At 46.3% G+C, this 245,954-nt stretch overlaps 7 protein-coding genes across 13 annotated transcripts; 3 read left to right on the forward strand and 4 right to left on the reverse strand.

The window, feature by feature from the left end:
• The first annotated feature begins 11,788 nt into the window (after nucleotides 1-11,788).
• C1S (complement C1s) lies at nucleotides 11,789-34,337 on the forward strand. The gene is made up of 12 exons (XM_035141174.2): nucleotides 11,789-12,052; nucleotides 12,592-12,704; nucleotides 13,346-13,550; nucleotides 16,834-17,011; nucleotides 18,138-18,263; nucleotides 21,706-21,905; nucleotides 23,221-23,374; nucleotides 23,621-23,736; nucleotides 25,349-25,427; nucleotides 28,960-29,094; nucleotides 31,046-31,120; nucleotides 32,779-34,337. The coding sequence occupies exons 2-12, from the start codon at nucleotides 12,685-12,687 to the stop codon at nucleotides 33,576-33,578; spliced, it is 2,088 nt and encodes a 695-aa protein (XP_034997065.2). The 5' UTR covers nucleotides 11,789-12,052; nucleotides 12,592-12,684; the 3' UTR covers nucleotides 33,579-34,337.
• Nucleotides 34,338-40,092: 5,755 nt separating this feature from the next.
• Nucleotides 40,093-69,418, reverse strand: C1R (complement C1r). 2 transcript variants are annotated; one of them, XM_060268735.1, is made up of 12 exons: nucleotides 69,160-69,418; nucleotides 58,910-58,971; nucleotides 56,774-57,002; nucleotides 54,329-54,521; nucleotides 52,542-52,682; nucleotides 51,395-51,591; nucleotides 49,883-50,030; nucleotides 49,675-49,796; nucleotides 46,874-46,952; nucleotides 46,184-46,321; nucleotides 44,942-45,016; nucleotides 40,093-43,245 (listed from the first exon to the last, which is right to left on the reverse strand). In XM_060268735.1, coding segments are annotated over exons 2-12 (2,160 nt in total). In that variant the 5' UTR covers nucleotides 58,912-58,971; nucleotides 69,160-69,418; the 3' UTR covers nucleotides 40,093-42,409. The 2 variants fall into 2 exon arrangements, with proteins under 2 accessions (XP_060124718.1, XP_034996830.2); XM_035140939.2 differs by lacking the exon at nucleotides 69,160-69,418 and having other exon boundaries at nucleotides 58,910-59,084.
• A 2,228-nt stretch (nucleotides 69,419-71,646) lies between these two features.
• Nucleotides 71,647-82,757, reverse strand: RBP5 (retinol binding protein 5). Of its 2 annotated transcripts, none has more exons than XM_035140941.2 (4): nucleotides 82,632-82,757; nucleotides 80,747-80,925; nucleotides 74,310-74,411; nucleotides 71,647-71,835 (listed from the first exon to the last, which is right to left on the reverse strand). In XM_035140941.2, the coding sequence occupies exons 2-4, from the start codon at nucleotides 80,849-80,851 to the stop codon at nucleotides 71,782-71,784; spliced, it is 261 nt and encodes an 86-aa protein (XP_034996832.1). In that variant the 5' UTR covers nucleotides 80,852-80,925; nucleotides 82,632-82,757; the 3' UTR covers nucleotides 71,647-71,781. The 2 variants fall into 2 exon arrangements, with proteins under 2 accessions (XP_034996832.1, XP_034996831.1); XM_035140940.2 differs by having other exon boundaries at nucleotides 82,389-82,699.
• Nucleotides 82,758-99,453: 16,696 nt separating this feature from the next.
• On the forward strand, nucleotides 99,454-134,981 carry CLSTN3 (calsyntenin 3). Its single transcript, XM_035140952.2, has 18 exons — nucleotides 99,454-99,727; nucleotides 107,832-107,954; nucleotides 112,773-112,968; nucleotides 115,445-115,653; nucleotides 117,800-117,949; nucleotides 119,269-119,454; nucleotides 119,921-120,190; nucleotides 121,184-121,296; nucleotides 121,396-121,558; nucleotides 122,128-122,184; nucleotides 123,209-123,366; nucleotides 123,563-123,711; nucleotides 125,584-125,810; nucleotides 128,271-128,441; nucleotides 130,357-130,502; nucleotides 130,619-130,754; nucleotides 133,332-133,549; nucleotides 134,061-134,981. The coding sequence occupies exons 1-18, from the start codon at nucleotides 99,655-99,657 to the stop codon at nucleotides 134,232-134,234; spliced, it is 2,919 nt and encodes a 972-aa protein (XP_034996843.1). The 5' UTR covers nucleotides 99,454-99,654; the 3' UTR covers nucleotides 134,235-134,981.
• Nucleotides 134,982-135,438: 457 nt separating this feature from the next.
• LOC118097753 (solute carrier family 25 member 36-A) lies at nucleotides 135,439-150,550 on the reverse strand. Of its 2 annotated transcripts, none has more exons than XM_035140953.2 (7): nucleotides 150,335-150,550; nucleotides 140,658-140,834; nucleotides 140,418-140,495; nucleotides 139,014-139,114; nucleotides 137,933-137,999; nucleotides 137,101-137,384; nucleotides 135,439-136,974 (listed from the first exon to the last, which is right to left on the reverse strand). In XM_035140953.2, exons 1-7 carry the CDS (start codon nucleotides 150,373-150,375, stop codon nucleotides 136,778-136,780), a joined length of 945 nt encoding a protein of 314 aa, XP_034996844.1. In that variant the 5' UTR covers nucleotides 150,376-150,550; the 3' UTR covers nucleotides 135,439-136,777. The 2 variants fall into 2 exon arrangements, with proteins under 2 accessions (XP_034996844.1, XP_034996845.1); XM_035140954.2 differs by lacking the exon at nucleotides 150,335-150,550 and adding an exon at nucleotides 143,976-150,328.
• An 8,089-nt stretch (nucleotides 150,551-158,639) lies between these two features.
• Nucleotides 158,640-179,391, forward strand: PEX5 (peroxisomal biogenesis factor 5). Of its 2 annotated transcripts, XM_035141149.2 has the most exons (16): nucleotides 158,640-158,861; nucleotides 160,987-161,170; nucleotides 161,674-161,709; nucleotides 162,636-162,768; nucleotides 162,995-163,129; nucleotides 163,340-163,445; nucleotides 164,684-164,774; nucleotides 165,947-166,069; nucleotides 166,397-166,489; nucleotides 166,601-166,720; nucleotides 167,987-168,130; nucleotides 168,450-168,520; nucleotides 171,362-171,580; nucleotides 172,634-172,799; nucleotides 173,792-173,949; nucleotides 176,112-179,391. In XM_035141149.2, exons 2-16 carry the CDS (start codon nucleotides 161,030-161,032, stop codon nucleotides 176,311-176,313), a joined length of 1,938 nt encoding a protein of 645 aa, XP_034997040.1. In that variant the 5' UTR covers nucleotides 158,640-158,861; nucleotides 160,987-161,029; the 3' UTR covers nucleotides 176,314-179,391. The 2 variants fall into 2 exon arrangements, with proteins under 2 accessions (XP_034997040.1, XP_034997042.1); XM_035141151.2 differs by lacking the exon at nucleotides 165,947-166,069 and having other exon boundaries at nucleotides 158,641-158,861.
• Nucleotides 179,392-180,497: 1,106 nt separating this feature from the next.
• CASR (calcium sensing receptor) lies at nucleotides 180,498-229,163 on the reverse strand. Of its 3 annotated transcripts, none has more exons than XM_060269212.1 (7): nucleotides 229,026-229,163; nucleotides 216,494-216,950; nucleotides 214,658-214,964; nucleotides 207,510-208,391; nucleotides 192,032-192,262; nucleotides 188,354-188,477; nucleotides 180,498-185,859 (listed from the first exon to the last, which is right to left on the reverse strand). In XM_060269212.1, exons 2-7 carry the CDS (start codon nucleotides 216,676-216,678, stop codon nucleotides 184,418-184,420), a joined length of 3,171 nt encoding a protein of 1,056 aa, XP_060125195.1. In that variant the 5' UTR covers nucleotides 216,679-216,950; nucleotides 229,026-229,163; the 3' UTR covers nucleotides 180,498-184,417. The 3 variants fall into 3 exon arrangements, with proteins under 3 accessions (XP_060125195.1, XP_060125194.1, XP_060125193.1); XM_060269211.1 differs by having other exon boundaries at nucleotides 228,832-229,163; XM_060269210.1 differs by having other exon boundaries at nucleotides 228,819-229,163.
• Between the last annotated feature and the right edge of the window lie 16,791 nt (nucleotides 229,164-245,954).

Raw genomic sequence — 245,954 nt, forward strand, 5'->3', positions numbered from 1 at the left:
TTACTGTCGGGCGCGAGGCAGGAGGAAGGGGCGGGCGCGTCCTTTGCTGGGATAGGACACACACACGCGCAGGGGGGCTCTGTCCATTTGGGGTGGCATTGCTTTTGGGGTGGCATTGCTTTTACTGTTGCACGTTCAGCCGTTGAAAAAAGAACCCCGATATATAATCTACACCGGTGTTTAAAATAAAACCATTGTCATCTTCAAAATAAATATCAAAATAATAAAACACATTATCATCATCATCATATGGCTATTTTTTTAAAGGCACATAAGAAAATAAGGAGGGTGTACTGGATCAGGCCAATGAAATATCTAGTCGCTTATGACAGCCCTTAACCCACTTTCCTGAACTCCAGAACCTTTTCATTATTTCTTCAGTATTTCCATGCTATTATGTGCAGGAAGCAGAGCTGAGATAGGGAGAAAGAATATCCCAGCCGATGCTGTCCTTCATTTTATTACGGCAAGGATGTCTATTCTGACTTGCCTATAAATTGTCTGGCCTATAATTATTTTAAAAATAAAAATGGCCTGCTTTAGATGATACAGACAACTCCTAGTTACTGCTTTACCTAGTCAATTCTGCTGTTCCGCTAGTTCCTAACAATGCAGATTCTTTAAAAGGGCTATACCGATTAAAACAGAAGGCCCATTTAAGCAGCAAACTTATTTCCCTAAAACCTTTGTCTTTGGCTTCCTTCCGAAGTATGTTTAAACAAAATTATTCTCACTTGCTGTTTAAGGACATAATTCTATGTTCCAGATAGGCTGCTCACCCTTCCTTACTATCTCAGCCAGCCAGCCTTCTGCAGAAGGTTGCCATCCCTTTGGGTAATAAGTCAGGGGGCACAGACACCATTTTCTCTCATTCTGCCACCCCCCTTTTTATAGAAAAAAACCTGCTCCTTTCCCCTCAGGGTATTCCAGAGAGCCCTATAGAGTCCTTAAGAAAATAACAGAAGCCAACCAGAGAATACTGAGAAGCAACCGAGTCCTCACTCACCACATGCAGGAGGGAGGATGAACCCAGAACAATGGTGTGCAAGCCCTTATATAGACTTTTGAAATTGCCCACCCTGTAGCTCAAAACCACCACCCCCCCAAACATCATACATACATCACAGAAGAGGGTGGTCTACAGAAATACATCACAGGAGGCGGTCTGCAGCAGAAATCCTGTTTGCCAGGATATCTGTCAATGGTCACTGATTGCTTTACCTGGGCAGCCTGGCCATTCTTTTGTGATGGTAAATATTTTAACCATCAAATATTTTAAGATCAAACCTATCCATTCTGAAGGAAATCAGCCCTGAGTGCTCACTGGAAGGACAGATCCTGAAGCTGAGGCTCCAATACTTTGGCCACCTCATGAGAAGAGAAGGCTCCCTGGAAAAGACCCTGATGTTGGGAAAGATGGAGGGCACAAGGAGAAGGGGACAACAGAGGACGAGATGGTTGGACAGTGTTCTCGAAGCTACAAACATGAGTTTGACCAAACTGCGGGAGGCAGTGGTAGACAGGAGAGCCTGGCGTGCTCTGATCCATGGGATCACGAAGAGTTGTATATGACTAAACAACAACAACAACAACAACAAATATTTTAATTCCTGAAACCAGGTCACAGGCTCACCCTATTCATACACAAATATGCCCTTAAGACAGGTAAGCAAAAGACAATGGAGAGGCTTTCCCATTTGCTTCCTCCTTGCAGATAAATATTTGAGGTTAATTTGGGAAAGTCAAAATGATTTCAGGATTGCTCTCCTATACTATTTCAAACACGTGGGTTATATACTTATGTATGTGTTTGCCTTGTACATTTATGAAGGTTTATTTATAACCTTAGAATTCTTATAACACCCCAATCCCAGCAGGCTGCTGGTTTTGGGGTGGGGAGAGATCACTCTTGCCAGAGCTCTGAGATGACTGCTTGAGGGGGGCTTTTAAAGTTAGGCAGAGAAGGACCAAAGTGGTCAGGTGGGGGTGGTGGAAAAAATAAGGGTCCCTCCACCTTTAACAGAAGGTTGAGCCATGCTTTGTTGAGGGGCCCTGCCTGTGCTTCTGTCCAACCAAAGTCAGCATCAAATTAGGCTGAATGACTAGGTTGCTCACTCTGAGCTACTGGCTAAGAAGACTTGCTGTACCAGCAGAACATGAAATACTGAATGTTGCCACCACAGATGATAGGCTTGCACAACATCCTACTGGTGTATCTATTCCGATGGGAGCAACTCTGTCAACAGAACAGCCACAACAGGGCAAGGATGTCAGTGGGATGTGGGGAACGTGGGAGGCGAACAGACTTATTCCCAGTTTTATCTTCCTTCAGGGTCCTCCTATGCCCCCAACAATGGTGGAACTGTATACAACAACAGAAGTGCAAAATTCAACCCCCTCCTATAAAACTCAATGGAAGAGGGGGGCACCAGCCAACTGCTCTGCTCACACCCCCATTTTGAGTATAGGATATGGCAGAACTCTGAGCCCCATCACAGCACACCAACACCCCTATTTAAACCCCACACAGGGTACCCATAATAACTCAAGTGACCCAGTGCGCAGCATGGGGCTGTATTTATTCTAGTTTCATATGCTTACAAAGAAGAACTCTGGGGATGGGAAAGGGGGCAGCCCATGGGGGCAAGGAAAAACAGCAAATGCCTCAAACGTTTCCTAAAACTCCCATGGGCAGGGGTGCCAACTTGAATAAAATGGGGGGGGCAGGTAAGCCCCACCCACATAATCACATGACATGGTGCATGCACACCATTTGAATAGCAATGCCTATCAACTTGTGTGTGTGTGGGGGGGGGGTTTCGGCCACCTCAAGTATTTTATTGGAGGGAGTGTATACCCCTTGGCCCCTAGGAGATGGCTCCTATGCTCACAGGTGGTCGGCATTGGGATCTCAAATTTCAGCAGCGCTCTGTGCACTAAAATTACACCCCCCCCATCTCAACAGCATTGTTGTGGTGCCCCCTGCAGCGAGGTGTGCCCAGTGTGTCGGAACCAGTCGCACGACCCTAAAACTGCCTCTGACCCCACACGGGTAAGCAAGGCAAAGCGGGATCCACGTGACAGCTGCTGCAACCGTTTCCCACACCCCTCAATGCAATTCTTTGCCATTGGTGGAAATGGCGACTTTGCTTAAACTGTATCGCTCTAGCACGCTGTCTCCCTGTGCTAGCCGAGAGCTGTGTCTCTCACGCAGATAAGCTGGCAAAGGCCAAGCACTCCAACTATCTAGTTATATGAGCATGTTTGCCTCACAGGAACACAGCTCAGGCCCACGAAGCAGAACAAACTGTCACTTCATGCTGCATTCCACTACAACCCCTTCAGGGGGATGTGGGTAAGTATTGCCTCAGTTCCGCTCGTTTCTCTCTCTCTCTCTCTCTCTCTCTCTCTCTCTCTCTCTCTCTCTCTCTCTCTCTCTCTCTCTCTCTCTCACACACACACACACACACACACACACACACACAAGTGGTAGCACTAACATATCCCACAGCCATAGGAATATCATAGGAACCAGACTGCTGATTCAGACCAAAGGGACCTCAAAGGGTGGACAAACCCAAAACAGAACAGAAGCACAATAGCTGTTTCCTGCTCATGAGCCCCGCCACAGAAATCCGTAATGTTTAGAGAAGTGGTTCTCAAACTTTTTTCATAACTGCTTCATAATATGATCACGGGGGCGTCCAGAAAGTATATAGCAATGCAGCTACATAAGAACATGAGTCACCCCCCAAAATACAATTATGAATGAGCCTGTTTCATATGTACCTTAAGTATGTACACAAACTCAATGAGAGGGGTGAGCTTGTTTTTGTCGGGGAATCTCATTTTTGTGGGGTCTAATTTGAGACAAACTCATCTCCTCATCAATGCAAAGCAGCCTCTCTCTTTTCTGATCGTTCTTCTTTGCCAGAGCTGAAAATCCCTGTTCACAAGAATGTGTCATGGAGAACTGTACAAGAATAGCCAACGCTATTCTCCAGCACTGCAGTTTCAATGGCAATTCTGCATCACAACCAGGAGATACTCATGCTCTCATTTTGAAATCTACCCATATTCTGCAATTAACAAAAGAAGTTAACACTACACTAGACTACCCTGAAATGTTTCTTTGATTGTCCTGGAATCTTCCTGCCACGCTTGCCATCCTCTCCTGCCACAGCCTTTGACAACCATGAGTTAAGAGGCTTGCCAGGGCCATCTTAAGTATATCCGGCACCGTGGTGCGAAGATCCCTCCGGCGCCTCCCCCCCCCCCGTTTCCCAGAGTCGCCAACCTTTTTACGGTGCTGCCGGCAGCTTTGCGGGGCTGGAGGAGATGGGCAGCGGCTGGAGGGTGGCTCTGGGCATGGTGCTGCTTCAGCGAGGCGGGCGAGGGCGGTGAGCTGATGCCAGGAGGCACCACGCCAAGCCTCTGCTTCTTCCCTGGCGCCCGTGCCACGGTGGCCATGACAGGCGGAGGCTGCAGGCATGGTGCTGCTTCGGTGCTGCCTCGGCACGGCAGGTGGAGGTGGGTGAGGGCAGAAAGCTGATGCTGAGAGGTGCCACATCCAGCCTCCGCCTCTTCCCTGGCGCCCTCCCGAATTTGGCGCCCCGCGCCACTTGCCTCTATGGGCATGACGCCCCTGAGGCTTGCTGAAGGGAATGCATAATAGCCATCAGAAGCTTTATCCTCCACAAATTGTTGAGGTCTAATGAAGATCATATTGACTAAGAAAGAAGAGAAGACATTTCTGGAGGAAGCAGGCCCATGATAGGACAAGGGTGGGGATAGCTTTCAGCCAGAGGGCTACTTTCCCTTGTTGCCAGCGGTGGTTGGATTCAAAGGCAGAAGACGGTATAGCAATACATGTGACTATTATCTTTCTTCACTAGGTTACATTCCTGAGATGCAAATGTCACTGGCTTCTACACACGCATATATGTACATCCAGCCAGCCAGGCAAGCAAGAGGCATTATTACAATTCAAGGACACATTCCAGCCAGGCAAAAGCATTCAAGGAAGGTGCTGGGAAGCAGCAATGGTGGGTGGGGCAGGGCTGGCCCACCCGTGAGGCAAGGTTAGGTGACCCCCTGGGGCGGCAGGATCCACAGGAGCAGTAGGTCCAACCTCCAAGAAATACATTGCCTGCTGCCGCTGCCAAAATATATCGAGCTGGCCCTGGCATGTGACCTTGGAATAGCCCCAAAGGCCAAACTAAGAAGCCGGGAGTGTTGTGTTTTCTCATTTCTTCAGTCTCAGATGCAGAGAAGCCCCTACCGGAATTCACAACCTGACTATTGCCAGCTTCAGAAACTTGCCCAAAACTAATTTGTACTGAGATGCATTTTGGAGACCTTCACCCAGGCTTCCCCGGAAAGGGGTGCAGTCAAATCTGGTGGGAAGCCGTGGGGATGGGATTTGGGAAGCAAGTCCTGTGTGTGTGACCATACAGGAATTTGGGACGGAATGGCCCTTTCCAGTTAAAATCAAAGCCTGAGCCTGGAGCAGTGGTTGGGGTCAGTGGACTAGGGGGACCAGGCTAGTTTCCCTAATGTTTCCCTGGCACCTTCTTCCCAAAGCTTGGTAAGCTTCTTCCTGGCACAGTGAGGGAGGCACGATGCCCACATGCTTGACCATTCGCGCGACGTCGCCTCCCCCAATCACATTTGCAAGCCGGTGCCTCTGCCCCTAACTGTTCCCCTACAAAAAAATTTGCCGCGTGCCACTGCTACATGGGCCCTCACATCTCTCCATCCCTCACTTAAGCAAGCAAGAATAATGGTCCAAGGACATATCCCAGCCAATAAAACCTTTGGGAGGACTGCTCTAGTCCCAGACTCCAGGCCTGAAATTTTTCGTAGGGAAACATTTTGCAAACGTGATGGGGGAGCGAAATCATAGAAGCTTCCTGGGCTTTGAGAAGGAAGCACAAGGGGAACATTTAAGAGACCAGCTTACTCCCCCTAGCCTAGCCCACTGACCACACACCGCTGTCCTTTGAGAATTGCCACATCTTTTGCACTACCTACTTTGTCAGCAGGCCCTGCTGACTATAGCCCTCTGACGTTGCCATGGGGGAATGTGGCCCCTGGTTTGGAAAAAGGCCTCCCTGCCCCATCCTACATGCAGAAGCGGCTACCTGGTGGCACAAAGTGACGACGCTCACTTCCTGTTGCTCACTTCCTGACGCCTTGCCGATACCCGAGCTAAGGCACCGCCTGAGGCAGCTTAGGGCTCCCTTCCTGTATGGCCGCTCTGCAGGCCATCTTGCTTCCAACTAGATGCATTCGTCTTGGCTCTCATAGCTGCGTTCGGTGCATCTGCCGGTGTCCAGTGGATGCTGTGGTATGTCAACAACACTGTGGGCATCAGCAGCCCTGGCCTGGCCTGTTCTCTGCATAGAGTTACCATCAAGAAGATAAGCGTACTGTGCACAGGATCATGAGTCCTTTTCCCCTCCAAAATGATTATTGCTCAGGATTTCATGCCATTGGCCTCCATTGCGAATGCGCTCGGTTTTTTGGGTGCCCTGTACATTATATAATGTCTTCAAGGCTGGGAAAAGCAAGGTTACACCATTGGAGCCATTCTGGACTTAGCTGCAGGAACATTTGTGCTCACTTCAGTTTCCTGGAATATGTCTTCCATCCTAGCGAAGGAAGGAGGAATGAAGCTCCCTGAAGTTTCGGGATCGCCGCTCCTTCCACAAGAGCAGTGCATTGGAGCTTCTCTTTATGTGGGGTACTTTGCTGCAGGTCCACACAGCTGTGAAGCAGAACGCTTGTTCTTGGTGAAAAGTACTTCTGGAGATTCAGGGAAATAGACTCTTCCAAGGAAGCAATGGTAACTGATCCAGAAAATGTAATGGAAAGTGAGAGCCCATGTGGCTCTGCCGTGAAACTTGAGTTCAAAGACCACTCCACTACATAGAAGGCATACGAAAACAGAATCTATGCCAAAATCATCAGTTATGTGGCTATGGGATGGCTCCAGTCCTGGATATTACAGTATCCAATTTGTTGTTATTATGTACATTCCATTCGAATTATTGTTTTATCCCTCTTTTATCCTACCCTGGGTTCTTCAACTGGACTCTAGTACTCAAGGGCTTTCTCCCCAGTCCTTCCTTACTTGTGTCTGACCTAAAAGATCTGAAAAGACTGGAGCTTGTCTGAGCCGGTAACTGTAGCAACTGTAGCTCCTTTGAGTTCCTTGGCAGTTAGAATGCAGCTTGTTTTGAATGTTCACAACAGCACAGATCATAACTGCTGGCCGTTTGGAGCATTCGACAACCGGAATGTTGGGGGGGGAACTCAAGTTTTCTCCTTTACCAAGGCAGACTGTATATTCAGAGAAACTGGGGTTTTATGTATTTCAGTCATTTACGTACCACTTATAAGAGGCAGTATGCTGCGAGGGGTCCAGGCAACCTGAACTAGTTGGGAGGAAAGGAGGGGCTGCAAATGAGATTTTCAGGACACCCTGCCCCACAACCCTCCTCTTTGCCTTTCAACCGCTTGCCTGGGAGGCAGGAATTCAAATGGTGCAGCCTTCTCAGAAGCCAAGATGCAGTTGATGGGCAAAGCTTCAGTACTAGGAGTTGGGTTCATCACCATCATAATTATTATTATTATTATTATTTGTTGTTGTTTAGTCGTTTAGTCGTGTCCGACTCTTCGTGACCCCATGGACCATAGCACGCCAGGCACTCCTGTCTTGCACTGCCTCCCGCAGTTTGGTCAAACTCATGTTCGTAGCTTCGAGAACACTGTCCAACCACCTCGCCCTCTGTCGTCCCCTTCTCCTAGTGCCCTCAATCTTTCCCAACATCAGGGTCTTTTCCAAGGATTCTTCTCTTCTCATGAGGTGGCCAAAGTATTGGAGCCTCAGCTTCACGATCTGTCCTTCCAGTGAGCACTCAGGGCTGATTTCCTTCAGAATGAATAGGTCCATGGGACTCTCAAGAGTCTCCCTCCAGCACCATAATTCAAAAGCATCAATTCTTCGGCGATCAGCCTTCTTTATGGTCCAGCTCTCACTTCCATACATCACTACTGGGAAAACTGGGAATAATAATTATTATTACAAGTGATTTATCAATCACCTTCTCAACCACTGTCTCAAGGCCACTTGCACATGAGTTGCTGACTGTGCATCTGCTAAAAACACAGCAGCGCTGGTGGGAACAAAGGCAGTGTGACCAGCGACTGTGTAAAGATAATTAATATCCCTCAGTTCTGAAGAAGTAGTCTTATCTGGCGGCTAAGAAATCAACCAATGACCTTGAAAAAACACTGACTCAAAGATCACCACCACCACGAATTCACTAAGCAGGAAATTATCTTCACAAATCTCCACACCTCTGCTGCCAGACTGCAATATGGAGATAATAACTTGCCTATCCTCCTCGCAGAGTTGTTAAGAATCAAAAGGTTTTGGGCCCTTCCCTACCAGGAACGACTGGAGAATATGAAGACTTTTTATTGTTTTCTTTTATTGGCTCTTGGAGGAGGGGAAGGAGTGACGTGATAGAAACTTATAAAATTATGAATGATGTGAGGAAATAAACGTTTTCCTCTTATCTTCCAGCACTCGAGCTCAGGCAATATATACACACCATGCATTTAAAGCACTTCACTTGGTCTGATCCATCAGTACTACTCAATAAAATTGCTGTAATTCAGAGTGGTGTTCAAACCCAATGGAGGAAATAAAATGGCACTGAATAGAAAGACTGGGAGAGTGTGTACTGGGTGGGGGGTGGGGAATCAATATTTCAATTTGTGCTAAACACTTATTCATTTAAGCCCTGATACATGAATATCTATCTCATTTTTGTAAAAATAGATGAAAAGGTACGCTAGTGCATGTATTTTTTTATTTAAAAATGCAGATAAATTAGCTAATAGTGCTAATACTGAATTTGTGTTACAATGTGGCTACATGTAAATATAAATCTTTGAAAATAGATGGAAGAGTAGGACTAACGCAATCCATACCTGTTCTGCTGTTCTGTTCTCTCCCCCCCCCACACCCCGCTTTTCTAGTCTGAAAAGGGGCTCAAAGAAAATAAAAGGCAGGCAGTGATTGGATTATATTATAATATAATAAAAAGTGAGTTGATAAAGCCTGCCTACTCTGGAGTAACCACCAAGGATGGAATTATAAATGTTCCACCAACAAGGTTCTTGAGGTGCATCCTGCTGTGGCGTGGAAGCACTGTAAAAAGGTAAAGGGACCCCTTACCATTTGGTCCAGTCGTGACCGACTCTAGAGTTGTGCTGCTCATCTCGCATTATTGGCCGAGGGAGCCGGCGGACAGCTTCCAGGTCATGTGGCCAGCATGACTAAGCCGCTTCTGGCGAACCAGAGCAGCGCATGGAAACGCCGTTTACCTTCCCGCTGTAGCGATACCTATTTATCTACTTTGCATTTTGACGTGCTTTCGAACTGCTAGGTTGGGAGGAGCTGGGAGCAAACAACGGGAGCTCACCACGTTGCAGCAGGGATTCGAACCGCCGACCTTCTGATCAGCAAGCTCTAGGCTCTGTGGTTTAACCCACAGCGCCACCTGCATCCCTATAGAAGCACCTGCAGTTAGGGGATATAAATTTAATCCTGGCGTTTGTCAGAGAAAAGCAAATCCTTTTGTTACCTTTGACTTAAATTTCTTTCTCCCTCCAGCTCTTGTACTCTGTGCTTGGGGGTTGCAAACAGATTTTAACAAACTCTGAACCTTGTTAGCTGCGATTCAGTGAAGTTGGAGCATTGGACTGGAGCATGCTGAGAGAGAGAGATGGTCTCCAAAGTCATTTGGGCAATTGAGATGGTGCCCTTTAAGTTGTGTTCTGCTGCCCCCTGCTGTCATATATGTGGAGCGGGTGTGTGTGTTTGATGTTTCACAGGGTTAGGCAATCTGTGGCTATCCAGATGTTGCTTGTCTACAAATCCCACCACTCCTAAGCCAAGCTAACAACAACAAACAGCAACAACAACTCTGGGAGGCTCCCAACAGAACATTAAAAACATGATAAAAGATCAAACATTAAAACTTCCCTAAACAGGGCTGCTTTCAGATGTCTTCTAAAAGTCGGATAGTTGTTTATTTCCTTGACATTTGATGGGAGGGTGTTCCACAGGGCGGGTGCCACTACCGAGAAGGCCCTCTGTCTGGTTCCCTGTAGCTTCACTTCTCACAGTGAGGGAACCACCAGAAGGCCCTCGGCACTGGACCTCAGTGCCCGGGCAGAACGATGGAGGTGGAGACGCTCCTTCAGGTATACTGAGCCCAAGCTTGGGCTTCTTGACTGAAGCTATTCTACTTGTGGATTAAAGGAAAACAGCAATTATATGGGTGTTATTAGATCAACCACATCTGGAAGCACCCAGACATTGTCCCGCTGTCCTGGTTTGCTTGCTTGCTTGTTTGTTTTTTAATTCAGATTTTCCGTTACTTCAAATAAGAAGAAAACCGTATTACAGGGATGGTCACGCGGCCTGTTTATTGAGCATCCATCCTGATTTGTTTTCAGGGAGATCTCCAACTTTAATTGCACAAATCTCACCTGAAAATAGTGAGAGTCTGTAAGCACCTCCAAATCAAAGGGAAGCAACGATTGATTATGAGACCATGCGGACATCCCCTAACAATGCGTTTCAGCATCATTGTTTTGCCCTGCTATCCGCTCTATCAGCCATGAAATTTCCAGCAATTTCAAAAAAGAGCAATTAAGTTATAGTTTCTCCAGCGTCGCAGAAGAAGCAGAACTACGTTAAACCACATGGGAGACCTTTGCTGACTGAAAGCTGCCATTCTAAACACACTTTCTCAGGAGAAACCACCTCTGCAAGGAACATAATTTACTTCTGAGTCAACATACTGAAAACCTATCATATTACCAGTTCCGGCTTAGTAATATGCACCCATTTTTTGGCTTAGTTGTGTGGCTATCGCATTGTGAAAAAGAACCACAACTGCAGTTCCACATCCAGGTTATCATAAAAAAAGACTGTGCTTCGGCTGCACAAAAGGTCTTGGGAATGGAAGCCCCTGTCAGATGCAGAAAAAAGAAAACGGGGGTGTCCTACCATACCCTCCAACATTTTTCCGATGAGAAAAGGGACGTCCTAAGGAAAAGTGAGACATTCCAGGATCAAACCAGAAAGGCTTCTGTAAATCCATGAATGCCCCTGGAAATTAGGGACACTTGGAGGGTCTTCATAGTACCATGAGACTCTGTTGTCTCTCACATTGCTTGATTTTTTTGGTCTCATGCAGGGCTTTTTTTCCAGCTGGAACTCAGTTCCAGCACCTCTCATATGGCCCCCATTGCCATTATAAGAGAATGGGGAGGCATTCACAGTGGATTCTACCACCTCTTTCCCTAGAAAAATAGCATTGTTCTAACGGTGCGGGGAAAAACAACACCATAAATTTTTTCTTCTCTTGGTAATCAGGATATATGTTTCTAGCCATACCTACATATGTGACCATATATAGTCACTAAATAAGTGTGACAAAAAAACATACATGATAAGAAACTTGTTTTCGTCTTTTGGGTGCTTCTAATTCTCCATGTGTGTTTATTGTGTGTTTATTTGCTGCCCTTTCTGGAAAGTGATTGGGGGTCGATGAATGACGACGAGCAAAAAAGGCAATCTTCCCTTGCAATTGCGTAATGTTTGGACTTTTTTTTTCCAATCTGGAATTTCCCGTCGCCTGTTCTCTTTGCAGAAGTCACCTGACTTCCCCGAAAAATGGCCAGTTTGAAAGGATCCAGCCTTCCCCATCTCGCAGACTTGTGGCCTGGCCAAAAAAGAAAAAAAAAAGAGGATTGTGCAACCAGACTATTAGAACTTTCTCTCTCAGACAGGATTTCTTAGCAAAGTTGGAGGGTGGCATCTTTCAAACAGCAGAGGGCAATGGAGGTCTGCAATTAAGTGACATTAACAGGTCCGAAATGTGGATAAGGGTCGGTGAGGATTATGAAGAGGGAGATAGAAGAGCCAGACAAAGAGAGAAACAGCTGCAGAGACGAGGAGTGCAAGGTAAAATTCTTTTAAAAACTTGTTTATATATATATAAACCAGAATCTGAGTATTTTTTGTTTAGTCATTTAGTCGTGTCCGACTCCATTTAGTCGTGTCGTGACCCCTGGACCATAGCATGCCAGGCACTCCTGTCTTGCACTGCCTCCCGCAGTTTGGTCAAACTCATGTTGGTAGCTTCGAGAATCTGAGTATTAGCATTGAGTTAAATGTTTCCTGATGGGTGTCAGCCTTTCTGGGAAGGAAAGCGATGCTTCTCCTAAGCTACTATGGCTGTTTTGAGGGGTGGGGGTGGAGATAGTTGTCTTGCATAAGTTGCAGGCATAGTTTGTGATGAATCTCTCTCTTTGGCTCAGTTCCTGACCTATAGCCTTTACATGGCGCCAGTGACCCTGTTGCCACTTTGTGGTCAAGCGTGCATCACGTTGCACCCTGCTCTACTCTAGGAATCAGTTTCTCTTGCTAAAGGCTGGTAGGGGCTGGGTGCCTACGGCTTCCATGAGCTGGGTTTTAACTCCATTGCTCTGCCCACGAACCAGGCCTGCTTCAGGGGAAGACGACAAACAAGCCAGTGTGCTTTCTTTGTCCAAACCTGAAGTCCAACCACAGTGGATTTGAGGAAGAAGGCCAAGATGGAGCTATTGCAGACTTGGTAAGTTATTGAATATACAGTATGAGCTAATAAGGTGAGGCTCTGGCAGTGGCCAGCAACTACTTTTGCTGAAGAAGGGGTTGGGGGAGGCAGGCAAGGCGCACACCCCTCTCCCCACAAGAGTTTGTGGCTTTGTTCTACAGTGGAACCTTGGTTTTCGAACGTAATCTGTTCCGGAAGACCGTTCCACTTCCGAAACGTTTGAAAACCAAGGAGCAATGAGGAAAAAATAAAAACATCCAGCGGAAGCTGTCCGACTTCCAAGGTGCGTTTGAAAACGGAAGCAATTACTTCCAGGTTTTCGGCGTTTGGCTTCTGAAACGTTTGACTTCCAAGACGCTCAAAAACCGAGGCTCTGCTGTAATAGTTGCCGAAGATGCTTCTCGTCCTCACTCCTCGTTTGCCACAGGATCATTACAGGGCTGGATACGTTGCTGACCTCAAATCTAGGAACCAAATTCCCTCAGTTGTGTTTTCAGCAATGCAACTTTACCTCCTACTCCCTAGATAGTGGAGGCAACCCTGTGCTGCTTAGAGGGGCTGAATCAAGTTGCTTTAACTCTTCCATCCCTTGGGCCATAGGTAGATGTGGCAGAGAGTAGAATTGGTAGCCACTCTCAATATTCATTTCTCTTCTTTAGGGGCTTTGTTTCCTGCTTCCTCTTGGCCTGCACTGAGGCAGCTTCCATGTACGGGGAAATCCTGTCTCCAAACTATCCTCAGGCATATCCCAACGATGCTCTGGAATCCTGGGAAATCAGTGTGCCTCCTGGTTATGGCATCCATCTTTACTTCACCCACCTGGATATAGAGCCGTCTCAAAACTGCCAATATGACTCTGTGAAGGTACAGGGGCCCCATTCCACTGCTGGGGCAGGTAGAAACGGAGCATTGGGGTGTGTGCAGGTGCTGAACCAATGGGTCTAAACCACTGAGCCTCTTGGGCTTGCCAATTGGAAGGTCGGCGGTTCGAATCCCCGCAACGGAGTGAGCTCCCGTTGCTCGGTCCCAGCTCCTGCCAGCCTAGCAGTTCAAAAGCATGCCAGTGCATGTAGATAAATAGGTACCACTGTGGCAGGAAGGTAAACAGCGTTTCCATGCACTCTGGTTTCCGTCACGGTGTTCCTTTGCGCCAGAAGCGGTTTAGTCATGCTGACCACATGACCCGGAAAGCTGTCTGTGGACAAACACCGGCTCCCTCGGCCTGAATGCGGGATGAGCACCGCAACCTCATAGTCGCCTTTGATTGGACTTAACCATCCAGGGGTCCTTTACCTTTTTACCTTTACCTGCTGGTGCTGAACCAATGTTCACCTGCAAAGCTGTGTTCTGATGCTTAGGAATACAACTGGCAGGGGGTGGGGAGCGATTGCAGTGCAGTGTGTGAATGCTATTCCTCTTGCGACCAAAAGCCTGGAGGCAGCTGATTTTTTTAAAAGAGTTGAACATTGTTGTCCACAAGGGAACACACTAATTCAATTTGTCCCATCATCATCTTGGCCACACACCTGCCACGGGCAATGGACACATTTTAAAAAACCTATTCTATCTATGCATCTCCATGTTGTCCCCCTCCATAGCTGCTTCACTGCAGTAGACTCTTATTATTTTTAACTTTTTGATATAAAATCATAACCACTTCATGGCAGCAGCAGGAAAAAAACCCTTTCCACAGATATCTTTTCACACACACCTTTTTCTGTTTTGTAAACCTTTTGCCAGTCAGTAGTGGGCACTGAGCCCTCATCTCAGGGCTCACCCACACTTCTGCTTCTCCTTTGTATAGAAAGTGTAGGTCTCAGCGGTTTTCTGTGGTTTCTGGGCATGAGTCCGAGTGGTTTTCCATCCGCTCCGCTGCTTTCCTCAGGAAAACCCGCTCTTTAGTGCTGAAATGGAGCAAACAGCAATCCTCAGAAAATGCCATCGATGTTTCTTCCGATTCAGTGGTAAAGAGCGGGTTTTCACCGGGGGAAAGTGGCAGGACAAGCAGAAGTCTGGATGAGGCCTCAGTGACTTCGCCACTGTCATCTTGTTTCTCTCCACTGCACCAAGACGGCGGCTGGAAAGTCACTGAGAGGGAGACTTAGTAATGTCTGCTGCGGCCAAAAAAGTGGGGAGAGGGTAGGAAGGTGAGAAGCCACTCAGACTGTGGAGAACGTCTGCTGCTGCTGCTGCTACTGCCATGAGGTGGTGGTGCATTTTTCCTACTCATAAATGAATGAAAATAATTGTCCAGTTATATCTCCTGTAGGGACTCAGCTATACAGCTGCAAATAGAACATTTTAAGTGTGTTTTAAGTGCGATTGTGAGCTTAATGGCAAATTCAATATATATTTTTAAAACTTTTTTTAAAAAAAAACAACACATTTTCACGGCGTTTTTTATGTCTCTAGATTCCACCCTGGTGTTTCTTTTTGAAGTAACACGCCACAGTGTGCCCCCCCACCCCGTATTAGGGCCTCCCTTATGCTATATAACAACATGTCTTTTTCTCCGTCACCTGGCAAAGAACTATGGAGCACAGTGTATAACAGCAGTAGCGACAACAACAATTTTATTAATTATATAAATTTTACTGCATTGCACCAGCCATTCTGGGCAGCTTCCAGCAAAACATAAAAACACCATAAAACATCAAACATTAAAAACTTCCCTATACAGTGGTACCTCGGGTTACAAACACTTCAGGTTACAAACGCTTCAGGTTACAAATGCTTCAGGTTACAGACTCCACTAACCCAGAAATAGTACCTCGGGTTAAGAACTTTGCTTCAGGATGAGAACAGAAACCACGTGCCGGCGGCAGCGGGAGGCCCCTTTAGCTAAAGTGGTGCTTCAGGTGAAGAACAGTTTCAGGTTAAGAATGGACCTCCAGAACGAATTAAGTTCTTAACCAGAGGTACCACTGTACTGATGTCTTCTAAAAAAAACCATACTGCTGTTTATCTGTTCGACATCTGATGGGAGGGTGTTCCATAGGGAGGGCGCCACGACCAAGAAGGCCCTTCGCCATGTCACTGTAAAGCAGGGGTCCCCAAACTAAGGCCCGGGGCCCGGATGCGGCCCAATCGCCTTCTAAATCCAGCCCGCGGATGGTCCGGGAATCAGCGTGTTTTTACATGGGTAGAATGTGTCATTTTATTTAAAATGCACCCCTGGGTTATTTGTGGGGCCTGCCTGGTGTTTTTAAATGAGTAGAATGTGTCATTTTATTTAAAATGCATGTCTGAGTTATTTGTGGGGCATAGGAATTCGTTCATAATTTTTTTCAAAATATAGTCCGGCCCCCCCCACAAGGTCTGAGGGACAGTGAACCGGCCCCCTGCTGAAAAAGTTTGCTGACCCCTGCTGTAAAGTTATCATCTTCTCCTTTTCCAGCTAATGCCTTGACTTCCTAAGTTAATTTATAACTAAACACTGTTATCGGTATCTGGTTATGTTCACATTCTGCTAGGATTATTGCTGGCAGTACCACAGCAGCAAAAGCAACGATCTACTCCACAGTGCTGTCTACAGCTGCATTTTGCTCAGGAATTTTGCTTTCAGCAAAGTATCTTGAATTGTGTGTATTGAATTGTATATTGAATTTCAGCAAAGTATATTGTGTGTTGTTTTGATGCCAGCATGCAAGAGGGGCACTGTGTGTGTGTGTGTGTGCATACATTGCGCCAGCCCACGGGCGTACCCAGGATCAAAATTGGGGGGGCAAGGGGCGGGGGCAAGGGGCGGGAGGGGAGGGGCCACAGTGGGAATGTGGGCAGGGCTACGTGGCCTGCGCCTCCCAGCTCTTCCGAGGAGGCGGCCCCAGGCTCCCGCTCCCGGCGCGAAGCTCCAGAGGCGTGTGGGGAACGCGAGCCTGTGGCTGCCTCCTCCGCTTACGCCCCCCCACTCCCGCTTAGTGCTCCTCCGCTTACACTCCCCGCGCGCCTCTAGAGCTTCGCGCCATGAGCGGGAGCCTGGGGCTGCCACGCTGCACCCCTCAGCCTTTTGCTTCTAGGGGGGGCAATTGCCCCCTCCTGCCCCCTGCCTACGCCCATGCCAGCCCTGAATATTGTTAACAGCCAACTACAATCTATTTCTATAAGCAGAAGCTAAGAGAGACTTGTCTTGTGTGCCTGTCACTTTTAGGTCCTGATTGGTAACCACATTGAGGGTCAGTTCTGTGGGCGGAAGAAGAGCCGCACTCCGGGCTCTCCTGTCCTGGAAGAATTCCATGTCCCATATAACACGTTGACAGTCACCTTTCAGTCTGACTTTTCCAATGAAGAGCGATTCACTGGCTTCGCTGCCTATTATATTGCAGAGGGTAAGCCCTGTCTTTTGTCATCCTGGTGTACGAAACACTTTGTAGATACAATATAGTATTCCTCTCAGCAATGCTTTGGGGTGGCTATAGGAGGAGCCCTTTCAGATTGCACTGAATGGACAAGCCAGATTTATAGCAAGGCTCAAGGGCCCACTTCAAGATTAAATATCTCTCCCCACCCCCCACCCCAGCTGAGAAGAAAGGCAGTGTATTAAGAACATTGGTTATGGAAATTGTCTAGGAATTATAGCAAAGATATCACAACAACTTAAGCCATCATCTAGTACAGGGGTCCCCAAACATACGGTGCTTCGGGCTGATGCCTGCAGCGCCGCTGCGGCAGGCCGGAGGGCAGGGGAGCGCAGGCCCATACGCACGCACACACACTATTTCCAGCACACTTCCGGGTCGCAGGAGCACCAGAAATAGCTTGTGCGCATGCGCACGGGCCTCCTCCCACCCGGATGTGCGCTGGAAATGACGCATGTGTGCAAGCTATTTCCGGTGCTCTGCGACCTAGAAGCGGGCAGCTGCGATGCGCCGCGCCGGTAAGCACAGGCGGTGGCAGCGGGCAGGATAAATGAGCCTTTTGGGCCATATCCGGCCCCTGGGGCGTAGTCTGGGGATGCCTGATCTAGTACATATCTGCTTATATAGTACATAATTACTTAGGATGCAGAACTAGGAGTTGACCAAGAATGGAGGTGTTCCTAAGGTACTATCACATGTGGTCTGAAATGTTCCAGCTTGTCAACATCCCCTTCTTAAATTGTAGTGCCCAAATAAAAGTTATTTATTTCTGCCCCACCTTTCCCCCTTACGGATCTGTTTTGGATCCCATAAGAGACAACTGTCATTTAAGCACTTGGGGGGTCAGGCTCCCAACTCTGAGAGGAAGGCAAGTGGAGGTTTATGAGAGGTGGCAGGACCTACCTAAAGCTGGGTGTTCCGGTGAGGCTGTGTGAGGGTGGCAAAAAAAGAAGGAGGAATCATTGGGACTCTACCTTAAATGAAGGACCTCTTCTTCCTTAACCAGCACGGTGTTTATCCCACTGTCTCTTTTCCTTTCCGCCTTCTATGATATTCCTCACACGTCCTTACCGCCATCTCTGTTCACTTCTCGCAGATGTGGATGAATGCACAGATTTTGTGGAAGAGGCCTGCAGCCATTACTGCAACAACTATATTGGTGGCTACTATTGCTCTTGCCCACCTGAATATTTCTTGCATGAGGATCTGAAGACATGTGGAGGTAGGAGCTTGGCTGCTATTGCTCCAGCAATCACAGTCCTTATCCCCACTGCTGATACGGTACTTGAAACGGGAAGAACTCCAGCAGTCTACTGTGGAACTGTGGCTGTTTACACACTATACCTTTAATGTACATTCAAAGCATACACACCCTCAAAGAATTTTGGGCACCGTTGTTTGTTACAGGTAATAATAATAATAATAATAATAATAATAATAATAATAATAATAATAATATATTTATTATTTATACCCCGCCCATCTGGCCGGGTCTCCCCAGCCACTCTGGGCAGCTTCCAACAGAAGAATAAAACACAACAATCTATTAAACATTAAAAGCCTCCCTGAACAGGGCTGCCTTCAGATGTCTTCTAAAAGTCTGGTAGTTGTTTTCCTTTTTGACATCTGGTGGGAGGGCGTTCCACAGGGCAGGCGCCACCACTGAGAAGGCCCTCTGCCTAGTTCCCTGCAACTTGGCTTCTCGCAACGAGGGAACCGCCAGAAGGCCCTCGGCGCTGGACCTCAGTGTCCGGGCAAAATGATGGAGGTGGAGACGCTCCTTCAGGTATACTGGACCGAGGCCATTTAGGGCTTTAAAGGTCAGCACCAACACTTTGAATTGTGCTCGGAAACGTGTTGCTAGGAATTGTAACCCTGCAAGGAGTAAAATACAGTGCCCAGATTTCTTTGTGACAAGCATTGAACTTTAAAGTGTTTGCAGCCTGTGAACATCCACAGAGGCTGATAAATGGAAAGAAACTGTGGTTGCTCACAAGGAAAAGAAACTAGCACTGCATAATAAAGAAATATAATCAAATCATCCCAAACACTGGGAGCTAAGACTGCCCCCCCCCAATGTAATAAGGAATCTGAAAAAAAAGGGTTTGGCTTTTTACAAAAAGCAGTTGAAGGATGTTTAGATAATGTGTCAAACAGCAGGCCAAGGGGGCAGCAAGATGCAGCCTGCATAGACGTCATTCAGGATTCAGAACTTAGACCTTGAATCTTAGAAATATGTTGATAAACTGTGGGAGACTATGTGGGGCATAGAAAACAGAGGCATGGAATTTCTGGCATGATTTTTGCCAAGCCCAGTGCCAAGCCCAGTCAAGATAGGCACGTGCAAATCCTTGCCACTAATTCACTTGGATATATATTTTGTTTCTTACTTGTTATTCAGTTTTTTTAAAATTACAAAAGAATAAGTCACATTTTAAAAGCAACAACTTATCACATAAACTCAATACAGAAGAAAAGAAAAATTGGCTTTGCTTACATGTACTAGCGAGCTAGATTTCTTTTTCTTATCACAGCGTGCTGGTGCACGTTGCTCGGTCATCCCAACTTCGCTTCTCGCCTAGCACAAGCAGGAGAAATCTTTGGCTTCCCAGTACACTTGATCCAAGTCTCCCTCACAAGGCATGATGGCTAGGAAATTACCAAAAGGAGCAGCAAACCATGTTCAAACCATGTTGCCTGGTTTGAATGTTACAAGAAGCTAAGACTTCTCGGTTTGTTTCTCCCACTTGGTCCATGGGAGGAGCAACCTGGGAGCAATTGAGCAATGTGCAGCAGCCAGGGCCGGTGCTAGGGTTTTTTTGCGCCCTAGGCGAGATCACCTTCTGGCGCTCCCCCCCCCCGGTGTCTGCCTCCTCCCTGCGGGCCTGGCCCGGCCTTCACTCCTTCCCTTCCCAGCGCCCCTCCCACTTACCTGCAACGTCGACGGCTGGGTTGCTGTGGCCGCCCTCGGGCTTCAGCCACGGACCCCCGGGGTACAACAGCCCCTGGAGCCGAAGGCCCGGCTCTGGTGTGTGCGCCGCGGGAAGGGGCTGCTCTCGCCCCACATGTCCTTCACCCACTGCTGCCCTCGGCGTTCCGGGCACACCTGGGCTGCACTGGCGCCGCTGCTGCAGCCCGCCCTGGACACGGGTAGGTGGCGTCGGGGTGCAGGGGCCGCGCGGCAGAGCGAGTCCTGCGAAGCCAGCAGCGCTCCCCGTCGTGCCAGCGCCCCCTCCATTTTGCCGTCCTAGGCAACTGCCTAGTACGCCTTAATGGACACGCCGGCCCTGGCAGCAGCAGCGCTGCTCATTCATGCTAAAGACCATTAAGCCAGAAACCCCAGCATATCATAACAGGTAATATTGTGCAGCATGACATCATTTTAAGTTTTCAAATTGCTTGAACAGGAAAAACACAGGCAAGTAGCAACAAAAGTTTAAAATCAGAGCTGTGTGTTTGCCATGATTCTCTGGGTGCACAGAAAAAGCATACAGTGTGGTACTGGACACATATTTCAGCTTCCTGAGAATATTTGCTTTAATTATTTTATTGAATAAAATATTGAAAGTGTGCTAAAATCTCAGAAGCCAAAAGGCTTCAGTGACCTTATCTCTTCTATGCCGAGCCAAACAAAAAAAAACATGCAAAATAGCTATATGTATATATATCAGAATAAACACACAGATTAAGAGAAATTATGCACATTTTCTTGATAAGCATACAGGTTACAGAATCCAGCATCCCTAGGATTTTGGATTGCCTGTGTGCAGAATTTCACTTTAAGAAAATATGGAATATATTATAATCGGATGAAATCACCGGCAGAATTTGAAATTTGAGCAATAGGAAGAAAATGATAATATATGAAATACAGAAAGATGTATTGGAGGAAATATGTGATACAATAGAGGTATATGTATTTGGTGAAATGTATGATGTTATGCAGTGAATAAAAGGGATGGGTTTAAAAACAACATGGAAGGAAAGTTGGGAAGTCAGTTCATAAGAGAAATGTATAAAATAATTGAAATTAATTGGTTAAAGTTATGAAAATCTAATAAGAAAAAAGAAAACATGGAATACGAAATCCTGTTTCAAGTTTCACTGGCAGTATCAGTTACTTTTGTGTTTTTTGAAATACATGTATTTTTGCAGAAAGCCTTTTCTTTACACGTTAGAAACAGGGGCAACAAAATCATGCAACAAATAATATTAAACAAACATCCTAATTTGTTTTTGCTTATTTCAAAATGAACCTGAAATAAAAAGAGAAGGAAGGTGCTTCGCTGGTTTTTTGAGTCTGAAAGCTTAAGGGAAACAGTGAGAGTTCACCAGGGGAACTGATATCAGGAAGTATTTACTATTACTGACACTTATCAGAGAAGCCCATGATATTTTGTTTTCTGAGATGGAAACATGGCATGCATCCCTGTGCAAGCATGTGCACACATGCCATGAGGGGTGGTAAAAATGCAATTGATTAAATGTTGCCCTTTGATGATACTTTAGCCCATCTAATATTTGGGCCTGAACACAAGGGCAAAAGATAATTTTTGGGGGGGGGGGTAGCTTTAAGCAAGATATCTAGAAGAGCACTAGCTCCTGCAGAAAGTCATCTAACTTTGTTACGGATCTCCTGGCCGTTGCTCTTCCCTAAACTCTAGTGAACTGCACTGGGAATGTGTACACCGACTTGTCGGGGGAGATCACCAGCCCCAACTACCCCAGCCTGTACCCTGAGAACTCGCACTGCGATTACCGTGTCACCCTGGAGCCAGGATACCGTGTGGTCTTGACCATTGGCAAGAAGGACTTCGACATCGAGCCAGCTGACTCGGAAGGAAACTGTGCTGATGCCTTGAGAGTAGGTGGTTGGCCTAGATAAAGAGAGGGATGCCTCTGCTCCTGTTCTGAAGACATCTTATCTGTGTATCCCTAGAAGCCAAACGGCAGACCAGAGTCCCAGGGGTGACATTTGCCATTGGGGGTTGTGGCACACTTGGGCAGGAGCAGGTGGCCTGGTTGTGGGACGGTGTCCGCCCTTTGCTCCTGCTTGCCTTTCCGGCCCCATGGTGTTGTTTGCGCACCAGCTTAGTAAACTAAAAGGGGGAAACCCCCAGGACATGGAAAAGTGACATAGGTACACACAATCTTATAATCTGGACACTTGCTGGAAAGGATTGGTATCTCTGCTCCCTTCCTTTGATATGCAATGCCCATTCTCCTCCACTTGCTCCTTTTGAAAACCCTCTTCTGTATATTCTCATTGTTTTGCTACACGATGACTCTGAACATTTGATTTCAGCCTCCCTTTGAGAGCAAACAGAGCATAATGGAAGCAAATAGGCTCTGGTACACTGCTTCAACCCCCAGAGAGCCACTGTGACAACTCCCTTGCTCCCCTCCAGTTTAGTCAAATCCTGCTGAACTCCCTCCAGCTTCTCCAAATTCAAAATTGTCCATTTTTCTTACACATGTTCTGGCCTTAGACCCCCACACTCTGCAGCTGAATTGCCCACAGGCACAGCTATTAAAGGAACATTAAGTTTCTTCCATCAAATCCTCGATTCTCAGCAAGTGAGACTCTAAGCAGAAATATGGACAAAATGCATTCATAGTAAGCAGGCAGCCAAAACTCATAATAGCATTTTAAAAGGCTGGTTTTAGTTTCAGGTGTGAAAATATCTGTTGCCCTAGTGACCTTTTCCCTCTCGCACTCTTCACGTGTTCCAAGCTTCTGCTTCTCTTTCTACTTGCCTGACCCCTAGAAGAATCTGCTCCCTTGACATCCCAACAATGGTCCATGTTCCTGTGGATATTTCCTGTAGGTCTCTTGCGGGAAATAAAGGGGTGGCGGAGCACATAGGCAGTGTTTTCTACTCGGTTGCTCAGTAAGAAGTAAATCTGCTCTGAGCTTCCAGCGCTCCTTCCAACAAGTGTCAATCGCTGGAATGATTGGCAGGTGTTTGGCACAAACCTCATTTCAATATTTCAGTAATATTTGAAGTTGTTGTTTGTTTGTATTTTACTTACTGTACTTGTATTTACACTGATGTATCCTTAATCCCTCAAGTACCAAATTTCTGCTGCCCATACGCCTTCTCCTCTCCAAATCTTTAGATGCATTTCCTGTTAAATATTTGTCTCTTTTGTCTTCCTCTGTTTCGTTCTCCTTGCAGTTCTCAGCAGGCGACCAGCAATTTGGCCCCTACTGTGGCAACACATTCCCTGGCCCTCCAGAAATCAAGACTAGAAGCAATATACTTGACATTTTCTTCCAAACAGACCAGTCAGAGCAAGGCAGAGGCTGGAAAATCCGCTACTTTGGGGATCGTGAGTAGATATCCCATGAGAGCTAACCTGTGGGGCACACCCGTGAGCGCTCTGGGACAGAGATATGGAGGCTCGGAGCAGAGAGGAAGTCACATTAAATAAAAACACGGCTTCTGTTGGACTTGGCTGTGACTGCTGGGGATAGAAAATGACAAGGGGTGTGTACATGTGAGAGAAAGCGTGTGCCAGGTGAGTCAGTGATTATTGACTGGTTTCCTTTTTTTCTTCTTCTTTCCATTTGCAAAGCAATGCCCTGCAAAGAAACTGTCATTCCGCATTCCAATATGGTACCCGTGAGAGAACGTTACGTCTTTAAGGATTCCGTGAAGGTGACCTGTGTTGAAGGCTATGAGATTGTACTGGTAGGTCCGTGCTCACCAAGGTCAGTTAGGCTCTGAGAATCCCCTTGGCATGAACAGTACATTGCTGCTAATTCTACGCCGATATGCATTGCGCCTCTTCTCCATCTCAACATAGCGGTGAGAGAGGATTCTTTCTGCACTGATGTCCGGGTCCCAGACCAGAGAGCAGACAGAGCTTCTGAAACGCAAGCTTCAGGCACATTGGCTGGCTGAATAAACAGCTACCTAGAAACCATCTGGGACCAGCCAGGGGCTTGATTCACCAAATGAGAACTGGGTTGCCTCTTTCAGGGACAAGCTTCCCACAATAAGAGTCTTTATACTTGCTGGTGGCACCAGATTGGTCTTCCCATATCACCAGACTTCCCAGGCCAGGTGGATTGTGGGCTGTTATATCAGTCTCCTGTGGCCAGCAGTATTAGCAGCGCAAAGAGCTGGCGGCCATTGTCTGATCTACAGGGCTGTTGACATGTCACCAGCCACCCTTCACTCCCCTCAGTACTTGGCAATTGGTGCCATGGCTGCAGACCAGGAATCCTGAGAGACACAGCCCATCAGAAGGAGGAGGAGATGAATCTACTGCCAGGTGTGTTCCATGTGAAGCTGAAGTCACCAGAACCTGCACCTCCTCCTTTGAACCCCAAGGAGATACTTCTGCCACCGGACTCTTCAGAGGATCAGAGTCCTGAGGATATCTTCCCCCATCTTGAAACCTCAGTTCCTAGAAAGCTAATAGCTGCAGAGGTACGCCCTGGCCCTTTAACTGGCCAGATATAATGCCTCAGCTGCAGGATCAGTCATTGTACTCCTGAAACCTACACTTAGGTCCCTGTCTAAGGCCCTGAGTGTGGGAGATATGTAGTCAAATCTAACAACACATATTCTTGCTAGTTAGCATGTGAAGGGGTTAAGACCATAGAGCTGCATTGCTGATAGGCAGACTCAGGCCATAGAAATGTAATTAGTAGAGAAGGCTCTGTATGATGTCGTTTCCCCTCCTCTACTGGGAGGGAAGAAGCAAAGACGTATTTCCTGCTCTCTCTCTCTCTCTCTCTCTCTCTCTCTCTCTCTCTCTCTCTCTCTCTCTCTCTCTCTCTCTCTCTCTCTCTCACCAGCCATGTATATGGACATCTATCCGCTTGCTCCAGCATCAGGCACTTGCCTGAAGCTATTTTTTGCTGTAAACACAAGTAATTTACCTGCATTTATTTTTACCACTGTTGCTGCTAAGGACAAATGCTTGACTGTGAGTAAAATACATGCTTTAAACTTCCTTTTTAGTCTTGTAGCCTGTTTCTTTGATAAACTGGATAACAAAAGGGGGAGATCAGCCTAATGGCTAGTTCCTACACTTGCAATTAAACTATTTAAGATGGGCTTTAATCTCTGCTTAGCCCCATGCTTTTAAACGCAAGCAGTAAGCTTGGAGATGAAATGCCAGAAGTCTTGCTTAGTGCAAATGTTAAACAACTTTTTTGCATCCTCTTCATGTATCTTCTTACTTTACACAAGGGCCCAAGATTCCCCTCGTGTAACAAGGGAGAGAGAGCAATGGGTATATCATTCTGATACATGAATTAACTCCAGTGTCTCTCAATCCTGTTCCCTTCAGTCAAAAGGCAGCCTCACATCCTTCTACTCTGTCTGTCAAAGCAACGGCGAGTGGAGCAACTCTGACCTCGAATGTGTCCGTAAGTGCTTGGCTTCCTATTGGTGGTCCATAACACACTTTCAGTTGGTCTTGAGACTACAGGGATCATAACAGAGAAGAATATTTGAGAAACAGGAGACTTTCTGAAGTTTTGACAAGATGCTGAAGAGGCAAGCCACTTCTAAATTTAAACTGGAAAGCAGCTTGCTTCTTCAGCAGTGTGAGTAATCACAAAGAAACTTCCAGCTCTCTTCATAGCTCTCTTCATAGGTGAACTGGACGGCAGCCACACAGAATGATTGTTCCCCTTTCCGGTGGCTATGTAAGGTAAAAAAATTACAGTGATCCACAAAGTAATAAGGCAACCAAAATAGTGGTCCTCAGCAGTGCTTTTTCTGGGGGGTACATGTTGTTGTTTAGTCGTTTAGTCGTGTCCGACTCTTCGTGACCCCATGGACCATAGCACGCCAGGCACTCCTGTCTTGCACTGCCTCCCGCAGTTTGGTCAAACTCATGTTCGTAGCTTCGAGAACACTGTCCAACCATCTTGTCCTCTGTCGTCCCCTTCTCCTAGTGCCCTCAATCTTTCCCAACATCAGGGTCTTTTCCAAGGATTCTTCTCTTCTCATGAGGTGGCCAAAGTATTGGAGCCTCAGCTTCACGATCCGTCCTTCCAGGGAGCACTCAGGGCTGATTTCCTTAAGAATGGATAGGTTTGATCTTCTTGCAGTCCATGGGACTCTCAAGAGTCTCCTCCAGCACCATAATTCAAAAGCATCAATTCTTCGGCGATCAGCCTTCTTTATGGTCCAACTCTCACTTCCAAGCAAAATGCAAGGGAGATAGGGAAAGATACAGGAAACTGAATGCAGATTTCCAAAAAACAGCAAGGAGAGACAAGAGGGTCTTCTTAAATGAGCAATGCAAAGAAATAGAGGAAAACAATAGAATGGGGAAAACCAGAGATCTGTTCAAGAAAATTGGAGATATGAAAGGAACATTTCGTACAAAGATTACCATAATCAAGGACAAAAGTGGTAAGGACCTAACAGAAGCAGAAGACATCAAGAAGAGGTGGCAAGAATACACAGAGGAATTATACCAGAAAGATATGGAGGTCTCATACACCCCAGGTAGTGTGGTTGCTGACCTTGAGCCAGACATCTTGGAGAGTGAAGTCAAATGGGCCTTAGAAAGCATTGCTAATAACAAGGCCAGTGGAAGTGATGATATTCCAGCTGAACTGTTTAAAATTTTAAAAGATGATGCTGTTAAGGTGCTACACCCAATATGCCAGCAAGTTTGGAAAACTCAGCAATGGCCAGAGGATTGGAGAAGATCAGTCTACATCCCAATTCCAAAGAAGGGCAGTGCCAAAGAATGCTGCAACTACCGCACAATTGCGCTCATTTCACACGCTAGCAAGGTTATGCTTAAAATTCTACAAGGCAGGCTTAGGCAGTATGTGGACCGAGAACTCCCAGAAGTGCAAGCTGGATTTCGAAAGGGCAGAGGAACCAGAGACCAAATAGCAAACATGCGCTGGATTATGGAGAAAGCTAGAGAGTTCCAGAAAAATGTCTACTTCTGCTTCATTGACTATGCAAAAGCCTTTGACTGTGTCGACCACAGCAAACTATGGCAAGTTCTTAAAGAAATGGGAGTGCCTGATCACCTCATCTGTCTCCTGAGAAATCTCTATGTGGGACAAGAAGCTACAGTTAGAACTGGATATGGAACAACTGATTGGTTCAAAATTGGGAAAGGAGTACGACAAGGTTGTATATTGTCTCCCTGCTTATTTAACTTATATGCAGAATTCATCATGCGAAAGGCTGGACTAGATGAATCCCAAACCGGAATTAAGATTGCTGGAAGAAATATCAACAACCTCAGATATGCAGATGACACAACCTTGATGGCAGAAAGCGAGGAGGAATTAAAGAACCTTTTAATGAGGGTGAAAGAGGAGAGCGCAAAATATGGTCTGAAGCTCAACATCAAAAAAACCAAGATCATGGCCACTGGTCCCATCACCTCCTGGCAAATAGAAGGGGAAGAAATGGAGGCAGTGAGAGATTTTACTTTCTTGGGCTCCTTGATCACTGCAGATGGTGACAGCAGTCACGAAATTAAAAGACGCCTGCTTCTTGGGAGAAAAGCAATGACAAACCTAGACAGCATCTTAAAAAGCAGAGACATCACCTTGCCGACAAAGGTCCGTATAGTTAAAGTGGGGGGTACATAGGGGTACGCATATCCCTAAACATTTTGCGAATCTTTGTACTTTTGTCCATTTACTGTATTTATTTCCCCCAATTTGAACTATAAAATGGTGATTTCCTTGAGTCAAAATGAGAGTACCCCTAAACATTTTTAAAGAAAAAAAAAGCACCGGTCCTCAGTACAATTAAGTTTAAACACCATTGTCTGGATTACCTGAGATAAACAGGACTTTTCAATGGAGAGGGCATTTATGTTATTCCAGTTGGTCCTGGAAGGAGATGGAAATAGGAAGGGATGACTTGGAAGTTAAAGACAGGTGCCCCCAACTTTGAGCTCTCATTTGGGGGGGGGAGTATCTAGTCACCCTAGAAAGAAAGCTATGGGACCAAATGTGTAGATAAGTGATTTCTATACAGCTTGTATATTGTTCTAGATTTTGGGGGGGGGCGAAACCCTAGAAATTAATAAATGGTAGGATTTTGATTATTTGTGATGTGAAGGGAGAAGAAATACAAGCTGCAGAGGAATTCATGAGCTAGCCTGTGCAAAATGACCTGGCCAAGCTGGGACCATTAAGAAATAATAGAGGGCCATTGGCAATGCCAGAGAACTGTCCTTCCCACTTGTCCTGAGGGGTGAACAGAGAGGGGTGGGTGGGTTGGGATGGTTTCCAGGGTAACTAGGTGTGGGGTGACAGGAAAATGAGAGTCTGGAGCAGGGGTTGCTGGGAAGGAGAAGGAGGAAGAAGGCCTGGGATCCATCTTGGGCAGGCTGGCTGAAGGCTGACCTGAGAGAGAGATGCCTTGGACTCCAGGGCTGCACTGCTATGGGAGACAAACCCCTCTTGAAATGACCATGCTGTAAAATCTGGGCTCCATGCAGACTGAAGGTGTAAATAGGTGAATAAACCATATTTCTCTAAAGCTATGACAGTCTCCACTGTGTGTCAATTCTCCGAAGGAGCACAAGCCCCCTGGCAGAGAGTGGGGTGTTGTGCCCAACTTCTGTAACAATATTTTTCCTGGTACTGAGGATCAGCAGAACATAACCAACTTCCCATGGTAAGCCTAAGGTTGTCACAGGTGGTTGTCTCTCTGATTTTGCATTATGCCACACCCCCTCCGCGGCAGCCATCTTGCGACTGACACCCTCACCAATTTCTCAAAACTTGAAGTGTGCCCACTAGTCCAATAAGGTTGGTGAAACCCTGCTTTATGTACCATACGAAAAGAAGAAACGGAAAGTATGTTCAGGCCCAACAGAATATGGGTTGACCAGGATGAGGTGGCAGGTGGCAGCAGTGTGACGATTCTAGTCTAACACCCCATCCTTTTCCTCCCCGGCAGCCGTAAACTGTGGTGAGCCTGAGCACCTTGCAAATGGGAAAGTCACTTACCTGTCAGGAACTGAGGACAACACGGAGTATCAAGACTCTATCAGCTATTCGTGCAACGAGAAGTTTTACACAATGCAGGGGAAAGGTAATGCTGTGTCCCATCCTTTTCAGATCCAAGTGGCATCTTGAAATATACTCGGAGTCAAGAGTGAATTTCATGCTCTTTATTCAGCTCATAGTCATCAAGGAGGAGAAGAGAAGACGAATGGCTCTTTTCCCCAAACCATCTGCTTATATACATTATTTACACAATGGGCCTTGCGTGATTGGCTACTTCAGGGCTACACCTGTGGGCCAATTATATTATGGATTGACTTCTGCCTGCAGCCTGATTGGCTGCTCCTACAGGCCAATCAGGTAGCAGATTCACTTCTGCCAGCCGCCTGATTGGCTGCTCCAGCAGGCCAATCAGGTTGCGGATTCACTTCCACCTGGAGTTGGATTGGGTAGCTCCCGCTGATTCTGAATCCTATTGTTCTAGGATTCAGCTCAGTACATAACACATCTGATTCAGGGCTTTAAAAGAGCCTCATTGTACTCAGTTTATGATGACAGAATTAGAGGTGGCAATGTTATGACAAACTCATTCAAAGGAGTCTTTTACTTACAAACTTCATCCCAGTATCGTTGTGAAACTTGGTGGTGTGTTTTCACTCACTTTGCTTCCACTAAAAGCAACACCGTCAAAAGTGGCTGCTTTCTGCTTATGGGCAGAGTCAGTGTAGCATTTAATGAGTCGTAAACACTGAAACGATTCCATCCGAAGCACAGTTAAAACTTATGGAATGTGTGTGTGAGAGAGAGAGACAAACAAAGAACAAAGTTGAGATGAACAAGGAGACAGGGAGGTGAAGCTCTTCCTGCAGAATGTTTCTGCTTCCATCTTCTTCAGCTGATGGGAATCAAAGGGTGCTGTAGCCAAGGTGGCCGTTCCTTGGCTCCTCCAGGCAACCTCTTTATTGAGCATTCATTCTCATTGTTTGCATGCACAAAGCTTGCACAGTGGTGATGCAATGGGTGGGGTGTAGGATAGTGCTAAGGGGCATAGGGGTGTGTGGAACAAGGTCCACTCATGCAACTGGACTACTTCCCTCCCCCTGCACGCGCGAGCACACACACACACACCCTGTGTGCCCAGGGGCAGCCAATCTTGTTTCACCACCTGCGCCAAGTTAGGAATGTGTCACACCCTGCTCCCACCCACCATCGCTCCTTCTCTCCACTTCTGCCCCCCCCCCCAAACTCGTTGAGAGCTCAGGCACTCCTCAAGGCATTGCTGCTCATTTTAGCCCAGCTGGTTTTGGACTATAACTCCCATCAGCCCTAGCCATCAAGACCAGCGGTCAGGGATGATGGGAATTGTAGTCTGAAAAAACAGCTGGAGACCCAAGTTTGGGAAACACGGAGTTAAAGCATAGCTAATCTGTGTTAGGGACGCAGGTGGCGCTGTGGGTTAAACCACTGAGCCTGGGGCTTGCCGATCAGAAGGTCAGCTGTTCGAATCCCTGCGACGGGGTGAGCGCCCGTTGCTCGGTCCCAGCTCCTGCCAACCTAGCAGTTCGAAAGCACGTCAAAGTGCAAGTAGATAAATAGGTACCGCTCCAAGCGGGAAGGTAAACGGCATTTCTGTGTGCTGCTCTGGTTAGCCAGAAGTGGCTTCTCATGCTGGCCACATGACCTGGAAGCTGTACGTTGGCTCCCTCGGCCAATAACGCGAGATGAGTGCTGCAACCCCCAAAGTCGGTCATGACTGGACCTAATGGTCAGGGGTCCCTTTACCTTAATCTGTGTTAAGTGATCCAGAGTATCCATTCTTGCTTAAGCACATTAGAAGTGCTTTGCTGGATCAGATCTGGAGCCAACATGATTTACCCAGGAATCCCATGGACAAGCAGACACTACATGGCTTGCTAGAAATTGGCCAAAGGGCCACCAATGGCCTGCAATCTGTTTTCTGATCTCGCCTGCATTTGGGCACGCAACACAAATTAAAAACAAACAACTGAATAGTGCTATGTATTCTTTTATTCCGAAAGGACTTTATAGGTGTTCAGCCAGTGGGAAATGGGTGGACGAAGATGAGAAAACAGAGATTCCAGTTTGTGTCCCAGGTACGGTACACAACCCTCTATTTCTAAATGTGGATATTGTGGTTAAATTGCCGTGACAAGAGTCCACCGCATTGCCTGGTTTACAGAAGAGCCTGCCAGTATTTTAAAATTCTTGCTTCCTCTGCTGGGACATGTTCTCGAATTGCCTCGATGAATCGAGATGGTTGAAAACCAGAGCTTTAAAACCTGCCCTCCTCTTATACGTTTCTGCAAAGCACCAGTCCGGCAGGAAGCAATGATGTTCCATGTTTCAAGAGTCCCTTCTTGTACTGTTGAGCCCGACCATCTTGAGGGATCAGGGCCGTCTTAAGGTCATCGGGCGCCCTGGTGCAGGGATCCCTCGGGCGCCCCCCTCACTCTTAAAAAAAGGAAAACTCTTACCTGGCGTGCCGGGTGGCGGGAGCCTCACGGCGGCCCCCGCACCTTATAGCAGGGCTGTGCTGTGCTGGAGGCCGCCTGCCTGTCCGATGCCGCCGGATTGAGTGGGGGAGGGGGCGGCGCTGCTCCGCGCGGCCTTCCTCCCTTCTCCCAGTGGAGCGGGGTGCCTGGGCAGGCCGGGCCACAGCGGATTCCTTCCCGCCAACAGGGCGCTGCGTTTCATTGGTAGAGGTGCTGCCATGTGGCGTCACCTCTACCAATGAAACGCAGCGCCGGGGTGAGGGATGACCCTGGCGCTGCAGAGCGGAACAGGGTCCTAGTGCCCCTGTTCTGCTCGCTTCCCTCCCTGCTCTCGCGGTGCGGCTGGAGGAGGGAAAAGGGAGGCCGCCGCGAAGCTCTCCCACTTGCTGCGGCGCCCCTCAGCACCCCCTGATCGCCCAGGCGCCGTGGTGCATTGCGCCACTAGAGTCAATGGGCGAGCCGGGCCTGTGAGGGATAGGAAAAGGGAAGAGAGCACAGACCCACAGTTGAAGAAGAGGCACAGGAGCTGAACCTGCAGCTAGTTTCTAATAGTTTTGCACCCAGCCCTAGTCTGTCTGCTATGTAGTTTAGGGCATGCTGTTACATTCAGCGGTGATGGGGCTTGGTTCTGGTGGGCTCCTGCAGGTTCTGAAGAACAAAACACCCCCTCCTGCATACCTACAACTGAGTATTTTTATTTATTTACTTGATGGGGGGGGAGCTGACCCCCAGCTATGCCCACGGATATGTGTATAGCAGGCTTCATTCTCAATACAGTCGTACCTTGGATCCTGAATGCTTGCAAGTTGAACGTTTTGACTCCCGAATGCCGCAAACCCAGAAGTGAGTGTTCCGGTTTGCAAACGTTCTTTGGAATCCAAACGTCCGAAGCAGGTTCTGCGGCTTCCGATCGGCTGCAGGAGCTTCTTGCAGCCAATCAGAAGCCGTGCTTTGGTTTCTGAACGTTTTGGAAGTCAAATGGGCTTCCAGAATGGATTCCGTTTGACTTCCAGGTTACGACTGTACTACACAGTTCCGAGCAAAGTTAACAGGCTGCAGCAGGCAAAAACTTTGGGAGAGGTCCACACACAGGCCCCAAAACTGGATTCAACTTGAACCCTCTACCCTAAAGTTATTGCTTGTGTTTTCTCTCACGTCAGTGGACAAAAATGATTTGGATTATTTCATTTGCGCAAATCCGGTCTTCCTACCGCTCGCAAGCTCTTATTTCTGCCGCTGTTGTTCTATCCTTGCTCTAGTTTGTGGAGTTCCCTCTCGGCCTGTTGAAGGGACGGGGAGGATTTTTGGAGGCCGCCAAGCCAGAGATGGAAACTTCCCTTGGCAAATCTATTTCGAAAACCCACCAGCTGGTGGGGCTCTGATATCGGACCGCTGGGTTCTCACTGCAGCTCACGTCCTGGAGGATACCCGATGCCCAGTCATCCACGCAGGGAAGCTTAACGTTGGGCGAAACGCCATGGAAGGCGCTAGGCCACTGGATGTGGAAGCCACGTTCATCCATCCCGACTGGTTGGAAATGGCAAGCAGCCGGTCCCGGACAAACTTCGACAATGACATTGCTTTAGTGAAGTTGGCAAAACCCTTGACGATGGATCACAACATCTCACCCATTTGCTTGCCTGGTGCATCGTCCGACTACGACTTGCCGGTGGGGATGCTGGGCTACATATCTGGCTGGGGCAGGACAGACAAGACGCTTGCGGCGAGAATACTTAGGTACGCCCGGATCCCTGTGGTAAACATGGACAGTTGCCAAAGCGTGAGGCCAAATCCCCCGGCAGATTCTTTGACCTATGTGTTCACAGACAATATGATTTGTGGGGGGAGCAACGGGAAGGACAGCTGCGAGGGAGACAGCGGCGGGGCGTATGCCGTCGAATATCCCCACGACAAATCCCACTACTATGTTGCTGGCTTGGTTTCTTGGGGGCCAAAGTGCGGCACCTACGGCCTCTACACTAAGGTGTCAAATTACGTGGACTGGATCGCAAACGTCATGAGCCGGAATGAGACCAGAAGGATGCATTCATGTCTGTAAAAGCACCTGCTTGGCTCCCTTGACGTTTTCTTCAGTTGTTTGGGCTAGTGGCATTTCTCCAACGTGGGACCCCAGCTGTTGTTGGACTACAACTCCCATCATCCCTAGCTTACAGGGACACCGGTCAGAAATGATGGGAGTTGTAGTCCAACAACAGCAGAAAACCCAAGTTAGAGAAATACTGGTAGTGCAAGAGAGGGGAGGTTGGAGTGAAGGTCCATGCGCTGCAAGTTTCTTTACACAACCTGCTTTCTTGAGAAGCAAATAGAGCAACCCAAAGCTTTCAGGCTGGATTTGTTCTTAAATGATTTCCTGTCTGCTTAATTTCTTCTTTTATCTCCCATGTCTTTTTTTGTAGCTGCTTAAACTCCTTTGGAATGTGCCCTATACCACAGATCTCTCTCTCACACACACATACAGTACACACATTTTATTAGAAGAATTTCATTTATTAAAAAAAGAGAGTGAGGCAGGAAGAAAGAGAGAGAAAAGTGAGTGAGAATGAAAATAAATAAATAAATACTGTTACATACCATGCATTGATATAAGAGTGTGTATAGTCTGATTGTCCTAATGCACATATAATTGTCAATAGCCTAATATGTTCTGTGTAAACAGATGATGCCAATAGGGATAAGAACTTCATATTTGTAGCTGCTTATGGTTTGAACGCGGGTGGCGCTGTGGATTACACCACAGAGCCTAGGGCTTGCTGATCAGAAGGTCGGCGGTTCGAATCCCCGCGACGGGGTGAGCTCCCGTTGCTCGGTCTCAGCTCCTGCCAACCTAGCAGTTCAAAAGCACATCAAAGTGCAAGTAGATAAATACCTTCTGGCGGGAAGGTAAACGGCGTTTCCGTGTGCTGCTCTGGTTCGCCAGAAGCGGCTTAGTCATGCTGGCCACATGACCTGGAAGCTGTATGCCGTCTCCCTCGGCCAATAACACGAGATGAGCGCCGCAACCCCAGAATCGGTCACAACTGGACCTAATGCTCAGGGGTCCCTTTACCTTTACTATGGTTCGAACCAGCTGAAGAAAACACAGTGCTCATCTCAACTTGTTCAATGTTAGGAATAAATCCTTCTCGCGAGTTACAGTCAAATAAATACAGTCTCCTTCTTTGGAGGTCTTTAAGCAGAGGCTTGACGGCCATCTGTCAGGAATGCTTTGATGGTGTTTCCTGCTTGGCAGGGGGTTGGACTGGATGGCCCTTGTGGTCTCTTCCATGATTCTATGGCATGTATTCTGGTAAGACTAACATTCTTAAACAGAACAAATGAATACAAACAAGAAATGAGCTTCAAGTTCACTAGCGTATATGTTACAACTTAGAAAATAATAGTACATTACAGTGTAAAGACACAAAAGCTATCAACTAATAATATCCGTAAATATCAGTCCGATTCCAAAAGTGTTCAAAAGGGGTCGTTATATATAGAGCCGGAATGCCGAGTCGATTCAGTAGAAGAACCCAGGACAGGGTCCTGTTTCGATGTGGATGTCTTCGTCAGCTAATTTATGCGATCGTGTGAAATAGAATTCTATGTTTTTCAAATATCATGTCTGAGTTTGTGGAGATCAGCGTGTATCTAAATATTTCTATGCGTTTTCACTCGGCATTCCGGCTCTATATAAAACGACCCTTTTGAACACTTTTGGAATCGGACTGATATTTACGGATATTATTAGTTGATAGCTGTTGTGTCTTTACACTGCAAAGAACTATTATTTTCTAAGTTGTAACATATGCTCTAGTGAACTTGAAGCTCATTTCTTGTTTGTATTCATTTGTTCTGTTCAAGACTGTTAGTCTTACCAGAATACATCCCTTATTTGACTGTAACTCGTGAGTAGGATTTATTCCTAACATTGACATTTCTGGCCAGAGTTCTTGGTGTAAAAAAACCTTCTTTTCGGTGAATCGGAGCAAACGTCAGTTGGGTTTTCTCCAAACTGAAGTTTGCTCTGAGCGGGTTTTCCAGGGGAGAAGGAGCATAGCCCTTCAGTGGGGGCTGGGGAAGCCTGTTCACACCTTTAAGAAAATGATGATAAAGGTGTCCTGCAGTGTTGGAGAAGGCAGGTGTGACTATGCTTCACAGGGGCCAACATTTCTGGCAATTGTGTCACAACCAAAGTCCAAAAAATTATGACAGTGTCCTTCTAGTGTGTAGAACACCACTTGGGGGGGGGGAGACAGACCCTCCAAGTGTCCCTATTTTCCAGGGACAGTCCCAGATTTACAGAAGCCGTCCTGGTTTCCGATTTGATCCTGGAATGTCCCGCTTTTCCTTAGGACGTCCCTATTTCCATCGGAGAAATTGTGGAGTTTATGCAAAGAGCACAAAACAAAACTCCTTTAAAAAACCATTCCAAAAGCTTCATAGGCATATACCGCATGTATTGTGGGCAACAGGAAGACAGGAGCACTTCCCTGTCTCTGATAGTTAGCCTATCCTTGGAACAAGCCCTCGCTGCTGCTGCTGGTGGTGGTGGTGGTGGTGGTGGTGGTGGTGCTGCTGCTGCTGCTGCTGCTGCTGCTGCTGCTGCTGCTGCTGCAGAATCTCCACAGCTTCATTTGTATGTTGAATGCAGCCCTGATTTTACAAATACAGTGAATACCTCGTTTCGGAGGTCCGTTCTTAACCTGAAACTGTTCTTAACCTGAGGTACCACTTTAGCTAATGGGGCCTCCCGCTGCCGCTGTTCTCATCCTGAGGTAAAGTTCTTAACCCGAGGTACTATATCTGGGTTAGCAGAGTCTGTAACCTGAAGCGTCTGTAACCCAAGGTACCACTGTACATTACATATTGCTTGTAACACATACTCAGTTGGGTTATATTAAAAAGAGAACCAAATGCAGAACCACACGTGCTGCCTTCTTGTCCCGTCCCCCCCTCCCGATAGACTTGAAAGGATCTTTACTGCTACGTTAATGTATTGCACTGTGGAAATGCGACCAGATGTTCCTGGCAGTCAAATGTCGACATTTTGTGCAACTTTGGGCTTGACCATATTTGAGCTGGATCTCACTTAGAATCCATGTTGACTCCATTCAAACTTGGCCTCACTAGTCGAAACATGCATGTATTTGCAGTTGAAAAATCAAATCCACTTACCTCTTTGATCCCTTTTCTCTTCGATACCATCTTCTAATACATTATTTTAAATGTGTTAATTTTGTACAAATGTATGCGTGCAAGGATGAGATGAGCAGTATGCTTTAAAAAAAAAGTGTTTGCCTAGGAATTGCACAATAGCACACATCCAGGAATTCCCAACTCAATGCAAGCTTGCACGCTCACACTTTATGCTGTCTTAAAATGATGGGCATTTTGCATTCTGAAACCAGAAGTTGATTGTAGGAGAAATCAATACGGTAATATAGAGTTACAGTAAATCAATAAGAGGAGAGGAAGCGTAGCAGGGAGATCTGGAGAAACCACTGTTTTTCATTATTGTACAAATTGATTTTTTTTAATGGTTGTGGTTTCTGAAGCTCATTTGAAATCTAAAAAAAATGTGGTATAAGCACTGATAACTGGGAAACATTGGCCTGCAAGGGCTCCAATTGGAGATCAGCCTTTACCAAAGGTGTCATGTGTTATGTATTCAATGGTCTGTGTTGGCCTGAGCTTGAGTCTGGACTAAGGATTCTGAGTTCTTGTGTTCTGATTTGATACATGATATCCAATCACAGAACATTTCAGGATTTGGGCCTCTGCCATTGGCCCTTAAATTCTGAGTCATGATTCGCAGTTTGTAAGTTTAGACAGCCAATCACAGTGGGAGTGGGAGTGGGGGTGGCCCGGGCCTTCAGAAAAGTATATAAGCAGTTGCTTTGTCCCTGTTGTCCAGTTCTGTTAGTTCAAGGTTCTTGCTTGTTATCAAGGTTCTTGCTGTTATCACTGTGTCTTGCCTCGTGGGAACCCAGCTACACTTCATCATGGACTTTGAAGAAGCACGAACTCAGGGCGAAAAGTAGAAACAAGCTAAGAGGAAGGCACGTTTGGGAAACCCTCACCATGATCAACTCCCAGCTAGAAACCAATGTCCCCATTGTGGAAGGACATGCGGCTCCAGAACTAGCCTCCACAGTCACAGACTCACTGTTAAGACTGTGTTCATGGAGACATAACTGGTGGGAAAAGAGACACTTGGAGGGTCTGGAAAATCCATATTACTGGGTCCAGCTTTGGGGGGCGGGGTATAAGCACTCACCCCTTTCCCCCACCCCTGTCTGCTGACTCCTGCAGCATGCTAGTGGTCACATATTATATATACACATACACCCATTTCACAGATTGTTTCCCTTTCCTTTGTAACCTCCCAGTTGCTCCACTTTTTGTTCAGATGCTCAGGCACCCTCTGTGTCTTGAAAAGTACATTGTGCTGAAAGAGGAAGTGGCAAAAGACTATTGCTTTTCCAACTTCCTCCTCCAACAATATATATGTTTCAAGATGGAGACCCCATAACAAAGTGGGAACTGAGCAGTCAGTAGGATACTGGGAGATTTGGCAGCACCAGAGGAAGCCTTCAAGGGTGCATGCCTTAACCTGAGCTAGATAAAATGGCAACATACCTGTAGCTAGAAAGGTGCTTTTTAAAAAGGAAATTCAAGAAATCCAGGGTTCTCTTAGTTATGTGTTGGGATACTACATGTGCAAAATAGAGCTATAGCAGCAGCTGTTTAAATAAACACCAGGGTCAGGATCCTCGGAAATAATGACTAAGCAGGCTGGGATTTTCCCCATCTGGGCTCAAAAACTTGGAGAAAACAAAAACACAATTTCATGATATAAGGCTTTTCTACCCAAACAGTAACATTCTTTCCTCATTAAAAAAATAATAATAATTCCCAGATTTCTGCATCTTAGAAATTCCTTTGGAGGAGCAGAGCTATCCCAAAGCACTGAATTCAGAGAGTGGCAAAGAGGAAGGGAAGGCTTGAAGGAGTTTCCAAAGAGAAGGGACAGAAGGACTGAAAGGTCACGAGGAACTCAAGGGAGATAGATGTGCAGGGAAGTGGTGTTCCTGCACTTCCCATTAGCCATTTGTTCACAGGCTCTTCTGGGGTGTCATAAAGGTTTGAGTCCTGACTTCCTTTTTCTAAACAGAAAGCTGAAAAATTGCACACCACCCTGCCTCCTTTTTACCTGGGATAAATGATTTTTATGTAGAGGGTGGGTGGATGTGTCCACAAGGTAGGCCAACCCTATGGACCATTATTATTATTATTATTATTATTATTATTATTATTATTATTATTATAATTTATATACTGCCTTATACCCTGGGGTCTCAGGGCGGTTCACAGAATCAAATGAAGATCTAAAACCACAAAATACATAATAAAAACAAAAACAACCCAATACCACCACCCCCCAAAAACCCCACATTTTAAAAGGGCATAGGATGTATAGGCATAGGCTGAAAAGTGGGACAGAAATTGATCTGCTATCCCCCCAAAAAACTAATAACTACCAGCAGGTTGTTGAAAGTCTAGAGCAGGCATCCCCAAACTGCGGCCCTCCAGATGTTTTGGCCTACAACTCCCATGATCCCTAGCTAACAGGACCAGTGGTCGGGGAAGATGGGAATTGTAGTCCAAAACATCCGGAGGAACGAAGTTTGGAGGTGCCTGGTCTAGAGGGTAAAACCCAGAGTTTTGTAGGGAAAAGGTGATTATTGAATGACCAAGTGACTTAATAAAAGGCATGGGGGGAGCTGAAGCCTCTTAGATTTTGTGCTTTGTGTAGACACACAGTTTGTTGTCCTGGGATTATTTTTCGGGATTATTTTTCAAGAATCTTCCCCAGTTTGGTGCCTTTGAGATGTTTTGGACTACTGTGTCCATCACCCCAGACAGCATGGCTGGTTTAGAAGGGGAAAGATCGCTGTGAGACAAGGCTCCCTGTCAAGGTTCTGTTGACCACCTGTCTTTCTCAGGATTAAGGCCAGGCTTTAGCTGCTCTGCAAACAGTTTTCCAAATGCAGCACTTTACCTTTGCCCACTGAAGTGAATGGCAGCCCTTATGTTATGTGGCAGAAAGAAAAGAGGTGCGTTCAGGGTGATGTCTTAACCCCATCTTTGCTCCTGCTGACCCCCAAGTACTGAAAACACAACTCTCCCTCCAACTGCATCACCAAACCTGTGTACAGTGGTGCCTTGGTTGTCGAACTTAATCCGTTCTGGGAGTCTGTTCGACTCCCAGAACCATTTGAAAACCAAGGTGCGGCTTCCGATTGGCTGAAGGAGCTTCCTGCACTCAATCAGATGCCATGGAAGCCGTGTCGGATGTTTGGCTTCCAAAAAACGTTCACAAACCAGAACACTTACTTCTGGGTTTGCAGCGTTCGGGAGCCAATTTCTTCAGGAGCCAAGCCGTTCGACAACCAAGGTACTACAGTATTTGCAAAGCCCCTATGTATTTCCTGGGTCATGGCAGAGTGCAAAAGAACATTGGGTTAGTGTGATGGCTTTATGAATACAGTGAAAACAGAAAAGCACAGAAGAGTCTTAAAATAGAACCCAAAGTTTTGTGCAGCAGTAATTTTAATATTTGTAGAATGCTAGTTTTGTGACGCGGTAAATGCAAATTTACATTTATGAAGGAGCATTCTTTGGGGTGCACATAAGATGTGGCCAAGAATCTCTTAGCCCATAGTGGGACAGGTTCTTGATCTAGAAGTCTGGATTGCACCATCAAGAGTTGGATTAAAAGTATTGCACTAATATAGCTTTACCCAGTAGAGTAGAGTAGTTGCATTAGGAAAAAAACATCAGCAGATAATATGACTAGTAGTGAAGTAGGTTCTTTGGAGAAGTATGACTAATAATAACCTTTTAAAGGAAAACCAACTGGGCTAAAGCCTGACTCACAGATTCACATTTATCACTTGAGTACTGTACACTTGACGACTGTGTGATCATCAGCCCCCCCCCTTCAAAAGCATTAAGATGTGAAAGTTATGTGTGTCATATTAGATCTGTCATGGCTCCATTGAAACATGAAAGTTTGGATGGGGCAGTCACCAAGCGATAAATATGCATGTGTGAATCAGTCCTTAGTTACCCCTTAACCACAAAGAGCCCAGTTGTAGCCTGGGCACAATGTGAAGCCATTTTATCTAGCTCTCAGTAGTCCTAACAAGTTTGAATCGAGGCATGGAGAAATGTTTTATTTGTATCGGGTGGTGGGATTGAGCTCAAAAGTGGTTAGAGATGTTCTACACTTAAACCTCTATTTGGTGTTTGAATGCCATAGCCCAGGAATCCCCAAAAGTGAAGTAGGGTTGGCAACATTTGAACTAGCAACTGTAGCTGTGCCTTTAACAGTAGCTTGCAGACATTAACAGGGAATGATTTCCTCCAAACTGTGAAAAGTATCAGCTGCTAATTTTTGTGGGCCATTCTCCTGTTAAAGGCAGAATAAGCACACCAGGCTTTTTTTGTTGTTCCTCATCCATTGCCAACATTAGTGTAAAACTCACTGCTAGGTGGCGGCAATGACTTTATTTTAGATGAGCCTAAGAAATGGAGGACGGGGACGCGGGTGGCGCTGTGGTCTAAACAACAGAGCCTAGGGCTTGCCGATCAGAAGGTTGGCGGTTCAAATCCCCACGACGGGGTGAGCATAGCTGCCAAGTTATCCCTTTTTTTAAGGGAAATTCCCTTATGCTGAATAGGCTTCCTTGCGAGAAAAGGGAAAACTTGGCAGCTATGGGGGTGAGCTCCTGTTGCTCGGTCCCAGCTCCTGCCCACCTAGCAGTTCAAAAGCATGTTAAAGTGCAAGTAGATAAATAGGTACCGTTCCGGCGGGAAGGTAAACGGTGTTTCCATGCGCTGCTCCGGTTTGCCAGAAGCGGCTAGTCATGCTGACCACATGACCCGGAAGCTGTCTGTGGACAAACGCCAGCTCCCTCGGCCTATAGAGCGAGATGAGCGCCACAACCCCAGAGTCGTCCGCAACTGGACCTTAAGATCAGGGGTACCTTTACATTTACCGTTACCTTTAAGAAATGGAGGAGGATGGAAGAAAGGAAGCCCTTTTTGGACTATGGTATTTAAAGAAATATTATAATGTGAAGGATTTGTGAGCAGGATTTGAACTATGAACACCAGAAATAATTAGAGACTATTGTATTATGGCTATATGTAGTATAGAAGAGCAAAGATAAGTTGTGGCAATAAGTATAAAAAACCGCATGGGAAAATGGGATGGGAAGTCAATAAAACAGAAGAAAAATTATTATGTATGGGAAATTTATGTGAAATTTGTGGAAATTCAATAAAACATATTATAAAATGGAGGAGGAGAGGATGTCAGATTCAGGCTCCTCGACCATCCTTTGGAGAATGGAATTGATCCTGAATTTAGTGTCCCTGACTATCCCTTGTGACAGCCATCCCTGCCTGACATATTTGGATCCACTGACAACTTATGCAGCTGCCTTATTAACCACAAGAAACTAGCATTCTTCCTAGCACAAGGATGTAATCAAAGCCATGCTGTGCTCCTTTGGGGATAGTGATGCAGGAATACAATACGTTGTTTTTATCTGTCCATTACTAAAGCAAGTAGTACAGAAATATTTTAGCAATTATTACATCAACACAGTTTCAAACAAGCTCTCATTTCTTTGATTGTTATATCAACCAGCTCAACCTTAGATTGATTAATGAAGAGTATTTGCTAAACCATGAGTTAAGGTCCTACTTATTCATTCCTGGGAAGGAGCTATGAAACAATACATTGGAGGTGACATTTCTTTCCAAAATGGCGGGAGCTTCCGTTGATTGAATCACAACGGATGCTTATATTCCCATATGTTAATCTGACCCTTGCATTGAGACCCAATCCTTCCCCACTATGCCCTTGATCCAGTCCAGGTAGTTCATAACTTTGGTGTAAAAGCCATAGCCTTTGCCGCAATCGATGCCCCAAGAAACAATCCCAGAGACCACCCAGCGCCCAGTCTCCGGGTCGCGCACAGCAAAGGCCCCTCCACTGTCGCCCTCACAGGTATCTTTTGCTTCGTGAAGGGAACCTGCACAAAACATGTTCTCAGTGAAGACTGGGTCCTGGTCACCAATCTTCTTCCCTTTCAGCCACTGCTGACAGGATAAACGTCTTGCTACTGGAATCGGTACATATTTTAGCTTGTGAGCAAGGATGTTCCTCTCTACTCCGAAGCCACTGGCATAACCCATCCATCCTTGAGCGTAGAAGGTGCTGTTCCCTGGATCCGGGAGACAGATTGGCAGCACGTTGGGGCCAAGTGTCACTGGGTCCTCCAGCTCCAGAAGGGCAATGTCCCCGTCAAAGTTCTCATCAAGGTCCTGGTTGTACGCTGGGTGGATGTAAACTTTGCGGACGGGGCGATTGCCCAGCTTTATGAGCTCCTCCACGTCCGTGTGGCCCAGGAAGACTTGAGTCTTCTCAATCACCTCGGAGTGCTCAGGGCTCTGAGCCATCCGAGATGCACTGCTCCTCTTGGGGTATAAAGTGTGTGCGGCGGTCAAGATCCAGCGGTCACCCAGCAATGCGCCGCCTCCACGGCCAGTGACGAATGTTTTCGCTTGCCATGGGAAGCTGCCTGGTGGCGCCTCTTGGCCGTCAATAACCCGTTGGATTTTTACAATGGGGTTGTCTGGCCTTCCACAGACTGCAAGAGAGACAGTATGGTCAAGAAAGGCAACTGCCTCCCGCCTCCTGGCTTTTCCCCACGTGACATTTCCTTATTTTGTGTGCTTCCATTCGCTCTTAACAGAACATGTCAAACCTTTCCCACGTAATCCCACCAGAATTTGCTCCTATTATTAACATACTTAGCCCACTACCTGGAGATTCAGGACAGATAAAAGAACATACTCTTCTTAAACAGGGCATTGGTAAACTGTGTCATTCACCACCATAAGCTGGGTGGCTTTATCCAGTGCTTTTTTTCGGGGGGAAGGGGACTCACAGGTACACATGCCCCTAAACATTTTGTGAATCTAACAGGAGAAGAAACTGAAATGTTAAAAAGTTTAAGTTTCTCCTCTAGCATGGTGAATCATCAGTTCCATTGCTACCCCTGATGGCGGCCTCATTTCCGTCTCAGACGGAAGCGAGCGTTTAATGCAGGGGTCAGCAACCTTTTTCAGCCGTGGGTGGGCCGGACTATCTTTTGAGGGGGGGGGGAATGAACAAATTCTTATGCTCCACAAATAACCTAGAAAAGGGACACATTCTACTAATGTAAAAACACGCTGATCCCTGGACAGTCTGTGGGCCGGATTGAGAAGGCAATTGGGCCGCATCCGGTCCATGGGCCTGAGGTTGCCTACCCCTGGTTTAATGTGTGAAGCAGTGTGGAATGTGGATGTGTGGAATCAGGAAGATGTTAATGCACACAACCTCATGCCAATGTGGAAGTGACTGTGAGCTGTCAGCTGTGTCATATGAGGTAATGCATGTTCTTTGTACTTTTGTCCATTTACTGTACTTCCCCCCCCTGATTTGAACTATAAAATGGTGATTTTCTTGAGTCAAAATGAGAGTGCCCCTAAACATTTTTTAAGGAAAAAAAAAATCACCGGCTTTATCATAGAATTGTAGAGGATAAGGCTACCATGTTTCTCCGAAAATAAGACACCGTCTTATATTTATTTTTCCTCAAAAAAACACACTATGGCTTATTTTTTCAGGGGATGTCTTATATTTTTCCTCCTCCTCCTGCTGCGGTTGGTATTGCTGCTGCGCCTATCACTATGTCTTATTTTTGGGGTATGGCTTATATTCCCTGAATGCTTAAAAATCCTGCTATGGCTTATTTTATGACTATGTCTTAAAATAGGAGAAACAGGGTATAAATGGCTACTTTTCATGATGGGTAAACTCTAGCAGCAGGACTTGAGGCAGAATAACTCCAAATACTAGTCAGTGGTTCATTGATCCTTCTCGCCTCTTCAATGGTGTCCCTCAGCTTTAGCTTCGACTTCTCATCTGAGCTGCTGACTCCACCCCTAACCAATGCCTCTGCTTTCAGCAGCCTGTTCACCTGAAGGAACCTAACCTTCAGGACACTAAGGAACTGAGTGCCTGACACAAAAATCTGTTTCTCCTCCCCCCCCCACTCCGACAAAATAAATCACCCATCCCTGGCAAAGATCCCTTTTAACTGGGAATTGCTCAAACCTCAGAACCTTAGGGCAGAAAGAATGTGCTTCACCGTCAGGCTGTTGTGTCTCTGTTTTCGATCCCATCTTTTCTCCCTCCTCTCCCTTTACCCTTATGTTCTGCCTTGTTCTTTTCTGCAGTGTTTGCCTGGTTGTTGTCTTTAGGCAACAGGAGGAGGAGGATGGAAGAGTGCTGATTACCTGGCAAGCACACGGGGATGTCCTCATGGTCATCTTGGTCTATCCAAGACCCCTTAGCAGAGCAGGTATATATATCTGAGGAAGGAAACAAGAATCATGAGAGCACAGTCTGAATAAACTTTGCCTGCTCAAACACCTCGGTTTTTCGACTCTGTAAGGGCACATCTGCACAGGCTGGGATGGAAGAAGCCGTTCTTGGAAGGAACAATTCTCTCAGTTTCTCATTTTTTAAAAGCACAATTTCAGTTCATACCTGCAACAACTTGTGATTATTTTTAAGCTCCAAAAGACAAGACCCAGCAGTTGTACTGCTTCTCTTGCCTTAACTACTTTCCCACCTTCCTTGTGTCTTTAATGCAGAATAGCATTAACCTCCACCCTAGAATTGACCCATTTCTGCTTTTGCAGCTTCTGCAACACAGTGCTGTACTTTTTTGCCTATAAGATGCCCCCATGTATAAGACACCCCCTATTTTTGGGAACTCAAATTTAAGAAAATTGAGGGGGGGGGAGAGAGATAGCACCGGGTTGTCGACCTTTTTATGGGGAATTGCCCAGAGTTTTTGAGATTGGGGGGGATCACCGAGGGTTGTTAAGCTTTTTTTATGGGGGGGGGTGTGCCGAAAATCGCTCACCGCACACATTGCAAAATCCGCCTCTCTTCTGTCCCATCGCTAGCAGAAGCTGCCAATCGCCTGCACAAATGCTCGATCATCAGCCAATCAACACCACCCATTGACGCAGCAACCAATAACATGCACAATAGCTGCTGACAGCTGCAGCAGCAACCAATCAAACGCCCACCCTATGCACTACTGATGTATAAGACGACCCCCACTTTTTAGCAATATTTTTAAATAAAAAAAACATAGTCTTATACACAGAAAAGTGCAGTAAGTACAGTGATGCCAGAGCTACACCCTGTGCTGCTTCCCTAATGTGATCATGCAGCCTTTGTGAGGCAGTTATTTTCCATGGGTAGATGCCACAAAAGTGGGACCCCCCCTAGTGAAACGGCTGTGAACATGGCTGAGAGGCCCCTCGTGGAATGGGGGGGGGAAATTCCTGTGTCCACACTTCACCTTTAAAGCACATTCAAAGCACATTCTTTCCCGGGAACCGTAGTTTTACCTGTCACAGGGATACACTGTGTCAGCAATGCTTAACAGACTATAGAGTGTAGACAGAATGGAAAAAGGAATGGGGCTGAGGGGGGAACAGTTTGGGCTGGGCAGGACTCACCTCCTCCCTTATTGAAAAGGCGGTAATAGCGTTCTTTGCAGCTGTACTTAACAACTGACAGGTATTCGTTATTGTTCGGCTGGGACTCATAGCTGAAGTCCCCATTGGTCAGGCTTTTCGGTTCGCCGCAGTTCACAACTATGAGACAAATTTGACAAATAAGTGAAGGGGGGGAAATCTTTCTTTTAGGAATCCTTTCAACGTCCAGCTCAGTCACAATCATTCAGTGGTGCTTTCCTGCTATCAGTTGCCTACTTTTTAAAAAAAGTCATTCCCCTCAAGATGGCTTCCCACCCATGGGGAAATGATCACAGACCCTCTAAGCACCCCTATTTTCCAGGGACAGTCTTGCATTTACAGACGCCATCCCAGTTTCTGATTTGAACCCAGAATGTCCCGCTTTTCCTTAGGAACAAGAGTCTCCTAACAATTATCAGCATCCTTAACAAAAGCTTCCCTTTGGGGGGAAGAAGCCACGACTGCTTAAAGAGGTATGATGCTGCTGTCAACGTTGAGTGCAGATAGGGCCTAGACCTTGGGAACAGAGCCTAGCCCTAGATGTTTCGGCATTTGAAGGCTGCCCCCCACCCCTGTCCCTCTAGCAACTAAATGACCTTAAAATAAATGAATAAAATGATTGGCAACTTGCCACCCTTTAATAGTACTTCAGATCTGTGGCTAGCTACTCACTTTCACATCGGGGCATAGGGCGGTGCCATGTCCCATCCTTTTGGCAGACAGCGGTGAAGGATTTCAGTGCTTTGTCGCCCTGCTCAAAAACAGAAAAGCAGTCGAGGGTTGGGCAAGTCCCTGCACACACAACTATCTATGCCCCTTACCTTTGTCTCAGGCTATTGGCCACTTGCAATGCCTGGGGATCACTGGATTAGGACTGATTTCACACACAAATATCACATCCTGTAGAAATCGACCGGCTATATTTTATCTGCATAATCAGAATGAATTTCAGGAAACAAAATGCTTTTTTCTGTGCAGCCTGAGCAGGAGCAGCAACAATGTTATAGCTAATTGTTGCCGCTTGACTTCACTTACCCCACCCCACCCCACCCCTGCTCATAGTTGTGAAGACTATCCCTACATTTATGAATGGTCCGTGTCTCCATTAAGAAAAAGCAGTTGGAATAGGCCAATAGATATGTGGACTGTCCCTGGATCAAGTGACTTTTCTTCTTTAAGTTCTCGAAGCTCTTAACCTTAGCTCAAGGTTGCCATCTGAACTAACCAGATGAATCAATCACATTCAGTCCAACATTTGAAAAATAAGAGTTAAGAGCCGTCTTGCCCCAAAATGGCAACTATACATTCAGTTTTTGATTAAGGAGTCATTTGGTGCCTAACTTATATATCTGAGTTTCTAACACTGGCCTTAGGTTATCTGTTCTCCTGTCCCCAAACTTCTTGTAGCAATACCTACTACTAAACAAAAACCAATTATTTGTACACTTGTTGTTAGTCAAATGTCTGAGAAGCTATTGAAAAGCAGTGGTTTTTTATTTTGTTTTTAATAGAAAAGACTTGTAACCGCTACACAACCCACCCATCCACCATAGGGGACTCTTCTGAGTTCTAGCCCCCGGCATACTTCCATTTTCGGAGAAGTCTGGGAAGGCATAAAAACAGCCTAGGAAGTGAACAGAGTGTCCCTGCGCCATAGAGAGCTCCCTCACAACAGACACAGCTCCAGGAAGGCAAGTTGACAAGCTACAGTTGACAAGAATTATCTTTCTTATTATTATTTTTTGTTTTGTTTTGTTTTGCCTTTCTGTTTTGCCTTTCTCTGGCAGTTTTTCTTTTTTTCATTGTGGGGATATATATATATATATATATATATATATATCAGTGTTCAACTCTGCACAGAAGCCACACCCTCTGCCTTGAATACCCTGCTACCCTAGATATCAAGTGTGGAGGGTGCTGGAGGCTTAAGCATGTTTAGAAAAATCCCCTTGGACATGCTTAAAGGAACTCACCATTGCTACTTTAAACCAGCCTTTCCCAACATCTCCCACCATCTCTGGTTTGAGGCCAAAACATCTGGAGGGCACCAGGATGGGGAAATGCGGTTTTAGATGCTGGCAGAGCTGAGTCATAACAGCCAAAACAAATTCCGGGGCTGAGCTCTGGATCAATTTAAGGCCTGGTTGTTTGTTATGCTCTACTTTCGATTTCCCCACTTATTCATCACGCTGGCCAGAAATTATGCAATCGTCACATCTCTTTCTGCCTTTAATCAGATCCACAAAGCGCAGATGCCTTTGGGAGATAAATATTTGTTGAATAAAATGTTTCTCTTGCCCTGACGTATTCCTTAAACTGTTCCTAGGAGAAATGCTGGGAGATGTAAAAGGGAAGAGAAGCGTTTAGGAATGGAGGAACACACACACACACACACACACACACACACACACACAGCCTGAGGGATCATGAGGTCAAGAGGAGGGAAAGGCTTAGAAGACAGAGAGATAAAGTAATGGAGAATCCACTCAATGTATACATTATACCTTTAAAAACACATCCAAAGCACATTATTTCCTTCTCTAAAGGGTTTGAGGCATTTAATTAGCGTTTATCAGACCTTGAGAATGTAATCGAGATTCATGTGTGTAAACCTGCTTCTGAGCATCAGCAATTAGCATGTCACGAGTTAATTAACCTGGGCAAAGGTCCAAAGTGTGTACCAGCCTTTAACCCTAGTCCATCAACAGGTGTTGATGAAGTCACACAAGGAATCATGCTTGTATGTGCCCTGGAGACCCAGATAGGCTGCAGAACAAAAAAGGAGGCTGGCGATGCTGCCGTAAGGATACGCTGGCACCTTTAGGGGTGCGCCTGCTGTGCGCCCCTTCATTGCAGGGGGTTAGACTAGTTGGTCCCTTCCAACTGCAATTCCATGTTTCTATGACTGAAGACTAAAGGTTGTATATAAGTGTAAAATTAAGTCATATGTTATTAAGCCTCCATTTTTGTAGTGCTGGATTGCCAAATACACAGAGGAGGCACCGGCCTAAGAACCCCATGCCTTTTAGGGCCCCCGCCAACAATGGATCAAAATAATATTGATTTAGCTTATTAAAATTGTTGGTTGGTAAAATTTAAAAAAAAAGTCTTAGGAGATAATTTGCAAGGGGGCTCCCGAGATTTTGACTGTCTAGGGACCTCCACAGGGTTTAATCCTGCACTGCCATTGTGCCTCATTTCCCCATAAGAACACAGAGGTCGATGGAGGGCCAAGACCCCCTGGAATCTTGTACACTGCTAGGCAGAGATTGGTGTGGCTTGCAACCCTGGTGTCAGAAGTGGAGTCTCTTCCTTGCCCTGCTCAAAAGGTTCTGGGCGCTGCTGTTTATTAAGGCTTGCTGGGAATTGTAACTCTGTGAGGGGTAAACTGGGGTGCCGATAATTCTTTGAGGGGTGAAATGCACTCCAAATGTGCTTTAATGTGTCCGCAGTCCTAGATAAATGAGTCCCACCTCCATCAGCCGGTATCCAGTCCTGCAGCTGGCAATGAAGTAGTCCTGGTATTGATACGACGGCTGTAGGTCTCGAATGATGGTGAACTCATCATTTGGAACAGGCTGCGGGCAAGGGACTCCTGTTGGAGATAAGAGAGGAATGAAGGAAGCGCTGGCAGATGGCTGAGTACCATTTATCTCCGTCTGCTGGATGGGGATACTTTACTTTCTGTGCTGTACCGGATCTTCCACCCACGGCTGTATCCTGAATCATCCGTGTGGAAAAGTACATCCACCGAAGAGCCATTGGTTTCGATACTTCCTGGAGACATTGTGCCACAGAACTCACCAACCTCTTCGCCACCAACTTGGATCTAGTGAGAAGCAGAGAGTTTGGGAGCAAAGGATTTGCGGTCCGTACGAGTGTGAATGCTATTCTGGCTACACTTACTACTACTACTACTACTACTAATAATAATAATAATAATTTATTTGTACCCTGCCCGTCTGGCTGGGTTTCCCCAGCCACTCTGGGTAGCTCCCAACAGAATAATAATAATAATAATAATAATAATAATAATAATAATACTAAAGTGATAAAACATCAAACATTAAAAACTTCCCAAAAGAGGGCTGCCTTAAGATCATGGGCGTACCCAGGATCAAAACTGGGGGGGGCAAGGGGAGGGGCCAAGGCACGGAAGGGGAGGGGCCACAAAGTGGGCGGGGAAAGTGCACTCAGAGGCGCCGGGCTGGTGGGCGGAGACAGAGCCCAGCCCAGCCCAGCGGAGCGAGAGTTTGGCGTTCCTGCCCGCCGCGCCGCGCTCTCTGGTTCCCCGCCGCGCTTGGCCTTGCCTGAGGGCGCGACGGGGAGCTGGAGGGAGGGCGCAGCGCGGCGGGAACGGCGAACTCGCGCTCCGCTGGGCTGTGCCCCTCCCTAGAAGCAGGGCTGGTGGGCGGAGGCGGAGCCCAGCCCAGCGGAGCGCGAGTTCGGCGTTCCCGCCCGCCGCACCGCGCTCTCTGGTTCCCCGCCGCGCTTGGCCTTGCCAGAGGGCGCGACGGGGAGCTGGAGGGAGGGCGCAGCGCAGCGGGCGGGAACGGCGAACTCGCGCTCCGCCGGGCTGTGCTCCGCCTCTGCCCACCAGCCCGGCTTCTAGGGAGGGGCAGCCTGCGGCCCCCACGTTCCCCGCGGTGGGTACACCCTTGTGGGGGGGGCAGCTGGCTTCTAGAGTAGGGCAGCTGCCCTAACTTGCCCCGTGGTGGGTACGCCCTTGCTTCAGATGTCTTCTAAAAGTTAGTTGTTTATTTTCTTGACATCTGATGGGAGGGCGGGTGCCACTACCGAGAAGGCCCTTTGCCTGGTTCCCTGTAGCTTCACTTCTCGCAGTGAGGGAACCGCCAGAAGGCCCTCGGAGCTGGACCTCAGTGTCTGGACTGAACAATGGTATTGGCGAATAAATCAGCTATTTCAAAAACACTCTAATGATTTCTCTTTCCAAAAGAAGTGCAGCCCAGGGAGAAGGTGGCAGTGAACATACAGAACATCATTCTATATTCCAAAAATGGCTTTCAGGAAAATAGCAGGACTTCTTTATTCCACATGATGAGAACTAGATACTCCAAAGATTGCAGACCTTGGACACTTCGGAGCATCCCCCTTTCCTCATTTGTGATCCATTTGGGGGTAAGCAGGGCTGAGCGGGACAGCCCCAGCCGGGGGTCCAGTGATCTACAATACCTTGAGCTGGTCATAAGGACAGTGGACTTGCTGGTGATCATCAATTTCGAAAGGCTCCAGGAATTTGAGTGTGATGAGCAGGCCCGCCTCCACTCGTATGCTGTAGTTACAGCGCAAATCAGCTGGGTAGGGCTGAGGATAACCAGGGCTTGACAAGTACCCGGATTGCTCCGTGAACAGTTCGTTGCTGCAATTCACTGCAGGGCAAGGAAACAAAATAAGGTTTGCCAAAAGCCAGGTACGCACAGAGCATCCTTTCCTTGTAGGTGGTCCATTTCTCTCTCTTTCACCACACTATTCAACTGGAATAACGATCGGTCCCTGTTCTGTAGTCACAATTTCTAACACAGATTATAGACCTCACCTATATCAACACGGATTGAAAGTGCAGGAAAAGCTCCCTTTTTTTGTCGCTCTGATGACCCATACTGTGAACACAACACATTAAATGGGATTATGAAGGTAGCTGATCCATACTCAGTTTTATCTTCGGTACGGACCACATGGCTAAAACAGGAATACCGAGCATTTGTACAGCATTTGCCATGTTCAAAATACTTCACACGCGTGATTACAGAAATATTTACATCCGCACTGTAGCGAAAACCATTACCATTTTCTATACATTGCGGGTGTGAGACTGAGGCCAAGAGAGAGTGGCTTACTTAAGAAATTAACAATGAAGATAATAATAATAATAATAATAATAATAATAATAATAATAATAATAATGCTGCCCCATCTGGGTGGGTTTCCCCAGACACTCTGGACAGTTTCCAGCACATATAAACACGTAATAAAACATTCCCGATAAAGTTTCTAATGTTTAGCGTTTTCTTCTGTTTTTATGTGATTATAGACTAGAATGGGTGACATCTTAGACCACAGCTCTCCATAGGCACTGCAATGTACCAGCCCTCCGTATTCCCACCCATTATCTTTCTGCAATATACACACTATAACTTTAAAGCATGCATTCGAAGCACAGTTTCCCTCAAAGAATTCTGGGCGCTGTTGGTTAAAGGTTGCTGGGAAGTGTAACACTATGAGGCATCAGCGATGGTGCCCAGAATCCTTTGCAGCGGGAAATGTGCTTCAAATGTGTTTCAGAGGTATAGTGTGCATAAAGCCTGACTTGTCCTCTTACCTTTACAGGAATGTTGGTCACTCTGGAGACGGTAGCCGGGCTGACAAGAGCAGAAGTAGCCCCCTATGTAGTTGTGGCAGAAGTGCTGGCACCGAGGTGCGCCATCTTCAACGTCGTTTTCAAGGGCGCACTCATCCAAGTCTGGGGATATCCCACGACGAGAGTTAGAAAAGGTTTATACATTAAATTTGGCTTAAAGGTTTGCAGGGGATTGGACTTGATGACCCTCAGAGTCCCTTCTATGATTCTACGTTCTGGGATTCTAGTCAGACTGACCTTTAACCTTTAGTAAGGTTAAAGCTTACTGGGAATTGATATATAATGAATTGAAAAAAGAAGTTTAAAATTACATTTGTAAAAACAAACAAACCCAGAAGCTTTCCTTTGGGGAATTATAGGGACAGAACTACTCAAGCGGTATAGAAATTTATTTATGTTATGCGACTACAGCGGCAAGAATGTTATCTGCCCAAAAATGGAAAGAAGAAGTCCCGATGAAAGAAGAATGGATACAAAAACTAATGGAATATGCAGAAATGGCAAAACTTTCCAGAAAAATAAGAAATCAAGGTAACAAACTTTTTTTTATATAAAAGAATGGAAATGGTTTATTGAATATTTACAAACAAACTGTAAACCAAGAAGAACATTGGCAAGATTGTTGCAATAACCTGCAGTTTTATAAGAGTATACATTTAAAGTAGATGAATAAATGATTACGTTAATTTGGAATATGCAGAAAATATTGAAAAATAAATTTAAGGAACTGCAGAAAGAAGGGGAAGGAAGTCGAGTTTCAAAATGTTAAAATGATTGTAAAATAAATGAAATGTATAAAATTGAAAATCATAAATATTTTTAAAAAACAATTCTATTCGGACTGAAGCTGGATTGGAAAAAAAACCCACATCAAACAGCAGTGTTTGTCAAGAACAGGATCAATATGAATTGTGCCTAATATTGTGTGCATGCAGCTTTGAAAACTAGCAGTGAGAGCACAATGGATGGCAGCCTGAACACACCTGACACAGGGGGGTGACTTTATACTGAGAGACCCCTCCCTACTCAAAGTAAGCTTTGTCCATAACTCCCCAATCAGGCCTCTGCCTGTATAGTCATACCTCGGAAGTCGAACGGAATCCATTCTGGAAGTCCTTTCAACTTCCAAAACGTTTGGAAACCAAGGTGCGTCTTCCAATTGGCTCCAGGAAGCTCCTGCAACCAATCGGAAGCCACAGAACCCGCACCAGACGTTCGGGTTCCAAAGAATGTTTGCAAACCGCAACACTCACCTCCGGGTTTGCGGTGTTCAGGAACCCAAATGTTCGAGTCGAAAGGCGTTTGACTTCTGAGGTACGGCTGTAGTTAGACTGGCATCATTTGCACCAGCCCCACCTGTCCCCTTCATAGCTGCCAAGTTTCCCGTATTCCCTGGGAAATCCCCATTTTTCCAGCTGTTCCTAGCTGAAAAAATGGATTTTTTTTTGTTTTCCCCCGGTTTATTCTGACGCGGCGGCCATTTTGGAACTGGGCGGAGCATGCTCAGAAGCGACTTTTGATGCTACTCTGCCCAGTTCCAAAATGGCTGCAGTGCGACTTCTGGCGCGGCGGCTATTTTGGAACTGGGCAAAGCAGCATCAAAAGTCACTTCTGAGCATGCTCTGCCCAGTTCCAAAATGGTGGCAGCGCTACTTCCGGTCTGCTACTTCCGCCCGGTCCCTTATTTCTCCGACAGCAACTTGGCAGGTATGGTCCCCTTCTGCAGAGAATGGAGGCTCTATGCTCACCCACTGCTTGATAATAAGCCTGGAAGCCCTTGTAGAAGACATTGGTGCCATTTTCTTCATTGGAGAAGTCAGAGTGGAACAGTAGCCGCATTCGGTTCCCGGCCGACAAAATCTCTTTGCCTCCAGGGTGGTTGCCGGTGGTTGAGTCTTGCTGGCCGCAGTACCGGCCTAAGTCTTTCTTGTTGGCCGTGATCTGCCAGAACCCAATAAGGGGAGGAGAAAGCATTAGAAACGGTGCTGTTAATAGACCAAGATCTAAAGAACCTCATCCCTAGGTCTGCATGCACCCAAGCCAAGCGGGTTTCCAGCTTCCATTTCTTAAGCAGTGGTGTCTCTTTGAGGAGGACTTGTTTTTGAAACTGGGGGTGGGTGGGTTAAAGAAACAGTGCTGCTGCTGTACGTTGGCCTGCTGTTTGAAAAAAAAGGGAAAGGCAACACCCCAAGGTGTGGGCCCTTGGATGGGCCTAAAGTAGCTCAAAAAAGAGGAGGGAAGGTAGGTTGCTGGCATCGTTCTGTCCGGATACTGAGGTCCAGCGCTGATGGCCTTCTGGCGGTTCCCTCACTGCAAGAAGCAAAGCTACAGGGAACCAGGCAGAGGGCCTTCTTGGTAGTGGCACCCGCCCTGTGGAATGGAACACCCTCCCATCAGAGGTCAGAGAGATAAACAACTACCTGACATTTAGAAAATACCTAAAGGCAGCCCTGTTTAGGGAAGTTTTTAATTTGTGATATTTGATGCATTTTAATGTTTGTTGGAAGCTGCCCAGAGTGGCAGGGGAAGCCCAGCCAGATGGGCGGGGTATAAATAATAAATTATTATTATTATTATTATTATTATTATTATTATTATTATTATTATTATTCTGTCTCAAGAGACAATGGAGTGCACCTCCAGGGGTGAAGTCAAACTGCTGCTTGAGCAACACCAAAGTGACCTCCCCTGGGTGCAAGTCTGGGCAGTGTGTGTGGAGGTCCTGGGCTGCCCAGACAACAAGACCCCTTCTTGGTCTTGCTGATATGGTCCAAAGGAAAGCAGAACAATACGTTTGGCACCAGCTTGGCTACAGGAGTTGCTGGAAGGGGGTTTACAAGGCGCCATCCACTCTGGATTTGCATAGGGTTTTTTTCAGGAGTCTAGGTTCCCAGCTTGATAACACAATAAAGGTAAAGGTAAAGGGACCCCTGACCATTAGGTCCAGTCGTGACCGACTCTGGGGTTGCGGCGCTCATCTCGCGTTATTGACTGAGGGAGCCACAGCTTCCAGGTCATGTGGCCAGCATGGCAAAGCCGCTTCTGGCGAACCAGAGCAGCACATGGAAACGGTGTTTACCTCCCCGCCATCTACTTGCACTTTGACGTGCTTTCAAACTGCTAGGTTGGCAGGAGCTGGGACTGAGCAATGGGAGCTCACCCCGTCACAGGGATTCAAACCACCAACCTTCTGATCGGCAAGCCCTAGGCTCTGTGGTTTAACCCACAGCGCCACCTGCCTCCCTGATAACACAGTAAGCGTAGGTAATTGAAAAGGAGGATTTATTGCAAAAAACAAACAAACAGATAGCTCCGGACGGCTCTGACAAAGCTTCTGGCATCATTACTCAAGATGACCCTTCTGAATACTTTTTCCGGCTGCGACAGAAGAAATTTAACTTCTGATTCTTACGTCTCTTGTTTTGCTTCCTATCTAACAGCCCTCCCATTCATCGACTCTTAGGGCTGAGTGGATCAGCTCCAACCTCTTCCTGGGAGCTTTGGCTGTGTTCCCGCCTGCTCTCAGCTACTGCCTTAATAGTCGGTCAAGAAGAGCCGAAGTCTGCAGCTGCCGGCTCTCTCCTGTCTGACTAACATCTAAGCCTCTCTGTTCCTGGCTGCTTTCTGCAGTTGGCTGCAAATCTTCTCTTGGAGCTGGCTCATTCCTGACAGGTTTACTCCTTAGCCTTTTCTTCTCCTGAAGATGTCCTGCAAGGCAGCAGGGGTTTAGGATCAGGGCTTTCCTTCTCCTAGATGGGCTATCTTCCCAGGTGGATGAGCTCCATCTTCCCCTCACTTCCCTCCGCAGCACATGCAGAAACCGCCTTCTTGAGCAATGGAGACCCAGTATTGGTCTCATCTGCTCAATCCACCTGAACCTGTCTTTGCATGCAGGGGAAGTCCCTAACTCACCAGCTACCCTCACCTGGTTTACCCGGCCAGTGGAAGCCATTCCTGGGGTGTGGCTGCTGTCACATGCTGACAGCTTCTAGGTGCCACAGAAGGAGTGCATCATGTCCCCCAGCAGAGGTACTACCCCACCCCTAATACCCCATACACCCTGGGGAGAGAGGGAAACAGAGCAGAGACTTGTGGGGCCAAGCTACGCAAAATGGAGATTCAGCCACTTGGAAATGCAGCAATTCCTCTACCACCCACTCTGCATCCCAGTCTCTGTCCACACACACACACACCTTGACGTAATCGTAAGTGCAGTCCTCGGATGGCTCCAGATCGAACTGCCAGAAATTCAGCTTCACTCTGAAGCCCTTTGGCACAGAAATGTCCCAGGTACTGTCATTGTTGTTTGGGTACGGCTTGGGGTAATTGGGGGACCTGATCTCCCCAAAGAGCTTCCTTGCAGTTGGGGTGGAACTGACAGCTCCGAAGATCAAAGCTCCCTGCAGAAGGAGTCGGAGGAGCCTGTAAACGCAACACACACATTTGAGAATGGAAGGCATGACCAAAAGGAAAAGGAACTATGAAACATCTGCTTATGTTGAAATGTTTTTGCATCTGCTTCTGATAGTCACAGGATGGGCAAAGGAGCTAGGTTGTGATCTCAAGTCATATTAAATATCTGACTTAGCTACTATTCCTGATTTTGAGGTTTCACCAGGGATTCCCCGTGTAATCTTAAGCTTATATGTGCAGCCTTAAGGGCTGAAAATTTGCTTTTTAAAAAAGTTTTTTTAAAAAAATAGAAGCTTATATTTAGCAGACTGGTGAATTCTGCACTCATTTCTGCACTTGTGCAGTAGTGATTTTTGCATAATCACACTATAACACATCTCTTTATGTGGGCTAGATATGGAACTGGGTCTTGAATCTTTGGGTAGAATTATGGATGTGCTGGAAACTGATCAACTGCACTAAAAAGGGTCCTAATTTATTTCTAGAAAAGGCATAAATCAGCACCCATTAAATGAAAGGTAGCTAGTCTTTGGCCCTGCAGATGTTGTTGGTTTCCAGGTCCCATCAACCCTGGTCATTAACCATGGTGTCTGGAGCACTATAAGACCTGGATCCCTCAGAATTGGCATGACAGCCAGAGAGCATCACAAAACTTGGTGGTCCTTGATGGCTATGCACATCTGTTCAGAGACCCTGGAACCAGTGAGGAAGAGTTGCAGGCAGCACTGAGGCCTAGCGAGAAGCCACAATCCTCTTGTACAGTTCTTAGTTGTGCTTCCATTACTCCCAAGGCAGCAGCTTTTGTTTTTGCTATTTTTCTGAGTATGTTCTAAGCACAGCTCTTTAGACCTGAAGGCTTCAAACTTTCTGGAGAAGGGCTGGGAGGGAAATCACCAGCCATTCGCAAGAACTAAAGGCTTTGGGTCTACACACCCCTGCCTTGACTAGTGTAGTTGTGACTAGAAAGGGTCTTGGAAGAAGCACCCTGTTGAGAGAAGAGAAGGATCTAAATGGTAGTGCCAGCCTCTTCAGGGGGCTGCTAGAGCAGACTGAGAACATGCCAGGTTAGAGACATCAGACTATACGTTGCACTCCCCTAAAGCTAGATGCTGCTCTATAGGTCACTTCCCAGGGGTTTCCAGTTGAGGTTAATACTGCAAATGGGCCATTCAGATATTGCAAAGGGGTTGTTGGCAATACCTTGTTGTTGTTGTTTCAAACCTTATTGAAATTTCTCCAGAAAGAGTGAATGGGGACTAAATGGGGAAAAGGGACGCAGGTGGTGCTGTGGGTTAAACCACAGAGCCTGGGGCTTCCCGGTCAGAAAGTCAGTGGCTCGAATCCCCGCGACGGGGTGAGCTCCCATTGCTCGGTCCCTGCTCCTGCCAACCTACCAGTTCGAACGCACGTCAAAGTGCAAGTAGATAAAAAGGTACCACTCCGGCGGGAAGGTAAACGGCATTTCCGTGCGCTGCTCTGGTTCGCCAGACGCGGCTTAGTCATGCTGGCCACATGACCCGGAAGCTGTATACCAGTACAGCTCGGCCAGTAAAGCGAGATGAGTGCCGCAACCCCAGAGTCGTCTGCGACTGGACCTAACAGTCAGGGGTCCCTTTACCTTTACCTTTAAATGGGGACAAAATATAGGCTGGCATTTTAATGCCAGTGAAGTCGGGTCAACGCTGCGGAAAAAATCTGCGTGCATGAAGCGCACCCATCCCACAACAAACACCCATCTGGCAGCAGCCCCAGACACCATACTTTGTCCATGCATCCAGCGTCATTTGATAACGGAGAACCCTGTAATATAGTCTTTGGCTATTAGATTTGACCCCAGGCTTTGCCAGAGTAAAGTGAATCCTTTTGCTACCGTTACCCATGCCACCCTCTCCCTTCGCGGCACAGTCAACACTCACATGCTTCCAGACTTGAGTTAACTCTCTTCCTCTCTCCCGTTCTGGTGGTCTCTGCTTGGGAGCTGCAAACAGATTTCCACAAACACTTAACCCTTTTAAGCCGTGATTCAGGGAAGTTGGGGCAGACCTTGCTGAGAGGGAGGGAAGGGGGAGATAACTGGTTTCCAAAGTCAGTTGGGCAAGAGAGGTGCTTTCCTTTCTGCTGTATTCTGCTGCCCTCTGCTGTCTCCACAGAAGCTTTCACAATCAGAATCCAGAAGAGTAAAACTGTTGCACAGTTCGGTTGTGCCTTAACTGCAAAGGTTGCGACCCTTGCAAAGCTCCAACCCACATCAGATGCAGGACAGCCTCAAGCAACACTCCTCCCCAAAAAAAAATCACACATCCCCAGTGCCTTCTCCTCCAAAGGAAATCAAAGCATGGGGAATGCTCCCCTGAAATAACTCACTGCTTGGGGAAATGGGGAGCTTGGAAGAAAAGAAATAAGTAACATCCCTGGGACATAGAATCATAGAATCATAGAGTTGGAAGAGACCACAAGGGCCATCCAGTTCAACCCCCTGCCAAGCAGGAAACACCATCAAAGCATTCCTGACAGATGGCTGGCAAGCCTCTGCTTAAAGACCTCCAAAGAAGGAGACTCCACCACACTCCTTGGTAGCAAATTCTACTGCCGAACAGCTCTTACTGTCAGGAAGTTCTTCCTAATATTCAGGTGGAATCTTCTTTCTTGTAGTTTGAATCCATTGTTCCATGTCCGCTTCTCTGGAGCAGCAGAAAACAACCTTTCTCCCTCCTCTATATGACATCCTTTTATATATTTGAACATGGCTATCATATTACCCCTTAACCTTCTCTTCTCCAGGCTAAACATACCCAGCTCCCTAAGCCGTTCCTCATAAGGCATCGTTTCCAGGCCTTTAACCATTTGGGTTGCCCTCTTCTGGACACGTTCCAGCTTGTCAGTATCCTTCTTGAACTGTGGTGCCCAGAACTGGACACAGTACTATTACTTCCCTTGATCTAGATGCTATACTCCTATTAATGCAGCCCAGAATTGCATTGGCTTTTTTAGCTGCTGCATCACACTGTTGACTCATGTCAAGTTTGTGGTCTACCAAGACTCCTAGATCCTTTTCACATGTACTGCTCTCAAGCCAGGTGTCTCCCATCCTGTATTTGTGCCTTTCATTTTTTTTGCCCAAGTGTAGTACTTTACATTTCTCCTTGTTAAAATTCATCTTGTTTGCTTTGGCCCAGTTGTCTAATCTGTTAAAGTCATTTTGAAGTATGATCCTGTCCTCTGGGGTATTAGCCACCCCTCTCAATTTGGTGTCGTCTGCAAACTTGCTCAGGATGCCCTCAAGACCATCATCCAAGTCCTTGATAAAGATGTCAACACGGAGTTCGCCAGTCCTTAGGTAAAAAAATAAAGGACCCCTGGACAGTTAAGTCCAGTCAAAGGCAACTATGGGGTTGCGGCGCTCGGCCAATAGTGCGAGATGAGCGTCGCAACCCCAGAGTCGGTCACGACTGGACCTAATGGTCAGGGGTCCCTTTACCTTTTAAACTTCTGGTATGTGCTAGCATCTCTCCCACAAGACAGAGACAAGCTGGAAGCACCCTAAAAATCAAAATGAAGATTCTCCAAAAGCTAAATTCTTTAGTCAGGATGGCCATCTTATCCTATTTTTTCTGTGCTCTTGAAGAAGCCAGGCAAATGCACAATTTAGCTCAATCCACACTTTCACTTGACCTGTATTTTGATTGTGCTATGTACCAATTAGTTCCCCCAGGTCTGAGAGCTTTTCCTGTTGCTCTGCAGCTCTGCCTTATGAAAACCTTACCCACTGAACTGAAGTTTGGCTAAGCAAAATCTCTCTGTGGGTTTTCTCTCTATGGGTTTTCCATGAATCAGATCCAATTCAGCAGGTGCGATCAGATATTTCACAAGGCACAGCCATGGAATGAGAAAAGCTCCTGTACCCGAGGAAATTCATTACACAACATTACCATGTGATCAAAATATGGGTCAAGACCGAGAAGTGGAGGAACTGATGTTAAAACAAATTGCAGAGCTGTCTTCGGGAAACTCTAAAACATCAAAAGATTCTTGCTTCCAATCCCCTGAGACAAATGGTGAGGATTTATCCGTTATCAAATGGCTGGTGCTTTTAACTGAGGATATTGAACATATAAAATCCTACCTGGGCACCTGTACAAAAATCCTCACTATAATGATGGACACTTGTAAAATCCTCTGCAGGGAACCTGGCGGAGTGACTGCAGAATTGGAAAGTAACAACAACTTGCCTCCTATCACCTGCAAAAATAGATCATCAAGGAATGTAAAGAGATCCAGCAGGGCTATCGCCTTGAAAAGGAGGCCCATAAGTGCAAAAAAGAGCAAAAATGTTAAAAATTTCAAGGCAGTGCGTTACAAAAAAATGGATTTTAAAAAGCTCTTTAAACTCCTCAAGAGTTCCCCAATAACCGGGATCAGTGGGAACACCAAGAAACTTCCTGCCAGGAAGCCTTCTAAGCAAGAACTTCCTATAAACCCTTGCCCTGATGCTGCATTGGAATGCTTGGAACCCCTAACGCCTACCCCAACACCTAACTCCAAGCAAGACCTTTTGATTCAAGACCCATGGTCTCACGTTTTATCTGCAGATAAGACCAATCCCTCTAAGAAGAGGAACCTGACAAATAATAACTGGAATTTGGTGCTATACCGAAACAAGCTCGTTCTATCAAATTATCCTAAACCCCCAGGACTCCTGTCACAAGAAGAGCGTAAAGCCCATCTACTGAACTTTCTAAAGCTCTATATGCCAGGTATCCTTAATAACCCTACTGACTTGGCCCAAGTGGAATATCTATACTTCGACGGATTCCTTGCCAGAGCGGTGGTCTCATTTTATGATGGGAGACTGGCAAAACTGGTGTACAAATGTAGAGAACACCTGAAGACAAGTGGCGTAAGAATCTCAAGGTACTTTAAAAATGAAGCACCCCCAATTCCACTTATTCCCCATACTGTGATTTTGCCAAAAACTCTCCAACATAAGATTGACCAACATGTTCTAATTGATATAAACTCTGTGGATGACATCCTTAATCACCCTACTGGTCTGGTAGCCAAGGACCCTCAAAAGTTGGACTCCCTTGGGCCCACGTATGCGGTGAATCAGGGAATCGTCCTTGACAGCTTTGAAAATAATTTACTTCATTCTTATAGTGCTCTCCCACAAGAAGCTCAGAAAGAAATACTCCAAAAAATGGACACTCTCCGCCTTTGCCTGACAAAAGTGATGAAGGAACAGCTGAGACTACCTAAACAAAATATACCTGACTGTGCTTCAGATTCTGCCCCATTCTTATACCACCAAGAGCTGGACTTGTGGGTTGGGAAGGCACCCACCCCTTCCAGCCAACAGGTTGTAGCTGAGATGAACCCACTCTTCCATAATCTGGAGGCGAAAACCTCTCCACCAGACTCATGCACCACGCAACCCCCCTCTGAGGCAAATATGGCCACAACATCTGCCTGGGATAAAATGAGAGAACTTAATGAGGCCGAATTGGGCTCTCCATATAAAGTGCCCTATATGAGTGCGCTTACTTGCAACTTTATTAACCCACTCTCTTCCAACGTGAGCAAGCTGAATACATCCATAGATATCATCGAACTGGTAACAGAACCAGCTGAACCAGCTCAACAAATGAGAGACGACCCTATTTTATTCTCAGCCCCGAAGTGTGATTTGGTTGAAGACCCAACGGGTCGTATTAACAAAATTACTCAAACAATTAATGAAAATCCAACTAGTGGCACTACTTCTGTTGACTTAATTTCTCTCTCCCTAAGTAATACCCCTCTAATTCTACCATCTGGCTCTGAAGAGCCGACTATTTTAGGCCTAAAACCTGCCTCTAGTGAGACGAGTGGCTTGATTTTACAGTCAAACCATCCCAGTAAATCTAAACGATTGGGATGTATAACACGATTGCCACCTTCTCAAAGAAAAATAACTGAATTTTTTGAAGCTGAAACTCCCCCGAACTCAGAACCCCATTCCCACTCGATTTGACTACCTAATGACCAACCTAGTCACCCTCTGATGTCATTTCTATGCTGGAATATTGCAGGATGGAGGGGGAAGAAACTTGATCCAGACTTCTTAAAATTTGTTAACTTATTCCAAGTGATTCTTTTACAAGAAACTTGGGAAGAGGAGGTGATTGATATAAACGGATATGATATTATTTTACTTCCAGCTTGTCCCTCTCTTAAAGGTGGACGCCCCAGAGGAGGTTTGGCGATAGCCATTTCCCTCAAATTGCAAGCAAAACTTACACTTGTGAAATCACTCCCTCCTTACGCGATCACAGGCTTGATTTCAGGAGGGAAATTTGAATTACTGGTAACAAATGTTTATTTCCCCCCTGGGGGGCAAGCAGCGGACCTCCACTCCAAATGGGAAGCACTTGAAGAACATCTAGCTTTCTGCTATACTAAGTATCCGAATACCTCGTCAGTCTTGGGAGGTGATTTCAATGCTCGTACAGCTGCAAACTGGGAAGCGTTAGGCAAGGCCAAATGGTGGGTCCCCCCTGATCACCAGAACTTGGACCTATCCCCCCACGTACAAAGAAAATCGAAAGATAATAGGGTCAATGAAGCGGGCACCCTCCTTTATCAGCTGATTTTACGTATGAATTTAATAATTTTAAACGGGAACTGTCCCCCGGATATTCCGGGTGATTTTACTCATTTGAGCACACATACAAATAGTGTTCTTGATTATTTTATTGTCTCCAGAGATTTATTCCCAATTTTTTCTTATTTTAAAATAGAAAACGTTCAAATGAGCGACCATCTTCCCTTGAGTGCCAAGCTTTCCCTAGACTGGCAGCCAGTCAAGTCTAGGCACCCCATATATATGGGAATAAATGCTGCAGAACAAGTGAGAGGAACAAAATGGTCTGTAAGTCAAGCCCAGAAATATACGGAATTTTTCCAACAAGAGATAGTTCAAACCCATGCTGTTTTAGATTTAGATCTGTATGGGTATGAACAAATTATTAACTCATTCTCTCTGCTTACGGAAGACCTTATGTCCTTTTTTACAGTACCAGCTATTCAGGTAAATTGGGCCCATTTTAAGACTGGTGCCCCCTGGTTTAATTTACATTGCAGACAAGCTAGACAGCATCTTTGTGCCATTTACAAAGAATATAAATCTTCTGGTGCTTTAGTATTACCTAGAAATTACCAACAAGCAAAAATAGCATATAAGGAAGCTCAGAGAATGGCTAAACAAGAGTGGCAACAAAATCGCTGGCAGGCACTCATAGTCGCCTCTAGCTCACGTAGTTCACGGCAATTTTGGCAATTGGTTAATAGAAGATCAAAGAGGTACCCCCTAACAATTATTCCTGCCCCAGTCTGGGAATCCTTCCTAAGGAAATATTTTGCGTCAACAGAACCCAATACCAACACTCTTGATGATGTATTTGAGCATCTCCCCATCTGGTCCCCTATTGATCCTGACGAAATCTTGGATCTAATTTCTAAACTTAAAATTGGCAAAGCCCCCGGGCCAGATTTGGTTCCGGCGGAAGCCATAAAACTACATTCTGACTGGTGGGCAAAAATCTTGGCTGTCACCTTCGATGCCATTAATGCAACTGGAAGGGTACCAAAAATATGGAAGGATGCTATAATAATTCCGATATATAAAAAAGGCTCCCCGGATGATCCGGAGAATTACAGGAATATTAGCCTATTGTCAATAATTGGAAAGATATACGCACGTTTTCTATTGCGTAGACTTACTCAATGGGCTGAAGAAAAGAAACTGATAGGCCCTGAGCAAGCAGGATTCAGACCGAACCAGTCAACAACGGACCATGTTTTAGTTTTGCACCATCTAGCCCGAAAATATTCTTCTTCAAACCAAGGCCAACTCTGTGCGGCTTTTATCGACCTTAAGGCTGCATTTGACAGCATCCCCAGAAGGTTACTCTGGGAAAAGTTGGTTCGATGGGGAATTGACAGACGACTTTTGTGGCTAATAATTCAGCTGCATGAGGGGTCGGCTGCTAGGGTGAGAATAACCCCAGCCGGCGATCTCACAAACTCTGTGCCCATCAACAGAGGAGTCCGTCAAGGTTGTATCCTAGCTCCTTTTCTTTTCAATTTATTTATTAGTGACATGAGGACACCATTGGCTGAATCTCAGACAACCATTCATGCCCCCCGTCTTGCAAACTATCGATGCCCATTACTACTCTATGCTGATGATGCAGTAATTTTGTCATTTTCAAGAATTGGCCTCAGGAGAGCACTTAAAATATTTGTTTCATACTGTAAAACCAACTCCCTTACTATAAATCAATCTAAATCAAAAGTACTAATCTTCTCAAAAAGTCGAAAATCCTATAAGTGGCAATTAGGTGGAAAACCTATTGAACAGGTTTATAAATTTCAATATTTGGGAGTTTTTCTCCAATACAATCTGGGTTGGAAGGCGCATATTGCATATATTTCAAATAAGGCTAAAGCCCTTTCTTTTGCGCTTCTGCGCTTTTTCTTTTCCGATGGGGCTCTTCATGTGCCATCCGCCCTGAAGGTATTTAAAGCCAAAGTGATCGCGACACTGGCATATGCTGTCCCTTTATGGGGGACCGCAGTAAATTTGATGCCATTGGAGGTCATTCAAAACCAATTCCTGAGACGGCTGTTAAAACTCCCTCAGTGCGTTAGCAATGCGGCTATTCGCTTAGAATTAAAAACTACATCTTTAGAAAATACTCTTTGGAGGCGCAGCCTTTGCTATTGGTTGTCCTTATGGCATAGGCTCCCGAATCTGTACCTGATTCAATGTCTTTGGAGGGATGATTTTCCCAGCCCATGGGCAAGAGAGATCCATTCTAAAGTAGTGACCTATGGATTGTCCCCATCAGAACTATTAAAACTGGACCTAGCCACGGCTAAAAGAACCCTCATTCAAAAACTTGAGGAGATTGACCTCCAACAAAACACCATTCTGGGTAGTGGCACTTGCTCACCACTAAATCTTGGCATAGTGCCTTCCCAGCAGATACCATCTTATTTGACTTCCTTGTCTGTAGCGGTCCACAGATACGCCTTTATTAAGGCAAGATTTAATGCCTTTCCTTCTAATGTTATGAACAATAGATTTTCCAAAGGTCAGATTTCAGCTGTGTGTGTATGTGATAATAGATCTATTGAATCCTTACAACATATACTATTTTGCTGCCCACTGCATTCAGTTTCTCGGACCAGATTTTTGTTCCCTTTATTATCGGAAACCTCGGGTGACTCCTTGGAAACACAGTTAACACACTTACTGCAAGATTCTGATCCGAGTAGGTCCCTTTTTGTTGCCAGGTTTCTGATTACAGTCTTAGCTTATAAGAGGAAAAATGGATTACTTTATGATTATTGATCTCGCTTATATAATACTGATTTATAGTGATAATCTGATATTTTAAGTGCTGTATTGCTCTTATTTTAATGGAATTTAGGAATTTATGATTTTAGATATGTATTTGAATTTTATTAATTTTATTTTGTCATATTTGCTTTGTTGTACAATGTATATTGGTATTGCATATGGGCCTATGGCCGTAATAAACTATCTATCTATCTGGGTCGAGCCCTAAAAACCAGAATGTTGCTCTACTGCCCCAATGCCACTCCACACCCTTAGGAAACCACAATACTTAATTTTCTTCTTCTTTGTCCCTGCACCAGGCTCTGAGCTCTGAGTGTTCATTTGCATTAGGCTGAATTTTAGAGTTCTGTGGATAAAGTTAGTGACACTCAATATGGTTGCAGACAGTTCCAATATCTATGCCCTCGCGCACGAGACCATCAAGTTTATAACGCTTCTGAAAGATAGGAGGGGGTATATGGGACTTGTGGGATGGAGAAAGGAAGAATGTGGGCAGGGGACCGGCTGGTGAGGTTTGGCAAACGGTGCAATTGAACATTTAGATTAAAATTGGGGGAAAGCAGGAGGCAGAACTGCAGGAGTTTGGATGGGATGACTAGCATGGCCCAAGCAGCTATTCAGAGAAACCATGGTAGGGTTAGTACAGGCATCCCCAAACCACGGCCCTCCAGGGTTTTGGCCTACAACTCCCATGATCCCTAGCTAACAGGACCAGTGGTCAGGGATGATGGGAATTGTAATCCAAAACATCTGGAGGGCCGAAGTTTGGGGATGCCTGGGTTAGTACCTCTTTTGCAAAGGGCCAACTTTAGCACTTAAAAGCTGAAAAAGGAGTGCAGATCTGAAATGAAGCCCAATACGTTCCCATTCATCACCAGCGCAATCTGCATGCAGATCAGCCTGCACACCTGCTTTGATAGTCTTCCAAAGCAACTACAGTGGTACCTCACTAGACGAATGCCCTGCTAGACGAATTTTTCGCTAGCCGGATGGGTTTTGCGATCGTAGGTTGCCTCGCAAGACGAATTCGTTTTGTGAAAAATTTGTCTAGCGAATTGCGGTTTCCCATAGGAATGCATTGAAATTCAATTAATGCGTTCCTATGGGGGGGGGGAACCAATGCATTCCTATGGGATTCACAAGATGAATTTTTCGCAAAACGAATTGACTCACAGAACGAATTAAATTCGTCTTGCGAGGCACCACTGTACTCTATTCTGAACTTAAAAATGGTAAGCGTAATGCTGGTGGTCAACAAAAGAGGTTTAAAGACTGTCTCAAGGCAAATCTTAAAAAATGTAGTATAAACACCGACAACTGGGAAACATTGGCCTGTGAGTGCTCCAGTTGGAGAACAGCCTTTACCAAAGATGTCACGGGCTTTTAAGACACTCGATCTCAGGACACAAGGGAGAAACGTGCTAAGAGGAAAATCCACACTGTGATCAACTCCCGCCCGGAAACCAATGTCCCCACTGTGGAAGGACGTGCGGATCCAGAATTGGCCTCTACAGTCACTTACGGACTCATTGTTAAAACCATGTTTATGGAAGACAATCTTACTCGGCTACGAGTGATCGCCAAAGAAAGAACACACCTATAGCTGGGAAAGTCAGCAGGGGAAAGGAAATTTGCAAGTACTTGATATGCTTTCAGACAGGAGCCTTATATCGCAGCTAGGTCACAAGGATCTGGTTTTCCTGTGCATACTTTTGGCCCATTAGCTTTCCCCACTTTCCTGTTTCTTGGTTTCAACCATGGATTTTCATTGTTACTTTTCTGCTTTGCCTCCCAAGCCGGTGAGCAGAGCTTAATGGTATGTATGGGGTGAGGTTTCACCTCTCCCATTCACTCCTCCTTTGCCATCAGCTGCCTTGTTCTGTTCTGGGCACGCACACAGGTATTTCTGTACCTGCGAACCTGCACTTTCAAAGAAAATCAAGCCAGGAAGTGCAGAAGAGAAAAGTTGCCAAACTTAATGATCATATTCCGCTGCATGCGCAATGGAGTCTTGTGCTTATTTGGAGGAAAGGGCTGCAATATCAATTTTCATTAAATAATAAACAAGAATATACTGTACTGAGGTATTGTGCAAGAGTGGCATTTGCCTAACTTGCATAAGACTTGGATAAAGAGGTCCTGTGCAAAACCTCTGTATTAAAAACTATTTTCTTTTTAAGCCCGGAAGGCTCAGTTGGTTAGAGCATGGTGCTGATAACACAAAGGTTGCAGGTTCGATCCCCGTATGGGACAGTTGCATATTCCTGTGTTGAAGGGGGTTGGGCTAGAGGATCCCTAGGGTCCCTCTCAACTCTAAAAAAATCCTATGACTCCAAGCCCAAAATATGTACCACAATTACAGTCTTCAAGATAATCCTTCACGTGTAGAGCGTGGTGAAATCTCGAAAGAATAATATCTCCCAGCTGGTTTGCTGGAGTTCAGATGTGCCTTCTGCATGGGACAATCGGTGGAAATAGGCACACATATATTGTACCTGGTGAGGAGCAAGTGGAAATAGTAGTGTGACAATAGAGGCCACACATCAAAACATCACAATGCATGCAACAAACTGCACACATTCCACTTCCACCCCAAAATGCACTGACAAGTGTCCATACCAGCAGGGGTTATTTTTAGGGTTTTCCATGTTAAAGGGAAATCTGAATTAAATATTATTTTTTCAAAGTATTTCAATGATCATTGAATTGTGTGGGTGCTGTGAAAGATGCACAAGAAAAGCATCAGCTCCACAATCCACCCACCTGGAAGCACCCTTGGTTCTTTCTCAGTAATTCTGCTCCCCATAGGAATAAGAATTAAACATGCTAAGACGGCTGAACCCCCATTTTTCGTAAACCATGCCCGAGATTTCTGCTGCCACTCTGAGCGATGCTTTACAAGGCTCCAGGAGGATGCATCCTGCTTCGCATTCTTAACTTGCTCTGCATCATCACCATCCGCTTTAAGATGAAAGAATGCCCTTGCTCCATTTGTTACTGAACTACAGACATCCTTTTTGCTGAAGTTCTCCAGCAAAGCCCTGTCCTTTGTTACCGATAGCTCCTCCCTTCTGCCTGGGATGCCAGAACTCTTATTCTGAAAAGGATCCCACTGCAACTTGAAGCTCTAGTCCCCCCCCCCTTTTCTGTTCCCAACTCACTCACTGGCTAGGTCCTGGCCGCAAGGGCATGTGGTTTTGGCAGGCAGAATCTGTCTGCATGAATTTCTGGGTTTTCCCCTGCACAGAGATAACTAGACTTGCCTGCCTGAGCTTGTGGGCATTGCCTTCCTGTTCCTGCTCTAACCAAGGAGCAGAGCTGCCTCAACCAGGAATCTGTGGCCCTCAAGATGCTTTTGGGATGCATCGACCATCACCCCCCCCTGCTGGTTGAGGCTGATGGCAGTTGTGGGGGGGGGGTGTCCAACAACCTCAGAGAAGGCTACGGGCTTCCTCACCCTTGTTTTAGGCTCATAAACTATAGCCATAGATAGCTCCCTTACCAAGCCTTTCCCCCAGCTCAGCCATGAAGGGGACAGGGCGACTTTGGGTTACTCACATGCTTCCTGGAAGCCTTATCTCAGGGGTTCCCAAACTAAAGGCCCGGGGGCCAAATGCAGCCCAATCGCCTTCTCAATCCGGCCTGTGGACGGTCTGGGAATCAGCATGCTTTTACATGAGTAGAATGTGTCCTTTTATTTAAAATGCATCTCTGGGTTATTTGTGAGGCACAGGAATTCGTTCATATTTTTTCTTCAAAATATAGTCCGCCCCCCCACCAAGGTCTGAGGGACAGTGGACCGGCCCCCTGCTGAAAAAGTTTGCTGACCCCTGCCTTATCTGTTTCATAGGGATGTTGCTGTGAGGATGGAGGGGAGGAAAGAAAATGCACTGTTTAGCCATTTTGAGCTCCTTCGCAGGAAGACATTAATCATAAATTTGGTTTTGGCAAAGGCTATGAAAAGATTTCTTCTTTTTTTAAAGAAGCAAGTGTAGCAAATGATTGTGCTTGAACGCTTCCTCTTTGATCTGGATACATCTGCTAAGTTTAGATACCTATTTACTGCCGCAAAACATCAGGGTGGGTGGGGAATCACATTCCCTTCTGGGCAACATTTCAAGGCCCAAATGCCAGCAGTGGGCAGGGCCAAGGCAACAAAGGTGAATTTTGCTTTTGTACCAGTGCTTGTTTTTCTAGAAAAAAACGGTGCTGGAGCTGACCATGAACTTCTCCCTTGTTCTGTAAGAATGGCAATGGAGTCCACCTGAAAGGTGCCGGAACTGAGCTCTGGCTGAAAAAAGCCCCACTTTGTAATCATCATCATCATAATTTATTATTTATACCTTGCCCATCTGGCTGGGTTTCCCCAGCTACTCTGGGCGGCTCCCAAGAGAATATTAAAAACATGATAAAACATCAAACATAAAAAAAATTCCCTAAACAGGGCTGCCTTCAGATGTCTTCTAAAAGTCAGATAGTTGTTTGTTTCCTTGACATCTGATGGGAGCACGTTCTACAGGGAGCGTGCCACTACTGAGAAGGCCCTCTGCCTGGTTCCCTGTAACCGCACTTCTCGCAGTGAGGGAACCGCCGCCAGAAGGCCCTTGGAGCTGGACCTCAGTGTCCGGGCTGAACAATGGGGGTGGAGACGCTCCTTCAGGTATACTGGGCCGAGGCCGTTTAGGTCTTTAAAGCAGTAGGCTAGCTTCTACACAGTAGGCCTGGGTGATGTACTGATACAGCGTCCAGGACCAGTTTGAGGGCCAGAGTGTGATGGCGTCTTCACCTAGCAATATATCACAGGTAGGGCTTGTCTATGCCTTACCTTCTTTTTCCAGTTGCTGCCATCTTCCACCCTGTGCCGGGTACTGGCAGCAAAAGAAACAGTGGCAGTTTCACAACAGTGCCTTGTGAGGGCAGGGCCAATGCTCCTTCCTTTTCACCATCGCGATGTATCACTATATCACGATGTTTAGGTGATGATACGTCGCACTGTTGAAAAGCTGATATCACTGAGCCCCGCTGTGTCCACTAGCCTGGCAGGCGAGAGGCAATATCAGAGTTCAAGCCAGTCAAAACACTCAGAGACTTTCCCCCCAAGGGCAAAGTCGGTCATAGTGCAGGATGTGAACCTGAGGTATGGAGGGGAGAGACTGGAAGGGGGAAGACGAACCTGCCTACGTGTCTACGTTATTCAGTAACAAAAGCCAGCGCAGGCAGCAGTTAACAAAAAACACATTAACGCCAAGCCGTTGGTCATCTGTATTATTTTAATGCAGAAGAGAAGGTTCAGCACAAGGAATGAAAAGCTGGTGGCTCGATTCTGGTCCCAGTTTGAGGCTCTAATGCCTGTTGCATCCAGAAGTTAGCGCTTGCTGCTAAGAATCATTTCACTTTCTGAAAAACCTGGACACAAACCACATCCTCTGCTGTCAAGCGCTAGGAGGAGAGAGAGAGAAAAAGAGAATGAGGGAAGAGACACTCCAGGCCTGAGACTTTTGGAGCATTTTTCATTTGTGAAGCTTAAAACAGCTCATAACATTAATGGAAAAACCCATTTCGGCTACCATGTACATCCAATTTCTCTTTTGCGTTTTTTGTCCTGGATTGACAACACTCAAGTCACGCAACATGACGCAAGCAGCATCGAGACAGCAAATTTAAGTATAGGACCGCTGCTTAGGAGCAGGGAAGATTAATAGCAAGGTTCCAGGGCCTGCTTCTGAAATTAAAATACAGTGATTACTTGCAGTTTAAGAGCATTTGTTGTGCTGACTTTTGAATACTTTAATGTCTAAACCAGGGGGGGGGAGGCTGCTCAAATGGAGTTTCTGCTTTAAGCATCTTGTATGCAAACTCCGAGTGATAATCCATTGCCTGACCAGTGTTCTCTGTGTGGACATGGAAACATATCTTCTGGCAAAGAAGGGCCTCTCCAACCTCCTCTATGGACATGATCCACCAAGAAGCTCTCCTGCACATAAGTCACTGAAAGAAACTGAAATCCCTCAACATTCATTTTTCAATGGCATACAGTGGTACCTCGACTTACGAACAACTCGACAACCGAATTTTTCAACTTACGAATGGGGCAAATGGCCGCACGCGTACGAATTTCTCGACATCCGAACGGAAACTGTGGCGGTTTTAGATAGGGTTTTTTCAACCTACGAATTTTTAGATGGGGTTGCTTCGACTTACGAATTTTTCCGTTTCCAATGCATTCCTACGGGAAATCGCGTTTCCAATGGCGCTTTTCGACTTACGAATTTTTCAACCTACGAAGGTGCCTTCGGAACGGATTAAATTTGTAAGCCGAGGCACCACTGTATATTCAAAAGGATCTCCTACGAGTTTACTTGTACACAAAGCCCCCCACCCCCAATCAGTTCGGTATCCCACCCTTAATGGCAACTCATGAACTACTTGTTCTTAAGAACAGGAAGTTTTAGTGCCTGGAATATATGGTTCGCAAATTCTTTCTGTAGTATAGGAAGAGCCCATTCAGAAGCATTTTAACAGCCCAATGAAATTCGACCCAGCCCTTGTACTTGGAAAGATGGGCATTTTGCTCTGCTTGGGTCACACAGACATTAATAGTTGCATGTCACCAAAGAAGATCAGCAAGCCAAAGGCAACTGGAGGCTTTTTTGTATAAAGCATTTCAGCGGATAAAATTGTAGACATGCAGTTCAAGCCATACATGTTTGTGAGCGAATGAACACGCACTTCCATCATTAGCGCTGTGGCTTCATTCTCCAAAGTTATTGTTATTCAGCTTAGTTTTTTTAAAAACATTGTATTTAGCTTATATGCAATAATAAGCTAACAGCAACAAGAAAAGTGCTTTATACCAGAACTCGCATTTTGTTTTGTTTTGTTTTGTTTTAATCTATTCTATTCTATTCTAGTATTCTATCCTATCCTATCCTATCATAGGCTGTAAGACAGGCATCCCCAAACTGCGGCCCTCCAGATGTTTTGGCCTACAACTCCCATGATCCCTAGCTAACAGGACCAGTGGTCAGGCATGATGGGAATTGTAGTCCAAAACATCTGGAGGGCCGAAGTTTGGGGATGCCTGCTTTAAGATGCCACAACAGCCCATTGTTCTTGTATTTAGCAGATGTCTTCTGATTTCAAGCTTCTCTCTGAACACTTTGAATGAATTCATTTTGTAGCCTAACTCTTGAGAGTGAGGCAGATGTTCTCACTCCCTGTTAAATAATTTCACCTGTGCAACCTCATGGACCTGCGAGGAACTCTCCACGATTACAACAGGCATCTGCAGCTGAGCTTCTCCCCCCAAGCCTCTGGTATCCAGTTATCCAGCACAGATGGCGGTCATCCCTTCATACTTAACGTAGCAGAGGGTGATGGCCGTGGGAGATGCCGTGAATTAATGGATGGCACAGAATGACACGCCATGGACACCTTCTGTGAATCACTGCTTCACCCTCCCCTTGAAACAGCTTGCCGGCATTGTTGCATTGGCAATTGTGTGGAGATCTTGCACAGACCATGCACAGAGTTTGTGAGCAACACTAAAGCCGTTTTTTTAAAAAAGAGTGTCATGCACAGAGGTGTTGGGTTTTGACTTAATCATTTCCCCACTCCCTTACAGAAAGCCCCAGGAGCTGCGGTCAAATTTCAAGGAAGATGCAGGACAATGGATGCCTCCCACTGAGCTCAGCCAAGTCAACTTTTGAACTCTTGGGAAAGGATGTTTTTGTCAAGGGGCCATTGCCTCCACAGATGACAGGCATAACTCATGGGGCCTAGCTTTGGCTTTTCAGAGCCAGAGCCATAGAAGGAGAGGGCTGGCCCATGCTAAGCTTCAGGAAACTCCCAATTGCCTCGCCTAAAGGCTTCCTCTGTGCTTGGGGCAAGCTTCTCAGGCTGCCTTTCCTCACCAGATGCAGCCGGTCCCCTTCAAGCCAGTGTCTCCAGCCTCGATTTTGTTTCTCTCCTCGCTGTTCACACACCAACTGATCTCCATCCCAGAAGACCTTTGTCTGAAGGGGGGGGCGAGAGAAAGAAGAGACTATATCGTTAGCTAACAGAATACGCCTTCAATTCTAGGGTGGTGTAGAGCATGTGACTGATCCACTTTACTATAAAAAAACAGAGCCAGGTAAATTGGATAGAAGTACAGTCGTACCTTGGTTCTCGAATTTAATCAATTCTGGGAGTCCGTTCAACTCCTGAAACAGTTCGAAAGCCAAGGCATGGCTTCCAATCCGAAGCTGCGGAAGCCCTGTTGGACACTCGGTTCCCAAAAACGTTTGCAAACCGGAACACTCACTTCCGGGTTTGCGACATTCGGGAGCCAATTTGTTCAACGACTAAGGCATTCAACCAGCAAGGTACAACTGATTGTTTGCAGACCAAAAGGTCCCAGTGCAATGTCTCCTCTGTCATGAACTCACTAGGGAGCTGCGAGTCTGCAGTGTGGGGATAATACTGATATACCTTACAACAGGCATCCCCAAACTCGGCCCTCCAGATGTTTTGGGACTACAACTCCCATCATCCCTAGCTAACAGGACCAGTGGTCAGGGATGATGGGAATTGTAGTCCCAAAACATCTGGAGGGCCGAGTTTGGGGGTGCCTACCTTACAAGGTTGTTGCAATTGTTTCAGAATAACGAAGGGATCTCAACACTCAAGAGCACTATATAGTCAAATCTTACCAATGTCTGTGGATTTTGCTTTCTGGAAAGGCCATTTGATCAAACAGGACACACACAAAAATAGAACAGGGTTGCTGTGGTCCTGAAATTGTGTAGAACCTACTGGAGAAAACAATATGTTCCACTTTTTAAATCCTGATAGCTAAATTATAGCCACAGCTTCTAGACAGCCCAGGAGTCTGGTGCTTTTATGACCCAACTTGGAATCATTTCAGAGTAAGGTCCTAAAGGTTATTTCAAGCATCCCAGGGTACCTTTGGTTTTTATTATGAACTGAAATGGGAGATGGGAATCCAGTAGAGAGGAGACTATGCTAGCCTGTCCTTTGCTTGTAAACCACCCAGGGAACAGTTTCGGCTGAATGGTGGCACACAAATAGCCCCAAAGCAAACAAACAAACCACCATCTCTGATTATTGGTTGAAACTTATGCATACAGCAGAAATAAACTTCCAAGGATATGACTTCCCAAACCTTTGCATCTTTTTTTTTTTAACACAAGGCTGACCACTTGGTCTCCAGCAATAATTGGGTTGCTTTAATTCTATGGCTTTTTCTAGATATTTTTTTCCTGAATTTGATGTGTCAATTGTTAAAATGGAATTTAAAAAGAGGACCAGAGTTCTCTCTGTTCAGTGTAATGTCTCTCTAATGGCAAATGTTAATGCGGCTCCCCGGTACAAAATGATTAGGTTTCACCAGGGAGTTGAAATTTTATCATTTTAAATATAAGTTTATTGTTGTAGCCAAAGGCCATGACAAACCTGCAGCAACAGTACCAATAAAACAATACGGGTCAAACATCCATCATTCAAGCCAACATCCATGATGTAAGAGAGAGGTTGCCAAAGCACCAACAAACTCAAATCCAGCTTGACTTCAAATTAAACCTCCGACAATTTACAACCATTTTATCTAACTCCTTTTTCCTTCTCCGCTCCTTTTTTTGCAACCAGTACTTAGAGAGTCAGTCTCTGTGTTATGAAGCTATCATAGTCACTCAAAAGAAAACCAGGCCATTTCTGCCAGGGGGTGCCTGCTTGCTTGTGTGAACAAAGGTTTCAGAAAGTGATCTCTTGGGTCACAATATAAGGGGTGGGCTAACAGATAATGATGTCTTCCACCTGAGGATGACCACAAATACAAAGTTTGTCCATGTACGGGGACCTTGATGTAGCAGCCACCCAAGACTGCAGTGGGCATGACTTGGAAACACAGCTCAATAAAGGCAATTCTTAAGGAAGCCGGTGAGAGTTTGGTCAAATAAGTAGGTCTAAAATGCTCTGTTCTCAAGTGGGGATACCAAGGGGGAAATATGGTGTTTCTAATTAGTTTCAGGTTCCCTCTTGATTCGATTCAGAAGAGCCAATCCCTTAGTTGACACTTATTCAAGATCAAAGCATAGCTCACTTCTGGAAAATAACAATAATCTAAAACATCTTGACAAGCCCAAAAAGCTTTGGAAATGCTATTGTTACACTCTGTGTTGCTTTGTGCTGTATTCTCTGTTTTATTGAACTTGCATGTAGTTATTTTACTGCATTTTAAATTAAAAGTAAAGTAATAATAATATATTGACAAGCTGCTTTCCGGTGTTGCTTATCTCCTAATTCCATATAGCACAGAGCAGGAAAATGCTCAACAGGCATAGCAGCCATTTTTAAAATATGCTTTAACTGAGCGAGTTTGCTCTTGCCTCAATTATTGGCCACCCATATTCTGTTATGAAGAAGAGTTACTGATCCAAAGCTTTAATGGAATTCAAACCAGAGCCCCAGATTTCAATGCTATAGAGTATTTGAGTAAGCACTTTGAAGCTTGGGTTGCCAGGCTCAATAGTGGACAGGACTTCTGTGCCTTTAATTGCCCTGCTCTCTTTTGAGTCTGGAAACCTTAAAGAGAAACCAGCAGACCCTTTGCTTGGAAATTAAACAAAGGGTCTGCTGGTTTCTCTTTAAGGTTTCCAGACTCAAAAGAGAGCAGGGCAATTAAAGGCACAGAAGTCCTGTCCTCTATTGAGTCTGGCAACCCTATTTGAAGCACTTTGCTACCAAATATCTTTCTGGCAGCTTCAATCAGCTGCCCACCCTTATCGTAACAGAACTTCATCAATGTCCCTATGCTTTTCTGTGCTTTGACTTTCACTGCCTCCGTACAGCCCTTCCAAGAGAGGATTTCAATAGAGTACACCCAAGTATCTGAACGAGCGAGTTTGGTCTATGGCCTGCTGATTTAACACCATCTATATAGTACCTTAGGACTGTGTCTGCCAAAAATCACAACCCTACCGCTCCCCTGAAAGGACCCAGCTATTGATTACAGGAAGTTCCACAAGGAGGGAGCTACTTTTGAGAAAGAGTCTCCAGATGTGCACTACAGAAGTCTTCTCACATGGCTAAGATTTCAGTTAATGCCCTGTCTTTTGCGCTAGGTGGGCTGCATTGCAACTTTCTTCCTGTATAATTTTGTGGGCAAAGAAGGAGTAAAAGACAGAACAACTAAATAAATGTTGGCTATTCCAGGACAGTGACCATTGCTTGTGGAGTAAGTCAGAAATAAAAAATAAAATAAAATAGAAGCCAACAATTATTATTTTTCTTGCCAAGCTTTAAAATACCAAAGTAACATTATAGTAAGGGGCTAGCCTTAGCAGAAGAAAAAAATCAGGCAGCAGCTTCTGGTGGAGGGCAGTATCCCTGCCCACAATATCAATCACATGCCTCCCTTTTAAAAAAATAGTTCTTAATCTATAGCAGTGGGATGGCATTTAAAAAACAAAACAAAAAAACAAATAATCCCAACCCACAATAATACAGTGGTACCTTGGTTGTCAAACTTAATCCGTTCCGGAACTCCTGAAACTGTTTGAAAACCAAGGAGCGGCTTCTGATTGGCTGCAGGAGCTTCCTGCACTCAAGCAGAAACCGTGTCAGATGTTTGGCTTCCAAAAAACATTCGCAAACCGGAACACTCACTTCCGGGGTTTGCGACATTCGGGAGCCGATTTGTTCGGGAGTCAAGCCATTCGACAACCAAGGTATCACTGTATTCAATCAAGGGGCAGGCAATGTATGATGATCTCCAGAAATGGAAGCAATGACTGTGAGACGACCTGAAGTTGAGATATAACTGGTGGAGCTCTACCCCAGTAACCAACATAGCTGCCAAGTTATCCCTTTTTTTAAGGGATTTTCCCTTATGCTGAATAGGCTTCCTCGCAAGAAAAGGGAAAACTTGGCAGCTATGGTAACCGATTCCAGAAGGGCTATATTCTTGTTTTATTCAGGTGTGAAAACAACCATGGCTGGTCTTAGGCAAAGACCTCTTGATAAGAAATTCTCCCATTAACCCCACAGATATCAAATGCAATTTTTAGCCACTCTTCCAAGGTTTGGAGGCAGTATACATTTAGTAATAAAAGCAAATTAATACAACGTTCATTGATTGGCTTTGTCATAAACTCGTTAGACAGGCCACTCATTCTCAAACATTCTCAAATCTGGGGATAATATGGGCCTAGCTTCCAATGCCATTAAAATTACCAAAAAGAAAGCCAGCAACTTTGAATGCTTGACAAACCCTTAATTAGCATTCAAAAATTATTTCTACTATTACTACTACTTCCTCCGCCCATGGCCTTTATTTCCAAAACCTTTATTTGAGGCTGTGCATTCATTATTATTTTTTTTGCTGTGCTTAGCCATTGATGGAGTGTTTGTCTATCCCTCATTTGTAAAACCGAGTTCTCCTAAAAGGGTGCAAGATCTCTGGCAGCTACAAACGAAGTTGCCCCACTCCGAGACTGGAGCTGGTGTGAACACTGAGCTCCTAATAAAAGCCACCTCGGAAAGAGAGGGAGACACTGAAAGATGTTTTTGTTCCAAACACATCCTTTCCCAAAACTAGGTTGCTGGCGTATCAGAAGCACAGCCCCAGTGAAACCATGACTCACAAAGTGCCCACAAGAGGTCAACAAGTTTGTTTTGCTGCATGTATGCAAAAGAGACAGGCCCCGTCAAGCATCTGAGAGTACACTAGAGGTAGCAGTTGTGTTACAAGTCGTGCAGGCTTAACATGGAGTCTAGTTTGGGCAACAAATAAGTTTCAGTTGATTAGATTAGATTAGATTAGATTTCTTTATTGTCATTGTGTAATTACAATGAAATTGGATGCTATCCCATAAAAACAAAAACAAGAAACAAAACAAAAAAACACATTTTCAGCCACACATGCACATGCCTACACAACTCTTCAGCTCAATTATTTAGTTACAGTATTTAAGATGGATATAGCTTTTGGGCAGAAACTGTTTTTTTTAGTCTATTTGTTCTTGTTCTACCGTATATCTCTTGCCTGAAGGCAGTAGTACAAAAAGACTATATCCCGGATGAGGTGGATCCTGTAAAATATTTTTTACTTTTTTTGAGGCAACGGGAACTGTATAGATCTTCCAAAGATGGGAGGGGATGACCAATAATCATTCCGGCTGTGGTTGTGACCTTCTGGAGCACCTTCCTCTCCATCACGTGAGTTCAGTTGTCTCCTTGCGTGAACAGTGCAACATGGGAGGAGATGTTACGAGTAGGCATTTCTGCACCCCCAACGCATGGAGATGAATATTACGCCTTCCACACACACACACACACACAAACTCCTTTCCCTGTGAGTAGGCTGCTCTACCGAGTGGTTTTTATTTGCACAAATGTGCTTCTTTCTGCTTGTCAGGTGAACAGAAAGCTTCACAACACTGCTGAGCTAGCACAACCAGCGACAGAGCAAGCCGATGGGCGCCTGTGGCAGCACGCGTGCCCTGCGTCTGGGGACGGGGCCAGCCGCCCGCGGGGTGGGGCAAGCTGAAGCAGGATATTTTGCCAGGCGGACCGTTTGGGGCAACACGGAGTCTGCGGGCGCCCAAGCCACCGCGTCACTCCCAGGAGAGATGCATGGCTCGGGCGCGCTGCAGGCCCTGCGGTGAGTGCCGCCTGGCATTTTGTCACACACACCCCCATTGGTGACACCTGGGGCGGCCTGCACCCACCGCACCCCCCTTCCTCTGCCCCTGAGCACAACTCAAGGCCAAGAATCAATGTGTGTGAAACCATGTCGACACCGTAGCTCTCCTTTTGCAATCTCTCTCATAGGCGGTGTCAGGGCGACTCCCTACAGGGAGCTTCCCCCCCCCCAGTCATCCTGACCAGCACTTCGCCCAGCGACAGCACAAGCAGCGAGTCAGGAGGAGGGAATGAGGAATGGAGCGGTTTGGAGAGAGGGCTCGGTGAGGTGTCTGAGCCCTGTCAACGCTATGGAGGACAGAGAGTGCAGGAAGGGTTAAGAGACATGTCAGAGCCCCAGGCAGCAAGAGGGGAAAACTCTCCTTCCGGTGCCCGAATTGAGGCGCACGCCCACACGTAGGGCGAAGGGGCGGTGTTTTGGGGTGCCCAGGCTTTTATGCTGGCTGAAAAGCAGGAGGCAGCCATTGCTGGGTTCTGAATCGGACTAGGCGGTTATGTTTTCTGTTATCTCTGCACTGTAAAACTCTTAAAGACAGTGCGGACTGGAGCATCTTTACTCGAGAGTAGCCGCAACAATCCCCTGACAGGCAGCCACCGAACGGGTCTGTTCCCACAGTCCAACGGCTGGCAAGCTTCCGCTTCTTACCTGGCACTTGCGCCCATCCACTGGTCCCAAGTCCTCTTCAAACTCAACCCCAAGGTCAAAGTCCATGTTATAATTCCGAAGCGAAGTCAACGTGCGGATGGTCATGTGGTCTCCGTTGTGGGTGATCTCCTTATCCGGCTTCAGGAGGCAAACCAGTTTCCTTAGAGCGACATTGATGTCTAACATATGACAGTGTGAGAAAATAATTTGGATAGGTCAGGGCAGTGCGTGTTCATGAAATTGTACTGTATGTGGCAGGATAAGTACAGTCATACCTTGGTTCTCGAACAGAATGCGTTCCAGGAGTCTGTTCAAAAACCAAGGTGCAGCTTCTGATTCATTCAGAAGCTGCAGAAGCTGCGCCGGATGTTCGGCTTCCAAAAGTTGTTCGAAAACTGGAATACACACTCCAGGGTTTTGATCGTTCGGGAGCTGGTTTGTTTGGGAGCCAAGGCATTTGAGATCCGAGAAATGGCTGTAACAGCTTAGTATGCAGAAACGGCAATGACCTTTCTTGTTACTTAGCCCTTGCTGTAGATAGTTCTCTAGTGTTTAAGCCACCTTGCCCAACCCTTAGTGAGGAAAGAATCATAGAATCATAGAACTGTAGAGTTGGAAGGGACTATGAGGGTCATCTGGTCCAACCCCCTGCAATGCTGGGACCTTTTTTCCCAACGTGGGGCTCGAACCCATGACCCTGAGATTAAGAACCTCTTGCTCTACCAAGCTATCAGGAGGACAACACAAGAACACATCTGTCTCAGGCGTTTATTTTGAAACTTACACCCTTGTCTTCTTTACCCAGATGCAGCCAACGTAGTAAAATCAAGTAAAAATGCAATTAAATATAGCATTTAAAAACAAATCATTTTAATATCTCTGCATTATTTCCCTCACCAGCTTGCCTAGAAAATTGGACCCTGGCTAAGAAATTGAGCTACATCTCAGGAAGTCCTTACTGTATTTGAATCTCATTCATGCTATGAATGCACTCCCCCATTTGCAATACAGTGGTTAATAATACAGACCTACCTTACGGACCTGTGGTAAGGATTGCCAAGTTGGTAGCCAACGCTAGACCCTTCAAAATTACCATAGAAATGCTAAGTTGATTTCGTCTCAAATGTGAAGATCTTGAAAAAGCATCACTGAAGCATACTGGAAGAAGGGACCCCTCTCCTAACTCCAGAATGTGTGGGCCCAGCTGCACGATCTCATGTGCGGCCACAAAGGCACTCTGCACATGCTCCAGTTAATGTTTTTCCAGATCTTCAAGTTAGGTATTCATGGGGGTTTGGGAGGGAATATTAAGCACTGTATCAAATTCATTCTCAGAGTTTGTGGGGTTGGTGTGAAAGGGGGGGAATGAGAGCGTGAGAGAGAATAACAGAATCCCGGAATTATAGAGCTGGAAGAGACCCCCAATGGTCATCTAGTCCAACCCCTTACAATGCAAGGAGAGAGAAAAAGAGAGAGAGAGAGAGAGAGAGAGAGAGAGAGAGAGAGAGAGAGAGAGAGAGAGAGAGAGAGAGAGAGAGAGAGAGAGAGACTGGCGGAGGGTGAGAGTGAGAGAGAGACTGGCGGAGGGTGAGAGTGAGAGTGAGAAGGAGAGAGACTGGCGGAGGGTGAGAGAGACGCTTACCTAAGGCACGAAGGTAGTTGTCCATGTTGTCCTGGGAGACGAATCGGTAGTAGCCGGTGAGATTGGGAGGCATCAGAAGGCAGGAGCAGGAACGGATGAGAGAAAGAACAACCGCGGGGAAGACAGAGAGAGCGAGAGAGAGACAAGAGCGCCAAGCGGCACGTGTGAACACGATAAGAGAGCAGCCCCGGAGGAAAGGAAAGACTCTGCTCGGGCTTTTCGCCCCACGGAGCCTCTGCTTACTTTGCCGGATGCTTTAAGCCGCCGGGTCTGTCTCTCTGCCTTCCTCGCTTGCCCTTCTCTGCCTCCGCTTATATAGCGCCGCTGCGCTCCCAAATCTCGCCGCCGTAAGAGTCGCTTCGCCCCGGCCCTCGGTAGGTGGGGGACGCAGCGGGGGAGGAGCCGGGAAGACGGCCTCCCTCCCCCTTTCTTCTTCCTTTCTTCTTCCGATTAAGACTTTAACACACACACACACAAGCACACACGCACACACAAAAAGCGCTGAAAGAAAAGAGAAAAAACTTTAAAGGGACAGCTTGACTTTCCAGTAATGATGGGCAACAACAGTCAAGTTTCCCTATAAAGAGGGTCAGCGTCCTTGGGATCATCTCTCACCACGCAGCAGCCCTGCGGATCGGAGATCCGGCAAACTCCAGAAACCTGGTTTGCCCTGAAACAACTTATTTCTCTCTGGGCCACACACGTTCTAAGTACAAATTGGCTGGCGCCGTACCAACTTTTTATTGATTAAAAAATACATTTGGAAACAAAAAGGAACAACTCCTAGCAATGCTTGATTTGTAACCTAGAATGCATCTACTTTGTACTATGATCACAGGATCATAAAGCAATGCAGCTACATAAGAACATGAACCGTTCCTAAAATATAATGACAAACAAGCCTCTTATACGGTATATGTACCTTAAGCATGTATACAAACTCAATGGGAGGTGTGAGTTTGCTTTTGCCCGGCGATCTCATTTATATGAGGTCTGATTTAAGACAAACTCTCATCTCTTCATGGACACAAAGAAGCCTTTCCCTTTTCTGATGTTCCATATTTGTCAGAGTTGAAAATCCCTGGTCACAGCAATACGTCGCGGAGAATATTGTAGAAGAACAGCTAATGCTTTTGAAAAGAGACGGGTGTGGATACTGTTTTTGGTTGTATATTTATTTTTTAAAAAATATTTTGATACTATACAATACTACACTGAAATGTTTAAATGTTTCTTTGATTGCCCTTTAATCTCCCACAGGAGATTATACAGGAGGCAGCAACGAAAACCATCCCAAGGAAAAGGAAATGCAAGAAAGCAAAATGGCTATCCAACGAGGCCTTACAAATAGCGGAGGAGAGGAGGCAAGCAAAATGCAAGGGAGATAGGGAAAGATACAGGAAACTGAATGCAGATTTCCAAAAAACAGCAAGGAGAGACAAGAGGGTCTTCTTAAATGAGCAATGCAAAGAAATAGAGGAAAACAATAGAATGGGGAAAACCAGAGATCTGTTCAAGAAAATTGGAGATATGAAAGGAACATTTCGTACAAAGATTACCATAATCAAGGACAAAAGTGGTAAGGACCTAACAGAAGCAGAAGACATCAAGAAGAGGTGGCAAGAATACACAGAGGAATTATACCAGAAAGATATGGAGGTCTCATACACCCCAGGTAGTGTGGTTGCTGACCTTGAGCCAGACATCTTGGAGAGTGAAGTCAAATGGGCCTTAGAAAGCATTGCTAATAACAAGGCCAGTGGAAGTGATTATATTCCAGCTGAACTGTTTAAAATTTTAAAAGATGATGCTGTTAAGGTGCTACACCCAATATGCCAGCAAGTTTGGAAAACTCAGCAATGGCCAGAGGATTGGAGAAGATCAGTCTACATCCCAATTCCAAAGAAGGGCAGTGCCAAAGAATGCTGCAACTACCGCACAATTGCGCTCATTTCACACGCTAGCAAGGTTATGCTTAAAATTCTACAAGGCAGGCTTAGGCAGTATGTGGACCGAGAACTCCCAGAAGTGCAAGCTGGATTTCGAAAGGGCAGAGGAACCAGAGACCAAATAGCAAACATGCGCTGGATTATGGAGAAAGCTAGAGAGTTCCAGAAAAACGTCTACTTCTGCTTCATTGACTATGCAAAAGCCTTTGACTGTGTCGACCACAGCAAACTATGGCAAGTTCTTAAAGAAATGGGAGTGCCTGATCACCTCATCTGTCTCCTGAGAAATCTCTATGTGGGACAAGAAGCTACAGTTAGAACTGGATATGGAACAACTGATTGGTTCAAAATTGGGAAAGGAGTACGACAAGGTTGTATATTGTCTCCCTGCTTATTTAACTTATATGCAGAATTCATCATGCGAAAGGCTGGACTAGATGAATCCCGAGCCGGAATTAAGATTGCTGGAAGAAATATCTTTTTTTTTAAAAAAAAAATATTTTTATTAATTTTCCAATTAAAACCAATTATATCACATTCAATATTTCAAATTATACACATATATATATCAATCAGACCGAATGTTATGCCAAATCATCTAAAGAATTTTTTATTTGGGTTCCCATGCTTCAAGAAATTGGGAATTCCTCGCAACTGTCCACTGCCGTCTTTTTTCTAAAGTTCAAATCGTCCTTCAAGTTCATAATAATCCAGATCTTCCCCTTACAGTCACATAGATGTTTTCCACTTTCACGATTGTTTCCCAGCTGCTGATATAAATATCAAACAAAGTCTCACAGATGTTCTTTCTCCTGTGTGAGTTAATCAGTCCAGCCTCCCCATAAATCTTCTTAATGGAGCTCCTGTTGCGTTGAAGCAATTCGAAGTAGCGCCATCTTAAAAAGCTCAAATCACTTTCGCTTTCCTCTCATGGCCATGAAAATTTACGATCATTATAGAATTTACAGCTTTTCCAGGCAGGAGACCCAAACATCAAACCATAGACTCTTGGTAAATTAATGGATCTCCTTGCCCTATAGCTGAACTTAGCTTCAGGTCGCTGCTCCAATTTAAAGTGCGTCACAGCTCATAAATCCTCCGAACGCATTCAGAACTCCTTCCGTCCGACTAGGGGGGGGCTTTTCTCATCGGCAACTCCACATCTTTAAAAAAATATGCTCAGTAACAACAGTTATAAGGTTCAACTCACACAGTCTTTTGCTTCTCTTTCACTCCAAACAAGCCAGGACATCGCGTCCGGGAAGGTACGAGGCAACAATATGAAGAAAAAAAATAAAATAAAAACTCACTCCCCTTATCGCTCCGTCCCCATCAATCCTTCTTCCAGATGCAGTACAATCTTTGACTCCTCTCACTCGGCAGCATAAATTTCTCAGCAGTAAACAGCGCTTCTTTCCCTCCTTCTGAAGTATGTCCATAGATTTAAGCCTAATTATCTTCTTTAACCATGGAAATCCCCGCCATGCAGATTAGCGTCCGGGAGTCCTGGCCCTTGTAAGTGCTCAGCCCAAGCTCCCCCCACTCCAAAAACAGTCGGAGTGGGTCTGGGGGCATCGCGGGCCAGCGGCCCCTCTCCGTAACCCCCGGAGAGGGTAGGGGGTTGCCATTTACTCCCCTAGCAACCGCCAAATTCCTTACAAAGGTCAGAGAGATGGAAAACAGGTCCGCCATTCCTGCAGGCGGAAACCGGAACCTTGCTGGAAGAAATATCAACAACCTCAGATATGCAGATGACACAACCTTGATGGCAGAAAGTGAGGAGGAATTAAAGAACCTTTTAATGAGGGTGAAAGAGGAGAGCGCAAAATATGGTCTGAAGCTCAACATCAAAAAAACCAAGATCATGGCCACTGGTCCCATCACCTCCTGGCAAATAGAAGGGGAAGAAATGGAGGCAGTGAGAGATTTTACTTTCTTGGGCTCCTTGATCACTGCAGATGGTGACAGCAGTCACGAAATTAAAAGACGCCTGCTTCTTGGGAGAAAAGCAATGACAAACCTAGACAGCATCTTAAAAAGCAGAGACATCACTTTGCCGACAAAGGTCCGTATAGTTAAAGCTATGGTTTTCCCAGTAGTGATGTATGGAAGTGAGAGCTGGACCATAAAGAAGGCTGATCGTCGAAGAATTGATGCTTTTGAATTATGGTGCTGGAGGAGACTCTTGAGAGTCCCATGGACTGCTAGAAGATCAAACCTATCCATTCTTAAGGAAATCAGCCCTGAGTGCTCCCTGGAAGGACAGATCGTGAAGCTGAGGCTCCAATACTTTGGCCACCTCATGAGAAGAGAAGAATCCTTGGAAAAGACCCTGATGTTGGGAAAGATTGAGGGCACTAGGAGAAGGGGACGACAGAGGACAAGATGGTTGGACAGTGTTCTCGAAGCTACGAACATGAGTTTGACCAAACTGCGGGAGGCAGTGCAAGACAGGAGTGCCTGGCGTGCTATGGTCCATGGGGTCACGAAGAGTCGGACACGACTAAACGACTAAACAACAACGAATCTCCCCACAACACTTGCCATCTTCTCCTGCCATGCCAGTGTGCTATGCCACCCACACCTTTTGAGAACCACTGACCTAAAGCAAATTGCATGGGACCAAGGGTTTCTCAGCTCAGAATCGTGCAGTCCAGTGGTTTTGTTGTTGTTTAGTTGTCTTAGTCGTTTCAACTCTCTGTGACCCCATGAAACAGAGCATGCCTTGGAAACGCTCACTTTCTTCTCAAAGTTTCCCCTTCCCCATGGAATTCAAGGGGACTTTTCACCTAACTAAGGACCTATAGGAAGGGCTGGGCAAGGACAGATGCTGTTGGATTCCAGCACTCAGCTGTCCCAGCTGCCATGGACAAAGGTCAAGGATTATGGGACAAGGTCAAGACATTGGATTCTTATCTCATTATACATGATAAAGCTATCTTTAGCCATCTCACCCCTTGCTTTTTCCTGCAAGACCAATCGCAGTCGTTAACAGTCGTCAACAGGTTTACCACTCCTATCAGCCAATCACCCTTTCCCACCACCCTTTTGAGTAATACCCCTCCCCACCCTCTGACCCAGGTGGCGCTGTGGGTTAAACCACAGAGTCTAGGGCTTGCTGATCAGAAGGTCGGTGGTTCGAATCCCTGCAATCAGGTGAGCTCCTGTTGCTCGGTCCCAGCTCCTGCCCACCTAGCAGTTCGAAAGCACATCAAAGTGCAAGTAGATAAATAGGGACCGCTCCGGCGGGAAGGTAAACAGCGTTTCCGTGCGCTGGTCTGGTTCGCCAGAAGCAGCTTTGTCATGCTGGCCACATGACCCAGAAGCTGTCTGCGGACAAACGCCGGCTCCCTCGGCCTATAGAGCGAGATGAGCGCCGCAACCCCAGAGTCGGACACGACTGGACCTGATGGTCAGGGGCTCCTTTACCTTTACCTTTACCCTCTGACTATACATAAGAGTCTGGTGACTTCTGTTTCAGTGTATCTGAAGAAGTGTGCATGCACACAAAAGCTCATACCAATGACAAACTTAGTTGGTCTCTAAGGTGCTACTGGAAGGAATTTTTTATTTTATTTTTTGTAAGGATTATGGGAGTTGTGGTTCAAGGGCATTTGGGGGGGGCACAAGGCAAGCCCCCATCCCTGGCCTACAGGATTGCCCACCTTGTTGCGTGCTTTGCCTGCTTTGCCCGGCCTGGCCACTGCAAACTTAATACAGCTGGTTCCCCAGTGTTTAAATACCAACAGGAGAGGTACCAACACTCAGTCCTCCTTGGACATTCCAATCCATCCTTTGCTGTAAATCCCAGATGTGTGGTGGAAGGTGGAAGGAGTTAGGGGTAGCTATCTTGAGGGGGGAAACCCCTCTGCACATATCAAGACACAGCTCTCTAATGTTTCTAAAGGTGTTTGGGCTCAGCCTTGCATGTCTCAAAGCTGCATGTAGTGTTTTTTACATTTTTGAAGCACTTCACTAGCACTAGCCCAGTTGCTGGCACCTGTCTGTCCCAATAGACTATGCTGTGCGCCTCAGGGGGTGGTGGAGTCAAACCGCTGCATTAGCAGCACCTCTCTGGGGCACAAGCAGTGTGTATGGAGGTCCCTGTGTGTGTGTGTAAAATTTTCCATTACACTGTGTGTCACATTCATTGAATACCGTGGTACCTCGCTAGACAAATGCCTCACAAGACGAATTTTTCACCAAGACGAAGTTTCCTATGGCACGCTTTGCAAGACAATTTTTTCCCGTCCCATAAGGTGCCTTGCAAGATGATTTTTAAAAAATTCGTCTTGCGAGGTACCCTATGGGAAACCGCACTTCAATGCATTCCTTTGGGAGCCGCTTTGCAAAACGAATTTTTCGCTATACGAAGCGACTCACGGGGCGAATTAAATTCGTCTTGCGAGGCACCACTGTATAACCGTACATTCAATCACTGACTTCCCTCCCCCCCTTTCCATGGTTCCATTTATTTGTCCATTAAAACTGCATATTTTAATTTTCTCAATATATTCATATTTCTCCCTTCCCCTTGTATCTTCTATACTTTGAACTGCTGAATTTACATTAACCCTGCTGACGCGATACGTATTTAACGTAAGCCGTCAGATATTCTGCAAACATTTCCCACTCTCCCTTAAATACTCCCTGATCTCTTATTCCACTAGTTAAATTTGCTAATTCTACATATTCGGTTAATTTCATCTGCCACTCCTCCTTTGTTGGTATTACTCGCTCTTTCCATTTCTGAGCATATACCATTCGGGCTGCCATAATTGCCCAGAGAAACAAGTTCCTTTGATCTGTGGGGACCTGCATTTCAAATATTTCTAACAAAAAAGGTTTCTGGTCTTTTTATAAAAGCTTTCTTGAACATTTTTTCCCCCATTTCATTATATATCATCTCAAAGAAATGCTTCACAAATTTCCATGTGCACCACAGTGGGGAGGACTTAGGCTGCCCAGGCAAGTAGACCCCCCCCCCTTCAGCCTCTCTTATGTGGTCCAAAGGAAAGTAGAGCAATACATTTGGCACCAGCTTGGTGACAGGGAGCTGCTGGAAGGAGGCGTACAAGGCGCCATCTAACCGCCTTAGGGACTCCACTCTGAATTTGTGTAGGACAGGGGTTCCCAAACTAAGGCCCGGGGGCCGGATGCGGCCCAATCACCTTCTAAATCCAGCCCGCGGACGGTCCAGGAATCAACATGTTTTTACATGAGTAGAATGTGCCCTCTTATATAAAATGCATCTCTGGGTTATTTGTGGGACATAGGAATTCGTTCATATTTTTTTTCAAAATATAGTCCGGCCCCCCCACAAGGTGTAAGGGACAGTGGACCGGCCCCCTGCTGAAAAGGTTTGCTAACCCCTGGTGTAGGGTTTATTCCTTAGTCTTGTTGTTGTTGTTGTTTAGTCATTTAGTCGTGTCCGACTCTTCGTGACCCCATGGACCATAGCACGCCAGACACTCCTGTCTTCCACTGCCTCCCGCAGTTTGGTCAAACTCATGTTGGTAGCTTCGAGAACACTGTCCAACCATCTCGTCCTCTGCCGTCCCCTTCTCCTTGTGCCCTCCATCTTTCCCAACATCAGGGTCTTTTCCAGGGAGTCTTCTCTTCTCATGAGGTGGCCAAAGTATTGGAGCCTCAGCTTCACGATCTGTCCTTCCAGTGAGCACTCAGGGCTGATTTCCTTCAGAATGGGTAGGTTTGATCTTCTTGCAGTCCATGGGACTCTCAAGAGTCTCCTCCAGCACCATAATTCAAAAGCATAAATTCTTCGCTGATCAGCCTTCTTTATGGTCCAGCTCTCACTTCCATACATCACTACTGGAAAACCATAGCTTTAACTATACGGACCTTTGTAGGCAAGGTGATGTCTCTGCTTTTTATGATGCTATCTAGGTTTGTCATTGCTTTTCTCCCAAGAAGCAGGCGTCTTTTAATTTCGTGACTGCTGTCACCATCTGCAGTGATCAAGGAGCCTAAGAAAGTAAAATCTCTCACTGCCTCCATTTCTTCCCCTTCTATTTGCCAGGAGGAGATGGGAGCAGTGGCCATGATCTTGGGGTTTTTTTGATGTTGAGCTTCAGACCACATTTTGCGCTCTCCTCTTTCACCCTCATTAAAAGGTTCTTTAATTCTGCCTCACTTTCTGCCATCAAGGTTGTGTCATCTGCATATCTGAGGTTGTTGATATTTCTTCTTCTTAGTCTTATCTTCTCCCAAAGATATCCTGCAAGGCAGTAAACGTGTAGGATCAGAGTTTTCCTTCTCCTAGGTGGGCTACATTCTCAGGTTGACGAGCCCCAACTGCCCTTCCCTTCCCTCTAGTCTACAGCATGTGCAGAAACCACCTTCTTGAGTGATGGACCCACTATTGGTCTCATCTGCTCAATCCACCAGAACCTGTCTTTGCATGCAAGGGAAGTCCCTAACTCTCCAGCTACCCTCACCTGGTTTAGCCAGCCAGTGGAAGCCATTCCTGGGGTGTAGCTGCTATTGCATGCTGACGGCTTCTAGGAGCCACAGGTGAGAGCAGAGTGCAAGGTGGGGACCAAAGGTGGACAAACTGCCCCAGAAGGAGTACAACATGTCTACCACCAAATATATACTACTCCTCCCCTAACACCCCTAAACCTCTAAACTAAACTACTAAACTAAACCACTGAGTCTCTTGGGTTTGCTGATTGGAAGGTTGGCGGTTCGAATCCTTGCGATGGGGTGAGCTCCCATTGCTCTGTCCCAGCTCCTGCCAAGCTAGCAGCTCGAAAGCACACCAGTGCAAGTAGATAAATAGGTACCACTGCGGCTGGAAGGTAAACGGTGCTTCCGTGTGCTCTGGCTCTTGCCACAGTCCTCAATGCACCAGTAGCGGTTTAGTCATGTTGCCCTGGAAAACTGTCTGTGGACAGTTCCCTCGGCCTGAAAGCGAGATGAGCGCCCCAACCCCATAGTCGCCTTTGACTGGACTTAACCATCCAGGGGTCCTTTACCTTTACCTTTATATTCCCCACTAGTCCAGTAATCCCTTTTTATTCATGCTTTTTTGTAAACTGCTTTGAGGGTTCCCCCCTCTACAATCAAACAGCATATAACTTTTAGGAAATAAGCAATCAAGTAAATAAATAAAGCAGGCCAGTGTTGTTATGATGTCCATATTGCAGACGGGAGGCTGAGAGAGAGCAGCGTGCTTAGCCTCCAGAGTTTTCAGCAGTAGGAGGGCGAGCCATTCCACTTTAGCAGCTCATATATGTACACAGCCCCTTCATGGATCAATGCCTTGTCGTGGCGAAGGGGCTTGAATAACTCGGAGAAGCTATGAGCTATGCCATGCAGGGCCACCCAAGATGGACAGGTCATAGTGGAGAGTTTTGACTAAACGTGATCCACCTGGAGAAGGAACTGGCAAGCCACTCCAGTATCCCTGCCAAGAAAACTCCATGGACAAAGACAACAGGCATATAAAAGTTATGACGCTGGAAGATGAGTCCCTCAGGTCGGAAGGCGTCCAACATGCTACTGAGGAAGAGCGGAGGACAAGTACAAGTAGATTCAGAGCTGATGAAGCGGCTGGGCCAAAGCCGAAAGGATGCTCAGTTGCGGATATGCCTGGAAGCGAAAGGAAAGTCCGATGCTGTAAAGAAAAATATTGCATAGGAACCTGGAATGTAAGAACCATGAGTGGAGGTAAGCTGGATGTGGTCAAAAATGAGATGACAAGAATAAATATCGACATCCTGGGCATCAGTGAACTAAAATGGAAGGGAATGGGCGAATTCAGTTCGGGTGACTATCATATCTACTACTGTGGGCAAGAATCCTGTAGCAGAAATGGAGAGGCCCTCATAGTCAACAAAAGAGTGGCAAAAGCTGTAATGGGATGCAATCTCAAAAATGACAGAATGATCTCGATACGAATCCAAGGCAGACCTTTTAACATCACAGTAATCCAAGTTTATGCACCAACTACCGGTGCTGAAGAAAGTGAAATTGACCAATTCTATGAAGACCTACAACAACTTCTAGAAATGACACCAAAGAAGGATGTTCTTCTCATTACAGGGGATTGGAATGCTAAAGTAGGGAATCAAGAGATAAAAGGAACAACTGGCAAGTTTGGCCTTGGAGTTCAAAATGAAGCAGGGCAAAGGCTAATAGAGTTCTGTCAAGAGAACAAGCTGGTCATCACAAACACTCTCTTCCAACAACACAAGAGACGACTCTACACATGGATATCACCAAATGGGCAGCATCGAAATCAGATTGATTATATTCTCTGCAGCCAAAGATGGAGAAGCTCTATACAGTCAGCAAAAACAAGACCTGGAGCTGACTGTAACTCAGATCATCAGCTTCTTATAGCAAAATTCCAGCTTAAACTGAAGAAAGTAGGAAAAAGCACTGGGCCAGTAAGATACAATCTGAATCAAATCCCTTATGAATACACAGTGGAAGTGAGGAACAGGTTTAAGGATTTAGATTTGGTGGACAGAGTGCCTGAAGAACTATGGATGGAGGCTCGTAACATTATACAGGAGGCAGCAACGAAAACCATCCCAAGGAAAAGGAAATGCAAGAAAGCAAAATGGCTATCCAACGAGGCCTTACAAATAGCGGAGGAGAGGAGGCAAGCAAAATGCAAGGGAGATAGGGAAAGATACAGGAAACTGAATGCAGATTTCCAAAAAACAGCAAGGAGAGACAAGAGGGTCTTCTTAAATGAGCAATGCAAAGAAATAGAGGAAAACAATAGAATGGGGAAAACCAGAGATCTGTTCAAGAAAATTGGAGATATGAAAGGAACATTTTGTACAAAGATTACCATAATCAAGGACAAAAGTGGTAAGGACCTAACAGAAGCAGAAGACATCAAGAAGAGGTGGCAGGAATACACAGAGGAATTATACCAGAAAGATATGGAGGTCTCGTACACCCCAGGTAGTGTGGTTGCTGACCTTGAGCCAGACATCTTGGAGAGTGAAGTCAAATGGGCCTTAGAAAGCACTGCTAATAACAAGGCCAGTGGAAGTGATGATATTCCAGCTGAACTATTTAAAATTTTAAAAGATGATGCTGTTAAGGTGCTACACCCAATATGCCAGCAAGTTTGGAAAACTCAGCAATGGCCAGAGGATTGGAGAAGATCAGTCTACATCCCAATTCCAAAGAAGGGCAGTGCCAAAGAATGCTCCAACTACCGCACAATTGCGCTCATTTCACACGCTAGCAAGGTTATGCTTAAAATTCTACAAGGCAGGCTTAGGCAGTATGTGGACCGAGAACTCCCAGAAGTGCAAGCTGGATTTCGAAAGGGCAGAGGAACCAGAGACCAAATAGCAAACATGCGCTGGATTATGGAGAAAGCTAGAGAGTTCCAGAAAAACGTCTACTTCTGCTTCATTGACTATGCAAAAGCCTTCGACTGTGTCGACCACAGCAAACTATGGCAAGTTCTTAAAGAAATGGGAGTGCCTGATCACCTCATCTGTCTCCTGAGAAATCTCTATGTGGGACAAGAAGCTACAGTTAGAACTGGATATGGAACAACTGATTGGTTCAAAATTGGGAAAGGAGTACGACAAGGTTGTATATTGTCTCCCTGCTTATTTAACTTATATGCAGAATTCATCATGCGAAAGGCTGGACTAGATGAATCCCAAGCCGGAATTAAGATTGCCGGAAGAAATATCAACAACCTCAGATATGCAGATGACACAACCTTGATGGCAGAAAGCGAGGAGGAATTAAAGAACCTTTTAATGAGGGTGAAAGAGGAGAGCGCAAAATATGGTCTGAAGCTCAACATCAAAAAAACCAAGATCATGGCCACTGGTCCCATCACCTCCTGGCAAATAGAAGGGGAAGAAATGGAGGCAGTGAGAGATTTTACTTTCTTGGGCTCCTTGATCACTGCAGATGGTGACAGCAGTCACGAAATTAAAAGACGCCTGCTTCTTGGGAGAAAAGCAATGACAAACCTAGACAGCATCTTAAAAAGCAGAGACATCACTTTGCCGACAAAGGTCCGTATAGTTAAAGCTATGGTTTTCCCAGTAGTGATGTATGGAAGTGAGAGCTGGACCATAAAGAAGGCTGATCGTCGAAGAATTGATGCTTTTGAATTATGGTGCTGGAGGAGACTCTTGAGAGTCCCATGGACTGCTAGAAGATCAAACCTATCCATTCTTAAGGAAATCAGCCCTGAGTGCTCCCTGGAAGGACAGATCGTGAAGCTGAGGCTCCAATACTTTGGCCACCTCATGAGAAGAGAAGAATCCTTGGAAAAGACCCTGATGTTGGGAAAGATGGAGGGCACTAGGAGAAGGGGACGACAGAGGACGAGATGGTTGGACAGTGTTCTCGAAGCTACGAACATGAGTTTGACCAAACTGCGGGAGGCAGTGCAAGACAGGAGTGCCTGGCGTGCTATGGTCCATGGGGTCACGAAGAGTCGGACACGACTAAACGACTAAACAACAACAACATATGTACACAGAGCATGGATTCCCTTTGTACCTTCTTCCTTCCGCCTCCTATGCCATAGAGAGTTCTCTCCCACCCAGCCCCCATTTGTCAGTCTGGCATGTTCTTCAGGCTCATTCACACATGCAAATTCAGTTGACTTGATGGCTGTATGTGTGAATGAGTCATTGCAGACGTAACACCACCATTTTCAATATTATGCAGTGACTTGGGGCTCATCTTGTACTTCCATTAATTCTCTGTTATCCATAGGACATGTTCCTTCAAATCACGGCCTGGGCATAACCAGGGTTTTTTTGGGGGGGGGGAGGACTTTATTAGGGGAGGCAGAACCAATGTGATTGATCCGTGAGTTAAATATTTCTATAGTTTTTCTTGATGGGCGAGGACAGCTGTCCCCCTGCCTAGTACGCCCATGTTCCTCACACTTCTCGTTAAATCTCAGTCTGGATTTTATCATGCCTCTGAAAAGGAGAGGGTATGGAAGAATATGGATTGTGAGAGGGGAAAGTGTGCAAATTGAAGTAAAATTTAAGCTGGTTCCTATGAACCCAGAGAAATGGATCCTGACCCAGGGAGAGCCCAAGGATCCAGGCAAGCAGACGAATTTAAGCGTCTCCTGCCCACCAAATAACAGGGACCAAACCAGGACGTACGAAGCAAGGCACTTTTATTTTCGCTGTTGCAACAGGGTCTTTCCTCTCACGCAGGAGAACAAGGAAGGAACCCAAACAAAGGTGTCTTGTCCTTAAAAAGAAATTTGAAATTGGTTTCAGCCCACCCCCCAGAAGCATCATCCATATGTCACAGAAGGGGTGTAGCCCAAGACCCCCCCTCCCTAGATTCATCATAGGTACATCATGAAAGGGGAGGTCTGGTGGCAGTAATCTGAGCATCCTGGACCCTGCCCCCTGCCCCCCAAACCTAATCAACAAAAGAGAGAGATATTTACATTTCCCTGTTTCCCAGCCAAGTTAATCACACCCTTTTGTCTGGCACCCAGGTATCAGGATGCCAGGGATTATCACTTTAATTCCTGAGACAATGAGAAGGTTCCCCCCACCCCCCTTCTTCCTTGCAGAGGAACACCTGGTCAGAGAGAGAGAGTCAAAATGGTGTCAGTCAGGCCTGTCTTCCTGTGCTGCTTCAGACATGTTTCTGTACATTCATGTACATGTTTTATGAACAATTATTTTATTTATATATATATATATATATATATATATATATATATATATATATATCCTCAAAATTCTTATAACAAAAGGCACACTTGTCTTTTAATGTTCTGATGGAAGCCGCCCAGAGTGGCTGGGGAAGCCCTGCCAGATGGGCGGGGTATAAATATATTATTATTATTATTATTATTATTATTATTATTATTATTATTATTATTATTTGGAGGAGACTGTCGCATGGACAATGGAGAATTAATGGAGAGGCAGGAGGCTCGCTATCCACATTAAATGTCAGTGCTCACCCACTGTCATTCAAGTTATCATACATTGCAGAAGTGTGAGCTGCTGTTTATCAGGGGTGAACTTTGGGCTCTCAAATTTCAGCAGCATCCTGTGCGATGCTAAAATTTGGCGCCTCCTACCTCTCACACTCCATTCTACATCATTGTTGCGGCGCCTCCTGCGGTGCCGGCACCCAGTGTGGCTGAACCAGTCATGCTACCCTAAAACCGCCTCTACCCTGGGATCATGCAATATCTAAGGGCTGATTCACACACATGACCATCACTTTGTGATGGCAGATATCCTAGGAGACCCTCATGGTCCCTTCCAACAATTCTATTATCATATGTGGCGACTTTCATGTGTGAATGATCCACCAGAGATCGTGCCAGGCAGGGGTTTTCAGTACATCTCACCTGATGACGTGGGTGGCGCTGTGGTCTTCTAAACCACTGAGCCTCTTGGGCTTGCCAATCAGAAGGTCAGTGGTTTGAATCTCTGTGACGGGGTGAGCTCCCGTTGCTCTGTCCCAGCTCCTGCCAACCTAGCAGTTTGAAAGCATACCAGTGCAAGTAGATAAATAGGTACCGCTGCCATGGGAAGGTAAATGGCATTTCCGTGCACGCTGGCTTCTGTCACGGTGTTCCGTTGCACCAGAAGCGGTTTAGTCATGCTGGCCACATGACCCGGAAAGCTGTCTGTGGGCAAACGCTGGCTCCCTTGGCCTGAAAGCAAGATGAGCACCCCATAGTTGCCTTTGACTAGACTTAACTGTCCATGGGTCCTTTACCTTTACCTTTTTACCTGATGTCACACCAGTGGCGGACCTACATTTTGGGGGCTCTGAAGCTTGAACTGTTATGGGGGGCGCTTTGCAACCAGCAACGAGTTACCATATCTTCTTCAATGGGGTTGCTCCATGACAGATCACCACATTTATTATTATTATTATTAAAAACTGCATCTCAGATTTTGATTAAGACTGCTGTGCTGGATTATCTCACGTGTCCAAGTTATTGGTGGAAACAAAAATTTGCTATGCCTTGTAGTTTTCGAGTCGTGTCTACAATACGCAACAATTTAAACCAATGTGGACTAAAGTGGGCACCCCTCTGAGGTTAGAGTCCCTGAAGCTTAATCTTCATCAGTTTCACAGTAGATCAGACCCTTTGCGTCACATGAAGCCAAAGAAGGTTTCTCTAGTGGAGGCAGCACACACTGTCACCTTACAGAAATCAAGTGCTGTGTGTTGAGCCGATGAAAGATTGTACTGCGTACCTACACATGTGAACCTACACAGCCCTGTGTTCTATACAGCACCAAGCACATTTGCCAGCACTGAATACAGTGTGGCCAATTTGCCTCTCAGGATGCCAAGAAGCTCTGCCCCTACCCTAAATAAGAGTGGCAGAAACACAAGCAACTGTGTGAACCTTATCAAGGGAAGACCAGGTACTCTCCAGCCCAGGAAGAATCCACCTTCTAATAGTGCCATGCCTCTGGCATACAGCTATATGACTAACATCCTATATCAGTGGTTCTCAAACTTTACCTTGGTTTCTGTTTCAAGTGTATCTGAAGAAGCGTGCATGCACACGAAAGCTCATACCAAAATAAAAACTTAGTTGGTCTTTAAGGTGCTACTGAAGGAATTTTGTTATTTTACCTTAGGGGGGGCACACTTTCAGAATAAAAAATTGCTTGTGCCATACTAAATGCTTTTTTAAAAATAAGATGTTGGTAAACAAAAAAGAAACAACTTCTAGAAGTGCTTGATTTGTAACATAGAACACAACTACTTTATAATATAACCATGGGACAGTTACGTAAGGACTTGAGTCACCCCCAAAATGTAATTATGAACAAGGCTTTTCCATATGTACTTTGAGTATGTATACAAACTCCATGAGAGGTGTGAGCTTTTGCCAGGTAATCTCATTTATATGAGGTCTGATGAGACAAATTCTCATCTCCTCATCGACACCAAGAAGTATTTCCCTTTTCTGATGTTTCATATTTGTCAGAGTTGAAAATCCCTGTTCACATTAATATGTTGAGGAGAACTGTAGAAGAATAGCCGATGAATCTGAAGAGAGGTGTGGATGCTGTTTCTGGTTGTATGTCCAAGAAAAATTATTTGGGTGCTATTCTATAGTACACAGAAATGTTCAAATGTTTCTTTGATTGTCCTTGCCACACTTGCCATCCTGGGAGAACCACTATCCTACTGTATATCCTTTTTAATGTGTTTGCGGTATGAGGGGGTGATTGGTTTATTTTGTTCTTGTTTCTTGTCTTTATTATGCATTCGGTGTTTTTATCTCATATTCTCAAGTTGTGAACCGCCCTGAGACCTACAGGTGAAGGGCGGCATACAAATTTAATAAATAACACAAGCTATTTGTAGGCCGCTTTCTCTCTCCGCAGCTCCATACCAGCTATGGAGTGGAGAACCCGGGGAGAATGAGCTGCGCTTTGTACTTTGTTTAGTCATTTAGTCGTGTCCGACTCTTCGTGACCCCATGGACCAGAGCACGCCAGACACTCTTGTCTTCCACTGCCTCCCGCAGTTTGGTAGCTTCGAGAACACTGTCCAACCATCTTGTCCTCTGTCGTCCCCTTCTCCTTGTGCCCTCCATCTTTCCCAAAATCAGGGTCTTTTCCAGGAAGTCTTCTCTTCTCATAAGGTGGCTAAAGTCTTGGAGCCTCAGCTTCAGGATCTGTCCTTCCAGTGAGCACTCAGGGCTGATTTCCTCAAGAATAGATAGGTTTGATTTTCTTGCAGTCCATGGAACTCTCAAGAGTCTCCTCCAGCACCATAATTCAAAAGCATCAATTCTTCGAAGATCAGCCTTCTTTATGGTCCAGCTACGCTAAGACGCCCCAACTCGGCTGAAGTCCCCTCTAAAGTTCCCAGCCCAGCAGCCTCGACGGCCCACGGCTCGCGCGCAGGAACCCGCCTCCCTCATTCCCCAGAGAGGAAAAAACCCGGGAACCCTCCCCCTCGCCCCCCGCCCAACCTTGGTCCCCTCCCTCTCCTGCAGCACCTGGCTCCGGCGCCCCTCGCATTGGCTGCTAGCGCCCATCAATCAGCGTCGGGCGCTGCTGACATCATGCTGCAGTACAGGGGCTGGGCTGGCTGGGCTGGGCTGGGGCAGTGAAGGCAGCGCGAAGCAGCGAACGGGAGCTGCCCTCCGTCTCCCCTGCGCTCGGTCGGTCCCCCGCGAAGCGAGCGCCTCCTCGACAGCCCGCGCCTGCTGGAGCCGGGGCGGGGTGAGGTGGGGTGGGAGCAGGCGCGAGGGCGAGGCGACCGCCAAGCCACCTCTGCGAGCGGCCGGAGCGCGCGTCCCGCTGGGGTCGTCGTCCAAGATGGGCAGGGGGCAGCCCCTCGCCGCGCTCCCCCTCGTCCTGCTCGTCCTCGCTTGCGCCCTCGGCAACAAAGGTGAGCGCGCGAGAGGGCGTGTGAGCGGGGAAGCTCCTCGACGGCGGGCGAGCAAGAAGTACCAGGGCTCCCCGAGGTGGAGGAGGAGGAGGAGGAAGAGGGAAGGCAGGCGCGCGGGTGGGTGGTTTGCGCCCTCCGCCCGCGCCTCCCCGATCCTAGCCAGCCATCTGGTCCGACCGGGCGCGCAGCTGTTACAGTGGCTCCACTTCCACCCGTCCATCCCTGGGGCTGCGGGGTGTGTGTGTGCAGAGACGGAGCTGGGCAGAGGCTCCCCCCGCCGCCCTCTCGGGGCCCAGCCCAGCCAGCAATCGCCCCTTTGCCGCTGCTCGCTCTCCGTCTTCCCACCAGCTCGCTCCCCTTGCAGCTTCAAGTCCTTTCCTGCTGCACCCACTTGTGTGACTCTCCTGTTTATCTGCCACCCACCCACCCACCTCCCTCCCTCCTTCCCTCGCCTATCCGTTGGCACACGCCCAGCCCATGTTTTCAAGCCCATATCGATTCGAAACGCCATGGGGCTTCTTCTTTAGCTGCCCCCTCTTCTGTGGCTGTTTGCCCATCTCCCCGATGGATGCGCTTCTTCTCTGTACAGCACCCAAGCCAGCCTCCCCATCTCTCCCCGGGTTGCCTCTTTCACAGCCTTAGGTCCTAGTTTGTTCGCCTGTCTGTCGGATTAATTATGGAGAAATCTATAATCTATTTGAGGAGGGTGGGGACAGAGCGGGGGGGGGGAAGCTGCAGAGCTAAACGGGGAGCTGCAGAGCACGGTGCAACAGCTTCAGCATTCGAGGCACGGACCTTGGAAACACGCACACACGCATCTGTGTGTGTGAGAAAGAGGGAGGGAGGTTACAAGATCTGTGGTCGTGGGCACCAGCAACACAAGAAAAAGTCTGGGGGGGGGGGTAGAAAGGTGTGCAAAACTCAGGAAAGGGGAAAAGGCAGAACCTAAACATTTGCGGGTGGGATGGAGGAGATTCTTTGCCATCGCATGCAGCAGAAGGAAGGATGGAGAGTGCTAAGGAGTCTTGATTTCTGTTGCCACTACTCTCCTGCCTCAAACCTTGTGTGTGTGTGAGAGAGGGGGGGAGCTGGGGGGAGCTCTGCAGCAGCATTGGGATTCAGCATGCCTGTTGGTTTTGCAGATCAAGTGGAATAGATATTCTTGCTCTCCCTGATACCCAATTCTGAGCACACGATGCAGCCACGGGTGCCTGGCTTGGCCTCTTCATTGGAATTTCTCAGGGAGGTTCAGAATCCGCCCAAGTCCCCAATTGGAAAAGGAAAAAAAAAAAAAGCCTCTTCTGAAGAAATCACCAAGGGCTCTTCAAGTGGCAGACGGGAAAAGTAAAGGATTTAATCCTCTGCTACCTTGCTTGTTACCCCAGCAACAGGGGTATCTTGCACAGCAGCAAATTCCTGTTTTCTATTGGTGGGGTGGTGGCAAGGGGCAATATATGGGGACTCCAGAACAGGGTGTGAGATCGGAATGTGTGTGTTCCATTTTAGGGTATGCAGGATTGTGGCAAGTCACACAAGCAAGAAATAGCAGCATACTAGCAAGAAAGGGGAAATAGTAGATGTTCTGCTGGGTTTTTGTTTTTTAATACGACAACCTTGAAATCAATTTGGTGAGATGAATATCCTACCTTGCAGACCCCCTGTGGCTTCCTTCCCCATTCTCCAACACACACACACACACAAACACACACACACACGCCAGTATTCCATCCCAGGTTTTGCACATCTATTCTTCCTCGGAGCTGGTATTGAATGCTAGACATGCACAAGAATATAAGTGCAAAAGAACTGCCTTTCTGGATCAAGACCATCCTCTAGGGTCTACTGGTATTTATTTTCCATTGTTGGGAGTAGAGCCTAGTGATGGCCTCCCTCTCCCTCTCCCCCCCCCTCTCTCGTGTTTTGCCCTCAGCCTCTGGTACTCAAAGGCACACTCAAAGCTACCATCACCGGTGATGTGATAGACCTAACCTTATCCTGCTGAATTTGTCCAATGCCATATGCACCAGCTCCTAGGGGCTGAGGCAGTCCCCTCCATGGTTGCTGTTTTTTTGAGGAGGCCGGGGCCCCTCAGTGTTCAGAGGGCGTCCTTGTGATGTCGTGCACACGCAACATCAGGACATCGTGTCTGGCCCCCTCAATCAACTTGAGAAGATGGCACACCTCTGTCCCAGGCTGTTCAAAAGCTGTCAAACAAGGCTGTCCCAATACATTTTGCTGCCTGAGGCAAAGGACTCTGTGGCTCTCCCCTCCTTTGGTTCCATGTAACAAAACTGGACAGGCAACTGAATCTTGTTTCAACACTGGTGGTGGTGCGGCTGCAGCTTCTGCCATACCTCAGGACAGCAGGCTGGCTTGATATGTCTCTGGCGCACAGAGATCTATCGTCCCAACACTTTGCTGGCATCCACCACCACACCCCCAGCATCTGCTGCCTGAGGCAGCAGCCTCCCTCTGCCTTATGGTAGGGCCGAGCCTGTCATCAAAGCTAATGGCTGTTACCACACTACATCTTGTAATGAATTCTGTAAGGAAGGGTGTTCCTTTCTTGCAAACCATGTTCACTAGAGCTCTCCAGTTCTGGTGTTATTATGACAGAGTGGATTTTCTTCTATCTCTTTTTCTCTCCACCCTGCTCAGCATCCCTGGAATTGGCATGGATCCATAGGCAGGCAGTGCCCCATGGGAGACCCTCAGGAGATACGGAGCCATCAGTGGACTTGCATCTGGGCCTGGCTCCATTTGCATGGACTGCTTGCTCCACATGGCAGCTGTGTACATGTCTGCATCCCTTTTTTTTGACCTTGATGGTGCTTTTTTGAGGTGCTGTGGTCATTGCACAAATGGTAACAGCTGTAGATACAGTGCCTGGCTTGGAGGTCGCACAGTTCTCTCACATCAGGATGGCCTTGGTGCCTGGCATAAGGACTGGCCTAAGACGTTTTGCTGGAAAAGCCAAATGGCATTCTCTTTCTTTCTTTGAATAAATTTTATTAGGATTCATAAAGAAAAATGCAAAACTTAATATCATATATATATATATATATATATATTTGTCCAAAACTAAAACAGTGATCTAAATACAATAGAAACAGGTGAAAAGAGAAAGAAAGAAAAGCAGGAAGAAGAGAGAGAGAGGAAGAAGAAGAAGAAGAAGAAGAAGAAGAAGAAGAAGAAGAAGAAGAAGAAGAAGAAGAAGAAGAAGAAGAAGAAAAGAAGAAATAGACGAGATTAAAATAAAGAGAGAGAAATCATAGAATCATAGAGTTGGAAGAGACCACAAGGGCCATCCAGTCCAAACCCCTGCCAAGCAGGAAACACCATCAAAGCATTCTTGACATATGGCTGTCAAGCCTCTGCTTAAAGACCTCCAAAGAAGTATACTCCACCACACTTCTTGGCAGCAAATTCCACTGTCAAACAGCTCTTACTGTCAGGAAGTTCTTCCTAATGTTTAGGTGGAATCTTCTTTCTTGTACTTTGAATCCATTGCTCCGTGTCCGCTTCTCTGGAGCAGCAGAAAACAACCTTTCACCCTCCTCTATATGACATCCTTTTATATATTTGAACATGGCTATCATATCACCCCTTAACCTTCTCTTCTCCAGGCTAAACATACCCTATGCCGTTCCTCATAAGGCATTGTTTCCAGGCCTTTGACCATTTTGGTTGCCCTCCTCTGGACACGTTCCAGCTTGTCAGTATCCTTCTTGAACTGTGGTGCCCAGAACTGGACACAGTACTCCAGGTGAGGTCTGACCAGAGCAGAATATAGTGGTACTATTACTTCCCTTGATTTAGATGCTATACTCCTATTGATGCAGCCCAGAATTGCATTGGCTTTTTTAGCTGCTGCATCACACTGTTGACTCATGTCAAGTTTGTGGTCTACCAGGACTCCTAGATCCTTTTCACATGTACTGCTCTCAAGCCAGGTGTCTCCCATTCTGTATTTGCGGAAATAAAGTTCCACTAATTAGCAATGACTCCACTCTGCCAGGAAGATCACCTTCATAAGTTTCATGCTTTGGTGCTGCAAAAACTCTTCATTTCAGGGAGGTTTAAGCAGATGAAATTATCACTGGATTCAGTGATTCAGGCGTATCAGCCTCCCACTCTAGAAAAGAGGCAAACTTCTTTTTTCTGAATCAATGTCTCAAAATGGCATCCTTATAAGGAACACTTGTGGAAATCCTCAGTAAGCATAAATGGGCTTAGGGCTGACCTGTGACCTTTCACTGCCTGAGGCCAAGGACAGATGATGCCCCTCCCTAGTCCAAGTACAGAACCCAAGTGGCAGAGCCGCTGAATCTCATTTCAACACTGGCAAGAGAACTGTATTTTTCCAGCACACCTTGGGGGCAGTTGGCTAGCTTAGAGATGTGCTGGCCCTCCAGCATCTGCAGCCTGAGGTGGTTGCCACATTTTGTCTAATGGCAGGGCTGGCCCTGTATAAAAACCCAGAGTATTAGGGTCACCACTAATGCCAGTTTCACACCATAAGGCTATGGGGTGGTTCACTGCAAGAACTGGGGAAATACTGAGGAGGGAATATCCCCTAAGGGTAGATGCTTTTGAGACATTGGGCTTGTCGATACTGGAAACAAAATGTGGACCCCCGTCCCTGTGTTGTTCTGGGCATTTCCACCTTTAAATTCAGGTTTTTCCAGTTGGGACTTTCCAGGGATTGAAAACCCCGGCATTTAAATAGGGAAAGGTCTGGGACAACACTGGAATGAGGAGGACATTGTGTAGATGCCCGTACATCAGTGGAGAGACAGGCTGGTGCAAATCCACATTTTGCTGCTGTGTGAATATCTGAATATTCTGAATATCTTCCCAAGGGCTTTATAGCGTTGCTCAGTTGTGAATGGACAGAGCCCTGTTGCCTCTGTGAGGGATGAGCTCGTGAGCTGGGGGGGTCGCAACTAGGCCATTGTGATCTAATCCCAGAGACCCAATTTTACCAGGGATTGGTTGGTGGGGAGGGAGCGTGTTAATTTATAGCAATTCTCCCTTTCTGTATATTCTCTCTTCACCCCCCCCCCAAACCTTCCTCTTGTTTTCCTTGCCCTGGAGGTTGTGTGATAAAGATTAATTTGCTATTTCTGGGCCTGTGACATTTTTCAGAGCCTCCTGCCGGCTGCTGCCTCAATGTTGAGCCTGGACCGGATCCAGCCAACAGGATTAGCGCTTTGGGCAACAAGGAGGGGCCAAGGGGAATATGGCACATGCCAGGGCAGAGCAAGGGATATTGGGACGGGTGGATGATGCATGGAGAAAGCTGAGCTGAGGCTATTTCGGGGGGGGGGTGTATCTTAAGCATAGCTGCCAAGTTATCCCTTTTTTTAAGGGATTTTCCATTATGCTGAATAGGCTTCCTCGCGAGAAAAGGGAAAACTTGGCAGCTATGATCTTAAGGCCTCCGACGTGAATGATAAAAACCTGCTTTTCTCCTTGGGGGTCTCTTAGGCATAACCCTTTAGTCCTCATTTCCAATCAAAACTAGCTAAGGACGACTGCGTTTGCTCTCACGCACCCTTCCCTCAATGTTACTCTTCACTTTTCCTTCTATCCTCTTGTCTGCTGTTGAAACACAGGAGTTGTAAGCTCCTTACAGGCAGGGATCTGATGGTCTGCTTATGAAATTATTGGTTGCATGTGAAATATATCGATGGCACTGCCTAGAATGAGGGTGATGATTTGCGAGTTGCCGAAGGTTCTATTTTTAAGCTTCTTATTGTGTCAAAGCAAACAGATGGGTTTCGGGATTTTTTTTTAATAGATAGCTTTCCGTCATTCCGCAATCATTTTCTCGAAATGCAGGGCAAAAACTCCCAAGCTTCCACATCCTCAACCCCATCAAATAAATGTCAAACCACGAGATTTACGAGATTTCAGGATACTTTATTATTGTTGTTGTTATTGCATCATCAGATGCTTTGAGTAAGGATCTTTCTGGGCAGAATGTTGTTGGCATGGTTGGTTTGTGTGCATATATAGAAATAAAAGGATTAAACAAACAAAAAACATTGTCTAGATGCTGAAAAAGGTTGAGGAGCTGCCCCGTCAAATATTGACAAATCATGATCAACTATCTCTAAAGCTTTTGACATTATGAGAACAATGTAGAACCACCAGTAGGTTTGATACTGACATTAATAATCACTTTAACAAAAATTCCCAAAACGGAACCCTGCTTTTGTAAAATAATGTTGTTAACGTAAAAAAATATATGCCGTGAATTATTTATTTTCATTACATATTTTATTTTACCCCCAAGGTTTATCCCCACAACAACCCTGTTAATTAGGCCAGGCTGAGAGTTTATGTTTGGCTCAGCTTCATCCTAGGGAGGTTCAAGGCCACTCAGCCCCTTCGACAGTGGCCTCTCTCTGTCTATCTATCTATCTATCTATCTATCTATCTATCTATCTATCTATCTATCTATGTATCTATCGCATTTATCTCCCACCTTTTTTCCGCTAAGGAGCTCAAGGTGGTGTACATGCTTCTCCCCACAACAACCTTGTTAGGTAAGTTAGGCTGAGAGGCAGTGACCGGCCCAAGGTCACCCAATGATCTTCATGGCTGAGTGGGGATTTGAACCCTGGACTCCCAGCTCCTAGTTTGGCACTCTAGCCATTGTTGAAATGTGTCCCTGTTTGGAGACACCCGCAGGCATGGCAGGCAGCCATTGGGAGAAGCTGTGCTATGCCTCTTAGTTTGCCTCTGACTGCTACAGGGCGAGGGGACCTTGCTAACACATAGAATCATAGATTTGTAGAGTTGGAAGGGACCCTGAGGAACATCTAGTCCAGCCCCCTGCAATGCAGGAATATGCAGCTATCCCCTAGGATTGAGGATCAAACCTGCAACCTTGGCATGATCAGCATCATGCTCTAACCATCTGAGCTATCTGTGCACTTGACACTATGATAAAATAAAAACTGCAAGGATCCAGACAGTGGCATTCTTGGAACATTGAACAATATTTGATCAGCCGACTGCTGAACATGCCGACCTTAATCCAGAGTCCCTAAATCCAATTAAAGCTAGTTATATCCTCATTTGCAATTAATTTACATCCCGTTGCTTTCCACGGAATGCTCACCCCAATCCCATCCTTGTTTTCTCAGAAGTAAGTCAAACTGTTTCAGTGGAACGTATTACGTTTAATATAGATGGGACTGCACTCACAGCCATTAATAACCTCAGCTGATTTTTTATTTATTTATTTGGGGGGGGGGGTTACTGGGTTCCCCTCAAGTATTTTCTCTGTTCTTGTGAAAAGTAGAACTGTATCCTGAGGAAAAGGTACAAGGACTTGGAAAATCTTCATTGAAAAAATCCTGCGTTAAGCTAGAAGTGTCCAGGGGACAAATTGCTCGAGATAGCTTCTCTGCCATTTGGTCTCATCTTATTTTATATACAAAAGCTGTGGCTCAGGAACGTAGGAACTACAGGGCTATGTGACTTCCTGCATTTACTACAGTCCAGGGTTATTTTTTAATCTTCCTTTTTGAAATAAAAATTTGCAATTGTTCTGATTTAGACCATGAAGCCCTCTGTAATTATAAGGACACATCCTGCTTTCCTGGTACGTTTTATTATTGACTCAGTAAATCATATAGCCAGTGCTTTTTTTTCTGCAGGGACGCAGGGATATGCATACCCCTAAACATTTTGTGAATCTTTGTACTGTACTTTTGTCCATTACAGTAAATTTATTTTCCCCGATTTGAACTATAAAATGGTGATTTCCTTGAGTTAAAATGAGAGTACCTAAACATTATTTTTTTAAAAAAAACACTGCATATAGCTGTATCCTATACTTGGCAATCGTGGCAACTTGACCTTTTTCAAATGAAAAAAAAACACCACCCTCCTTTATTTCTTAAACCTGTTTGTTCTTATTAAAATTCAATTTAAAAAATTGTTGGGAGAATATAAATAAAAGAAAGGTACAAGGAGGATGCAGGGCTGCCAGCAAGGTGGGTGGAAAAACGTGAACATGAACTCGTGCATATACCTGAATGGTTTTATCCCTGCTTACCACCCTTTTTACGCTCCCAAATTTCCCCAGCCAACAAGCACAAGCCATGGATCGAGGCTGAATATCAGGGCATCGTCATGGAGAATGACAACACAGTCCTGCTGAACCCCCCACTCTTTGCTCTGGACAAAGATGCTCCGTTGCGCTACGCAGGTATGTGGTTGAGAGGAAGAAGTGTGGGAGGAAGGTACAAAAAGCAGAATAATGGCATTCTTAGATAATGTTTCCGTGCAGCCTTAGCTGCAGTGAGAGACTTTGTGGTTGTACTGCTGAGTACACTGCATGAAGGCATCATAACTTGCAAGTCACTCGCATATGTTTGCTTTAAATTTATTTAATTCGATCCACACTGCTTAAATTACAATTGTAGTACTTTTTTTTTAAGTGGATGTCAGTTATCCAAGTGTTTTTGTATTCACTGGCTGGCTGGTGGAGGCAGGTTTATGAGAAATTGGGTGTTAGGCTGCCAGTATATTTTTCATTATATGGGACCCAGGTGGTGCTGTGGTTAAACCACTGAGCCTAGGGCTTGCTGATCAGAAGGTCGGCGGTTCGAATCCCTGTGACGGGGTGAGCTCCCGTTGCTTGGTCCCAGCTCCTGCCAACCTAGCAGTTCGAAAGCACGTCAAAATGCAAGTAGATAAATAGGAACCGCTACAGCAGGGTAAATGGCGTTTTCATGTGCTGCTCTGGGTTGCCAGAAGCGGCTTTGTCATGCTGGCCACATGACCTGGAAGCTATACGCCGGCTCCCTCGGCCAATAATGCGAGATGAGCGCGCAACCCCAGAGTCGGTCACGACTGGACCTGATGGTCAGGGGTCCCTTTACCTTTACCTTTTTATATTTTTCATTATATTTGTATAGAGCCAAACTAGATATGTCTTTAAGGCGGAGTGTCACCTTTACATGGTTTCTTGTTTGTTTGTTTGTTTGTTTGTTAACTAAATAGCAGCTGCTGGAGGACCAGCTCCAGGCTGGTATTGCATCTTGGGGAGAGAAGAGATTTAACCCTTTGTCCCCACTTAATAGCCTCATCTGGATTCCACTTCCTTTCCGCACTCTGGTGGCTGTTAGTTAGTTTACCCAAAGCTTACATGCGTGCAAGAGCCAGCCATGCGTTTAACACAATGTCTGTCTTGACCCTAAAAGATCCAAACTGAGGGCTGGATCCAGACTATGCTCCTTGTGCAGCAATTTATGCTCTCTCAAAGCGTTCAAAGAGTTCGACTTTTGCATGCGGAAGGAGTGCCAGAAGGTTAGCAGGAGAATCCTGCATTTGGAGCAGCAAGTAGGGTGGTGAAAGGCAAAGGAGGTCAGGGATATTGCACCTTTCATAGTTGTGTAGGAGAGGGAGTTTTTAATTCCTGCTTCTGTACTACTGTGAAAGGGACAAGACCTGTTTAGCGTATGGCCACCCATGTTTGCCAGACCTCAGGGTTTGATCCAAGGTTTCAGGAGTTTAGCTTCATCTGCTAAATCTCTTGCAGAATGACCGACTGACTCTGGGCTTTACTGCCTCCTTGGGCAGGCATCGCTCCTGAAATCTTAAGGTCCCCTCACTAAGCCCACATTTGCACCATGCATTTAAACCAGGCATAGGCAAACTCTGCCCTCCAGATGTTTTGAGACAACAATTTCCATCATCCCTGACCACTGGTCCTGTTAGCTAGGGATGATGGGAGTTGTAGTCCCAAAACATCTGGAGGGCCGGGTTTGCCTAAGCCTGATTTAAGCTGATATGATACCGCTTTGAACAGCCGTGACTTCCCCCAAAGAGTGCTGGTAGCTCTTGGTGAGAATTGTTAGCCTGACCATACAGTCTTCAGCAGGCTTCCTCAACCTTGGCCCTCCAGGTGTTTTTGGCCTACAACTCCCATGATCCCTAGCTAGCAGGACCAGTGGTCAGGGATGATGGGAATTGTAGTCTCAAAACATCTGGAGGGCCAAGGTTGAGGAAGCCTGGTCTTCAGGGTTGCTGTGAAGAGGGAATGGTTACTAAACCACTCTGAGAATTGTAGCTCAGGGGTTGGAGGAATAAGGGTCTCCCAACATAGAATTGCAGAGTTGGAAGGTCCACAAGGTCGCTCAACCATTGCTACTGTGTCCTTTCTTCTAGCAGATCAAGTTAACCAGGCGACAGCAAAAACTGCAAAAGTTTCATCAGGGGCAATTAGAATAAGATCTATTATTTGATTATTGATGTAAGCCTCCAGAATGCATTTTTTGTATAGCTGAAGTTTTTTACCTCTATCTTCAGTTACACTAGTTACAGGTAGGTAGCCGTGTTGGTCTGAGTCGAAGCAAAATAAAAAAATTCCTTCAGTAGCACCTTAAAGACCAACTAAGTTTATATTTTGGTATGAGCTTTCGTGTGCATGCACACTTCTTCAGATACTTCTTCAGGTATCTGAAGAAGTGTGCATGCACACGAAAGCTCATACCAAAATATAAACTTAGCCAACTAAGTTTATATTTTGGTATGAGCTTTCGTGTGCATGCACACTTCTTCAGATACTTCTTCAGGTATCTGAAGAAGTGTGCATGCACACGAAAGCTCATACCAAAATATAAACTTAGTTGGTCTTTAAGGTGCTACTGAAGGAATTTTTTTATTCAGTTACACTGTATTTTATTTTATTGCTATGGCTAGTGGCTGAGGCAAAAAAAGGTTCTGATGATGATGTCCAACCCCCTGCAATGCAGGAATCTTTTGCCCAATGTGGGGCTCAAACCCATGACCTCTGAGATTAAGAACCTCCTGCTCTACCAACTGAACAGTCCCTGAGAGTTAAATGGTATATAAATTGTTTAGATAAAATAATAATAAAATCAAAATTAAATTACACACATGGATAAGCATTGCGCATAATAGGTTTTCCGGCTATTACCGGCAAGAGCTTCTCTGCTGAGGAGCTTCTGTCCTCAGAGGAGCTGCTTCCCGTGGGTCAGGCTGAGGAGAATCTGCAGTCCCATCTGAGGCTAGACTGCAGGGCCTGGCAGGAATTAGGCAGAATGTGCAGTGGAAGCCCAAAGCCAGAATCTTAGGTGGTGCACTGTGGAAGCCAGAGACAAAAGTTTGACTAGCCAGCAGAACCTCAGCCAGATAAGCAGTCACCTATCTGGGGTGTTGGATTGACAGTGATCTGGGTCCCACTGAGGGCTGAAACAGACTTCCAGGGAGAGGGAGGGAGGGTGTTTCAGGTCCTATCTCCCCAGGAGAGATATCTTCTCAGTTAAAGGGTCTGCACTTAGTTACAGGTAGGTAGCCGTGTTGGTCTGAGTCGAAGCAAAATAAAAAAATTCCTTCAGTAGCACCTTAAAGACCAACTAAGTTTATATTTTGGTATGAGCTTTCGTGTGCATGCACACTTCTTCAGATACACACTTCTTCAGGGTCTGCACTTAGTTCCTGAGGAATGCCCCCTGGTAAGGCTGTGGGTCCTGCTGCCTTTGGAACGGATAAAGGCAGGATCCGCAGAAATGGGGGAGTTTCTGAGGAGGGATAAGTGGTGGGTCACAAATTTCAGTGCGACGCCAAAATTTGGCACACCCCGCCCAGTGTGATGGTGCTCCCCTCTGCAGGGATTGTCGGGATTGGGCAAAGAAACCTCTCTGGTAGTGGGAAATTGATGGCATCCAGTGCCTTGGGACTTCTTTCGCTTTCTCGTATCTCTGGCAGAGGGACTGTGTCCTGTGATGATCCTGGCAGAGGGTCATAACCGCAGTCCAGAAACAGTATGGGCAGGTGGCAACCCAATCTGTGCTAGAATTACGTGAATGTGGGTGGTTCCCCCTCACAGGATGCCAAGCGGAGGGGGGGGGCCTCCAAAAAGGTTGATGGTGATAGTAATAATACCTACATTTATATGGGCAAATATACATACTTTATCTGTGCTTGGTTTTCCAGCTGCACAGTCATGGATAGGAAAGTGCTCCAGAAGGTCATAACCACAGCCCAAAAGATTATATCGGTTATCCTCTCCCATCTCTGAAAGAACTATACAATTCCCGTTGCCTTAAAAAAGCAAATAATATTTTACAGGATTCATCTCATCCTGGATATAGTCTTTTTGCACCGTTGCCTTCGGGCAAGAGATACAGAACAATTAAACCAAGAACAAATAGATTAAAAAACAGTTTCTATCCAAGAGCATAACCATCTTAAATGTTGTAACTAAATTATATGATCTTGGGGAGTTGCGATGGGTGTGTGTGTGTGGCTGTAATTGTGTTTTTGTTTTGTTTTTATGGAATGGCATTCAATTTCGTTGTGCTATGTACAATGACAATAAAGTATCTATCTATATATCTATGGGTAAACTGTACCAAACAGAATTACTGTGAAAATAAGAAATATTTAAGGGATGCCAAATTTTGTCCTCACTTAGGGCATCATATTACCAAAGTCCGCCCCTGTAGATACATGGCTTTCCAGTCTAGCCTACCAACGAATGAAACACCAGCAGAAAAATTTTCTTAGTGGTGTTGGGAGAAATGATGGCAATTGACTCCATACAAGCGGGTTGCTAGATGCAGCAGTTGCCCCCCATGGGTGCCGTTTCAGATGGTTCCCGTTCGGCAGCCATTTTGTGTGAGGTGGGTCTTTGTGGCAGAAATCTGGAATGTGTTGAGTGACAGGTCTGGCCTAAGATGTTGTGGTTGTCTGAGGCAGAAAACCCTGAGTGGCATTCTCCCAGCTCCACTGAGGGGAACTCCACGAAAAGCACTTCCCCTAATTTCAGTGGGTCTTGAATAGTAGAACTTCCTTTCAGATTCAGAATCTCTTAGCTGTCCACTTGGCTGACCTTAATGGCATCCGGAACTTTCTGCTGTGGCAGCGGGGAGCATGTGTGGTGCAACGGAATGGTGGGTGGGTGGCCGGCAGGAAAACGGGAATATTTGCCTCTGAGATAAGCTCTTTCTTCACATTCCCTTTTTCCTATGTCTGCTTCATCCTTCTGGGAAACCAGGTGAGATCTGTGGATTCCGGATCCATGGGGCAGGGGTGCCTTTTGAAGCCGTGATCCTGGACAAAGCAACAGGTGAAGGATTGATCCGGGCCAAGGAGCCGGTGGACTGCGAAGCTCACAAGGAGCACACTTTCACCATCCAGGCTTACGACTGTGGAGAAGGGCCTGATGGGGCCAACACCAAGAAATCCCACAAGTAAGACTGATTATATGTTAGTTTCTCTTTTCATCTGGCAAGGTTTTTAGGCAGCTATCATATGGGATAGTGCAGTGATGGCGAACCTATGACACGCGTGTCAGATGTGACACGCAGAGCCCTCACTGCTGGCACGCGCCCCATCGACCCATTCGCACTGTTGTTGTTTCCCCCCTCCCATCTGTTCTCCTGCTCCTCCTCACACTACAGCTTGTCTCCGCTGTTAAAACCCGGATCTTTTTGTTGTTGTTGCTGGTAGCTAGAGATTGGTTTTTAACCCTTTCTATGCTGTTTTATTCTGGCGCTTTGGCAGACTATGTCGGTGCTGCGTGCTAGTTCCAGCGAAGGTATTATTTGTCCTTTTTTCTGTTCTCTTCCCCCCCCCAAAAAAAAACGCAGCACCTTTTGGGCATCCCCCCCCCAAAAAAGCAAAGCAACTTTTGCACCCCCCCCAAAAAACTCTCCAAAACTTTGGTCAGCAGCTCCCCCCAAAAAGCTCAACAACTCTGGGCACTTTGTGATAAATAAGGGGTTTTTGGTTTGGTTTGGTTAAATAATTAGTTTTTGGTTTATTAAATACTGTTATATATTACAATTATACATTTTTGTTATTTAAACTATAAATATCGCAAAATTGTGGTTTTTTTCTCTCGATGTGACACACCACCCGAGTTATGCTCGGTTTTTTGGCGAATTTTGACACACCAAGCTCAAAAGGTTGTCCATCACTGGGATAGTGTCTTTAACTGAGCCCCTTCCCCACAGAAATACTGTTCATTTTTGGAAATGTGAAATAATCTATGTCAGATGGCTGGGGGATGTTTGAAAGTATATAGTAGAGGCAATGCTTTTTTAAAAAAATTATTAAATAAATCTGGCATTACTTTGGTGGCCCTTCTGCTGTCAGTACAGTGGTACCTTGGTACTCAGAACAAATCGGCTTCCGAATGCCAGAAACCCGGAAGTGAGTGTTCCAGTTTGCGAACATTTTTTAGAAGCCGAATTTCTTCCGCGGCTTCCGGTTGAGTGCAGGAAGCTCCTGCAGCCAATCGGAAGCCGCGCTTCGGTTTTCGAATGGTTTTGGGAGTCAAACGGACTCTCTGAATGGATTAAGTTCGAGAACCAAGGTACCACTGTACATTTGGACACACCACACAAGCTCTTGCAGGTTTCTTTGGGATTTTAACCCCTGCCACTTTTTCTTGCCTTCTGCCTGGCATCTACTGCCCAAGAGAGTTCTACTGAAAGGGGCAGTTTTGGAACTCCCTCTCTTTCCCATACTTTTATTTTTGTGATCCATTTTTGTTGTTTAGTCATTTAGTCACGTCCGACTCTTCGTGACCCCATGGAGCAGAGCACGCCAGGCACTCCTGTCTTCCACTGCCTCCCGCAGTTTGGTCAGACTCCTGTTGTGATCCGTAGGATGGCTCATATTCTCATTCTGAAGTGTAGTTTGTACTGTTGGGGACACTCCTTGTTGGCAGCACCTAACTGACCCAGGACTTAAATTTGAGCCACATATTATCACTAAAGCTGGGCTGTTACCGCCACCCCTGACCCTTTGGCAGAACCGATTAGCTGGTGAAGGCAGTCCAGCTGCCACTTGAAGTGAGGAAACGGTGTTTATTTTTGTCAGAGAAGGACGGGGGGGGGGGGAAGAGACCGCCATCCATTTCATGTCTACAGATAAAACATCCCTTCTGTTGAAAATTCTTAGAATTGGACAACTTTTTGAAGCAGGAATTTTGGGGGTGGCAGTATTAACGTTAAAGATGAAGGCCCCTCGCCGCCGCCCCCCAAAAGTCTTGCCATCACCTCAGAGTCAGGTTGCATTCTTGCAACAGAATTTCCTGTGGGGGAAAGACCAATGGTCTTAATTCTGTATCATTCCTGTGGGGCATTCTGTCCCTGCGACACGGCTAGATTGTTGAGGGTAGCCAATATTACTTTGAAGCAGCGGCAACACTTTTCTAAGGAAACTTTTCATCTTTAGACTACCAACTTGGACATAGATTTTTTTCCCTCATCCCAAAAGTTTACCAGTAATCCTCATAGAGGGAGTTCACCCCTGCGAAAACATACAGCAGCAACTATCGCAACTCAGTCTTGGAAACAGCCACCGTTGAGGTATATTGCCCAAAAAGAATGCCCCTGAGCAGTGCTTTTTTCCCTGGGGGGACGCAGGGGTATGCATACCCCTAAACATTTGTACTTTTGTCCATTTACTGTCTTTATTTCCCCCGATTTGAACTATAAAATGGTGATTTCCTTGAGTCAAAATGAGAGTACGCCTAAATGTTTTTTTTAGAAAAAAGCACTGCCCCTGAGCATATGCAGAATACATTCACTTAACATTGAGTAACTACAGCCAGGTCTTCCATTTCTGAATGGAGGGGTTCAGCCTAAGACAGGCAGGTTTAAGGCCCAGCATTTCTCTTCTTTACAAAGGAGCCCCTGACCTTTCTTCTTTGTTCAGGGCCACAGTTCACGTGCGGGTGAATGATGTCAACGAGTTCGCTCCCGTCTTTGTGGAGAACCTTTACCGTGTGGCGGTGACAGAAGGGAAGCTCTACGATCGCATCCTGCGTGTGGAAGCCATTGATGGCGATTGCTCCCCTCAGTACAGCCAGATCTGCTACTATGAGATCCTGACTCCCAACGTCCCCTTCCTGATTGACAATGATGGTGAGAACTGAAACAGGCTGCTGAATCACACTGGAAACTATGGAGCAATGTTGGTGCAGACTTGAAAATTGTACCAATTGTTTTGTGGGCAAACTAGATGATACTTGGGAAACATGTAAAATGTTCCTCTGGGTGTGTCTGGATGATGTTATTTTTTTAAAAAAAACTGAAAAGCAGCGGCGAAGGACTGCCAGTTTCAGGGGAGGAATGGCAAGGAGTATATATTTCCACCCACAAATTTGAAAACAATCTGAAGGTGGCAGTTCTGAGAGGGAAAATGGCATGAACAATAAAGGTTAAACAGCCCCTACCTCTGCTGCAGCCCTCACTTCTGAACACTACCTTTGATGCCGCTTTGCAGTTTAAAACAAATGGAGGTAACAGTTCAATACCTCCAGTGTATTGTCAAGTTTGGCACTTGCTTTTTTTGCGAGATGGCAAATATAACTTCGTATCACACAGCTTTGAACAGCTATGGTTTGCCCCCAAAGAATCCTGGGAACCATAGTTTGTAAAGTTTGTGAGTTTTTAGGAGACCCCCCCTATTCCCCTCACAGAACAATTAACAGAGCGGTTTAACAATCAGTCCCTCTTCCCAGTGAATTCTGGGAATTTGAGCTCTGTGAGGGAAATAGGGGTCCTCTTACATTTTTACAAACTAGAGTTCTTTGGGGGAAGCCAGACCTGTTTAAAGCAGTATGATACTGGTCTAAACGTATAGCATGACTGCATCCGCACATACTTCAAGGTCAACAAATACTATATTACAGGAACCAGATTGCCAGGTTGTGCGTGCGAATTTTAGCAGAGATTTGACCTAGCAAGCTTGGCTCTTGCCACTTGCTCAGAAAGCACTTAAAGGCAAGTCACATCTGTGAGGATTGACGCTGATTCTCATACTTTTACAGATCTTTCCGCACGTTTTATAGCAGCAAGCCACTGGGTGTACACTTACGCTGTGGCGTATCGCCTGTTTGTAGATGTCTAACTGCCATCGCACCTGTTTGTCCCATGCACTTCATTAGCGCGCACATAAAGATTAATAAACATTAATAAACATTAATAAACATTAGCGCGCACATAAAAATATAACATGCGGAGGGCGAGGTCAAACCTCTTGCAGTAGTAGTAGTAACCCTATGTGTCCTGTCATTTTCATCCGTTTTCAGAGCGGTGTTTTCTTCCTTGGAGGTTTTTAAGCAGAGGTTGGATGGCCACCTGTCATGGATGCTTTAGTTGAGATTCCTGCATTGCAGGGGGGTTGGACTAGATGGCCCTTGCGATCCCTTCCAACTCTACAATTCTGTGATTCTATAAATTGAATAAATAACCATAGTACTCTATAAATTGAATAAATAACCATAGTGTTTCCTGCAATAAACACACATAGAGTAAAGGGCAGGTTTGTGGTGCTGTCTGGAAAACAGGGACCCAGGTGGCACAGGGACCCAGGTGGCGCTGTGGTTAAAACCACTGAGCCTAGGGCTTGCTGATCAGAAGGTCGGCGGTTCGAATCCATGTGACGGGGTGAGCTCCCGTTGCTTGGTCCCAGCTCCTGCCAACCTAGCAGTTCAAAAGCACGTCAAAATGCAAGTAGATAAATAGGAACCGCTACAGCGGGAAGGTAAACGGCGTTTCCATGTGCTGCTCTGGTTTGCCAGAAGCGGCTTTGTCATGCTGGCCACATGACCTGGAAGCTATACGCCGGCTCCCTCGGCCAATAATGCGAGATGAGCGCGCAACCCCAGAGTCGGTCACGACTGGACCTGATGGTCAGGGGTCCCTTTACCTTTACCTTTACCTGGAAAACTCCCCATAGCATCTAGGGATACGCACAAGCCCTTTATGATTTACATGCTTTGTATGGAAATCACCAGTGTAACACTAGTACTGATGAATGCGGATGCATAAAGTGGGAAGTAGCTTGGAGGATGGAAACAGCTGGTTCATGTTACCCAGTGATTATTGAAATCATCATGAGTGCCCACCCAGGATGTGTGGATTGTGCCATAGCTGTGGATGAAAGGCTGTGCTTGCTGCAGCCTAGAAATGGCAACAAAGGGATGTTTGGACCATGTGTGTGTGTGTGTGTGTGTATCTGTTGTTCTTTGCCTCTCTAACTTCGAGGCCTTTCTATTTCTGGCAGGGAACATTGAGAACACTGAGAAACTACAGTACAGTGGAGAACGCCTCTATAAGTTCACAGTGACAGCCTATGACTGTGGCAAGAAACGCGCCTCCGATGATGCAGAGGTAGAAATCCAGGTGAAGCCCACCTGTAAACCCAGCTGGCAAGGTATGAAGCCTTCCCCCCCCCCCATGGTGTATCTTTCTCTTCCTTCCTTCCAGTGACTACACCAAAGGCGGCGTTCGAAACTCCCATTGTTCTTGGTGCATTTTGTGATGGGGAATTTCATTAAGGCAAGCAGTTTCTGAGCTCGGGGAGCAGTACTGCGTCTAAGATTTCTGATTAAGACTGCCACGGCTGGAACGAGAGGAGGACCTTTTTCTGCCTCCCCAGTTCTACCCACTCTCTCAGGACTGGAGAAGGGACTCTCATAAGAGTATTAGAGGGGCAGCCAGGGGAAGTATGGCTTTGCTTTTTGCAGTCTTCAGATGAGGACTAGACCATGTGAAAAATGAATATAATATTTTAGCTGCAGTTCATTCGTTTTCAGCTTTGTATTGTTATAAAAAAGTGCGCCTAGACATTCCGTTGCGGTGCCCATAACCTACGTTTAAGGTGCCATTTTAGCTCCTAGCTTTCATAGCTCGGTTTCTAACACTGACCAAAGGATCATTCAGATACTTTGCCTTTTATTTTTACCTCTACCGACTTGTTTATTTGATACAGCTCATTTTAAACTACATAGCCTGATATGTATTAACTCATATATCATAGGTGTGTGTGTGTGTGTGTGTGTGTGTGTGTGTGTGTGTATTATGAGAGCTGTTAACATAGATTGCATTAGTCTGCTCTGTTTTGTGTAACTTTTATGTTGTAACATGCCCTGGGAAAAGTTAAAGAAAGAATATATATGTGAGATTGATCGATCGATCGATCGATAGAAATAAATAAATAGGTAGGTAGGTAGATAGATAGATAGATAGATAGATAGATAGATAGATAGAGATATTCAGGCTTTAGTCAACCTAAGACTAAGATCTGTTATTGTGCTTGAGGAGCCTGTGTACTGTAATTGACAGTGTTGTTTCTTTATGTATAATGTCCTTTAAAGGAATATTTCCTTAAAGGAAGGTTGGGATAGAAATACATTCCATAATTAAAATAGTTGGTGGATTGGTTTTCCATGTGGCTAGACCTCAGTAGCTCTCAGGGAGGCTGGGAGGTTTATCAAGTCTGTGCCAGTTGCACCAGCCTGGCAATATTCTAGATCCCGGTCCTGGCAATGTTTGAAGGGTGTTAATAAAGGCACAGTGTGTTTGGGGGGGCATACAGATCTGACCCACGGAGCATAATCTGTTAGGAAATGTATGGTCTTGATATTGATGACTGGACAGTACTTACTTTCTCTGTTGTAACCAGCCAGTGGGCGGAATGTGAAGTGTAAACATAAAGCAACATGATTTGCCCATTCAAAAACCTCCCCACAGGTTGGAATAAGAGGATAGAGTACACCCCAGGCACGGGAAGCCTTGCTCTTTTCCCTAACATCCACCTGGAGACCTGCGACGAGCCCCTGTGGAACATCCAGGCCACGGTGGAGCTGCAGACAAACCACGTGGCCAAAGGCTGCGATCGCGACAACTACTCCGAGAAGTCGCTGCGCAAACTCTGTGGTGTGTATTCCCTTATCGCACTGAGTGGTGCTTGCAGGAGGGACCATGGGTCAATTGCCTCACAATATTTTCTTCCAGCAAAACTGGGTGAGGAGTAGCTTTAGGTGCCCTTAAGTCAGAAGCAAAATTAAGTGGCAGATATTGGGCATCGTTAGGGCACATAGATCTGACCCATGGGGCATAGATTGCGAAGTTGTCCTCCTCAAGGCCCATTGAGATGGAGAGGAGCTGTACCAGAGCACTGTAGGGTTGGCACTGTGCCATTCCTCAACATTTGATTGGAAATATTTCTAGTATATTGTGTCCCCTGCTTAATTAGCAGAAGCGGGGAGAGAGGTGTCTCGTGGCTTTTCCATTACCAGGCACCAAAGTGTCTTGGTCTAGCCTTGCCCTTGGCGAAGGCCACCAGTCACCTGTTTTCAGATGGGCCTCCTCTGTTCTTATTTTCCTCTCTTGCCCTCGACAGGTGCTGCCACAGGTGAGGTAGACCTGCTCCCTGTTCCTGGACCCATGGCCAACTGGACGGCACAGCTCTCAGTCCATTACAGCCAGGACAGCAGCCTCATCTATTGGTTCAATGGCAGCCAGGCAACCCAGGTGCCCATGGGGAGTGGGACCGGTGCCCTTGAAGGCCTGAGCGACCATTTCACCTTGTCCCTGTGGATGAAACACGGTGTGACCCCAAGCAAGGGCAAGAGGGAGGAGGAGACGGTGATTTGCAGCACCATGCAAAGTGGTAAGAGCCATTTCCTTCCCCGTGGCAAATATCGGAATAGGTGGGGAGGGAGCAGCTACTTTGCATGCAGAAGGTTCGTTCCATGGCAAGAAATCTCTGAAATATTGGCAACAACACCCTAAAGAAATCTAACCCCTGAGGGCCAGATCAGGACAAAATAGGAGCAGCGGGGTTGTTTTTTTTGCCAAGGATGGGTATCGGAACTGTCCCCAGTAGGGTGATGACTTTTTTACAACCTCATTTCCCTGTATCATAATTTGATGAGCTTTAATTAACGATTAGATAAAATCTTACTTTCAAAGAGATTTGATAAAAAAAAAACCCTCACGCACAAAATGATTTTAAAAAAATTATTTATCAGTTTTTTGACCATTTTTGAAGTCACTGTAAGCAGATATAAAATTGAACCCAAGCTTTAGAGTCACATATATACAACATTATATAGGGCCATCAAACACACAAGGAAGCTTTTTTTAGCTGCAGTAACAGTATAGATGCCGCTAGAGGGCGATGTTTTGCTACCTCTCCTGTAGGTTCTTTTCCCAGCATGTCCGGCAGGGTCTGCTGGCTGAGTTTTGAGGTCCCCAAAAGGGGCTTTTACCTTGCGCAGGTGTGACATTTGTATACCCTCTGTTGCTAAGAACACTCCCCATTGTGGAATGTGGCGTTGTGTCCAAATTTGATACGAAATATATATAGAATTGTTAATACAATTTTATGAAATGGTAAAACGGCATACAATTTTTTAATGGTTTGTGCGTGACCTTTTTAAATATTTCAATGGAATATACCTCATTTTAGTCATTAATAGGCAAAAGTTCATCCATTTGTGCTACAGGACATAATTTTTGAGGGGAAAAAATTGAAAAAGTCATCACCCTAGTCCCCAGTAACCAGGGCAGTTGGAGCATCTGAGAGAGCAGGATGGTCTTAGGTGAATCAGGACAGGCTGGCCATAACTGCTAAGTCTGATGCCTCCTTCCCTATCTGCAGAGGACGGATACTCCCATTATTCCCTTGGTGTGCATGGCTGCCGCATAGCTTTCCTCTACTGGCCCCTGCTGGAGAGTGCAAGGCCTGTCAAGTTCCTCTGGAAACTGGAGCAGGTGAGGAAACAACCGCCATCTTTGTTCGTTCTTCTCCAAACACAAACACACAGACGCTTGACGCTCTATGCCCTGATCTCTCCTTTTCCCTGCTCGCAGGTCTGCGATGACGAGTGGCACCACTATGCCCTTAACCTTGAGTTCCCTACCGTGACGCTTTATGTAGATGGCGTCTCCTACGATCCTGCGCTGATCCACGACAACGGCCTCATCCACCCCCCGCGGCGTGAATCTTCCCTCATGATTGGAGCCTGCTGGGCCGGTGAGCCCTTCTAAGTGACTGGGAAATAGGCAGAGGAAGTGGAGACTCAATATTCTCGGGTTACTCAGAGAGGGATGCAAATTTTCAAAAACGTTGAAGTTTAAAATGGTTCTTGGGGGGAGGGGAGGAGTACCACCCAGCTCCTTTGAGGAAAACCTAAATAATGTGCAGTACTGTATTGACTTAGGCTATAATGCTAAACTCCCAATGAAATGGCCTTCAGGTTTCCAGAAAGTGAGCTTGGAAACCTTGGAAAAGCTTCATGGTTCCCTTTTCCAAATCTGCAGTGCCACCCGCTTCCTTTGATTGCGACAAGTCTCATATCCTATTCCCCGAACTACAGATGGCACCTCTGAGGTGTGACAATTTGGTTGCCTCATTCGCCAATGCAGGGCCAGCCCTGTCATGAGGCAAAGTGAGGCAACAGCCTCAGGCAGGTGGTTTTGGATGTCATGAAATGGCAGGAAAGAATTCATTTGCTTGTTCACTTTTACTGGTAGAGAGAGTTCTAAGAAGCACTCAAGGGGTGACTCTTGTTCACCGTTTTGAATTTCACTTCTGTTTTGCAGAGGAAAGAAACAAAGAAAAGGCAAAAGTGAATGAGAACTCCACAGAACTGGGGCAAGGTAGTTGACTTTCTCTGTCACCACGCATGGCTCTCCCCTCTCTTCATGCATGCCATTCCCTGTCCATGGCCATTTCCGTTTCCCTCACCCCTCTGGGAAGAAAGTCTTGGCACCTGGACGACTTTGCCAATGTAGCTTCTTCTGGGCAAGATGGTGTTTTAATCTCTGTGGTTTGTGAGAGGGCCTGAAGGTGGAACAAAGGTGGTCTGTGAGAGGCTTTTTCTTTCCTTTTCCTATTTTTTTAAATTATTTTTAACAAATACAGTTCAAACAAACCAAACAATCATAACTGATAAGTTGCATCAACGCGGTTAACATTTTTTGGAGCAGAGGTCCAGCTCCGAGGGCCTTCTGGAGGTTCCCTCACTGTGAGAAGTGAAGCTACAGGGAACCAGACAGAGGGCCTTTTTGGTAGTGGCGCCTGCCCTGTGGAACGCCCTCCTATCAGATGTAAAGGAAATAAACAACTATCCGACTTTTAGAAGACATCTGTTTAGGGAAGTTTTTAATCTTTGGTGTTTTTTCGTATTTTTGATATTCTGTTGTGAGCCGCCCAGAGTGGCTGGGGACACCCAGCCAGATGGGTGGGTTATGTACGTGTGTGTGTGTGTGTGTGTGTGTGTGTGTGTGTGTGTGTGTAAATATGATGATGATGATGATGATGTGTGTGGAAAATTTCTCAAGAGTGTTACCTTTCAAGGATCTCAAATTTTTGCCTTTCGCTACCACATTGCCTCAAATGGTCTTTGGGGCAATTTTTTCTCCTCACGAACTCTCTGAAACCACAAAGAGGAAACAAGGTCTGCCTCCTTTCCTCGCCACCCCCAACTCCTGCGCTGCAGTCTCCCTATTTCTCAGCTGGCTGCACATTCAAGACTCCCCCCTCCACTCCTCTTCCTTCTTCTTTTGCCTCTCCTCCCACCTGCATCTTCCACCTCCTCCTCCTCCGTGGTCTGTTTTCTCTTTCTCCCCCCTTTCTCTCCATCTGTCTCTCACACCATCCCTCCTCCTGTATCCCCCTTAGGAGACCCTCTGCCGATTCACCACTACTTCCACGGTTACCTGGCTGGCTTCACTGCGCGCCCTGGCAGCCTTGAGAGCCGGGAGGTGATAGAGTGTCTCTATGCCTGTCGCGAAGGGCTAGACTACAGCGACTTTGACAGCCTTGGCAAAGGGATGAAGGTACACCCGGAAGCCCCCCCCCCTTGCCCTCTGGTGGCATGACCTCCCTCCCTTCCCTCTGCTAGCACCTTGGCTTGGCTTCCTGCCTGCTCCTGCCTCCTGCAGAATCTCCTCGTGTTCTCCTGCGTCTGTGCGTCTCGGCCCACCAACCCGAGCCCTTGCCTCAAAGCCCGTTGGCTTCCTCCTTCCCCTGCAGGTTCACGTCAACCCCTCCCAGTCTCTCCTCACCTTGGAGGGCGACGACGTGGAAACCTTCAACCATGCCATCCAGCACGTCGCCTACATGAACTCGCTGCGCTTCGCTACGCCAGGAGTCCGACCCCTGAAGCTCATCACGACGGTCAAGTGAGTGTCAAAGCTTTGGCGGGATTATAACCTGCATCCTTCTGGGCCTGAGGAGTGAGCAGAGCCTTATTTTTTTTAGTTGTGGGCAGATAGGTTTTGCTGCTCAGATTATTATAGCTTTACTTCTTTGTTCAGTTTCACCATTGTATATACAGTCGTTCCTTGGTTCTCAAACAACTTAGTTGTCAAACAAATCGGCTCTCGAACGTCACAAACCCGGAATAGTGTTCCGGTTTGCGAATGTTTTTTGGAAGCCAAACATCTGACGTGGCTTCTGCTAGAGTGCAGGAAGCTCCTGCAGCCAATCAGAAGCCGGACCTTGGTTTTTGAATGGTTTTGGGAGTCGAACAGACTCCCAGAACAGATTAAGTTGAAGAACCAAGGTTCAGGGCCAGATTTAGGTTTGATGAAGCCCTAGGCTGCTGAAGGTAATGGGGCTCTTTATATGTCCAGCCTTCCTTTGTCAACAACAAATTGTCGCTGTTTCTTGTGTTGAATATATGCTATATGGCAGGGGTGGCCACCTCCCAAGAGACTCTGATCTACTCACAGAGTTTAAAACTGGGAGTGATCTACCCCCTTTTGGGGGGTTCAGGTCAAAGCTGTTGAGTTTTTTTCAAAGAAGGGAAGCCCTGTTTTGGGGGGTTTAGGTCAAACTTGTTGAGCTTCTTTTAGGAGGGAGGGAGGCCCATTTTTGTTTAGGGCTTCAGGTCATAGTTCAACTTTTTTTAGGGAGGAGGAAAATTTTGGGTGAGCTTTTTTTAGGGGTGCCAGTGACCTACCAGTGATCTACCACAGACATCCAGTGATCTACTGGTAGATCACAATCTACCTGTTGGACGTGCCTGCTATATGGTAATTTATGGACCTAAGGTAATAGGTATCTAAAGCCATTTGCACATAACAAATAGGAGCCTACACAATACAAAACCCTGTTGCAGTATGTAGGTTTTATTTTATTTGTTTTTTTATCTTATATTTTGGAAATGTACATTCAGGTTTTTTCCCCTTTAAATTTTTTTTGGGCCCCCAAGAGAATGGGGCCTTAAGCTATAGCTTGTTTAGCTTATACGTCAATCCGGCACTGCCATGGTACCACTGTATGTGGGACTTTACAGAATCAAACAGAAGCTTAGCCTAAGGGTGTGCTCACATGATACCTTTAAAGCACAAAATCTGAATCACATCACTTCACTTAAAGAATTCCAGGCACTGTGGCTTACCCCACACTTTCAGCTCACGACACGACATTAGTATTGGATTAGAGACGCAGAAGAGACTTCAGGTGTGCAAGCTTTGAAGTTCCACAGACCCAGAAGAAGCGATGTGACTCCATTAAGGGTCTCATCTTGCCTGTTTGTGTCGTTCCCCTTACTGCTGCTTTTGCTTTTAACAGCTCTGGATTGATAGTTTGAGTATTTATAAGAATCCTGCTTTGCTCTGCAGGGGAAAAAAAGCAGGGAGGAATGGCACTTACTGGTTCATATGAACATGCTGTGTGGACATGGGTAGCTCAGATTTAATTCCCCTGAAAGATAATGGTGGGATTTCCACAATAGGCTCGGGTAGCTAGCAACATAATCAGAGGGTCTACCACCAAGGAGAGGTAGCTAGTCCCTTGTTCTCAGGCTGCTTTTATTTTCTGCACTTGTGGGTTTCTCTCTCTTTATTTTACAACTATTTGATGGTATTGCTTTAAATACAAGCTGTCCAGGACACTGATTAAATGGAAGGATAGGCTATCAATTTAAAATAAAAATAAAAATGTGTTCTTAGAAACAAAGGTGTCCCTTGGTGCCGAGGAACAAAAGGGAATCCTGCCTTCTTGCAGACTGGGATCAAGGGGTGTTGCTTTCTCCTGTCTTCCATTAGATGCTTCAGCGAGGAATCCTGCGTCTCCATTCCGGATGTGGAGGGTTACGTGGTTGTGCTTCAGCCTGATGCTCCTCAGATCTTACTGAGCGGCAGTTCTCATTTTGCCCGGCCTGTCTCCGACTTCGAAGGTCCCGAGGGAGTCCCTCTCTTTCCTGACCTCCAAATTTCTTGCTCCATTTCGCATCAGGTAGAGCCAAAGAAAGATGAGAGCTGGCATGGCACAGGTGAGCTGAGCGCTTCGGTAGAGATGCTGTAGCAGCACAGGGGGGGTTGTGTGTGTTTGTGTGACAACCCAGGCAACAGAAGCAGAAAAAGCAGGCAGTTTTGCTAGAAGCAGAAAGTGTCATTTTTTACCAATATGATCCTGGAAGGATATGGACTTCCCAACCCTAGTAATAGGAACAAAACCCTCTTGAGACCATTTAACATATTCTTTTTTTCATTTACAGTGGTACCTCGCAAGACGAATTTAATTTGTTCCACGGGTCAATTCATTTTACAAAAAATTCGTCTTGCGAATCGCGGTTTCCCATAGGAATGCATTGAAACTTAATTAATGCATCCCTATGGGCAAAAAAGCAGGAGAAAGCATGCGGGGCTCGCCCTCCTGCCGGCCTGGATCAGCCCCCTCAGCGCCGCAGCCACTGTGCGCTTTCTCCTTTCCTCGGGGAAGGCAGGCGTCGAAAAGCTCCAGCAAGCAGCGCCCATCGCACTTTGGCTCCAGGGGAGGGAGCCGAAGCGCGGCGGGCGCTGCTTGCCAGGGCTTGTCGCCGCCTGCTTGGCAAGCCCCGGGGAACCAGCTGTAGCGCGGGAAGGCGGCAAAGGAAGATCAGCTGTCAGTTTCCCGCGCTGACAGCTGATCTTCCTTTGCCGCCTTCCCGCGCTACATTCTATGGCCGCGCTTCGCAAGATGAAGCGGCGGTCATAGAAAACCTTGTCTCCTTGCGAGTCCCTCACGCAACGCAAAACGCTTTCGTCTTGCGAGTTTTTCGTTGCGCGAGGCATTCATCTTGTGAGGTACTACTGTATAATAATTATACTTCTCCAGCATCTGAAAGGCTAAACACTATCTAGAAAGAACACACAGTCATATAGCGTAATTGTCATGTTGGTTTCTGGAAGCTATAGTTTGCGGAGGCTGCTTGGAGATCCTTAAACTCATTCACAGAACTACAGTTCCCAGTGTTCCCTGGATAGAGGAAATGGGGATTGCTATGGCATGGGAGGCCAGAAACAAAAAGAGGAAGCTGAGAAGGGGTGGGGAAGGGATGGCTAACCAGCAGAGAATGAGAAGGGAGGAAAGATAAGGAGCAAGAGCAGTTAGGATCTTTGGAAAAGAGGTGAGGCGAAGACTGAGTGCGAATGTATTCCAAAAGCAGTAAGGACAAAGACAGAGGTCATTATTTCGGAGCACTCCTACTGTCTTTTATACAGACATATTTGTTCTTCTCCAGGGTCTACCCCTGAAAAAAGTGATTCTGCAAATGTAAAGTAGAGCCAGGCTGTGCTCAGTGCTGATTGGCGGTCCGCTGTGATGTCACCAAACCACCCTCCTCCTTTCCTGGGAGCTGTTTGGCACTTTTTTAAAAAAAATATGTCCTTTTATGTATGTGTGTCTAGGCAAAGCTTTTAAACTTGGGAAGCCCACCTGAAGCAGGGGCAGAGGGGGCTAGACCAGCAGCTAAGCAAGACCAACTGTATGGTTTCCTTTTGCACATGTCTGCCATTTCATTTCTGAATCCAGGCTCCCCATGGCAAAGAGACATGCTGTGATGATAACTCTCTTTGCATTACATCTGCCTTTCCCCTAAGGAGCAGAGAGAGAAATGGAGCTGGGAACAAGAGAATAGGAAGGAATCAAAGCTTCATCAGAGCTGCTTTAATGAGGTCGGGAGGTGTGTAAGGAGATGGAAGAGAAAAGAGAGAGGTAGATGGCAAAGATTGCAAAGAGGTTTAAAATTAGGAGGTAATCAAGGGCAAAATAGGGAAGGGAAGCTACTGAGGACAGTGAAGGAGCAAGAAACTCGAATGGAGATTCAGCCAGACTGGGGGGAGGGGGGGAATCAGTTTTGTATTTTTAAATTGCTTACGTCAATTTGTTTTTATATCTCATTTCATCAGTATTTTTAATTTATATTTCATGCAAACAGCTTAGAGGTTTTGTTGATTAAGTGGTACAGAAATGCAATGCAATGCATAAAATAAAATAAAATATCCAGGCCGTCTCTTTGTTCCCCTTTCTATACTGAATGGGTGTAAGCTGTTTGTTTTCAAGAAAGGTTAGAGAAGCAGGAAGGTAAGATGATAAGCAGAGGGCCAGGCAGGAGAATGAGACCCTTTTTGTTTCTAGTGAGTGAATGAAAATGATCCTATTCTCCCCAGTTCTTATCAGGATGGTAACCGGGGATGAGGGTGCAGAGAAAGGGGTGTGGTGTGAGGGCCCCCAGAGGGCATCTTCCTTGCCCCCCCTCCGAAACCTATCAGCACCTCTGACCACTGTATGTGCTCACCTTTACAATATAATTCTCCTGAGCAAACCTATATTTTGATGCAAAACGCTTAGCAGAGCCGCTTAAACGCACCTCTGGAGGCTCCTTGGGAGGAAGGGTGGAGCGTGGATGCAACAAATAAATGTGGTTCCCGCCCTTCTCTCGTAAGTCTTCCCTGCCTTCTCTCCCTTGCAGTGGCAGATACGCGGATGTCGGACGAGATTGTTCACAATCTGGATGGTTGCGAGATATCCCTGGTCGGAGAAGACCTGGACCCCGAGAGAGAGTACCTGCTCTTAGATGGAGCCTCCCTGCAGCAGCGAGGCCTGGAGCTCATCAACACCTCTGCCTACCTCTCCGTCACAGGTGTCCATCTTCCTTCTCTGGCCTCAACCACCTCCATCACAACACAGTCTGGAAATGCTGAGAGTCCCTGGGATGATAAAGCTCTGGTTACCCATCGGATAGCTTTCATATATCCCATACGCTGGGATAGCTCAGACGGCAGAGGATGGGGCTCTTAATCTCAGGATAATAATAATAATAATAATAATAATAATAATAATAATAATAATTTATTATTTATACCCTGCCCATCTGGCTGGGTTTCCCCAGCCACTCTGGGCAGCTTCCAACAGAAAAATAAAATAAAATAATCTATTAAACATTAAAAGCCTCCCTAAACAGGGCTTCAGATGTCTTCATGGGTTCGAGACATGGGCAAAAGGTTCCTGTATTGCAGGGGGTTGGACTGGATGACCCTCGTTGTCCCTTCCAGCTCTGCAGATCTATGATTGTGTTATTCATGTCCTCACAGCCAAACTACTGGTAGTGGTGTCAGTTCCGTTTGTTAAAGCCAGATCTGCCCCAATCATCTATCAGTGCTTCCCAAACTTGGGTCTCCAGCTGTTTTTCGGACTACAATCCCCATCAGTGATCTTGCTAGCTGCGGATGATGGGACTTGTAGTCCAAAAACAGCTGGAGACCCAAGTTTGGGAAACATGGATCTTTAAAGAGGGTAGGTGGGTGGGCGTGCGTTGAATTTTAACGACAAATGAGTTGTGCAGTGGCATATGTGCACAGACCCCTCCTCCCACTTTCGGTGTATCTCTCTATCCACATATTTCTGTCTCTTATCTAAGCCCCAGTACTGGAAGTGAGTGTGGTTATGGGGGGAAAGCAAGAAAAGCAGACTTCAGGGAAGTAAACTGCAACGGCAACAGGGGTTAGGAGAGGGTTTAAACATGAAATTTATTTACCTCATGATTATATTTTTTTTTAAAAAAAACCTTCAAAGCAGCTTATGAAAAGAATCAAGCAGTAAAATTAATAAAAACATACCCACTAAAATTTAATGAAATAAAATAAAACCAGCAGGAAACTAGAAACACATCTGCATTCTAGGTATCTGGGTAGGCTAGAAGCCTGATAGGCTCTGTCTTATTGGCAACGGTGTGTGAAATGGATGATTTGAAGTGAAGAAGCAGTAAGGATAATGCTTAATCCTTCTCCACCCATTATCTCCCCCTACTTTCCTGCTAAGGCTTCTTTCTTGACCCTGAATTCCAGATGCTTATTTATGAGGTAAAGATGTATGGAACTGTCCAATGAGGAAAGGTGGAATAATAATAATAATTATTATTATTATTATTATTATTATTATTATTATTTTATTTATACCCCGCCCTTCCCAGTCAAGACTGGGCTCAGGGCAGCTAACAACAATAATATCAAAGCAAGCATAAAAGAAACAATTCAATTAAAATGCAGATTAAATACAATGTTAAAATTCAATTTTAAAATTAGGAATCTACATTTAAATATCTGTAGGATAAAGCCTTAGGGGAGGGTAACACCGGGGTCAGACTGAGTCAGTCCAAAGGCCAAGCAGAACAGCTCCGTCTTGCAGGCCCTACGAAAAGATGACAACTCCCGTTGGGTCCTAGTCTCCTGAGAGAGAGCGTTCCACCAGGTCGGGGCTAGTACTGAGAAGGCCCTGGTCCTGGTCGAGGCCAGTCTAACCACCTTGTGACTTGGGATCTCCAGTATATTATTATTTGAAGGAGCAGACTGGAAAAGTAACTTGCAAGGAAGAATTTAAGCACTTATATGCCCCTTCTGCACTTTTGGCTACCCCTGTTTTGCAGTGATAAAGCAGGCCACTGGGTTTTGCATGGGAAGTTTAGTTTATATTGCAAAGCTTGAGCTCAACCAGCTTGGAAGCTTTAAGTCTCCCCTCCCACCCCTGACCTCCGCCTGGATATCTTTCCCCATTTCTAGGCGTGGAGAGCATTGCTGTTTACGAGGAGATCCTTCGCCAAGTCTCCTATTGCATCCATCATGGCGCCGCCCTTTATGAGAGGAAGTTCCGCCTTTCTTGCACCGAGATGAATGGCCGTTACTCCAGCAACGAGTTCACCATTGAGGTAAGCGAACCGCAAGGAAGGGCGCGGGATTCAAAACGTCTGCGAATCAGGCTGCAGCTGCGGTGGGTGGCAGCAGCCTGGAACCAAGAATCCCGACCATGGGTTTCTCGTTGCAGGTCAACGTCCTTCACAACATGAACAGAGCCGCTCACCCCAACCACATTATGAGTGCCCAGCAGTTCATGCACCGGGGACACCATCTGCCTCCAGAACTCTCCGGCCACAGCCTGGCTAGCCCCCACCGCAACTCCAGTACGTACCGATTGATATGCTACTGTGAAGTGGCAGGTTGACTGAGAAAAGGGGGGTGAGAGAGGGTGGCATACTCAATTTTGGGGTCAAAGTTGATGAGGCCTGTGGCTGGGTCCCCCAGTGTATTTTACTTTAGTCCAGGTGTCAGGCTTCAGAGAATCCTATTCCTCCCACGGTGGGACGCCAAGAAGCAGGTAAACAAGAAGAGTTCTTACCAAGTAGTTTATTCAATATTCACAGAGAGAGATGAAGGAATGCGGTCTCTCTTAGATAATGGCATTGCTCCAAGTAAAGTCCCACCCCCTCAGTCCCTTCTATTCTGCATCATCCCTGCGCCGGCTGGTCTGTGCTTTCTGCCTCTGAGCTTTCTGTTCTACTGTTCTCAAGGCACGCCTGGTCCTCGGAGAGCGGGGGTCAGGAATGCTTTCTAGAGACACTGAGTCTGCTAGCTGTCTCTCTTCCTGCTGCTCTCCCAATATTTCCCAGATTTTCCTCTCTGCAGCTTCTGAAATATAACCTTCTGCAAGCCACTGTTCTAAATCTATACTGTTCTCCTCTTCTCGGGAAGGTGCAGGAAGGGGGGCGGCGGTCCCCACCATTCCTCCTCAGTCCAGCCCCTTGAGTGGTGGGAAATGATGGCTGAATTGAACAGGGCTATCTCTCATCTGAGAAAGGGCTAGAGAGGAGGAGGAGTCTTGTTCTCACTGCGAGGAAGAAGGGGAAGGATGCCAAAGAGCAGGGCTGTTGCCAGAGAGCTCTTAGTTTCACCTTTCCATTACACTGATTTAGGTCAGTCCTAAGGAGAGGCTAAGCACTGCACTCATTTCACAGACCCGGAGAGAGGTTGGGAGACTGAGCTTGTCTTGTCGCTGTGGTTTCCCCTGTAAAGTTGGGTTGCTCTGGTGCCAGGATATTATTTTCACCAAAATCACCTGGTGAGGAGGCTCAGCTGTGAGCTTTCTTTTCCTGATTGGAGCCTGGCAATTCTTGCTTATGCCTTCATAACCTCCAGGATTTAACTATTGCAATGCTGGCTGACGTGCCCTTGAAGTTTGTGCAGAATCACAAGCAGGTAGAGTGCTGCTGCAATCGCGTCCCTTCTTCAGGACTTCCAAAGGTATCTGGTTGGCCACTGGACTGAATGAACCATCGGAATCCAGATAGATGAGACATTTGTAACTCATCAAGGCCACTCTAGAACTGCCCTCAACAGTGTTCAGTCCAAGCATTCATCACCTTAGTAATAAAACACATTTCAAAATTATGTTGCTTGAAAATATAGCAGTTTACCTACCTGGAAAAAATGAGGGGGGCTGGGAAGGAGGTAGGCCAAGTGCCATTATCTTAAGGTAGCTTCTAGCACCAAGATGATGAATGGGCAGATATACACACAGAGCGGAAAATTCAGGTGTAAATCATACCTATCAAGGAATCAAATACTGAAGCCACAAGGAAGCCAAGCTCACCATGTGGCCGAAGGGACTGCCACCTGTCCTCTTTTGACAATACCTTGTCACTTCTCCCTTTGACTTGGGACAGCCAGGTAAATGTTTTCTCAAGCAATAAGGCCTTAAGCTCAGTGCTGTCGGTGAGGTATCTAGGCACACTACCCAGGGCAGGGACTGTCAGTGTTTTGAAAAATATGGCAAAGCTTCTGACCTGCTTTGCCTGGCACAAAAGACTCCACGAAAAGAGTGTCCTTGCAGAGTATATTCTGCTTTTATTCTTAAAAGCCTTTTAACTGCAGAACGACTAACTATACAGACATCAACACCACCAGCTTTCTCCAACCAACCAACCAACCAACCAACAAACGCCACTAACATATATACAGGTACAATACAATTAGGTGAAAGGTTGCATGAGTCACTGCAGGCCGCTGACTCATGCTGACTCAGCTCCCCCAGTATTTATGAAACAGCGGCCAATTTTTAGCCGTGACAGGGACTCCCAATATTCAAGATGCTATTTTTACCTGTAAAGCCCTAAATGGCTTGTGTGCCTTCTCCTTAGCAGCTGATCTTTTTAAAATACGCTTGAGCTTTCAGGAAAGGACACGACACCAATGTATATTAAGTAGTACATGAAAGGAGAAACTGGAGGTCATTGGAATACTAGCTGAAAGGAGCCAAGGCAAAGGCCTGGGGGGATACTAGGAATCTGTGGCAGGCAGCCACTCTTGATGAGCGAAACAGAAGAACTGCCATACTGGGGCTCACATGGCCCAGCATTATGACACCAGCAACAGCCACCCAGATGTTTCTTATAAGCAGGGCATGCAAAAGCAATAGCCCTCTCTTCACCCTTTGCCTCCCTGCAACCGGAATGCAGATATAATGAACCTGGAAGCTCCATTCGCATAGAATCCTCTTCCTGTACTACTTTTCGACAGGCCTCTAAACCACTGGCCATCTCCACATCTTGGGAGCGGCAGGTTCTAGGGAGGGTCTCCCGTTGAAGTGTGGCGTATGCAGCTTCTGCAACAAAAAGCCTGCCCTCTGGAACCACATCCTACCTCCTCAGTGGGCAGCCACGAAACAAGCTGGCTTTATCTTCCCCCTTGCTCTTTCCCTGCAGTGGTCCCCAGCGCTGCAACCATCATCATTGTGGTCTGCGTGGGCTTCCTGGCGCTCATGGTGATCCTGGGCGTCCTACGCATCCACTCCTTGCACAGGCGAGGGGGCGAGCGCGAGGGCACAGGCGAGGCCGCGGAGAGCCACGGAGGTGCCCAGGCCAAGGAGAGCGAGATGTTCTGGGACGACTCTGCTCTCACCATCATCGTCAACCCCATGGAGGTGAGTGGAGTGAAGATTGGGGAGGGAGCAGGGCAGGAAAGAGACTCCACTTCTGACACCAGTGTTGCAAGCTACACCAATCAGTGCCGAGCCGTGTATGAGATTCCAGGGGTCTGTGCTCCTTTGGAGAATTGAAGACGTGGCAGAGGCTGTTGTAGCTTTAAGAAATATGATTTATTCATACATTTAGTTTAAATCCCCACAACAGAGTGAGTTCCCATTGCTCTGTCCCAGCTCCTGCCAACCTAGCAGTTCGAAAGCATGCCAGTGCAAGTAGATAAATGGGTACCGCTGTGACGGGAAGGTAAACGGTGTTTCCGTGTGCTCTGGTTTCCGTCACCGTATTTCATTGTGCCAGAAGCGGTTGTCATGCTGGCCACATGACCCGGAAAGCTGTCTGTGGACAACGCCGGTTCCCTCAGCCTGTAGCAAGATGAGCACCACATCCCATAGTCGCCTTTGACTGGACTTAACCATCCAGAGGTCGTTTACCTTTTTACCTTCTTTCTAGTCATACCAGAGCTGCCAGGAGAGGGCAGCAGAGGCTTCTGGGTCAACCGTCAGAGAAGTAGCTGAAGAGGAGGAAGAGGAAAGCAGTGACTCTGAATCACCGGATAGCCCAGGCAGCGACACAGCTGATGACCAGCGTATTGTGGGCAAGCACGATGCCCCTTGCCGCTTCTAGAGGCATGTGATGGATGGGGGAGAGGAACGCCAGTGAGAGAGGGAGGCCCTGCTTATGTTTATTAATTGGGGGGTGGGGTGTCTGGCCTCCCCCCCATTTCTCTTCCCGCCCCCCCGGCCCTGCATTCTCCAGACCTCTTGTATTTGCACAGCGGAGGCTGGCTCCCAAGACATGACATTTTGGCGCATGAGGCAGACTCCAATTGGCACCTTCCCTTCCCACGAATTAACACGAGAGCACAATCCACCGGGAAGTTCTCCTGCGCAAGTGTCTTTAAAATGGAACGGAAGCTGTGCAAGAGCATCACGGTGGATTAATAGTGCCTTGTGCCTCAGATTCCCCCCCCCTCCATAAAATCTGGCTCTCAAGATGGCTGCTTGCCCTTGCCCCAGCATAGGCCCACTGTTCTGCCTGCTGCCTTTGGATAGCAGCGCCCAGGGGGAGGAGCCTCTCTTCGACCAGGTCCTTGGCTCTTCCCACCTCTCCAGCCGCTTGCTTCAGCTCAGAGAAGGGTAAACTGGATTGGCATGATAAAAGGGAGAGGAGTAGGAGGTGGGGCCACGGCAGCAAACCCAGGGGTACGACGACAAGACGCCCCAAGATACTATATATATATATATTGTATATTTTTTCAATGTCGTTGTTTGAGGTTCAATCTTGTTTTCTTGTTTGATGCAAAGAAACAAACAAAAAAAAAGACCTGCAGCTTGTGTCGCTTTGTAAAATTGTCAATAATATTCCAATAACAAGTGAAGGAAATACATGATGTGAAGAAGAAAAATGGAGCAGATTTTAAAATAAAAAAGGATTTAAAAATGTACGGTCTGGAAAAATTCCTTCAGTGGGATAGCTTTCTTCTCTTAATAACTTCTCCACCCCATGCAGGAATAACAAGAATAGAAAAGGGATAAAGGCTGAGGGTCTTCCAATATCTCATTAGTAGAAAAGGATTTGGTTGCCCTAATGGTTGCTTCCTGCAATGGTTCAATGAGAGGGTCTCCCCATCCTCTGGGCTCCTGGATGAGTCTTAACAATGTAGAAGAGTCTGGCACCAGATCCTAGTAAAGAGCAATCATAGAATTGTGGAGTTGCGAGGGACCCCCAGAGTCATCTAGTCCAACCCCATGCAACGCAGGAATCTTTTGCCTAGCATGGTGCTCGAACCCACAACCCTGAAATTAAGAGTCTCATACTCTACCAAATGAACTGTGTTAACATTGGTTTTTTTAATTAATAAAATACTTTATTAAAAAACATTAACTTAAAACATATAATAATTTCGGTTTGTCCAAGAATGTCTTGCATCCTTACTCCTATGCAACAAATGGAGTCAGAACTCAGTGAACCCCCATAAAGCTATGCACAGCAGGACACACCAAATTTCACTTTCAGGCTGCTCTCCACCCCGTCACAGCGCAGCAACCTCCTGCCCCCTCGAAAGACAGCCCACCCTAGATGCCTTTGTTCTCCCCATGACCCCCCCCTGTTAGGGGAAGGCAAGCTCTACAGTGGGAATACTCTACATATACAGTCATACCTCGGATTACAGACACTTCAGGTTGTGTACCACGCGAACCCCGTTCGGGTTCTTCCGGGTTTCCGCGCTCGTGCAGAAGCGCTAAATCACGGTTTGCGCATGTACAGAAGTGCTGAATTGCGACCCGCACGGATCACATTCACAACCCGAGCGTCCACTGTACAAGCAAGGCAATAGAAAGTAAGCCTGCCAGTGGTCCACTGTGAGCCATTTCTCTTTGCAGCAGGGACCACACACCCCAGGGCTGTTTGACTGTGTTGCTTATGTGCTTCCGTGAGCAAGGGGCCAGGAGCTGACCCATGAACTTCCAAGGGCGCAGCTGCCCTGCCTGCCTTCGAGAGATGGCAAGTTGCCAGTGGCAAGCTCAAAAGGGAGTTGGCGTCAAAAGGGAAGGAAGGAAACATCTGTGTCTTCGGCAAGAGTCGGAGGCTCACTGCAGGGTGTCAGTGCCAGGGGAGGGGGGTCCCCCCTTTGAGACTAACCACTGATGGACCACCCTGCTTCCTGGAGAGAGTTCCCCGCTGCTTTTCTTTCATTTTACGTGGCTTCCATACAAACCCTCTCCCTTCCCGGCCAACTGGCAAGCCGGACTCTGGCTGCAGGGGAAGTGGAGCAGAACACTTCCTCCGCACTGAATTGCACAACCAGCACACTGGAGCCTGGCCACTGGGGAAGAGCGTTTGCCAACCGAACCGCCCTCCGCAGCCCTACATTTCTGCATTGTTTCTTCTGCACGTAAAACTCTTGCACCTGTCCAAATGCATCTTCGAGTGGTCCCTTGCCCACTGCTGCCTTTTAAGGCATCTGACGAGAGGCCCAGCACACCTGAAGACGTCCTTCAGTTACCGAGGCTCGCAAAACAAAAGATTACAGGCTGGCTACTAGTTTTCGAGCCTCTCCCCACAGCATCGAAGCATGGAATGGGGGAAATGTGATCGTTATCAAAGGCTTCACATTCCTAAAGGCACTTGCCAACAGCAGCCAATTCTCAGGGATGGGAAAGGAATCACATTTTTGTCGCCAAATGAATGATTAGTTCATAGGTGACCATGACGATCGCTGCGTTGGGGATCTGGCGGGTCAAATGAGTCAGGAGCCCACGGTAAAGAGCGGCAGGGCCCTCTTCTCTCACCACAAGCTGCAGAGTTTGCACAAGGGAGCGGTAACGCGAGCCCTCTTCTCTCAGCCGCGTCCGGATGACCTCTGCAGGGAGCAGAAAGGAAACAGAAAAGAGATTAGTTATTGCAGTCCTCTGGAGAAAGCTCCTCCAGTTCTGGCTAGACAGGTTTTTTTGGGGGGGGGGCAAGCCTGGAACACAGAGCAGCTCACCGTGTGGGTAGGCAATACATGATGCACATGTTTTGGAAACCGCGGCTGCTGCCATCAGCCCAAGGAAGTCCTGGCTGCTTGGTGAAAAGATAGGAGTCGGAGTCAGGAACGACCGATGCTCTCTGAGTCGCTGCTTCAGTGCCTCGTAGATAACAAAGTGGATGATGGTTTCAGAGACGCCAGCATAGGAGGCAGTGATCCCGCGGTAAAAGCCTCGCAGGCCCTCCGTGTGGTAAATGCGCATGGCACATTGAAGGCCGCTGGTGCGTCGCTCGTCTTTGGCCCTGCAGAGGACAAAGGACACAGTTGGGAACTGCTGAGCTCTACCCATTTAATGCACTAAACTGCATTAAAAATGAAATTTTCTGCTAGGGCAACTTGAATTCTCTGCCCCGAGAAACTGAATTCCTGTACGAATGGCAGAAATCAAGAGAAACTGGGCATGATTGTTGTTTCTTGTTTTGCATAGTTGATTTGGCTTCTAGTCCCTGAGGATTATTACCCCACCTTCTAACCATGTGAAATCTGATCCAGAACTCGTTTGGCTACTGAGATGCACCAGGCATTGGGCATGCTTTTGCATATTCATTTGCAACTTTAAAGAGAGTAATGGGGGGGAAAGACTCGGGTTCTTAGGCAGCGGAATTCTGTGCTCCGTGCCAAATTCTGAACTTCGGTGGAATTGCGACATACACCCAATCGCCCTCCTGCCGTTATGTGCTTGGGGGCTTGTCCTGTCTACCAGTCTTCCATTATGTCCGGAATCAAATTCTGCCAGTCCCAGTGCCTCAAAACAATGTTATGAACTGGTACGCAGCCAGGATTTCCTTACCTGGCTTCCAGCTGCATTCTGGTCTTCACCAGCCAGATGGGGTTTGTCAAAGTTGAGGCAGTGACTCCTGCAGGAAGGAGAAGTCAAAGGTACCAAGGTGAAACTTGTGCTACGTGGAAGACATTTGCAATTTGTAGGGTCCTCTGGCGTCTAATCCAAAGCTTTCATATCCAGCTGATCTCAATGGGATAAAATGACAAGCTTAACTGTTTCATAGATTTCAGTGGCAGCTCTGCAAGAGCTTAACTCAGACTGTGAATTCCACCCATGGATTTTAGCTTTAGCTGTGCCTTCCCCTTAGTCACTCGCCACCTCTGCCTGACCTCATTTCTTAGCACTTAAAGCAGAAAAGAGGAGGCAACAGGCTGCTTCAAACCTGAAACGTCCCCTTCACAGATGCAAGGAAGAAAATGCATTCACCCGTACAGTGGTACCTCGGTTTTCGGACGCAATCCGTTCTGGAAGACCGTTCGAGTTCCGAAATGTTCAAAAACCAAAAACTCAGTACAGAAGCCTCAAAACGGAAAACTCAGCATGGAAGCTGCGTTTCCGGTTCGACTTCTGAGGCACGTTCGAAAACCGAAGCATTTCCTTCTGGGTTTACGGCGTTCGAAAACCGAAATGTTCGTCAATGGAGACATTCGAAAACCCAGGTGCCACTGTATTAGCAGGCATATATGAAAATTGTATGCACCCCTGCTTTGCCAGCTGTAGCTTCCCAACATTTGTAACCCCAGAATTTGAAGGCGTGCGGTTAGGCCACGCATCTGAACTCCAGCTGAAGTCGCTGCAGCACACCGGGCGGAGAAGGGTGCAGCAGTGGCATGGTTGGCACACTGCAAATGTGCCAGCAGCGTTGGATTTACCAGGCCAAGCATGCTGCTGCCACGCTCCTCTCCATCCAGGTGTGCTGCAGTGACTTAACCAGAAGGAGGTCAGATAAGCAGTGCGGCTCTGCCACACTGTTTGCTGCTGCGTAGCACGCATGCACAAATGTGTGTCTAGGAGCCTTCCTTTACTCAAAGCTCAGAACACAACAGGTGAAATGACCCAAGGACACTCGAACAGATGTGTGTTTTACCTGCACAGGCTGCCGAAAGCATGTGAACCTTCTTAGACTCTGGCGCAAACACCATGTTGAGTTTCTCCTTGGCACCCGAATATGCAGCAAAATAAATGGCCCTGGAAAAGGGGAGGGAAAGGACTTGAGTCCTTTTAAGCTACTTAACCAACAGAAGCAACGACAAGCAATCTGCTCTAGATTCGCCCCGATAAGCCTGTGCTGTTGCCCAGATTCAGGGGGTTTAAAGGCTGAAAGCAGCTCTCGATTCCTTCTCATGTGAATGGTGGCCAGAAATGCTCATTTGCATGCTTACTGTCTCTCCCTCGGTTTCTGCTCTGTATGAACAATGATCTGCTGTTTACAGGAAGAGCGTCAAAAAGGCTCTGAGGCCGTTTGAGCCTTTGTATAATATTTTTTTAAAAAAACTAGACAAAAGCAAGACTCAAGTACTCCAGTTTGGTCACCCACCAGCACAACCCACAGTCATGGGTCTCAGATGTGTCCCCCTTTAGCCCATATCGTGATATCGGTTTCACAGTTTTTGACCCGGCAATACATTGTGAATCGTGTGTGTGAGCGCGCTATGCAAAAATCACAATGCCGGAAAAACCGTTAAGCCAGCCAATGCCTCTACATAGCTCCATCCATATTTCAGACATCACAATATATCACGATGTTTAGCTGGTGCTTTATCACAATGATGAAAACCAGGTATCACCCAACCCTAGGAGGAGATCTCTGGACCCTTTTGAGCAGGCACCCCCAAACTGCGGCCCTCCAGATGTTTTGGCCTACAACTCCCATGATCCCTAGCTAACAGGACCAGTGGTGAGGGATGGTGGGAATTCTTAGAATTTTGAAGTGTCAAGCATAGCTCTAGTGGCTTTAGCCCAAACATAGCAGAGTTTTCCTGCACAGCGCAGAAGCTAGTTGAGGTGGAAATGACTAGCCGGCTAGATGCAGAATAACTATTTACAGGATTTATTAAAAGAAAATAAAAGCAGCAGAGTTTCTGCATACAAAGCAAAGCAAAATAAATCCTCTCTGTCTCTCTCTCTCCAACCACACACAGCACTCCTACTCCTAACACCCAACAAGAAACAACTGTGCTAGCATTCCTAGATAACAGAGTTCAGTGCTGGTCATTAACCAATCAGAGAGCTGATGCCAGGCCAGGCAGACCTTGGCTTTCTGCCAAGAGTAAATTGACACTGCCTTGAGTTAATTGTATGAAGCAAGAATCTGTAAGTTTCCCATGAGAACCAATTAACAGAAACTGAACAGGAATTGTAGTCCAAAACATCTGGAGGGCCGAAGTTTGGGGATGCCTGCTTTTGAGGGTTGGTTTCAACGAGAATCCCTGCGAAAGTTCCGCTTGGGGAAGCAGGAACAGGAACCCTGCCCTTGTAAACACGGTTTTACCTGGAAGGCGCAACTCCGACTAGATTAGGCCCCAGGCCTCGGAAGAGGGAGCGGATTCCTTCTTTCTCTAGGATGGTTCTGTGAAAGGAGAGAACGAACGAGCAGGTCAGTTTCCAACCTCTGCCGGGGGGGGGGGGCAGCAAAAGCTGCCACCGCCACCAAAGGTACAAAACAAGGGAATCCCATCCAGGGGACCCTCACAAGGACCCCCCCACAGCTACTCCTGTCTCGGCCGCTCACCTCAAGAGCTGAAGAGCCCCTACGGAGGGCAGTCCGGGGCGGATCAATGCTCCGCTCACCCCTTGCATCTGCACGGCAGGGAGGCAAAGCGGCCTCACGGCCAGCGAGGAAGACTGCAGGCGGGTCTTCACCACCTCCAAAGGGCAGGTCAAGATGGCTCCAGCCGTGCCACCAAATCTGGGAAGAGGGGAGAGGAAATGCAGTGTCAGGGCAAGTTTCAGAGGCAGCGTTCAAAACTAGCCAGGCGCATTTTGCACCCGACCATCGGCCACTTGCAACCAAGTGGAATTCGAGAAAAGGGCAACAGAGAATCTAAGGAAGACTGGGAACCATTTATGTTATGTTATACCTACGGAAACAATGTAAAGATATGGACTCACTAGCAAGTTTTGACTAAACATTTACAATTAAAATAATAATGTAACAACAACAGGAATTATAATGATGATGTGAAAATGAGAAGAGTACAGTCAAACCTCGGTTTGCGACCACCTCCGTTTGCGACTGCTTCGGTTTCCGACCACCGCGGACCCGGAAGTGTTTACATCCAGGTTCCGCGGCGCTCAGATGCGCAGAAGCGATTTGCACAGAGCGCGCATGCGCAGAAGCGATCTGCATAGCGCTGCGTGCACAGAAGCGCTCTATCGGCGCTTCGTGCATGCGCAGAAGCGTGCCTTCGGCGAGCGACCAATTCAGGGAGCGACTGCCTCCACAGAACGGATTGCGGTCGCAAACCGAGGTACCACTGTATAATAATAATTTAAAGATATTAAGATATATCAAAACAAGCAGGAGAAGTTCATACAGTATGTATAAGAAAAACCAGAAGAGGAAGTTGAGGGAAATTTTGGAATTGTATTTTTGTTGTTGCTATTTGATATGAGATTTTGATGATTAAAATGTGAAACTTAATAAAAAATTATCTCCACCATGTGGAGGATACATGCCTGGGGATCATTGGATCTTGACTGTTTTCACACACTTAATCCTGTAGAATTCTGCCCATTTTATTCATTTATCTGCACTATCAGAATGAATTTCAGGAACCAAAGTGCTTTTTCTGCACAGCCTGAGCAGGAGCAGCGAACAGCGTTATAGTTAATTGTTGCAGCCTGTCTTCAGTTTACCCCACCCCACTTGCCCTGCTCACAGTGGTGAAGACCATCCCTACATTATGAATGGTCTGTGTCACCATTAAAAGATAAAAAAGGCAGAAATAGAAATATATATGTGGACTGGCCCCGGATCCAGTGCCTTTTCTTTTTTAAGCTCTCAACATTCTTAACCTCGCTCAAGGTTGCCATCTGAGCTAGCCAGGTATTTTAACCAAGAATCAACCACAGTCGGTCCATCCTTGGAAAAAATAAGACTTTAGAGCAGGCATCCCCAAACTTCGGCCCTCCAGATGTTTTGGACTACAATTCCCATCTTCCCCAACCACTGGTCCTGTTAGCTAGGGATCCTGGGAGTTGTAGGCCAAAACATCTGGAGAGCCGCAGGTTGGGGATGCCTGCTTTAGAGCAATCTTGCCCCAACGTTTCAACTACAACCCTGGTTTAAGGAGGCCTTTGGCACCTAGCTTATGCACCTGAGTTTCTAACTGTTCGGAGGCTATCCTCAAGACAGTTATTCAGGGGCAAACAAACAAACAAACCACCCCTTGCCTACATGAAGAGGTCAATCCCCAGTGCTTCAAAGGCTCTTCGCAGCAGGAGTGTCCCCAAAAACTCATGAGAAGGGGGTTCATTTGTATATTTATTAAGATTTTTTTAACCTGCCCTTCCCCAGAAGGTCACAGGTCAACTGACACCAGTGGCAGTATAAGCAAATTATGATTCAGGCACGCAGTCCAAATTCTAAATGCTATCCACAAGAATCACCTAAACTGTTTGAAATTTCGTTATCAGTGTGCAGAATCTGTGCCTCTCTAGTTAAATGTACATTTTAAGCTAGACCAGGAGCCTGGGAGACGAACAGTGGGGACAATGTATGACCAGATAAAAACTGAAAGGACCTCAGATAGGAATACGGGGAATCTAGATATTTTCAAATTAGGTTTGAAACGCTGCCTCTTTTGAAAGTCTTGCGCTCTCGAAGAAGGCCTTTGCTCTTTGAGTCATTGCCTTAAAGCTGTTTGAGGCTTCGTGGGATATTATGGGAAGTTCTGTTTCTTTACAGGGGGGCATCTCATATTTAGAAAACGAAAAAAGAAATATCAAGAGTGGAAGATGGATCTCATTATTAGAATGAAATTAACTGTAGATTTTGATCCAACGGTTCTGATGTCCAACTAGAGGATGGCAAGGCCTGTGAGGATATGATGGGGTTTGCTAAATCTTCTGGGGGGGCATCATCCTAGCTCTGAGTTGCATCAAAATGGGCTGTATATTCACAGTATAGTATAAATGCTTATAGTATTCTCTCAGTGCAGGAATATAACATATACGGTTGTATAATTCTGTTATGAGGATTCATAGGGGGCGGGGAGAAGTTTTCCAATCAATTTGCACAATTGGGGAATGATTTGAGATTTTTCCATTTCAAAGATAGGAGAGAGTTGGGACAGATCAGGAATTATTATTATTATTATTATTATTATTATTATTATTATTATTATTATTATATCGCTCTACAGTGGTACCTCGGTTTATGAACACAATTGGTTCCGGAAGTCTGTTCATAAACTGAAGCGTTCATAAACTGAAGTGAACTTTCCCATTGAAAGTAATGGAAAGTGGATTAATCTGTTCCAGACGGTCCACGGAGTAACCGTTCATAAACTGAAGCGAACTTTCCCATTGAAAGTAATGGAAAGTGAATTAATCCGTTCCAGGTGGGTCCGCGGCGTTCGTAAACCAAAAATTCGTAAACCGAGGTGTTCATAAACCAAGGTTCCACTGTATACCCGCAGATCTCAGGGTGGTTCACAACATAAAACCACAATATAAAATCGCAAAATGCATAATAAACTGGAAACAAGAACAACCCAATAACCTCCCCCCCCCAACACATTTAAAAAGGGCATTGGATGTCAATAGGAATAGGCACCCTTTTTCCTCTTGAAGGCTGCATTCCATTGGGGGTTTATCTATAGGGACTGGTGGGGCTGCCGTGCTAGCTGTGCAGTGCCAGAACCACAGAAACCGGCTCTGGATTAATCAATCCGGAATAAAGACAGCTCGGCATCCGTTTCTACCGCAGCCACTTTGAGATGAGAATTTCCAGCGTGAGGCTGGATTGCTCAGAAGCAAGCTCTACTACATGTGACGAGGTTACTCTCAAGCATACAAAAGGGTCTGTTTGTTTTGCCGGGCTCACCCCGTGCCCCTTGGCTGTGGCGACATGGGGAAGCCTCGCAGCGGAACACAGCGTGTTGGGCAATGCCAGAATGCAAGGCCGTGACGTTTGGGCCAGCGCCTCCCCTGTGGACTTTGGAGCCCTGGCAACCTCTGCTCACAGCAGGGGGGGGGAGCCAAGACGTCAGTGTGCTAATCATTGGCAAATCCGAAGGGTGTCTGTGTGGCGCACTGCCAGAGGAGAGGGAGAGTCGGAGGCGGCGGCGGCAGCTGCCCCAATTTGGCCAGGACATGCTTTACACTTTATGCAACCGGCCCCCTTGCTAGGACAGCCCTTAACTGACAGCAGCAGCAGCCTGTGGTTTTGGTTTGACATTCGCTGAGTGAGTGAATCCTGGCAAGGTGAGGGGTTCTCCATTTACTGCTCCACCTTCATCAAGGGCATTCGCCTTGGCGAAGTTTGCAGTGGGAAGCACAGCACACACACACACCCGATTGATGCAACAGAGCAGCTGTGGGTGTGTTCAAAGCCATTGCACACATTTTTGACCCTGAACACAGGGATCCCTTGGAACAATCCAGTTCTCCCACCAGGGTGCTTTTAACCTGGCGACCACACCTCACTCTTCACATGCTCAGGGGCTTGCTCTAAAATAGCATTGCTGCGAAGAGCTTTTGAAGCACTGCGGAATGACCTCTTCATGTAGGCAAGGGCTGTTGTTGTTTGCCTCCTGAGGATAGCATCCGAACAGTTAGAAACTGAGAGTCAGTGGCTGAGATGGGATCACTAATCAGTAGCTGGATACCTTAAAACATCTGCTTCTACATTCACATTCTCACTAGCAGCAGACAAGCATCACTTCAGGCGTCACGACTGGATGCTCTTCCATACAAAAGCAACAATCCCTCTGCGCCAATAATTAGATGATCGGGATGACACATTTTCCCTGACATGCTTGCTTTCTGCTTGCGGGGATATCATTATTTTATTTTAAAGCAAGGAGAGCTCAACCTTGTGAACGCCCTACCTGCACCTGGGCACAACCTGTCCAGAAACAGGTTTACCATTTCGCTTGATTTTTGTGAGAACCAGGACTAGGATGTGTCCCCAGTGCCGGAAAGAGGGTCTCCTAACTCCATCACCCCTTCCCCTCCATCCTTTTATTTGCAAACCACCTGGAAACTCTGCCGAATATACAAATCCTTTAACTATAAGTGCAGCATGCACACCACTTACAATTCTTGCAAATAAATAAATGATAGCACGGCGGGGAAAACGGTTGCCTCCAAAAGCAGAAAATAACTAAGTACATTTTTAAAATGCACCATGGAAACTGTTTCCAATGGATACAGCAATTCCTGCAACAAGGCTGGCAGAAAGAAACCAATTATTTCTCCTTCCGTTCAGAGGGCTTGTTTGTTGAGAGAAGATGAAACATCTTTAGATGGCCTTTCCTGGCCCAACCCTGAGCCTCCCGTTCTTTTACCGTCGCAGAATATAGACAGATGATGATGAGAGAGACCCGGCCGTGAACCAAAGACCTAACCCACTGTGTCTGTCTTCTGCTCAGCTTGCAGAGATGCTTCTCGCAAGCAGAGCCCCCCTCTGCCGTCTCAAGGGATGTGCGCGGGCGCAGCTTGGGTTAGCAGAAGGGTAGCAGGTCAGAGAGGGCTGGCTGTTGGGCAGTTGGAAGGCTAGGCCAGGAATAACCTTCTAGAGTTGTTCTGAGGACGCTTTATGAAGGAGGACATTCAAAAACTAGATAACTTTGATTTCCATCAAAATATTATAACGGGTGGTGGTACATGTTTCCCGTTGAATCAAGGCATATAGCCCATGCCTCAGATTCCATCTTATCTGTCTGTTCTTTCTGTCGCAGCCCACAGATTCGCCTTCATTAAAGCAAGATTTAATGTCTTCCCATCCAATGTCCTGGGGCACAGGTTTTCCAAAGGTCAAATTTCAGTTTCATGCACGTGTGACAACAGAACAATAGAATCCCTCTACCACATGCCCGCTCGGGCTAGAATCTTGTAGCCTCTAATTCTGGAAATCATGGACAAGCCGCCGGAGTCCCAATTAACATACCTGCTGCAAGATGATGATTCGACCAGAACACTACTTGTAGCAAGATATTTGATTTCAGTTCTTTCTTACAAAAAGCAGCATAATTTACTTTACGATTACTGATATCAAGTCACATCATTCGAGTAACCTTCAGATCTGATGAATGAGCAAGGAAGGCCTGCAAAGTACTACCGTTTTAACCATAGCTAAAAGCCCCACAAAATTACTTGAAACGTTTAAATATGTTGTACATAAGTTCCTTGTATGAGGGGGTTGTTTTTGTCTGATTGTTTTTATGTTTTTATTTTGTCTGATTGTTTTTATGTATGACGGTTTTATACTGTTTTATCCTTGTTTGCTGTGTGTTATGGGCCTATGGCCGAAATAAAGTTTATCTATCTATCTATCTATCTATCTATCTATCTATCTATCTTTATGACGGAGGACAACCCGGCCGAAATAAAGTTTATCTATCTATCTATCTTTATGACGGAGGACAACCTTCAGAGTAAGGAGCACAGCTGGCCCCGGTAAGATGCCGTTCCCTTTCTGCTTCAAAGGGATATTTGGGATATAGAAGGTTGTTATAGTGTGCAGGGTCTCTGGAGACGAAGGGCCCGTGCTTTTCCTGAAGATATACCAGCTGGGAGTCGGCAGATTTCAACAGAAGTCCCACTACATTGGAAGAACGTGAGCTATGGCACTACCTTGGCAAGCAAAGCTGGCAAAGTTACCAAGGGCGGAGTTGTGGTTGGGTGGCACACAGGGTTTGAAATTAGCCAGGCGCATTTCAACCACTTGGAACCAAGTGAAGATGCCTGGGTGCCAGGATGACATTTGACAGGAGTGCCAACATGGCTCCATGACCATGGTGCCATGCAGCGTGCATGGCCCTGGCACTGAATTTTGTGGGTGCCCGGCCCCTTCAAGGGGGAATTTTGTAGGTGCTCGGGCACCAAGGGTGTTGGCACCTGTGCTACCTGACATATCCAACATTTGGGGATCGTTGGATCTGTATTGCTTTCACACACAAATACTCCATCCTGTAGAATTCTATCGGTTATATTTTATCTGCACAATCGGAATGAATTTCTGGAACCAAATTCCTTTTTTCCCCCCTGTGAAGCCTGAGCAGTCACCATTTGCAAAAAGAGGTTGGAATGGGCCAATATAGATGTGGACTGTCGTTTGATCAAGTCACTTTTCTTCTTTAAGTTCTCAAGGCTCTTAACCTTAGCTCAAGGCTGTCAGCTGAACCAACCAGATGAATCAATCACAGTCAGTCCATCATTTGAAAAATAAGACTTGGCCCAAAATGGCAACCAGACTTTCTGTTTTGGTGACTGCAACCTTCGTTTAAGGGGGCCATTTGGCGCCTAGCATATATATTTGAGTTTCTAACACTGCGCCAGAGGGTGGGCTTCAAGGGGCTTCCCAGTTGGGGGATCGCTCCTCTTCCTCTTTTCCAGCCTTTGCAGCAGGGCAGAGGAAAAGATGAAAGATTGTAATTTATCGTTCACTATTAAATTGCCTCCCCTTACCAGCAACGGTGGCTAACCAGCTCTTTTTCCTTTAAAACAAAAGCAGCTGAATTAAGCATGTTTTTAAAGAACATAACATGCAGTTTGACCCTGAATGTAGTCCACCTGCTGGGGGGAAAACAACCCAGCACTATACATTCCCAGATGTGAACACTACAGATTTAAGACGTGCCCTCTTGAACAGGCATCCCCAAACTGCGGCCCTCCAGATGTTTTGGCCTACAACTCCCATGATCCCTAGCTAACAGGACCAGTGGTCAAGGATGATGGGAATTGTAGTCCAAAACATCTGGAGGGCCGAGGTTTGGGGATGCCTGCTCTTGAACATCCTTTTCAGAGGTAGATACCACTGCCTGAGTGTATTCCTAAGAACATGGCCTCAGGGGAACAGCATAGTCAAACTCTCATAAACACACACAAGGGAAAGGCAAGATATTACACGTTTCAGTTAATACAGTTGTATCAGTTAATACAACAAATAGCACCTGGCTTCCCAGAGGCTTCTGCCTCCACTTAATGGGAAGAACAGATGAAGGCAAGAACCCGAGAGCTTCCCCAGGGCTGAGAACTCAACAACAACAGCACCACATCAACAAATTAAAATCCTGCGCTCAGATACAAGTTCTGTACTCAGAAAGCTAAATTCTTTGACTTACATAGTCCTGTTCAAGCATTTAAACACTCATAATCTCAACTGTAGGGACGTGGTCTAAACAGAACCTAGGGCTTGCCGATCAGAATCATAGAGTTGGAAGAGACCACAAGGGCGGTTCGAATCCCCGCCACGGGGTGAGCTCCCGTTGTTCGGTCCCTGCTCCTGCCCACCTAGCAGTTCAAAAGCATGTCAAAGTGCAAGTAGATAAATAGGTACCGCTCTGGCAGGAAGGTAAACGGGGCGTTTCCGTGCGCTGCTCTGGTTTCGCCAGAAGTGGCTTAGTCATGCTGGCCACATGACCCAGAAGCTGTCTGCGGACAAACGCTGGCTCCCTTGGTCTATAGAGCGAGATGAGCGCGCAACCCCAGAGTCATCCGCGGCTGGACCTAACGGTCAGGGGTACCTTTACCTTTACCTAATCTCAACTGTAGGAGAAGTTGAGTCGAACCTGCTGGGTCCAACTCCTCCATCCTATCACCAGGCCAAGCTCAGCAGACCTCTGTGACTGCCAGCCTCAATGAAGGATGGGTGCTGGATAATGTGAACAATTTTATGGGTACGGTAATAGATAAACCCTGTTGTTAATGTAGTTGTTGGCATCTTACTGTCTTGGGAGACAATGGAGTGCGCCTCCAGGGTGAAGCCAAACAGCTGTATTAGCAGCACTGAAGTGACCTCCCTGGGGCGCAAGCCTGGGCAGTGTGCTCCTCGCTGATGGGAATGAAGAGTAGTAATATGTTTGGCACCAGCTTGGCTGGAGGAGTTGCCAGAGGCAGGTGTACAAGGCACCATTCAATCGTCTTAGGGACTCCACTCCAATGTTACCCCAGTTAACTTTGCTCCCACCCTCTGATCCTTCTCGCTTAGGCTCCTTGTGTTAGTGCACCCTCAGTTTATTTTTAAGAAGCTTGCACAGAGGAGCCAATTTTTGCTTTGCAGTGTGGATTTTTTTGCTTGTTGGTTTTTAATTAGTCTATGCTGTAGTTTAAAATATCACTTTTTTTGTAAACTATATGCACTGACGGGTAGCTCTATAATCAATTACGTGACTTAAAAACTTTTTTTTTTTTGCACAAATGTAAAGTGCTTCCTGGCAAGCGTGCATAGGACTGTGTATTCAGGCAGGTCACTATTCCATCAGCCTCAGGTTTTTCACAGCATTACAACAGTAGTAATACTGGTAACAGTTGTAAAGGTGACTGAGATAATGTCTGTACAGGCTATACTAAATGGGTGATACGTTTCCCCACGTGGATCGGCTTGCAGATCGGCTTGCAGATCGTTTCATGCAGTCTTCGCACAACTGGAGGAATTCATGCTGCAATGGCTCATGTGCCAGGAATAGAAGGTGACCACAAATGGGCCCAAGATAGCAACCAACAGTGAACCAAGAAAAGAAGCAGAGGCATCTGACATTTTCTGTTCCTTCTGGCACACAATCCTGACTCATTCCTCCTACCCCATTCCTCCCACAATAAGGAGTGCTACTACAACCGACTTCCAGATCACATGTGAGCCAGACTCACTCCTTTAGAATCTGGGCACTTGGCTGTCTGTTTGCTGGAAACACAGCGGGACAATTCAGTTGGCTGCAGCGTAGTGCAGACAACGCCGAGGTTGCAGGTTCGATCCCTATAAGGGTCAGCTGCATAGTCCTGCATTGCAGAGCGTTGGGACTGGAACTGGATTAATCCTCAGGATCCCGCCCAACTCTATGATTGTACGAGACCAATATGGCTGGCAGTTGCCATTCCGGCACATTCCCAGCCCTGCAACTCGAAATCGCTTCACTAGTAATAATAATTACTATTGCAAACTTCTATTTTCCAAAACAGACGTCTTGCAGAAAGGATAAAACATTTCAAACTATAAAAGCAAACTATTTTCAGAACTTTATGACAATAACGAACTTGTATAAAACGGTGCCCCTCCAAGGTCAGTCGTGCGCCCCTCTAAGGTCTGCGTCCTAGGCCTGGATCGACTTGCCCATGAGCACGCGGCGGATCCGGCCCTGCCGTCGCCGCCCGTTCCCCTTGGCAGCAAGTCCCGGGGAACCAACCCGATTAGGAGCAGACTCGCCTGGGACGCGCACCAGAAGCTCCCTCGTGGCTACTCACCCGCCGGCCATGAGGTGTAGCGCGGTGCTCCGACGGGGCATCCTTCCTCTGTGCCACGCAACGCCGCCGCTCCCTCCGCTTCTCGCCTTCTCTTCCGTGCGCGCCGTCGAGAACCAGGCACGGCTCACTTGCCGATCGTTGCGCGCAGGCGACCCCGTGAGCGCTCCGAGGCGTTTGCCGCGCGCGCTGCGCCCTCCGGCTTCCGGCTGAGCCCCGAGCAGCTCCGCCCTCGCACACGGCCACCCGAAACCCACTCCGCCCTCTCTCCGCCGCTTGCCCCGCCTCCGATCACAGCCGAATTGCTCCGGTTTCCCGAAGCCCTGGCTGGGTGAGACGCCCAGAGCTAGACTGGCTTCGGAAAAGTGCCAGGCGGGACGCAGGTCTACTTGAAATGCCACCCTCCCTGGCGCAACTGTGCAAACTAAGTGGTATTACAGTATTCCCTTTTTTTGGTACACCGCCCGGGAATCTTTTGCTGACGGGCAGGGAAGAAATGTACGTAACCAGCAAATCATTAGCTCTGCCTTTTCTTTTTAAAACACAGTGATTTTGTACACTAAGCCAGACCTTCCACGTGTCCCCATTTTTCAGAAGTCTTCCCCGTTTCTGATTTGATCCCGGAATATCCCGCTTTAACTTAGGAACGTCCTCTGACGCCTCTGCAACATAGCTGCCAAGTTATCCTTTTTTTACAGGGATTTTCCCTTATGCTGAATAGGCTTCCTTGCGAGAAAAGTGAAAACTTGGCAGCTATGCTCTGCAAGCAGGAGGTGCTGCTGGCCGGTCTCCTCCTCCCGCCCTGTTTCTGATACAGATCTTCACTCAGCCCCTTTCCCATGGGAGTGAAGCTACGTTTTGTGGTTCGCCTCAGATGCCAAGATGTCTTGGGCTGCTGAACATTACAGTGCTGGGATGGCTCTGAGCCCAACCACTAAAGTGTGCATAAGACTAGTTACAGGTAGGTAGCCGTGTTGGTCTGAGTCGAAGCAAAATAAAAAAATTCCTTCAGTAGCACCTTAAAGACCAACTAAGTTTATATTTTGGTATGAGCTTTCGTGTGCATGCACACTTCTTCAGATACACTAGAAACAGAAGTGTCAGACCCTATATATATACAGAGGGTGGTGGGGGTGGGTGGGAATGGGAGATGGGCTGATGGGAGTGGTAAACCTGTAGATGGGTGTTAATGGCTGCTGATGGCTGCAATTAGTCCTGGGCTGAGGTGCTAAAGAGAGCTTGATCATGCATAATGAGATAAGAATCCGATGTCTCTATTCATCCCAGGTGCTTCCATGGTTTTAAGCTTGGTAATGATTTCCAATTCAGCAACTTCCCTTTCCAGTCTGTTCCTGAAATTTCTCTGTAATAAAACAGCTGCTTTGAGATCTTGTATAGAATGTCCTGGGAGATTGAAGTGTTCTCCTACTGGTTTTTCAGTCTTATGGTTCCTGATGTCAGATTTATGTCCATTTATCCTTTGGCGTAGGGTTTGGCCTGTTTGTCCAATATAGAGAGCTGAAGGGCACCGTTGGCATTTGATGGCATACACAATGTTAGAAGATGAGCAATTAAATAGTCCTGAGATGGTATGTTGGATGTTGTTGGGGCCAGTAATGGTGTTGTCTGGGTGTATGTGGCAGCAAAGTTGGCATCTGGGTTTATTGCAGGCTCTGGTACCAGTGTCCATGTTAAGTCTGGTGGTTGTATTATTGTGGGTGAGGAGTTGTTTAAGATTGGGTGGCTGTCTGTAGGCAATGAAAGGTCTTCCTCCCAGAGCTTGAGAAAGGGAGCTGTCATTGTCCAGGAGAGGCTGTAGATCTCTGATGATGCGTTGTACTGTTTTAACTTGGGAGCTGTATGTGATGACTAGTGGTGTTCTGTTATTTTCTTTTTTGGGTCTGTCTTGCAGCAGGTTCTCCCTAGGTATCAGTCTGGCTCTGTTGATCTGTTGTTTAACTTCATCAGGTGGATATTTTAGTTCTAAAAAGGTTTGCTGTAGATCTCTTAGGTGAGATTCTCTGTCTGTAGAGTTGGAACAGATACGGTTGTAACGTAGGGCCTGGCTGTATACGATGGATTGTTTGGTATGTTTGGGATGGTAGCTAGAAGCATGTAGATATGTTTGTCGGTCAGTTGGTTTTCTGTATAAGGTGGTGTCTATACGTCCATCCTGTATTTTTATAGTAGTGTCCAAAAAATGTATTTCTTGCATAGATTGGTTCATTGTTAGGTTGATGGTGGGGTGAAAGTCATTGAATGTCTGGTGGAAGGTTTCCAGGGTCTGTTGTCCATGTGTCCAGATAATAAAAATATCGTCAATGTATCGTAGGTACAAGAGAGGTTTGAGTGGGTAGGAGTCTAGGAAACGATGTTCTAAGTCTGCCATGAAGATGTTGGCATACTGTGGGGCCATGCGGGTGCCCATGGCTGTGCCGCTGATCTGGAGGAACAGGTCATCACCAAATTTGAAGTGGTTGTGGGTAAGGACAAAGTGGCAGAGTTTGGTAGCAAAGTCCGCTGTGGTTTTATCTGAAATGGTGTTCCTTATGGCTTTTCAGCATTTCAGCATGGTTTAGATTTTGTTGTAAGTGATGGTGTTTTCTGGTCACATCCGTTTGGATTCTGTGGCGGAAGCAGTCGATGTACAGATCTAGTGTGGTATTGCGTCCATCAGGAGGGGTCCACGTGGAGTCCCTTTTTGTGTAACATCTTTTCGGTGGTGGTTAGTGGTCGATGTTCTGTTCATTAATGTGTTTGGAGGGTGATGGTTGTTCCCCAGTAAGTTGAGAGGTGTTGTGTTGTGGGGATGTAGTTTGTTCTACTTTGTCTTGTTCTTGTTTGTGATGAAAATACTCCTTCAGGCGTAAACGGCGGAAAAATGCTTCCAGGTCCCCGCAGAAAACACCATCACTTACAACAAAATCTAAACCATGCTGAAAGGAGAGCCATAGAAAATCTCAGGAACAACCCAGACATTATAATTAAAGAGGCAGACAAGGGTGGAGCTGTCGTCATCATGAACAAAACTGATTACATCCAAGAGGCCCACAGACAACTTTCCAATACTGCCTTTTACATGAAATTGGACTCAGACCCCACACAAGCATACAAAAAAGAACTGAACAAGATTGTCAAGGAGCTACCCCTACACATCCAAGAACAGATCCTCACAAACACACCAGCGGAACCTCGACCAGGAACTTTCTACCTTCTACCTAAAATACACAAACCAGGAAATCCAGGACGCCCCATCATCTCAGGTATTGGCACCATTACAGTGGGTGTTTCCGGCTATATGGACTCTGTTCTGAAACCATATGCTATCAGTGCTCCCAGCTACGTACGTGACACCACAGATTTTCTGAGGAAAATACAATCTTTGAACAATCTTCCTAACAATGCTATACTAGCCACTATGGATGTGGAATCTCTATACACCAACATCCCACACAATGATGGTTTACAAGCCATACAATGATGTACAAGCCACACAATGATGTACAAGCCACACAATGATGGTTTACAAGCCTTTCCCAAAAAAACCTGAAGCTTTTCTATTGGGACTAATGGGAGAGGATATAGCAAAAGGAGATCAGAGATTATTTATGTATTCTACAACCGCGGCAAGGACTTTGTTAGTCCCAAAAAATGGAAATTACAAGAGATACTGACGATTCAGGAGTGGCAGACGAAAATGATTGACTATGCAGAGTTAGCAAAGTTGACCTGCGGGATCCGTAACCAGGGAGAGACAAAGTTTCAAAGGGAATGGAATAAATTCATTGACTATATAGAGAAAAAATGTAGAAGTTTAAAGACACTTGCAGGACTGAAATAAATCCTATGAACTGATTTAAAATGTGGGTAAAAAGGAACTGCAAGATAAGAGTGAGAAATAAAGCCAAATGACGGGAGGGAGGGAAGTCATAGCTCAGCAGAGCGAACGAACTGAGATGGGGGAATATAAGAGGAATTGTATAAAAAATTGTTTTTGTTTTGTTTTGTTTGTTAAAAGTTAATAAAAATTATTATTTTTAAAAAAAGAATGCGGGATGTCATGTTTGGAAACTACCAGCCGCCTCTGGGCTGGTAGAAATTATGAGAGGAAACCAACCTTTAAAGTCTCGCTCCCTCCCCCAATGAAGAGGGGCTAATAATTAAAAAGAAGGCAGAAGCCACAGGGAGGTAACTTCCAATTAAAGTTGCAGGACACTGCTTATTGAGATTTAATTCTTAAGTATAGAAAGTTGTTGGCGCTGGTATGTGGCAATGCCGGATAACAGAGTGCTGTAGAAGCACCCCTTTAGTTCCAGCAAAATGTGGGGGTGCAGCAGCACCTCAGTAGTGCAAACATGGAAATGTCCCTTCTCTGTTTCTCTATAAGCAAACGTTCCAAGCATTAAACCGGGTTTGATAGACCTCCCAAAGATTTTTCTCTCATTGAATGAAATGGGCTTCTGTAGATAAATCTGACCATGGACTATTGGTTTAACTCAGGGTTTCTCAAGCTTGGGTCTCCAGCTGCTTTTGGACTACAGTTCACATCATCCCTGACCACTGGTCCTGTTAGCTAGGGATGATGGGAGTTGTAGTCCAAAAACATCTGCTGGAGACCCAACTTTGGGAAACCTTAGTTAACTCTTCCACACTTAAAAAGTTTGCTCTTTTCCTAGCTCAGCGGGCTAATCCCAGGTTTGCTAGATCTTGCTGAGTCTTCTGCCCAGGGCCAGTCTACCTATGAGGCAAGGTGAGGCAACGGCCTCAGACAGCAGGATCCTCAAGAGCAGCAGATCCCAGTATCAGTCTTTCTTCCTGTCTTGTTCCTGATGTGTAGATCTACACTCACCCCTTCTTCCCAGGCAGGGAGGGTGCACCATTTCGGGTTTGCCTCAAGTGCCAAAACACCTTAGGCTGACCTGGTTTTTTACCAGTGGACTTTTTACATCTGCCTGACGTATTTTGTAACAGCTGATCCGGCAAAGTCTTTATTTCTAGCTGACTGGATTTGACCTCTCCCTCTAGCGCAGTCTGACTAGGTTGCACTTTGTTCTCCAGAACAGATTAACATGCCTGGTTCTTTTCTTCTGTCAGTAGTGAAATGTGGCCCCTTTGTATCTTTTGTGAGCATCTCCCGGCCCCTTGGTTCACAATGAGGTCCCTGTCTCACGGTTAGTCCCAATTACTGGCCTTCCCCAGGCTGGTGCCCTGCAGTCCATTAGGCAGTGCAAGAGGGAATCTGCTCATCTCTCTCTGGCACAGTTCATCTTGGGAAGCACTCCCTTTTAAAGGAGCTTTTCAAGAGGTCTAAAATGAAGCTTCTCCACTAACCCACTATAAGTGTTTGTGCCTCAAGATACCAACATCTGCATGTACTTCTCTTAAGATGATACAGGCCTGTTTCACATGGCAAGACCCTTATTTACATTAGTGCCCCCACTAGAGTACAGTTCCTTCCAATATTTCTCTGATGAAAATTTGTTGTTGTTTAGTCGTTTAGTCGTGTCCGACTCTTCGTGACCCCATGGACCATAGCACGCCAGGCGCTCCCGTCTTCCACTGCCTCCCGCAGTTTGGTCAAACTCATATTCGTAGCTTCAAGAACAATGTCCAACCATCTCATCATCCCCTTCTCCTTGTGCCCTCAATCTTTCCCAACATCAGGGTCTTTTCCAGGGAGTCTTCTCTTCTCATGAGGTGGCCAAAGTCTTGGAGCCTCAGCTTCAGGATCTGTCCTTCCAGTGAGCACTCAGGGCTGATGAAAATAGGGACATCCTATTCCATAATAATAATAATAATAATAATAATAATAATAATAATACTATTTATACCCTACATCATCATATTATTTACACATTTGACTGGGTTGCCCCAGCCACTCTGAGCGGCTTTCAACATATATTAATATTAATATTAATAATAAAATTTATTATTATTTATACCCCATCCATTCGGCTGGGTTTCCCCAGCCATTCTGGATGGCTCCGAACAGATTAAAAACAGAATAAAACATCAAACATTAAAAACTTCCCTCTACAGAGCTGCCTTCAGATGTCTTCTAGGAGTCAGGTAGTTGTTTATTTCCTTGACATCTGAAGGGAGGGCGTTCCACAGGGCAGGTGCCACCACCGAGAAGGCCTTCTGCCTGGTTCCCTGCAACCTCACATCTTGCAGTGATGGAAACAGAATAAAACATGTGTTTAAATTTCCCCATACAGGGCTGCCTTCTGGGATGAAGTTGTTTTAGTGCAAATATGTTGTGGTGTAACAGTGGGATTTTATAGAAGTACTAGAGCGCCATCAGATGAACCTGAGGAATGGTGTGAGCTATGAGCAGGAAAATGCCTGGTTCCAATTTCATCCAACTTCACTCCCTGATAGGGTGATTTCTGGTATGGCAACCCATCGTTCTCTCTGCTCCTTCCTATAAATATCCCAACCATATAATATTGGCATACCTGAATGCGCTATTGTACCACTTGTTGAAGGTTACGTATGTGAAGAACTTTGAGCTCCTAACAGTTTCTTTATTATCAATTACTGCAGCACTGGAACATCAGAAACAGCCTTGTACTGAGTCAGAACATTGGTCCACCTAGCTCAGTACCGTCAGCTCTGACTGGCAGCAGTTCTCTAGAATTGCAGACATAAATCTTGCCCAGCACAGCCTAGATCTCCTGTATATCCGTGAGCCCTGGCCTTCTCCCAAGAACGTGCTATATGTGGGACTGCCTTTGAAAACAGTCCAGGAATAGAAACTTCAGTTGGTCCCTGACTGAGCAGCAAGCTTTTTAATTGGGACTGGCTGTTATTTATATATTTGCATGCTGTTTGCAAGATTTGTACTGGCTGCAAATCTGCTACTGAGTAAAGTTCACGGTTTTTGGGGCTAACCCAGGCATCCCCAAACTGCGGCCTTCCAGATGTTTTGGCCTACAACTCCCACGATCCCTAGCTAACAGGACCAGTGGTTGGGGAAGATGGGAATTGTAGTCCAAAACATCTGGAGGGCCGAAGTCTGGGGATGCCTGGGCTAACCTATAAGGCCCTTTAGGCCCCAGGCAAAAACATTCCGCTTTAGATCTTTGGCCAATTGGTATCTGATGACCTCTAAAGGTGTTGTGGAAGGGGGGAATATTGGGTTGTCTTTGGGTGTTCTGCCCCCCCCCCCAAATAAATCCTGGCTACGCCAGTAAGGGGGTGTTGATTCATGGCACTGTGCCTGACAGTTTGAGGCAGTTTCAGTCAGCTGCTTCCCTCACTGCTGCGTCTCCTGGTGGATTGATGCCAAAACCCGGCATTGCCTGAGCTCTTTTCTGGAAGGTGTGCTTTTTCCAGGAGAAATAGCAGGAGGAAAGGCTATAGGTCAGCAGAAGAACACATGTTTTACATACAAATGGTCTTATGATCAGTTCTTGGCATCTCCCAACAGGACTGGGGAAGACCCCTCTCTAAAAAAGCCTTGAAAAACTGTTGCCAGTCAGTAGACAACCCTGTGGTAGAGGGACCAATATTTTGACGTCACATAAAACAGCATGCCAGCTTCCTATGTGGGGGGAGTGGTACTTTGTTGTTGTTGTTTAGTCGTTTAGCCGTGTCTGACTCTTCGTGACCCCATGGACCAGAGCACACCAGGCACTCCTGTCTTCCACTGCCACCAGCAGTTTGGTCAGACTCATGTTGGGAGCTTCAAGAACACTGTCCAACCATCTCGTCCTCTGTCGTCCCCTTCACCTTGTGCCCTCCATCTTTCCCAACATCAGGGTCTTTTCCAGGGAGTCTTCTCTTCTCATGAGGTGGCCAAAGTATTGGAGCCTCAGCTTCAGGATCTGTCCTTCCAGTGAGCACTGTGGTACTTTACCTTCCCCTAATGGCTCCATTGAAAGTTGCCTTCTCTCGGAGCAGTTCTGTGTGTGTGGGTACTGCCCCACCTGCAATATCTTATTTGCTCCATTTCAGGTATTTCTGCGTGCACACCTGATCAAAGGGAGCCTAATCCCCGGAAGTTTATGCCACAACCAACGCTGCCTCAATCCAAGCCCCCTCCTTGATTTCTCTGCAACAGACCCTGTCCCGAGGGAGCGCCCCAGGAGAGGGCTTTATAGAAAGGCCGATTTTTGCAAGCTCAGCGGGACTCGCTCCCAAGCAGCAAAGCTGAAACCACCTCCACCTCCGAGGAAGGAGCATGCGCCGCTTGGCGGAGCCCGTGTGGGCTTTCACTTCCGACGCCAAGCTCCTCCCCCCCCACCTTGCAAACAGCGGCCCGCCCGGGTGGCCACCGGAGTTGCGCCTGTGCCTTTAAGAACTGGCTCCGCCCCCTCCCTGCTTGCTTGGCGAATGTTGCAAGATCCAGGCAGGGAGTTTGCAGGTCGGGGTTCCATTGGGCGGAGGGGGCGGAGGAGGAACCCCGCAGCCGCCGACCACCTCCGGATCTGAGCACCTGGCCGAGCTCCCCGCCCCCGCACCGAGTTAGGAACCCAGCCGAGGGAGGGGCTCCGCAGCCGGAGGGAACGAGGCCTTGCAAAGCCTGGTGAGTTGTTTTGCTTCCATTCCCGAAGCTTGCGGGTGGGTGGTGGGGAGCCCGGCTGGGGGGCGGCGTCGTGCAGCTGGGAGGAGCGGCAGGGTCCAGGCATCAAGCCCGCCCCACCCACGGCCTCCCTGTGCAGACGTTGCTGAGATGCGTGGAAAGAGAGTGCCTGGGGGGGCTTGGCTTGGAATCCCCCCCCCAATTCCAACCAGCCATAGCTGCCAAGTTCTCCCTTTTTTAAAGGGAAATTCCCTTATGCTGAATAGGCTTCCTCGCGAGAAAAGGGAAAACTTTGCAGCTATGCAACCAGCCCTAGAGGACCTTCTTTTCCATGCCAGGCTCAGCCCCTGGGTTTTGCGAAGTAGCCAAGGGGAGAGCACTTCTGAGCATGTGCAGAGTCGCATTCCACCTCTACACATCACCAGGAGTCGGGAGAGGCCAGAGCCGAACGTGGGAGTTGCCAGGGGTGAAACTTGAATAAAATATTGGGGGCCCCACGTAAGCCCTGCCCCACAGAATCCATCACATGATGCAGTTGCATGCACACCATGCCTATCAACTTTTTTTTGGGGGGGGGGAGGTAAAGGTAAAGGGACCCCTGACCGTTGGGTCCAGTCGCGGACGACTCTGGAGTTGCGGCGCTCATCTCGCTTTACTGGCCGAGGGAGCTGACGTTTGTCCACAGGCAGTTTTTCCAGGTCATGTGACCAGCAGGACTAAGCTGCTTCTGGCGAACCAGAGCAGCGCACGGAAACGCCATTTACCTTCCCGCCGGAGCGAAACCTATTTAGTATCTACTTTGGAGGGTCCCAAAGGGACCTCGGCCCTTCGGACTTGGCTCCTCTGGGGTTTGCCACTGCCCCAGTCGAAGTGCCTGCATGATGCGGGTGTGTCGTTGCATTCACATGGTTACATTTTTAGGCGTGTGTGTGAAAACGTACTGTGAAGGGGCTCCCGGGCTTGTAGCTAGGATGGTTCAACCTTTGGTTGGACTTGGCACTCCTCGAGCTTTTGGCTGCTGCAGGTGGTAGTGGTAGGTTGCATAATTTGCAAGTGGCACTTATTCCAGATTACTTCGTAGGTGTGTGGGTGTGTTGCTCCAGCATACAAGGCAAGTGGGCAGAGGAATGTCTCCCTGTGTCCTGCCTCCCTTGGGCCCCACCCACACCATACATTTGAAGCAGGATCGTGCCACTTCCCCTGAAAGAATCCTGGGAGCTGTAGTTGAAGGGTCCCGGCTGTTGTTAGGAGACCCCTGTTCCCCTCACATGGCTAGGGTTCCCAGAGTGTCTTAAAAGTCAATCCCTCCTCTGAGGGAACTTTGTGAGTTACAACTCTGTCACGCCCTTCACAAACAGTTCCCACGATTATTTGGAGGAAGCTTTGATGTGATCCCCCTTTAGATGTGCAGTGCAAATGGGGCCTCAGTTGTTGGTGATTTTTGTAAACCTGTCTGTTGTTGTTGTTGTTGTTGTTGTTGTTGTTTAGTCGTTTAGTCGTGTCCGACTCTTCGTGACCCCATGGACCAGAGCACGCCAGGCACTCCTGTCTTCCACTGCCTCCCGCAGTTTGGTCAAACTCATGTTGGTAGCTTCGAGAACACTGTCCAATGGGTTTATATAAGCTTTTTTGTATATTATTATTATTATTAATTTTACTTGTATCCCACTCATCTGATTGGGCAGCTTCCAACATACATAAAAACATAATAAAACATTACACATCAAAAGGCTTCCTTATACAGGGCTGCCTTCAAAATAATAATAATTCAATATTTCAATTGAACAAAATAAAGCAGCAATAAAACAAGAAGTGCAGGAAAAGTTAGACTTGCTATATACACAGACAGTTTCAATTCCATATTTGCTTGTTGTTATCCTGAACGTATATGTTTAGTCACAGTACTATAGATTGTATAAACGCATTCCGAATGTCATTATGTTTGTCCATGCAGAGTCTACGCAATCTGTTCGTAAGCTGTGAGTGTAGTCGTATCTTCAGTCCGTTGAGTAATCTCTCCAGTGCATCAGTGTCGGAAACTCGCCTCGCCAGATTACCCTGGTGCAGGAGTTGAATAATAATAGCCTTGTGACTCTACACGGTTTGCCATTGCTTCTCTTTTGGGCAGGTGAGGGCCGCCGTGGGGCTGTGGCCTTCTCCTACCTCCCGCCATGGCAATGAGGGAGCTGGTGGAGCCGGAATGCGGAGGCTCCAATCCTCTGATGAAACTGGCCAGCCACTTCACTCAGGACAAAGGTCTGCAGCAGGAGGGGCTCCGGGCTTGGCCTCCCAATGCCCCTGTGCCTGAGGGGGTAAGTTTGGCAAAGCTGGAAGGGGAGAGGGGGGGTTCAGAGAGTGGTACCGCTTTGGGGGGCAGGGAATCATATCTCTCTCATCCAAGGACACTCCTGTTAGTGTCGGTCTGTTCAGGAGCACTGCTTTTTCTTATTAAAAAGGAAAATAATCCCTCGGTGGTTAATTCTAGGCCTTCTTATCTCCCTCCCCCCATATCTCTGCCTATTTTAAAAATGGATAATACCCATTTGTCCTGAAATTGTAAAAAAAAAAGCATAGGGATAAAGAAAGCACAAATTCGTTGGGGGGTGCAACTCTTTAATCCAGGCATCCCCAAACTGCGGCCCTCCAGATGTTTTGGCCTACAACTCCCATGATCCCTAGCTAACAGGACCAGTGGTCGGGGAAGATGGGAATTGTAGTCCAAAACATCTGGAGGGGCCGAAGTTTGGGGATGCCTGCTTTTATCCTTTGCGATTTCTATTCTGCCATCGGGTAACAATCTTTTCCTCTTTTGCAGGTGTCCAAACCTCTTGGAAGAGCCTCTGGAGATGAAGTAAGACGTCCTGTGTTTCTTTTCTTTGTTTTCCTCCTTCTCCCTGACCCACTCAGTATTGTTTCCTCGCACACATGCTAGGGCTGGGAGATAACTGGTTTTCAAGATCATGAAATATCACCGGCTAAACATCACGGTATACCAATATGTTACTACAACATCTGAAATAAGGATGGAGCTATGTAGAGGCATTGGCAGGCTTCGCGGTTTTTTCTGCGTCGTGATTTTTCCCCAGTACCTGCTCTCGCGACTCGCTGCCCCCCTGCATGAGACGGGAGAGCTGAGCTGGCAGACCTAACAGGGGCTGCAGGAATCGAGAGAAGCTTCTTTTCCCACACTGTGATTTTTGCCTAGCACACACACACACACACACACACACACACACACACACACACACGTGTCATGATTCGAGATACATCACCAGCTCAAAAATTATGAAACCGATATCGCAATATAGACTTCAAGCTGGTTTTGGACGATACACCACCCAGCCCTAACACACACCATGATTCACAATATCATGCCAGCTCAAAAATTATGAAACGGATATACAGTGGTGCCTCGACTTACAAATTTAATCCGTTCCGAAGGCACCTTCATAGGTCGGAAAATTCGTTAAGTCGAAAAGCGCCATTGGAAACGCGATTTCCCATAGGAATGCATTGGAAACGGAGAAAATCGTAAGTCGAAGCAACCCCATCTAAAAATTCGTAAGTCAAAAAAACCCTATCTAAAACCGCCACGGTTTCCGTTCAGATGTCGAGAAATTCGTAAGCGTGCGGCCATTTGCCCCATTCGTAAGTCGAAAAATTCGGTTGTCGAGTCGTTCGTAAGTCGAGGTACCACTGTAACGATTTGGCCTTCAACTGGTTTGGGACGATAGATCACCCGGCCACAACACATGCTGACGTTATGTTTTCTGGCAGCTGGTGGCAGAGTTCCTTCAAGAGCAGAATGGCCCCCTTCTGTCCCGTGCCCCACAAACATTCAAGATGGATGACCTGCTGGCCGAGATGCAGGAAATTGAGCAATCCAGCTTCCGGCAGGCTCCACAGAGAGGTAAGAGAGGCCTGTCCTGGGAGTCATAGCATGAACAAGAGACCAGCAAAATATTTCTTGGGTGAATGGCGGCCATTGAGGGGGATGTACCCCCCAAGAAAGGGGATGGATTGGGAAGAAGGACAAGGACAGGGAAGCCATTGGGACTTCTCTCATCCTTGTGGGCAGTAGGATGCTAGCACCTGAGCTAGCGCATTTCTGACTCCCTCCGGCTTCCTCTTCTCAGCTCCAGGTGTGGCGGCCTTAGCTTTGTCGGAGAATTGGGCGCAGGAATTCCTTGGCGCTGCCGACAGTACAGTGGACGTCTCAACGGATTACAATGAAGCCGATTGGTCCCAGGAGTTCATTGCTGAGGTTACAGGTGGGGCAGGTGTTGGTGAGAGGGTGACAGGCCTGTTTAGGGAAGTTTTTAATGTTTGATGTTTTATCGTGTTTTTAATATTCTATTGGGAAGCCACCCAGAGTGGCTGGGGAAACCCAGCCAGATGGGTGGGGTATAAATATTATTATTATTATTATTATTATTATTATTATTATTATTTATTGTTATTTTATTATTGTTTCTTCAAAGATCCCTTGTCTGTGTCTCCTGCCAAGTGGGCCGAAGAATATTTGGAGCAGTCGGAGGAGAAGTTGTGGCTGGGTGAATCAGAAGATCAGACCCTGGCTGATAAATGGTGAGTACCTCCGCTGCTACTTCCTGCAGTGACGTCGACGAGATATTGGGATTTGATCCACGCTGCAGCTCAGAGTAGCACTGCCCAAGTTCTGTGTTGACAGTTACAGGTAGGTAGCCGTGTTGGTCTGACATAGTCGAAACAAAATAAAAAAAATCCTTTCAGCAGCACCTTAAAGACCAACTAAGTTTTTTATTTTGGTATGGCAGTTCCATTTTCATGAAGCAACTGGCTTCTCCTGCAGCCCCAGGGGGAAAGGTTTAAAATTCCACCATGACAGAGAGGTCTTCAGTTTAATGTATTTTTTAAAAGGCTTTTTGGATCAGTGAGACAAAGAACCTTGAAGCTCTCTGGGTTGTTGATGTTTTCCATGTTGCCCTGCCACATTGAATAGAATTATAGTGAACTGAATGGAGAAAGGCATTTAATAAGGGAGCGGCTTAGAAATGGCTGCTGTTACCTATCTTTTGTTAACCTTTAGGTTGGACTACTGCAATGTTTTATATGGGGAGCTCTCCTTTGAAGGCTACTCTGAAATCTCACCTGGAGCAGAATGTGACTGATTCACACTGGGAAAATGCAACATAATCAGGGCTTAAGGATTCCCCCCCCCCCCAGGTTCATGGTGTATTCTGGGCATTACTGAAAACATAGGTCCTTAACTTTGAAAGCCCTTTATGACTTTGGACAGGCACCCCCAAACTTCGGCCCTCCAGATGTTTTGGACTACAATTCCCATCTTCCCCGACCACTGGTCCTGCTAGCTAGGGATCATGGGAGTTGTAGGCCAAAACATCTGGAGGGCCGCAGTTTGGGGATGCCTGACTTTGGACCACCTTCTCCCTCTTAAGGAGGCCAAACACTTTGATGATCTTTAGAGGCTCCTTTCCCAGGGACAGCCATTTTGTGATATGGAAATCTCTCTCCAGAGAGGAGGACTCTCCCTGCCCTCTGGCCTTGCCTTTCACTTCATTTGCCTTTTTGTTTCTGTTCCTAATTATGGCTTTAGTTTTTGTTGCTCTTGTAGGCTGCTTTCTGCCATTTTCATAGTCTTTCAAATGCTGTTATTGAAATGGTTGTGTACTGATCGTTTTATAAACTGCATTGCAAACTGGAGGGGTGGGAGATATAAAATAAACACACCAAAGGTTTATTTTTGTGATGGTGTGCCCAAACACTTCAGTACATAGCACCTTCCTAGCTTGCTCCTGAACCACGTTTATTCTTTCTGATCATAGGTATGAGGAATACCAGCCTGAAGAAGACCTCAAGAAAACTGCCAATGAGTTTCTCGCAAAAGTGGATGACCCAAAACTGAATGACTCTGAGGTAAAAAAAAAAGAGACTAGAGTTGTCTTCGTAGGGAACTGGGCACAGATAATATGAGTGCTTGACCATCAGAGTGCCCGCCCATCTGATTTCCCCAGCCACTCTTGGGCAGCTTACAGCGTATCTAAAAATAAAATAAAAACATCAAGCGTTAAAAACCTCCCAGTAAAGGGCTGCCTTCAGATGTCTTCTAAAAGTTGTCTCCTTGACATCTGTAGGGAGGGCGCCACTACCGAGAAGGCCTTCTTCCTGGTTCCCTGTAACTTCGCTTCTCGCAATGGGGGAACCAGCAGAAGACCCTCAGAGGAGGCAACGTTTTGTTTCCTCCTCAAAATATTTATGTCTGTCTACACTCACACATTCTTCTCCCCACACACCTCTCCTTTCTCTGCCTTCACTCCTTGAAAAATGGCAGTCTTGTTTTAAGAATTGGGATTCAGATGTTCCCTGATCTTCTTGCTTCCAATCCAGGGCAAAAGGTTGGCAGAAAGGGCTTTGAGGTAGGGTGGGAGTTGGGCCTAGAGTCCCAGGGGTCAGCAAACCTTTTCGCAGGAGGCCGGTCCACTGTCCCTCAGACCTTGTGGGGGGACGGACTATATTAGGGGGGGAATGAACGAATTCCTTTGCCCCACAAATAACCCAGAGATGCATTTTTTTAAAAAGGACACATTCCAGTCATGTAAAAACTGATTCCCGGACCGTCTGCGGGCCGGATTGAGAAGGCAATTGGGCCGCATTCGGCCCCCGGGCCTTAGTTTGGGAACCCATGACCTAGACCAGACATCCCCAAACTTTGGCCCTCCAGATGTTTTGGACTACAATTCCCATCTTCCCCAACCACTGGTCCTGTTAGCTAGGGATCATGGGAGTTGTGGGCCAAAACATCTGGAGGGCCGCAGTTTGGGGATCCCTGACCTAGACCTTCCAGCCTGGTGTTATTCTTGGCGTTGCTTTCAAGGAAATGAGAGTTTCTGATCCTGTTCAACTGTTTTAAGCGGCTACCACTTGAGAGGGACCGGCTCCCCGGTTCCTTTTCCTTCAGGGTAGCCGAATGTGTCTCTTCTTTTCTTTCCTGCTGGCTCTGCTCAGTCCAGGCTAGTTCAGATAGAAGAGATTGTGCCGCGGGATGAATGGTGATGGTCTCTCTACCTGTGTCTCCTTTCTTCACGCAGTTCCTAAAGTTTGTCCGCCAGATTGGAGATGGGAGGGTGTCCATCGAGGCAAATCGGGTGACCATTACCCCCAGAAACCAGGATCAGGCAGAACAATGGGCAACTGAGTTTATACAGCAGCAGGTAGGACTCCCAACAGGTAGAGCTCTGCTGCTCACGGGCTGTGTGCTTCTTTGCAACATGCTCTTGTGTGGCCAGTAACCAACGTCTTCAGTGTTGGGAGTAGAACTGGGGGCCAGGAGTGTCAACTTCCACAGAGAGCAGTGTGCATGTAGTCTAGGGGAAGAGAAGACCCACAGCGCAGACCTTCCAGTGATGATTCTGTCCTGTAGGCCCAGATTTTTACACTACGTTGTGCCTGCCATATTGTTTGCCAAGAAATGGGACAGGGCTGCACCCTTTATCTTTGAGATGGGGGGAAAGAACCTTCCTGCTATGTTCTCTTTCTAGAACACATCCGAAGCCTGGGTAGATCAGTTTGCACACTCTGCGGACACGCTGGGCCTGGAGACCGATTTTGAGGAAGCCAAGACTGCTGTGGAGGTAACGTAACCCCCGGTGGGAGCAGGGCTCCCTTGGAGTGAGACTTTTGCTGCGTTTATTTGAGAGACACCTGGTGGGTTCCCCTCATCTTCCTTTCCCCCTCTTCTTTAGTCAGATGTGGACTTCTGGGACAAGCTCCAGGCTGAGTGGGAGGAGATGGCCAAGCGAGATGCAGAGGCTCACCCTTGGCTAACAGACTACGAGGATCTTGCCAGCTCCACTTATGACAAGGTACTCCTGCGGAGGCTCTGCTTGGGGCCTTCTCCTTCTCCACCCCACCCCCCCGGCCTGCTCATCCCTATCGGTTGCTCAACTTCAGATTGTGAGCAAGTGGGTACAGAATTCTCTCTGTGTGTGTTTAATTATACAGTGCTTAGTAACTACAATGCCCTCGCCCTGCACTTGTCATCTGAGGCCCTTCTCTATGTCCCTCATCCCAGAGAGGTTCAGAGGGTGGCAACAAGAGAGCTGGCCTTTTCTGTGGTGGCTCCGTCTGTGGAATGCTCTCCCCAGAGAGGCTTGCCTGGCTCTTTACCCAGGCCTATGGCTATTAAATAATCTATGGCAGGCATCCCCAAACTCGGCCCTCCAGCTGTTTTGGGACTACAACTCCCATCATCCCTCGCTAACATCCCCAGTGGTCAAGGATGATGGGAATTGTAGTCCCAAAACAGCTGGAGGGCTGAGTTTGGGGATGCCTGATCTATGGCCTGTGCTAGACTATGACCTATGATGATTACTGTTTTATTATTAGGCTGTCTGCCGTTATACTTTTTACAGTGGAACCCCTGTTTTCGAACGTCTCAGCTGCCAAAAGTTTTGGATGCTGAAAACCCAGAAGTGAATGCTTCCGTTTTTTAGCGCGTCTCATTTTTCTCCATTGAATTTGCCGACAGCCCTTTGATCCTCAGTTTTCGAACGTTTAGGAAGTTGAACGGTCTTCCGGAACAGATGACGTTCGAAAACCGAGGTTCCACTGTATTTTGTTTTTATCATTGGTGTTCTGTGATGTATTTTCAATGTTGTACACCGCCCTAGGATCTTTTGATAAACTCCGTGTATAAATTGAATCAATAATAATAATAATAACTTGCGAAGTAACCTTCATAAATAAAATATAAAATGGAGGTACAAGCAACTCCCAACTTGTGCATGACACACACGGTGCCGAGAACTCAGAAGTGGGGAGCACCCTGGAGAGTGTTTGTTGGAGGTGAACAGCTGATCACAGGGAAGCAGCTGCTGCTGCTGCGCTACCCCACACACCAGCTGTTAGGCAGGGAAGCTGAGCAGCCCTCAACAAAGCCATTCTGCCCCTCCTGCTCATGAGGAAATCCTCCTTGGAGCCCAAAGAGAATGTCCTCTTTGGGCTCTGGGGAAGCGTCTCCTTGCTATGTGACGAATGAATGGTCTTGTGTTCCTCTGCCCCTTGAATAAAATTGCTGCAAGATCCACTTTAAAAGCAACAACAACAACTTTACTCTCCCTCCCTGGTAGGGATACCAGTTTGAAGAAGAGAACCCCGTGCGTGATCATCCCCAGGCCTTTGAGGAAGGGCTGAAGTGCCTGGAGGAGGGCGACCTCCCCAATGCCGTCTTGTACTTTGAGGCTGCTGTGCAGCAGAACCCGGATCACATGGAGGTGAGTGAAGGGAGGCGGAGCCAGGTCTCCTCTCCTCTCCTTGGGATTAGGCCAGGCTGGGGAAGGATCCCGGGTGTGTGTGTGTTGGCCCTTTGTCAAGACAAACTGGGTCAGTGCTCATTGCTTTGTTGCACTGTGCTAGCTGCTTAGTTGCCCGGCTGTGGACGATGGGCTTCCCTTTCAGAGCGCTGAGAAGTTGGGCACTTTGGGGGAGAGGATGCAGAAATGTTTCAAAAGTTGGGGACTCGCCCCTCCCCTTCAGCACTGCTGGTAAGCAGAGAGAAAACAGCCCTGACTCCTTGTCATATCTCCGTTTCAGGCCTGGCAGTACCTGGGAACGACACAAGCAGAGAATGAGCAGGAGCTTTCAGCCATCAGTGCTCTCAGGCGGTGAGTAACCTGCCTGGCGTAGTAACACCTTGAGGTTGTGCTTCTTTTTTGGGAATTGCAGAGGCAAAGTCCAGGATGACGCCTGAAACCAAATGGCTAGAGATGCTGGTGGTATATTGAAACCTTAAATCTCATTCTTCCATGACCTGAGTCCTAGCATTGATATGAGAAAGGGAAACTCCATTCAAGAATTTATAAGCCTTTGTAAGAGAGAATTTTAAGGGACCCAGGTGGCGCTGTGGGCTAAACCACTGAGCCTAGGGCTTGCTGATAAGAAGGTCGGCGGTTCGAATCCCTGTGACGGGGTGAGCTCCCGTTGCTTGGTCCCAGCTCCTGCCAACCTAGCAGTTCGAAAGCACATCAAAATGCAAGTAGATAAATAGGAACCGCTATAGCGGGAAGGTAAACGGCATTTCCATGTGCTGCTCTGGTTTGCCAGAAGCGGCTTTGTCATGCTGGCCACATGACCTGGAAGCTGTACGCCGGCTCCCTCGGCCAATAATGTGAGATGAGCGCGCAACCCTAGAGTCGGTCACGACTGGACCTAATAGTCAGGGGTCCCTTTACCTTTTTAAGAGAGAATTTATAAGAGAATAGCTCTGGGCGATATATTGATATAGCGTACAAAACTAGTTTGAACTCCATATTATGATAACAGTTTCATAACTTTTCAACCTGGCGATAGATTGCGAATCATGGTGTGTGTGTGTGTGTGTGCTTTGCAAAAAATCACAGTACTGTATGGGGAAAACTGTGAAGCCAGCCAATGCCTCTACACACCTCCATCCTTATTTCGGACATTGTGATATATCTCAATGTTTAGCAAATGATATATCACAATTTTGAAAACCAGGTATCGCCCATTGCTACTGTTCACCTTTATATAGTTTTGTCCTTATTTAAAACAATGATATATTAGTTAGTGATATATTGTGATGTTATCCCTAGTGGAGAAACAGTCCCTTTAAACCTAATTTGTTTGGGTTTTTTGGAAGCTGCTAGAAATTCTGGACTAACGGATCGGAGCGCAGATGTTCCTTAACAGGCTCTCAAGTCCAAAACTAAGGAAAATGAGTTGAGAACTCGTGATGCATACAGATGTTTGCTCCTTTAGGATGGGAGGGGTGAATGCCCATTTTCTCGAAGGCTGTACCAATTGGACATCCTGATTGGCTGCCTCGGGTTATGAGACCTGGGCCCAGCATTCACTTAAATTTGGGCTTTGGGCTATTGTGTAGTAGCTTTCATCGCAAAGGTTCCTGTCATGATTCCAGATTGAAGTCTGCCCTGCTGCTCAACTTCCAGTATCTTGTGTGTTACTTAATCTTTAGCCAGATAAGATAGTTTTGTTGTTTTCTTTCCTTCTGAGTTGCTTTAAATTGTGTTGTCATCTGAAACCCCTTTTCTCCAACAAACCTTGTTTTTTTAAAATAATTTTTTAAAATGTTTTTATGAAGAATTGCTTTTTGTTTGAGTTCCTGAACCTTGGCTGGACCCTAAAGACAGTGCAATCACTAAAGCTTTCTATTTTGTTCCTAGTTGTCTTCCTTTGCTTTATAAACTAAAATATTTCAAGCCTTTTTCCTGTTAGGGACGGTCCTCCCCCAAATTCTGATCATTTTGCTTGCCCTTCTCTGCATTTCTTTCCGCTCTATCGTTAGTCCCTTGTTTTGAGATGAACTGTATATAGTACTCTTAACTGTAGCTGCACCATAGATTTATGCAAGGCCACTGCGATTCTGCTCTCTTTTGGGCCAGGAACAGCAAACCCATTGTGGAAAGCAAGCAGAACAAACAGGTTACGCAAGTATCTGGTGTAAGACGTCCTTTGAAAAATACAATATTATGGTCGTAAATTTTATTTGGCATCAGGAGATGAGACAGTAGTTTGACACTGTGCTCAAACTGCAGGATAGTAGCAAAGGAAGGATGACAGCTGGGGGGGGGGGAAGCAGAGCCAAAGAATGGCCAGGAAGCTGTGAAGAATTAGATTTTTTCTTGGCGTGACTGATGGCAGCCCATAGAGTTCCCTCACAGTTCCTGAGCTTTTGGCAGACACTCGCCACACCTCATTTTAGCATGAAAACCTGAGAGTTAACAGGACAGAAAACACATGTTCGTGGCAGAGGTCCATCTCTCAATGCTGCCCAGTTGCAAACCTCCTTGTGGGGGAAGAGCTTTATTTTGTTACAAATTTCCAGGCTTACAGGTGAAACTCGCAAAATTAGAATATCGTCGAAAAGTGCGTTTATTTCAGTAACGCAGCTTAAAAGGTGAAACCAGCATATGAGATAGATGCATGGCATGCAAAGCAAGATATGTCAAGCCTTTTATTTGTTGTAATTGTAATTGTTTGTCGTTAGCTGGGTCAATTATAAATGGAATGTAATTAATGAAATGTAATAGCGATGTTTATTTTTTTATTATTGTAACTATTTGTTTTATTACTGTGGAATTTCCAAAAGAAAACATTTGTAAAAAATAAAAATAAAAATAAAAAAATAAAAAGTTGCATTACTGAAAGCAATGCACTTTTCGACCATATCATAATTTTCGAGTTTCACCTGTAGGAGCTCTCTGCAGCCAGCACATTTGCAATAGCTGCTGCAGATCAACCAGCTGGGGAGGGTCTGCATTTCAGGAGGGAGCCTGGACCCTCCTAGCCAGCTGGGCTGCTATTTTTTTTTGTAAGAATGGTATGAGATGAGGAGAAACAAGAAACCTCCTCCTCCTCCTCCTCCTCCTCCTCCTCCTCCTCCTCCTCCTCCTCCTCCTCCTGAGGTTACAGAAATGATCCCCTTCAGTTTTTTGACTTGCGTGCTTTGACCTCTTTCCCCACAGGTGCCTGGAGTTGCAGCCCGGGAACCTCACGGCGCTCATGGCTTTGGCGGTCAGCTTCACCAATGAGTCGCTGCAGAAGCAGGCCTGCGAGACCCTGCGCGACTGGTTGCGCCACAAGCCAGCCTACGCTCACCTGATAGGGAAGGAGGAGGAGGAAGCGGGGAGCCCAGGCCCAGGCCTCGGGCCTTCCAAGCGCATCCTGGGCTCCCTTTTAACCGAGTGAGTCTGGGGAACGGGGGAAAGCGAGGATGGAAGGGGACTTGGGAAATACAGGTGGGGCTCCTCACAGCAGGGGTGTGGCCCGGCTGACCATCAGGGCTCCCTTCCAGCTATTCTGTGATTCGTTACCCTGTTGTATATCTCTCTGGGACGCGGGTGGCACTGTGTTCTAAACCCCTGAGCCTCTTGGGCTTGCTGATCAGGTCAGCGGTTTGAATCCCCGTGACAGGGCGAGCTCCTGTTGCTCTATCCCAGCTCCTGCCAACCTACCGTGTTTCTCCAAAAATAAGACACTGTCTTATATTTATTTTTCCTCAAAAAAACACATGGTGGCTTATTTTCAGGGGATGTCTTTTTTATTATTATTCATTCAGTATGGTACAGTTTAACCTACAAGGTTAAACTGCCTATCACTATGGCTTATTTTGGGGGTATGGCTTATTTTGGGGGTATGGCTTATTTTGGGGGTATGGCTTATTTTTGGAGAAACACGGTAGTAGTAGTAATAATAATAATAATAATATAATAATAATAATAATAATAATAATAATAAATTTATTATTTATACCCCACCCATCTGGCTAGGTTTCCCCAGCCACTCTGGGCGGCTTCCAACAAGACATTTAAATACAATGATCTATTAAACATTAAAAGCTTCCCTAAAACAGGGCTGCCTTCAGATGTCTCCTAAAAGTCTGGTAGTTGTTTTTCTCTTTGACATCTGGTGGGACGGCGTTCCACAGGGCGGGTGCCACTACCGAGAAGGCCTAGCAGTTCGAAAGCATGCCAGTGCAAGTAGATAAATAGGTGGGAAGGTAAACTGCGTTTCCGTGCACTCTGGTTTCCGTCACGATGTTCCGTTGCGCCAGAAGTGGTTTAGTCCTGCTGACCACATGACCTGGAAAAAGCTGTTGACAAACGCCGGCTCCCTTGGCCTGAAAGCGAGATGAGCGCCGCAACCCCATAGTCGCCTTTGACTGGACTTGACTGTCCAGGGGTCCTTTACCTTTTTTTTACCTGTACATCTCTCTCTCCTTTCCGGACGTGCCCCAGCTCTCTCTTTGTGGAAGTAAAGGAGCTCTTTTTGGCGGCTGTGCGTAGCAACACCTCTGCCGTGGACCCTGATGTGCAGTGTGGCCTGGGCGTTCTCTTCAACCTGAGCAGCGAGTACGAAAAGGCTGTGGACTGCTTCACTGCTGCGCTGAGTGCGCGGCCCAATGTAAGGCATGAGCGCAAGCGGCGCTGAGAAAAGTGTGAGGTTGGGGAGGTGGACTTACAGGGTGGGAATTCGGCCTCGGGGCTGCACCGCTCAGTTCGCGGGAGTGGGGATTGTCTGACCTGAATGCTCAACCATGCGAAGAACAAATAAATGTGCCCACATAGAAAATGGAGCACACCAGAGGCAAATGAGTTCGGACTTGGCCTTCTCTTGAACCCTGCTAAGTGTGGGGATGTTTGTTTCATTTTCAGAATCAAAGCCCACAGTCTTTCCGCCAATTTTTAAGGCAAAGGCAGGTTCATAAAGGCGAAAGGCAGTTCTTTAAGCGTCCAGATTCTAGGCTGTCATGGGCTTTAAACCTCTACTACTACTAATAGTTTATTATTTGCATCCTGCCCAGCGGACTGGGTTGCCCCAGCCACTCTGGGCGGCTTCCAATGTATATAAAAACATAACGAAACATTACACGTTAAAAAGCTCCCCTATACAGGGCTGCTTTCGAATGTCTTCTAAAAGTTGTGTAGTTACTCATCTCCTTGACATCTGATGGGAGGGCATTCCACAGGGTGGGTACTGCTACCGAGAAGGCCCTCTGCCTGGTTCCCTGTAGCTTTACTTCTCATAGTGAGGGAACCGCTAGAAGACCCTCGGAGCTGGACCAGTGTCCAGGCTGAATGATGGGGGTGGAGACGCTCCTTCAGGTGTACAGGGCCCGAGGCCATTTAGGGCTTTAAAGGTCAGCAGCAACCCTTGGAGTTGTGCTCAGAAAAGTACTGTTTTCTAAACAAAAGCACTTGGAATTGGACCTATAGATAACTATGCAACGTAGGTACCAGTGAGCTTTTTAAAATCATGGGGAACTTGCGGGATACAGGGGTAACCAGTGGGTGGGATCTGGAAGCCGGGAAGGAATGTGCTGCTCTTGAATGAAGCATGCATTCTCTGTGGAAGAACTCATGGGTTTAATAAGGCTCTCTCTGGTCTCCTCGCAGGATCATCTCCTCTGGAACAAGCTAGGGGCTACTTTGGCCAATGGAAACCGGAGTGAAGAAGCTGTGGCAGCGTATAGGCATGCTTTGGAACTGCAGCCTGGCTACATCCGCTCCCGCTACAATCTCGGCATCAGCTGCATCAACCTAGGCGCTCACAGGTGAGTGGCAGGGAGTGGCTTAAGGGTTGCAAAGAGCATGGGTAGGCAAACTAAGGCCCGGAGGCCAGAACCGGCCCAACTGCCTTTTAAATCCGGTCCGCGGATGGTCCGGGGATCAGCGTGTTTTTACATGAGTAGAATGTGTCCTTTTATTTAAAAAGCATCTCTGGGTTATTTGTGGGGCATATGAATTCGTTCTTTTTTCTTTCTTTTTTCAAAATGTAGTCCGGCCCCCCAAAAGGTCTGAGGGACAGTGGACCGGTCCCCTGCTGAAAAAGTTTGCTGACCCCTGGCATAGAGGGACAAGGAAAAGTCAAGCTTGCCTCTACCCCCTACGCCAGGCATCCCCAAACTGCTGCCCTCCAGATGTTTTGGCCTACAACTCCCATCATCCCTAGCTAACAGGACCAGTGGTCAGGGATGATGGGAATTGTAGTCCAAAACATCTGGAGGGCCGAAGTTTGGGGATGCCTGCCCTAAGCCCCCAAAGCTATTGACCAAATTCTGGGTCCAATTCTTGAGATCTGTTGAAAATGGCACCGTTTTGATAGTGGTTTTGTGGCTCGTCTTGAGAATGATCCGCTAGTCTTTTGGAATGTGGACGGAGCCCAGGCAGTTGTCCGCTGTACTTTTCTGCATGTCAGGGAAAGTCTGAAATCATTCCCAAGAGCCGTGGAAGCTAACCAGAAGTTGCTGGGGGGGGGGGGCTGCATTTCAAGAGGGAGCCTGGAAGGCTGGGCAGCTTTTTGCAAGCGATAATGTTCTGAGATGAGAAGAGACTTTAAGGTCGTTACCAGGTCAAAATGGTCACCTTCGCTCACCCTTGGTGTTCCTTGTTTGAATGCTTAAAGGAAGGAGCTCTCCGTGCCTTTCTGTAGGTCAGATCAATCCTTTAAACTGGACACACTGTGGATATGTCTTTGTTTTGGAGCCTGGTCTGTGGGTTCTACAGTCCCTGACAAATATTACCTGTCACCTGAGGTCAGAGGCACCTTTTAAAATCAGTGGTGCTTTCTTGGAATGCAGAGTTAAAGTAAATTATCGAATCATCAATTCTAGCACGTTGGGGGGTGGGCAACAAAATAATATAATTTGGCATCTGAACAATTGGCATTATTAATTGTATAATCATTTGGTATTGACAATGAGGCTTTTATTGGGTAATTGAAATTGTAATTGAAATTGAATTACAATTTCAATTGTAATTGAAAACTATTGCAATTGAAAACTAATTAAAAAATTATTATATGAGCAAAAAACAACAACCAGTGATGCTTCTTCCATGCAGACAAGCTGAGATTGGTTTGGCCATGATTTGGCTTCTTGCCTTGGCTTTACGATTTGCAAGGGTTAAGCGGAGTAGAGCCGGCAGAGCAGTGTCTATTACAAAAGTATTTCCATAGCTCCTGGGGAGTTGCCTGACAAGCAGAGGGCATGGAAGACGTGGGAGCCCTAGAACTGCTGCCTTGATCTCGCCATGTGTCATGGGCTGGTTGGATGCAGAGGAATTGGGGAGGGAACCAGCTGAGGAACCATCAAGGGGAAAGGACTTAGAGCCCGGGGAGTGGTGGTGGGACAACAGTGAGTGGTCAGAGGGAGAACATAGGGAAGAGGTGGTTTTGGAAGCTGACGAGGTAACGGGTCTTAGTGAGCTGGGAGAATCTGTGGCAGAGAGAAGTCCAGAAGCGGAGGCAGAAGCGGAAGCAGGTAAGTTGGAGGCCAAGAGGCGGAGATGAGTCCAGCTGGTGAAGAGTCACCGGTGTCTCCCTCTCCTGCTGCAAAAAGCTCACCTTCCCCAGGTCTCCCAGAACCAGCAGAGGCATGAAGAGGGCAGAGAAGTTGGCTTCATGCAGGCACAGTCTCCGATTGCTTGAGAAAAGCCCTGGAGAGGAGGGGACTTAGGCAGCTGTGGACCTTCAGTCCCAGCAACTGCTTCAAGGGGGCAAGACCTGTCGGAGATAAGTTGCACTGCTCCTTAGCCCTGACACTCCTGTCTCGGCCATGTTGTTGTTGCTATTGAAAGAGTTAACTCCCAACCTGCGTGGTGTGGTTTACTGCTGGCTTGTTCCTGACACCATGCCTAATGATCGGGGCACGTTTTCCTCCATGGTCCCTTCTCTCCGCTTCCTTTTGTCACTTGCTCTCTTGCTGTCTCGAAACAGGGAGGCTGTGGAGCACTTCCTGGAGGCCTTGTACATGCAACAGAAGAGCCGGGGCCCGCGAGGCCAGCAGGGGGCCATGTCTGACAACATCTGGAGCACCCTCCGTATGGCGCTCTCAATGCTGGGCCAGAGTGACCTTTACGGGGCGGCTGACGCCCGGGACCTTCCGACACTGCTGCAAGCTTTTGGGATTCAGCAGTGACTCTTGGACGGGCTCCCCTGCGAGTGCAGGATGAGCCCTCGCCAGCGCTGATCTCCCCCGCCCACAACTGCCCATCTGCCCAACACGTGCACACCTCATTCAGGCAGCTTCCTCCCCCCCCTCCCAATCTCACTTCCCACCCCCATCCCCTATGTTTCAGATCAACACATTTTCAGTTGTCTTTGGTCCAGGGCTGTTCAGTCGCTCATGGTTTTATCTTGGACCTGCCACTGTAGAATTGTAGCCTGTGTTCAGCAGCAGTAAGCTGGCTTGCGTGCCTCCCTTAACGTCTTCTGGGTTTGCTTTCTCCAGCGATGCAAATCCCCTTGAGCAGGAAAAAACGTTTATACTTTTCCCTGCACTTCATCAGTGCGCTGAAATTGCACCTCTTTGTAGTGTCTTTACATGATCATTCTACTTAAGAGTCTTTTCCCCCCAAAAGGGATGAATGAATGAATCATGGTGTAGAATTCTGGGGCTCTCGTCTTCAAAAAGGTGCTGTTAACTTTTAAGGTACGACACAAAATGATCGGACATATCTCACTGGGCACCAGCATAGCGGGGTTTTCTACAGTGTTCTGTTTTGTCCCAACCCGCCCGGGGAAGAAGTGAGTGAAGGACTAAGCTCTCCAGTGCGATACTGACAAAACCAAGGATGTACATTGGGGGGGGGGCAGAAATGGGGTTCACTTCAAAAGATCAGGGCAGGACCTATGTCTTAATATCCTGCCACTTAGCTCTTTTGTAAAGTAAAAGGGGGACTGGTTATCTCTCTGCATATGATTCTCCCCTTCTGTGTAATTGGGCCCTTTCATTATAAATATCTGTATATGATTTTTGTTGGGAAATGTTTTTAAATTGTAAAATATTTTGTATAATAGAAGGGAAAAAGAATTAAACCTGCCAAATGAAGCTGCCTGCTTTTCATTCTTGTGCATGAAAACATTCCATGGTTGGAGGCTCTTCATTCCTTTTCCTCTTATCCTTCACCTCTGCATCTATTTGATACTCTGAATGTCCTACTCTGCAGAATAAAGCTAAAATAACTAGGCTGATGATTTCCCCGTCGGCTGTGTAGTTTCCAAATCTCAATAGATGAGGAGATTTGGTCTTCATTGGTAGAGCAGAGCAGAGCAGCAGCGTTGTCTGTGCCTCCTCTCATTTGCTAAATCACGATACATTTCTAACAAGGTGCCAACTTGCAAAGGGATCTCTAGTGACCTGCCATGGATGCTTTAGTTGACATTCCTGCATTGTAGGCGGTTGGACTAGATGACCTTTGGGGGGCGTCCCTTCCAGCTCTATAACTCTATGCACTTTATATTAAGTTCTAACCAGCTCAATTTAACAGGCTGCAGCTGCATATGGGACTCCCTTTAAGAGTTTTACTGTCTAGAACAGGCATCCCCAAACTTTGGACCTCCAGATGTTTTTGACTACAGTTCCCATCTTCCCTGACCACTGGTCCTGTTAGCTAGGGATTATGGGAGTTGTAGGCCAAACATCTGGAGGGCTGCAGTTTGGGGATGCCTGGTCTAGAAACTTCCTAGACAAGAATGAGCAAGTGCCTAACTTTTGTTGTGTCAAAGCAAGCACACTTTCCCCCAGTGAATTCCCCTGCCACTTTTATTACAAAGGGGAAGTGGGTTCGTTGCACAAGACCCTCCAAATCAACTTCACTTGTGTAACCTGAATTTGCCAGTATGCAATTGGATCCCACCTGAAAATAACAGCAGTCTGGAAGGGTCTACAGCAGGCGTGGCCAAACTTGGCCCTCCAGCTGTTTTAGGACTACAGTTCCCATCATCCCTGACCACTGGTTCTGTTAGCTAGGGGCGATGGGAGTTGTAGTCCCCAAACTTGTAGTCCCCAAGTTTGGCCATGCCTGGTCTACAGGGTATGTCAGCAAAAGCTACCAATCGGCAAATACTCAGTTCAAATATGGTTTCTGCCCTGGAGAAGCCACTATTTTCCCTGCCCTAGCCCCACTGCATAGAACATGATGGGAATTGTAGTCCAAAAACAGCTGGAGACCCAAGTTTGGTAAATCCTGCCCTGCAGGAATGGTTTTAAGGATTAGTGAGATAACGTGTGTGTGTGTGTGTGTGTGTGTGTGTGTGTGTGTGTGTGTGTGTGAAGTGCATTGAACACTCAGAGCTAGGTATGTTTAAAGGGTTTCCCTTGAAATGGAATAAAACCTTAAAATTAAACCTTAAAATGGAATAAAACAACCTCAAATTGAAAATTTAGGACACTCACAATGTAAAGTCTTTTCACAATGCCTTCACAATAGATGCTCAATATTCTGTAATGAATGTTCTTACTGAATTGTTCCTGTAGCTTTATGACCCTGTCTAGGATTAATTTTAGCATCTTCCAGTTCTTGTGTTTTGACTGAGCAAGTGTGAATGACTCTATTCTGAATGAGAATAGCCAGCAAACACCCTCAGCACCAAGAAGACAAGACATTATCAGCTGAAAACAGACTTTACTTGCAGCTGCAAAGTACAAAAGGCAACTGTACTCCTTTTAAGTTGAAGACAAGATGCTCAGCCACACATTATAAATATTACAATGCACTAACAAATGTTAAAATAACTGTAGTGTACAAGGATAGAGTTAAGACTCCAGCAAAGCTTTCTGTATTCTATTAAAGCTGGCAGGCCCGACGTCGTGAGGCAGATGCTGAGGCGTCAGAAAAATGGCCTCTCTTTAAAAAAGAAATGAAAAGTAATCCATTTTTATGGCCTGGTGCTCCAAAGCAAAATGGCATTTGAGGCCACTGAAATTGTCTTGGCTAGCAGTTCTCTTTGGAGGACCAGGGGAGTCCTGCTGCAGAATCTTAGGAAGTCGGAAGGAGGCCTCCACCAAAGCACATTCTCTTGGGCCAACCGAGAGGTGCTATGAAGTGGGATCTCTGCTTTGCAGAATCTTTCTCTTAACAGTTTTGTCCCTTTTGGAAGTTTCACTATTAATACCCATTGTCCATGTACAGTAGGACTTTGAAAATGGAGGCTTTGAAATTTTAGAGCAAAGATTATTGGGGGAATTGGGTCGCCGTCCCCCCCCCCCCAAATACTGTACTGAATTTTATAAAATAATCGTGTTTGGGGAACTGGCTAAAGATGGTTTTTTTTGTCCCTCTCCTATAACACTCGCACTCAAGAGGCACACAAAGAAATTGAGTGGCAGTTGAGACAAGGATAGGCAAAATAAAAGCACTTCTTACCCAGGGACATATTGACATAGGGGATTTGCTACCAAGATGTGGTGGTGACTAGTGCCACTAGATGCATTCATGGGAGGACTGCTCAATCCACGATGTCTGCATGAACCAGGCATCCCCAAACTTCGGCCCTCCAGATGTTTTGGACTACAACTCCCATGATCCCAAGCTAACAGGACCAGTGATCAGGCATGATGGGAATTGTAGTCCAAAACACCTGGTGGGCCGAAGTTTGGGGATGCCTGGCATGGACCATCACGGTCCAGAGACGAGTCTGTCCCTGAATTCCAGTTGTTGGGTGGATGTTGCCTTCATGCACAGCTCATGTGCACTTCATAGAAGCATTTGAGCTGGCAAGTGTTAAGAACAGGATTGCACCTAAATGGACCCCTGGTCTGTTCTAGCAGGCTCTTCTCATCTTTTTAATCACTAAATGGTACCGTAATTCAATGGGATGTAAGCTCCATTAGAAAGACAGACCTACTTCTGAGCAGACATGCATCAGATTGCACTGTAAGGCAACAACTGGTTTTTCAACTTTTAATTGTTTGAATGGAAAATTAAGTTGGCCATAGTCGTGATTTATTAAGGCATACATCACTAAAATATGCTGGCTAGCTAGTCCTTAAGGCAGGCATCCCCAAACTTTGGCCCTCCAGATGTTTTGAACTACTGTACAATTCCCATATTCCCCGACCGCTGGTCCTGTTAGCTAGGGATCATGGGAGTTGTAGGCCAAAACATTTGGAGGGCCGCAGTTTGGGGATGCCTGCCTTAAGGTAAAGGGACCCCTGACCATTAGGTCCAGTTGTGACCGACTCTAGGGTTGCGGCGCTCATCTCGCGTTATTGGCCGAGAGAGCCAGCATACAGCTTCCAGGTCATGTAGCCAGCATGACTAAGCTGCTTCTGGCGAACCAGAGCAGCACACGGAAACGCCATTTACCTTCCCGCCGGAGCAGTATCTATTTATCTACTTGCACTTTGACGTGCTTTCGAACTGCTAGGTTGGCAGGAGCTGGGACCGAGCAACGGGAGCTCACCCCGTCGCGGGGATTTGAACTGCCAACCTACTGATCGGCAAGCCCTAGGCTCTGTGGTTTAACCCACAGTGCTAGTCATTAATGGCTGTTAAAAAGAAAATCTCACTAATTTGGTAAGGAGTAGTTGTGAAAGTGCAGCAAACAAGGATGCAGAGACAGACAGAAGCTTCTCAAGCTTTTGGTTCAATGCTTGTAGAGTGCAGGGTAAGTGTAGGATGCAAAAAGAACAAGTATTTTGCCAAAGAAGAGGCCCTTTTTGCTGAACTCAGAGCTCAGTTCTTGTTCCACACACTTCAGCCTGAAATGTCTACTAGGAAGTACAGAGGGTATATATACTGGATGCCCATTCTTTCCCATTCAAAACTACAATCTGGGTGTACCCTTAGGCTACTTCCATATGTACAAGGCAAACAGCATGTGATATGCTGTTAGGAAGACATGCCTTTAATCTGCTTTTCCCACAAAGTAAGGGAGTACATCCCCCATGCCTATATGTGTTAAGCCTTGCATGGGTTGAAAGTCATGCAACTCAGCCTATATTCACTGCAGGGTGTCGGACGCAAAATAAGATGATTAAGCTTCATGCTGGATGCATGATGGAGAGACATGTTGTATGACCACTTCACCATGAGTTGAACTCCGGCTGCATTCATACAACCTACTTCAAAACTACATCGACAGTGTTGAGCTGGCTTTGACCTACTGCTGTCTCCTTTATTGCTACTGTACCAAAGCAGGGTGATTCCACAATCCACTCTCTCTGGGGATTAAAGGCAAGGAAGTTGTCTAAGCCAGGGGTCCCCAAACTAAGGCCCGGGGGCCAGAGGCGGCCCAATCGCCTTCTAAATCCGGCCCGCGGACGGTCCAGGAATCACCATGTTTTTACATGAGTAGAATGTGTCCTTTTATTTAAAATGCATCTCTGGGTTATTTGTGGGGCCTGCCTGGTGTTTTTACATGAGTAGAATGTGTCCTTTTATTTAAAATGCATCTCTGGGTTATTTGTGGGGCATAAGAATTTGTTCATATTTTTTTTTCAAAATATAGTCCGGCCCCCCCACAAGGTCTGAGGGACAGTGGACCGGCCCCCTGCTGAAAAAGTTTGCTGACCCCTGGTCTAAGCCGTGCAGAAGAGAATGCTGCTGACTTGCACTTCTCTTGCATCAGAAGAAAGCCATGCTCAGAGTTCAGTACTAGCACTTGTGGGTAGATATCCTGCAAACTCTGGTTGCTGGATCTGATGCAAACGGTTGTGGGTTTTTATGTGTGTGTGTGTATTTTTACAAAAGCCAGAAGATCTTTCTGCCCAGCATGTATGTATATGTATGTATGTATGTATGTGTGTGTGTGTGTACACACACACACACACACACACACACACACACACACACACGTGAAGCAACCTCAGAAACGATAGTCCACTGAGGTTCCTGAAACATAAAGTATAAACTCCTTTCCAGTGTATGTGTAACGGTGACCACTGTCAGGGCCCTTCTAGCACAAAACTATCCTATCACGAAACCCTTAAAACGCCAGTGAAGAATTATTAGGATTTAATATAAGAGGCCAGGCTCAATGCCGTGACTTTCTTTAACCTCAATATGAGGAGTAAGATCTACGGCTACAATACAAGAGACTCTTGCTGAGCAGGAAAGTCTACTTCTTTGGGATTTTTAACAAAACGAGGGTGAAAGAACGTAAGAACGTTTGGCAACGCTGCCATTACATGTCACATTCTTGAGCATGACTACTTGGTGCTAACGTTTTCACAATGCACTGTATGTTGTGTTCTCTGGACTCACAAATAGAGCACAAAATATAGGTATGTAGAGCTACGCATTTTCCTTAGTATCGGCTCAATGGACATTCAACACCTGCTTTTTCATTTCACTTCTTACATATGCAACTTTCTAGGTTGGTGATGGCATGATGCACTTCTCAAGTTTTGTGCACGCTTTGTAGGATGATATGATGTGGTTCAACTGCAAGAACTTTGGGGGAAAGAGCTGTTTGATAAGCTGCAAACATTTGGAAAGTATCCAGTCATAAATTCCTTAGTTTTTTCTCTTAGGGGCAGGCCCAATATTACTTATGGATGCATTCTCTACTTACAGGAGCCTGCTGTTAGTGTGAATAGCTCATAGGTCTTGACTGTCACAACAACCTCTGCTATCTGTAAGATACATTTTGGAACTCCAGCGGTTGCAGAAGTTGGGGTGACAGAGATCTTGGTGTTTCATTCTACCCTTAGCAAAATCATTAGCCACACCTACCACTGGGTAGCCACTTTAATTCTTCCTAAAGAACAAAACCAGGCACATGCCTATTTTGTGCCTGTTTGCCATTATTTAAGGCTCCCATTCATACACTTCCTTGGAGAAGCTTTTTGAAGTACCTTGGGCTGTCAGCTGCTTTCTGCAACGGAGCCTAGCTTTCCAGGTATTTAATCTCCAAAATGATCCTCGGTGCCCTGGGGCACGGTTATTATTCCCTGAACGTATTGTCTGTTTGTTATAAATATTGTTTTAACTTGCTAGACACATGACACTTGGGAAAACCTCAGGTAATTAATGACAGTATGCTTCTGCAGCCATGAAAAGTTCAATGAGGCGTCCTTGGGGATGTGACTCCTTACTGTCCAGGACCTTTTCTTTTAGACCACCTCCTTCCTTTAATGCTTAGTTGTTAGCCCAGTTAAGCCTGCAAATGTATAGGGTTACTCCCCAAAACAGCCATGGGTTTGACAGAGGTTAACACAGTACATTGCAAATGGCAGAGCAGAGCTAACCAATGAGGCAGTTATGGGTACACAAGCACCCAAAAAGGATCCCCAACACCTGTTGATATTAGACTTGAAAGAAGCATTCTGTTATAGCCAACTGAAAAGGCTGCTCTGTGTGTGGCAGTGGGAGGGCATCCACGATGATTTATCTGGTTTGCAAATGTGCCCAAGAGGAGATTGGTGACCCCTGCTGTAATAAAATGCCAGCCATTTGCACCACAGAAGCCATAACAACAGTAGCCTAAATCACCCTAAGTTATGGGCACATGCTATTGAGATCTCTGTAAATCCTCCAGGAGCACAGGCTGCTCTTCCTTCTTGCCTACCAAGTGAGTCAACCCTGGGCACACATCTCTGGGAGGACAGCCGCTCTGCATAAAGCAGTGATGTTTCTCAGGACATTATTCCTCTTTGATGAGACATTGGGAACAGTATAAAGCGGCTAATCCTTTGGTTGTAAATACAAGGAGCGAGGTCTTCTTATTTTTAAATACTTTGCATGCGGAGGGCAGCAGCTGAAATTCGTTTAGCATCTTTGCCTAGGGTCTGGAGGATGACGTTCTCCCAAGTCAAACCACGTGCCCTGTTTTGTGTAAAGCAGAAAGGTTTTCCTCCTGGCAATATGGCTAAGTAGTTTTACATATAAATAGGGGCTATTACACACCATGAAGAAAAGGGATAATATACATCAATGTAAAAGCAGAGCACGTTACTAGAACCTTTTGCAGATGTTCACTAACCAGCAAGTTGGTGGCCTTGGACCAAGACTAGGGTAGAACGAGGATAAATTCCACACACAAAAATCTGCTGGGAAAAAAGTACTAGTCCTTCCAACCTGCTGCTTCTCCTCATATCTTCCACAACCAGCACAGACGTTCGCTAAAAGGATCACTAGGCATATTCTTCCCCCTCCCACCCTCAACAGCCCTTTGGAGGCGAGTTTATCCTGCTGATTCTAACCGTAAGAAGTGGCTGGCTGCGTTGCAGATGTATCCAGTCCTTTGCCCCCCTGTTTTAGAGAAGAGCAGGGGGGAACAGACTCCTTTTGCTTTGATTATGAATGGATGGCGTTCTCTAGGATGGAGTCATTGCCTACAAAATCCCGCAAGTATGCATCTGACAAAGAAGGTTGCTCTTCTTCCGAGTTTTGCCCTTCTTGCTTGGCTTCTGCCATTACTGCTTCCTGTGTGTTGGAGTCTTGAATTGAGGGCATCTGGAAGCCGGGCTCATTGCCTCGTGGCTCGCTGGGTTGCAGAGGAAGCAGGGCCTTGTGGCGCATGAGGCTGTCGTCGCTGTTTTGGGCTTCCAGTGAGTTCCTGTGCTTTGCATTCCGGTTGGCTACTGCGTTTGTCTGGTGCTCCTCGAAGCTCAGCGAGAAAGTGACAGTCCCGCCGCCAAAGCTCACCTTTTGCTTGCACCCGTGTGGCTGCTGGTGGTCCACAGGACTTGGCAGCGAAAAGGGGTTTTCATGGTTGCTTTTACTGCTGATGGATGAGGATGGCGTCGAGGCTGTGGAGCCTCCAAGGCTGTTGGACCTCTTGCGGGACACATTGCTGCGCCGCAGCGTAGCCTTGGCAGCCACCTTGAAGGCGTGGGCGGCAGTGCTGGAACGCACCTCCTCGATGGTGTTGCGCGAGGGCTTGAAGAGGATGATGTAGACCTTGTTGAAGAAGATGCAAGCCAGCTGCCCAAAGCTGGCAGCCAGGATAGCAATCACCTCCACTGCCGAGACAAATTTGCCGTAGGTGCTGGCGTAAGCAGGGATAAAAGAGATCCAGACGATGAAGAAGATCAGCATGCTAAAGGTGATGAACTTGGCCTCGTTGAAGTTCTCGGGCAGCTTGCGGGACTTGAAAGCGAAGAAGAAGCAGATAGCAGCCAGGAGGCATGTGTAGCCGATCAGGAAGCCCAGTGCCATCAAGGAGCCCTCATTGCAGGTGATGAAGATGATCTCGTCCTCCAGCTCATGATTCCGGTAGCTGGAAGGGGGAGCCGTATAGAGCCAGATGACACAGATGACTATCTGCACAAAAGTGCAGAGGAAGACCAGCAGGAACTGGAGGTTAAGGCCCCACCACTTGCGATGGAGGCTTGTGGGTATCTTGGCCTCAAAGACCAGGAGGACACGGTTGGTCTTGACCAGGATGCAGGAGATGCAGAGGACGAAGCTGATGCCAAAGGCCGGCTGCCGTAAGCGGCAGTTCCAATCCTGGGGCTCCCCAATGAAGAAGAGGGAGCTGGAGAAGCAGCACAGCAAGGAGAAGAGGAGGAGGTAAGAGAGTTCGCGGTTTGTGGCCTTGACGATGGGTGTGTTGCGGAACCTGGTAAAGACCCCTAGGACAAACGATGTGAGGAAGATGCCTAGTATAGCGAAAAGGGTGAGAGCGATCCCAAACGGCTCTGTCCAAGACAAAAATTCTATTTGCTTGGGAATGCAGAAGGTGTGGTTTTCGTTGGACCAGAAGTCTTCATCACACCTCTCACAGGCACTAGCATCTGGAAAAGACAAGACACTCTTGAGAAAGAAAGAAAGAAAGAAAGAAAGAAAGAAAGAAAGAAAGAAAGAAAGAAAGAAAGAAAGAAAGAAGAAAGAAAGAAAGAAGAGAAATTTCTGAACCTGAACAGCATGTATGTTACGTGTTGTCTTATCCGCTGCCTGTGCTTATTAAAGTGATCTAGGACCCCAGGGTAGGTTACATCAACAAATTACATGAAGCTGTGAATAAATATTAAAACACACATGTAATTTTACAGTGGTCCCTCGGTTTACAAACACAATTGGTTCTGGTAGTCTGTACTTAACCTGAAGCGTACTGCACCTGAAGCAAACATTCCCATTGAAAGTAATGGAAAGTGGATTAATCCGTTCCAGGCGTGTCCGCGGAGTACTCAACCTGAAGCGTACTTAACTCGAGGTATGAGTGTAATTAGTTCCGGAAGTCCGTACAGTAGTACCTCGGGTTACGAACAAGATCCGTTCCGGGTCGCAGTTCGTAACCCGAAAAGTTCATAACCCGAACCGCCATTTTGCGCATGCGCAAAGCGCTATTTTTGCACTTTGCACATGCGCAGACTGCGTGCATGCTTCTGCGCACGTGCAAACCGCGATCACGGCTGAAAATACTTCCGGGTTTGCGCAGTTCGTAACCCGAGTTGTTCGTAACCCGAGGTACGACTGTACTTAACCTGAAGCGTACTTAACCTGAAGCAAACTTTCCCATTGAAAGTAATGGAAAGTGGATTAATCCGTTCCAGACAGGTCCGCAGAGTACTCAAACCGAGGCGAAAATACTCAAACCGAGGCGTACTTAAACCGAGGTATGACTGTACAAGCTTAAGAACATTACACACCTGTCAAAATTACAATATAGGGCCTGGCTAAGTCATTGCATTAGACTGAGGTTCACTGTAGGGTCTCAGCCGTCTTTTTTCTTTTTTTCTTTGTTTGTGTAATGTTGAGAGGTAGATGGGGGTCTGGTGCAAGACCCCTAGAACATGAGCCCTTGAGGGGTATCAGGGCTGTAGTTGCCCCTGCAGGCTCTATGTACAGAGGGCCACAACACCTGTATCAGCTAACCTTATCATCATCATCATCATTTTATTAAACTTGTTAGATACTTTATCTTGCCCAAAGCAACCTGAAGTGACTTGCTACCAAACAACCAACCAAACAAAAATAAACAAAAGCCCACAATGAAGATGATGACCCAAAACATTACAAACATTTCATCCACTTCTAAAAGGCCAAAGATAGATAGATAAAGGCCAAAGGGAGAGGCAGTAGATGATAAGAGGAAACCTCATTATTTTGCAAATTATTCCCCTTCCTCAAAAATATGAAGGCAGAAATTCCAAAATGGTTGCAAGGCAGTTCCAGGCCTAGATGTCACTATAGAGGTAAATAGGTAAAGGTAAAGGTAAAGGGACCCCTGACCATTAGGTCCAGTCGTGACCGACTCTGGGGTTGCGCGCTCATCTCGCATTATTGGCCAAGGGAGCCGGCGTATAGCTTCCAGGTCATGTGGCCAGCATGACAAAGCCGCTTCTGGCAAACCAGAGCAGCGCATGGAAACGCCGTTTACCTTCCCGCTGTAGCGGTTCCTATTTATCTACTTGCATTTTGACGTGCTTTCGAACTGCTAGGCTGGCAGGAGCTGGGACCAAGCAACGGGAGCTCACCCCGTCACAGGGATTCGAACCGCCGACCTTCTGATCAGCAAGCCCTAGGCTCAGTGGTTTAACCACAGCGCCACCATAGCTGCCAAGTTCTCCCTTTTTTAAAGGGAAATTCCCTCATGCTGAATAGGCTTCCTCGCGAGAAAAGGGAAAACCTGGCAGCTATGAGCGCCACCTGGGTCCCTCATAGAGGTAAATAAGCATCTACAAATAAATTTCCTCCATACAGAAAACTAGTGTGCCAGAGATTGTAACTAGGCTTCTCTCTGACACACTAGTTTTCTGTCATGTGCTTCCATCATGATGCCCCAGAATGCAGGTTTGCCACCTTACAACTAGGCTGGAAATGGTACCTGGCTGACATAAGGACAGTTCCAGGGAGTGCCCAATTTAGCACAATGTGGGCAGTTTCTCCACACAGGTTGACAAGCAGAGGAGGAGGAGGAGGAGGATGGTACCTACTGAGAAGATCCATAAAAAGCCAAATTTTGTCCTTGCTTAGGACACCAAATTACCAAGGGGTGAAGGCCCTGCAAACAAAGTTTCTGAGAGCTGTGATCTATTACTGATTCTACCACTCAAAACAAACACCTTCCTATTTTGATGCTGTGACAACTGACTTCCCTCAACGAGGCCATGGAATTCTTCCAGAGGTCAAATTTATCTTCTGTGACAACACTGCTACATCCTCAGTTTGCTAAAAAACCTTTTGACTGTGGGCTCCGGTTTCAAAATACGCTTTCCGACTCCATCTTGGGAAACGTCTCCAAAGCAGAAGAGAGCAGAGCATTGGTTTCTCCGCATCAGACCATACCTGTCTCATCACTGATCTCCCCGTCAGTGCATTCCACACATTCAAAACAACAAGTAGAAGTCCCCTCGAGGATGCCTTTTCTTCTGCCTGGCGGGCAGTCTTTGCTGCAGTTGGAGAATGGCACCTGAAGGAATTAAAAACAAACCAACCATGAGCAGAAAGAGGCACAGTCATCAGGCAGAGTGTGAAAACCTAGATAAAGATACTCGGGAGAGAAACTGAACTTCACCAAGCAGGAACAGGTATGAAGCAAAGCCCCTCCTAGTGGAGGCTCCTGCTCACAGAGGGTTGATGGCAGACTAGATGCCACTGTCTGTGGTGGTGGCACCTCCCCTTTTCCACCTAAGGAGAGGACAGGTGGCAGCTATACAGCAACTTCTCTTCTGTGCCACTGCCAACCATTCACCTGAGCAAATTGGCAAGGGAGTAGCAATGCTGACTACGAGCAGCAGCAGAAAGGGGAGAGAGAGGAGATGGCGAAATTGACATCAGAAAGAAGAGAGCAGAAAGAAGAAACGCTTGAATGGAGACCCTTTTCTGATTATCTGAGAAAACATTATAGTCAAATGAAATGGAAGGCAGGACTTGAAGCGAAGGAATGAGAATGGTAAAGGAATGTAATGTCTTAGAGAAATATTACCTTTAGGGCAGTATTTGAAAAGAAACATCATGGGAGGAAGGGTGGGAAGCCAAAATCTTAATGGAACATTGCACTGAAACTGAATTTGTTAAATTGTTTGAAAACCAATAAAAATTTATGTTCAGAAGAAAGAAGAATCAGTGGTGCATTTATTGCCCCTTGCTTCACCAGGCAAGCAAGTAGCTACTGCTCTTTTATTTTTATTATTTTATTCCATTCTATTAAAGTGATTTATGTACTGCTTAACTACAATCATATCTCAGTGGTGTGCAAGAAATACAATATAGAATATTGGTTAAGTGGCAAAGGCTCTAAGAAAGCAGTGGCAGCTGCCCAGCTCCCCAGCTCCATCCCTCTGTGCAGACAATGTGAGGTCGATGCTGCTGTTGATGCAGGTGGCAGCACCAAGGAGGGGGGCCACCACCCAAGGGGCCCCGTCCTTACCACTAGCTGGAGAGAGGAGGCAGGAGACAGTGTCTGCTGCTGCTTCTCCTGGGACACTGTGGTCCTAGCAGCTGCTTTTAAGGATGGTTTTGTGACAGAAAGATTGTCCTGGGGGACTCTTGAGAGGCATAACCATATTGTGGGCTGGGGTGTGGGTAGGGAATGGTGTGCCTGTTCCTCCAAAATGTGAGCCTGGCATTACTCCAATACACCATATTCCAACATATCTATCCTCCCTTTCCACTGCTTCCCACCGATTTGCGTTTATTAAAGCGAGGTTTAATGTGTTTCCTTCCAATGTTTTGAGACATAGATTCTCCAAGGGTCTAGTTCCTGCTTTATGCGCTTGCGACAATAAGTCGACGGAATCCCTCCATCATATAATTTTTACATGTCCGTTGCACAGAGATGCTCGGGGAAACCTACTAAGAGCAATAATTCAGAAATTGGTTGGTTCGCCAGTAGTCACACCTTGCCCTAATCTTGCAAGACAGTGATCCTCACACAACCTTGCAGGTGGCAAGGTTTTTAAACTCTGTTCTGTCCCAAAAAAGGCGAATTGGTCAATTACATGTCTATTAAAGGCTTCTGTTATCCTTCCAACTGTTGCCTTAATATTCCTGTGTTTATGGTTATTTTTGATGGCAGTGATATGGTCTTCTGCTGTTGCGTTCCTTATGAATTTTGTGATTTTATGCTTTATGCTCTGTGCTTTTATGCTTTATGTTTTTATGTTTATATGGGCTCATAGCCGCAATAAACTTTGAACTGAATGTTCCAAGTCCCAAATTGACTTGAAAAATGATAAAACGCAAGGGTGATCTTTGTGCTGCTGAGGGCTTAGAACAGGCATCCCCAAACTTCGGCCCTCCAGATGTTTTGGACTACAATTCCCATCATCCCTGACCACTGGTCCTGTTAGCTAGGGATCATGGGAGTTGTAGGCCAAAACATCTGGAGGGCCGCAGTTTGGGGATGCCTGGCTTAGAATCTGCATTATCTGTCAGTATCTAACATGGTAATGGGTTGTTTCTCATTTCCAGTGGCAAGGGCAGCGTCATGCTGACATGCACAACAGCTGCTTACCTTTGTGTTAAGAGAGCGAACAAGCTCAGGATCCATGCTGTGCATCACCCCGGCAAGCCTTGCTGCCTGGCATTGCAGGGAACTGCCACACACGATCTAATGGCAGATTTTTGCACGTATACCAAACAGCCACAAGGTGGAAGCAGAAATCAAAACTGTGACTTTCGAAACAGTGGTCTGGTGCGGAATGTTGCTTAGCGCATTTGAGCAATTTCATGGAGTGGCCTTTCCCCCTCAGGAACCACAACAATTTGCTAGCTGTGGTCTCATCCAGACCTGCACTTGTCTTGTGCCTAGAAAGCATGAGTCCAAGCAGTTTCCTGCTTGTTCCACCTTTCTAGGCATAGGTCGGTCTGTCTTCTTCTTCTTCTTCTTCTTCTTCTTCTTCTTCTTCTTCTTCTTCTTCTTCTTCTTCTTCTTCTTCTTCCTCGTCTTCTTCTTCTTCTTCTTCTTCTAATACCGCCCTACACTCGCAGGTCTCAGGGCGGTTTACAGAATAAAATCAAAATATAAAACCACAAAATCCAAAAAAAATAAAAAAATAAAAACACCAACCCAATAACCTGCTTTCTCCTGGAAAACCTGCTCTTTAGCGATCAATCGGAGCAAACTTCAATCCGCTTGATAGACATTTGCTCCAACTCGGTGGTAAAGATCGGGTTTCACTGGGGCAAAGCAACAGAGCAAGGGCAAGTCTGGGTGGGCCCTATGTATAACAACATAGGAACAAATTAACTGCTAAATAACAAGGCACCAGCAGCTTGAGGCTGTGTGTAAATCTGTATGCCTTCCTTTGAAAGCATCGCTGGCGCTCAGAGGTAGGAAAGACCCTCCAAAAAGCTTGGTACATTTGTGATTCTAGCACCAGACACAGGGCCGGGAGATCAATGGAAAGGAGCAGGACAAAAAGGGCATATAGCAACAGAAGGGCTCTCAGGGAGGCAAGGGCATGGCACACCCAGCTCTGTCCTCTAATTCCTCACTGCCACCCCTCAGTGTCTGCCACCTGAAGCAGATGCCTCATGTTGCTTAGTGACAGCGTTTCCCAAACTTAAAATAATCGCATACCCCTTTTGAGAATGTCGTCTTACCAGTGCAGTTTTAATAATACTATTTTATCTTTGGATTGTTTTCTGCAGCTAAAAAGACTATGATGAAGTAAAATAAAGAATTCTGCTATCTACCTATGGAACCCTCAAGGGTACACATACCACACTTTGGGAAACACTGTTATACAGTTCAGCATTCAAAATGGCAACGCCAGCACTATGATTTGGAGGACAGGAACTGATACTAGCACACATATGCGCACTTTGCCTGCTGCTCATCCACAAAAAACCAGACAGCGGTAACAAAAACGATGCGTTCCCCCCCCCCCCCGGACCCAAGAAAACAGAACCTCGCCATTGGCTATGGGAAATAACTTCAGCCAAAAAAAAATATCTGTGGACCTTGTGGGAAAAGTTGATCAATATTAATGTTAGTTCGGGGTGACTGGTGTCTCTTACCTCCTTGGAGAACCCACTCCACAGAATCTTGTTCTCATTGATAAACAGCCTCTCTCCTTTCTTGGCATAAACATTATAGTGTCCAACTTCCTCAAAGACAATGGAGCCGTCCTCTGGTGACAGGTGCCAATTGATGATTGAGTAATTCCCTATCAGGCCCCCAGATTCGTCAAAATCCACTTGCTCTCCCATGTTGTTTGTGAAGTTCAAGTGCCGCAGGTGTTTCAGTACCTATGGAGAAGGACACAGAGACAGGCTGAATCAGGCCATCACTGATACTGGCATCTCTTGATGGACCAACCCTGCTGCGCCAAAAGTAAAAGCCATGAAAATGCCTGAAGTTAGGTAGAAACAGAAATGGCGGCTCGTGCTGCTGAAACGGTGACTTGTCAAATGCTTGTGTTGTTTTAATACATCCTTTTGCAAATGGGTGTGAGATGACATTCCTGCATTGCAAAGGGGTTGGACTAGATCAGGGTTACCCAAACGTGGGTCTCCAGCTGTTTTGGACTACAACTCCCATCACCCCTTGCTAGCAGAACCAGTGATCATGGATGATGGGAACTGTAGTCCAAAACAGCTGGAGACCCAAGTCTGGGAAACCCTGGACTAGATGACGCTTGTGACCCTTCCAATTCTATGATCCCCCCCCCAAAAGGAAAATGAACCTCTTATTTTTGAGAAGGGATAGGGGGCTATAGATGCTGGGGGAAGACTTACGGTATTAGAGACACTTGACTAGCCTCTCTTGAACTGGAAATGACACCATTGTCAGGGAGTTTTCATGGACTAGGGATATTCAGTTCTGTCAGGGAGCATAGGATTTGTAGTTTTCTCTGCCTCCCAATAGTTTTCTTTTCACTTTAACCTTCTCAGAGGTATTTGGGGTGGGGAGAGGGCTGGTAGTGGAAGGGTGTGTGATAAAACAATGTGTTTGGTTGAGATAGTTCAGTTGGTAGCACATGAGACTCTTAATCCCAGAGTTGTGAGTTTGAGTCTCACATTGGGCAAAAGATTCATCCATTGCAGAGGGTTGGACTACTAGATGGCTCTTGTGGTCCCTTCCAACTCTATATGATTCTATGGTTCTAAATACAGTGGACCCTCAAGTTACGTACCACTCTGGATATGTAACTTTCGGGTTGCGAACGCGGCAAACCTGGAAGTGTATACTTCTGGGTTTCACCACGCGAGCATGCGCAAAAGCGCTCTGTGCACCATGTGCGTGCGCAGAAGCGCTCTATCATGCCACCTGCGTGTGCAGAAGCAGCGCCTCCAGTTACAGACTTTTCAGGTTAAGTACGGACCCCCGGAACGAATTTAATTCATATACGGAGGGTCCACTGTACTTTTTAAAAAAACCTCTCAAGTCTTTTCAAGTATTTCCATGGTATGCTTGAAAATGAACGCGAATACATACTTTTTTTTTAAAGTGAGCTAAATTGTGTGATGATTTTTTAAATTAAAAATACACCAAAATGTGTTTATGCCAGCTTTCAGATTTAAGAATTTCCAGGGTGCCTCACACCATTAAAATACAGTATCAAGATAAAAACCGTAGCAGAACAGTAAAACCTGAGCAGAACAAAAAAAACCAACAACCAACAGTACTTGTCAAAAACTAGTACCTTAAAACGAGCTTAAAGAGGCAAATTGGTCAGCCTGGTTAAATGAAAAAGTCTTTGTCTGGTGTTAAAAGAACGTTGAGAAGAAAAATAGTACACACAGGGTACCACAACTGAAAAAGCACCACAACACATTTGTTTCATGTGGTCTGAGGGCTGACTCCCACCCCCCCTCTGTCTCACACACACTTTTTAAAACAAGTACCAGCTGCTCAAAGTGGCTAAAAATGCTACTCTTATCATTCACATTGAACATTTAGTTGCAGAAGAGTTAAATGATGTGTTGATGTGCTGTCCCAACTAGAAATATTGTAGTAGTGGCTATTGACATGGGTGAAAAGGGACGACTATCTGTTCCTGCCTGCAATGTTCCTGAGAACCTTGAAAAATGCCAGGGGTGGGATGGGGGCAGCCATGATTTTTCCAGTACAACATTCTTGGTTGGGACAGTACGCCTTCATGTGCCATTATTCTCCAGCCACATTTTCAACATACGGTACATGTGACATGACAGGAGTTGCACTTTTTAGTGCCTGTGGTTTTTGTTTTGTTTTGTTTTAAGTACAAGTCAGATCTCAGACCAGCTTGTATTCTTAGTACTGTAGTTAAAAATAAACACGACATATGTGTGCAGGTTTTGGGTGTGTGTGTAGGTAAATCCGCATGGAAATGGGACAGGACATATGAACACACGTAAAAGGGACACAGTCTGCCTCAAGACTGGCCCATCCATCCTTAATGATTACTTTAGTATCCAGACAGACTTGTGCAAAAAGGCAGTCCTTTAGTAGATCGGTTGCTTAATTTCTGTGAAACAGGCTAATATTAGATATAAGGCCTGTAATAACTTAGTCCGAAAAAGGTAAGAATTTAACCAGGCATCCCCAAACTTTGGCCCTCCAGATGTTTTGGACTACAATTCCCATCTTCCCCAACCACTGGTCCTGTTAGCTAGGGATCATGGGAGTTGTAGGCCAAAACATCTGGAGGGCCGCAGTTTGGGGATGCCTGCTCTAACCACTATGCCACACTGGTATAGCATTACTCAAATCACTCAAATACATAAACTAGTCTGACAGTTTTGCACATAGAAGATAACGCAGGGCTCTGTTCAGTGGTAGGCAATATATTTTTGCACATGGTATATCCTGGTTCAATCATTGGCATCCCCAGTTCAAAGGATGCACAGAAGCCTTTCGGAGAAGAGGACAAGTCAAGCTGTCTCCCGCTTAACTAATGTGAGAACATTTGTTTGCCTGAATTTAACTAACAAAAATACTGTTTTCTTAAACGTTATGGTAGCTTTTCAGAGAACAGTTTTCAAAGAGAAAGGCAAAAAACAAACTACTATATACTATAGTTACTCGAAACACAGCAATGCTGGTTTTCCCTGATGTGCTCCAAGCCACAGAGGGGACAAGGAAGTCTTCACCCAATGTGCTTTACCTGACTTGCTTCTCTGCACTTGCAACCCCCACCCCCAAATCGTCTTCAGTGATGCTGCCATCCACACATGCGCAAGGGATGCCTCAAATGTCCACCCACTCAGCTTAACCGCACCTTACATTTTTCAAATTGGATGGAAGCTGGTTTGAGGGAAAAGGCATCAAACAGCAGTATTTCTCAAGAAACTATAGGATATAGATGGATTGTGGCTGACGTTCATGTACACTTGAGATAAAAATTGCCCGGCTTCTTAGATTGTCATCCCAAATCTTTACTTTTCTGGTCTATCACCACCACAGTTATTAACACTGGGCTTCAGCAAATGCTTTAATTAGACAGCGCCTATATGATACTGAGCGTCAGAATAATTTGGCCACAATAAGGAAATTATGTCCATGGTATGATTCTTTTCCATCTAGTCGTTTTGATATGTTGGCACCCTATTTGCAAAATTTAACAATTCCAATACACAGATGTGCTTTCACTTACGCAAGATTACATATACTGCCTTCAGCTGTACTTGAGGGTCGATTTCAAAAAATTCCGCTTATGTCCATGTGGAGATGGCAGTATTGAATCAATAGCTCATGTGCTTCTAGCTTGCACTCTTTATAAAGATTTGAGGAGTGAGGTTATTACCCCTCTATTATTGTCCATGCTGCGTTGCTCAATCATTGCCACTGTGTCCTTTCTTCTAGCAGATCAAGATAACCAGGTGACTGCAAAAACTGCAAATTTTTTAGCAGGGGCAATTAGAATAAGATCTATTATTTGATTATTGACGTAAACCTCCAGTTTTTACCTCTGTCTTCAGTACATTGTGTTTTATTTTATTGCTACGGCTAGTGGCTGATGCAAATAAAGATTCTTCTTCATGTGCGCTTGGAGTCGAATAGCAAGGGTGAGAAAGCACTGGAACCTGAGTAAAGGCTAATGTGTGCACAGCCTGAAATAATATACAAATAATATAATAATTTATTATTTATACCCCACCCATCTGGCTGGGTTTCCCCAGCTACTCTGGGCGGCTTCCAACAGAAAAATAAAATAAAATAATCTATTAAACATTAAAAGCCTCCCTAAACAGGGCTGCCTTCAGATGTCTTCTAAAAACCTGGTAGCTGTTTTTCTCTTTGACATCTGATGGGAGGGCGTTCCACAGGGCAGGCCCCACCACCGAGAAGGCCTGGTTCCCTGCAACTTGGCTTCTCGCAACGAGGGAACTGCCAGAATGCTTTGGGGTATAGCAAACCTAACTATTATAGGCTGTTACAGTTCTAATTCAACTTCTATTTGCACTCAGTGCACACAAAGCAAAGAAACTGAAAAAGCAAGAGATATAGCTCTGAATGAACCCCAATACCTGATGAAGAGCTGCATGAAAGCCAAAAACCTTGTGACTTTTAAAAAAAGGATTCTCTCATTAAAGATACTAGTTTCTACTATTCTATTACCCTCATTCTAGTTTCGCTAGTGCTGCAATGGCATTTGTCTAACATTAACTTGTCATGAAAATGGAAATATGACAGGAGCAAGGCGGGGGGGGGGAGATAGCAAATGTTATCAAAATCAGGAGAGGCAGTAAAACCTGGACAATCTGCATAGTCCATCTGCTCACGCTCAGCTAATGGCCAACCTGAAACACACCTGACGCATTTGTTTCCAAACAAATATTCTCACATTAGTTAAGCGGGAGACAGCTTGACTTGTCCTCTTCTCTGAAAGGCTTCTGTGCATCTTTTGAACTGGGGATGCCAATGATTGAACCAGGATATACCATGTGCAAAAATATATTGCCTACCACTGAACAGAGCCCTGCGTTATCTTCTATGTGCAAAACTGTCAGACTAGTTTATGTATTTGAGTGATTTGAGTAGTGCTATACCAGTGTGGCATAGTGGTTAGAGCAGGCATCCCAAAACTGTGGCCCTCCAGATGTTTTGGCCTACAACTCCCATGATCCCTAGCTAACAGGACCAGTGGTCGGGGAAGATGGGAATTGTAGTCCAAAACATCTGGAGAGCCGAAGTTTTGGGATGCCTGGGTTAGAGTGTCAGGCCTGGGAGACCAGGGTTCAAGTCCCCACTCAGCTATGAAGCTCACTGCCTCTCAGCCTAACCTACCTCGCAGGGTTGTTGTGAAGATTAGAGGAGTAGGAGGACCATGTGCACTGCTTTGAGCTCCTTAAAGAAAAAGGAAGGCTATAAATGCAACATACTGTATACATATGTATGTATCAAAGGGTGGCATTCAACACTAGTCCTACTCAGAGCAGACCTATTAAAGTAAATATACATGACTAAGGTTCATTAGTTTCTATGGGTCTACGCCGAGTAGGGCTTAGCAGAATAAATGTGTACCTAATACAAATAACGAAACTGACAGTAGACAGCGGCTGTAATGAAGATTAAACTTTTCCTCCACCTAAAGTGGCGATAAGCCAAAACTAATTTCTAGTTTACTATTTCTGCATATTTGTCTGCCTTGATGATCTCTGTGAGTGGCCAGCGAATTACCAAAATAATGTTGTTGATCTCCTGAAAGGTGGCACCATCTTTTCTGCTTTTGGAATATAAAATCATCAAGAGTTTGAGAAGTTTACACCCCACAAAACTAGAGTGGACAGGATGGAGAAACCATCTGAAGTCAAATCTGATATTTTGAATTTAGAGCGAAAATTTGTAGCTGTGAGTTGATGGATGATGCACCTTGAGACATAAAGTCTCTCTCTGTAAATTTGCTCTGTGATCTACTGCCAACTCTAATAAGTGTTATGGTTTGCTTCCTATATCCTCTTGCTTCTATATCTGTAAGCAAACTATTACTAAGACAACATAATTCTTTTGTGCTTTCCCATCCAAATGAATCTCCAAGGGCAGTTCGATTTTTCTAGAAAAAGAGGTGCCAGAACTCATCATGAACACCTCCCTTGTTCTCTTATAATGGCAATGGTGCCCATCTGAGAGGAACTGAGTTCAAGCTGGAAAAAATCCCTGTCCAAGTGTTGCCCGGGCACATCTCACCCTGGGGGGGGAGTGAGAACTGTGTAACATAATAAAATATTTGGATCGGAGTCCAATTTATCAAAGGGAAGAGGAAATGTAAGGAATTGCTCCCTCGCACCAGGGATGCTTCTAGACATAGGTGGTCTTAGTGCACCTATTCATGGCTGTTTTGCTTCAAACAAGAAGTGGTATAGCAGGATTGCTTCCAGATGAATGGAATTCAAATGATATTCAGCAGCTAAGAAAGCAGTGTCTAGCCCAAATATTGGGCAGGGTGATTTACATCTGAAGCATGGCATGGGGGAAAGGTCCAGTGAGAGCTGGACCATACAGAAAGCTGATCGCCGAAGAACTGATGCTTTTGAATTATGGTGCTGGAGGAGACTCTTGAGAGTCCCACAGACTGCAAGAAGATCAAACCTATCCATTCTGAAGGAAATCAGCCCTGAGTGCTCACTGGAAGGACAGATCCTGAAGCTGAGGCTCCAATACTTTGCCCACCTCATGAGAAGAGAAGACTCCCTGGAAAAGACCCTGGTGTTGAGAAAGATGGGGGGCACTAGGAGAAGGGGACGACAGAGGACGAGATGGTTGGACAGTGTTCCCAAAGCCACCAACATGAGTCTGACCAAACTGCGGGAGGCAGTGGAAGACAGGAGCGCCTGGCATGCTCTGGTTCATGGGGTCACGAAGAGTCAGACACAACTAAACGACTAAACAACAATGGGGGAAAGGGTTAAATGCGCACACACACCAGCTTTAATCCTCACTGTGATCAGCCTGTGGCTGCAACTGGGGTGACACTGATGTAAAGACAATGCTATTTGGAAAGGTTAAAGTGACAGAGTTGACTCCAACAGAGGAGAGACAGACCACAGAGAACAAAATGGTAGGAGGGATCTATACTGACCATAACCAGCAACATTCCCCTTCCCCTCGGAAAGTACTGGAACAGCTGCACAATGGGTCATCTTTACCTATGGAGACTGTGCACTTGTTCCTTTGTGCTTTGTGTCAGAAGATTGAGGGGGAAAGCTCAAGAGCAGGGCGTTTTACTCACAATAACATGCAGATGCCTCAAAAAGAGTGAGTGAACAAAGTGTGGCTATTCCATAACACATGACCGTTGTGGAAGCAGCTCGGGAATGATGTGCTGCGGTAGAGCTCACCAATCACAGTCCTCTAATCCAAGCCCACGGCTGCAATCACTTACAATTCTACACATTTCTATGCAGAAGTCCCACTGTGTTCACTTACCTTCCAAGTTAAGAGTGCTTGCTTCAAAATAAATCCCATTGAAATGGATGGGACTTTTTTTTCTGAGGAAAGAGGGCTAGGATTGTACCTTTATCTCTGTCCTTAGCTGAACCAACCCACTGAGGGCTACTGAAAATGCCAACCCCTCCCCTCTCTTCCTCTTTCATTGAAGAAAGGAAAACCAATGGGGGGGGGGGAAAGCAATGAAGTAGAATGTCCTTCATTATTTAATGTAATAGTAAACAGCACCCTCTTTCCTTTGCATTAACATCCTCATAAATCCTTTCCTCTGTGTGTGATAAATGATAATGACCCTGGCCGGTATCATGGTTTTAAAAGCAGGTGCTCAACACAGGAAAGGCAAAGAAGAGTTTCTGTTCTTGTCAATCGGAAGCAGATGCTGAAAGATTAGATGTCCTTCTCCATGAGCATCATTTCAAACCAGCAGCCCCCCGTCATTTGCCCCATGGTCTTTTTAAAACAAGACCTTTTGTTTCATATTACTAGCCTAATATACTAATTTTACCCCTTTAGCCCTTGCACAGAGTTGCCCTGAATGAACTGGGCTTCTTTTTAAAACGCCGCTGAATTGATTCCTTGGCATTTATGTTTCTATCTTTAGTTACAAAACATACATGACAAGCCCTTAACAGTGAATTGTTTTGGCTAATCATTGACAGTCTGTAACCTATAAAAAGCTGCAAAAGTCACACAGTGATAAGGGCAGAGGATGTGGATTTTTTTTAAAAAAAATGCTTTAGAAAAAAAGAAAGCATTCGTTCAAGAGGAAGGCAAAGGTGATATATTATTAAGGGAAGTGCCCTATCTGTTGTGAAATGCACAATGGGTCATCTTTACCTATTGGAGACTGTGCACTTGTTCCTTTGTGCTTTGTGTCAGAAGATTGAGGGGGAAAGCTCAAGAGCAGGACATTTTACTCACAATATCATGCAGATGCCTCAAAAACAGTACGCCTTGGTGCAAACATTGCGTTTTATTTTTCCTCATAAAAATGAATAATGGGGGGAGGGGCAAAAGGGATGTTTATGGGGTACCACTAGAGTGGGGGTACTATTGACTCTCTTGTGGAGGAGGCATGTATGTATACTAGGGTTGCCATATTTCAGAAAATGAAAATCCAGACAAAAATGTTGACTTTTTGGGGGAGGAGGGGGTGTCAAAGTTGTTGAGCTTTTCCCCCAGCTAGTTTTAATAAAATAAAAAGGTAAAGGTAAAGGGACCCCTGACCATTAGGTCCAGTCGTGACCGACTCTGGGGTTGCGCGCTCATCTCGCATTATTGGCCGAGGGAGCCAGCGTATAGCTTCCAGGTCATGTGGCCAGCATGACAAAGCCGCTTCTGGCAAACCAGAGCAGCACACGGAAACGCCGTTTACCTTCCCGCTGTAGAGGTACCTATTTATCCACTTGCATTTTGACGTGCTTTCGAACTGCTAGGTTGGCAGGAGCTGGGACTGAGCAACGGGAGCTCAGCCCCATCACAGGGATTCGAACCGCCGACCTTCTGATCAGCAAGCCCTAGGCTCAGTGGTTTAACCACAGCGCCACCTGGGTCACCTGGGTTAATAAAATAGGCACACACGAAAACCCCACTTACAACATGGGTTGCCATACATTAAAATTTTCACCCGGACACCATTTTTGGAATCAAAATCCCACCAATGTCCAGGATTTTCCGGACGTATGGCAGCCCTTTTTTAGCCTGCAGAATGTTTGAAGATGACTTTGCAGGAGGAATGACAATGACTAGGGCAGTGGTTGGGACAGGAGGGCAGGGGCACAAAGGGTGCTTCTTTGTGGCAGTTCATCGAGGACTCACAAGCTGCTCATGCGAAGTTGTTGTTTTTTTGCAGCATCCACACAACGTAGCTCTAATCAAATTGCCTTTCTCTCTCTCTCTCTCTCTCTCTCTCTCTCTCTCTCTCTCTCTCTCTCTCTCTCTCTCTCTCTCTCTCCATTAATTCAGATTTACCATTTCTGCAGAAAATCCATCAACTAAAAAGGCCCTGCAGAAACAGTAAATCTGGATCAAATGGAAAAATCTGAGGATGGCATCCTATAGATGCTACACAAAACTAGCATGCAAGAGTAGCACAAGTCCATAATAAACTGCTATGTGGAAGCACCAATATGTCTGGGTATGTGCGGGTTTCCTGGAGAGCATCGTCTCAGTCCTTCTGTTCCAGCCATCCATACTGCACAGTTGTCATTCCCCCCCCCCCTGCAAAACCATCTCCAAACATTCTGTAGGCTACATACATACATACATACATACATACACGCTATACCATTAAAGCACACTGATGCAGGGTCCCACTTGGATACAATTCTATGACAATATATGCAATGTTAATCCTATTCAGAGTAGACCTGCTCCGTTAAAATTAGTAGACATTACTAACTTGGGTACATAAACTTTTCTGGGTCTATTCTGGAGAGGACTAATTGTTGGATACAACCCATAGCATTTTTAAAAAACACATTTATAAATAATCTTCCATACCAATCTCAAGATGGGTTACAGCCTTAGAAGACCGTCTAGTAAGCTTGATTTTTTTTATTTTTATAAAAAAAATTGTAGTTCGCAAGGTGCTAAGAAGGCAAGTCTATGCACATTTACTTGGGAGTACACTCCATTTAGCTCAGTGATACTTACTGCTGGGCAAACATGTGTGAAGGACTTTACTAAGCTATCAGTCATGATACTGGACAAACTGCAGTTCTGCATGCCACCAAAAAACAACCATCAAATAGGCGAAGAGACTGAATGCTGAATGGCAGCTTCTTTTGTGAATGAATGCTCCATGTGGCTATAGGGCTTGCTAATCAGAAGGTCAGCAGTTCAAATCCCCGTGACGGGGTGGGTGAGCTCCCATTGCTCGGTCCCTGCTCCTGCCAACCTAGCAGTTCGAAAGTATGTCAAAGTGCAAGTAGATAAATAGGTACCGCTATGGTGGGAAGGTAAACGGCGTTTCCGTGCGCTGCTCTGGTTCGCCAGAAGCGGCTTAGTCATGCTGGCCACATGACCTGGAAGCTGTAAGGCAGCTCCCTCAGCCAGTAAAGCGAGACGAGCACCGCAACCCCAGAGCCGTCCGCAACTGGACCTAAGTCCCCCATCAGAGGACGAGATGGTTGGACAGTGTTCTCGAAGCTACGAACATGAGTTTGACCAAGCTGTGAGAGGCAGTGGAAGACAGGAGTGCCTGGCGTGCTCTGGTCCATGGGGTCACGAAGAATCAGACATGACTAAACAACAAGTCCCCCATTTGTGGCACTGTAATGGTCTGGGTCCTGTCCTGACTCAGACACAACCGAGAAACAGAGCTGTGTATCATCAACATGCCAGTGAAGCCTCTCTCCAAATTTTCCAGTGACCATTCCCCACGGCCTCATATAGGTGTTAAAATTGGGGACCAAATAACACCCTTTGGGACCCCACAACAAAAATGTCATGGGGCTGATGCTACTCTGAAACTATAGTCATTTATGGATTAACCCATATCTTAAGATCCATATCCCGCTCTGTTATTTCCAGTCAATACATCACCTTAAATTGTGAACTCCTAAATCCCTTTCCATTTCTGTTATAGCGATTCCTGTCACGGCATTCATTGTGTGGTTTTTCCCAAATCATCTCCTATATTTACAGTATTTCCTATCTTGCTGTCAACCATAATTTCAACCATACACTCTTACTTTCCTCCTTCCAAGTACAAAATAATACCGGTATATATTGTGCTAGTGACAGTAAAACCATGACACATCATGATGGTCAGTGGTCCCATCTTTATCCAATTTTAAGCATCAGGCAAAAGCTTTCCCTTTTCCTCAGCTTTCAGCTCTTAATTTGAAGTGAGGCAGCATCTGTAAAACCTGCCTTTTAATTGTACAGGGGTGTGTGTGTGTGTGTGTGTGTGTAATTTAGGTTTTTAATTAGCTGTGTTTTTTGTAATTGGTTTTACTGTTTGTAAAGTTGCTTTGAGTTGCTTTTTTGAGGAAAGCAACTGATAAATAATAATAATAATAATAATAATAATAATAATAATACTATTCACACATGCAAACCACGTGCTCTACAACTAATCTATCAGACCCACTACTTTTTTCCTAAGACTGAAAACAATATAGACTTTGAATTATTTTATATACAGTGGTGCCTCGCAAGACAAATTTAATTCGTTCCGCGAGTCAATTCGTCTTGCGAAAAATTCGTCTTGCGAATCGCAGTTTCCCACAGGAACGAATTGAATTTTTTTTTTGCCCATAGGAACGCATTAATTAAATTTCAATGCATTCCTATGGGAAACCGCGATTCGCAAGACGAATTTTTCGCAAAATGGATTCGTCTTGCGAGTCACCATCAGATCACAAGATGCATTCGTCTTGCAGGGCATTCGTCTTGCGAGGTACCACTGTATATATAAAAAATCCCTGGTAAAGTCCATCTATTGATTAATGGAAAGTCAAATGTCACTTCATGAAGTGCACCAGTGTTTTACAGAGATTAATCTGTTGAAATAAGTGTTTCGGTGACGCTCAGGAGTTTCCCATCAGATGAACCCAGTGACACAGAGTCAAACTACCAGCCTCCCTCTGCGAATATTTTATGGGTGACTTGCTAAGTCATCTGCTAAAACTCCTCATAATTTAAACAACACCAGAACAAAACAGCCAGTTCCCACAAAACAAGAGTGCCACTTGCTTTCTGCACACGGCCATCGACTCTGGTACATGCGCAGATGGAGAACTTCAGGGTGAACTTTATATGGGGATAGCTAAAAACACTGAACTTGCTGCACACATCTTGCTACCTGATGTGGGGGGGGGGGAATCCTCTCCTTTATACAGTGGTACCTCGGGTTACAAATGCTTCAGGTTACAGACTCTGCTAACCCAGAAATAGTACCTCAGGTTAAGAACTTTGCTTCAGGATGAGAACAGAAATCGTGCTCCTGCGGCGCGGCGGCAGCAGGAGGCCCCATTAGCTAAAGTGGTGTCTCAAGTTAAGAACAGTTTCAGGTTAAGAATGGACCTCCAGAATGAATTAAGTTCTGAACCAGAGGTACCACTGTAGTACAATGTACTCTGGAGGTTACCAACCCAGTGCTCATGAATGCCCTCATTAGCAACCCCAGGATGGAGAGACCCAGACCCTCAGCTTTCATCACCAATCCCACAGCAGTGAGAAACTTCAGGGATTCTGTTTCCTTTGAATGAAAGTCACTGGAGACTGTGGTGTCTTCGTGACATATGATTTTATTGACACATCTATACAAGCTGAACATAAAATGGGGTGCTAATCCTGCCGGCCCCTCCAACAGATCTTGTTCCACCAGTGAGTTTCTAGGAGGGGTTCAAAACAGGGAGCAAGTCAAGCCTCTGTGTCTTCCCAGCTTTAGACAAGACTAGCCAAAAACTGGGCTCTGGTGTATTATTATCCAACACCTTGTATGACATGGCCTTAAGCCAGGAGAGGTGGGGCAGGCCTGCACTCTACTTCTGAAAGCATTCACTGCTCAGGACCTCAATATATTAAGGACCACCTCTCCCCATATGAACCGGCCCAAACCCAGCGCTTGTCATCTGAGGCCTTTCTCTGTGTCCCCCGTCCCTGAGAGGTTTAGAGGTTGGCAGCATGAGAATGGGGCCTTTTGGTGGTGGCTCCCTGGTTGTAGAATGCTCTCCCCAGAGAGGCTTGCCTGGTGCCATCATTACACGTCTTTAGGTGCCAGGTGAAAACATTCCTCTTTATCCAGACCTTTGGCCATTAAACAATCCATGGCTTTTAAAAAGTGGGGGCGGGGGACTGTTATTATTTCTTTTTCTGTGGTTGTTTTATTTATTATTATTATTATTATTATTATTATTATTATTATTATTATGCTATGTAAATTATGCTTTTAACGTTGTACTGTGCCCTGGAATCTTCAGATAAAAGGCGGTATAAAATTTGAATATGAACAAGAAAGAAATCACAAGCTAGCTGCTTAAAAGCCAACAGGCCAACTCTCTAGTCATGTAAATAAGATGCTTAACAGCCTTGAAAACAGCCATCAACTGAACTAAGAGACTGGTTTGACCACTTCAGTAGTTCCATCTACTACAGCAGGCATGTCCAACAGGTAGATCGTGATCTACCGGTAGATCACTGGACGTCTACAGTAGATCACTGGTAGCTCCCCCCAAAGAAGCTGAACAACTGTGGCTCCCCTTTAAAAAGCTCAACATTTTACCCCCTCCCTGAAAAAACTCAACAACTTTGACCCGAACCCCAAAAAAGGGGGTAGATCACTGCCAGTTTTTAACTCCGTGAGTAGATGGCAGTCTCTTGGGAGTTGGCCACCCCTGTACTACAGAATCCCATCCTACAGATATAATACCACAGACATGGAGGGGACCAAACACGGCATCCAAACCAACCCCCTCAATCCTATAACAATACCATGCCTCTAAAATCCAGGTGCAGCTCACCACATCAAGAGGGTGGGTGGGGATGCAGTACTCATTATGATGCACAGACATAAAAACCTACCCTTAGAGATACCAGAGAGGAAGAACAAAATACCGTATCATTGAATGAAAGTGTATTATTGTTTACAGGTACCTAGGTAGCCGTGTTGGTCTGACGTAGTCGAAACAAAAAATAAAAAAAATCCTTCCAGTAGCACCTTACAGACCAACTAAGTTTGTCATAGGTATGAGCTTCCATGTGCATGCACACTTCTTCAGATTCAGTGTATTATTGTATTATTTAATGAAAGTGTATGTGTCCCACACACATACAGATTTTTAAAAAAGAAATATACAGTGGTGCCTTGGTTTACAACCATAATCAGTTCCGGAGGTCTGTTTGTAAACCAAAACAGGTTGTAACCCAAGGCACACCTTCGCCAATGGGGCCTCCAAATTTTGTTTGTAATCCTCCCCAAAAAGGGTTGTAATCCAAAAAAAAAGGTTGCAAACTGGGACATGCACTTCCAGGTTTCACGTGTTTGTAATCAAAAATGTAAGCAAACCAAGACGTATGCAAACCAAGGTACCACTGTATATGATTCTTCAGCTCATCTGGTATCTACAAGCCCTAGAGCAGCCCCACATTCAACTTGCTGAGCTACCACCCCACCTCCTTTTTCAATGGGTGGGAGAGAGCAGAACAGATGGAGGCATGGCAGAATGAATCACCCACATGGCAATGCTGGAGAGGCAACGCTCATTTGCCACACTAACCGGATCTTCTCCTTGGGTGAATCCTTCCTGTGAAGGTTTAGCCCTAATGTGCTGAACCAGAGATTTAGGGAGCTCCTGAGACGCTGAAGAAACAGAGAAGAGAACAGAAGGAATAGGAAAGCTTTTTGAAGGACATAAAAAGGAGGAGTGCATGAAACCTGAAAGATTAAGTGGAGAGGAATAACAGAATGATGAAGTGAGGTGGGTGGAAGTGGATGAATGGGTGGATCACTAAACAAACCAATGTAGCAGAGAGGGAGAAAGGTAGTAGAACTGACTCAAAATGTGAGCTAGAGCAAGTATTTTCAGCCTTTCCAGACCCAGGACCTACTTTTAACCCAAACATGCATTTCTGGACCCATTTCTTTATCATTTACCATATATTTGCATGGTGGTGGTGCTCCTGTGGCAACCTACCTTGGTTCAAGCCGTGACTCAACAGTTGAAGACCAGTGAGCTAAATGATTTGTCTCCCTGCCATGTCCTCCTCTGCCCTAACCCCTGAAGAGAGTCTCCTCTTCCTGTATGCCGATATATGCCATGATGGCTCCTATGTGTCCTTTGACAACAAAAACAGGGGTGGGGTGTTGCCAAGCATAGCCTATCAGTGTTTCTCAAACTTGGGTGTCCAGCTGTTGTTCAACTACAACTCCAATCATCCCTAGCTAGCAGAACCAGTGTCATGGATGATGGGGGTTGTAGCCCAACAACATTGGCTGGAGACCCAAGTTTGAGATACACTGGCTTACACGGTTGCGTCTGTGAAACCAGAGGGGAATGTATCACCCAACACTCCACACCTCCCATGGTTAGGCTCTTGCTAAAAGCACTGAAGAATGTTGACCTTTAACAATGCATATATTGTGTTCAATTTTGTAACTGCAGCGAAAAAATTTACCTGCCATGCTTCCACTTTCTTGATGTCAGCACATGACCCATTGGTGAACAGTCCTTTCCCAGGGGTGCAAGTGTATATATCCTGCAAAGCATGGGCAATGGAGTATACGGCCAAGTAGACATTGTAGGATATCCGCAGGTGAGTATAATCCATGTAGGGAGTCTCCACACTGGAGATATTTTCGTGCCCAGTACAGGGGGCACGGAAGGCACTTGTGCCATTTCCAACTCCAATGCCTTCTTCGCGGCTCTTCTGGAAAGAAGCAGAACCTGGATAATTTTTGTTGCTATCTGCCAGGTAGCAGTTAAAAGTCTCCTCCCAAAACTCTTTGATAAATCCATTGTTAACAGATTTCCTCGGATTCACCTTCCGCAGAAATTTGCGGAAGCCCGAGATCTGCCCTGCCTTCAGAGCAAATCCAATTGTGCCACCCATGACATGGAAGAACTCTGGCATAGCTATCAGCGAAGAGCTGGCCCAGGCTTCACTGGCCAGCCAAATCCTGCCAGTGATGTTACGCGTGACAATCTCTTTGATCAGGGGTTCCAGATCCGGCCCACTTGAGAAAACGACTATCACCTTCGCTGTGGAATTCTCAATGACTTTCACCACCTGCTGGATCTGGTCCTCGGGCAAGTACTGTGCGATGAGCTCACTGAAGTCAATGCAGATGTTTCTCTCCTCGGTCTCTTCTCTGAACTTTTCGATTCCCGGCCGTCCGTAATTGTCATCTGCTGCAATGGTGCCCACCCAGTTCCAGCGGAAGTACTCGACAATGTCTGCCATGGCGGTGGCCTGATGTTCGTCGTTGGGTATGGTACGCAGGAAAGATTTGTACTCGTTCCTGTTGCTCAGCAGACGGCTGGATGAAGCATAGCTAACCTGCGAGTGGGGACAGCGAAGAAGCGGTTAAGCAAACCGAGTAAAAGCAGCAAGTCAGCAAAAACAATTCGTAAAAGGTTTCCTTTGCTCTTGCCGTCTTGGAATTCTTAGGGTGTATGAGGAAAACGATGCCCCAAACACAAATATTTAAAACGTTCTAAAGGTCTTATAGGGGACCTAGGTGGCGCTGTGGGCTAAACCACTGAGCCTAGGGCTTGCTGATCAGAAGGTCGGCGGTTCGAATCCCTGTGACGGGGTGAGCTCCCGTTGCTTGGTCCCAGCTCCTGCCAACCTAGCAGTTCGAAAGCACATCAAAATGCAAGTAGATAAATAGGAACCGCTATAGCGGGAAGGTAAACGGCGTTTCCATGTGCTGCTCTGGTTTGCCAGAAGCGGCTTTGTCATGCTGGCCACAAGACCTGGAAGCTATACGCCGGCTCCCTCGGCCAATAATGCGAGATGAGCGCGCAACCCCAGAGTCGGTCACGACTGGACCTAATGGTCAGGGGTCCCTTTACCTTTAAAGGTCTTATAGTCGGTCTTTCCACTGGCTTACCTCAAACTTTGTCTTGTGCTCCTTCTACTAAGGTGCAAAATACCCAGAATTATATAGACAAAAAGGTTGGGCGTAACTATTTATTCCCCCCAACGTACGGTATGCTTGAAATTGAATTCTCAGTGGGAAGCTGGAATTAGAGTTTATAGGCAGCTGAGACTGTAAAATTAAGAAGTCCGACAATAAGATGGAAAAATGGATAGAAATGAAGCATCCTTCTCCTTTCCTCATAGGGGAAAAACTTACACTTTGCCTCCTCTACTCTTGACAGAAACGAAAGGGAGGAAACCAAGGACTGATCAGGATACCGCCCTGAGATCTCAAGTTATAGGGCGGTATATAAATTCAATAAATAAATAAAATGAATAAATCTAGGCTACTGGGCAGGTCCACACTATATGTTTGAAGTGCATCCAACAGAAATGGAAATCTCATGCTTTCCCCAGATAATCCTGGGAACTGTAGTTTCCCCCCAGACTCACAAACCCCAATACCAATAACAAACTACAGTTCCCATGATTCTCTTGGAGAAAGTCATGTGCTGTAAAATGTGCATTGTATAGGCTTTAAATGTATTATCAATGAAGCTGCATGTGCAGAGGTGCTGCAATGGATAGGAGATGAAACTGGTCACTGGTTATAGGTGGAAGAGAGCCTAAAACTGGGCTGCACAATGACTTTGAAATAGAGCACATACAACCCGCAGATGTGAAGTTGACAGGGGCAGGTTTTAATTAGGGTGCTAAACAAGATTGTGTAGCACACAGGGACCACAAATGGGTCAATTCTGAGCATAGTTTAATTCTTAATTCCTGTTCCCAGAGAACTCCGGGAATTGCATCTCTGTGAAGGAATTAGGGGTCCTGCCCACCTAGCAGTTCGAAAGCACATCAAAGTGCAAGTAGATAAATAGGGACCGCTCCGGCGGGAAGGTAAACGGCGTTTCCGTGCGCTGCTCTGGTTCGCCAGAAGCAGCTTTGTCATGCTGGCCACATGACCCGGAAGCTGTCTGCGGACAAATGCTGGCTCCCTCGGCCTATAGAGCGAGATGAGCGCCGCAACCCCAGAGTCGGACACGACTGGACCTGATGGTCAGGGGCCCCTTTACCTTTTAAGCAATTCTCAGCACCCTTAACAAGCTACATCTCCCAGGATTCTTTGAGGGAAGCCATGACTATTTAAAGTGGTATGATACTGCTTTAAATGAATGGTGCAGAAGTGGCCTAGTTCTATACTCTCATCCTACTCTGATTAACCCCTCTTCCCTCACTCAGTCTGGCTCCCCTCCCCTCATTAACCCAGTTCATATGTTAATTGTGTGAAAGTTGTCCTACATAATTACACTCAGGATTATAAAGGAAATTAAAGGTGTACTAAAGCAGGACAACAAAAGGGAAAGGGGAAAAAACCCTGAAGAAATTATCTGTGCACTCTTCACTGTGAAAATGAAAAGCACACCTTGCCTGAACTGACTTTTTGCAGGGAGTCCAAAGACAAATAGTAATGACAGGAGACAACATTCTAGGCTTTACTAACAGTCAAATAATAACAAATTATCATGTCCAGGTGACATCTACCTGAAAGTTTTAAATAACACAGATATTAAACTGCTGATTTTCTGATGTCTCAAATCACTCACATTTATGCGTGAAACTCCCTCAGCTCCCTCAACACACAGCACACATTTAGAAATATGGCTATAGTTCTCAATAACCACCACAACAATGAATCCACAAACAAAATGTAGTGATCTGACCATTTTGGGTTTGAATTCAGAACATCCTATTATTATGGCTTGGAAGCAAGAATCCACCCTTGGATTTCTTTATTAATTTCTGATAGAATACACTGAGAAGAAGCTATCAGAAAACAGCATTTTTCTTTCCTTCAAAATGTATACACTTACATTAGAATTCTGGGGGGGGGATGAAAACTGGGAAATACAAGCTAGCTGTTCCTTCAAAGACAACTCCAGCCATGAGGTTCTAAAATGCAAGAGTGCACCTTGCTAATGCAGCTGGACAGCTCATCAAATGGTTAATGTAGGATGCCTTACCATTTGACGCAGCTACCAGCCTTTAGCATGGGACTCGGGTGGCGCTGTGGTCTAAACCACTGAGCTTGCTGATCAGAAGGTCAGCAGTTCGAATCCCTGCGACGGAGTGAGCTTCCATTGTTCGGTCCCTGCTTCTGCCAACCTAGCAGCTCGAAAGCACGTCAAAGTGCAAGTAGATAAACAGGTACCACTCCGGTGGGAAGGTAAACAGCGTTTCCGTGCGCTGCTCTGGTTCGCCAGAAGTGGTTTAGTCATGCTGGACACATGACCCAGAAGCTGTCTGCGGACAAATGCCAGCTCCCTCGGCCTATAGAGCAAGATGAGCACGCAACTCCAGAGTCGTCCGCGACTGGACCAGATGGTCCGGGGTCCCTTTACCTTTACCAGCCTTTAGCACATGTTAAAATTCACAGCAGGGGGGATGACAACTCCCTCCCGCTTTTTAATCAATATTGAGAATCACTTCTTGAGTCCACTATCTGTACAGATCTGTTCATGAAACTTGCCTTCAGCTTCTGGAACTGGGAACAAAATGCTGCTGGTTCCCCTTTGGTGACTTTAAACAATCTACTTGACCTAAAACCTGCTTGACACTGCCTCTCAAAGAACTAGAGATGTAAGGATTCCTAGAAATCTAGTGCTGAATATTTTCTTCAAGGCTTTCTCCAAAGGGCTGACATTCAGAGTACTAAACAACTTGCAACCCTCAAAATGGGGGAAGTGAGGGGGAGGGGAGAGAGAGAGAGAGAGAGAGAGAGAGAGAGAGAGAGAGAGAGAGAGAGAGAGAGAGAGAGAGAGAGAGAGAATGACCTTCCACCCATGCCTTCTCTGTCTCATTTGGTAGAAGTCTCAGAAAGGCAACCGTAACAATATTCCCTCCCCATGCAATCTGCTAGGTGACAAGCAGTATTCATTTGCTGCTTGGTCAGTCTAAAATGCTTCCATCTGCGGAACCTTATCCAACTGCTTCTCGTCTGGGAGTGAGATACGCTTCCATGAAAAAAGATGAGATATGCTTCCATAAAAACAACTGGTATCTTCCCATAATGGCTTGATAATTGGCAATTTGGAAAGCCAAAGCTGCTGAAGAATAAACTTTCCTCCTAATCATGTCCAGTTCTCTGCCCTCCTTATCTATACAAGCCAAGTAAATTATATGCCCTTCATGGCCTCTACCACTAATGAGTTAGCTGGGGGATGAGTAAATAGAAAAGAACCCTATGCTGGGTCTTATACATATATTATTTTTTATCTTTCTCCTAGCAGCAGAAGCTGGCACTAGAATCTCCCACAGACGCGAAGCCGCATCCAAGAGACCCAGCATTACAAACAAAGGCAAAGCTAGAAGACCCATAAATTCCAAATTGAGGTTCTAAATAAGAATCAAATGCTTTCAGTAAATGGGGAGGCGTTCCTGATTGCAGGGGTTCCCCATCACGTGGAAACTCACACTTAGGTTTCCCTCTTGCATATATCCCCGCATATGCATGCATATACCGGGGACAGGACCAGTGGTGCAGAGTCCATTTGTGCAATGAATGCAGAAAAGAGGGCTTTGGGGTGCTGGTGTTCAAAGCAACCCTCCGATTCCAAATGAGACCTAGTTTCCACTGCTAATGTCAACATCACAGACTCTCTTTACTTCTAAATTACTAAACATCCGAATGCTATGTCTGCTTTGGAACAAAGAAACGTTGCAATGGTAATCCACACTCTCATAACCTACAGCGTTGATTATTGCAACAGAGTCTATGTGGGGCTGTCCTTGAACCAACAACAGTGGACGCTTGGGTTGTGAACATGATCTGTGTAGGAGGCACGTTCGCAACCCGCAGCGTTTGCAACCTGTGTCTGCGCGGGTCGCGATACAGCACTTCTGCGCATGCGCAAAGTGCAATTTAGTGCTTCTGCGCATGCACGCACGCCGAAACCCGGACATAACCCGTTCCAGTACTTCCGGGTTCAGTGCAGAGCGCAACCTGAAAAGACGCAACCTGAAGCGGGTGTCACCTGAGGTATGGCTGTACTTTAATTTTATGTTCCAATAAATTATAGAATATGTGACACTGTAAACATTTTACAGTAACTGTAACTGCTTACAGTACTGTAACATTACAGTTACAGAACAGTTAACTTTAAAGCTTTATATATTTCTACTCCAGTGGCACACCCAAGAGATTTGCAGCATAAAGAAGAAAACACACAGAAAAAATATCATGGACACTAACCAGACTAAAATGCAAGAGAGAAGTGAAGGCGGGGGGCGTGGATTAAACAAAGGCTTGCCTAAGGAAAAAAAAAATTCTTCAAATAGGCCAGGGGCAGGAGATAAAAACGGCATGGCATGGAATGCTACAGCTTATGAACAACAAGAGAGAAGACCTTGTTCCTTTTTTCTACCAACTGTGTCCAGATGGTGGTAGGAAATATACAGGAGGTACTCCTGCTGATCACAGTGGATGGACCAGAATACATGGTAGGAGATAATCCTTATATTTGTTGGTTGCCTCATACTGAAACTTCCAGGTGACATATAAGGAAGCCGATTAAAACAACCAAATACAAGCTATTAACAGATGCACCAGCCAATCACAACACCCCAGCTGCAACCCCAGCACAATATATATCTATAAATGTGTGTGTGTGTGCGCGCTTATATATACAGTATATGTGTGTGTGTATGTACAGTATATGCTTTAAAGCAGGTGACTCAGCACAGCCCTGCTTTGCTTCGGTGGGGGTGGGATTGCTCCAGCAGTGTTGGCGGCAAGGGCTGGGCTGGTACTTGGGCATGCCTGCCCACCCCAAGTGAATGTTACCTTAAATAGGATTAAAGTTTCAGTGTGCTTGCTCACATCCAGTTAATGACTAAGTCCAAACAACAGTTTTCAAATCTCAACCCTTTGCGCTTCCACACCCAATTTAAGGTGCTGGTGCTTACTTTTAAACCCCTAAATGGCTAGCAACCTGGATATGTGACCCAAATCAGCCTACAAAGCAAAGAGCCTTTTCTGTGGTGGCATGTGAACAATATATATATTCTGCCAATTTTCTAGTCTCTCCAGTGCCAGATTAAATCCTTTTAGATGGAATTTTAGTCAGAATTGATTCTTCAGTTCCCTTGTGTTTTAGACTTCCTTTTAATTTGTGACTCCTTTAGGGGCGCGCATGCACACACACACACACGCTCTACATATATTGTGCAGATTGTTTCCCTGGTTTCTTGTACACCACTCTGGAAACTTCTGATGAAGGGTGGTTAAGAAATATATTAAGTGAATAGATAAGACCGCTTCCCTGTCTTAAGATGGAAAGGAGAGGTACAGCTTCTTGTCATCAGAATACTGTTGACAGCAAACGTAAGCCAATAGCCTCCAGCAGCTTCAAGTAGATACTAACCAGCATGATAAGACAGAACTCTGCAGAACCCCATTATAAGTGGCCAGCATGGAGACAGGACTTAGGTAGCCGACAAATTACGTGCAAGTTTTATTCCGCCAGTCTTTTGTGTACTTTAATTTTGCTGACTGTGGATTTGTTTTATCTGCTTTTAGTTGAATGCTCTTTGGTTTTAATTGAAAGGAGCTGAAAAAGCCCCTACGCTACACACACACACATTCCACATTCGGGAAAAGAGTAGCATATATTCAGTACCTGAGGTATGTAAAAGAGACCCAGAAGATTGGCCACAGCAGTAGAGATCCCAGAACCAGTTGCTCCCACCACTGCGATCGTGGAGGGAATGTGCTCTGAGCAATTGCAGAACTCATCCAGATTCAGAGAGTCTATCTTGTTCTGGGCCACAAAACTCAGCGTGGCTTCCAGGGCTTTGGAGACCGTGTTGCAGGTATCAAATATGCTGTATCCAAGGGTCATGTTGGGAAGAAGCGTTGGGCTGTTGTTAATTTCCTCAATGGCAAAGATCATTGCCTGAAGCCAACGGAAACCACGAAAATTATACCTACGAAAAAGAGGGGGGAAATTAAAATAATGACAACAGGCTTGAAGGTGGGTGGAAAGAGTGAAGAACAAGTGTCTGAGTAAACTAAGAAGCATGGTCAAAGTCCATCTTTCCATCAAAAAGCTATGATTCTATTCATTTCAAAGAAGTAAACTCAAAACTGCAGAACAACTAGCCATTTCATACATGCTGAAACAGACAACAGACCAAGATTAATTTTGATAGTGACAGGCGAGGTGTGTAACTTTGTTGATTCTTCTGGACCTCTCAATGTTTTTTTTTTAAATGCCTATTGACCAAGGTATCCTTCTGGAACAGCTTCTTAGGCAGACATCCCCAAACTGGGCCCTCCAGCTGTTTTGGGACTACAATTCCCATCATCCCTGACCACTGGTCCTGTTAGCTAGGGATGACGGGAGTTGTAGTCCCAAAACAGCTGGAGGGCCGAGTTTGGAAATGCCCGTTCTTAAGGATAGCACTTGCAGGGGGAGGGCAAGCACTGCATTGCCATGGTTCTAGTCATTTTGGGGAAGTAGGTTCCAAAAGATAGGCAAAAAACTATTATTCTTCCCATTAGGAGTTATCCTAGCCACCTGGACCCCTAGTCAATCCAAACAATTATTTGCATAAAGAGGAACTTTTGTGATGGTGCTAAAACCAATCGGCTTCAAGCCCTCCAATTACTGACCTCCACGAGTCACTAACAGAATGCAGGGCAACAGCACCCACATCTGTGGAGAGCTCTCAGAGTCAGGCCAGTAATAGCAAGGTAGTTCTAACCTCCTCCACCCTCCCTCAGTGCTCCGAATGCACTATGCTCAAATTTTGCCTACTGTGGGAGCAAAGGAGGAGGTGATTATGTATTTATTACCGTGTCTGATAAATTTGCATGCCCTGAAATGAAGTTTCACAGGTGATCTGTAGTTTCTTTGCCCACCACTGTGCTATATCAGTGGTGGATGAAGAAACTTTCAGCCTATACATCTGCAGGGACAAGAATTGCAAAAGAGTTTGGGTGCCTGCACTAGCTACTGAAATGTACATTCACTATTTTTTTCAAGAGCTACAGATCAGCTGTAAAACTTCATTTCAAGGCATGCAAACTTATCAGACACCGTTCTGATTGTTCACAAAGCCGGGTGGGGGTGGGAAGCAGGGAAATAATAATTCCATTTATAGTCTTATGTCCCCCGTGGCTCTTTCGTAGGCTGCAATCTTTCCTTTTTTTCACATCAGTCTTGCTGGAGAGTCTTAGCAGAAGCCAACACCCTAATCGTAGCCACTGGCTACGAAGTTGTTATTTTTATGGAGGCTCCCTCTAAGGGTCGATTCCAACAGTTCCTGGGCAGAAACTAAAATGCATTCATTTATTAAACGTATATTAGGATTGCAGCCTTAGAAAGCTGGGCCACTTAAATAACAACAGAACAAGGCTTTAGGCTGCTTAGCAATATAGCGCTTAGTTTGAACTTGGTGGGTAGCAGGCTTTGGGCATGAGCGACTGTTAACACATTTTCATTTGGGCTCACCTTATGCATTCAACGGATTCTGGTCTAGATTTCAGATCCTGGTGTTTAGCAGCCACTCCAAAATGAATGGGGAACAGCCCCCCAAGAATAATGTCTCCTTTCTTCTGTGCCCTTTGATTCGGTCCATAGGCAGAGGTATTCCAAGTAAACGCAAAGAGGAGCAAACAGAAACTATAAAAAGTCATCGTTCCTCCTTTTCACGAGGGACAGAGGTTGCAAACTTCAAAATGGCTACACAAGAGGAGTAGGCCTAATAACCTTCAACAAGCCTTTTCACTTCTGAACACTGCACACTGCGGATCTGGTGGGGATGCCTGGTGTACGGTAAGCCACAGGGTAGCAGCCATAGTTCCACCATCTCCTCAGTGGTCTTCTCCATTGCAATTGACCCAATCCAGCAGTTTCTTGCTTCCTTAGAGCTTGTCGCTTGTTAGACGGAGCCCATCTTCAAGACCCCCTAAAAAGAAAACGGAGATGTAAAAAGGTTATCTCAGGTGCACTCTGAGCTGTCCTTAGACTGTGCCTCTTCCCCACTACCATCGCCTTAAAAATAAGGGATGCACTATGCCAAGGCTTCCCAAATCGTGGTCCATGGCCCACCAGTGGTTTGGGAGCATCATTTGGGTGGTCTGTGGCATGTCAACATTCAACATTCATATTGATTTTCAACTGTATTTTTTTCTTGCTTCTTGCTTCTTCTGTTGTATTTTATTGTATTGCAATTTGAATTCAATACAGTGGTACCTCGGGTTACAAACACCTCAGGTTACAAACACTTCGGGTTACAGACTTTGCTAACCCGGAAGTAATACCTCGAGTTAAGAACTTTACCTCAGGATAAGAACAGAAATAATGCAGCAGCGGCAGCGGGAGGCCCCATTAGCTAAAGTGGTACCTCAGGTTAAGAACCGTTTCAGTTTAAGAACGGACCTCCGGAACGAATTAAGTTCGTAACCAGAGGTACCACTGTATAAGATGAGAAGCAATGAAACCACAGTTAAAAATCACACAGCACCAAGCACAGCATATTGCTATTTCTGTAACAGGCAGAAAGATCAGCAAGTGACCCATCAATTTTAAAGGGGTACATGAGAAAAAAAAGGTTTGGAATTGGAAACCACTGCACTACGCATCTTACAGATTCATTCAGTTTCCTTTCTCATGAGTCTTTTGATAATATACAGCAAATGGTTTTAAAGGTCCGTAAGTTATTTTGCGGTGGGGGAAAGCAAATCATCAGTAACAATAACAGAGCCCCTTACGCCTGTCAACAAAATCACCCCCCATGCTATACAGAGATCATATCTCTGATCTCAAAGTTCTTCATTATTTTGCTGTTAAACATATTTATAGGCTACCTACAGTGCAAAACACTTCAGGCAGCCCACATGTTAAAAGTGACAAGGAGCAAATGCAATGCAATGGATTTTTTTAAATCGCAGAAACAGCAAGGCAAGGCAAATAAATAAAATTCAACAGAACAACACAGCCTGAACACAACAAAACCTGTACACAACCCTATTGGAAAGCCTGGACAAAGAGGAGGGCCTGGCACAGAAAAAACACAACATGTGGGGACAGGCTAGAAGGGGCATTTCGCATAAGTGGTGCCACAACCACTATAGCACTCTCCCCAGTCAGCACTTGTCAAGTTTGGGAGAGTGGGGATGTTGGATGTTGATTGGAGTTGTAGATAAATGTAGTGTTTGGACACGTTTGTGTGGTAAAAGGTGGCTTTTTCAGGTTCAGGGCTTTAAAGCTTAGCCACCAGCTCCATGAATAATTTGTACATGACCCTCCAACCCTTGCTGTGTTTGGCCTCAAAACATCTCTAGGATGTTGGTCATCAGACTCATCACTACTATGATTGTGGAACCGAGGCAGAGAGAAAGTGCCTTGCCAAGGCCATGCAACCAGTTCATGACAAACCCAAGTCCAGTCATGGCACATCACCACATTCTCTGCCATTCCAACCCTAATCATGGTCGCTCCTTAGAAGAAGATGAACAATCTGAAACAAGTAGACCTGCACAAAGAGTAAATAATCATACTGTAATCATAATCATAATTAAAATAGCCTTCTTCTTTTTACAGCTCAAAAGGGGCATACACAAGCATCATGATTCTAAAAATCTCAAACAACAAAGCAAAAATATATACATCAATAAAAAGCAACAAACCATTGGGGGGGGGAGAACTGCCTCCATCACCTGCACTTTCTTTCTCAGCTACCAAATATCCTACATTTTCCTTACAACAGGATTAATTGAGGGTGTGATGGACACAGCTAGATTCAATAGTTGTCTACTGAATTCACCTGCAAGCTGATTTGAGAGCAGGTTGATCACATGATCACTTTACATAAAATAAGATGGTGGGGGCCTAGGGATGTTGCCCCTCCAATTCCTCAGAGGACATGGTTCCCAGACCCCTCACCACCCTGGTAACACCCGCCTTTGGACACGCATTTCTAAAGTGTGGTCTGAAGATCAAGAGACCACCACCTTACTGAAGTTGAGCAGGTCAAGGTATGGTTGGTGCCTGGAGAGATGATGGTCTGGGAACCACATGTAAGCTGGCTTGGGTCCCAAGGTGGGAGAAAGGCAGAATATAAACTAATTCCTGTGCACTTCCTCCTCAAGTAAGAATGTGGCCAATGGCCCATCTAGTCCAGCATCCTGTTCTCACGGTGGCCAACCAGCTGTCTTTCTGAAACCTGCAAGCTGGATTCAAAGCACCAGAGCACTCTTCCCTCTGCACTCTTCCAGCAACTGGTATGCATAAGCACAGTTTAGCTATGGGCTGTGCAAAAAAGTCCTTTCTTTTATCTGTCCTGAATCCTCATACATTCAGTTTCATTGCAGGTCCATGAGCTCTATGAGAGACAGAAAACACCTCTTCTCTATCCATTTTCCCCATGCATAATTTCATAAACTTCTATTATGTTGTTTCTTGCTTGCTTTTTATCTAAACTAACAAGTCCCAAATCCTGCAACCTTTCTTTAATAGGTCACCCGCTTGATCATTTTGGCTGCCCTTTTCTGAACCTTTCTCAACTTTGCAATATCCTTCTTGAGGTGACCAGAACTGTATACACTAGTATTCCAAATGCATTCACAGAATCATAGAATTGTAGAGTTGGAAAGGACCATGAGGGTCATCTAGTCCAACCCCCTATAATGCAGGAATCTTTCACCCAAGATGAGTCTTGAACCCACAGCCCTGAGATGAAGAGTCTCATGCTCTACCAACTGAGCTATCTGTTCACACCATAGATTTGTATAACGGCATTATGATATTGGCAGTTTTATTTTTCAATTCATTTCCCAAGGATCCCTGGTATGGAATCTGCCTTTTTCATGGCCAATGTACACTGGGTTGGCATCTTCATTAAACTATCTACTATGACCAGCGTTGGAAATTCGCCAGGCACATTGTGCACCTTGCAATCGGCCACTTGCAACCAAGTGAAGAAGCAACAGGTGCCAGGATGCAACTGGAGGTGCCTGGCTGCAGATCCTTGGATCTTGGTTGTTTTCAAACACTAGCAACACATCCTCTAGAATTCTATTCATTATATTTTATCGGCACAGAATGAATTTCAGGAACCAAAAAGTTGTACTGAAAAATACAACTTTCAAGCCATCCGGCCCCAAAATGGCAACTAGGCATTCCGTTTTCACAACTGCAAACCTGGTTTAAGGAGCCATTGGCGCCTAGCTTATACATCTGAGTTTCAAACACTGACTATGACCCTCACGTCTTACTCCTGGTCTGTCACTGCAAGTTCAGACCCCATGAGCATATACGTGAAATTGAAATATATATTTTTGCCCCAACGTGCATCATTTTACACTCGTTTACATGTAGCCAGACAGTCCTGCAAAGAAAGGAGTAAGAATGTTGTTGAATAGGTGGGGCAGGTCAAAGGATCCTAGACTCAGCCCCTTCCCCCAGCAGACAAATCCACAATAGCTCTGAGCAGCAGAGAGCATAGGTCTGAAAGCAGAAACAGTACAGCATACCGGTAGCAACTTTAATTCTTCTAATTGCAGCCCGCATCAATGATTTGTTAATACCCGACTCTACCCGGGTTCCTAACTAATGGACAGTAATGAGGGCAGCCCTGCTTAAGCACATGATGTCCCTAAAAATAATTTTTGGAAGTGTTTTAAAAAAAATGCAACCCAAAATATATTGGTTACACTTTCTCTCTGTGAAGGTGATCTTTCTGCACAAGCTGGAATGCGCAAACACCTCGGGTCACCCTTCAGTGATCATCAGCCAGCTCACCTCCCTGCCAAGTCCACGGCAACACACGTTCCATCTCCGGGACGACGGTGTGACTTTTGGAGGCTCTATGCCTCATTTAGCCCTGGTAATGGCCTAATTGGGTTGGAAAAATGCAGGGGCAGGAGTGCGATTAAAAAACCAGCTTTGCGGTGCCTATTTCAGCCGTTGGAAAGGAAGGGAAGAAAGCAAAGAAGAACAAACTTCAACAAAAGGCTTTCTACTCTGAGCACTTAATAGTACATCTTTGCTTTTAATGAAGGCCGATGCTACCTGTTAACACTGAGCATTATCCCTGAAAGTATAAAGAGGGACAGTAAAAACACACACACATCATTTCTGTAAAGGTCTGTGCATGATTCACTCTCTGCAGTTCCGTAAAACACACACACACACACACACACACAAAACCTACTCCACCCCCTTTCAAACCCAAAGGCTTTGCCTTCAGCTCTCTGAGTAGACTGTAGTTATTGTAGAGTTAATAGATGATTTTACTTGGGAGGAAAGAAAGTGACACAGGGAAATTCGAGTGACGAACCCCGCCATCTCATTCAAAAGACATCAGTTCGGGCAGTTCCACTACTATGCACTTTTCACGCTTCTTTTTTTTACACGAATCCATTAAAATATGTGGTCCTTGATAACGTTTCGCTGGTTAATTGCACAAATAGTGCTTATTCCTGCTATAATTCCTCCCCTATTTTACAAATGTTTTAAAACGTCACGTTTTATCAATGCTCCAAGGCCTCTAAAATTACTGCTAAAAGCAAGTTTTTGTTTTTTTAAAAGCACAAACAGATATCCTAATGTTGCATGTTCCTAATTGGAACGTGCAAGTGTTACAAAAGACGAGGGTTGACATCTTAAAAACATAACATTTTAGGATTTATTTCTGAGTAAGCATCCACAAGTGTGTTGTTTGGTCCGATTATTTGGAAGTAGCAAAGAAAAAAATAAAACAAGTTAAGAGTTGTTTATGCTTTCCTCCCATGCCTAGTTTAGCAACTGCTAATTTAGACCAACAATAAAGCTCTAGTATGTGACATTTCTAAACTTACATTAGACAACATTTTAAGCCACTTTAGCTTCAGCCCCCAAGTCATACAGGTATAGGATTGCACCATAAATATTCCAGCAGGGGGAGAGTTGGGAATGAAGGGCCACTCCATCAACTACTAGGCTGACAGACCAACTGCCTTTTGACTCCTCCCCAATCTGAGCTGTTTCCATTCAAGCTGCTGTTTAAGGAACTATGTAACTTTAAGAACTGGTGCCTATGTTTGCTTGTTTTGATTTTCATTCCCCATCCCTTTCCCCCCTGTCTATTATATTGTAAGTGTGGAAGGACTGCCTTTTGTTGAAGTTGTTGCTTTTATTGTTGCTATTGGTGTTGAACTGGGAGACTTTTTGGCTTAAAACCAGGGTGATAGATAGATAAATGCGTTAAAGATAATGTTGCACAATCGATGTTTTCAAAACCACTGCTGGCATTTCTCAATTAAATGAACCACCATATATATTAATCCTACTATTAATTTGGGATTCTAGGGAGGTATTTACATAATTTATTAGTGTTACATTTTGGAAACAGCTAAGCTTAAGGTAGTGTGAACAAACTGGTTTTTGCAAGATTATCAAAACTGTTACCAGCTATGAAAATGCTTGGAGGGGAGAAAGTGACTTATAGGACATAGTAATTTCAGTATGGAGATCAATCATACAGAATGAATAAGGAACCGAACCCAATGTGTTTTGACTATAATGTACACAATTTTAGCTTAAGGCATGATCCCCAGAATGTAACCCCTGTGTAAATTGCAGGCTTACTATACAAATTCTACAATTCTATGATTCTATGCAAGGAACTTTAAAAACAATCTATAACACAGATGCCTTTCCTCCCCTCAAAAGGTAAAAAGTTTTTTTTATAAATTACTGAAAATGCTAGGAGTAAAGTAGATAACAGGTGCTCAGTGTAATAATAATGAGCAACTGCTGTATACCACTCTGATATTTAATGAGAAGAGCGTATAAATACTTTTTATTTGCAAATTAATTAAATTGTGTCAAAATTAATTATTTTTCTTTATTGTACTCATAAAGCTTTACGTAATAAGTTTTGATTAAGACTGGTATTAAGTTAAAATATTTCTGCACACCACCAACATGCATTTCATCTTAGTAACTAGCTCTTCTGTAAGTTCCAATAGAGCATTTGTTTTAAAATATAGATTCCTGCCCATATCCATTCCCCTGTGTGTGTTTTTAAACTTAATTTCACTAAAGCAAGTTTTTCCCCTTATGTCAGCACTATGAGAGTTGCACCTGTGTTTGTGTCATTAGACCCAGATGAGTTCAAATGCTAACGCTGTTATACTGTGGGAGATACTGCAGTGAAGCAGAACATGCCCAGGTTGATTTTTGGATAATAAGCTTGAGGCTGCACTGTCAGCAAACAGAAAATCTTGTTTTGACTCAAAAGCTAAGTGGAATAAAGACAGAACGCACCGGAATTGAATTAGGGCACAGAAAGGAGCCTACCGGTACTTTTCATATGGTTTGAAAATTGGCAACAAGTAGTTACTAGAGGAAAAAGAATTGGTGAGAAGGAGGAAAAGGTTTCTCTTCTCTGTCTGTTGCCCCCACTGCTGCCCCTCTAATTCAGATAGCTGATTGCAAGTGTTGTTCCTTTACTCTCAACAGTTCTTAGTGCCACATTCTGTATTATGCATTTGAAGCACAGTTAAAGCTCATGACTTCACACAAAGAATCCTGTAATTCCTGCCCTCCCCAGACCTACAATTCCCAGAACCCTTTACAAGCTATAGTTCCCAGGATTCTTTGTCATGTGCTTTAACTGTGCATTTGCTGTGTTTCAAATGTAAGGTGTGAATCTACCCATTGAGCGTGTCCCGCAGAAGGAAGCCAAGAGAGCAAGGGGTCTAGGAACAAAGTCTTATGAGAAATGGCTGGAAGAGTAAGGTAAAGGGACCCCTGACCGTTAAGTTCAGTCACGGACGACTCTGGGGTTGCGGCGCTCATTTCGCTTTACTGGCCTTGGGAGCTGGCGTTTGTCTGCAGACAGCCGCTTCTTAGTCTTCTGAACCAGAGCAGAGCATGGAAATGCTGTTTACCTTCCCGCCGGAGCGGTACCTATTTATCTACTTGCACTTTGACGTGCTTTCAAACGCTAGGTTGGCAGGAGTAGGGACTGAGCAACGGGAGCTCACCCCATTGTGGGGATTCGAACCGCCAACCTTCTGATCACAAGTAAGTATGTTTAATTTGGGAAGCTGGAGATTTAAGGGGACGCCTGAGTCTTCAAATATCTGAAGGGCTACGTCATGTAGAAGATGGAGCAGACTTGCTCTCTGTTTCCCCAGAGAACGAGAACAATGTGTAGGAATTGTAGGAGGAATAGATTAGGCTAAAGATTAGGAGACATTTCCTAACAGGAAAATCTGTTCACCAAGCTGCCTTAGGGGTTTCTTGGCCATCTGTCAGGGATGATGTAGCTGTGGATCCCGCACTGCACTGAGCAGAGGGGTGGGCCATAATACCTCCAGGGTCCCTTTTAACTCTCTGGCTATATTGGCTACAATGCGTCCACAGGAAATCCAGCAGGGGAAAATTCTGGCTGTTGTGTGCCTTCCTACCATCTCCAAAAAGACATTAACTTCTTCTTTTTTTGTATCAACAAACACATAACTTCTTGTCCTTCTCTCACACGTATGTGAAATATTGAATTTAGAGGAAATGAAGCATTATTTGGATCTGGAAAGTACCAAAACCAGATTGCTCTAAACCAGATTGCTTTTAATACAGATTAATAGTTGTCTTCCTTTCCTGTCACTGTGTGTTGACCCCTTAATTATTTAATTATTTGATTAATTATCACCTTGCTTCATGGGTACCTGCTTCTGAACTTTCTTTAAATATGACAGCCAGCAGTGCACACAGTATTCTGGAATCTCTTCCCTCATCAAGCACACTGTGTTACCACAGTCCAAAATGGCTTTTGTCGGGTTGTAGCAGATGGTAATCTATTGTACGTATAAGCTTTTGGCCACCCTCATGTGATGCTTAAACTATTTTAAGGGCTGCTGAAGATCTCTTGTCTATATGGCAGAAGTCCTTTGAATGATTAGCCGTCACACTTGCCTAGCCCATTTAGAGAAAAACATATATTGACACAAATAGTTGGCTTATTTCTACTTATCCATTCTATCTGCTCATTCATTATTCCCATGAAATTATTTCTTTAGCTGCTTAAGCAGACCTACACAAATTCATCCATCAACTAAACTGGAATAAGTACCTCTGGGCTTTTGACATAGCAGGATACCAGGCAGCATAAAGGTTCTGTCCACCAAGGTGTCTATGAATTTCAGGAATGCCCAGATCCCAATTCACTAAGGATTACTCATCTGCTCCACTTAAATGAATAGGAATGTCATGTTCTTAAGCAGATCCCCTTTATTCAATGCAGCTCATGCACAATAATTTCCAGGTGGATTGTGCTCACTAAATCCTCTCATTGTTTTTAAAATGACCAAAACCATATTTTGCATATGTGAAGTTAAAATTTCAGTGCTAGAACGCCTGGTTTCACCAATTGTGCCATTATAACCTTTGTTCCAAGTTTAATTTCCCTGTTAAATACTATGTTTAAATCATTCAGATCTTGACACTAAGAATAATAATAATAATAATAAACCACCCTTCAAAGATCACAGGGTGGTTTACAGTATAAGAACACAACACTTCATATGACAACAACAACAACAACAACAACAACAACAACAACAACAACAACAACAACAACAAGTAATAACCCCAAATGATCTGCAATATAGGTAAAGAAGAACAAGTCTTGTTGAAGAACCAGCAGCATGGCTTCCTCAACAGTAAGTCTTGTCTAACAAATATTTTAGAGGTGGGTGGGTTTTTTTAGAGTGTCAATGAACATATGAATGGGGTGATCCAGAAGACACTTTATCCTTAGGCTTTCATAAAGTTTTTGACCAAGTCCCTCCTCAAAGGCTCCTGTGTAAGCTTAGTTATCATGGGATATGAGAACAGACCCTCTTATGGATTAGTAACTGGTAAAAGAACGGGAAGCAACAAATAGGAATACAGTAGATGGTAAGTTCTCTCAGTGGATGAATGTAAGAAGTGGGTTCACCCAAGGATGGGTTTTGGGACCTGGGCTGTTTAATTTGTTTGTAACTGATCTAGAATTAAAGATGAACAGCAAGGTGGCAGAGTTTGCTGATGGCATTGCTTCTCTTGCCCTCTTCCTGGCTCTGACTATGCACCGGCTTCTGACCCCTCTGGTCCTTATTTGATGTTCTGGATGGAATGTGACCTCTACGTACCTTGGATTACATATTTATTTCTGACCTACTTGAATGGACAGCCCACTTCCTAACACGTAGAACCTGACATCATACAGTCTATCCCTACTGTGGCCTGACAATGACTTCCGCTGGCCATGGGCCAAGCTAGTCAGTGGTGAGATCTCAAAGGAAGAATCCTTTTTAAATAAAAAATGAAATTAAAAATTCCTGCAGACGGTGAAACCACTTGTTCCCCAAAACCGCTATGCAAAGCAGGTGTTGATGGTGAAGAGGGGCACATATGTTTGTGTGCACTTGAGGAAAAAACAATAACGTGGATGCCTCTGTGCAGGGCGGGGGGGGGGGAGAAAGACACATGGACAGTAAGAGCACCTTGCATAAAATGAGAGAGGGAAAGAATCTGATTTGCCAGGGTGCGCAAGAAAATATTTTGTTTAAGGAGAGATATATGCCTCTGTTGGGTGCACTTCTTGAGGCAATTTAGAAAGAACATTGTCTCACTACATACTTTGGGGGGCTGGATACCTATGATATTATCTCCCATTTAGTTATTTAAACATTTTTACAAGCTAGCTAAATCAACAAGCCCGTAAAAATCCCTAGCCCCAAAGAATATTTACTGGCTTACCTCGGCCACACAGGCTTAATTGCGACTTTAAAGCAATTGCTGAAAAATTGACACACATCATTTGCTCAGCCAAGGGGAGTTGGGGTGGGTAATTTAGATTGCTACACTGTGTAGCATCACTTCATAGTCCTGCTTTTCCCTTATGTAGGGTCAGTGTTTCTCAAACTTGGGTTCCCAGCTGTTGCTGGACTACAACTCCCATCACCTCCGACCACTGGTCCTGCTAGCTAGGGATGATGGGAACTGTAGTTCAACAGCAGCTGGGGACCCAAGTTTCTTCAGTTGTGTGTGTGGGGGGGGGATCTCTAAATTGTGGACAATCTTGGCTATCAGACTGAAAAAGATAACTACCCATCTGTGCTCTGCAGGCATGAACTATGTAGAAGTGATTCAGGGGCAAATATCAATGCAAAAGTTAAGGCTGTTGCTAGGCATTACTACGTAAGCCTCTGCGTAGTAACTTGTGCCTCTCTGCTCTCCTTTTTAAATGTTATGTTCATTATATAACAAAAAACCCAAAGGAACCGCTTTTCTGCCTGAGTGTCTGAAAAAACAATTCTTACTCACTACAGGCAACCAAGTTCAATGGCACTTTCCCCCACATGTGCACGTGATTGTAGCTTGCGGAGCTCCCAAGCATGCTCCACTGAAACGAACTCTGTCCCGAGCAGATCCTTTTTATTTCAATGCAGCTCCTGCAAGAGACCTTCCTTGCTGCATTGTGCCCACTAAACCCTCTACTGTAATTTGGTTTTGTGTGTTTTTTTTAAACCCGGCAACAACCCGGAGCCTGAAATGTATTTCACATGCCCTCATTTGCCAGAACACTTAATTTCACAAATTGTGCCAATCTCATCGTTGCTGCAAACCTCGCTGAAAACTGGCCCTGAGTTAATCATTCTAATCAACAGTTACCTTTTCTCACTTTGATCCACACATGATTTACAGGACACAAAACACAACCAGGGAGAGCTGCAGGACCCACATCACCCCTGTTAGGTCAGCAGCCCAATCCTAAACAGGCTTGCAGTAAGAGCTGCTTCTCAACAGTGGAACGGACTCCCTTGGAAGGTGATGGACTCTACTTCCCTGGAGGTTTTTTAAATCAGAGGCTGAATCATAGAGTTGGAAGGGGTCACGGGAGTCATCTAGCCCAACCCCCTGCAATGCAGGAATCGTTTGCCCAACATGGGACTTGAACCCACGACCCCGTCTCATGCTTTACCAAGTGAGTTGAGTGGCCATCTGTCATGTATTACCGAGATTCCTACATTGCAGTGGGCTGGATTAGATGACCCTCGCGGGTCCCTTTCCAACCCTACAATTCTATGATTCTGTGACCCAGCGATTTTTAGGAACCTGAGGTTGCCACTGCTGGACACAGAAGGCCTTGCTTCCCAGGGTGGGGCTGTCCTATGAATATGAAGGGACCATAGGAGCCAACTCCTAGCCCCCCCCCAATAAAATATTTGGGGGGGGGGCTGGGCCCATCCATTGCCATTCAAATTGTGTGTGTCATGTGATCGATTATGCGAGGCGGGGCTTACTTGCCCCCACCAATATTTTATTCAAGTTGGCACCCCTGGAAGGGGCCGCACAAGGAAATCCTAAGCTTGTTGACTCGGCATCGAGACTCGCTTCGTTTCGACGGGGTTTGCTCTGAAGGAAATGCACTATAGGCTCGCAACCCAAGTTCCCACTCTAGACCCCACTTCTAAATCCACTTCTAAACTGAGACGTGGTCAGATAACGAGGTTTTTTGTTGTTAATAAATAAATAAATAAATAATAAAAAATAATAAAAAATAAATAAATAAATAAATAAATAAATAAAGCACACAAACCCGAAAGGCTCCTTCACGAGCCCAGCGCACAGCCGCCTCAAAACCGGGCACAAACTTGCCCGCTTGCTGGGTCGGTGTGTGCATGGTAAGAAGAAGCACCCAAAATGCCCCCCTCCCAAGACACCCCCAGGTGAAAGCAGCACCACCCCCAAAGAAAGCGACACACTCCCACCCTCGCTCCGTCCCCCGCGCGCCCAGTACCAGAATTTCTCACGGAGAAGAAGAAGCGCGCTCCGGAATCCGCAGCGCCCGCAGGGAAACTTTCCCGCCGCTTCCCGAGCAGCGACGACGACGACGACGCGCAACTCGGCGCGCTCGGCCGACCGTCTGTCTTCTAATCGCCCCGCGAAGACGCGCAGGACCAGCCCACCGGCAGCGCCGCGCACCGCGCGCCCAGGGCGAGCCCACCTGCCGGCGAGCCGCTTCCCCTCAGCGAAAGGCGCCCGGCCTCCTCCATGGCGAGCCCGCTATGACCTTGCGAGGTAGACGGGGCAGCCGCGGGGCTTCCCTCAGCCGCCGTCCGTCCGTCCGTCCGCCTCCGGAGAGGGAGAGAGAGGGAGGGGGCGAGGGAGAGACGGAGGGCCGCGCTGGAGATACCCCGTCGGGGAAGCGCCAAGTCGGCGTAGTAGGGCGCTGAGGCCGCGGCGCTGCAGTGCCGTCCAGGGCGCGCCGATGGCTCTGGCGCTCCACCCTCGAGGGGAAGGGGGCGGAAGGCGGCCCGGGGTCTGCGAGGGAAGAGCTCGCCAGCAGCGGGCGGAGCGGGGTTGGCGGGGGGGCCTCCGTAAGCGGCCTCGTCTTGGTAGCAGAAGTCCTGCTCTCAATACCCCCAGGTATGCCTTGCACGCGCCAGGTCATTCACGGATCTCTTCACAAGCGGTGGGCGCCATTTCTGAAACCAGGAACAAAATAAGCCATGCTGCAAGGTAGCCAACGGGCCGACCTCTCCGTATTACAGTATTCCAAATTCGAGGAGCTTCTGTGCGTTGAGAACTTTCCGAAATATATCCTAGGTAATGAGCAGCAGGAGAGCCATTTCCTTAAAGGCAACTGGAGGCCCCTGGCAGCCTTTCTGGAGGATAATTCGTAGAATCGTAGGGTTGGGAGGGACCCTGAGGGTCATATGTTCCAACCCCCTGCAATGCAGGAATCTCAGGTAGATCCATCTCTGACAGGTAGAATCATAGAATCATAACATCTTGGAGTTGGAAGGGAACGCTAGGGTCATCTAGCCCAACCCAAGTCAGGAATCTTTTGCCCAATGTAGGGCTCGAACCATTGGCGGACCTTGGGGGTCTTAAATACAGCACCTCTCGCCTTCCATTCAAAATCTACTTAAGGATTCAGGGCACAGGTCCACAGGAAAAAAACACCTGCATATAAATTGCATATGCTAATGTCTATCTGCAGGTGCCTCTGGGGAAATAAGGTGGTGGGTGGTGCGCTCCCCGAAATCCACCTCTGCTCAAACCCATGACCCTGAGATTAAGAGCCTTGTGCTCCACCAACTGAGCTGTTGTTGGACTACAACTCCCACCATCCATGACCACTAGCCCTGCTAGCTAGGGATGCTGAGTGTTGTTGTGGTGCAACAAAAGCTGGGGGACCCAAGGTCAAGAAGTGCGGTCTGAGGCCTGTGGCACTTTAAATGCTAACAGATTTATTATGGTACGCAGCCCCAGCCAACATCACCAGTGGCCAGGGATTATGAAGATTTTATTCCAACATCATATGAAGAGCACTACATTGGCTACCCCTCAGTTAGGTCCACCGCTGCATGAATGAAGTAGTGTGTATGTGTATACAGTCAATTAAAGCTATGTTTTATACATAACACAAGTTGCAGAGAAGTTGGTTGAGAGTTTAAGGTGTCACGACACCATCATTTTTGCTGCAACAGATGGGCATGGGTTGTTGTTTCTTGTTGTTTAGTCGTTTCGTCGTGTCCGACTCTTCTTGACCCCATGGACCATAGCACGCCAGGCACTCCTGTCTTCCACTGCCTCCTGCAGTTTGGTCAAACTCATGTTGGTAGCTTCGAGAACACTGTCCAACCATCTCGTCCTCTGTCGTCCCCTTCTCCTTGTGCCCTCCATCTTTCCCAACATCAGGGTCTTTTCCAGGGAGTCTTCTCTTCTCATGAGGTGACAAAGTATTGGAGCCTCAGCTTCATGATCTGTCCTTCCAGTGAGCACTCAGGGCTGATTTCCTTCAGAATGGATAGGTTTGAACTTCTTGCAGTCCATGGGACTCTCAAGAGTCTCTTCCAGCACCATAATTCAAAACCATCAATTCTTCGGCGATCAGCCTTCTTTATGGGCATGGGTACTCCTCCGAAAACTCTTGCCGCTATCCCAGTTTTGCTATGTTAATCAGCACCCATTGTGGGACAGGAAAGCACTGTCTCTGTCCAAGCTTTTATGTACAGAACACAACTTCTTGATGAATTCTAATTCAGCTGTTTCGCACCAAATTCACCCTTTGAAATCATTTTCCAATTTTCACATCAGCCGTGGGGTATCCTGGGAGACTGAAATCTTCCCCCACTGGTTTATTGATCTTAACATTTCTGATGGCAGAATTACTACGTCATACATTATTTTGCATACATCTGGATCAGTTTGTCCTATATAGAAAGCAGGAGTGCATTGCCAGGAGGTGTAAGCATTTTGCCAAACTTGAAGGATAAGCAAGTGAGGGAGCATGTGGGCCACATCTGGCTTGTGGAAGAATTTCACCCGGCCTTTGAGTTGTCCCTTTCTCTCCCCCCCCAATCCATTACACTCCTAGACTGTTAGTATTATGACCACCATACGGGAGGGGGTTCAAAAATCTACACCTAAGCCTTCATTGGAATAATGCAAGGTTCAGCTCCCAGGACTTAATTTTAGGTATATTTTCTGATATTTCCTTGAGCAAAAAATTTAGTGCAGTTAGCTCTAAACTGACAGTTCAATTTGCCCTGCACAGCCTTGTGACCAAGACTGAGCTTGAGAACAGCCCCTTCTTTAAAGCCATCTGAGAAGAAACATCTTACAAATCAGGGGCAGTATTAAGGGGTGGCCCAGGGGGCCTGGGCCCATTGTTGTTTGTTGCAGACACTGGATCCCTTCTCACTTGTCACCCTTTAATTTTCTAGGAGAGGGAAAGCTCTGATCCTAAACCTCTGCTGCCTTAACAGCTATACTCATATGTAAGAAAAGCTTTGGGGGTACAGTGGTACCTTGGTTTGCAAACAGTCTGATTTGCATACATTTTGGATTAGAAACATGTCAAACCCGGAAGTGCGTGTGGTACCTTGATTTGAAAACAGTCTGATTTGCAAACTTTTTTTGGATTACAACCCCCCCTTTTTTAAAATTACGAACACATTTTTTTGGAGGCCCCATTGGCGAAAGTGCGCCTTGGGTTACGACCTGTTTTGGTTTACAAACGGACCTCCGGAACGGATTATGGTTGTAAACCAAGGTACCACTGTAAACCCTGAGGAACAGTCCCTACCCGTTGCCTTGCAGGACATCTTCAAGAAGATAAAAGGCTAAGGAGTAAACCCTGCACAAATTCAGAGAGGAGTCCCTAAGGCAGTTGGATGTTGCCTTCTATGCCTTCTTCCTGCAACTGCTGTAGCCAAGTTGGTGCCAAATGTATTGATTTGATTTCCTCTGGACCACATCAATGAGGCCAAGGTGTGTGTGTGGGGGGGGAGTCTTGTTGTCTGGGCAGCTCAGGACCTCCACATACACTGCCCAGGCTTGCACCCCTGAGAGAGTTGGGCACTGCAAAGTGTAGCCATCCACATCTCATTTTCCCAGAGGCACCTATACATATATATATGTATATGCAAATTGTATGCAAATTTGGCTCTCTGCCCTGAATCCTTTATGTACTGTGCAACACTCCTGTCTTACATAAAATCTAGTAAGTTAACACAATGGGGGAAAGTGTACATAGGAATGAACAAATCATGGATATTAACAGCACTCCTAACCTGTAAGTCAACATCTCCCTCTGCTGACTTTTGGACGCCTTCAACTATTTTTTTAACATTCTTAACCCTAAGTCCACAATGTTTTTCTTTAATTCTGGAGGACTTGTTCTGCAAAGCCTCACAGTTACAATCCACCATAAAAATTAGAATCATAGAATTAGAATCAAAGAATTGGAAGGGACCCCTAGGGTCATCTATTCCAACCCTCTGCCATGACAAGAAAACAAATATCTTTGAGCATAGTGGGATTTAATTCCACGTAAACAGGCATTGGATTGTGCTGTAAACTTTCTCACTGTAATATTGGTTTGGAAGAATATTAGTTAAAACAGCAGCAGCAGTTCCAGTCATATTCTAGTGCTCACAAATGCATTCTTAATGTAGAAGAAATCTAATAGTGAAGCGGATGCAAACTCATTATTACAGTGAGTTTTTAATGAACTGTGTTTGTTGACCTGGAAACACCATTGTCTTATGTTTTGAGCTTTGAAGTACAATGATAACTGAGTTCCTGATGGCATTAGGAGTGGGTAGATGCAAATTGTGAGGTTACAAATTTCCTGTTCCTAGGTTTCTCAGGAGAAGGACACTCTCCCTTTCTACTCTCCAGAATGCCCAACCCCCTGGCTTCTATATAGAAATAAAGTGCTCCGATTTGTGGCTAGCCATCAACTTGAGCCCGAGCACTATATAGTTTGGTGGAGGAAATTTTTAGGACAGGAAAAGAAATAAAAATACTGTACTGTATATATAATTTCCTTCCTTGCTTCTGAAACATTCCCCTTGCCAACAAACAATGCTACTACAAGTCTTTTTTCTGGGATGGTTGGAGACCTGAATCGGAGTAATCTTCTTAGGAGTTTGGAATACACTGGACAACTTTATTGCAGGTCCAAAATCAAATTACTGATTTCACAACAAAACTTGCCTACCCCAAAATGAGGGAGTTGTTTCTTGTTCCCCAGGGAGTATAAGTACATTAAGTTCGACATTAAAAGAAACTAACAAGGATTGAGCATGCTTTTTGGCTTCCCAAAGCCATGAATATTGAGGGTTGTGCTGTGGCTGTGGGGAGGGCAAAAAAAAATGGAGGTGACTAGCCAGCATGAAACCTTAGTAGCATATAATAACCGTGCGCGGAACCAGCACGGAATGCTCCCTGCCCAATGGGGCAGGGGGAGCGGGAGACAAGCTGGAGACAGAATGTGCTGAATAAAAAAAAGGGAAGAAGATTTAAAGGGAGGGAAAATGAAAAGGAAAAGAAGTGGATAATAGTTAAAAAATTGGGGGATCAGCAGCTGATGAAGAGGACAGAGCAATGGGTAGAGTGGGTCAGAGTGGGAGTGGGGTAAAAGTTGCTAATTTATGAGATAATTGGATTGATAAAGATGGTCTGAATCTGGATTGTTATAAGGAGCTTGCCGAAACCTCTGGAGACATCGACTCCGGGGGGGGGGGGGCTGAAATAGATCTTAATGTATTAAATTTGAATAAGATGTTGAAATTGATTATATGGATATTTTTGGGTATGAAAAATTGGCTTTGGAAAAAATATAAGAAAAGGGGATTAGTTGTTAGAGGAGGGTGTTTGTTTTTAATAAGTATTGATATATGTTTAAATGATTATTATTGATAGATGTTCAAGATATAAGAATTGATATATGATTTAAGAAATATTGAGAAGTGTTTAAGATAAATGAAAATTGCACAATTTAGTTATAATAATGAACTCAATGAGGGGGATGTGAGGAAGTCCATAAAGTTAAGAAACAAGATTAAGATGTTATATATTTTTCATTTTTTCCATTTTTTTCTTTTCATTGTTTTCGCTTTTTTTAATGCATTTTTGTATGTTGTCTTAAAATGAATAATTTTTTTAAAGTAGCATATAATAACCTAGAAGAGGGGGCCAGAGGCAGAGGAGGTTGTGTGTCATTATATTTAAAAGAATTGGGGGGGAGGGGAAAATACTTCCCTTTCCCAATCTTCAGAAACCTCCCTCATCCGTCTGTTTCAAGAGACAATGGAGTGTGCCTCCGAGGTTGAAGTAAAGTCACTGTGTTAGCAGCACCAAGTGACTTCACCCGTGCACAAGCCTGGGCAGTGTGTTTGGAGGTCCTGGGCTGCCCAGAAAACACCCGCCCGCCCCCAGCCTTGCTGATGTCCAAAGGAAAGCAGAGCCATACATTTGGCAACAACTTGGCTGCAGGAGTTGCTGGAAGGAGGCATACAAGGCACCATCCAGCCTTTTTTGGGATTCTGGATTTGTGTAGAGCTTACTGCTTAGCCTTGCCTTCTTCCTAAGATATCCCTCAAAGTATCAGAGGTTTAGGGTCAGAGTTTTCCTTTTCCTAGATGGACTACCTTTCCAGGTTGAGGAGCCCCATCTGCCCCTCACTCCCCTCCAGAGCACATGCAGAAATCTCCTTGACCATTGGACCCACTACAGTGGTACCTCGGGTTACAGGTGCTTCTGGTTATAGGTGGCGCTGTGGTTAAACCACTGAGCCTAGGGCTTGCTGATCAGAAGGTCAGCGGTTCGAATCCCTGTGACGGGGTGAGCTCCCGTTGCTCGGTCCCAGCTCCTGCCAACCTAGCAGTTCGAAAGCACGTCAAAGTGCAAGTAGATAAATAGGAACCGCTACAGCGGGAAGGTAAACGGCGTTTCCATGTGCTGCTCTGGTTTGCCAGAAGCGGCTTTGTCATGCTGGCCACATGACCTGGAAGCTGTACGCTGGCTCCCTCGGCCAATAATGGGAGATGAGTGCGCAACCCCAGAGTCGGTCACGACTGGACCTAATGGTCAGGGGTCCCTTTACCTTACCTAACCCAGAAACAGTACCTTGTGTTAAGAACTTTGCTTCAGGATGAGAACAGAAATCGTGTGGCGGCGGCACGGCAGCAGCGGGAGGCCTCATTAGCTAAAGTAGTACCTCAGGTTAAGAACAGTTTCAGGTTAAGAACGGACCTCCAGAACAAATTAAGTTCTTAACCCGAGGTACCACTGTATTGGTCTCGTCTGCTGAATCTGCCAGTCTGTCTTTGCATAGAGGGGAAGTCTCATAACTCACTAAGGGTTTGAGACTCATTGGCTACCCTTACCTGGTTTAGCTGACCAGTTGAAGCTGTTCCAGGGGTGGGGCCCCTGGATATCCCAAACTCCTTTATGAAGCTCATTTTCCAGGTTGGTTGGAGTCCTGAGCAGAACCACTAACATTTAGTGTCCCCTAGCTTCTGCTGCATTCCATGTCATTGTTGTGGCACCCCCTATGGCACTGGTGCCCAGTGCGGCCGAACCTGTCACGCTACCCTAAAACTGCTCTGCTTAAATACAGTTCAGAGGGGATGCAGGCTAGATGACATACAGCTGGCTCCCCCATCTCCTCTTCCAAAGGAGGCCGACTGCAGCAAAAGGCAAATGTTAAGGAGGGCAATGATGGTAACCTTCTTCTCCAGCCTCCTGAAAGTACCAACTGCTGGTGTGGTGATGCAAAAAACCTAGTGGGCCTCAATAATTTTCTGCCATCCCAAGTGGGTCCTTTAGGAAGAAAGTTTTAATATTCCTGCTCTAAGGGACAGCCCAGCATCATATCTGGCACAGTGCTTCATTTTGGTGGAAGACATAGAATCATAGAATCACAGAGTTGGAAGAGACCACAAAGGCCATCCAGTCCAACCCCCTGCCAAGCAGGAAACACCATCAAAGCATTCCTGACATATGCCTGTCAAGCCTCTGCTTAAAGACCTCCAAAGAAGGAGACTCCACCACACTCCTTGGTAGCAAATTCCACTGCCGAACAGCTCTTACTGTCAGGAAGTTCTTCCTAATGTTTAGGTGGCATCTTCTTTCTTGTAGTTTGAATCCATTGCTCCGTGTCCGCTTCTCTGGAGCAGCAGAAAACAACCTTTCTCCCTCATTGTGAAATCTACCACCCCTATGCTAATAATTGCCAATATATGGTCCCCCAGTCATGCAGTTATATGATATGAGCCCCAATGTAGGAGCCAACTCCCAGGGGCTGAGGTCCCTTTGGCCCCAATAAAATATTTGAGGGCGCCAACTCCCCCAAAATTAATGGACATTGCCAATCAAATGATGTATGCACCTCACGTCTTGTGATTACGTGGGGCAGGGCTTACCTGGGGCCCCCAATATTTTATTCAAGTTGGCACCCCTGTAGCTCAAGGTTTATTTTGGGGTGCAGGGACATTTTGTTTATTGACTTCATATCCCATCCTCCCTCCCAAACGGAGCCCAGGGTGGCAGACAAATCCTCAGCTTAACCCCCCACTACTGTATATTCTAAAACCATTAAAACTTCTAAAAATACTTAGTTGTTGTTTGTTTGTTTTTAATCTAAAAACAGTTGCAATTAAAAAAATTGTTTCATTCAGTGATCTCAGGGTGGCCCGGAACAGTATTCTTCAGCCATCAGATGCCTGAGTAAACAGGAATGCTTCCAAACTCCTCCTGAAAGTTAATAATGATAGGGACACACACCTCATTAGGCGGGCATTCCACAAACAGGAAACCTCCCTGAAAAGGCCTTGTCACAGGCCAATGCTAAGCAGGCAGCCCCCCCCCCAAACATATTGACCTGAGGAGAGGAAGTATCCTTTATGGAGATCCTTCCAACCCCTAGGTCCAGCAAGTGTTAAAATATAAGGCAGGCTAGCTTCCTGTGTTGAGGAGATAGCCTGGGTGATGGGCCATTAAGGGAAACAAAAGGAAAGAGGCTCTGGGTGAGAGGGGCTCAGAGATAGTTTGAAAGACAAAGCCAGAGTTTAGAGCTGAGTTTGAAGTTATGGAGAGCTGGAGAGTGAGTCAGAGCAACCTTTTGAGAGCAAGGGTTGATTTCTGTTTGAATCCAAGGCTGTGGCTGTGGTAGAAATAAGACCCTTTTGGAGCGTTGATTCTGTGAACCCCTCCGTTGTAGGCTCAGGTAGTTTATACGTGTAAATAAACCATATAGCATAAAGACACCACAGTCTCTGCTGTGGCTCATTTCCAAAAGGAAACACGAACCCTGGGGGAGTGTGTGGAACCCCTGGAATCTCCCACCACTTGGAGACTGGAGTGGTATGCAACAGTATACAGCTCCTATCTAGGGCTGCTCATTCAGCTCTGTTTCAGTGGGAACAAGGAACTGGGACCTAGTACAGTGGTGCCTCGCTAGACGAATTTAATTCGTTCCACGGGTCTTTTCTTATAATGGAAAATTCGTCTAGTGAATCCCATAGGAATGCATTGAAATTTCTTTGCCCATAGGAACGCATTAATTGAATTTCAATGCATTCCTATGGGAAACCGCGATTCGCTAGACGAATTCGTTTTATGAAAAATTCGTCTTGTGAGGCAACCTCCGCTAGAAGAAACCCTTCGTTAAGCGGAAATTTCGTTAAGCAGGGCATTCGTTAAGCGAGGCACCACTGTAATCAACTTCAACTATGTGATTCCCAAGTTCTTTTTTTATAGTCCGCTTTCACTTTGGCCTCTTGGAAGGGAAAAAAAGTATACGGAAACGGGAAGTTCATATAATGTATCATTCTGAACCTCTGGTTTTGAGTTACTTTGCAGAGCACAGAGATGGGGGGAGGCGGAAGAACTCCATTATCCACATAGGTAATTTCTTGGTTTACATGTTAAAAGCCATTTTAAATTTTCCCCTGGTGTAAGAAGTGAGAGCTCCATGAATGGAGAAATGCTAGATTTTACTGTACGTACCAGTATGTTCCTCCACATTGACTCCCCCACCCATCGAACAATGAAAAAGGGGCATTCCTGACTTTTCTAACTCAGGAGATGTGGAGGGGGTGTTTTTCAAATATTTTAAAAAATAGTCTGCAAATTGCAACGCCAGTACAGCTCATTACAACAGCCCCACAATGTAGCCCAGAATGCATATTGCAGATGTGTGGCTAGGCTAAGACTGGTATATAACAACAACAACAATTTATTTATTTATATCCCGCCCACCTGGTTGGGTTTCCCCAGCCACTCTGGGTGGCTTCCAACAAAAATTTAAAAATACATTAAAACATCAGTCATTAAAAACTTCGCTAAACAGAGCTGCCTTCAGACAGTGCAGTGCAATGTTGTGCAACCCTCACTGCAGACCGAGGGTCAGGCTGAAGTTGAAAGAGAGGCTAACAACCAACTGTACTTTATAGTCCAGTGTTACCGGTAGTATTGCTGATCAGAGGAGGGTCTGAATTGGGGTTTGCAATTTTTACTCAAAACCCCTCAAACAAAACATTCCTAACACTCAATTTAATGGAGAAGCCTTGTGCTTCATTGACTTGCATGCAACCATGTTGCACTGTAAAATGCAAAAACAAAAAACTCAGAAGAAAGAGGAGGAATTTCTGTTTTTCCTAGTACAGTACATTGAATGGCTGGAAAGACAGGTTGCTATCAGGTCACACCTTCACTAAAATCCTACTTTCCCTCTTGATTTCCATGGACGGCTTTCACTCCCCTGCAATCGGAAAAAAAGAATAATTGTATTGAAACCGGAAATCATCCCTACTTTTCAGTCTTTAATTACAAATCTATGGTGTAGAGTAGACAACAGGAAGTACAGGTGTCTGGAAACTATAGACTTTAGAATATGTTTAGAGGAAATCGCTAAACATGCAGTTAAGAGTCAGGAATTTATCCCTCCCAGCCTGCACTATGGGGATATTATTTGTTAATGTGGTCACTGAAAAATCTTTTTTAAAAAGAAACTATCAGTACTTGAATTATTTCCTGCACTGTTTATTTGTGCTGTTGTATATTTAATAATATGTAGTTGACAGTTCTAAACTGGCAATTAACTGGTTATCTATCAGTATCTACGGTACCTCACCAGATACTGTGGAGAAGATAACAGAGGCCAGCTGTGATAACACACACACAAAACCTATAGTGAGAGGGTAAACACACTGGAATACACGGGAATACATTGCCATTATCTCAGCCATAGGTGCCTCTCCCCCCCATGCAATATGTGGACTATGTGTGTGTGTGTTTTCTCGTTTGTTAAGCTGAAATCTAAAACACTAGAACAAAAATCTCAGAAACTAAGACCCGAGTAACAAATAAGCCAAGGAAGCAATTTCTTTGCTGCTATGCTTTGTTTAGAGCTGGGCGGAATCACATATAGAATCATAGAATTGTAGAGTTGGAAGGGACCATGAGGGTCATTAGTCTAACCCCCTTCCATGCAGGAACTTCAGCTACAGCATACATGGCAGGTGGCCATCCAACCTCTGCTGAAAAACCTCCAAGGAAGGACAGTGCACCACTTCCCTTGGGAGCTTGTTTCACTGCTGAATAGCTCTCACTGTGAGAAAGTTCTTCCTGATGTTTAGTCGGCATCTCCTTTCTAGAAACTTAAATCTTGGTTTGGGTCCTATCCTATGGAGCAAGAGAAAACAAGCTTGCTTCATCTTCCATTTGACAACCCTTTAGATATTTGAAGATGGCTATCATATCTCAGCCTCCTCTTTTCCAGGCTAAACGTACCTGACTTGATTGTTCCTCATAAAGCTTGGCATCCAAACCCTTTATCATCTTGCTTGCATTTCAGCAGAGCAGAGCCGTCTTTCCTATATGGCTTAGTGGTGCATTGCGCCAGGGCGCCGGCCTCTCAGGGGTGCCCCAGTGAGTGGGGGAGCTGCGCGCCTTTGCCGGCGGCTTCCCCTTTCCCTACATGCCCGTCAGCTGTGCCCCGTCAACCATATGGCTGGCGGGCGTGCAGCTTCCCTCCCAAGTCTCTGCGGGGATTGCTCTCCTGCAGCGGCATGGGGGAGAGTTGCGCCCCTCTGATGGCTGGCAGTGCGCAGTTCCCCCCCCATCCGTGGTAATTTGGGGGTGCTGAGCGGATATTTGCACCCGGGCTCCGCATCTGCTAAAGACGGCCCTGCATTTCAGCTTGTCAATATCCATCTTAAAGTTTGGTGCCCAGAACTGGACACAGTATTCCAGGTGTGGTCTGACCAAGGCTTTTACTTCCCTTGATCTTGACACTATACTTCTGGTGATGCAGGCTAGAATAAAATCAGCTTTTAAAATTAAATTGATATAGCGCCCTTCATTCAGATATCCCAGGGCAGCCATGGGGCATACCTAGGAGTTGGCAAGGCTGGCCCTTGCCAAGCGCCCAGGCCTGGGGGGGGGGGGGAGCAAAAATTATTCCTCTCCACTAATTCGGAGTGGTTAGAAGCCTGACCACCCACACACCCATGTCCTCGCCTTGCACCTATACAGCTTCTTGCCAAGGGGTACAAGCGAACCTAGGTACACCTTTGCTTGAAACATAAAGACACACAAAAACACAAAATATTTAAATATGTAAAATCACATACACACATAACAATCAAAATCAATAACCCACCCAAAAAGTCCACAGACCGTGCAATTGTGTTAAATCCCAGTCACTGATACCTTAGTTGGTACAGCATGAGAGACTTAATCTCAGGGTTCTGGGTTCAAGCCTCAGGTCGGGTGAAAGATTCCTGCATTTCAGGGGGTTGAACTAGATGATCCTCCTGGTCCCATCGAACTCTATAATTCTATCTTTGATGGAAGCCGTCCAGAGTGGTGGGGGAAACCCAGCCAGATGGGCGGGGTATAAATAATAAATAATGATAATGAAATATACTCGGAGTCGAGAGTGAATTTCATGCTCTTTATTCAGCTCATAGTCATCAAGGAGAAGAAGAGAAGACGAATGGCTCTTTTCCCAAAACCCTCTGCTTATATACATTATTTACACAATGGGCCTTGCGTGATTGGCTACTTCAGGGCTACACCTGTGGGCCAATTATATTGTGGATTGACTTCTGCCTGCAGCCTGATTGGCTGCTCCTACAGGCCAATCAGGTAGCAGATTCACTTCTGCCAGCCGCCTGATTGGCTGCTCCAGCAGGCCAATCAGGTTGCGGATTCACTTCCACCTGGAGTTGGATTGGGTAGCTCCCGCTGATTCTGAATCCTATTGTTCTAGGATTCAGCTCAGTACATAACACCCCTCCCCTCTAAGTTCCAGTCCTGCCCGGGAAGTTGCATTCGTAGTCCCCAAGGTCTGCTGGCCGCCTCCGTGTGCGTTGTGGCCTGGGGTGTTCCTTGGTCAGGGGTTCTGGTTCTGGCTCGTGTTCCGAGGCTGCTGGCTGTGCCGGGGCTGTCTGGTCTGGCGCCACTGAACCACTAGGTTGTGGCTCTGGTTCCGGTGTCCTTCCAGCCTCGGGGCGCCCCTCTGTGCCTACTGCTTCTGCTTCCCCTGCCCACCCCTCTCGCTCTACAGGCCTCACTGCCCTGCTGTCCCCTTGGGACCCCTCTGTCCCGCTCTCCTCCCGGGTTCCTCCTGGGAATCGTCGCTGTAGCTGGTCGCAGTGGCGGCGCCAACATTGCCCCCCTTCCGTTAGTACCTCGTACGACACGGGACCGGTCACCTTGGTGACTGTGGCGGGTACCCATGCTGGGCCTGCCCCAAAATTCTTTGCATACACTGGGTCCTGGGCCACAAATGTCCGGGAGTTCCTGCCTTTCCCCACCACTACCTCATCCTGAGCTCTGTCGGGGTGAAGTCGGTCCAGTCTAGTTGCAAGGCGCCGGCCCATTAGTAGTTCAGCTGGGCTCCGGCCCGTCGTTGTGCTTGGGGTGCTGTGCTGTGCTAGAAGAAATGCGGCAAGGCGGTATTCCCAGTCCCCTTGTGTCATGCGGCGGAGGCTGTCCTTGGTGGTCCGCACCATGCGCTCCGCTTGGCCATTGGTGGCAGGGTGGAATGGTGCTGAGCGGATGTGGCGGATGGCGTTCTGCGCTGTGAAGGTCTGGAACTCCTCTGACGTGAATGCGGTTCCATTGTCCGAGACGAGGGTGTCAGGGAGCCCGTGGGTTGCAAACAGCTTACGTAGTACCCGGATGGCTGCCGCCGTAGAAGTGGACGGTACCAGTGCGACCTCCAGCCATTTGGTGTAGGAATCCACCACTATGAAGAATGTTTTTCCCTGGAAGGGGCCAGCGAAGTCCACGTGCAAGCGTGACCATGGTTGTCGGGCGGACTCCCAGGGCTGGACTGGGGCCCTTGGGGGATCCGGGCGGGATTCTTGGCAGGTCTGGCAGTGTTGGACGCAGGGCTCTATCTCTCTGTCAATCCCCGGCCACCACACATAACTCCTGGCAAGGGCCTTCATCCTCACTACCCCTGGGTGTGTCTCGTGTAGGGCTGTGAGGACCCTTTTGCGGAGGGGCTGGGGAACAACAACCCTGCTTCCCCATAACAGGCACCCCTTGTGGGCCGACAGTTCATGTTTGCGGTTTGTGTAGCCAGCGAATTCTGGCCCGGGGCTGCTGCTGGGCCATCCTCGCCACACCCAGTCCAGGACCCGGGAGATGACCCTATCTTTTGTGGAATGGTGCGCAACTTCTTGTGCCTGAATGGGTCGGTCGGGAAGCAGCTCCAGGGTCATAACCTCTTGCGCAGGCGCTGGGTCGGGGCCTGTTTCTGGTAGTGGTAGCCTGCTGAGGGCGTCTGCGTGGCCCATCGCCTTCCCAGGGTGGTGGATTAGTGCATACTGGTAGCCGGCAAGGAAAATTGACCACCTGAGGACACGTGGAGACAACACTTGGGGGGTCTGCTTCTCGGGGGCAAACAGGCCAAGCAACGGCTTGTGGTCAGTCACTATGGTAAAGGGCCGCCCGTACAAGAAATCATGGAATTTTTTTACGCCCTTCACGATTGCCAGACCCTCCTTGTCAATCTGTGAGTAGTTTCGTTCGGCTGCAGCAAGCGTCTGGGAGAAGTATGCCACCGGCACCTCTCTTCCATCCGGGAGTTGGTGTCCCAGGACAGCGCCGATGCCATAGGGAGAGGCGTCGCATGCCAGCACCACTGGCAGCCTCTCGTCGAAGTGTGCCAAGACCGAGTTCGAGACGAGCAAGTCCTTGACTGCCTGGAATGCGGCCCTTTGTCGCTGGCCCCACACCCAAGGGGCCCTTTTATCTAGGAGTCTGTGTAGGGGCTCCGCTACCGCTGCCTTATGGGGAAGGAAGGCATGGTAAAAGTTCAATAGTCCCAAGAATGACTGAAGTTCGGGCTTGCTCTTGGGCGCTGGGGCCTCACAAATGGCCCGTACCTTGTCACCGGTTGGATGGACCCCTTCTGCGTCCACCTTAAATCCCAGAAAGTCCACCTGCGGCACTCCCAGTAAACACTTTTCCCGCTTCACCTTGAGGCCCGCCGTCTGGAAACGGTGCAGGACGGAGCGGAGGCGGTCCTCAAATTCCTCTGGTGTGGGCCCGGCGATCAGTACATCATCGAAGAAGGGGGTGACGCCAGGAATCCCTTTAAGGAGAGAGTCCATTAGATTCTGGAATATGCCTGGTGCCACGCTAACGCCAAATTGCAGCCGCTTTACTCTGAATGCCCCTCTGTGCGTCACAATCGTCTGAGCCTCTGCTGTGGCTTCGTCCACAGGCAACTGTTGATACGCTTGGGCCAAGTCCAGTTTGCCAAAGATTTTTGACCCAGCCAGGGTGGCGAGGACATGGCTGACCACTGGCACTGGGTATGCATGGGCCGTGAGAGCCTTGTTTATGGTGCATTTGTAGTCTGCACAGATGCGGACCGAACCGTTAGGCTTGACGGGTGTGACAATTGGAGTTTCCCAGGGGGAGTTGGGCACCGGCTCCAGCACTCCTTGCTCCACGAGCCGGTCCAATTCCTCGTCTATGCGGGGTTTCAGGGCGAACGGGACCCGGCGGGCCTTGTGCCTGATGGGTCGTACAGCGGGGTCTAGCTGTAGGGCAATGGGGGGTCCTGTATATCGTCCCAATGCCCCATCGAAAACCCCTGGAAACTCTTTGCATATCGCGTCCACGTCCACTTGTAAGCTAGTGCGGTTCACCCCGGTAACGGCTAGCCCCAGAGGTCCAAACCATGCCAGTCCCAGTAAGCTAACGTAGGGGCCCTTAACTACCAGCAAGTCCAATTGTTGCTTTCGCCCTCGATATTGCACCCTGAAGGTCCCCACCCCCATTGTAGGGACCTTACGTTTCTGGAAGTCCCGGAGGGTGAATGGGGCCGGCCTTAGTTTGGGACCCCCATTAGGGCACAGTTCCCTTAATGTTCGGGCCGAGATTATGGATAGAGTTGAACCTGTGTCCAGCTCCATGCGGCATGGGGCTCCCTCTATCTGTACCTCTATATAAATTTTCTCTGTGCTGGGATGGGGCAACTGGAATACCTGGTAGTCCATGATCTCCGTCGAGTTGCCTTGGTGCATGGTGCCGTGTGACCTGGGGCTCCTGGGTCGGTCATCTGATGCTTGTCGACGGGTGAGTTGAGCCCGACACACCCGGGCGATGTGTCCCAATTTTCTGCACTGCCTGCACTCTGCGTTGCGGAAACGACAGGTCCTCCTCTCGTGGTTCTCCCCGCAGCTTGCACAGTTCCCTCCTTCTCGTCGAGGCTGCTGTGGTGTGTGTGCTGCTTGAGTGCGCCGCTGTACTCGGTGTACTTCCTCCCTGTCAGATTCGGATTCGTCGGTGAGGTCTTCGTGGTAGACCCTCGGTTGGGATGGCGGGGCCGGTCGTGCCTCTTGCGTTGACCTCTCGGCGGCTTCGGTTGCCAGGGCTTCCTCCAGAGCAATCTGGAACGTGAGGTCTTTTTTGGCGTAGAGGCGTCGTTGCAACATCTCGTCCCTCAGGCCACCGACGAGGCGGTCACGAAGCATGTTCTCCAACTCTGAGAAGTTGCAAAGCAGGGCGGCTTGGCGGAGGGAGGTCACAAACCCAGTTATGGTTTCCCCCGGGGCTTGCCGCTTTGCGTAGAAGGCATTTCGGCAAGCTACCACCGAGGGCTGTGGTGAGAAGTGCTCCTTCAGCCGTTCCATTATTGTTTTGTAAGAGACGGTAGCGACATCTCTAGGTGCAAGGAGAGCCCGGGCGATTTCAAACGTCTCCTCTCCACAGACGCTGAAGAATGTCGCCCTCTTCATGGCATCGTTGGTGACTTCTTTCGCTTGCAGGAGGAAGTTGAAACGGGCGGCGTACCCTTCCCAGTCTCCTGATGCTGGTTTGAATGGCGAGAAGCTGCTGTCGGTTGCCATTCTGGGTTCCTTGGGTCCTGGAGCTGAAGCCTGGATGCACGGTGCGATGCAGCGGTGCAGCAGGTGGCGGTGCTGCGGTGCAGTGCGTGGTGGCGGTCAGCTCAGCAGGATCCCACCTTCGTCGCCAGTGAAATATACTCGGAGTCAAGAGTGAATTTCATGCTCTTTATTCAGCTCATAGTCATCAAGGAGAAGAAGAGAAGACGAATGGCTCTTTTCCCAAAACCCTCTGCTTATATACATTATTTACACAATGG

Source organism: Zootoca vivipara, chromosome 16, assembly GCF_963506605.1.
Source record: "Zootoca vivipara chromosome 16, rZooViv1.1, whole genome shotgun sequence".
Taxonomy (NCBI): Eukaryota; Metazoa; Chordata; class Lepidosauria; order Squamata; family Lacertidae; genus Zootoca; species Zootoca vivipara.

Coding starts and splice junctions, on each gene's coding strand:
- RBP5 (XM_035140940.2), bottom strand. CDS start 82,461: ATGCCTCCCAATCTCACCGGCTACTACCGATTCGTCTCCCAGGACAAC. Junction 80,926..82,388: donor CAACTACCTTCGTGCCTTAG/GTAAGCGTCTCT, acceptor GTCATATGTTAG/ACATCAATGTCGCTCTAAGG. Junction 71,836..74,309: donor AAGGGGACCGGCTGCATCTG/GTGAGGAAAGGC, acceptor CTCTCCTCCTAG/CGCTTGACAGCAGAGGATGT.
- CASR (XM_060269212.1), bottom strand. CDS start 216,678: ATGACTTTTTATAGTTTCTGTTTGCTCCTCTTTGCGTTTACTTGGAAT. Junction 208,392..214,657: donor GTCTCTTTTACATACCTCAG/GTACTGAATATA, acceptor CCCCACTCGCAG/GTTAGCTATGCTTCATCCAG. Junction 192,263..207,509: donor AGAAAGTGGAAGCATGGCAG/GTAAATTTTTTC, acceptor CCTTCTCCATAG/GTACTGAAACACCTGCGGCA.
- CLSTN3 (XM_035140952.2), top strand. CDS start 99,655: ATGGGCAGGGGGCAGCCCCTCGCCGCGCTCCCCCTCGTCCTGCTCGTC. Junction 120,191..121,183: donor TTGCAGCACCATGCAAAGTG/GTAAGAGCCATT, acceptor CCCTATCTGCAG/AGGACGGATACTCCCATTAT. Junction 130,503..130,618: donor GCAACGAGTTCACCATTGAG/GTAAGCGAACCG, acceptor TTCTCGTTGCAG/GTCAACGTCCTTCACAACAT.
- LOC118097753 (XM_035140953.2), bottom strand. CDS start 150,375: ATGCCCCGTCGGAGCACCGCGCTACACCTCATGGCCGGCGG. Junction 139,115..140,417: donor GTCGGAGTTGCGCCTTCCAG/GTAAAACCGTGT, acceptor CCCCTTTTCCAG/GGCCATTTATTTTGCTGCAT. Junction 136,975..137,100: donor ATGTATTGCCTACCCACACG/GTGAGCTGCTCT, acceptor TGCTCCCTGCAG/AGGTCATCCGGACGCGGCTG.
- C1R (XM_060268735.1), bottom strand. Junction 52,683..54,328: donor GGCTTATTATCAAGCAGTGG/GTGAGCATAGAG, acceptor GGATATCCCCAG/ACTTGGATGAGTGCGCCCTT. Junction 49,797..49,882: donor GATCCGGTACAGCACAGAAA/GTAAAGTATCCC, acceptor TATCTCCAACAG/GAGTCCCTTGCCCGCAGCCT.
- PEX5 (XM_035141149.2), top strand. CDS start 161,030: ATGGCAATGAGGGAGCTGGTGGAGCCGGAATGCGGAGGCTCCAATCCT. Junction 162,769..162,994: donor CCGGCAGGCTCCACAGAGAG/GTAAGAGAGGCC, acceptor TCCTCTTCTCAG/CTCCAGGTGTGGCGGCCTTA. Junction 166,721..167,986: donor CCAGCTCCACTTATGACAAG/GTACTCCTGCGG, acceptor CCTCCCTGGTAG/GGATACCAGTTTGAAGAAGA.
- C1S (XM_035141174.2), top strand. CDS start 12,685: ATGGAGCTATTGCAGACTTG. Junction 18,264..21,705: donor GGATCTGAAGACATGTGGAG/GTAGGAGCTTGG, acceptor CCTAAACTCTAG/TGAACTGCACTGGGAATGTG. Junction 23,375..23,620: donor AATCCGCTACTTTGGGGATC/GTGAGTAGATAT, acceptor CCATTTGCAAAG/CAATGCCCTGCAAAGAAACT.